The following is a 288,358-nucleotide window of genomic DNA, read 5'->3' as shown; positions in this document are numbered from 1 at the left end:
ATCAAAAGGAAAGCATTTATCTGGTTCACAGAGGCAGACAGTACAGCCCTAATGGAATAATTAGAGCATTAATATCTTTCATTGTTCACCAGTACATAATGACCAGAAAATTTGATTTTTGACCTTCTGAGTTCAATGGGGATACGGCATCCTTTCAAAGACACGCATTGCATAGGTGATGAGACAGGGCAATGCTCTCCACGCAAAGATAACAACCATCACCAGAAAAATGTGCAAATAAAGGGCACAGCATCAGGAAAGAAAGGTTCATCAGCAACATGGAATGGGAAGCCTTAATTTCCCAGAATTATTGCAAAGCAATACCTTCTCTTAAGGCACGCAAACGTTCCTTCTCCAACAGCCGAAATACAACAAGATTGGGAGAAGCAAGGAACTGCAGATGCTGGAATCTTGAAGCAAAACACAAAGTGCTGAAGTAACCCAGCGGGTCAGGCAGCATTTCTGGACGACATGGCTGATGCCTATTCTATCCATGAATGGCCTGACCCGCTGAATTACTCCAGCAATTTGTGTTATACTACAAGGTGTCATCCACTGCAAAGCATGTTTTCTCTCTGTACTCATAGAACAGCACAGCACAGGAACAGAATGGCCCTTCAACCCATTATATCCATGCTGAACATGATTAAACTAATCCCTTCTGCCTGCAAGAACTCCGTATTCCTCCATTCCCTGCAAATCTACTGTATGTGCCTGACAAAAGCCTCTTAAACACTACCATCATATTTACTTCCACCTCCATCTCTGGCAGCTCATTCCAGGCACCCATCTCTAACTGTGTAAAAAAACCTACACATCTCCCTTAATCCTTCCTCCTCTGACTTTAAATCTGTGCCCTCCAGTCTTTGACGTTTCTACCCTGAGAAGAAGGTTCTGACTGTCTAGTTAGAAATATATAATATGAGAATCATAAATAGACTATCAGATCAATTCTCAACCTCCGACATCCCAGAAAAAACAATACAAATTTACTAACCTCTCCCTGTGGCTAATACCCTCAAAACCAGGCAGCAGCATCCCGATAAACCTCTTCGGCAGCCTCTGCAAAACCTTCACTTCCTTCCTGCGATGGGGCGACAGTTTTGTGCTTTCCACAAGAAACCCAAACTCTCCTCGGATTCAAATTTTGTTTGATGGGGATGTTGATAGCACAATGCTTTCTGCAACATAAAGGAAAAGTTACACTGCTCCTCCCGTCTTTTGTAAGCCTCCCTGCACATAATCGGACACATTTGTTGTTGTGTGGTATTCACAGTGGAAGGGCAGGTCCCGCAGTTCACTGTAAGGATTATGGTGCATGGGGCACATCATCCCATTCAGAAAAGTGATGATAGATAGAACAAATAGTCAGACTTATTTATATGCACAACATGTTGAATAATGTTTAGTGTACAATGCCAAGATGGATCTTGTCAGTCAATGCTAAAAAATACCTCTCACAGGGCCAGAGACCCGGGTTTGATTCTGACATTGGGTGCGCTCTGTGACCATGTCAGTTTCCTCTGGGTGCTGTGGTTTCCTCTCACATCCCAAAGATGCACGGGTTTGTATGTTAACTGGCCATTGTATATTGTCCCTAATGTGCAGGGAGTAGATATGAATCTAGGATACCATAGCACTCACGTGAACGGATGGTCTACGGTCGGCGTTGGCTTGGTGAGATTGTTTCAATGTTGTATCTTTCAATCAAAACATTTAGATGCAATAGCTTAAAAACTACCGAGGCTGTGGGACGTATCAAAAAGACAAACAGCTCCTCTCCAGCTTATGAACATCTGACTTGTGTACAGCCCGCACAAACGAGGAGACCAGCAGGATGGATTTGCTGGCTGCTGCAGAGCTGTAGGCATTTTCTGCCGCATGGGAACTCAGGAACTGAACCTGGCCGTAACCTGGTGAGGGCCTGTAAATTGTTGCAGCCTCACTGAACCCATGTTCAATTTAGAAGCAAGGCAAGGCAAGGCAAGGCAAGGCAAGGCAACTTTATTTATATAGCACATTTCATACACGAGGCAGACTCAAAGTGCTTCACATAAAAACATGTCATACAATAAAATGAAATAATAAAATGAAATAAAATAGAAGAACTAAAAGAAAAGAAAAGCAAAATTAAAAATGCATTATAAAAAGTGCAAAAGTTAAAAGTGCAATGTAGTTAAGATTTAGCTGAAAGCTAAAGTAAACATAAAAGTTTTCAGTCTTGTTTTAAAAGTGGTCAAAGTTGAGGCAAGTCTTAAATCTTCAGGAAGTTTATTCCAGCTATTTGTTGCATAGTAACTAAATCCTGCTTTCCCATGTTTTGTATTTACTCTGGGAATTACTAGCAGATTGGTTTCAGAAGATCTTAGCGGTCTAGAAGGCTTAGAAGACCAACAGTAAGCAAGCCAAACCCAATCAAGATTCATCTGCAGATTGACAATAAGTCACTTCTGGATCTCTTAGGTTTTTGCATCTTGGTGCAACATTTATAAAATGTCTGTATAGGATTTAGTATAAACGTCAATCTCATTACGCACAAGAACAAAAGATTGAGAGCAGAAGTAGGCCATCTGACCCTCCCAGCCTTCTCTGCCATTCATGAGGACCATGGCTGTTCTTTCAACTCAGCACCATCTTCCAGCCAAGTCTCTTGAAGGTAAATTTGAAGCCACGTCTCTTCCAGCCAAATCTCTTCACCTAAGTGCTAAATGCCCCATCCCTCTTTCTCAGACTGTGACCTCTAGGGAAGGGGCAATCCATCGGCCCTGCCAAGCACTGTAAGAATTTTGAACGTTTCAAAGAGATCTTTCAGTTTTTGAAACTCTTGAGAAATAAAGGCCTAGGTCTGGATAAGGTCACAGGAACCAGTCTGGTGAATACCACTACTCCCCCTTTATGACAAGAGCAGGTAAGGAGGCCAAGATTGGAACCAGTACACCAGGTGTACTCTCGCCAAGGATCAATATAATTGCTGTAAGACATCTTCATTTGTCTACTCAAATCCTCTTCTAATAAAGGCCAACACACCATTTGCCTTCCTAATGACTTGCTGAAACTGCATGTTGGCTTTCAGTGACTTGTGCACTAAGGCACCCTGGTTCTATGAACATCAACAACACCCTGTCATATTCACTTAAAGAGTGTTCTGTGCATCTAGACCTGACATTTATCCACATGATATCCCCCTGCTGCATTCCTGCACACTCATTTAACTTGTCTGTATTCCTCAAAGCCTATTTACATCCTTCGCACTATTCACAATTCCCACCTAAACTTGTAACATCAGAACAAATGTAATATGTAAATGTAATATTTGATGCCCTTGTCCAAATCACTGATATATGTTTGTACCACTAGTCACGGCCTGACATCGTAGGGAAGATCCATTTACACCCACTCTGCCTTTTATCCATTAACCAATGCTTATGTTACCACTATTCCATGCACTCTAACCTTGTTCACCAACTGCCAGTATGGACTGAACGGAATGGATCGGGTAAACACACATAGTCTCTGCCTAGAGATGGGGAATTGAGGATCAGAGGACATATGTTCAAGATGAGGGAGGAAAGATTTAATAGAAACCTGAGGGGTCACGTTTTTACACAAAGGGTGGTGGGTGTAGAGAATGAGCTGCTGGAGGAGGCAAGTACTATCAGAATGTTTAAGAATCATTTAAACAGGTACATGGATAGGATAGGTTTAGGGGAATGCAGGCAGATGGGACTAGTGTAGATGGGACATGTTGGTCGGCGTGGGCAAGTTGGGCCAAAGGGCCTGTTTACACACTGTTGGAATCTATGACTGTATGAAATGGAAATGGAAATGGAAACAAATGTTGGTCACACATCATGAGGGTTGAGGGGTCGAATAAGACTTGGCTATCTTGTGGACAGCAGTTTTAGATGGCAGATTAGGAGAGCAATAGCAATTAAGATGGAAGGAAACAATGATCTATTTTTGATGTGTTGACCAGGAGGTAATATTTAAATATTGGCCTGGCTACTTTAAGTTTCCTGTTCTTATTTGAACTCCGCCATATAGGTAAAGATCTTTTAACATTCATTAACAAAATCAACCTCAGCCATGTTATGAGGGGATCTGAGCCCATGACTTTGTATAAGAGTCCCGATCCGAAACATCATCTAACTATGTCCTCCAGAGTTGCTGCTTCAATCGCTGAGATACTCCAGCATATCTGCAGCCCATTGTTTCTCCATAACTCTATGTCAGTGGAAAGACTGCAACCAATTGAATGAATGAATGAATGAATGAATGAATGAATGAATGAATAAGTTTATTGGCCAAGTATATTCACATACAAGGAATTTGCCTTGGTGCTCCGCCCGCAAGTGACAACATGACATACAGTGACAGTTAGGAATGACACATAAAACATTAAACATTATTAATAAAACATTAGCGATTAAACATGTGAATTAAATGAAATACCAGAGCAAAAGAAGGCTACAGATATTTGGTTATTGAGTATAGCTACTCCTAGTGGAAAAAAAGCTGTTTTTATGTCTGGCCGTGGCAGCTTTGACAGTCGCCTTCCAGAGGGAAGTGATTCAAAGAGTTTGTGGCCAGGGTGAGAGGGGTCAGAGATGATCTTCAACGCTCGCTTCCTGGCCCTTGCAGCGTACAGTCAATGGAGGGAAGGTTGCAGCCAATAACCTTCTCAGCTGATTGGATGATTCGCTGCAGCCTCCGGATGTCGTGCTTGATGGCCGAGCCAAACCAGACCATGATGGAGAAGGTGATGGCCGTATTGAATTGAATTGAACCATCATTGCCTGTGGCAGATTGTGCTTCATCAGTTGCCGCAGGAAGTACATCCTCTGTTGCGCCTTTTTGACTGTGGAGTCGATGGTAGCCCCCCGTTTAAGGTCCTTGGAGATGATGGTTCTCAGGAACTTAAAAGACACCACAGATGCGACTGTGGTGTTGTTGATGGTGAGTGGGGTGAGGGGAGGGGGGCGGGGCTCTCCTAAAGTCCTGGTTGACATATAAGGCATCAAGGTTATAGCTCGGAACTCAAAATGCCCCCAATCCACCCACCCCCACGGTTCTATAAACTGAACACTAAAAGCTTGGCTGTTGTGAGTCAGGTAATCCCTATGCAATTGATGTGCCTCTGTGACTCAGAAAGTCATTTCCCTCACTTGTGAATTCTTAAAGGGTCAGAATAATTCATTCCAATGTAACGAATTGGAACAAGGACGGATATTAATGGGAAGTGGCTGCATGGTAATTTTGTGCCGTCTCTTAGGGTTCGCATTGTTCTGAGCATCACTTACCTGACACACTTTCTCTCTTACTGAATACTAAAAGCTGCCAGTTTAGTTTCTGCTCTCAGGATATGTATGGGTAGCAGGATCTGTTTGAACAGTTTTCTGGATAAAGTGGCATATTAATCAAATAAACACACATTCACAAAGGTGCAATATTTGTTCTAGTCCAGAAATTAAAATCCAGGATTTTTACTTGCCTTTTAGCTATTCACGGCTTCAAAGCAAAGTCCTCACTGATTATCCTCTGAATATTTCTCCCAATTCCAGCATTTTCACATTCAAGCTCCATTTGGAGACTGTTGGCACAACACTCACATTTCCCTGTTATCGGAATAATTAAAAAATGAGAATCAAATATTTTCTGCATTTTTTAGACTAAAATATACGTCGCAAATTCTCAGGAACAGAATCTTCAGGATCAGAATTTGTGCAAATGTACATCAGCGGTCACCTTGTCTACTGAATCTGAGGTCTGAGACAAGATCTGATCAGCAATGAGGTCTTGCTGTGGATTCACAACGAGTTTGAACAGTGTGTTCAACATTGTGGATCAATAATAACACTGCCTCAACTGTGAGACAAATAGAGAACCGTTCCCACACATTTTGACTCTGCCTGCCTATTCAGTCCATCTGGGTGCATATGTTTCGATCTCTTGACTACGCCCTGTCTTTGAGAAACACAGACATTTTGAAATAGACTCTGGTGAAGAGAGTGCTGTGTCTGAATATTTATCCATCAAAGCACCAATCCTTGCACCGACCCAAGGAAACATGAATTTTATCTTCCTTCATTCAAAAAAACCTGCTCATCACTAGTTAATCTCCTCTGCACCCTCTCCAGTGCTATCATATCCCTCCTATACCTTTGTGACCAGCACTACTCGCAGTACTACAGCTGACATCTAAGCAAGGTTTTATAAAGTTGGAGCATAACCTCCCTTCAATGCCCTGACTAATGAATACCAGTATCCACTATGCCTTCCACATTAGGTTATCAACCTGTGTTGACACCTTTAAAGATCTTCCGACTTGTACTCCGAGATCTCTTTGTTCCTCAATACTTCCGAAGATCCTGCTATTCATGGTGTATGGGCTGGTCACTTTTGTACTCCACAAATGCATCACCTCACATTTATCTGGATTAAATGCCATCTGCCATTTTTAGCCCATTTCACCAAAACATTGACATCTCCGATTCAGATTATTTTATTCAATGGGTTTCAATTACCTTAACTGTGTTGTTACACACTCATCAACAACCTCAACCAACTTTGTTAAACATGATCTTTCAGTAACAAACCAGTGCTTATCAAATCTCCTTGTTCAATTGGTTAATTTTGCTCTTGATAATTATACCCTACTCCCGTAATGGCCACCTCGCCAGCAGTCTGCCTTATCCCTTCTCTGTTTTTATTATTTTATTTTAAGTATGTCTTGAATGTTTGTTTTAATGTTTCTTGGTACGTTTTATGTAGGGGAGTTGGGGGGGAGGGATTGTGGGAAAGTTTTTCCAGTCACTTACCTCGACGGAGATGCGATTTTCTCCGTGTCGCAACTCCGTCCCCCCCTGCGGCCTACAACGTGGATGGTGCGGCTTTTCTTCAAGCCGCGGGTGCGGTGTGGACTTACCATCGCGGAGCCTGGGATCTTTTGCCGAGGATCGCCAGTGTTGGAGCTCCAACCGCGGGGCCTGTGGACTTTAACACCGTGACACCGTCTCCGATAAGAAGCGGCTGACTCGGGAGCTCCATGCCGCGGAGTGTTGCGATCCGTCCTGACACCGGAGTATCGATCATCCCGACTAGAGGGCTTGAACAGCGGACTGTCGGCAGCGGCACTGCGGAGGTTTCAAGGCCCCGACCACGGGAGAACAAAGGAGGAAGATGACTGAACTTTATTGCCTTCCATCACAGTGAGGAATGTTGATTCCACTGTGGTGGATGTTTATGTTAAACTTTATTTTATGTGCTGTGTGTATTTTTTATTTTTTACTTAGTATGGCTGTAACGTCTCAAATTTCACTGTATCTTAATTGGTACATGTGACAATTAAATTGAATCTTGAATCTTGAATCCAATTGAAATTAACTGGGAACATTCCTATTTAAAGGTCATACGATTAAGGACCAGGATGAAGCCATTTAGCCCTTTGAGCCTGTTCTGCCCTGTACCTAGACCTGACTGACATCAGTGCCATTTCCTTGCACCAGTCCCAACATTGCATAATTCCCTTAATATCCAGAAAAGTTCTGAATCTCCAAAGCCCTCTGGGGTAGGAATTTCTAATGATTTCTGACGATTCTCCATGCACTAGGTGAAAATTAAAATGAAGGCAGTCTCACAATAAAAAGTGAGCCACTTTGATCTGAAAGTAGCTGCAGTTTTGCTATGATGCTCATTCAAAGATTAAGCTATACATAGAGGGAGCAGCACGTATGGCTGTTGCCTCACAGCTCCAGTGACCCAGATTCACTCTCACTCCCCCAAGAAGTAGCTTAAGGTAGTTGCATTGGAAGAAACTTCAGTAGAGCATGGGTCTGTTAAGTAAATACTTTGTAGGGAACAACACTAGAACAGGCAACTTTGGGATCTTCAATTTTATTCCCAAGACTCCTGTATTTATATTGAATATGAAAAGATTCATAACACTTTCTCCTTCCAATATGGCCTGTCAAGCTTTCAACCCTCCTTCCCTGTACTCCTAGATCACATGTTTTAACCTGGTCTGTCCCCCATTGTTCTTCACTCTGACCAAAACCAGGTTTCCAACTATCTTGGATCCCCTAGTCTCTGGAACAAGACCTCGCCCTGTCAGGGTCGTTCAGTGGCTGGTCTGCAACAACCACCTCATGCAAAATAATTTACATACAGGCATCTTCCACTTGTTGGAACTAGAGCAGAAGCAAGTCACCCTCATTCTCATGGGATTGCCTGAGGAGATGGAAAGCCCATTACCTTGTCCAGTGTCCACCATTCTAACTCTACAGAAGTATTTACATGCCATTTCCCTTATGATCTCCTTAACTTATTTCCACATTCAATTTAATTCTCAGGCCTTTGAGTTGAACGCACTTGTTCAGGATGTGTACCGTGAGGCAAAGGATTCTCTATGCCAAATGTGCTGAACACATTGTTTTCTGATTTAGCAAAATAAAGATTTATTGTTTCCCACTTTAAAATATGCAGCTTCCATCTGGCATCTTGTACCCATTTCTGTAACATTGCTGATTCTAGCTGCTCTTTTGGTTCTCTGAGCAACCCAGTCTCCCAGTTGCTTTTTGCCACTCTTTATTTAGTCTTTATTACTGTTATGCCTATTGTTCCCCTGAGCAAATATTTGTTAAATATGCTCCATTGCCTTATAATGAAAATAGCTTCCTTTAATTTGTCATGCATTCTTTATAATATTTTATGGTCATTAACCAACCAATGAAGCCACGACAGCTAATGGCCAGTCTCATTCACAGAGACAGATGATGCGACTCACTCTTTTAAATGCTGAAAAACACTCTTGGGGAATTTTATGTCCGTTTCTTAATCAAGTCACTATTGCCATTTTCTTACATTCCCTAAGCTTACCTTATTCATCACTCTTCACTTGTTTCTTAATCGTCAAGTCAAGAGACAAAACCATTTACAAGGCACGGAGTATAGAAGTTGAAACGTTATGTTACACTTGTACAAGATGTTGGCGAAGCCACACTAGGAGTATTGTTTTCAGTTTTGGTCAGCCTGCTATAGAAAATGTGCCATCAAGCTGGAAAGAGTGCAGAAAACCTTACAAGGGTGTTGCCAGGACGAGGTATTGAGTTATGGAGAGAGATTGGACAGGCTAGGACTTTGTTCCCTGGTGCATAGGAGAGAGTAAGGGGTGATTTTATGGAGATGCATAAAGTCGATCGCCCGTGTAGACTAGTTCTATGTTATCACACTTTCTCATCCACTTCCTGCACATTGGGAACAATTTTTCAGAGGCCATTTAACCTACAAACTCCCCATCTTTGGGGTGTGGGAGGAAACTGGAGCAGTCGGAGGAAACCCATGCAGTCACAGGGAGAACGTGCTAACTCCACATAAACAACACCCGAGGTCAGGATTGAAACTGGTCTCTAGTGCATTGATGTCGTACCAATTCTATTTTTAGATTCCTCCACATTTTCATCAACTCTCCCCAGGTTCCAAAGCACTCGCCAACACACGCAGGGCAATATACAATGGACGATTATATTACATGCCACATGTCCATGTGATGTGGGAAGAAACCAGAGCACCCGAGCGTAACCCACATGGATGCATGAAGAAACTCAATGGATCAGTTAGCATTTGAGGAGGCAACGGGGGAGTTGACATTTTGGATTGAGGCCTGCATCAGCATTGGTGCCGAACCGTAGCTAAGGTAGGATTAGGGTTGTGTAAGGTTGGTTCAAAAAACTGATAGTTGCAGGGAAGTAGTTGTTCCTGAACCAGGTGGTGTAGAACTTCAGGCCTCTGGGCCTCCAGACTGATCGCAGCAGTAAGAAGAGGACATAGCCCGGATGGTGCAGGTCCTTGACGATGGATGCCACTTTCTTGAGGAAGCGCCTTGTGTAGATGCAGTCGATGGTGGGAGGGCTGTACTCATAATGAACCAGACTCAGTTGACTGCTCTCTGCAGCCTCTTGCATTCATGTGTTGGAATTGCCTACCAGGCCCTGATGCGACCAGTCACATGGCCCAGACCACATCTTCTGATATTCCTTCCCTAAACCTGTCCCAACCCTCTGCGTTTCTCTCTGGCCAGCTTTGTTTTGATAACACCTTTCCTCAGCGTTTTTGCATTTCGAGTATGAATACAAATGCACGTTGTTACATCAGTGCACCTTGACACCTTAGATTAGATTAGATTAGATTATTCCTTTAATAATCCTTTTTCAGGAAATTACAGTGCCACGACAGCTTCAAGACAAACATAACACCACGCTTTCATACATAACAAGTTAAAATACGTTAAAATACAAGTTAAAATACAATTAATTTAAAAAAAGTGCAGTTATTTATGCTCATTATAAAGTCTTATAGCAGCTGGTAAACAGGACTTCCTGTATCTCTCCGTTTTGCACATTGGTGCAATCAGCCTCTGGCTGAAGATGCTGCTCTTGATCACCTTCAGGGCATGGAGTGGGTGAGTGGGGTTTGTCATTATGGAACCTAGTTTATTTAGTGTTCTGGCCTCTGCCACCTGCTGGACCGTTCGTTGCTCAGCCCCGACCACTGAGCCGGCCTTCCTGATTAGTTTGTCCAATCTGTTTTTATCCGCTATACGGGCGCCATCTCCCCAACAGGCCACAGCAAAAAACAGAGCACTGGCCACCACTGAATGGTAGACACTGCACAGTAGGGGTTGGCAGATATTAAAAGACCTCAGCCTCCTTAAAAAATACAGTCGGCTTTGTCCCTTCCTGTACACCGCCTCCATATGACACTTCCAGTTCAGCTCACTGTCAAGCTGCACCCCAAGGTACCTGTGATTAGCAACCACCTCCACCTCAGTGCCCTTAATGGTGATCGGCGTTGCTTGAGTCCTCCTCCTCCCCCTCCTAAAGTCCACCACTATCTCCTTTGTTTTTTTTTGTGTTAAGATGGAGATTATTGTGTGCGCTCCACTCCACAAAGTTACTTATAATGTCTCTGTATTCCTCCTCATTGCCCCCTTTAATGAGGCCGACAACAGCTGTATCATCCGAAAACTTCTGCAAAAAGCAGCTGTTGGTGTTCCATTGGAGATCCGCTGTGTAGATGGTAAACAGGAACGGAGCCAGCACAGTTCCTTGTGGTGCCCCTGTGCTGCTCAAGATGGTGCCCGAGACACTGTTCTGTAGGCGCACGTACTGTGGTCTGAGGGAAAGGTAATCCAAACACCACAGTACCAGTGATGGATCCACTTTCATCTTCTCCATCTTCTCCCCTAGCAGTCGGGGCTGAATAGTGTTGAAGGCGCTTGAAAAGTCAAAAAAAGTAATCCTTACAGATGCATCAGTAGTGTCCAAATGTGTGTACACCCTCTGCAGCATGTAAATGAGGGCATCATCGACACTGATGTTAGGCTGATATGCAAACTGTAAAGGATCCATGTGATTTGACACACTAGTCCTGATGTAGGAAAGGACAGGTCTCTCAAATGTCTTCATTATGTGAGAAGTGAGCGCTACTGGTCTGTAGTCATTGTAGAGAGTGGGATGGGTCTTCTTTGGAACAGGTACCAGGCAAGATGTTTTCCACAGCCTTGGAACCCTCTGTAGACGTAAGCTCAGGTTGAACAGGTGTGTTAGAATACCACACAGCTCTGAAGAGCAAGTCTTCAGTAGCCTTGGGCTGGTGTCATCAGGCCCCACTGCCTTCCCTGGCTTCAGTCTGTCCAGCATCACCTTGACCTGAGCAGTATAAAGAGTCATGGGTGGGGCTGCCGGTGGAGTGGGAGGTGGAAAGAGGGGACTCCGTACAGGTGACATCTCAGGAGTGATGGAGAGAGGGATGGGAGGTGGAGAGGAAGCAGCAATGGTCAGCAGACCAGGTGGGGGAGGCTGGGGTGGTGTGGAGCCGTCGAATCTGTTGAAGAATCAACTTTTGTTCCCATATCTAACGTTGCCAATATAGTCACCGCCATGAATAACCAATGTGTTTAGCCTTAAAATGAATACATGCCTGAGTGCGTTGGCATTTCCCCTATCAATTAACAGATTGAAAAATATTTGGCAGTTTGCTTTTTCTCTGTTTCAGGATTAACTTAATCTCGTCAAGCTTGACTCCATAGATAAGAACCCGGTGTCTGTGAGACTGAATTTCATCTTCCATTCATATTAGATGTCCCTGACTTTTGTAAAATGGAAATTCTTGGTTGGCAGACAACTACCTCTTTATCGTTTTTTAAATCCTTAATTATCTGCAAATGGTAAGCGCCATAACTGCAATTTTGTCCCATGACCTGCAGAATTCAGTGGGTCTTTGCATTGCATCTTACTGATTAGCAAGCTAGTAAAACATCATGTCCTCTGCAGAGATCTGGGACCTGGAAAGAGAACGCAACATCTCAACCAGTGAAGAATCCTTACTGAGACACAGGCTTCCAACTCAGGAGGTATAAATCAGCTTTGTTAATCAAATATAAAATTGTGTTCAGAATGTAAATTAGGGAGGGAATGAGAGGTGAGCCTGAGGGAGAGGGCACTCATTAAAAGAGACAGAAATCAAGTCAAGAGAAGTTGAGAGTTTAATTATCCTAAGTCCCAGCAATGCTGCAGCCATGATCATATTGAATGGCGGTGTATTCTATGTATTCTAACAAGCCCATTAATACAACAGCGCACAAATAAATAAACAATAATCAATAATAACTAATAATCAGCAATACCACATAGCCATACCATGATTGTATAAAAGTGAAGTCTGTAGTGCAACCAGAAACCATCCTTGGAAGATTATAATTACTGAGTTAATGGTTAGTGCTGTGTCATGTTCAAGAGCCCGATAGTTGCCAGGAAGAAGCTGTTCTTGAACCCAGAGATCCTGCTTTTCAGCTCCTACACCTCATTCCTGAAGGTAGTCGCGAGATTACCATGGACAGGATGCTGTGGGTCTTTGAAGATATTATATTAGCTACGTTTTCAAGGCACTGCCTCCCATAGATCCTTTTGATGGTGGGGTGTTCAGTACTCATGATGTACCAGACAATGTCAACCACTCTGCAGTTTCCTTCATTTCTGGGCTTTTGAATTACCGAATCAGGCTGTGATGCAAACAGTATAGCTCTCGACTGTATGCTGTAGAAGTTTGATAGAGTATTCGGCAACATACTGATTCTCATCAATCTTCTAAGGAAGTAGAGGCATTAATGAGATTTCTTTGTGATTGCATTGATGTGTTGGGCCCAGGACATGGAATTTTCGGAGATCTGCACACCCAGTAACTTGAAGTGGTGACTTTTCACCACCGCCATCCTGTTGATAAAGACACTTTCATGGATCCCCAGCTTTCCCTTCCTGAAGGCAACAATCAGCCTCTTGGTCTTACTGACGTTGAGAACAAGATTATTGAACTGGCACCATTCACTCAGATTATCCTTCTCCTTCGTTACCCATTATTCATCAAACAACGGTGATATTAGTCGGTGAATTTAAAGATGTCATGGGAGCTATATCTGGCAACAGAGTCATGGATATAGTGAGAGTGGAGCACACAGCCTTGAGCTTCTCCTGTGGTCAATGGCTATCGAGGAGGAAGTGTTGTTGGCCATTCATACTGATTGTGATCTGCCAATAAAGATGTTTGGAATAGACAATAGACAATAGGTGCAGGAGTAGGCCATTCGGCCCTTCGAGCCTGCACCGCCATTCAATATGATCATGGCTGATCATCCACAATCAGTACCCCGTTCCTGCCTTCTCGCCATATCCCCTGACTCCGCTATCTTTAAGAGTCCTATCTAACTCTCTCTTGAAAGCATCCAGAAAATTGGCCTCCACCACCCTCTGAGGCAGAAAATTCCACAGATTCACAACCCTCTGCATGAAAACGTTTTTCCTCATCTCCATTCTAAATGGCTCACCCCTTATTCTTAAACTGTGGCCCCTGGTTCTGTACTCACCCAACATCGGAAACATGTTTCCTGCCTCTAGCGTGTCCAACCCCTTAATAATCTTATATGTTTCAATAAGATCCCTTCTCATCATTCAAAATTCCAGTGTATACAAACCCAGCTGCTCCATTGTATCTACATATGACAGTCCCGTCATCCTGGGAATTAACCTTGTGAACCTAGGCTGCACTCCCTCAATAGCAAGATTGTCCTTCCTCAAATTAGGAGACCAAAACTGCACACAATACACCAGCTGTGATCTCACTAGGGCCCTGTACAACTGCAGAAGGACCTCTTTGCTCCTGATCTCAACTCCTCTTGTTATGAACACCAACATGCCATTTGCTTTCTTCACTGTCTGATGTACCTGCATGCTTACTTTCAGTGACTGATAAACAAGGACCCCTAGATCTCATTGTACTTCCCCTTTTCCCCACTTGACACCATTCAGATAATAATCTACCTTCCGGTTTTTGCCACCAAAGTGGATAACCTCACATTTATCCACATTAAACTGCATCTGCCATGCATCTGCCCACTCACCCAACCTGTCCAAGTCACCCTGCATCCTCATAGCATCCTCCTCACAGTTCACACTGCCACCCAGCTTTGTGTCATCTGCAAATTTGCTAATGTTACTTTTAATCCCTTCATCTAAATCATTAATGTATATTGTAAATAGCTGCGGTCCCAGCACCGAGCCTTGCGGTACCCCACTCCTCACTGCCTGCCATTCTGAAAGGGACCCGTTTATCCCTACTCTTTGTTTCCTGTCTGCCAACCAATTTTCTATCCATGTCAGCACTCTACCCCCAATACCATGTGCTCTAATTTTGCCCATTAATCTCCTATGTGGGACCTTATCAAATGCTTTCTGAAAGTCCAGGTACACTACATCCACTGGCTCTCCCTTGTCCATTTTCCTAGTTACATCCTCAAAAAATTCCAGAAGATTATTTAAGCATGATTTCCTCTTTGTAAATCCATGCTGATTACATAGAAATAAAAAGGTGAAGTTTCTAAATTTGAATATTTTGTTTCTCTTAAATCATCTTACATAAATTAAAATCTGAAGGAATGTGAACTTGCATTATCAGTAACAGAAAAGTTGCTGAGCATTTTTTAAGACAATTTTGTTGTAAAGGCTTACTTAAAATTAACTGAATATGCCCTGATTTTTACTGGCAAGCTTGGTGGCATATCAGGAGCAAGTGCTAATTCTCTCCCTGAAATATATTGTTAGATTAAAGATTGAGAATTTCAGTGGTGGGTTAAGATTAACATTAAGCAAAATTGAGGAGCAAATGAGAAGAAGCCATAGAAAGCACCAGCTGTTGTAGGAAGGGGAAGTGTGGAAGTCATTAGACCTAGCGTAAAACACTGAATGGATAATTACCACACCATGCCAGGGGTCAAGACTTTAAGCTACCTCAGGAGTGTAACATTTCTGGATGGTTGGGTACAAGATTAACAAGTTCAAAGTGCTCAGATCAAAGTTAATGTTAAGGGCCACTGACCAGAGTTAATGATGTCTTTGATACAAAGAACTCAAGGACATATTTACATTTAGATTATATAATTACAAATAGCAGGTATTAGAGAAAAATAAAAGTAATTAGTGCTGATGCGATGACTAGTGTTTAAAGATGAATATATATAGTGCTGGTTTATTTTATGCTAGGTTACGATGCACACATGTGCTTGTGACTAGTACATTAGGGAAGAATCTCTCAGGATACCAGAGAGATTATCAGAGTCCCAGAGCACAGTAGCAGGTCCTTCAGTCCATCAGGTCCGTGTGAACCATCAGGCAGAAATCTAATTTGATTTCCCCCACTCCCTCTAGATCCTTCCCTTCACCTATGACTTTGGGGCAATTTACAGTGGACAATTAACCTACTATCCTACAGGTCTTTGGGATGAGGGAGAAAGCCAGAGCAAGCTTACGAAACCCACAGTCACGCAGAGAACATGCAATCTCCACATGGTATCCAAGGTCAGGATTGAACCCAGCTCTCTGGAGCCTTTAAGTAGTGGCTCTGCTAGCTGCACCATGGTTCTCCCACTGTTATATTCCAACAGGTATGCAGTAAATCAAAAATTACTTGAAATGTAATGATAAGTCCTTGAGTTGAGTGTTGGAGTAAAATACTGCACAATTGGGGCAGCATGGTGGGCCAGCGGTCGAGTTGCTGCCTTGCAGCTTCAGAGACCTGGGTTTGATCCTGACACGAGGTCCTGACTGTATGGAGTTTGTACGTTCTCCCCTTGACCACGTGGGTTTTCCCCGGTTGCTCCCGTTTCCTCACACATTCTAAAGACATACAGGTTATTGTTTAATTGGCTTCAGTAGAATATTGAAAATTGTCCCCAGTGTGTAGGATAGTGCTGGTGTATGGGGATCGCTGGTCAGCGGGAACTAAGTGGGCCAAAGGGCCTGTTTCCGCACTGTCTCTCTAAACTAAACTAATCTAAAGGACACATCAGACTGCAACTTCTTGATTTCCATATTCCACTTCACATACATGGACTCCAAGATATGCTGTCTACAATAATGATTACTGCTGCAAATCCTTACATTTTTCTACAGACTAAATCTGGGCCAATACACATGCTTTCAGGAGAGTGTACAAGATACTGTTAAGGTCAGGGAACAGCAATTGCTCAATCCAACTCTCTGTTCAATATATGCAGCAAGGTTAAACTCTACGTCATGAGTCAGTTGGTGAAACCTGACTAAGTTAAAATTTGACCCAATAAATAGGATTAAACAAAAGAGGAAGAAATTATTATATATTGTCACTTCACGACAAACAGGAGAAGCATCAAAACCAAAGCTAGTATACACATAGCATGCATAAGCAGTCAATAGTTTATCAATTATTTAATTAATAATAGATCGGACAGACTTGCAAACTATTAATGTAATGTCTAATTAACTGTGATTGGATCTTTAACTAATAACATAATATGCTGAATTGATGTCTTAGGAATTAAGTAGAACCAGAATCTCAGCCAGAATTGATTTTGGATTGAAATTCATATTTTGACCACATCTTAAATATCCTTGCAGATGAACATTTCTAATTAAACCTTTTCCTTTAAAGACAGTCTCAAGTAAATAACCTTCTGGTGACCAGGCTACTAAATCACATGGTATATATAGTGACCAGAGGTTTTCTATCATAGAAGTTGAAATTTACTGGAAAAATCAGTGATGTATAATCAATTTCACTCTTGCATTTTCAATACAAAGTGATTATATGGTCATGATTTATAGGACTATATAAGCTCAGATGTAGTTGAATTATATATTTCAATATTTGTTAAACAAAAAAGTGTTCAATAAATGGTAATAGGAAAAACATATTTTAAAAAAATGTACAATCTCTTAGTTTTATGGTATGCTGCTTAATTAACATTTATTTTGTTATACATCTTCGACATCAGGTCATTTATCTGTTATAATGAGTCTGTTAAGGATGCAACCAGACCAGTTTATACTTACTGAGCGTTATGACCATGGAGAGGCATTGAGTGTGGGCAACTGGGCCAAAGACCACAGGACAGTTGATAGACATTTTATCATTGGCACAGTCACACAGGATGTTGACTTTTAATAATTGCTCCAATAAACCCCTTTGGTATTTTTGCTATGATGCAAAATAACTCTTCTTTGGTCAGATCATACTGAAGACACCTCGCCTATCCCATAAAGGAATTCCAGCTGACTGCAGTGCCCACTGCAGTGCATTCTGGGCTCCCTTGTCAGTGCACTGGCGGGCAGAGAGCATTTGACAAAGACAGATTGGGCCCACAAGTTGAAATTGTGAATTATGGCAAGGCCAACTTTGAATGTATTAGACAGGAACTTACTAAAGTTGATTTGAGTAGGTTATTTACGGTCAAAGGGGTATTGGGATCCTTTTAAAGGTGTGATGATGAGAATTCAGGGCATGAGTGTTCCTGTTAGAGAGAAGGGGCAGGCAGGCAGTAGTAAGGAAGCTTGGATGCTCAAGTGGAAACCTGAAGGGCAATTTTTCACTCAAAGTGGGTATATGGAACAAGCTGCCAGAGGAGGTAGTTATGGCAGATACTAAAAATGCTACTAACATTTAAAAGACATTTGGAAAGGTACAAGGATAGGAAAGGTTTAGAGGATATGGGGCAAACATGGGCAGGTGAGACTGGTGTAGATGGGGCAACTTGGTCGGCATGGGCAAGTTGGACCGAAGGGCCTATTTCCGTGCTGTATGACTATGTCTCTATAAGCCAGTCGCAGTAGAGGTCAGGGGATGTGTAGAAGAAGGAATTTCTCTGAGAGGGTGAAATAATGTGGCTATTAATGTAGCAATTATGCTCCTTTATGTAATGTGTTGTGATTTTCATTTCAGATACTCTTTCCTGTGTTCAGTGCAAGTGGCTAACTACAAATTACTTCCCTTCTTGTCCTTTTCTGAGAGAGAAATTTTAAATTAAAGCACTCAAATGCAATTTGAAACAATGAACTGAGATTAGTGCATATCAAATATATAGCACCACTGTATTGGTAGCTTGTATGAATTATTTCTGCATCATATTAGCATACCAAATGACCCAAGCAACAATTAAGACTGCACAAGACTGAAGATAGTTAAATATCAAAAGGAAACTCGTAAATCTGCAATGACTCCCGTTAAAAATAAAATTCATATTTTTATTGAATAGGAATGTATTATCTTAGGGGTTCTGTCATTTTCCTTAATACCTTGTTAAATGTCCTCATATTAAAACCTATCAAACAAATTTGGAAAATAACGATGGAGAAAATAGTGTTGATTAGGCAAGTATATTTTGTGTACCAGACATTGTGTTTCCAGGCGTTCTATTAAGCATTATCTGGATGATCCTTTGTTTCTTTCTCCTGGCTGCATTTGTGATATGACAGTCCATCATATCAGCTCACAACACCTGGGCTGTCTGAAAAGCAGCAATAATCAAAGAGCAAATCACCAGTCCCAACTCCTATCAGACACTGGAGAAACTGTCATCTGCAAAATGACACATCAGCAACAAAGGTCTGCTTAGTGTTAGCAGCTGATGGCTTCATCTACGGCTGCCTATCTCTGTTCAATAAATCCATTGACTGAGCTCCCTTCCTTCCCCTCCCCACCCCACCTCAACATTGCATTAACCTCATTTCTGAATCTGCTGCTCAAGCTTCCAATGTTGTTCAGGAGTCACAGCAAGGTCAGAGGAGATTAGCCAGGAGCTCAGCTTGTACGAGTCTGCTGCTTGCATCAAAGCAACTATTGTTACACACATTCCACTGATAAATATGTATCTGTAAGGCAGGTGAAATTAACGGTACTAGACATAAAGCAGAGCAGTTACTGACTGCACCAATATCCATCATTTAAGGAATAAATGTGAGCACAAATGAACATCATGTGTAGAGTCAAGACCCAAAAGTGTTTTATTGTCATATGTACGGAAACAGAACAGTGAAATTCTTACTTTCAGCAGCACAGCCGGTCTGTAAACAGTAGTCAATAGATAACATCATTTCAAAAAGTTCAATAATTAAAAAAACAATATAATGCAAAACAGAGCAAAGCCCCAAGTCCCGAGTGCAACCTGGGCAGTTCGTAGTTCAGAGTTTGGTTGGAGTTTGTAGCGTTCAGCTGATGTTGGGAAGGAACGGTTGCTTTACCTTGACATTACAGTTTTCAGACTCCGATTTCCCTCAGATACCTACCTGATAGTAAGAGTGAAACGAGAAAGTCAGAAAATATTGCTCTTAGCTCCTTCCTGGATCACAGATTTTCTGAGACACTGCCCCACATCAAGTCCAGAAGGGGCAGGGTAGACATATGTTTGCTGAGGTGGCATCAGTGCCATGGAGGGAGGGGGGAGGCAGATGGAAACTAGTTGTGTTGGAAGGAACTGCAGATGCTGGTTTACACCGAACACAGATACAAAATGCTGAAGTAACTCAGCGAGTCAGGCAACATCCCTGGAGAAAAGGAATAGGTGACATTTAGGGTCGAGACCCTTCTTCAGACGAGGCTAGGAACTATTTGTTGGTTTGGGGTAGCATGTGTAATGGAATAACATTATTGGGTTCTGGATTAGGTTGGGTGTGGGAGAAGGGGAAAATCATTCAAGACTGGTCTTTCCAATGTAGGGTAGGGGAACCCCTCGGTTTGGGTGGGTGGGTGGGGTTGGTCGAAGGATAGGGCGGGCGATGGAACAGAATAGTGGTGGGGGAGTGCTCTCGTATGTGGTGCTGGTGAGATCATAATTTCCTGCTTACACGAAATGTGTCCCAAGAAAAACATTGCCCACGTTCTCTAAGAAGCATTACACTGGAAGTGGGATCATGTCATCTGCCACAGAAATCACCCTTGAAATGGTCTTCGCTTTATTTCACTGAACAAAAAATGATTTTCAGTTCCATAGTTTGAAATAAAATATTAAATTGATATTTTTTGACAAATAGGTTTTAGCTTATTTTAACATTTTCTATTAATTCTCAACCAAGTGCCTCCTTTAGGATTTTAGGGGATTGAAGAGAAAATTGTTGATAGGATGGTGAGAAGTGTGTCCTATTCCAGATCAGGTCTTCACATTAAATTCAATGCTGTTGCAAGAAAGAAGGGGGTGTTTGTTAGCAGGTGAGTCTGTTTGAAATTCAGAATAGCTAATGACAACTCAAAGTCAATGATTGCATTGAAGGCAGGGCAGGCTGCTTGAAACAAGGAGTGCAGAAAACAAAGTACATTTCTTCAGAAAGCAGTATCTTCAGAAATAAGCGACGGAACATATGAGAGCAACTGCAACAATTTATTTAATAATTATTATAAATTAACTAATTAGTAAGTCCTATAATAACTATTGTACTTTAAAATTATTTTGCATTGCTTGAATTTTGCACTAACATCTTGTATCATTTTGCTGTTTTGCACTCTTCATTACTGCATACGGTTGACTATGAGCTTCGTGTGATAAATGAATTCCATTGCATCTTGCTTATTATGACAATTAAAATTATTATTATTTAACTTATTAAAATTTAACTTATTATTTAACTTATTATTCCTCCTGGGGCTAAAGGGTGTGCCAGTTGATTACCGACAAAATTACGAACATCACAGTCACTGTAATGAGATACAAGGAGGATTCGAGGATTCGGATCAGTGATGGAGAAAAAAACATTCCAACAATGTGAAATAAATAGAAAACAACATTTTTGAAAACCACAATAAAACCATAACGACAACGCAGAAAATAAACTCAAAAATCTAAAAGTTTTTGAAATATGGGCGGAAACCAGAGCACACGGAGGAAACACATGCAGTCACAGGGAGAACGTGCAAACCCCACACAGATAGCGTCCGAGGTCAGGATTGAACTCGGGTCTCTGGCACTGTGAGGCAGCAGCTCTATCAGCTGTGCCACCTTTTAGGATATTTTCTGTTCCAAAGCCTTGGCAAATTTCTTAACTGCGACGCTCGGATCTGGACACCACATTCCAGCTGAGGTCTAACCAGCAGTTGATTAGCATCGTTTTTACGCTTTTCCACTCATTGCATTTAGTGACAATTCTAAAGATATCATGCTTTAAAAAAATCCAAATTGTCCTGTCACCTTCAGAGTTTTACTCTCATCAATGCCCAAACATTGCTGCTTCTCCTCAGTCTTCCACCGAAATATGTAATGTCACCTTTCTCCCCTTCTCTGCATTTAAATTTTCTTTTGAAGTTGTATTCATAAACCAGCAAGAACCTACTCCTAATTAGATACAAACATCTATACACCTATTGTATTGGCAATGAAGAGCAGCTCTCATCTCCACTCTATATTTTTTGTTTCCCAGGATAACACTGCCCCTTTATCAGATGGATAATGTCTATTTTGTTGAGAGTTGTAAAAGACCTGCATGGTGGCACAGCGGTAGAGTTGCTGCCTTACAGCGCCATAGACGCAGGTTCGATCTGTAGAGAGTCTGTACAGAGTTTGTACGTTCTCCCCGTGACCTGCGTGGGTTTTCGCCGAGATCTCTGTTTTCGCCGAGATCTCCGGCTGTCACACTACTCAACAATGTAACTCGGTGAATGCCAATAACCCCCCCCCCCCCCCCGGACACTCCTCCCACAGGAAAAACACTATGACTGTATGCATGTAAATAGATTTATTTATTGAAATCATATTCTATGTCGCTCTTCCAGGGAGATGCTAACTGCATTTCGTTGTCTCTGTACTGTACACTGACAATGACAATTAAAGTTGAATCTGAATCTGAATCTTTACCAAAGGTTTACTGAAGGTTTACCAAACTCAAAGACGTACGGATTTGTAGGTTAATTGGCATGGTATAATTGTAAATTGTTCCTAGCATGTGTATGATAGTGTTAGTGTGCAGGGATCGCTGGTCGGCACGGACACGATGGGTCGAAGGGCCTGTTTCCACGCTGCATCTTTAAACTAAACCTCATTGCCCCACCCTCACCAAACCTCTACTCTGCAAGAAAATAACTTGATCCTGTTTGTCTGTCATGATTTGGCGGATATAAATTTGTTCAACTTGTGATGGTGGCGACATTGTCTCTAATAATCAAACAACTATAGATTAAAAAAAAGGGAATCAAGAGATATGAATTAGTGCAGGAAAGTGAGACTGATACCAAGTATCAATCAATGAACAGCGGAGTAAAAAAGGACTGAATCGTCCACTCCTGTTTCTTTTTCGTTTTATTTTCTTTACCTAGAAGTACATTCCTTCAGTCCCTTGGCTAGGATTTCATATGAGCATAACAATAATAAATGTTTAGAACATAAATTCAGATGGCTGTCTAAAACATAAAAAAACTAAACTAAACTCAGACAAAAATTAAACTCAGGATGCTAAAAGCTTACAAGGTAATGGCATTAAAAAATGAGAAAAGGCCATTTAAGGCCACAGTGCTCTGGCAGATCATAAAACCCTTTTGCCTTGTGTAACACATGCATTAAACCTTCTCTCAGATTGGCATGTCATTGCCCAATGGGTTCATGAATACTTTTTTCCTTAATGTCCTTCTTCAATAATTTATCCGCATAGGCATTGAATCAAGTAATTCAGCTCAAATCTTTATTCTTGACTTCCTAATTGTAACCTTGTCCCTTTGCCTATTTGAAATCTGTCAAGATAAATAATGTGCCTGAGCTATACTCATTAATGTTCCTTGATCTTAATACTTAAAATTAGATCACCTTGAAATCTATATTCTGTAAGATGTGAACCAGTTTTCCTCAGTTTAAGCTCCAGATTTACAAGAAGAGAGTACAAGACACAGTTTGGGCAACACTCTTCACTCTGGAGAGAAGGAATGGGCCAAGACCCTTCTTCAGACTGATGTCAGGGGAGGGGGCGGGACAAAGATAGAATGTAGGCGGAGACAGTAATGTAGTGGCCATTTGGCTTGTTTTGTGTGTCATTAATGATGGCATGTGTCTTTAAATTTTAGACTGCCCGTTATATTGTGGGTGGGATTTATGACGTATTTTAGGGCGTGTTTGGAGCTAAGTTTCTTGCGCAGAAGCTTAGTTTTTAGTTTAGTTTTGGACCAGCATGGGGCAGGTTTACCATTTGACCATGCGAAGTGTAACGGAGACACGAGGAGTTTTCTAACGTTTAATGCAATAGGCTGGAGTTCGATGAAGATTATAGTGTACGAGTCGGAAGAAGTTTGGATGTACCTTATTGTTTATCATCAACAATAAAGAATTCATTAATCAAAAGACTGTGTTATGAAGATTTATCTGTGAAGAAGCTCTGAAGGTCCCCGACAGAGAGCTCGCATGAGTATAACGACATTCTCCTTAATCATGTAGCCCACTTAGTGGCTAGTGGGAGTAATCTCTTGAACGATATAAAAATCTGTCGCTACAAGTAAGACGAGTGGGAGAACTCGGAAGGGGAAGGGGATGGAGAGAGAACGCAATGGCTATCTGAAGTTAGAGAAGTCATCGTTCATAATGCTGGGGTGTAAACTACCCACACAAAATATGAGGTGCTGTTCCTCCAAATTGCACTGGGCCTCACTCTGACAATGGAGGAGGCCCAAAACAGAAAGGTCAGATTGGGAATGGGAGGGGGAGTTCACCTGTGGAGTGACTGTTGATCATGCCGTGATGTTATTATTGAACTCAGCAGCTACACAGCATTTCACAGCCGCTAGAAGAACAGGCTATGAAGTTATCCTTTTATCACATCCAAACTATACTTATCAGTGATCACCTGGTATAAACCCAGCTGCCTTTGCACCACTGCCAGAAGAAGAATGTGACCATGATCGTCTATTGCTTGTAGAAGCAGCTGCCACTCCCTGGCTGGATTTAGAGAGTCATCCGATTGATAATCCTGACCTGGTCCTATTTACCGATGGCTCTTCACACAGTGATGACAGATTATTAGCAGGATATGCAGTGGTCACACCACACCAAGTGCTGGAGGAGTACGCTTTACAATCCGAAGAGCTAATATCTACACCGATTCTCGCTATGCTTTTGGGGTTGTACATGAATTTGGGCAGTTATGGAAAAATAGAGGACTCATCACATCAACAGGAAAGACTATTAAGCACGATAAACTGGTCTTAAATTTATTGGATGCTATTTAATTGCCACGGCAAATTGCAGTTATTAAATGCGAAGCTCATACATCATCGGATGATGATGTATCAAAGGGAAACAGGTCAGCTGATTATGTAGCCAAACAGATTGCCCTGAGGCAAATCCCGCAATTACAAGCGGTTAAAATTAAGTCTGCAGCACAAAGAAAGCTCCCAGGTAGCATTGATATAACCCAGTTATAGGATGCCTAGAGCCCAGCATCATTCCAGGAAAATAATTTTACTTCGGAGTCACGTGACTACGTGAAGAAGGCCGTCCAGGCGCACGCGCGTCATCTCATCAGACGCATTGCGCTGCGACCGTGGTAGGAGGATGGACCTTCAAGCACTGAGTGAAGGAGAACCTGAATGCAAGTATTTTCTACTTTTACTTTCAGGCTGGTGTTCTCCGGAGACTGCGTGCAGAGACACAGGCAAGTCTTATGTATGGAGAAAGGTGGGAGGAAGAATAGTAAGCGCGCCACAGTAAGCGCTCAATAAGACAAAGTGTCTGAGAGTAGCGGGCGCCCGACTAAAAGTCGATTGTAAAGAAATAACTATTTTACACGGGGGGGAAAAGTCCCGTTGAAACTCCCGTTGAAACTCCCATAGGGAGCAAGGCCATAAAGAAATAACAGGCCTGGAAGACTCGGAGGAGTCTGAACTATAGAATTTATAAACTGGAATTCCTCATGGGTAAAACAAACTCCAGAAGGAGTATAAAAGACGCGGGCTTAAAGCGCAACTGCATGGAACACCCAGAAGAGGTTCTGGGAAACGTTGGCCCAGATTTGAGCCAGCGACCGAAATGCCTGATGATAAAGATGAATATATGGGCTGACCTGACAGGGAGGCAGCACCAGAAATGTCTGAAAGACAATACAGGCGTTGGTCTACAGGAGACCCAGAATATGGAGCAGCACCCAAAAGTGGGCTGCCAATATACAGCTCCATGCAAGAGCTTGATGTACCTCAAAGAGGAAAAAAGGGCTGGCCTGACACGGTGGCAGCACCAGAAATGTCTGAAAGATAATACAGACGTTGGTCTACAGGACACCCAGAATATGGAGCAGCACCCAAAAGTGGGCTGCCAATATACAGCTCAATGGAAGAGCTTGATGTACCCCAAAGAGGGACAAAAAAGCGTAGGCCTATCATAGAGCCATCGCATGTAATACCTGATATGGAAATCCAGGTGAAACCCATTATGAGGAGGAATATCCAGAATACTCTGATACTCTGATCAGTTGAGGACCAGAGCCATGCAAAAAAAAAAAAGAAGAAAAGTGCCATGGGCTGGCCCAAAAGTTCTCTAGTCCCAGAAACAAGGGACAACCTCTATCAGAGGAGATAGCAGAGAGTATAAATTACCTGCTTTCCCATCAGTTGGAAGACCAACGATGGATGAAATTGTGAACAAATATAAAATCCCGCAGAACTGTGCTCGGTTAGGAGTTCCAGCTGTTAACAAAGAAGTGTGGAATTATATGGGCACTGCAGTAAGAGCTCAAGAAATGAGATTACAGCGGGTATTAAAATTAATGGGGTCAAGCATTACGGCATTTGTCAGAGATCTGGAAGAAGGAAATGTGACAACGTCACAACAGGATGTGATGGGAATGATGTGTAATGCACACTTTGGAGTAAGTCTGTGATAAGACCTAACATACATCCTAAGTTTGCAGGGCTTTGTAAACCATCAAATATATAATTGCCACACTTGCTCTTTGGAGTGGTGCTTGCCAAAAAACTGAAGGTTCTCAACGAAGAATCAATAACCATCGGGATGATGAAGCCACCAATGTTTGGCAGCACAGCTAGAAGGCAATATCTATACCGAAGGGGAACTGAATACAACCCCAGGACGTGGAGGACATGGTATTCCCACAAGGGGCAAGGTACAAAAGGTGATATCGGTAAACCCTGAGGTAGGTGGTTCTGGTTCTGAAAGAAACATATCAGATGTGTCCTACTTACAAATTGGGGGTAGGTTACAATTCTTTTTAAAAGAATGGAAACTAATAACATCTGATGCATATATTCTGTGCAGTATAATTGAATTGAATAAATTGAATTTTAACAGAATGAAAATCCCCTACTCAACATATTCCAAAAAGTATTCAATTTTCTCTAAAGAAGAGATTAGAAAAATTCAAATAGAAACTGATATTTTGAGTAAAAAAGGGGTAATAGAGAAAACATAAAAAAACTCACACATCTCAAACCTTTTGTACAGTATAAACATTTCAAAATGGAGATTTTACTAATGCTTTGCAATTAATTTCAACAGAATGCTATATGGCAAGCATACATCTCCAAGATAAAGATTGTAGATATTTCAAATTTGTCTGGAAGACTCAATTGTGGCAATTCAAAGCATTGCCTAATGTGTTAACTTCAGCTCCTAGATTGTTTACAGAACTACTGAAACCAATCTTAGCATTGTTAAGAGCTCAAGGCCATTTGATAATGGCTTATTTGGATGACATGTTATTGTGGGAGACACTGAAGACATGGCAACAAGCCTCAGTTTTAAAAGTTAAACTTACATTTCAATAACTGGGCTTTGTGATTCACCGAGAGAAATCCAGACTGACACACAACAAAATAATTGATTACTTGGGGTTCACTATTAATTCAGAACACAAGACAGTGAGCTTACCCAAGGACAAAAAGTTGCAAGTGATTTTACTTCGGAGTCACGTGAGTGACTACGTGAGGAAGCCCGCCAGGACGCATGCGTGTCATTGCGCTACACGCATTGCAACTCGTCATTGTCGGGAGGAAGGACGTTCCTCCCAAATGGCAGGATTTTTGAACCTGCAACAGTAGGTAAGGGAACGTCGTTTTCTTACTTACCTTTTTTCTACAGAAGGCTGTTGAAAGCTGGCGGGGGAGGAGTCTGCAAGCAGCAGGCAGCCAGCAACGGCCGGTGGCACGACAGTCTCCCTTATCGGGAGTTCGTGCGACTTTAGCTCCGGGAAACCGACAAGGGAGTACTCCCGAGCCGTCAGTCCGACAAACTCGGACAACAGCCCCAAGGACCTACGCTACATGGGTCCGTGGGGCAGCGGAAATCACAGCGGGAGGAAGGACGTTTCTCCCGAACGGCAGGTTGACAACCAGCAACAACAGGTAAGATAATTTTCCTTACCTTTTTTCTTGATTGAAGAAAGGCTGCCGAGCTGCCGCTGAACAGCAGCAGGCAGCCAGCAACGGACGTTGGCACCACTATCTCCCATAACGGGAGCAAGTCCCAAACTTCACCCCAAACGGGTGGAGGAAATTGGAGCCAACAACCCACAAAGACAGTGGATTGTATTTGTGTTCTGTCCCCTGTTTAAAATCAGGGGACAAAAGGAGAAAAGCTGCTGCAAGAGGCTGGGGCAGACAGCGGAGTCGCAGGCAGCCGGCAGCAGCTTAAGGCACGTTTATCTCCCGTAATGGGAATAGCTGTGCCCGACTTTCTCTCCCGACTCGCTCCCGCACCGGACCGGGCGGGAGAGGGAGCAAAACTAATGTTTTCCCCGCACTAGGTCTGTACAGGAGGGGAAGCTGGACAAAGGAGGGTCCACAAGTGCTGCTAGTGAAGCTGGCTGGGGAAGACAGCAGAGTCGCAGGCAGCCGGCAGCAGCTGAAGGCACGTTTATCTCCCGTAATGGGAAGAGCAGTGCCGACTTTGGTCCCACGCCGGCCAGAACACCACGGCCGGGCGGGAGACCATTTAAATGGGGCCGTTGACTTTTGACCAGTCAATAACGGCAGCAGACGGGGTGGAACGACGCTCACCCGTAGCAATGATTTAACTTGGACCTGCAGGTAAGAGCTGCGGTCTTTTCTGTATTTCCATGCTGATTGCAGGTGCAGAAACAACGGGCTGCGACAAAGCTGGTGGGCTAGATGGAATCAGCTGTGCCAGATGTCCTCCACACCGGCCATATCCACTCCACGGAAGGACAGTAAGGACAAAGGCCAGCAGCAGCCAGCGGCACTTGGATCACCCATAGTGGGATAGCTGTGCCCGATGTCGCCTCCGCACCGGCCAGATCCACGCGGCCGGGCGGAAAGGCTAGACATAAAACAAACAAGGTCGTGGACTCGGAGGAGTCCGACTTTGAATCACCGCCAGCGTCCGAGAGTGCTGGAGTGGGAAGAAGCGGTGTATGGAGCTTTGCTCCAACGTGACAGACTCCGGGACATGGAGTCGGGTCACTGTGGGCCCTATGATAACCCACAGCAGTACCTCTTTAAGGGCTGCACAGTGCTTCTACCTCATCAGAGGGAAGCACTGCGGGTCAGTTCTGGGCTGACCTGGAAGAGGGGTCCGCAGAAGAAAGTGTGCAGGGGGTGCAAGAACAAGAGAACCTACTGGAACCTAGCACCCCCACGCACCCACCAGCAAAACTGGTGAAAGCTCGAAGGACCGGTACTCAAAAACATGAGTCTTTTAGGCCATGGCCCAGACCGGCCTTCTCGGAAGATGCGGGACCTCCAACGCCAACCAAACCGAAAATCCAGACCCCAGCGCTACAACAGCGAAGAACCTACGAAAAGTAAACCTGCCACTGGTAACTATAGAGGTAGGTGGGTCTGGTTCCCTACAATATACAGTGGGCACGGAGATTGGGTGGAGATTACACTCTTTTCTGAATGCATGAAGCATGATTAAGCAGTATCCAGGGATATACAACAGAGTTTATACACAAGTACAGCCCTCCAGTTCAACATATACTGAACCGAATATTCGTGCTTTTTGATAAAGGGAAATCAAAAGCGCAAGCTGAACTGAAGCGGCTTCACATAAAAGGTGTAATTGAGAAAACTCAATACGAACCATTAGAATTCGTGTCCAATATATTTATCAGAACAAAAAAGATGATGGTCATCGCATCATCATAGATCTGATAAAATAGATACCTTTGTTACTGCTTAACAACTAATTCCCTAAGGTTACTTCAATGGCCAGCACCGATTTAAAAGATGTTTACCATTCAGTGCCTATACGAGGTGACCACAGATGTTACTCAAAAATTTAACTGGATGGGACAACTCAGACAGTATAAAGTATTGCCAAATGGGTTATCATCAGCCCAGGCTGTTCACAAAAAAAATTTGAAACCAGCCCAAGCGTTTCTACGGAAACGTATACACATGGTCATGGCATATTTAGATGACATACTCATTATGGGCATAACTTTGGAATTGGCCAAACAAACTGTAACAGCCACAAAAAAGTTATTTGGAAAACTGGGATTCATTTTTCATCCAGTTAAATCTAAACTAACGTCTTCCACTACTATGGACTACCTGGGGTGTCACCATTGACTCAGTTCACATATCGGTGACTCTGCCTAAGGGAAAGGCTACAGATTTAATAGAGGCTTGCAATAACCTCACTGACATCAGCAAACCATCCATCAGATTGGTAGCTAAAGTAATTGGCATAATGATGGCTGCCTTTCCAGCCACACAATTTGGACCTCTACATTACCAAAACATACAGAGAGCAAAATACAAGCACTTTGACAGATCTGTGAAACTACCAATCAAGCTAAAATGGAACTAAAATGGTGGATAGACAACATCTGGCCTTGTTCCTATCCAAGCATTGTCAGTAACCTTTCCATGGTACTACAAACTGATGCCAGTACACTTGGGTGCGGAGCCACCAATACCATACCACCGTGGTGGCATACATTAACCACAGGGTGGAAACAAATCGACGTCATGTGACAATCTGGCTATACAAATCGGCAATGGTGTATCTAGAGAGATATTTGGATACCAGCCACTTACCTACCAGGAAGACTAAATTCATTGGCAAACACCAGGTCACGCAAATTTAATGAACAACACACAACCATGGTTCCCAGTGGTATCAAACACGGAATCAGAGACATGAACATCCAATCTGTTCTGGAATATCTGGCAGGCCTCCACTATGATGAGGGGCTCAGTTATAGTGCCATCAACTGCGCCAGAAGTGCCCTATCGACTTACCTATGGCAGGGGACAGACCATTACACTGTTGGGACTCACCCACTGGTACAAAACCCATGAGGGGAACCAGATACTCCCTAATATGGGATGTGAGAATAATCCTGAAGAAGCTCAGGAATTGGTCTCCAGCAACAGTTCTGTCCCTACACAGACTGACATTAAACAGTCATGCTAATGGTATTGGTCACGGCACAAAGGATACAGTCACTGCAAACACCAGACTGGACAACATGACTTTCTCAACAGAAAATATTAAGTTTCATATTTATGAGATAGTAAGCAGAACAGAAAAGGGATCAGCAGGCCTCAATACAATTAGGTCATACCTAACAGATGACCGTCTGTGTATAACAAGACATCTGTCGTTATACATGAAGAAAACTAATATCCTAAAAGGCAATGAAAAGGCACTTTTTGGTCAGCCACTAGCAACCACACCAAGAGTGACGGTCCAGACCATCTCAAGATGGCTGAAACAGTTGCTAACACAGGCTGGGGTGGATACTAAATTTTTAAAATCTTTTTCCACCAGGGCTGCAGCTACATCGGCAGCATACAGTTGGATGTACCAATGGACCAAATCCTCAAGGCAGCAGGATGGTCTGGAGGGGAAACATTCCAATTATTTTGTAATAAACCAGTAATGAAACCTGGAACGTTTGCAGAAACAATTTAAGTTCTGTAAATTAATTTAAACCAATAAAAGGGGTTATAAACTTGTGTTAAACATTTTTATGATTTCAATGTCGAATTCATGTCCAAATTATGTTAACACAATTCCTCCCACAGTCAAGGCAGACGTGATGCATGGACTCGTTCCACGGCATGAAATCACAGAGCTTTAAAATCTTCACGTAGTCACTCACGTGACTCCGAAGTAAAATAGTAAGATTAAACGAGAACTTACCAGTTTGAAGTTTGATCTGTATTTTATGAGGAGTTACGATGAGGGACTACGTGCCCTCCGCTCCCACCCTGATCATATACTTAACTGGTACCTCTTCTCTAATCTTACTATGTTTAGTCATTACAGTTATCTGTGATTTCACACCGCTGCTTTGAAGAATGACACGCATGCGTCCTGGCGGGCTTCTTCACGTAATCCCTCATCGTAACTCCTCATAAAATACAGATCAAACTTCAAACTGGTAAGTTCTCGTTTAATCTTACTATTAAGGGTTGTAAGGAGCTAATTGCAGGCAAACAACCATCAATGAGGCAAGTAGCAAGTCTAATTGGCAAGTTAATTGCTTCATTTCCAGCTGTTCAGTTTGGACCACTGCATTATCAGCAGCTGCAGTGAGCAAAGATATCAGGATTGGGAAGACATGCTGGACATTTCGATCGGCCAATGCAACTAACTAACACAGCATTGAGGATATAAAATGGTGGATTAAAAATGTGTATTACTCTTACAGGGAAATTCTGATTGAATCACCAGCTACCATTTTACAAACAGATGCAAGTGCACTGGAATGGGGAGCTGCGGATGCCATCTCAAGCTGTGGAGGTAGATGGAATGCAGAGGAAGAACCTTTGCTCGAGACACATGGCATTAATTAGCTTGAATTACTAAGTGTATTGCATGGGTTGAAAGCCTTTTGCCGAAAGGTACAAAATTTGCATGTACAGGTTGAGATTGACAACACTACAGCAGTGGCACATGTCAATCACATGGATGGAATCAAGTCAGAAGCATGTGACAGATTGGCAAACATGATTTGGCACTGGTTCATTGAGAAAGATATTTGGCTCTCTGCAATTTACCTACCAGGTAAATTCAACATAATTGCAGATACTAGATCAAGAAATTTCAATGACAACACAGAATGGATGTTAAATCGTGACATTTTCCACATAATTGTGAAAACATTTGGGAACACCGTTGGTGGTTCCAGAACATCAAGTTCTAGGATCACACCCTTTGCAGATGAGTTTACGTTAAATTGGGGTGGAATGTTTGTATGCATTTCCTCCCTTTTGTCTCATCAATAGGTGTCTACAGAAGATCAAACAAGATTATGCTTCAGGATTGTTGGTGGTTCCAGATTGGCCCACACAAACATGGCATCCATTAGGGTTAAAAATGGTGACTGAACCCATTATGGATGTCTTTAGACAAGTAAACCTACTTGTGCACCCTGTAACTGGTGAATTTCATCCTTTACATGATCGTATTGATTTATTGATTTGCAGATTCTAAAAAGTACCTAGAAGCAGTACATTTCTTACATTAAGAAATGGGAACAGTTTCTTCAACACAAAATATTTCTTACCACACTGCAGATGCTTCAGATGTTGTAGAAATTTGTCAAAATTACATTTTGATGATAATTTAAGCTATAGTGTGATCAACACAGCAAGGAATGCTTTGTCGGCATATTTATCGAGACCATCGGAACATCAAGTTCTAGGATCACACCCTTTGACTTGTAGATACATGAACGGCATCTTTAATGCTACTTAGGGATTGGGATCCCATCTCAAATTTGTCGTTAGACAAAATTACGATAAAAGTAGTCATGTTAATGGCTTTGGTATCAGCTCAAAGAGTACAAACATTACACAAGTTAAGGATAGACAGAATGGGAATGAAAACAGAGGAAATTACATTCTATGTCTATGACCTGCTAAAACAGAGCAGACCAGGAATCTCGGGGTGTAAATTGATTTTCAGCATATCCTGCAGATCAAAGACTTTGTGTAGTTACATATTTAAAATACTACATTGAGACTACCAAACATCTTAGAGGTGTAGAATCTGGATTATTCATCAGCCATAAAAGCCACACAAAAAAGTGACAACACAAACAATTTCAAGATGGCTGAAGCAGGTGCTATTGGATGCAGGAATTGATACTGACAAATTTAAACCTCATTCCACCAGGGCGGTGGCAACATTGGCGGCCAAGGATTTGGACATTCCAATAGACCATATCCTTGCGGCTGCAGGTTGGGAAAATGAAAGGATGTTGCACAAGTATTATCACAAAGAAATTGCAGACCCTGGTGTATTTGGTGGTACTATTTTGAATTCAGTATTAAATGTCTCTAGAGATTAAAATGGGACACATAATGTTTTACCATAAAATAAACCATTAATTAATTAAACAAGTATGATGGTTTGCATGTTATTGACTGTTTTTCACTCATAGTCAAGCAAAATGCAGTGATACGCCGGAACCCAATCTACAGCCTGAAATCACAGAAGCTTTAAAATCTTCACGTAGTCACTCACGTGACTCCGAAGTAAAATAGTAAGATTAAACGAGAACTTACCAGTTTAAAGTTTGATCTTTATTTTATGAGGAGTTACGTCGAGTGACTACGTGCCCTCCGCTCCCACCCTAATAAGATCAAAGGTAAGTTAAGTTTGTAACACGTAGCTTACTATTATGCTTCGGAGTATATCATCTGTGATTTCACACCGCTGCTTTAAAGTTTGACGCGCATGCGCCTGGACGGCCTTCTTCACGTAGTCCCTCGACGTAACTCCTCATAAAATAAAGATCAAACTGGTAAGTTCTCGTTTAATCTTACTATTCCTGGAGCAAAGCAGGGTGTTCTCAACCCCATTGTCTGGGTCCACCCTGATGGTCAGGTAGTTTGCCCCAGGAGCCTATTTTTGCCCGTCTCGCCTAGCTCATGGACAAGCTCACATGAGAAAAGGGGGGATGACATACACATTGTCCCAGCAATGATATGCACCAGGTATATCAGTCAATAGACAATAGGTGCAGGAGTAGGCCATTCGGCCCTTCGAGCCAGCACCGCCATTCAATGTGATCATGGCTGATCATCCCCAATCAGTACCCCGCTCCTGCCTTCTCCCCATATCCCCTGACGCCGCTATCTTTAAGATCCCTATCTAGCTCTTTCTTGAAAGTATCCAGAGAACCGGCCTCCACCGCCCTCTGAGGCAGAGAGAGCCTTGATCGCCTCGACGCAGCAGTTTGACTGCCTGACTGCGGGAGAATACAGGGAAGAGATAAGACTTTTGCCTTCCATCACAGTGAGGAGGTGTTTGGAGATTCATTGTGATGGATGTTTGTGTGAAACTGTGTTAATTGCGTGTTTTTTTTTGCTGTTATGACTGCAGGGAACGAAATTTCGTTCAAACTTTGTTAGTTTGAATGACAATAAAGGCATTCTAAGAGAGAGGAGCAGAAGGCTCTGCAGAGAGTAGTGCGTTTGGCCGAACGCACTATGGGAACTACACTCACCACCCTGCAGGACCTATACACCAGGAGGTGCAGATCCAGAGCCAGCAAGATCATGAAGGATCCCTACCACCCCAGCAACGGACTGTTCCAGCTGCTACGGTCAGGCAAGCGCCTCTGCTGTCACACAGCAAAAACAGAGAGGATGAGACGGAGTTTCTTCCCGCAGGCCATCAGGACTGTAAACTCTGATCTCACCAGGTAGTAAATACTGTTGCGTCTTTTTTTATAAATGTAAATACTGGTTCTGTTCTGTTGTTTTGCACAATCCGCAGGCATTGCCACTTTCATTTCACTGTATATCTTGCATACATGTATGTGACAAATAATGTTGACTTGACTTGGTTGTGTCCAGCCGCGGTCCAGTCATAATTCATAAGGTTGCAAGAACATGTCTGGTGTGTCAACAAAATAATAAGAGGGAAGACGCCTGCAAAATTTGAACCCCTACCACAACCTGAAATGCCTTTTGAGAATTTGCAAATTGATTTTGCACATATGCCTGCAGCAAAGGGTTTTAAGTACATTCTGGTCGTAGTTGATATGTTCGCCAGATGGGTGGAAGCACACCCCACAAGGAGGGATGATGCAAGGACGGTAGTCAATATTTTAATGAAATAAATAATACCAAGATTCGGGATACCCATGGGAATAAACAGTGACAGAGGAACTCATTTCACCAGTAACTTATAGAAGGCTCTTGGGTTCCAGTGGAAATTATACATATAATAATAATAATAAATTTTATTTAATGGGCGCCTTTCAGACATCTCAAGGACACCTTACATAGTAATCGGAATAACATATAATCGGAATATAACAAGTAATAAAGACATCAGAGACACAAATTAAAAACAGAATTCAATCCAAAAACAGAAAATCAAAAACACAGTGTGAAGAGAGAGCAGCGGCAGCCAAAGCGCGCCAGCGTCCACTCTCTCTTCACGGCAGCCATCTTGGACACAGACCTACAGGACAATTAGACAAAAAAAAAAATCATCCCCCCACAGTGGGTAGCACTGTGGGGGAAGGCACAATGTCCAGTCCCCACCCCATGGTCACCCCAAAGTCAGGCCTATTGAGGCCACCACAATTGCCTCTACGGAGGCCCGATGTCCCTGGCCGTTCTCACCAGGTGGTCTTGCCCCAGCGTCGGGAGAGTCCTTTCGGCGGCTGGGCCACCTGGAACGGCCGCTTCCTGGTTGGAGCCCGCGGCTGCCGAAGCCGACAAGGCCGCGCCGGTTTGGAGCTCCCAGGCTTCCGATGATAAAGTCGGCGCCACCTCTCCGCTCCGCAGACCCGCAGCCTGGAGATGTTGCTCTCGGCGGTCCAGCGCGTCGCTCCAGCGCGGCGACCCAGGCAAGGCATCGCCCGCTCCACTTCGCTCCGCTCCAGCACTCCAACGCTGTGCCGCCGCCGAGGCCGAGGTGCTGGGCGGTCCCCGCCAGGAAACGGCGCTCCAAGCCCGCTGTTAGGCCACAAGGACGGGCAGCCCGGAGAAAAGGCTGCCACACCAACCAGGTAGGGACCTAGAAATAAGGTTTACACCTACCCCCCCACATTAAAAGACCATATCCCCTACAAACAAAAAACAGGTCTCACTAAAAACTATAAAAAAAACGAATTTAAAACGGACGGCTGCTGGCTAGCAGCCGTTCACCAAGATGGCTCCTCCTCCTGACACATCCCCCACTGTATCAACCACAGTCCTCAGGGATAGTAGAAAGAGTAAATGGAGAGATAAAAACTGCTTTGGCCAAAGTATGCCAGCAAAATATATTGTTGTGGCCAGACGCCATCCCATAGTGATATATGCCCTGAGAAATCAGAAAAATAGAAACACGGGCCTAACACCTCACGAGATTTTGATGGGGTGACCTATGACAACAGGAACCCTCCCCTGATGAAGCCTGAGAAGGTAGCCCTGATATGGAATGATGAAAAATCCTTAAGATATGCTCGTCATGTGTCAAACAGTTGGTAAAATCTATGAAAAAGTTAAGCAGGCACAGACAGGTCCCTCTGGCAGAAGGAAATATGCACCCATTTAAACCAGATCAGGTTTATGTGCGAGCAATGTATCCTCATTCGGCATTGGCGAGGTGCCGGAAGACTAAAAAATAGCCAATGTTGTTCTTTCGTTTGATAAGGACAACGGGAACAAATCGTGAAATTAGAGGCTGGTGTACCTTACATCAGTTGTAGGGAAATGACTGGAGAAGGTTCTTAGAGATAGGACTTACGTTTGAAAATGCATTGACTTATTAGGATTACAAGCGTGGTTTTGTGTGTGGGAGTGCCTGCATCACAAATTTGATAGTTTTTTGAGAAATTGTTGAAGATGATCAAGGTAGGGAAGTGGATGTTGTATACATGGACTTTAGGAAAACATTTGACAAGGTATCTCATAGTAGGTCGGTCCAGGTCATAATGGGATCCACAATGAGTTGGTAAAATGAATCCAAAATTGTCTGGCCTTGAACACAGATAGTCGTAGTTGGGTATTTTATGACTTGAGGCCTGTGACTTGTGGAGCTTTGCTGGATTCAGTGCCAGGTCTTCTGCTATCTGTAATATTTAGAGCCAGGATTTTGCCATAAATGCCATGTGCCTTTTCATGCCTTTTTTGATGATTTCACGAAGATAATGCCTTTTTCACGACCGAGTGCCTAAATCAGCCTTTTTTTGCCATTTTGCTAAAAGGTCGTGCTATTTTCTCTAATTGTACCGTGATTACAATGACGTTTTCTATGTTAACACGTTAATATTAATGTTATTATTAACGTATTAACATAGTATAACTTACAAGAAAATTTCCCCCACTGGGGCAAAACCGGGGGCGCCACCGTCGGTCATTCATTCGTTCGTGCCGCTGCCCGCTGGTTCAGCCTTCTCCAAGATCTATTTAAGAAACAACTGCAGATGCTGGAAAAATCGTAGGTAGACAAAAAATGCTGGAGAAACTCAGCGGGTGAGGCAGCATCTATGGCGAGATGAAATAGGCGACGTTTCGGGTCGGGACCCTTCTTCAGACTGGGGGGGGGGGGCAGGAAAAAGAAAGGAAGAGGCGGAGACAGTAGGACTTGAAGGAGAGGTGGGATCTCGTAGGATCTAATCTAAGATGGCACCTGCCAGCGGTGACTTTTTGCTAACAGCCAAACAGAAGATTACTTACAGCAACAAGCAACTTATTCATGCCTACTACATTCTGTTGTGCTGAAGCAAACCAAGAATTTCATTGTCCTATCTGGGACACCTGACAATAAGCTCTCTTGAATCTTGAAGGGTGAGGGGGAGGAGAGAAGACAAGGGCTATCTAAAATTAGAGAAGTCAATGTTGATACCGCTGGGATATAGACTACACAAGCAAAATACCCAAGCTTATCTCCTCATTACATTTACTGCTGGCTCCAGTCGCAAATCTGAGTTTTCGAGTGATCTGTGCAAGGCATTCATTGATGCTGGAAGTTCACTGTGGAAATTGGAAAAATATTCTCTCAGAAGTTTTTTGTTAGAGAAATACTCAGAAGAACATATACCATGAAAAAATTATGTTGACAGCAACTTCAACATTGTTGTGCAGAAAATTAGAGATGAAGTTGCATGCAACAAAATATGGATCTCAAGACGAGACAACCGATGCTGTGGGGAGATATGTTGCCAATGTGGTCATCGGTACATTGGAGGCAGGTCAACCATCAAAGGAGTATTTGTTGACATCGGAAGTATTGGAGAAGTGAAACAGCTCAACTATTACTCAGTTGTTTACATCTTCACGCTGTACTTTGGCCAGAAGGCATAAAACACGAGAATGTTCTTCTGGTTGTGACTGATGCAGCTCCGTACATGAAAAAAGCTGCTCGTGCTCTTAAAGTTTTATTCCCCAAAATGTTGCATTTGACATGCTTAGCTCAAGGACTTCCCTTATCATTATTAGGTAGAATAAATGCAATAAAAATGATCTTCCTACCACAATTACTATACCTATTTCAATCTTTACCGGTATATATATCAAAATATTTTTTTTTTAAATTAGACTCAAATATTACTAATTATATTTGGGACTATAGATCACATAGAATCACAAAAAAACACTTATGTAAACCAAAAGAGGTCGGGGGACTTTCACTTCCGAATTTTATGTATTATTACTGGGCAGTGCATATTAAGAATATGATTTATTGGTTGGATAGTTCTACCCAACAGACAGAATGGATAAAAATGGAGAAGGAGGATTGCCATCCTTGTAATATAGGAACGATCCTCTTCTCCCCAAAAAAACTGAATAACACAATATATAAGAAGAACCCAATTATATATGGTACAATAAGAATTTGGAAACAAATAAAATTATCTTTAAAATTAAGAAATCTATCACTGTTAATGCCAATAGCGAATAACCCTTTATTTAAACCATCTCTTATTGATAAGACATATAACCAATGGGAAAGTCTCGGAATTAGAAGGATCGGGGATATGTACGAAATGGGAAACCTACTATCATTCCAACAACTACAATTAAAATTTAAATTGAAAAACAACCAATATTTTAAATATCTTCAGATTTGCGATTTCGTGAAAAAATATATACAAGGATATCAAAAAGTAACTCCTGACTTATTGGAAGAAGCAATGAATATTGAAGCTGACTCACAAAAATTAATATCATATTTATATAATAGTATTCTAAATATAGACCTACCATCGACAGAGGTACTTAGAGAAGAGTGGGAACGGGAACTAATGATAAAAATTACGAAGGTTAAATGGGAAAAATACCTGATATATATTCACAAATGTTCAATTAATGTAAGACATAATCTAATTCAATTTAAAATTGTACATAGATTATATTATTCAAAAACAAGATTGAACAAATGTTATCCAAATATATCCGCCACTTGTGATAAATGTCTAGCCCAAAAGGCAATTATAACACACTCCTTAGTTTCCTGCATAAAACTTTATAGATTTTGGAATGATATTTTTGAAATATTTACAAAATTGTTCAAGACAAGAATGGAACCTAATACTGAAATGATTATATTTGGCGTAATGGAAGATGGGAATAAATTGAACACATCTCAAAATCTATTCCTTAACTATGGTTTAATAATAGCAAAAAAATTAATTCTTAAATTTTGGAAGGGTACATCAATACCAACGCTTAAAATGTGGATTGCAAGTATGTTGGACACCGCTCATCTTGAGGAAATGCGATTCCTCCTAATGGATAAATTAGACCAATTCATAACGAGTTGGTCTCCATTCGTCGTTTTTTTGGAATCATATGGTGCAACACAATTGTAAAAAAAAATAACTGTTTCAGGACTGGACGAGGGTTGGTCAAGATTATAAATAATGATCTCCTTTTCTTTTTTATTTTATTTTCTTTTCTTTATTTTCTCTCTCAACTTTCTTCATTTACTCGTTTTCTTTTTTCACACACTATATATTTCACATCTTTCTATCCTTTACTATCTAACTTCTTTTTCTTATTCTAATCTTTTTTCAATGTAACAAAAAAAAAAAGAAGTTGTACATAAAATGTATTATGAAAATATATATTAGGCACTTTGGTGCCATATGACTGTACTTACTTCTAATAAAATAAAATATTTAAAAAAAAGAAAGAAAAAAAAAGAAAAAAAAGTCACGTATGCAGTTGTTCGAGGAAATGGCACCCGAGATTCCGCTACCTCCTCAGCCCGTTTTGACTAGGTGGGGTACTTGGCTCTCTGCTGTACTCTACTATGCTGCAAATTTGAAAAGATAAAAGAAATCGTTAACTGTTTTGAAGAAGTATCTGCTACAGTTAGTGAAATCATGCCGAAAAAGTCCCTCCACCGCGATCTTGTGTTTATTGCTTCCAATTTTGCAAACTTCCCACAAGCTATCACTTCCCTTGAGAAATGTGGCAAAACATTAGTGAATAATTTGCAGGTTTTCAACAAAGTAACTGACGATATCCATAAAATACCTGGCGATGTAGGTAAAGATATACAAGAAAAATGTGAGAGAGTGGTTTTAGCTAACAAAGATCTTGAAGAAATACAAAAACAGCTAAAGTTCTCAAATGTAGTTGTAATGCACAAGATATCAACATGAATATAGAGTCGGTGCTTGTTTCGGGTATGCACCAGTGACAGCTGAGGTAGAAATAAGTTTTTCACAACTGAAGCATATTCTGTCTGACAGACCGCATAGTTTAAGACCAGATAATTTGAAAAAAAAAATGCTAGTAATTATGTGCACCCAGGCAACTTTGGTCATTTAATGTAGAATACCTTTATTATCATTTTAACCGTATTTTGGTGGTGGAAATACATTTCTTTTTATGCCTTTTTTTGTCAATAAATGCCTTTTATCGTGCCTTTTTTGTAATTTTATTATGCCTTTTTGCCTGCCTATTTCAGTGCTTTAGCGCCTAAACATCCTGGCTCTAGTGATATTATATGTGAGATTTGGATGAAAATGATCTGATTAGTAATTTTGGAGACATGACAATTGCGGGGCTGTAGATAGCCAAGATGTTTATCAAGGGATGCAGCAGGGTATAAAACATGGAAATTTAGGCAAAAGAAATGGGAGATGGAAATATAGTTCCAGCATGTATAGTTATTTAGGTTGAATGTAATGGAGGTACAGAACTTAAAACCAGCCATACCAGTTTGTGTTCTTCAATAACTTGCTGACACACAGCTTCTGAAAACCATCTAATTGGATATCAAAGAATATTCATCAGCTTGTGTAAGAGTACCAAATTTTGAACTTCTGTTTATTCTGGTTAGTACACTGAAGAATTTTTTTGAATATAAAGTCTACATAGAGGACACATAATGTGTAGATTTATATATTGCACAATAAACAAAAATACAGAACACAATCATACACAGACAGAATGCAATACACCAACCCGTTTTATTGGCGTGCAGAATGTCAATAATTATAAAAAAACAACTGTTTTATGCCACAAGCTCTACATATTTCTGTGCAACATTCCCTAAAAATGACACCAACAACATATATTAAAAGTCAGGTGTAAATTTATTTTTATTTCATTTCTACATGTAACAGAGAATCATGCTGGGATTGTTAATGTGAAATGGAACAGTATTAGTGCTGGTAACTCATGCAGTGATTACAGTATAACCTGCTCATTACACAGTGGAACATTACCATAAAGTTTAAGGTGAACAATCTCCTAAACACAACTTGGAAAGTTTTGATCACCTAAATAATTTATTCTGCCATCTGTCTTTTCCTGTAACTCCATAAGATATGTTTTGCTTAGATACTGCTTCATTTTAGCAATTAATGGAAGAATGACACACCCAAGTAAATAAAACAGTTATAATTTCCCCAATGTAGTTTCATAGTGAGATATCATTTGCTGTTGCACTGTGTAGGACTGTTTGATTTTAAAATATACAAAAAGCTAGTCAATGAAAAGGCTGACCTGTTCAGTATCAAGTGGTGTCAATAATTCCGTTTTAAAAAGGATGCGAGGACACACAATCACGAAGGGAAGCGGGCAGACAGGTAACAATGAGCTCCCATTCAACCTTGAAAGTTCTTTCACACTTTAAGTTTCCATTTGGATCTTCAAATTTTTCTGATGCTAGTTAACACTGCCATAGTGGTGTATTGACATCACAAGGTGGATGATAAATGATTATCCATGCCAAGTTTAGCCACAACTACTACTGAAGCATGATCTCTCCCCAGGTTCCTGCTACTGCTCAAAGTGTTGCTAAATCAAATGGATTCAAAGAGATATACAGCACTGAAACTGGCCCTTCTGCCCAACTCATCCATGCCGACCAGATGTCTATTTGAGCTAGTCCCATTTGCCTGTGTTCAGCCCATACACCTCTAAATTCTTACTGCCATTTATTTGTCTGAATAAATGTTTCTTAAATGTTGTAATTGTACCTGCCCCCACAGTTCCTGTGGATTGGAGGGTAGCTAATGCTATCCCACTTTTTAAGAAAGGCGGGAGAGAGAAAACAGGGAATTATAGACCAGTTAACCTGACATCGGTGGTGGGGAAGATGCTGGAGTCAATTATAAAAGATGAAATAGCCGCCCATTTGGATAGCAGTAACAGGATCGGTCCGAATCAGCATGGATTTACGAAGGGGAAATCATGCTTGACTAATCTTCTGGAATTTTTTGAAGATGTAACTAGGAAAATGGACAAGGGAGAGCCAGTGGATGTAGTGTACCTGGACTTTCAGAAAGCATTTGATAAGGTCCCACATAGGAGATTAGTGGGCAAAATTAGGGCACGTGGTATTGGGGGTGGAGTGCTGACATGGATAGAAAATTGGTTGGCAGACAGGAAACAGAGAGTGGGGATTAACGGGTCCCTTTCAGGATGGCAGGCAGTGACTAGTAGGGTACCGCAAGACTCGGTGCTGGGACCGCAGCTATTTACAACATACATCAATGATTTGGATGAAGGGATTCAAAGTAACATTAGCAAATTTGCCGATGACACAAAGCTGGGTGGCAGTGTGAACTGTGAGGAGGATGCTATGAGAATGCAGGGTGACTTGGACAGGTTGGGTGAGTGGGCGGATGCATGGCAGATGACGTTTAATGTGGAGAAATGTGAGGTTATCCACTTTGGTAGCAGATCACAAGGCAGATCACTATCTAAACGGCGTCAAGTTGGGAAAAGGGGAAGTACAGCGGGATCTGGGGGTCCTTGTTCATCAGTCTATGAAAGTAAGCATGCAGGTACAGCAGGCAGTGAAGAAAGCGAATGGCTTGTTGGCCTTTATAACAAGAGTTGTCGAGTATAGGAGCAAAGAGGTCCTTCTGCAGTTGTACAGAGCCCTAGTGAGACCACACCTGGAGTATTGTGTGCAGCTTTGGTCCGCTAATTTGATGAAGGACATTCTTGCTATTGAGGGAGTGCAGCATAGGTTTACAAGGTTAATTCCCGGGATGGCGGGACTGTCATCTGCTGAGAAAATGAAGCAGCTGGGCTTGTACACTCTGGAGTTTAGAAGGATGAGAGGATATCTTATAGAAACATATAAGATTGTTAAGGGATTGGACACGCTGGAGGCAGGAAACATGTTCCCGATGTTGCGGGAGTCCAGAACCAGGCGCCACAGTTTAAGAATAAGGGGTAAGCCATTTAGAATGGAGACGAGGAAATACTTTTTCTCATAGGGAGTTGTGAGTGTGGAATTCTCTGCCTCAGAGGACAGTGGAGGCAGGTTCTCTGGATGTTTCAAGAGAGAGCTGGATAGGGCTCTTAAAGATAGCAGAGTCAGGGGATATAGGGAAAAGGCAGGAACGGAGTACTGATTGTGGATGATCAGCCATGATCACATTGAATGGCGGTGCTGGCTCGAAGGACCGAATGGCCTACTCCTGCACCTATTGTCTATTGACTGATATACCTGGTGCATATCATTGCTGGGTATGCCCACCACTCTTGTGAAAGAATCCAACACTCTTTTAAATAATGTAGAATTCAACATTTCTAGACAGCTGAGAATCCCTGATCTTGGTTAATTTAAGGAACAAAAGTTCAAGGAGAGCAGAGTTCAAGGAAAACAATAGCATGCTCAAATCCAAATATCTTAATAAAATCTTTCACCATTTCCCCCATGATTCCTAACCTGGTTGCAAGAAGGAGACTATATATGCACATAGGAACAAATTATCGATTCTCACATATTATCTAGAAAAGGACAAGATCTCATTTACTTTTAGCCATTACCCAACGGCTTTCTACTACATATTAAATAAGGATTTCAGGAAATACATTTGTGTATAGAAAATGGTGACATACAGTAGGAATTACTCCAGCAGCACTATTTTCACTTCTTTGCGGATGCACACAATTGATTTATTGCATTTTTGGAAAATCGCACAGTATTAATTACTGAAGATTCAGAAAATATTGGTGACTTAAATCCAGTGATTTTCAACACGTTCTCCAACATAAAAAATTCTAAGGTGAACAAGTGCGAGTCCTTTTTTCTGCTTCAGAGTCAATTTTTTTGTGGCAAGGTTTTGAACAACAATATCTTTTTACCAACATCAAGTCAAGATTGGCTGATAATGGGTCATTATAGTTCATTTGCAAATAATTAGTCTCCTGAACAACCTTAATAGATTTCAGATCCACAGGTTCCTTATTTCTCACAGCACAGCTTCTGGTATGCTTCTCAAAGGAAAAGGTGCCAGGAACATATTCCACGAGCATTATGCCATTAAGCTAAGCTCTTGATGCTAATTTCGCACGGAATGTACTTACACGTCTTGTAGACCAACACTCATTTTGCTTAGTGCTACATTTTTCTTTCCTTCACTATGTATGTACAGATATGATGTCCACATAATTAATTGAAACACTATCCATTGTTGAAAATACGCTTTCCTGTTTGCTTTCTTCCCATCGCATTATATTAATGGCCCTGATTTCCCTGTACCAAAATTGCTGAAAGCCTGCCCAAGGCTACAATGTTGGTTCAAGCCTAGCTTTTGACAATCTTTTGCTTGGAGCTTGGCTCCAAGCACTTCAAAGTGGACCAGCATAGCAGAGGGGCTTGGCACAGTACAGATGACTAGTGTCGCAGAAACTCTTTGACATGAGGAAAAACCTAGACTCTGGATGTCAAAGCTGGGACTGTGTTCTTTGTGTTTTGTTAATGTCTCTTATTTTTACAAATTATTACAAACATTCAGCAACAGTCAGGACCCAAAACAAATTAAAGATGTTATTAAAATTATAAACAGTAGAGAAAAATTACATAAAAAGCTATAAATCTCATCCACACAGTAAATAACAAATATAATTATTCAAATAAACAATAAAGTAATATCTATTCATCTGTCCCCTGGGAGAAAGTGCTTATTTGTGCCCAATTGAATGTGGTGCACTATTCTGCACCATTCACCCAGACACAGGTTTGGTGGAATTTTTTGCCTCAGGGTGAGAAGTCTGCAGAAGATCGTGCTGTCTGTTGGACTCCATAAGAAACACATCGGGACAGCACAGGGGAGGGGGATTGAGATGCTTCTGCTATTACCAGTGCTGGGAACCAGGATGTTTGTGTGGTTTAGTCTCATGCTTGTGCTTTTGTCCAGGTGTAAGGTATACCTAATGTATTAAACCGCAGAAAAACTCACGTTTCCCATCACTAATCTGAAAACAAGACATCAATTATACTGTAGCCAAAGCTGGTGAATTGATAAATGCATCAAACACCTCTTGGGGTTTGAGATTTTGGCTGTGATGGAAATTTAAGAAAAAGAACAGCAACAAGATTTCACCCCTACCAAAAAGAACTGTTCAAAATATCCAGCAAAACTCAACATTGCTATGACTGTTACATCCAATTGCCAGTTTGGCATTGTGTATGTAGTATGCAATTTGAACACTTGCAACAGATGGAAAAATCCAATCTTTCTCAGTTGTTAAATTTTAGTTAACGTTTTTATTTTTGACTTTAATTTATTATGAAAAGTGAAATACCTAAATGGGACTGACTTACTAAGTACAAGGTGCATTAAACATTGAATTCTTTGAGATGCTTCCAAAGCCAAAGTACAAAATCACTTTACATAAGACAATGAAAGTTGTGTTTAAGTGATTGTTCCTTTTAAACAAAAAGGTGACAAAATATATGCTTACAGAAAAGAACCTTTACACTACATTTCCTTGTGAAGCAATAAAATACGCATCATCCTCCATCACCAATGACGTGCAAAGGTTAGATACTTGACAATACACTCCCATAGTGCAAGAGAATTCATCACCTTAATGACAATAAGATCTTACAGTATGGAATAGCTACTGTGACAAAGTACATATTTGATGATACCCTTAACGCGGACAGGGTTCGCTACGGGATAACAGATCTATTTAAAGAGACAACACAAGAGTACTGCTTCTCCACAATTGGAGATAAATATTCTAGTTAATTACAGTAAATTACAGTGCAGAAACTACCATTGTTTGAATGGGTTGATGCATTTTTGCTAACTTTGTGGTAAAAAGTTCCACATTCTCAATACTCTAGGTAGTTTCTAAATTTGTCATCAGATTTAATAATCAAAATCTTAGATTTGTGACCCTTGGTTTTGGAACCCTACAAATGTGGTGAATAGCAGTCAATTGAATTTACAACTCAAGAATTGGTATTGCACACAAAGGCACACGAGTTGGGATGTCAGTGGAGTGGAGGGGACAATTGATTGCTGCAGGTTTGAAACTCCTTGTTATTTCTAATAGCGCAGCAAAATTCTATCCAGTATTTAACTGGTCATGGCAGGTCATTCTTTTCTTTCATCAGATACCCATTTGCCTTATTTATCAAAATATTAGTCCTCGAAATCAGTATTCAGATTGTTATATCCAACAAAACAACCTCTAACATTAGAGTATTGGCTTTACCTCTTTAAATGATTTCATATGTCAAATCTTTCCTACGACTTCTTTGTTTTTTCCTTTCCAAGGAAAAATAAATGTCTCCAAATCTAAACACTACTGATTCAGATAATATAAATCAGACAACCCGAGGATCTACCTGTGAATAATTTTAAATAGAAATTCTATGTGGCAACCAGCATTCATCCACAATTAAAAGCAGAATGGGTTCAGGTAATTCAAATAGGTGTTAAAGGTGATAAAAAGTTCTCAATTTCTACAGATTTACTGTTTTGATCTCCAGCTGGTTGGGATCGTCATTGCCTTTCTACGTATCCTGAAAGAATCAAGTTCAGCACTGGCTTGTAGAATACATCCTAAATCTGCTGATAAAGTGAAGCAGGTTAAGCTCAAATTCCATTAAGATATCAGATCCATCTCAAACTTTGGTCCAGGATCTAAACCAGTGGACTATTTAATAAATAATTTCAATCCATTAATTTTCTACTTGTCTAAAATAATGTCCTCCCCGTTGGATTGCAACCCTGTCGTGGTCGGGGAGCTTGTGTGTCTCAGTGACCCCTAGAGCTATGTCAGCGGGAGATTCGTCTCCTGTTAGGGTCTCCCATGCTGGACAGGTCGAAGGGTAGAGGCGAGACGAAGAGCGATCCACTGGTCCTCCAGGTTGGAGGTTGAGCACAGGGCTAACAAATATCGTAAAACAATTGTCTCGTAAAACAAATATGTTACGGAAACAGCAACTGAAGGAATCAACACTACTGGACCTGACCTGGGGTAGTGTCCAGAAGCTAGCCCAGAACAGACAGGAGTGGAGGACCTTCGTTGCTGCCCTACATGCCAGGAGGCATAATAGGCAGTAAGTAAGCAAGTAAAATAATGTCAATAAAGGGGCTCTTGAATCCAAGCTTGGGAGCTGCATCTTCCACTTTACTTTCTAGTCTTTTTCTTGGAGTGAGCTGTATGGGTTCAATTAGAAAATCATTCTAGTATGCAAAAGTGTGGCAAACCCACTTATTTTGCCATATTCAAAGCAATGGAACTTTAGTTATTTGCTTAGGTCATAAGCAGATAGGCACAACTTGCCATATGGTTTCAGAATCTCCTTGATTTAATACATTTGCAGATGTGCAGAAGAATGGGCATTTCTCTCAAGCCAGACCACAATCTAAATATACAGATCGCATAATTACCATTCTTCCACACCTGATTTATTCAGAAAAAAATACCATTAAGGCCAAAAATGTATGCTCAAGATTTTCGCCCAGTACATTAACACTGAATCTTTCTGACTATGCAACTACCTTGTAATAAAAACGGTAATTTCTTACATTTAACTTGGATTTCTAAACACTGACAACAACAAACTTTGAGCTTTCCAAAACAATTCAGAGATCTTAAATGCACAAGAAATTCTGCCCGTTCCAGAATGAAAGCATATAATTAAGAATAATTTCACTTGTAATTCAACAAGTTTTCAAGTGATCCAATCACTGCCAACTTGCATCCCCTTTTATTTCAGCAACACGCGACATCAACATTTAATGGAATACAATTAATTGCTGTACTATTAAGTAAAATTTGACCCTTTACACTCATGATTACTTCATTCTGGTGCAATGGTTTAATGCAAGGAACATTTGCATTTAAATATATGCTATTCCAGTTTACACAGAAGGAAACAAGCACATCAACAGTCGTGCATGGAGAATGAGCAGGAAGAAGCAGCAGGCATACAAATAGACTGTTAGCATTCCTTTCATGGCCTGGCTAGGCTGCAATTTAAATTTTGCTAAAATGTATTACATCGATTACATTAAAAAAAAGTTTTTGGGGGGGATTTTGACCTTTTGTGAACACTTATTCCCAGTGGAAAATGAATTATCACACAACAGTGCTGAATTTGCCTGAACAAGAATCACTTCAGTTGAATGAATAGCATTGCCTTGGATAAGATGGACCCGAGAACAATGTACTAAATAAAAAAAATATGTAGTGTTTCAGTTTGCAAACAAACAAATGCTACAGCTATTGCAAATGAGGAGATTCCTAAACCCAGAATACTTGGGAGGACAGATAATTAAACAGATTCTAATAATGCAATAATTCTGATTTTTAATGTAGAATGTTCACATGTTTTCAGTGGAAGCAGTAGTTTTCTCCTCCACCTGATTTTCCCAAAATCCCCACATATTTCTTTAAATTAGATGTTTCACCTATTAACTATTATACACGTGTAGGGAAAAGTTACAGGGAATCCCATGGTTACGACAGGGCACCATTCATCAGAACTGTTTGTAACCCAAACAAAAGCAGTTTGGAGAGGGTAAGAGAAGCAGCTCTGATCGGAGAGCAAGCAGTTCCAGTTGCAGGCCTCACTGAATCAGTGAGTGAGACAGACTGCCCAGGGTACCCAGCAATGCTTGGCTCGACCCAACCCCTATTGTTGCGGCTTGGAGCTGGGGGTGGGGGAGATGGCTTGCACAAATGCCCAGCTCCTGCTGGCAGAGAATGCCAGCAGCAGCTAGAAAATTCAGCCCCATCCATCTGCTGGGCTCCCAAGCGCTCACTTGTACATACATGGTGTTCATAAATCGGGCGTTCATAACCTAGAGAGGACCTGCAATCATTTAGTGCTACATGCTCAGATTCATATAATACAAATAGATGGTGCTGCAGCTATAGTGCAATCAGAAAGTATTCAGACCCCTTCACCTTTTCCACATTTTGTTACGTTACAGCCTTATTTTTAAATAGATTAAATTAAAAAAAATTTATCATCAATCTGCACACAACACCCCAGCATTTTGTTGTCTCTGTACTGTACACTGACAATGACAATTAAAATTGAATCTGAATCTGAATCTGAGAATGAAGAAGCAAAAACAGGTGTTTAGAAATGTTTCCAAAGTAATTAAAAAGAAATAACTGAAATATCACATTAACATAAGTATTCAGACCCTTTGCTATGACACTCAAAATTGAGTTTAGGTCCATCCTGTTTCCATTGATTATCCTTGAGATGTTTCTAAAACTTGATTGGAGTCCACCAGTGGTAAATTAAATTGATTGGACATGATTTAGAAAGCACATACCTGTCTATATAAGGTCCCACAGTTAACAGTGCATGTCAGAGTAAAAACCAAGTCATGAAGATGAAGGAATTGTCCGTAGACCTCCGAGTCAGGATTATGTCATAGAAAATAGGTGCAGGAGGAGGCCATTCGGCCCTTTGAGACAGCACCGCCATTCATTGTGATCATGGCTGATCGAGACACAGATCTGAGGAAGGGTATAAAACAATTTTTGCAGCATTGCATGTCCCAAAGAGCACAGTGGCCTCCATCATTCTTAAATGGAAGAATTTTGGAACCTCCAGGACTCTTCATAGAGCTGGCCGCCCGGCCAAACTGCGCAATCGGGGGAGAAGTGCCTTGGTCAGGGAGGTGACCACAAACCCAATGGTCACTCTGACAGAGCACCAGAGTACACTCCACCAATCAGGCCTTTATGGTAGAGTGACCAGACGGAAGCCACTCCTCAGTAAAAGGCACATGACAGCCCGCTTGAAGTTTGCCAAAAGGCATGAGAAACAAGATTCTCTGGTATGATGAAACCAATTTTTAACTCTTTGGCCTGAATGCCAAGCGTCACGTCTGGAGGAAACTAGGCACCGCTCATCATGTGGCCAATACCATACCTACGGTGAAGCATGGTGGTGGCAGCATCATGCTGTGGGGATGTTTTTCAGCTGCAGAAACTGGGAGGCTAGTCAGGATCGAGCGAAAGATGAACAGAGCTTCTGAAGAAGGGTTTCGACCCGAAACTTTGCCTATTTCCTTCGCTCCATAGATGCTGCCTCACCCGCTGAGTTTCTCCAGCATTTTTGTCTACCTTCGATTTTCCAGCATCTGCAGTTCCTTCTTAAACAAAGTACAGAGAGATCCTTGATGAAAACCTGCTCCAGAGCGTTCTGGACCTCAGACTGGGGTGGAGGTTCACATTCCAACAGGACAATGACCCTAAGCACACAGCTAAAACAACGCAGCAGAGGCTTTTTGACAAGTCTGTGAATGTCCTTGAGTGGCACAGCCAGAGCCCGGACTTGAACCCGATCGAACATCTCTGGAGGGACCTGATAATAGTTGTGAATCAACGCTCCCCATCCAACCTGACAGAGCTTGAGAGAATCTGCAGAGAAGAATGGGGGAAATTACCCAAATACAGGTGTGCCAAGCTTGTAGTGTCATACCTAAGAAGATTTGAGGCTGTATTCACTGCCAAAGGTGCCTCAACAAAGTACTGAGTAAAGGGTCCGAATACCTATGTAAATGTGATTATTTCAGTTATTTCTTTTGAATTACTTTGCAAAAATTTCAAGATACCTGTTTTTGCTTTTTTATTATGGGGTATTGAGTATAGATTGATGATTAAAAAAAAAAAGAATTTAATCCATTTTAGAATAAGGCTGTAACGTAACAAAATGTGGAAAAAGTGATGGGGTCTGAATACTTTCTGAATGCACTGTATATGGAACTCTAGTACGATAATTAGAGTATCTTGAGCAATCCCAGGCATCACACTTTAGGAATCATAAAGCGGCCAAGTGGAGCGCAGCTTGGATATACCAGAATTATTTGAGAGCTACATTGAGTAGAGGTTTCACAAATTAGGATTACTTTCCTGAAATTTATGAAGGTTAAGGGTGGGGTTGGATAGTGTTGATTTAAGATGTCAAGACATTAAAGGAAATTGATGTGGGCAGGCAGTAGGAATTTATTTCAGCTGGATCAAGAGTTTAGGAATCGAACACAAAATTAAAACTAGGGCATTTAAATGTGAAGTAAAAAAATACTTGGAGGATGGTAAAATTCAGAATTCTCTGTCTCAAATGGCAATTAACATTCGGTTAGTTGTTAATTTAAAATCAGGGTTGATATATTTTTGATAAGTAAAGCTACTACGGTGTGGGGGAATACAGATCAGCCATCATCTTAATGATCAGCAGATCATGCTCAAGGGCAAAATGTTTTTTTGATGTTCCAATTTATTTGAGTGCCCAGGTTAGCACCTCCAATTTGCAGCTTGATTTGTCTTCTATTTATCAAAAAATTGTGCACACCATTGAGAACACCAACAATTTTTGCATCTGAATTCACAGCATATGGTCCCTCTCTTAATAGGATGCCCTGTGCAATGAGTGCCAAATTTGAAAATCTAACCCATTAAATAAAATTCAAAATTGTTAAAATCCATGACTATTTCCCACATAGCTTTTAACAGAAACTGCAGTTAACACTTTCCTTCAGAAATTAGGTGCATTTGAAAGAGTAACACTGATTAAAAATACGGGAAGGTGCTGCACAATTGAATGAAGCAATCAATTGTTGACATTACCCTTCAGTTTAGAAGCCAATTAAAACAAGTATTGTGTATACCAATTATTGTGCTATTTAAAAAAATCTAGCCAGTAGCCAAGAAAAGGGGACATGTTCTTATTTTAGAAAAACAAAATTAAAAAATTAGTTTAAAGTTACAAGTTAATAAATACATCTGACATATGGAATTCCAGCAACTTTCAATTCCTAAAAATCCCAACATTTCTCTGCATTTAGACAGACAAAACAAACTGATCCTGTTCAATGGGCTTTTTCACCCACATGCCTAGTCCACTCTTCTGGAACTCTTTGATCAAGGCCTCCTTGGCAGCTTGATATTCAACAGCAGCCTGCTTTGCATCATAGTAAGAACCATTCTCTTGCTTGGATTGAAGCAAACATGGCAACTGTAGGAATAAGAAAAGATATGTATGGAGTGAAAAGGAGCAGAAAAGCAAATTACATACATAGGTAGACATGAATGAATATGTTAATTGAATAAAATAATTCAGCATAAAATCCTCTTTGTTAGAGATTTTCTCTTGAGGTGTTTTTCATAACAACTGGAAGTAACATAATTTCAAATATCAGGATTACAAATTAGTTATTTGCTAGTTCAAAATTTATATAGTGCTGCTCTCAAAATTAAATGTTGCTTTCATTGGGCAATGAATGCTTCTTCGGAAATAAACACAGGTATGGTGGCTTAGTGGTTTCACTGCCTGCAGAATGTGACAAGTTCAATGGCTCACAAAATGACATAATTCAGTCTATGGAACTTACTATCCCGACCAAGTTTGTTTTATGCATGATTCCAACTTACTAACTACTGATATGCCAGGTCACGTACCAGTAATAACCGAAATAACTCATTTTTACCTGTTAATTAGTAGGAGTGACCATTACATAATCCTTGTGAAGAGTAAGTTATATCTTCACATTAAGGGTAGCCTGCACTATATATATATATTATGCTATGTAGGACAGATAAAGGATAGATCTTGCAGAACAAAACAAAAACAAATGTTTGAAGCATTATGCAATGTTAAAAAGGTTCACAATACCAGAGTAAACTCGAGTTGCATACAACCTATAATTCAGATACATGTGCATCCCTATATCAGTTCATCCCGAGCCAGTTCCCAAATAAACAGAAACAAAACAGTTCCCATTAATACTCCATAAACATAGAATCGTATGACTTGATATAAATCACATGAATACAATCCGCAGCTAAATAATTTGTGTACATGTCAAATTCCCTTTTGAAACATTTAACTCATCCTTTCATTTCATACAATGTATTCCAGATCATAATTCGCTGCACAAAACAAACCTCTTTAGACAATTACAATATCCGATGTTTATTAATCATCCCCATTCCACACAATTAAAACTATTTTTGAGTGTAACATTTTACGTTGGTGGGTCATTTGTTGTGAGTTATTGATTACTGTAGTTAAGAGGCAAGTACAATTATCATGCGAACCATTAAACAGATGACCAATTTAAGTTAACTGACACATCAATGCAGGTTCCAGCATGTTTTTCCCCAAATGAAACCAACGCCTTCAGAGGAAATGATGTACTGAGTACATTAAAAATCTACAAACTATAATAATGGACAATCAAGCAGTTTAGACTCCAGTTGTACTTTTACACAATTTACAAAATATACTTGATTGATGCATCAGTCTCTCTGCTTGCTTTAAGGTTTCTAAGTAAAATATGTTTGGCTAGACGAGTGTTTTTAAGTGACAATGGATCAATATCACACACACCTATTAGGTCAGACTGCAAAGCAGTTGTGAGGGAAATTCCATGTACATGGTGCTGAATGCAGAGTGTAGTGCTAATGAAATTGTACTCTGCATCTAACCAATGGTGCAGCATATAGTTGTTTGTGCAACCTATCAAGAAATATTTAACAGAACAATATAAGACTAAGTTTTACATATTGGACTTTCCTGGAAGACCAGCTTTGGTGCAATTTAAAATGGAAAATCTTTGCTGGAATAGAAAGCTATTTTAAAATATTAAGTTGATAGGAAATTTCTGATTCATCATACCTTGGCATGCAAGCGTAACCAGCGACTGTAAAGAGCGTGTTTACACAGCCGAGACGGTCGCCCCATATCATCTTTCCCTGTCATGGCATTAATAACTTCCAAGGCTGTGTCATCTACAGCCCAATTGACACTGAAATTTGGTGCTTTGCCTGGTTGACGTGATTCAGTGTTACTTATACCTAAAAAGAGACAAACAAGTTCAATGAAGATTATAGTCAGGTGTTGAAACTGTGAAATTATTCAGGGTGCTTTATCCACCCCATTACCTGAAGGCTGTAGAGTAATGAAATCAACATTTTGTATTTGCCTGTGTATACTTCACCACAGCTTCTGACAAGATCTGTAGAATGAATGTTTGAAAAAATGGCATCACTTCCACAACAAGTTTTAGGCTCCACTGAATATATTTCTACTTGATGTGGATGCCAGCCAACATTAGAAGTGATACGAGTTCATTGGAACTATGTTTGGCACTTTGAATTATGGCTTGAATATTGGGCTGATTAGCCTCATTGGTGAGGCAGTGTTTTGGCTAAATTGGACAGTCAGCATCTGGTGGCATCTCTTTTAATGTTCTTCTAACCATCACGTACTCTAAATCTGTTTACTTAGGCTGTAGCTTATAGACATCTCCTTTGCATGAACATGGTTGGAATTTGTTACTTTCAATTGCATCAATGAAATTCTGTAGCATATTTTTTACAATTAAATTAATTTGGATATATTTGTCTACTCTGATCTTGGTCCTGTGTGACATTTCAGATATATGACTTCAATATCTATGGGAAATATTAATGTCAGCCCTGTTTTAATTGCCATTATTCTGGTCTCTAAATCAGAAGGTGTGGGAGTTCAAGTACCATTCCACTGAAACAGAACATGGAACAGTACAGCATAGGAACAGGCCCTTCGGCACACAATATCTGTGCTGATTATTATTATTAAATCGTTGAAAGCATTAGCGACGCAGTGGTGCTGGTTTCCGACGGGCACGGTGATGGACACATCACACATCTCTGTCCTCCATGCAGCTGGCAAGCTCCTCTTTTGTCTCTACACATGCGTCTTCCATCATGTCTTGGCATCATGTGCCAAACATGATGCCAAGACCAACTCTTATCTGCCTGTACATAATCCATATCCCTCTAACCCCTGCATATTCTTGATTAATCCTGCATATTTTTGCAGGATTCTAGGACAAATGTTTACAATATAAAGGTTCTGCTATAAATTTTAACTGCATATGATTCATACTTTAATTTGAAAGTATAGACAGCATGTCATGTAAATGACCACCCAGAATACTCAATTTCTGACAAACTCCCATATTTGTCAAATTCCACTTCTAAGAAGAAATGTTAACAATAATTGATAAGGTCCCACACAGGAGATGAGTGGGCAAAATTAGAGCACATGGTATTGGGGGTAGGGTATTAACATGGATAGAGAATTGGTTGGCAGACAGGAAACAAAGAGTAGGAATAAATGGGTCCCTGTCATTATAGCCAGGCAGTGGCGAGTGGAGTGTTGCAAGGCTTGGTGCTTGGGCCGCAACTATTTACAATATATTAATGATTTAGATGATGGGATTAAAAGTAACACAGCAAATTTGCTGATGACACAAAGATAGATGGCAGTGTGAACTGCGAAGAGGATGCCAGGAAGTTGCAGTGTGACTTGGACAGGTTGAGTGAGTGGGCAGATGCATAGCAGACGCAGTATAATGTAGATAAATGTGGGGTTATCCACTTTGGCGGCAAGAACAAGGAGGCAGATTATTATCTCAATGGGGTCAGATTAGGAAAAAGGGAAGTACAACGAGACCTGGATGTCCTTGTGCACCAGTCACTGAAAGTAAACATGCAGGTAGAGCAGGCAGTGAAGAAAGCTAATGGCTTGTTTGCCTTCATAACGAGAGGATTTGAGTATAGGAGTAAAGAGGTCCTTCTGCAGTTATACAGAGCCCCAGTGAGACTACATCTGGAGTATTGTGTGTAGTTTTGGTCTCCTAATTTGAGGAAGAACATCCTTGCTATTGAGGCAGTGCAGCGTAGGTTCACGAGGTTAATCCCCGGGATGGCAGGACTGTCATATGAGGAAAGATTGGAAATACTGTGTTTGTATTCACTGGAATTTAGAAGGATGAGAGGGTATCTTATAGAAACGTATACAATTAGAAAAGGACTGGACAAGCTAGATGCAGGAAAAATGTTCCCAATGATGGGGGGTTCAGGACCAGGGGCCACAGTCTATGAATAAAGGGGAGGCTATTTAAAACTGAGATGAGAAAAAAGAATTTCACCCAGAGCTATGAATTTGTGGAATTCTCTGCCACAGAAAGCAGTAGAGGCCAATTCACTGAATGAATTTAAGAGAGTTAGATAGAGCTCTAAAGGCTAGTGGAATGAAGGGATATGGGGAGAAGGCAGGCACGGGTTACTGATTGTGGAAGATCAGCCATGATCACAATGAATGGCGGTGCATGCTCGAAGGGCCAAATGGCCTCCTCCTGCACCTATTTTCTATGTTTCTATGTTTAAAAAGAAGAATTTAAAAAACGACCAATTTCTGAAATGGTTCTAGGCTATATCAAAAAGAGCTCACAATCGGTACAGTTCATTTAATTCAATGCCTTCGAACTCAATCTTTTCATCCGATGTAGCAAGTTCCTTTTCAAGTTGTCAGTCTCCTTGTTTGGTATTCTTGCCACACTTCGTGAGATTACAAATCAGACCATTTTCAGATATGATGTTTGACCTACCTGTAAAGCTAGCTTTTATATTCTGTGAAAGATGGCAATCTTTTCCAATCTTTCAGCAGCTGTCCATGCAGATTAAATTAATCTTATTTCTGATCACACAAAGGTTCAGGGGTCATTACTTCAAAGTGGTCATGCTCAAAATAGAACAGAATAAAAATATTGGGCTTTATATAAAAGTTCACAGCTAAAATGGGCTTAAATAGGGCAATGCAAATAAACTTTTACACAAAGTCAAATGAAAGATTTGTTTTCTCAATATCATAGTCGTTGTGCAGTCCATAATATTTATTGCAAAACTTTCCAAAGAATAAAGTCCATTGTAGAATTTTTATTGAATTGTCTGCTACATTTCTTCAGTTTTAATATTCAACAGAATTTTATACATTTTGGACAGAATTATGTGCCATTTGTTGCTATGTTCATTGCGCTGCTTGTGAAGTGAAATACAAGTTACAAATCAGCAAGGTCAAAAAGGTTCATAATGAGCACATTAAATCTTCCTGTCTGTGATTTAGTGTTTAAAAGTGAACGATTAGTCAAGAGACTCTGGGGACAGAGGCAAGTGGAAGTTGAAGTGGTGGCAATTCAATGGACAAGGCATGCAATTTAACCTGCCAATTTGTTCCAGGCTGCAGCTAATTAATCCATTCTGCAGCAAAGAGGTTTTATTCATCAGGATACAGCAGAGTGTTTAAGAAACAGGATCATTCTAGCAGGACTGCTCATTTCTTGCTAACTATCAAAAGCTGCTTTTTCCTCATCTGAACTTCTCATTCCCTGGCATCCCTCGGCATTCTATTGTGACAGACAGAGGTTGTGTCATCTTTTGACAGTCAAGAGTGAAAAATGGTGGCTAAATATGACATCTGAACTAATACATATCTATATAACTAAAAGTCTCATCTTGACCACGTCCTGTCTACGCTGTATATTGATTTTAGAAAAAACGCCACCATATATCGCTATGATTTTTGGCCATCTTACTCACAGTCCTCCTCTGCCGAGGCAGCCCCGAGGATTTTTCCGATCGATGAAAAATAAAAAAGTTATGAGTGTTTAAAAAATCTTGAGATCAGCTGATTGGTCCTCTCGCATGTCAATCACCACGGTGAAGGTAACGCCTCTTCCGGGGGTGGGGGCAGGACGACAAAACCCCGGATGCCTGGACGTGAGTCAGTCACTCTGGAAGATCGCGAGGGAGAGTCCACAACTGTGATTCTAAGCTGAGAATCAACTGAACTGTGAGTCTGCAATGTACTTGCAATAAATGATTTGTTAGCCCTTAATGACAATGTAATGAGTTGTCTGGCAATTTGGAGGGCTGCACTCTGCGTGAAATGCTATGAAACTGAATTTGGTGGCCTGCGCTCTGCCTGAAATGCTATGCAACTGAATTTGGTGGCCTGTGCTCTGCCTGAAATGCTATGAAACTGAATTTGGTGGCCTGCGCTCTTCCTGAAATGCTATGAAACTGAATCTGGTGGCATGTGCTCTGCCTGAAATGCTATGAAACTGAATCTGGTGGCATGCGCTCTGCCTGAAATGCTATGAAATTGAATTTGGTGGCCTGCACTCTGCCTGAAATGCTATGAAACTAAATTTGATGGCCTGCACTCGGCTTGAAATGGAATTTCAAGGAATAGCTCTGAGTGAACTGCCAGCCCACCAGCTCTGAGTGACTGATCTGGCAGTCCACCAGCCCTGAGTGACTGAGCTGCCAGCCCACCAGCCCTAAGTGACTGAGCTGCCAGCCCACCAGCCCTGAGTGACTGAGCTGCCAGCCCACCAGCCCTGAGCTGCCAGCCCACCAGCCCTGAGTGACAGAGCTGCCAGCCCACCAGGCCTGAGTGACTGAGCTGCCATCCCACCACCCCTGAGAGACTGTGCTGCCAGCCTACCGGGCGTGAGTGACTGAGATGCTAGCCCACCAGGCCTGAGTGACTGAGCTGCCAGCCCAAGAATCCATTTGGCCCACAATGTCCATACTAGTCCTCTGGAAACCAGTCCCTTTGGCCCACAACACCCATATTAGCGCTCCAGAAAGCCCCTCCACCCCCTCACTGGCCACCAATATTGGAATTGGTGTAGAGGTGGAATATTGCGTTGGGGGACCAGCTCTCCCGTGTGAACATGGGACCCAACGGGTCCCACTTAGTCTACTAATATATTATATGTATTAGTATGTAGTATATGTATAAGTTCAGATAAGGAAAAATATCTACAGGCCCCCAAACAATAGTCTGGATATAGGGTGCAAGTTGAATCATGGGCATCACACGCCTCAGCACTCATGAGTAAGGCAAGGCAGCGCCTTTACCACCTCAGGCAATTGAGGAAATTCAGAGTGTCTCCGAGGATACTCCAGTGCTTCTACGCAGCGGTGGTGGAAAGCATCTTGTCCGGGAACATTACCATCTGGTTTGGGAATTGCTCTGCCAAGGACAAGAAGGCTCTGCAGAGAGTGGTGCGTTCGGCCGAACGCACTATGGGAACTTCACTTGCCCCCCTGCAGGAACTATACATCAGGAGGTGCAACTCCAGAGCCAACAATATCATGAGAGACCCCTTCCACCCCTGCAACGGACTGTTCCAGCTGCTACGGTCAGGCAAACGCCTCCGTTGCCATACGGTGAGAACGGAGAGGTTGAGAAGGAGTTTCTTCCCAGAGGCCATTCGGACTGTAAACGCCTATCTCACCAGGGACTAACTCTACTGAACGTTTTTCCTTCCATTATTTATTATGTAAAAGAATATGTGTGTTATGATTGTGTTTATAGTTTGTTTGGTTGTTTGGTTGTTTGTCTTTTGCACAAAAGTCCGCGAGCATTGCCACTTTAATTTCACTGCACATCTCGTATGTGTATGTGACAAATAGACTTGACTTGACTTGACTTGAATCAGGGGTTAAAATTGACATGTAGTAAAGGTAATGCTATGGTTGTTATGGGAGATTCCAACATGCAGGTAGACTGTGAAAATCAGGTGGGTACTGGACCTCAAGAAAGGGAGTCTGGATTGCCTCCGTGATTGATTCTTAGAGCAGCTTGTATTGGAGCCTACCAGGGAGAAGGCAATTCTGGATTTAGTGTTATGTAATGAACCGGATTTGATAAAGGAACTTGAGGTTAAGGAGCCATTAGGAGGTAGACCATAATATGGTCAAGTTTAATCTACAATTGGAGAGGGAGAAGGGTAAATTGGAGGTGTCGGTGTTACAGTTGAATAAAAGGGATTATGGAGCCATGAGGAAGGAGCTGGCGAAAGTTGACTGGAAAGATACCCTAGCAGGGATGACAGTGGAACAACAATGGCAGGTATTTCTGGGAATAATACAGAAGGTGCAGGATCAGTTCATTCCAAAGAGGAAGAAAGATTCCAAGGGGAGTAAGGGGCGACCATGGCTGACAAGGGACGTCAGGGACAGTATAAAAATAAAACAGAAGAAGTATAACGTAGCAAAGATGAGCGGGAAGCAAGTGGATTGGGTAATGTTTAAAGAACAACAGAAGATAATACGGGGAGAGATGCGAGGTACGAAGCTGAGCTAGCCAAGAATATGAAGGAGGACAGTAAAAGTTTCTTTAGGTATGCGAAGAGGAAAAAATTAGTTAAGGCCAAAGTTGGACCCTTGAAGACTGAAAAAGGTGAATTTATTATGGGGAACAAAGAAATGGCAGATGAGTAGAACAGGTACTTTGGATCCGTCTTCAATAAGAAGGACACGAACAATCTTCCTGATGTACTAGTGGCCAGAGGATCTGGGGTGACAGAGGAAATCCACACTAGGCAGGAAATGGTGCTGGGTAAACTGATGGGACTGAAGGCTGATAAATCCCCAGGGCCTGAGGGTCTGCATCCCAGTGTACTTAAGGAAGTTGCTCTAGAAATCGTAGACGCATTGGTGATAATTTTCCAATGTTCAATAGATTCAGGATCAGTTCCTGTGGGGTGGAGGTATCTAATGTCATCCTGGGGATTGGAGGGTACCTAAAGTTATCCCACTTTTTAAGAAAGGAGGGAGAGAGAAAACAGGGAATTATAGACCAGTTAGCCTGACATCGGTGGTGGGGAAGATGCTGGTCAATTATAAAAGATGAAATAGCGGCACATTTGGATAGCAGTAACAGTCCGAGTCAGCATGGATTTACGAAGGGGAAATCATGCTTGACTAATCTTCTGGAATTTTTTGAGAATGTAACTAGGAAAATGGACAAGGGGGAGCTAGTGGATGTAGTGTACCTGGACTTTCAGAAAGCATTTGATAAGGTCCCTCATAGGAGATTAGTGGGCAAAATTAGGGCACATGGTATTGGGGGTAGAGTGCTGACACGGATAAAAAATTGGTTGGCAGACAGGAAACAGAGTAGGGATTAACGGGTCCCTTTCAGAATGGCAGGCAGTGATTAGTGGGGTACTGCAAGACTCGGTGCTGGGACCGCAGCTATTTACAATATACATCAATGATTTAGATAAAGGGATTCAAAGTAACATTAGCAAATTTGCAGATAACACAAAGCAGAGTGGCAGTGTGAACTGTGAGGAGGATGCTATGAGAATGCAGGGTAACTTGGACAGGTTGGGTGAGTGGGCAGATGCATGGGGCAGATGCAGTTTAATGTGGATAAATGTGAGGTTATCCACTTTGGTAGCAAAAACAGGAAGACAGACTACTATCTAAATGGTGTCAAGTTGGGAAAGGGGGAAGTACAACGGGATCTGGGGGTCCTTGTTCATCAGTCAATGAAAGTAAGCATGCGGGTACAGCAGGCAGTGAAGAAAGAGAATGACATGTTGGCCTTTATAACAAGAGTTGAGCATAGAAGCAAAGAAGCCATCTGCAGTTGTACAGGGCCCTAGTGAGACCACACCTGGAGTATTGTGTGCAGTTTTGGTCCCCTAATTTGAGGAAGGACATTCTTGCTATTGAGGGAGTGCAGCGTAGGTTTACAAGGTTAATTCCCGGGATGGCAGGACTGTCATATGCTGAGAGAATGGAGCGGCAGGGCTTGTATACTCTGGAATTTAGAAGGATGAGAGGATATCTTATTGAGACATATAAGATTATTAAGGGTTTGGACACGTTAGAGGCAGGAAACATGTTCCCGATGTTGGGGGAAGTCCAGAACTAGGGGCCACAGTTTAAGAATAAGGGGTAAGCCATTTAGAATGGAGACGAGGAAACACCTTTTCTCACAGAGAGTTGTGAGTCTGTGGAAATCTCTGCCTCAGTGGAGGCTGGTTCTCTGGATACTTTCAAGAGAGAGCTAGATAGGGCTCTTAAAGATAGCGGTGTCAGGGGATATGGGGAGAAGGCAGAAACGGGGTACTGATAGGGGATGATCAGCCATGATCACATTGAATGGCGGTGCTGGCTCGAAGGGCCGAATGGCCTACTGCACCTATTGTCTATTGTATTTGTCTATGGATACATTCTTTGCTCTTATTTTAATGAATGAAGAACTGAAGCAGCTCTGTATATTCCTTCTTCACCATAATTTCCGTTACCTTGTCAATGACTCCATTTCAGCCTTGGATCATTCTTTGCTTAGTAATGTTTTTGAACACACTTTCATGTATTTGCACCTTCATAACATTTCCTTTGTTCATTACTATCTAAACTCTCACCTATGGCTTTGTCGCCTTTAGACGACTTATTCCATGCACAACAGCTAGCCTGTGACCTTTTACTCACATTTGCCATGAGGTCCTCTTCTATTGCTTAATAAAATTCATCTATTACCCTGGTTCGCATTAATTTACCTTGAGTCTTAATGAACCTTAAATTAACTTAAGTCTGAAGAAAGGTCCCAACCAAAATGTCTCATTACCATTCCCTCCCCAGATGCTGTCTGACCTGCTAAGTTCCACAAGCACTTTGTATTTTACTCAAGATTTCAACATCTGCATTCTTGTGTTCTCATTAACTTACATTCATTTTTGAATTGGCAATATCTCTATTTTAAATTTCTTACAAAAATTAAAAATTCCTGATTTCAAATGCTCCAAAGCATCATTCCGCCTTAGCTCTTCAAGGTGCGCTGCCCCGTACAACCCTTAGAGTCATTGAGATATCTGCAAAATTTTAGTTCTGGCCTTCTTGATCAAAATATATTTTAACCATTCCTTGGTTAACCAACTGTTGACCCGATGTTCTGGAATCCCAATTCAAAGACTCTTTATAAACCTTTATAACCAACCTCCAATAAATACGAGCAAAATACAAAGTGCTGGAGGATCACACCGAGTCGGCAACATCTGTGGAGGGAATGGACACATGTATCCTGGGTTGGGACCCTTTCTCAGTCTGAAGAAGGATCCCGACCTGAGACGTCGTCGGTCCATTCCCTTCCATTAATGATGCTGACTCATTGATTTCCTCCAGCACTTTGTTTTTTTTTGCTGAAGATTCCAGCATCTGCAGTTACTCGTGTCTCCCGATAAATATGATTTGGATGCTTAAAAGTTAATTTAAATCCAATATAAGAGAGTGTTTAGATTAGCCTGTAGATGCTAAAAGCCAGAATGAACTCACCACTAAGCAAAGGCCTGTTGAGAGTATATATGCTTGGGAGCTCTTCGATATCACCAATTCGCTGGTAGACGGCACGAGACAAGTGATCAGCATGGTATAAACTACCCAGAATAATGCTGGCAAAATAAAGAGGCTCCATAAAATGGCTTAACAGAGCTCCTTGTAATCCAAGCACGTTCCATCTGAAAATAGAGACACCATTATTTTGCCATGAAATAAACAGGGAACTGTCATCAAGTCACAACAGTACTATATGCTGATTTTTTTTAAAATTCAAAATCTTGTGCAGTATGACACTAGAACTAGACATTTCTGATAAATTTTATAACTGCAGAGACCTTAAATATAGACAAGCATACATTAAGCTGCAGATTAAAATGTTCCCTGCCAGTATGACTGGCACATTCATGTACTCTCCATACACTCTTATGCCATACTTATTAGTTTCAGTAATACTTCTAAACTCACATACTGGTTCTGCATAGCTACGTTTCTGAGAACTGGATAGAATATTAAATGAGACAAATAAATCAAATAGCGATCATCATTAATAGAAATATTAAGCATTAAAACATGGAAAGGCAATTTAACAGACATTGACACGTTAAATTATAATTTAACTGCAAACGCGGCACATGTTCAAAAGTTTAACAATACCATGTACTGCCTAAAAAAGCAATCCATAGTGGCATTAAATCGTGAATTATATTTAAACTAACCTATAAATTCTTTTCTCCATTTGGATTTCTTTTCATCCAACTCAGTATCCTGTACCTGCCTTCTCTCCATACCCCCTGATCCCTTTAGCCACAAGGGCCACATCTAACTCCCTCTTAAATATAGCCAATGAACTGGCCTCAACTACATTCTGTGGCAGAGAATTCCAGAGATTCACCACTCTCTGTGTAAAAAATGTTTTTCTCAATTCAGTCCTAAAAGATTCCCCCTTTATCCTTAAACTGTGACCCCTTGTTCTGGACTTCCCCAACATCGGGAACAATCTTCCTGCATCTAGCTTGTCCAACCCCTTAAGAATGTTGTAAGTTTCTATAAGATCCCCCCTCAATTTTCTAAATTCTAACGAGTACAAGCCGAGTCTATCCAGTCTTTCTTCATATGAAAGTCCTGACATCCCAGGAATCAGTCTGGTGAACCTTCTCTGTACTCCCTCTATGGCAAGAATGTCCTTCCTCAGATTAGGAGACCAAAACTGTACGCAATGCTCCAGGTGTGGTCTCACCAAGACCCTGTACAACTGCAGTAGAACCTCCCTGCTCCTATACGCAAATCCTTTTGCTATGAATGCTACCATACCATTCGCTTTCTTCACTGCCTGCTGCACCTGCATGCCTACTTTCATGACACCCATGTCTCGTTGCATCAAGGCAAATTCCTTGTATGTATACATACTTGGTTAATAACATTTATTCAATTCAATGATAAACAGCTGGCTGAACCAAAAGATTTAGACACAATGGAAGAATCTGATGCATATGATCCATTAGCAGTTGATACATTCGTTAAGGACCTTATTTTTAATTTATAATTTAATTTTCTGATTTAAAGTAAATCTAAACACATGATGCAGATTGGCAATCTAACCACATGCTCCGCATAATCATTTAGGTGATCCAAAAGAATATTTTGAGGAATCCCATTGAATCTGTACCCAGGCAGGAAAGCTACATAGTGTAGAAACCATTACATCAGGGGTCAGCAACATACGGCCCCCGGGCCGAATGCGGCCCGTAACCCGAAATCATCCGGGCCCGCAGGCGTGTTTTTTCCCCCGTAATCATCCGGCCCGCAGACTTCCATCATCTCCGATAACTCCCGGGCCAGAGGCCGTGGCGTCCAGGCGTGGTGACGAAAGGTGGTCTGCGCTGGTGCCCGCAATGGCGGAGCCACTGAGCAGTGCTGAGTGCCGAGCTCTGGCCGTAACGCATCCTGCGCAAAGACGCCGGCACGGCCGCGTGTGTCTGGGCTTCACTGTCAGGATCGGGGTTGTCAATAGGCCGGGAACGAGTGAGTAACTAGGGGCCAGTGCTCCGGGTGGCGTCCTCGAAGGGGCGGGATCTATGTGAACACGTGATTTGATGCCTGCCATCCGGGGCGGGATCCATGTGTACATGTGATAGATGTGGCCCGCCATCCGCTCACAGACATGCGTCCTGGCCCCTATGCAGAACAAGGTTGCCGACCCCTGAACTACATGGTTTTGAGATTCTTGTACCCATGGGTGACAATGATTGACTCACTGACAGCATCAATCTTGGTGCTATAGGGGTCTATATTTGAACCAAGAACGATGTCCACACACCTCGACACAAACAGTTTAGCATAGCCTGACATGAGTGCATTATATTGACTGATCAAAAACCTTGAAAGATCATCTAGCTATGGACCTGTAAAAATGCAGCAGAGATAGCATCATTATTTTAACTGCCAGATCCCTTCTATAAAGGAGACATATAATGCTCATGATCAGTAAATAACAAGACTCTGAAACATTAAAGTTTCCTTCAACATCAAGAAGATCAAATGAAACATTTTAAAGAGTTACCCTTCTGAACAATTAATTCTCTCAGTCTGATCATATCAGGAAAACATGACATGACATCTTTGATTAAATGTCCACAAATTCAGTAACCACGCTGTCATACCCGCTAACGGCATTCTGGCCCATTTATGAACACTATAATCAGTTTTGTGGGTTGCACAAATTCACTCCTGCCACATTTGGAAACTAATTAAGTTCAGCCATAGGTATATGGTCAACACTGTGGGATTAGAGGGAACACAGAATCATTGTTATAATTAGATCAGTCGCAATCAAATTAAATGGAAGATCTGGCTTGAGGGGCTGAGTTGTCTACTCCTGCTTCTAATTAAGTATGTAGTCCAGAGTGAGATCAAATCTGATGGGATTCCCACAGGAATAAAACTGCCTCTTTTTAAAGGTGAACTTGAGGATCATTCTACAACTGCATTATTACATATAGTGGGAAAGCCCAAGAGACTTACAAGCCCCTGGCCTTGACTTCCCAAATGACACAAAACATCCACATAATTCTTGCTGAAAATGTACATTGGGAAAACTGTCACAAGGACATGCATTCTTCATAAGGCAAGGATTCATTATTACATCTTTGTCATACTAGATCAGCAATCTCAGCAGGTATGAATCTAGTCTGTTATTATAGTTACCTTTGGGCAGTCTTCCAATGAAATATTACTTAACAGGAATTCTAGCCTGATAACCTAAGCATGGATTTTTTTTGTCACACCCCCATTTAAATTGGAATTGTGTTGATTTGAGACTATGCCCACCTTCTCCTTTAAATTAGTTGCAGCAGAAATCAGGGACCCTGAATGTTCCTGGTAATGGCAGGCTAAACCAGTGGACACCAAACTACATACAGGCAATCTCAGTGTTATGGGTTGCATTCTAAGCAAACAGTCCAGTTCACGATTTTCTGTGATGTGAAGCCACGTCATCTGCACATGCACGAAGAATTGAAAGTTGAAAATTAACATTTTGTATTTAATTTTTTTCACATATTTTCATGAGAAGAAATTTCAATTCTGTATCACAAATTTATTGCAAATTACACAAGAGCATATTTCTGTTATGCCAATTGCTGTAATGTGAGGGTTGCCTGTGTATTACAAAGTCATTTGTCATGGACACATTTTAATAAAATCGGCTTCTTGAAATGAAGTTTCCAGTCACTTTCATCCCTCTCATCACAGACGTTGATATCCTGATAGAGAACAGAACTTTCTTGCTACATGTAGCCGTTTGATATCCGATAACTTTCAATCTGGTGTAAGTCATATTACATCACTGTAACTAACACAAGGTTTCTGGTCTGGATGGCAAATGAAATGCCGCAATTCAACTTTCCTGCCTGTTCTCCATAACCATCGACTATCCTATGGACAAAAATCCGATTCATGAATACATTCGATTAGGTTAGATTAGATTAGATTCCTTTATTGTCATTCAGACTTTTCGGTCTGAACGAAATTATGTTGCCTGCAGTCATACACAGAACCAATAAAAACAAAACATACAATAAACACAAATTAAACATCCACCACAGTGAGTTCACCAAGCACATCCTCACTGTGATGGAGGCAAAGTCTTAGTCTCCGTCTCTTCCCTCCTTGTTCTCCCTCTGCGCTGATTCAGTCTAACAGGATATTAAAGCAGATAATTCGAAAGATTAATGACCCTTTGAGAATAAATTCTTCCTCACGTCTATCTTAAATAGGAAACCCTTTTGTCAAACTTTGAGATTCCCCCACGAGGGAAATATCCCCTCAACATCTATCTTGTCAAGCTATCTTAGAATCTTATAGGCTTCAATAGGTACACCCCTCATTCTTCTAAACTCCAAACAATATAGGCCTAACTTACCCAACTGCTCTTACGAAATCTGTTTCTCAAGATCCAGCTTAGTGAAAATTTTCAAAATTGTCTCTAATGCAAGGATATCCTTCTTTAAATGAGGGAAACAAAACTGAATGCAGTGGTGTCACCAAAACCATTTGCAAAATTACATACTCTCGTACTGCATCCCGTTTGCAATAAAAGCCAATTCCGCGATTTCCATCCAAACTGCTGTATCTACATGCTAGCTAACTTTTTATGCTTCAAGCGCAAGGACATCCACAACCCTCTGTTTCAGTGATTAGGTGGCCTTCAAATGTCAACTGAATAACGAGAGCAGGATGCTGTCCACAGGCACGTGATATTCATTTCTAAATAAGCAATTGGATGGTATTAGGTAGAACAATGCGTTATGAATTTGAATTGCAATCAAACATGAAAGCCAAATGCCAACACCACTGGGATACAGTAGCACAGTGCTACAAACAGATAATGCTGCTGCTGTACACCTCCAGTGACCCAGGTCCAAGTCAGGCTATGAATGCTGCCTGGATGGAGATTGGATGGCAGAGAATTCCACAAATTCACAACTCTCTGGGTGAAAAAGTTTGTTCTCATCTCAGTTTTAAATGGCCTCCCCTTTATTCTTAGACTGTGGCCCCTGGTCCTGGACTCCCCCATCATTGAGAACATTTTTCCTGCATCTAGCTTGTCCAGTCCTTTTATAATTGTATACTTTTCTATAAGATACCCTCTCATCCTTCTAAATTCCAGTGAATACAAACACAGTCCTTCCAATCTTTTCTGATATGACAGTCCCGCAATCCCGGGGATTAACCTCGTGAACCTACACTGTACTGTCTCAATGGCAAGGATGTCCTTCCTCAAATTAGGAGACCAAAACTGCACACAATACTCCAGATGTGGTCTCACCAGGGCCTTGTACAACTGCAGAAGGACCTCTTTACTCCTATACTCAAATCCACTCATTATGAAGGCTAACATGCCATTAGCTTTCTTCACTGTCTGCTGTACCTCCATGTTTACTTTCAGTGACTGGTGTACAAGGACACCCAGGTTTTCCTAATCTGACACCATTGAGATAATAATCTACCTCCTTGTTCTTGCTGCCAAAGTGGATAACCTCACATCTGCAACCTCCTAGCATCCTCTTCGCAGTTCACACTACCACCCAGCTTTGTGATATCTGCAAATTTGCTAGTGTTACTTTTAATTCCATCATCTAAATCATTAATATATATTGTAAATAGTTGCGGCCCCAGCACCGAGCCTTGCGGCACTCCACTCGCCACTGCCTGCCATTCTGACAGAGACCCGTTTATTCCTACTCTTTGCTTCCTGCCTGCCAACCAATTATGTGTCCATGTCAATACCCTGCCCCCAATGCCATGTGCTCTAATTTTGCTCACTAATTTCCTGTGTGGGACCTTATCAAATGCTTTCTGAAAGTCCAGATACACTGCATCCACTGTCTCTCCTTTATCCATTTTACTTGTCACATTCTTAAAAAATCCCAGAAGATTAGTCAAGCAGGATTTTCCCTACATACATCCATGCAGACTTGGACCAATCCTTTTACTGCTATCCAAATGTGCTGTTATTACTTCTTTAATAATTGAATCCAGCATCTTCCCCACCACCGATGTCAGGCTAACAGGTCTATAATTCCCAGTTTTCTCTCTCGCTCCTTTCTTGAAAAGTGGGATGACATTAGCTACCCTCCAATCCACAGGAACTGATCCTGAATCTATAGAACATTGGATCTCCAATGCGTCCACGATTTCTAGAGCCACCTCGAGTGCCCTGGGATACAGACCATCAGGCCCTGGGGATTTATCAGCCTTCAGTCCCATCAGTCTACCCAATACTATTTCCTGCCTAATGCAAATTTATTTCAGTTCCTCTGTCTCCCTAGATCCTCTGTCCTCTAGTACATCTGGGAGATTGTTTGTGTCTTCCTTAGTGAAGACAGAACCAAAGTGCCTGTTCAACTTGTCTGCCATTTCCTTGCTTCCCATAATTATTTCACCTGTTTCTGCCTTCAAGGGACCCACATTTGTGTTTAATAATCTTTTTCTCTTAACATACATAAAGAAGCTTAACATACATAAATAAGCTTTTACTATCCTTCTTTATATTCTTGGACAGCTTACCCTCATACTAGGGGTAGTAAGTTGGTTCAAGAGCTGATGGTTGCAGGCAAGTAGTTGTGAGACTTCTGTATCTCATGTTCGATGGTAGCATTGAGAAGATGGTATGGCTCAGTTGGAGGGAATCCTTGATAATAAATGTGATTTTTGTGGCAGTGCCCGATGTAGTTGCTTTTAATGGATGGGAGAGCTGTGAACCATGACGGTCTGGGCTGAGTTCATCACTCTCTGCTGCCTCTTGGTTTCCTGTGATTTAGAATTGTCATACAAAGCCACAATCTAACGTGTCAGGTTATATCTGTAGAAGTTTGTAAGAGTATTCAAAGACATATCAAATCTCTTCAAACTTTGAAGAAAATAGAGGCACCAGCATGCCTTCTTTATGATTGCACTTTTGTGCTGGGCCCAGGATAGGACAGGTCATCCAAGATGTCCATGCCCAGGAATTTGAAATTGCCAACTCTCTCCATCATTGACCCACTAATAACCAGTGCTTGGTCACCTGACTTCCCATTTCCCAAATCAACAATCAGATCCTTGGTCTTGTTGACGTTGAGCAAGAGGTTTTTGTTGCGGCACCACTCAACCAGGTGTTCTATCTCTTTCACCTACATTGACTCATCACCACCAGTAATTCGTCCAACTATAGCAGTCGTTCATAAATTTATAAATAGCTCTGGAACTGTTACAGTCATTTGTGTAAATAGAGTAGAGTAGAGCCGGGAGCTAAGCACGCAGACTTGAGATACACTCGATTTGATGGTCAATGAGAAGGAGATGTTCTTACCGACCGACACTGTTCTACTGATGAGAAAATCCACGATCCAGTTGCAAAGGGACGTACAGAGGGCCAGGTCCTGGAGCTTGCAGGAGATTGTAGTGTTGACCCATGTTGTTTAGCTAACAGTTGCCACATCCTAAGATTCTAACATCCCACCTAAAACTTATATTATAAATGAAGCTCTAGGTGATATAGACCACATTTTATGCTTACCCGAGAGGTTGGAAATACTTCAGCAGAATATATTCTGCAAGTACAGATAGAAAAAACTATAAATCATTTAGAAAAAGGTTGCTAATTAATGACAGGTTTCAAGCACTTTATACAAATTGTGCATACATTTAAACACAAAACATGAAAAATTAATCTCACTGTAAACCAATTGCGTTCCTTTTTAAAAAAAAGAAACCAGTATACTGAAACAATTCAATTCTTGTTTGTTGGTGCATTTGAAGCTGACAAACAGAGGAAAAGAATAATGGTTACTTTCAATCAGCTTCTTAGTGAGCATACAGTACACTATGTGAAATTTGATTACGGTCCATCTTGTGCACGATACATGTGAATGTAGGTTGCTAGGCAGGTGCGGTGACACAAGTGGCAAAATCTACTTGCGCAATTGAGTCCACAAATGGGGATACCATTCAAACAAAAGGAGATCGCCAACAGCATGGTTTAAAGAAGACCCACATCGATTTGCTGGTAGGTACTCTTAAGTTCTTTCTTTGATGTTGCATCCTTTTCAAACAACCATTTCACCTTAATACCCATTCCCTTAGGGCCTTTGTTCAATCTCCCTTATCAATCCAATAGTGTGCTTCGTCAGACACCACTCACCAACATCACACAATTTCATGTCCAACCGGTGTCCCCTCATCCATCCATACTATTCACCTTTCTCTGACCAGCACCACTTCCTCCCTTCATCATCTGATCACAAGTCTGCCTCCTGCATCCATCAATGCCCCATCATCCTGTAGCATCAGACACCACCTTCTCCTTGTTCCTCATGCAATTTGGGATCAACTTGAATTGCTCCCTTTATCACACACAATGCTTGAGTCTTGTACAAATTGAATTTTAGTGACGGGGGGGGGGGGATGTGGGGTCGAGGCTGTTAGTGGTGGTGGAGGGGAAGGGGTGAGGAAAGAGGATGAACATAAAACTTGGCAACTGTTTAAACTACTTTTGTTTCCCAGCATAGGATTTCCAACTCAATTTCTTTGATTCAATCACAAGTTTGTTATTTCCTTAGTGCACACTACAAATAAAATATTAACAAATTAGGTTACTCACCTGGCTATTTTATCACTACATGACATAGTGAGTAAACGTTCTCCTTGTAACACTCCATCCCATGTCTGAATGGTGTTGCTGGATCTAACTGGAATTGTCCCTTCACCAGATTCAATTTTTGTCCTGAGTTGCCCTCGTGCCTTCCGATTTGGGTGCTTGTCTCCCTGATCTGCCATTTCAGAAAATAAGTGATATGACACCAACTATGTACAAAGAAATCCAACATTAAAATTGATGAGGTTTAACGTACATAGTAGATTCAGATGTGACGTGAATAACCAGTGGAAAAAACCCCATTGCTATTTCTCGCAATTAATCTCAGGTAAATTAAATGATTTCAGTCACATTAGTAAAGATGTGTAACAAATGGTTCAAACTTTTTGAGAGTTGAAGCTGCACTCATTCAGACAAGTGGAGAATATTTCATCCTGCTACCAGCCTGTAGCTTATAGTTGCGGGAATTCTTTAGGGTATCAGAACATGAGTCACACCCCAAAGGACATCTAACCCATCATAAAAACCCATCAGGAAAGGAAAACTGCACATAACGCATGTGTTAGATTTTTAACTGCCTTCTCAGATCAGTTGCAATTAGGGGTGGCCAATAAATGCTATCACTGTTTGCAATGTCTACATTCTGTGAACAAAGAAATAATATAGTCAAGACAATATTTGTATAATCGGTCCAGTGAATTCCTGAATGTTATTTGTGGAGGATTTGGCACTTCTGACGAATATCAAGAAAATGTGTAAGGAGGAACTGCAGATGCTGGTTGAAACCGAAGATAGACACAAAAAGCTGGAGTAATTCAGCGGGACAGGCAGCATCTTTGGAGAGATGGAATGGGTGACGTTTCGAGACTGAAGAAGGGTCTCGACCCCGAAACGTCACCCATTCCTTCTCTCCAGAGATGCTGCCTGTCCCACTGGGTTACTCCAGCTTTTTGTGTCTATCAAGAAAATGTGGTTGGACTCATTCTTGTTGGAGATGGCATTGCCTGATGTTTTGTGATGTCAATGTTATATTCAGCATCATGTCTGCATATTGTGAAGGTCATGCAAAATTGGGGCTTGGGCTGCTTCCTTTACTAAAGACTTGGGAATGGAATTGTACATTGTTCACTGATAACGGAACATCACCATTTCTGACTGAATGATGGAAGGAAGGAAGGTCACTGAAGATGGTTTGGCCTAGGACATTGAGGGATTCCTGCATTGACGTTATATGAGTAGCAATGTTACAAAATTTTGAGATTTTAAAAATCAAGTCTGTAATTTATCCCATCAGATAAAGCATAAAAATAAGTTTAATTTGACACCTAATTCACTTTCATATCTCAAGTATTTAAAAAGTTATGGCCATTTTCATACTGGGAAATGAGCATCTTGTTCCCTATTGATTTTCTATGGACATAACAAAAAAGCTGTGATCGTGAACAGTCAAAAGCCCATAACTTTCTTAAAAATTAAGAGAACTGAATGAAATTTTCAGTTATCATAGATTGAAGCATTCTGAAACAAATATAAAATAATCTTACTTGGATGACCTGAAATTAAAGCATATAATTAGTTAGTTACCTAATTGTAGCTAATTTCAAACTTCAATTACTAGATCTAAACATCTATCCATTTCTTAATAAATGATTAACATTTTTAAATAGCCTAAATGTCCAAATAATATTCACAAATAATTCACAATAAAACATGATTTTTAAATCTCATTTACATTAATTTATAGGCCAAATGGAAGGAATTTAGTGTTTAATTGCTGTAAATAAATGCCCATTTAAATCAGCTTTCCAGTGGGTCCCTGTGGAACGCGCTGGTTTAGAACGTTCACATTGCGGTAGATTTGTGCCCCAAATGCCGAGAAAAATACTGCGCGATATAATGGGGCCAAATTGAGCTACTCGCAATATTAAACTTAGTATAAAGGGATCTTTAGAAGCCCTTTTTAATGTAAAAATATACAACCTAACTTCTGCTATTTGCTTTATGAGACCCTGCGGTTGCTGGCGGATGCGGGTTTAGAGATTGATTTTTAAACTACTATAACTATTATTCAAGGCCTTTAAACCTAATAATAGCTTTTGCGACGGGGACTTCCAGCGATTTTTCGTTAATAATTAACTAGGCTGAACATTTTCGATTGGAACAGCTTAGAGAAAATCGCGTTTTAAACCCGCCCCCTCTAAACGGCGCCAAAATCGCGCACAGCCTCAGCAGCAGATCTTCAACGACGCTTCAGGTAGGCTTTGCAACATACCTAATATGAGAAGATTATGGAGATTTGGTATGTCAGAAATGATTCTCTTGAACTTCTACAGATGCACAGTAGAGACCATATTGACTGGTTGCATCACTGCCTGGTTCGGCAACTTGAATGCCCGCGAGCGAAGATGACTGCAAAAAAGTTGTGAACACTGCCCAGTCCATCACCGGCTCTAACCTCCCCACCATCGACGGGATTTACCGGAGTCGACACCTCAAAAAGGTAGACAGCATAATCAAAGACCCACACCACCCTAGCCACACACTCATTTCACCCCTGCCATCGGGAAGAAGGTACAGGAGAACTGTAATGTCCAGGTTCAGGAATAGCTTCTTCCCTACAGCCATTAAACACTACAACCTCACATAAGCTCTGAACTGCATAGACTATTACAGTCATTATTGCACTATTATTGTTTGTTTTTTTGTGTGTACATGTGTGTGTGTACGTGAACTATATATGTGTCTTGACTCTCTTGATTTGAGCTGAAATTTAGTTCTGATTTTTATGGAATACTCATTATTGATTTGTAACAGCAGAAATGCAAATTGCAAAGCTCTAGGCTGGTTGTGACCGAAAATAATAATATTAATTGTTACCTAAAATATTATCGGAGATACTATATATTACTCATACTACAATAAAACACTGATAATTCAGCACCTTTGGGACTTGATGATGTCAGACGAGCAATTTGTTTTCCCAAATATTGGATGATACTCCTACTAATATCCATTCACTTTCATTTTCCATTGGACATGATGAGCATGAAGGGAATAGAAGTACCCAAGGACTTCAAACCCTGGCCAGTCACAAACCAAGCGCATGTTCCTGATCCCTGTTATTCCAGAACCAACACCAGCTCCAGCCAGTGGTTCCTTCCCCAATAATAACTCTGTGACAGTAACCAACAACAAACCCTTACCCTCTACTGCTGCCTCATGTGGTGAGAAGATGCGGGCATCTCCACATGGTGATGTACTGATGTAAATGTGGAACTGCACATTTTCCTTAAGTTTGAAGCCACCTCCTTCGCATTTAATAAAAATGGATCTGTGATGGTCTTCTGTCTTGTTGCTTTAAATGAGATCACAGCATTGTTTGTACAACAATAAATACTACAATATACTTTAGATATATCCAAGCACAACCTTGTATGCCAGACTACCTCCAAACTGCTGAAAGAATTCCAGGCAATTTTGTGGAGGAAAATGGACAGACAGTGTTTAAGGTTGGGGCATACTCAGGCTAATGGACAGGGTCATGGTCTGAAATGCCCATTTTCTTGCACAGCTATTGACCGGCCTGCTGAGTTCCTCCAGCAGTTTTTTTTTGTTCAATGTTGGACAAAAAATTAATATATATAAAATGTATAAAAGAGAATGTTGTGAGAACTCAGCCGGTCAAGCATCGCCTGAGGAGGCAAAACTTGAGACACTGCAGTAGGACTGTGAGGGATAAGAAACAATTGCCAGGGAATAGCAGTCCAAAGGATTGTAGGATAAGGAGATGGAATTATGTGGGGAGCAGGAGGGGCTAGGAAAGGTGAACATAGGGAGAATAAAATGAGGCAGCTAGCGGGTTTGTGAGGAGAAGGACATTGGAGGGGTAGATTACATGAAATTGGAAAATTCTATATTTATGTCATTTAAGCGAACTAAGCAGGATGTGAGATGTTTGCATTTGTATTTGTCCTCTTGATAGAAATGGAGGTCAGACTGTTCAGGAAGACAGATAAAAAGATAAGTGACCATGCAGGGCTTTAAACACAACAATGAATATTTTAAGTCTGAGAATGATGAAACTGAGACCTATAATATAAGTAAGAGATGTCAGTTAATGGATGAACAAACCATGACTTGAGATTAGAAAGTTTCAGCACTTTGGACCAACTGATGTCTCTGGAGGGTGGAGAAAAGATGGGGAGGGAGAGATAGTGAGGGTGATGGTGAGCAAAGGAAGGAGTGGGGTAGTGTATTTAGAAATGAAGGAATGCAAGGGAGTCCTCATCAAATCCACATAGAGCTTAATGCACCTTGACCTCAGCCACAGAGAACATAATTTTCATAACTTTGATTTGGTGCTAAATGTAGATGAAATCCTGCTTTTAATAGTTAAAAAAGCAACGTGGGCATAATCAATAGGGCTTTAGAAAGCTGATGTGCAAAACGGTTGGAGTCTGCTTCATTACTTACATGAACAGAGAGGTTAAAGATATTTTTTAAAGGTCAATAGAACAAAGGAAAGAAAAAAAAGTGGTAGTAGCAATGTTAGCTAGCACGAGAGCCAGGGTGTCAGGAGTGTATTACAAATCAGGTTGAGGAAGCAGTTGGTTAGGTCAACTTCAAAAATTGTTGGAAAGATAGGGACATGAGATACCATTGTGATAAGATTCAATAAACAATAGACGCAGGAGTAGGCCAGTCGAGCCAGCACCGCCATTCAATCTCAGGGTTGGAGATGAAGCATTGGCATTTTGTGCAGGGAACAGTTATAGAGCAGGATGGTAAAGCTCCCCAAATATTGTTAAAGGTGAGAAGAGAGAGTAAAGGGGAAGAGCTCAAGCAAATAGTTGACAAAAAGTAATAGAGATACCTGTAACCAATAAGTCACAATAGCAACTGAATTCTACACAAGATAATATACTGCAGTGAAATAGAATTGTTATAAAACCTGGAAGAGCATGGGATCCTTTAATTCCACCAACCTTAAATAACACTCCATTTGGGAATAAAGAAACCGGATGAGAGATCTACGTGCAACAATTTCGGCATGACAATCATTCAGAGCCAGGCCTCGGTCACTCATATACTCGCCGTTGATACATTTAGTTCCGGTGGCAACACATATAACCATGGCATCTTTGACATCAGTTCCTGATTTCAGAAGTGGGGATGAGGGTGTGGAGGAGGTGGGGAATAGGGTGGAGGACAAAGCAAGAAACAACAAGTCAATAAAGTACATTATGAGGAATGAACACATTTATGCCATAAAAGACCAGTTGCCCCACTATAGCTGCACTGAATTAATGTTAAGCATAACAAAATACATTTTGGTGTCCTATTTTCTCCCCAAGCCATGCAATTTTCTCCCCAATCTGCTCTAAATATGTATATATATTTTCCTTCAAAAGATACTGTGGTCCCCTGTGTGAGGCAAACTATTAGATGCTTCTACTCTGCACTCCTCTTTTCAGGCCCCAATTGATAAATTGACCCTCATCATTGACTCCTGAACCAAAGAGAATAGTCAATGAAATGGCCAGTGACGCATCAAAGAACATATGTAAATCAATGTAAAAATGCCAAATGAAAAAACTTCATCTGTCCTAATTGAAACAAATCATCAATTCGAAAAAACATGCTTTGCTTTCAATAAATTAGTGCTAGTTGTCCTTGGCATGCCACCATGCATAGGGGCAAACCATCCTCTATGATAATCCTCAACATTGGTGCTCCGCAATGATGCGTTCACAGTCCCCTTCTCTGCTCCTTATACACCAACAACTGTACAGCTAAGTACAAATCCTTTTCAATCTACAAATCCGCGGATGACACCACCTTTGTGGGTCGGATATCAAATAATGACGAGACGGAGTGCAGGATGGAGATTGAGAATCTCTTGACTTGGTGTCAAGATAACAACATGTCTCTCAATGTCAGCAAGACAAAGGAGATATTGATCGACTTGAAACAATGTGGTACACGTATGCACTGACGGCACCGAAGTAGAGATGGTTGAAAGCAGTAAGTTTTTAAATATCACCAGCAACTTGTCCAAGGTCACCAATATCGAAGCAATGATCAAGAAAGCACACCAATGCCTCTACTTCCTCAGAAGGCTTATGAAATTTGGCATACCCCCAGCGACTTTCACCAACTTCTACAGATGCGCCGTAGAAAGCATTGTATCAGGATGCATCACAGCATGGTTTGGGATTAGCTCCATTCAAAACTGCAAGAAATTGCAGAGAATTGTGGGCGCAGCCCAGACCATCACACAAACCAATCTCCCTTCCATTGACTCCATTTACACTTCACATTGCCTTGGCAAGGCCACCAGCATAATCAAGGATGAGTCTCATCCCAGTTACTCCCGCTACTCTTCTCTTCCATCAGGTAAGAGATACAGAAGTGTGAAAACGCACATCTCCCGATTCATGGACAGTTTCTTCCCCGCTGTTATCAAGCAACTGAGCCATCCTATCAACAACCAGAGAGCTGTCCTGAGCTACTATCTACCTCATTGGAGACCCTTGGACGATCTTTAATTGGACTATACCTTGCACATTATTCCCTTTACCATGCATCTATACACTGTGGATGGCTCGATTATAATCATATATAGTCTTTCTGCTGACTGGTTAAACCCGTCGTACGGTACGAGTTCATTCAAGAGTTCTCCTGAGTTTGCCCTGATTCGAACTCGGAGATTTACGGTAATGGCCACTCGTCGGTACTTGGGGCTCTCGTGGACATTTTTCATCATGTTGAGTAATCTTCACGAGTCTTCCCGTGCTTACCAGCCGTTAGCGAGTCTTCCCGAGTACCTGCCGTTAGCGCTAAGAGACATCCCCGAGCTCCGACGTACCCGCTACGTTCATTCTCCATGCTTACCACGAGTCTGATTTTTTTTAAAACTCGGGAGAGCTCTTGGAATGAACTTGCACCGTGGGACAGGGCTATAAGCATGCAAGAAAAACCTTTCACTGTACCTCAGTACACGTGACAATAAACTAAACTAACTAACTGAGTTTGGATTAATATCTTTTCATGCACAGTGTTAAATGTAATAACAAATCTTTGCTTTATGATGGTAATTTAAACACTAACTATGTGCAAAGTGAGGACGGTATAACTGGGCACTGCACTTTTGCAAGAGCATCAAGTCTTCAAGAAGAAAGATGGAAATGGTATCTTGGATGGGGGGGGGGTTCAAATGCAAAGAGAAGCATGTGTTTATCTCATTGAAGATTAAAGGAATTTTTGACAGGTGTCAAAAATATCAAAGATTTTGCTGTAGTAAAGTAATGAGCTGTTTCCAGTGGCAATAAGAAATGGTAACCAAACTCTTGGTAAAGGGGCTGTCCCACTTGGGCGACCTAATCCTCGAGTTCTGGTAAGTTTGCCCTCGACTCACACTAGTAGCATGGTTGATACGAGGTCGTAGGAGGTCTTTGTAACTCTCCTTCATGCTCGAGAGTAGTCCCCGTGTACTCAAGGCCTCAGCTAGGTCGCGGCGTATTTTTCAACATATTGAAAAATGCCCACGAGTAAAAAAAGGTCGCCATGTAAAAAATCGATACATTTTTATTCGTAGGTTTAGTCGTAGTAGGTCGGCATGTTAGTCGTAGGTAATCGAGGGCAGATTCAGATTCAGATTCAACTTTAATTGTCATTGTCAGTGTACAGTACAGAGACAACGAAATGCAGTTAGCATCTCCCTGGAAGAGCGACATAGAACATGATTTCAATAAATAAATCTATTTACATGCATACAGTCATAGTGTTTTTCCTGTGGGAGGAGTGTCCGGGGGGGGGGGGGGGGGGGGGGGGATTGGCAGTCACTGAGGTACATTGTTGAGTAGTGTGACAGCCGCAGGGAAGAAGCTGTTCCTAGACCTGCTGGTCCGGCAACGGAGAGACCTGTAGCGCCTCCCGGATGGTAGGAGGGTAAACAGTCCATGGTTGGGGTGAGAGCAGTCCTTGGTGATGCTGAGCGCCCTTCGCAGACAACGCTTGCTTTGGATGGACTCAATGGAGGGGAGCGAGGAACCGGTGATGCGTTGGGCAATTTTCACCACCCTCTGCGGTCCGGTCGGAGACAGAGCAGTTGCCATAGCATACTGTGATACAGTTGGTAAGGATGCTCTCGATGGTGTAGCGGTAGAAGTTCACCAGAATCTGGGGAGACAGGTGGACCTTCTTTAGTCTCCTCAGGAAGAAGAGACGCCGGTGAGCCTTCTTGACCAGAGTTGAGGTATTGTGGTTCCAAGAGAGGTCATCGGAGATGTTGACCCCCAGGAACCTGAAGCTGGAAACACGTTCCACCTCCTTCCCGTTGATGTGGATGGGGGTGTGCGTGCCGCCCCTAGACTTCCTGAAGTCTACAATGAGCTCCTTGGTCTTCTTGGAGTTAAGGGCCAGGTTGTTGTCAGCGCACCATGCTGCTAAGAGATGGACCTCCTCCCTATAGGCCGACTCATCGTTGTTGCTGATGAGGCCAATCACCGTTGTATCATCTGCATACTTGATGATGGTGTTAGTACCATGTACAGGTGCGCAGTCGTAGGTGAAGAGGGAGTAGAGGAGGGAGCTCAGCACACAGCCCTGTGGAACGCCGGTGTTCAGGGTGAGGGTTGAAAAGGTGTGCTTGTCCAACCTAACAGACTGGGGTCTGTTGGTTAGAAAGTCGAGTATCCAGTTGCAGAGGGAGGGGTCGATGCCCAAGTTACCGAGTTTGGTGATCAGTTTAGAGGGTATAATGGTGTTGAATGCTGAGCTGTAATCGATGAACAGCATTCTTACGTAAGTGTCTCTGTTGTCGAGGTGGGAGAGGGCGGAGTGAAGTGCCGTTGAGATGGCATCCTCCGTACTCCTGTTCTTGCGGTAGGCAAACTGATAGGGATCCAATGTGGGGGGTAGGCAGCCTTTGAGGTGTGCCAGGACCAGCCTCTCGAAGCACTTGGTGATGATGGGAGTAAGTGCAACTGGGCGGAAGTCGTTGAGGCTTGCCGCAGTGGAGTGTTTTGGCACCGGCACAATGGAGGTGGTTTTAAGGCACGTGGGGACAACTGCTTGGGCAAGTGACAGGTTGAAGATGTCAGTCCAGACGTCTGTCAGCTGCGCAGCACAGGCCCTGAGGACGCGCCCGGGGATGCCGTCAGGGCCAGCAGCCTTACGTGCATTATTCCTACTCAGTGTCGCGTACACGTCGTAGGGGGTGATGTGAGGGGTTGGTGATTAGCAGGGAGCACAGCCTTGATGGCTGTCTCTAGATTGTCCCTGTCGAAGCTGCCATAGAAGTGGTTAAGCTTCTCAAGGAAGGAGGCGTCACTGGATGTGGGGGTGGTGTTGGTGGGTCTATAGTCCGTGATAGCCTGGATGCCTTGCCACATGCGTCGGGGGTCGGAGATGTTGTTGAAGTGCTCCTCAATCCTGAGCTTATGGCAGTGCTTGGCCTTCTTGATGCCCCTCTTCAGGTTAGCCCTGGATGAACTGTAGGCTCGAGCATCGCCTGACCTGAAAGCGGTGTCCCGTGCTTTCAGCAGTAGCCTGACCTCGCTGTTCATCCATGGCTTCTGATTCGGGAATATGGTCACCCGTTTGAGGGAGGTGACACTATTGATGGTGGAGTTTATAAAGTCCAGAACAGAGGATGTGTAGGAATCAATGTCCGTGTGGGAGTCAAGGGTGGCCTGGGCTGCAAACGCCTTCCAGTCAGTGTCTCCAAAACACTGCTGAAGTGTGGAGTCCGCTTCCTCTGACCAGACTTTAACTGTCCTCACAGTCGAAGGTAGTCGGAGATAGTATTCAACATAGTCGAAGGAGGTCTTCTACAGAGTCGAAGGAGGTCTTCAACATGACATTTTTTTCAAACTCTTCTAAACTCGCTAATTAGGTCGCCTAAGTGGGACAGCCCCTTTACTAACCAAGATTTAGAATAATTGGGGGAACACCAAACATAAAAGAAGAAAATTCACATGGCAAACTTTTATTTTCGAGAAAGGATCTTTGATAATTTCTAATAGCAAATTGGATAAATGCATGAAAATAAATCACAGGGCCATGATATAAAACCACAGGGCCATGATAAAAATACAATGACCAGATTCAGTAGATTCAGAGACTCTCAGGAGTCTCCCTCCTTCACATCAAGAGAAATTAAGGAGTGTTTCACACATAACATGAATCTGTATGTCATCAGTTTCCTATTTTTAAGGATTTAAATCGCACGTAAGGGTTTGCAGATAAATCCATTTAAAGGGCGATAAAATATTATAGCTTTTCACATTCATTTACTTAAACTTTTGTTACTACATAAAAAGCTCATCCTATAAGAAGAGTGATAGCTCTTACAAAACAACATTTTTCCATGCAAGTAAAAAAATCTGGATTACACAAATGCCTCTTTGTAGGATAAAAGTCTTGCTCTTAGCTTGCAATGGAGCTTTTAGAAATGAGGGAATTCATCCATAAATGCATTATTTAAAATCAAAATAACAATAAAGATTATGTATATGCTCAGAGGGGTAGTAAAGAAAACTATCCATAATAACACAATGTACGTTACTTGAATGATGTTTAAATATATATTCCTGGAAAGATTACAGCAAGGAAGAGGCCAGTCAGGTTAGCCCTGGTTCTCTGCTAGTAACATCTCCTTGACTCCCTACAGACCTGCAAATCTACTTCCATGTATTACCCTTGTAAGATATTCATGACCCTAACCACTAGCTATGTAAAAACATTTCTCCTCGTGTTACTTTTGGTCCTCTGGTAATCATCCTCATTCTCTCTCACCCTCTTGAGCCATGAGGCCAGTTCATTGGCTATATTTAAGAGGGAGTTAGATGTGGCCCTTGTGGCTAAAGGGATCAGGGGGTGTGGAGAGAAGGCAGGTACAGGATACTGAGTTGGATGATCAGCCATGATCATATTGAATGGCGGTGCAGACTCGAAGGGCCGAATGGCCTACTCCTGCACCTATTTTCTATGTTTCTATGTTTACCTCAGAGAAATGTTTCCCTCCATCTTCTCCATCCACAAATTTTAAGGTGTTAAATACCTCTGACAGATCTCCTCACAACCTCTGTTCTGAGCAGAACAACCTTAGCTTCTCTAGTCAAAGATTTTTCAAAGCCTTTACATCTTTCTTAATAAGTACTGCCAGTTTTATCCAGCAAAATTATCCAGTTTTGTCCAAACCATGTTTTACAAAGTTTCATCATTATTTTCTTTCACTTTTATTCCACTGGAGTCAAGAGGATTGTAGGCATTGGGCAAGAGTGGGAAAGGAGAGAGAAATTGTAGCTGAATATGCAGGGGGAACAAGAGTGGTGGACATGAATGTGGGAAGCTGAAAGTGAGGCAAGAGCAAAGCATCCAAGAGCAAGAGCAGTGGGAGGAGTAGAGGAGCAGGAAGATAAGGCGGAGACATCAATGATATGTACTTTTGGGAGGTTTTGGAGGGATATGGGCAGGTGTTGACAAGTGGGACTAGCTCGGTTCGGTACGTGGTTAGCATGGACAAGTTGCGTCGAAGAGACTGTTTCTGTGCTAAATAATTCTGTAACTATGAGAAAGTTTTTGCATAAATATAAGGAATTGGTTTTGAATGCAAATTATTAAAACACATACTTACATTGTATTAGAATCTTTATATTTAACTCCTAGAGCCATGTCACTCACATAATTGTAATTGGACCAATTTGGTAAACTCCCATATCATCGTTTATTTTTGGAGCTTTTCAGATGATCACTTCCTTTGCATCAGGGTCACAACCGCCTCCGTCCACAGTCATAACTCCAAACCAATGATATTCTAAATATTATGAATACTGTTCCCTATGTTCTCCCACATCCTCGTTCCACTTGGCTTATCTAATTTCTTCATAATAAGTCCAACAATGCTAATGCCCAATACCTTTCTGTTGGGCAAGAAACATATCAAGAAATGCCTAAAATGCTACAAAACCAATGCTTAAAGAGGTACACCTCTTTCCCACCCCTTCCAACATTATCCTTTAGGTTACAGGTTCCAGAACAGTTCCAGTAATCCAAGTTTTTAGGAAGCAAAGAGAATTGTACAGTTGGAATAGTAAATTCAGACAAGCTGGTCTATGTCAGAATTTATGTTCTAAATAAGAATCTATCCATCTACTGCATCTTACTAATAGCAGAGCTCTCTATCTATTTATTTTTCACATAACTATCTTCATATTAAAGAAGATAGTTCTTTAATATCTGGATCACAATCATTCCACATGATTGACAGCTGTATAATTTTATCAGTTTACCATCAAAATCAAACTTTAAAAATATTAACCAGATTACAAATAATTATTTATACAATCTGTTTAACTACAAATAAAATCTGCACACAAAAGGAAGTGAAGTAAAATACCTGTTGTCATGACAATGCCAGCAAGCACTTTCCTCCTTGCATGTGGGGAGGCGAAGTTGTCAGTCAGTTCACTGAATTTATCCACAACCAATCGAGCCACAGCATCTGCCAGCACCTAGTCAGAGGAATGAGGTCAGACATTTAGGTCATATCTTTGCAGTACATTGTTCCCAACTACACTTTTTCTACTGTACTGTTTAATTAGTCAGGAAAATATTTCGATTGGAATGATCAAACTTAGGATGCAATTAAAATTTATATAGCATTAATATGTGAAATGCAGAATCGTCTGACCATGGGTAAATATGTTTTGCAATTACCATATATAATCTGGCACTCTCATATCGATCTTCTTGCTTCTTCGGTTCCGTTTATAAATCATACTTCTATATTTGAATGCAAGCGGTAACGAGCCTTTCACCATTACAGTTCACAGTTTAATCAGCTCAGAACGAGGAGAAAAATATTCTGTTGATTGCAGATTCCAAAGAAAAATAAATCTGTGCAATCTTTATGGAATTCCTCTATGATATGGTTTGACACAACCAAGCAATCTAATTCGACACTCCTTGGCCATCTCATTTTGAGAGATCACAGCATGGTATGAGAAAATGGAAACTGCGCAGAAGGGGATATTTGGTGTTTATGAACGGATATGCATATGGGTGGAATATCAAGGGCTTCACTGTGCATCCGAGCTATAACTGACCTTAAATACTTAAAAGGGAAGAACTATTCCCCAGTAATAGTAGCACTCCCCAATGAGTATAATAAAAAGAAAAGCATGCCTGCAGATTTTACAAAAGACCAAATACCTGCTTCACGCATTACTGTGAACCTTTTGTATTTGTACTCATATGATATATATATCTAGTTTCTCTTTAATAAAAAAGCAAAGTGTAGGAGAACTCAGTGTGTCAAGCAGCATTTGTGGTGGGAAATGGAACGACCACACTTCCGGTTTGAAACTTTTCTTCCAGCACTTTGATTTTTGCTCAAGATTTTAGTATCTGCAATTTTGTGTCTCTGTATTCTTCCTTAATTGTCGCATCAGATCCCACTGGATTGTAAAGATAGGTGCGTGTTTCTTCCTGCCACCAGTTGTTTTCTTTCTCCTCATCTCAAACAACATGTAGAAAGAACTTATGGACCTCTCCGACACCACAATTGAGTCCATCTGCAGAACTGTATCTGCCACATCTCATTTTCATTTTTAAATCAAGTTTTGACAAGGATATCACCTGCCCTGGCTCCAAACACATATCCGTTTCTAATTTCTCTTCAGTCTCTCTGCACCTGCTTTCCATGCTCATCTTGTCTGCATGACTTAATTTGTAGTTACGAACAGCACTGTGCTTACAAACCAACATCACCTCTAACCTTTCTCTTCTTGTGTTGCCACTCAGCATTCCCAAACCTTACCTCACAACCACCTTCAATTAAACACTGGAATCTGTGAACCCTGCCGCCGCTGCCACTCCCACACCGATGACTTGCCCCACAGCGGAGTGGCTGCCTGAAGAATTACTGTTGGCTGAGATGTGGGATCAGGGCTATACCCTGTTTGCCAGTGAGAGCTGGTTATTGCTGTGGACTGCTAGGGGCTTTTACTGATAGGCCATCTGGACTCTAACACTTCCTTTTTTCACAGCAGTTAGATATGATGGAAGGAGGTGTCTCCCTGACCTTGTTTAGCTGCACAATGCACTCCAGCCCATGGATTTATCTACTGTAATGAGCTCAACAACCAATATTTATTATTGAGCTTGTTACTGCTGGGGAGATGTGAGAAACTTTAGGATATTGTTGGTCTGTCAACAACTGACACAACTTAGCACTGTGCAGCCGCACTGTTTACCTGTTCAACCCTCTCAGGTAGCCTCTCCATTCAAAGTTGTGGTGATTGATAGTGCAGGAACACCATCAGACAGCATATATTCATACTAGGTTCCAAGTACACTAGCGCGTACTAGAGGGAAGGGCAACACTTTGTGCCAGATTCCTGTACACAGGTTCCCAGCACAACAAGTTGCAGCTTGGAGAGCAAATTTATGTTAGGTTCCCAGCAAGTAATAAGGATTCACACAGGTTTTCAGTACCATGCAGAGTGAGCAGATATCTCTGCACTTTGTGTCTGTCTTTGGTATAAACCAACATCTGCAGTTTTTTGTTTCTATATTTAATGAATACCCAGCTCAACTCAAGCGGAACTGAAAACCCACAAAAAGAGATGGAGTTTCATATCTTGTTGCACAGCATAGAAAAAATATCCTAATATGCAGCTTCCCATATCAGTGCAGAGATATATTCCAATCTCCAATGCCAAATATTTTACAGGATGAACTGCAATGATTATAAAACCTGGCTGCAAAAGCAACTACTAATTGGTGCTTTGAAAACAGTATTTTTTTTGTTAGTATACTATTGTTGGAGAATGTGGCAGGTGTACATTAATTGCACAATGTGTTGAAAGTAATATAATAATAAAACTGTTGCATAAAATGCAACCCATGAATTTAATCATTTTGAACTCCTAACTAAATGAAAGGGAGCCAGGCGCACATTTCACGGTAAATTAAATAAATATTTAATAGCCTAGAATTAATTAGGCAATTAACCAGCTGTTATTCACACAGAATCATTTTCTCATGGTGAAAGGTTTCTCTTGATTAAAGGAATTAGGTGATCCATACAAAATGCTTTGCACTCATGAACATTTCTACCTTTACAACATTCATCAATATTGCAGCTAGACTGGGTCTCTACTTCAGTGTTTTATGATTTGTAAGTTTTATTCATGTTTGCACCTTATTAATGAAAACTCAATCGACTTCACTGTAGAAAACAAACCCGTTTTGTGTACTGTGTATGCAAAAACAAAGACTTTCACTACACCTTCACGATACATGTGACAATAAAGTATCAATCTATCTATACAACAGCACATTCACTCCATTATAGCATTCTGGTTGTAATTTAGTTATTATGTTTTGTCATACACTGTATAGATCTATTTGACTGTAATAGATTTTGAAGCACCCCTAGTACACTCTACTGCTAACAAATGACCAAGGAGTTTGGTCTTCAGTTTCTTACTTGTAAACGATTGATGTAACACAGGTCTAGAGTTTAAATCATCTTTAATTATAACACACAGTATAGCGGTACAGCAGGTTGTTAGTTCATCACTACCGCTTCCAAGACTACTTAATGTAGGAAGTGGGTGGTAATATAAAGTATACAGTAAGGTGGGGTTAATGATGCTACTCAACTATGATTGGTTCACATGCAATAACCAATCTACATCCTTCCCCGTAGAGTAAAGATTGGTTAGGTAAGGTAAGACAGGCGGATTTAAACATACTCGCCGTATCTGTCCGGCGGTCTACTAATACGGCTCGAATGCCTACGGACGAACCCCTCTCCCTCTGTACCAGAAGAGTTAGTGGGGGAGGGAGGCAGTGAACCCGGAAGGGAGAACGCGGCTGGGATCATTTTGGGCGACCGGTAGGGTGAGCATGCGTGAGAGGTAGTGTTGTTGTTAGACGGGGTTGCCGACCGTGGCGGAGAACGGGACACACTGGGACTAGTGATAGCAGCAGCAGCAGCAGAGGGTTTAAACAGCAGGGGTGGAGCAAACGGATCGGCCGGAAGTGGACGAGGTTCCTTTACGAGCAGCAAGTGTTGGCGGCTCCGTCTGTACAGGGCACCATCGACGTTGACAAGGTAGGAGCGGGGTTCCTTAGACAGGCCGACAACGAAACCCAGACAGAAATGTCCCACAGCAGTCTGCAAACGGACGACTTGACCCTGCAGTAGCGGCTTCAGTGGTTTACTGGACTTGTCATATGAGCGTTTCTGGATGTTGTGTTTCTCCTGAATGCGCTTCTGGACCGCGGCTGGTTTATACACCTGTGGCATCAGCTTCCGCTGAGCGATTGGTATCGGAGGTCGTGTTGTCCGAGACATCAGGCATTGAGCTGGTGAGCTTAGGACCCCGTCTCTGGAGCTGTTTCTAAGGTTTAAAAAGTCGAGATAAACATCTGACTTGGCCAGGTGGGAGCGTTCCATTAGTGGTTTTGCACTCCTGACGGCACGTTCAGCGAGCCCGTTGGATTGGGGGTATTCAGGGTTGCTTGTGACATGGTGGAAGTTCCACCGCTTGGCAAAGTGTTTGAACGCGTGACTGGTAAATTGTCTTCCGTTGTCAGTTTGCAGACGGACAGGTGCGCCGAATGTGGAAAAGTGTCTCTGTAGCTTTTGAATAACCATGTCGGATAGGATGGTGGGCAGTAAATCGAGTTCGAACCAGTTGTAATAGGAGTCAACTAGGACTAGGTAGTGTTTACCGTGGCATTCGAAAATGTCTGCTGCCGGCGATGTCCAGGGCAGTGCTGGTGGGGGTTGTTGTAGCAGAGGCTGTTTCTGTTGGCGTGGTGCCAAACTGTTGCAGATGGGGCACGATGCTGTTCTGTCCCGTATGTACTTGGTCATCCCGGGCCAGTGGAACATGCTCTGTGCGTGGGCCAACGTGGCCTCGTTGCCTGGGTGACCGTTGTGTGCCTCTTTGTAGTATTCGTCTTTTAAGGATGATGGGATCATGATTTTGTGACCTTTAACAATGACACCGTCCTGTATTACCAGCTCATCGCGGACAAGGAGGAACGCTGCACTTCCAGTGGTGTGCTGGATTGTCTGTCTGGCCAGCCTCTTTTGATTATGGATGAGAGTAGCTGTAGAGTGCCGTCAGCGGCTGTGTGTTCAGCCAGGCGGCGCAGGGAACGAAATCAACCTTGAGAACCGTAAGCTCATCGCATTCATAGGGATGTCATTCACTAGATGCACGAGGTGCACGAGAGAGTGTCAGCAACAAGCATGTCCTTTCCTTTTTTGTAAACGATTCTGAAGTCGAACCGCTGGAGCTGCATCATCATGCGCTGCAGTCGAGCAGGTGCTGCGTGTATAGGTTTGTTCAGGATGGTTACATGTGGTTGGTGGTCGGTTTCGACTGTGAAAGTGTTCCCAATGATGAAATCCTTGAATTTTGAGCAAGCGAAGACCACAGCAAGCAGCTCTTTCTCGATCTGGGCATAGCGCTGTTCGGTGTCCGTCATGGTGCGGGAGACATATGATACAGGTAGTACAGTCCCATCAGGGTCTGTTGTTTGAAGCAGGCTGCGCCCAGCCTGTATTGTGAGGCATCACAGGTTATCGTGACAGGACGCTTCAGGTCGAAGTACGTCAGGGTAGGAGCGCTGGCCAGCTGAAGTTTAAAAAAATCGAATACCTGTTAATGCTGCTGGTACCAGGTTCATTCAGTGACCTTGCGGGTGAGTTGTCTCAGTGGTGAACTGAGTTTGCTTAGATTCGGTATGATCTTTCCTAGATAGTTCACCCTACCCAGAAATCGTTGTAGGCTTAGCACGTCGGTAGGGGCTGGCATTTCTCTGATGGCAGCAGTCTTCTTCGGGTCAGGCTTAAGACCATCAGAGGTGAACACGTGTCCGACATAAGTGACCTCTGGAACGCGGAACTTGCATTTCTTGGAGTTGAATTTTAGGTTAATCTCACGTGCCCTGTCCAGAAAAAGCTAGAGGTTGTTGTCGTGCTCCGCTATGTCCTTGCCATAAACCAGGATGTCATCTACGATGATGGCACACGGGAGGCCTGTGAACAGCTGTTCCATGGTTCTTTGAAAAACCTCACTGGCCAAGTTGATGCCGAATGGCATTCTAAGAAATTTGAATCTACCAAACGGTGTAGCAAACGTAGTGAGGTTCGAGGACTCGTCATCTAGAGGTATCAGCCAGAACGTGCTTTTTGCGTCTAGTACAGAAAACACTGTTGCGCGCCCGATTTGTGCAGCGACGTCCTCAACAGTCCTAATCGGATAGTGAGGGCGCTTGATGGCATTGTTTAGGTCTCTTGGATTGATGCACACGCGGAGCTCGTTTTTGTCTTTCTTATGCGTGGCAACCATGGTAGAGACCCAGTCTGTGGGTTCACTGATTTCGGCTGGTACACCCATGGAGACCATGTTTTTTAGTTCAATCTCAATTCTGTCTCGCATGGCATGTGGCACGCGGTGGGGGGCACGGATCGCTGGGACGACGGTGGGATCAATGGCGATCTTATAGGTCGCAGGCAGCTTGCCCAGCTTGCCATCGAACAGATAAGGGTAGCTTTTTATCGGGTCCTCAGATATGAGTAACTTGTGAACGGAGCGGTTGAAGCAGACTAGCCCTAGGTCCTGGCACGCATGGGTGTCCAGTAGAGTCACAGAGTCCGATTTTAGGATATAGAAAGTCAAATTTCTTGTGGTGTTTTGCAGCACACATTTAAAGCTAGTTCTTACAAGAGGATGCAGAACCTCCCCCCCATAAGCATGTAAGGTAGAGCCATCTCTAGTCAAGGTCTCATTATTTTTTATCTTGTTGTAGACGTGCAGAGACATTCCTTTCACGCAAGCCCCAGTATCCAATTTGGCCTTCACAGGCTTGTTGTTAATTATTGTAGTGAGCACCAGAGCTAGCTGCATAGCACAGGACTTAAGTACTCACCCCGAGATGCCATCGGGGCCTGCAGCTTTCCTCATGTTTACCCGTGTCAGAGCACAATCCTCCCTTCAGCTTCGTTAGCCAGCTGGCGGTATTGTCATTAGTCGGCAGATCTGGGGTGGTGTTGCCCGTCTTGAAATGAGCGTAAAAGGAGTTCAGGTCATCAGCTAGGGAGGTGCCGGCACTTGCGGATGAGGGTGTGGTGCTCCGGCAGTTGATCACAGTCCGTAGCCCCTGCCACAGGCGTCTGGTGTCCTGCTGCTCCATCTGTGACTCCATCGTGTCCCTGCACCTCATTTTTGCGTCCTTCACCGCCCTTCGCAGTCGGTAGGACTCTACCTTGTAGACGTCTATGTTTCCGGATTCAGGGTTTTTGATTCGGAAAGGACCTTACCCTTACCGTGGGGACGATGTTGTTGGTTATTGTTACGATGAAGTCCGTGACTGCTTCCGCAAACTCACTGACGTCACTGGAACTTGCTTGGAATATATTCCAGTCGACATCGCTCAGTGCATCTTGCACCATGGCCTCTGACTGGTCGGACCACCACTTTACGTCCCTCGTCACTGCCGCTTCCCGAACTATCCTCTGTTTATACTCCGGCAGCAGGAAAATGGCAGCATGGTCAGATTTTCCTAGGGGATGGAGTGAAACGGCCTTGTCGCCCTTCCGGAACGGCGTATAGCAGTGGTCCAATGTTCTTACCCCCCTGATGACACACGTGATGTGTTGGTAGAAGTTCGGCATGACCTTTTTGAGATTTGATTTATTAAAATCTCCAGCCACCACCATAGCCGCATCCGGGTACTTGTTTTGATAATAATAATAATAATAATAATAAACTTTATTTATAAAGCGCTTTAAACAACCGCAGTTGCCACAAAGTGCTGTACATGAGAACTCATGGACAAAAAGTTATTACAAACCATTAAAAACCGTAAAACGAAGGACTAAAAACAGTAAAAATTAAAAGACATTAAAAGCACTAAGAACAGGAGCAATGTCTCAGCCAGTGTCAAAAGCCAGAGAATAAAAATGAGTTTTTAGGGAGGATTTGAAGATGGACAGTGAGGGGGCCTGTCTGATGTGCAACGGCAAGGTGTTCCAAAGTGCCGGAGCAGCAACAGAAAAGGCTCTATCCCCTCTGAGCTTCCGCTTAGACCGTGGTACCTCAAGGAGCAGCTGATCAGCTGACCTGAGGCACCGGGCAGGAGCATATAGGTGGAGCAGCTCAGAGAGGTAAGGCGGGGCGAGCCCATTCAACGATTTGAAAACAAATAAAATAATTTTAAAATGAACTCGAAAGTGCACTGGGAGCCAGTGAAGGGAGGCCAAAATTGGCGTAATGTGCTCCCTCTTTCGAGTTCCGGTCAAAAGGCGAGCGGCAGCATTTTGAACCAGCTGTCGACATAGCACATCGTATAGGGCCGATAGTGCCACGTCGGTGTGGTGGAATGTAGACGGCTGTGATGATCAATGAGCCGAACTCCCGGGGAAGGTAGAATGGGCGGCATGAGATCGTCAGGTGCTCCAGATCCGGCGAGCAGGAACGGGAAAGCATCTTGATATTTCCAGGGTTGCACCAGTTGTTATTGGTCAAGAAGCAGACTCCTCCACCCTTGGATTTCCCAGATGTTTCTGTTCTGTCAGCACCTTACCATGACTTCCCTTAGCATTCATACATGCTGCCTTCTTTTAAAACTGTTCTCTATGATTTACATTGTGCATAAATAAAATAAATTAAACAATCAATCACCAAATTTTGACCTGGTTAACGACATTTAAGTTTACTTTCATTTTATGTTACAGGGCTAATGTGCAAACGATAGTGTGATCTAGCAGTACACTGGGATCACTGAGAACAACCTCATGCCAAAATGAGCATTGAGCAGTACAAGATTAGAATACCAGGAAATGTTATTTTAAAAAAGTGTACAATTTAAAATGTATGTTTTAATATGATACAATAAAACTTTATTCATCCCTGGAGGGAAAATAGTCTGCCAATAGTCACAACACACAACAAGATACACAAAAAAGTTGAAATTAAAATTAAATTAAAAGTGAAGTGAAAAAAAAGAAAAAGACAAGAGATCTATGGGTGGCTGGCTGTTGTGTGCACAGCGCCTGTTTCGTGCTTCCAGTGTTCCTTTTAGATAAATTAAAAATAATGGCACCTAGAAAGATTTCTGATGAAAAAAAGGGGAATTGGCAAACAAGTTAAGCTGGCTTTATCTAATAGAAAAATGAAAGGCAGAGGTTTACTGAGATAACAACACGACTTTGCTGTTAGTATCATCTGATTGATTAATCCATAAGTATAGATGATAGAAGTCCTAAATGAAAACAGAACATGCAGAAATACACTGCAGGCCAGGCAAAATCTGTGGATTTTTGCTGACCTGTTTTGTGCTTCCAACTTGTTTTATTTGATGGAAATTACTCAACATCATTATCCACAATACAAACATTACTCTATTAAGAGCACTGGGAGCATAAGCAAGCTATTCGGCCCTTTGATCTTGCTCTGCCCTCCAATATATTTTTTCCTGACATTTTCTATTGATCTCCTGAATATACTTGGTGCCTGAGCCTCCAGTCTACTTTGGTAGAGAATTGCAAAGGTTCACTGTTCTCACTATTTCTTCTCAGCTCTGTCCTGAATGGCCAAGCCATTATTTCAGAGATGGTGATTACTTGTTCCACACATCCTAGCCAAAAAGTATGTCTGCATTAAATGTCAAACCCTATCTTATTTTTTTTCAATATAATGTGTTAATTTCTCATTCTTCTTAACTCAGGAGAGTATGGTCCCATTGTTTAATCTCTTCTCAAATGACAAACTACCATTCCAGGAATTATTCTGATGAATCTTCATTGTCCTTTTTCAAATGCAACTTTAACCTTCCATAACTAGGGAGACTTGACGTGCACACAACATTTAAGATGAGGTCTCAGGATAAGGCCTCTATTAATGGAGCAAGATGTTTCTACCCTTGTATTCAATTCATATTGTTCAGCTTTCCTAATTGCTTGCATCAGCTGCATATTAATTTCTCAGTGATTCAAGTACAAGGACACTCAGCTCCAGCTGCACACAACATTTTTCAAATTCATATCACGCCCCAGGATTTTGGGATGTACAAAATCTTTGCGCGCGATCTGCGTGACGTGCAAATGACGCCCAAGTGGGACAGGCCCTTAAGGACCAGGCAAGAGGTACAGATGTTTCAAAATGCATACCTCCAGATTCAGGGAGTTTCTTCCCACCTGATATCAGGCAACTGAACTGTCCTCTCGCCAACCAGAGGGCGGTCCTGACCTCCCATCTATCTCATTGGAGACTTTTGAACAATCTTTAATCAGACTTCACCTTGCACAAAGTGTTGTACCCTTTATCTGTACACTGTGGAAGGTTTGATTGTAATCATGCATATGCTTTTCTTTGGCTGGATAGCACACAATAAAAAGCTTTTCACTGTATCTTGGAACACAGTACAATAATAAACTAAACTAAATGAGGTTTAAGGTGAGAGGGGAAGGATTTAATAGGAACTTGAGGGGCAACATTTTGACACAAAGGGTGGTGGGTATATGGCCAGAGGAGGTAGTTAAGGCAAGTACTATCACAACATTTAAAATTCATTTGAACAAGTACATGGACAAGCAAGGTTTAGAAGGATATGGGCCAAATACAGTTCGATGGAGCATATTGGCTGGTGTGGACAAGTTAGGCCGAAGGGCCTGTTTCCATGCTGTATTACTCTACAACTCTATGACTTGATGCTCCCATGTGAAGGAACCAAAGGAATCACAGGCCATCTTATTTCTTACCCAATAATATTTCCCACATTCATTGTGCAATGTTCTTTATTTATTTCTGAACCTTGTCTTCATAATGTAATGATTGTCTTTCTAATGACTTCATCTAATCAGATAGAACATGCTATGCGAAGAATGTCAACGTGTGACCTTTCAGGAAGAGAAATATCAAATTCAAACAAAGATTTTACAAAGGAATCTGACTTTGGAAGGATGAGACATTAGATTAACATAATAGTTCTAAGGTATTTACGGGTGTGTGCATCACATCACAAGTCTAATATGTACCCCAGAAGTGGAAAAGCTCCATTTATGCAAGGCAGCCATGGTTACCATGCATAAAGCAAACAGAAGTATCACACAAATGTTAGGTAACTAAATTAGATTAATAATAGAAAATAAACCATTCATTTAAAAATAGTAAGACCTGCAAATGAAAATAGTAAAAAAAGTTTACAAATAACGCAAAAGCCAACAGGAAATATTTCTACAAAACATGAAGCTGCTTAAGCACATGCTAGCCAATTAAAAATAAACTATTAATGCAGTAATATACAAGGCCATTGCAGATGTATTGAACAAGCATCAAGCTTACAGCACAGAAAATTGGTAAATTACCAGTAATGAAAAGGAAAAATAAATCAAGATGAGAAACTCAATGGATTTAATACACGTTAAACAAAAAAGGAGGATCGAGACAGATGGTTCTCCTTGACTTGACCATGTGTGCTCCAGGATATTAAAATAAGTGACAAAGCTCTTTGGGATTCAGAAACTGTTCTATTATGTTGAAATTTTGTTGATGTTACCATATTATCAAAGAATGGTTGTGCAGTGATTAAATTGAACTTGTATTTCATAAACTTGGAATAGAAAATTGGAGACACGAGTTCAAATCTTACCACCATAAATGGAAATTTCAATCACCTGGAGATAAAAACATATTCTCAGTAGTCCTTTGGTAGACAAAAATGCTGGAGAAACAGCGGGTGAGGCAGCATCTGTAGAGCGAAGGAAATAGGCAACGTTTCAGGTCGAGACCCTTCTTCAGACTGATGTGGGGGTGGGGGGGTTGGGCGGGAAGATGAAAGGAAGAGACGGAGACATTGCGCTGTGGGAGAGCTGGGAAGGGGAGGGGAAAGAGGGAGAAAGCAGGGTCTACCTGAAATTGGAGAAGTCAATGTTCATACCGCTGGGGTGTAAACTACCCAAGCGAAATATGAGGGGCTGTTCCTCCAATTTACAGTGGGCCTCACTTTGGCCATGGAGGAGGCCCAGGACAGAAAGGTCGGATTCGGAATGGGAGGGGGGGTTGAAGTGCTGAGCAACCGGGAGATCAGGTTGGTTATTGCGAACCGAGCAGAGGTGTTGGGCGAAGCGATCGCCAAGCCTACGTTTGGTCTCACCGATGTAGAGCAGCTGACACCTAGAGCAGCGGATGCAATAGATGAGGTCGGAGGAGGTGCAGGTGAACTTCTGCCACACCTGGAAAGACTGCTTAGGTCCTTGGATGGAGTCAAGGGGGGGAGGTAAAGCGACAAGTGTAGCATTTGCTGCGGTTGCAAGGGAAAGTATCAGGAGAGGGGGTGGTTTGGGTGGGAAGGGATGAATTGACCAGGGAGCGGTCTCTGCGGAAAGCCGAAAGGGGAGGAGCTGGGATCCCGTTGGAGGTGGCAAAAATGTCAAAGGATTATCTGTTGTATGTGACTGCTGGTAGGGTGGAAGGTGAGGACAAGGTGGGACTGTCCTTGTTACGAGTGGGGGGTTGGGGAGTGAGAGCAGAGTTACGGGGTATAGAAGAGACCCTGGTGAGAGCCTCATCTATAGTAGAAGAGAGGAACCCCCGTTCCCTAAAGAATGAGGACATGTCCGATGCCCTGGTTTGCATCCTGGGTGCAGATGCGACGTAGATGGAGGAATTGGGAGTAGGGGATGGAGTCCTTACAGGAAGCAGGGTGGGAAGAAGTGTAGTCCAGATAGCCATGGGAGTCAGTGGGTTTATAGTAGATGTCAGTCAGTAGTCTGTCACCTGCGATGGAGATAGTGAGGTCTAGAAACGTTAGGGAGATGTCGGAAATGGTCCAGGTGTATTTGAGTGCCGGATGGAAGTTAGTGGGGAATTGGATGGTCAGTGAGTTCTGTATGCGTGCAGGAGGTAGCATCACTACAGTCATCGAAGAAGTCACCTTCCACCATACCAGCCGTCACATACTACAGCTAATCCTTCGACATTGTCACCACCTCCAATGGGATCCCACCACTAGTCACATCTTCTCATCTTCTCCCCTTTCAGCTATCCGCAGAGACCGCTCCCTCCATAACTCTCTGGTCAATTCCTCCATGGCCAGAGTGAGGCCCACCGTAAATTGGAGGAACAGTACCTTATATTTCGCTTGGATAGTTTACACCCCAGCGGTATGAACATTGACTTCTCTAACTTCAGATAGCCCTTGTTTTCTCACTCCATCCCCTTCCTCTTCCACTAGTCTTTCTGTCTCCGACTACATTCTATCTTTGTCCAGCCCCCTCCCCTGACATTAGTCTGAAGAAGGGCCTTGACCTGAAACGTCACCCATTCCTTCTCTCCAGAGATGCTGCCTCACCCGCTGAGTTACTCCAGCATTTTGTGTCCACCTTTGATTTAAACCAGCATCTGCAGTTCATTCTTACCCACACATGTGTGTGTGTGAGTGTGTGTGTGTGTGTGTGTGTGTGTGTGTGTGTGTGTGTGTGGTGTATTTGTGAGTATGTGTATATACTCACAGAACTTTTTTTTTCCTCTCTCATTTATCATATTGTTTACAGTGTACTATGTTTACATATTCTGTTGTGCTTCAGCAAATTAGAATTTCATTGTTCTATCTGAGACATATGACAATAAAACACTCTTGACTAGTAAGAAAATCTGCAAACTTAACTTTTTATATCATTTACACATGTACATTACGGAGCATTCATTCAACTGAACCAGATATACTTGGTAGCTCGAGCACAGAATGTACAGTCAGGGGACTTCAAAGTGCAATGCCAAGATCCACTTGGTAGCACCACCAATAACCAAGTATGATGAGTACCAAAAGACTAAGCTGCAAGACGACATCTAAATCAGGTAGTGAGTTGAACCAACAACAGAAATAAAATAACCTTGTCTCATCCTTACCTGTCTTTTGCATATTTATCTGTCTATGACTGTGTTGGTGGATTGATGAGAGTAGATTGGGGATAGCTATCCCATATTAAGCTCCAAGACCTATATAAATAGTTATTAATGGGGGCACAGGCCTGTCTAGCTAAACGTACGTGAGTAGGACAGAAAAAAACAAACCAGAAAATGGAAAATCCTAAAAAAATTAAGGTGGTTAGGCATCATCTGTGGAAAAATAAACAGTTAATGTTTCAGATGGGGGGCCCTTCATCAGTCCTGAGAAAGAGAGAAATAGGTTGTCAGGGTAGCAGCTATATGTATGTGGCCATGTAGTTCTGATATAGTGGGACATGTTCAGCAGTTCAGACTATACAGAGAGAGGGAAAATGGGCAGATGGAAATGGTTCTGATATAGAAGTGAGATCATGTTATCTAACGGTACAAAGTTTCATGTTAAATCCAGAGATGGCAATGTGCCCAGATGGAGGATGAAGAGATGTTTCCCGAGCTTGCATGAAGCTTTTTGTAAAAGAGTAGGAGGTCACAGACAGTGAGCTCAGAGTGGGAAGGGGGTAGTGAATTAAAATGGAAGGCTACTGGAAACTCAGGATCATTCTTGCGGACAAAGCACAGGAACTTTACAAAGTGATCATCCAATCTTATTTGATTTCTCCAATATAGAGAAAGGTCATATTATATACGGTGAATGCAGAAGACAAGGTTGGAAATAGTATGTGAACTGCTCCCTTTGGAAAGAACGTTTGGGTCCCTGGTGGGAAGTGATGATTCAATGGACAGTTGCCACACCTCATGTGGATGCATGTGAAAGTCCTAAGGTACAGGGGCTGGTAAGCAGGGATGGGAGAGTATAAAGGGAGTCACAAAGGGAGTAATCCCTGCAAAATGCTGAAAAGTGATGTGAGGTGAATTTATGAATGATGGTGGAATATTGATGGAGCTGGCGTTATTATAAAGGATGGCACATAGCATGTGGAGGCAGTGGGATGGAAGATAAAGACTGTGGGAACTCTAGAGTCATAGAGCCTTACAGTACCAAAACAGGTCTTTCAGCCTAACTCATCCATGCCAACCAAGATATCCCATCAAAGCTAGTCTCATTTGCCTTTCCCTCTAAACCTTTCCTATCCGTGTACCTGTCCAGGTGCCTTTTAAATATTGTTATTGTATCTGACAACTACCTTGTCAGGCAGCTAGCTCCATATGCCTACTGTCCTTCGAATGGAAAAAGTACCCCCAAAAGTGCCTATTAAATCTCTCTCTTCTCACCTTTAACCCATGTTATTGCCCTGTCCCACTAGGCGATTTTTTAGGCGACTGTCAAAGTCATAGCAGGTCGCTGAAAAATCGGCGACTGGACTAATGGGCCTGTCCCACTTAGGCGATTTTTTAGGTGACTGCCGACGACTATGGCAATGGAATTCACCGAAGTCAGCACCGGCAACAACCTACATCACCTGGCGACAACCTACGTCATCCTGGCGACAACCTACGCCATCCTGGCGAGAACCTACAACAACCTACGACAGCACCTACGTCAGGAGAAGACAAGCTACGACAAGCCCACGGTCGCTGAAAAGTTTTGAACATTTCAAAATCCAGCGGCGACCAGAAAAACGCTACGGCTCTTTGGGCGACTGAGGAGACTACTCACGATCATACAGGTGACACCCCGGCGACCGTGTGGCGACAGCCTAGTCGCCAGCAGTCTCCTAAAAAATCGTCTAAGTGGGACAGGCCCTTTAAACATTTATGCCAGTCTTTGCAAAGCATTACAAATGGAAGCTCATTGGTACCCTTTTGTATCAAGTCACAAATATGACTACATTTTTCATTTCACACTCTATTCAAGAGGGATATGGGAGTCAGGTTTACAAAAATTAAAAGTAGCATGACTACCTCACTGACTGGCATGAGGAAATATAAAAATGAAGTATCATAAAAGCAGTGAGTTTTTAAAAATGGAACAGATTCTATAGTGATCTGATAGAGGGTTTTATAATTAGCAAGGGAAAGGAAAGATTGATGGGTGCAGTGCAAGGGACCGAGATCATGCAACGTTAGACACAGCCATATGTGAACGTGACAGCTCTGAAAGATTCTCCAATTAGTACAATAATTGAAAAGGAATGGACAAAACAAAACAAAAATGGTAATAGAAACAGGTGGTAACTGTTTGAATTTCAAAAGCAAGTGTCACCAGCAAACATCTGAAAGATTTAAGCCATGCACTTGTCAATATTTCTAAGCGTATAGGGAACCGTTTTTATTATATATCTGTAGTATTTAGAATTATTTATTCATTTAAAATACAAAATCTTACCAGTAAAAGCAAATATTAATATTGTACACCTTTCAAGAGCAAAAACAAATTGTAAAATATGTTTTCATACATTTGTTCAAGGTGCAATTGCTAAGATAGTAAGTAGAAAGAGGGCAAAAAAAAGAATTATTGCTCAAACCCTTGCCAATGATAATAGGAATCATGAAGAACCAAGAAGACAATTTGCTTGGAGACCAAAAAAGACACAAAGTGGTAGGCTAACTTAGAGGGGACAGGCAGCTTCTTTAGAGAACATGGATAGGTGACATTTCAGGTTGGGACTCCTCTGAAGAAAATATTGCCTGACCCACTGCATTACTCTAGAACTTCCTGTCTTTTTAAGGCAATTTGCATGTCAATTTTGGCATGCTTCTGGAAAATATTTGATAAATATTTATCCTAACACTATGCCCTCTTTTTATAAAAGAAAGAGAAAACACTGCACTCATCGAGTCAGAAAGCATCAATGGAAAGAGAAACGTTTCAGGTCAAAGATCATCGTTAGAACTAGGAAATCGAGTAAACAAGTGATTTTCAGAAAAATGGTGGGTAATGGATAGAACATAGGGAATATGTATGATAGGGTGAGGCAAGGTTGCAGTGATGATAAACTGTGGAGGTCATCTGGTTGCTGTGTTAATGGGGGCAGTCTAATAGGCAGGATAAGGTGATAGGTGTTGCATCTTTTCATATTACTTGAGCAGTTTCATAGGAGAAGTAGTTGGTGGGGATGGAAGAACGGACCAGGCAGACCCCAAAGGGAATCGTCTCTTCCAAATGTTGAAAGGGAAGGGGTAGATAATGTGTCTGGTGGTGGAATCTTTTTGGAACTGTCAGACATTAAAAAGGATGAAATGTAATGGCATGGAAAGTGAGGATCAGGGGATCTCTCTTTGCTCTGTCCAGGAGGTGAGGTGATGAGAGCAGGCATGCAGGAAATAGAAGAGATATGGCCAAAGGTTCTATGAACTATGATAGAGAAAGAGATCTTTCAGGGCTGGTTAAACATTTTACTTTTATTTCTTTGCATTATCACCTTTTTATTACCATAAATTAATGCTTGGAGGATCACTACAACTTATCCCCACAGAGCACTGGCCTTCCCCGTCGCAGAAGTTCACTTTGTTCCATCCATTCTCTTTCCATCACCTTCTCTGCAACTTAAAATTAATATGGGTTTCTCCCTCTTTACTACCTCCGATGAACGGCTTTTGATCTGAAACATTAACTCTGTTTCCCTTTTCATGGATGTCACTTGACTTGCTGAGTTTTCACTTCAGATTCTCAGCAAATGCGGTTTTAAAAAAAAATTCTAGTCCCCTATTATTTTGAGAATGGCAAGGCTGATTGCTGTATGAAATGTATTTGTATTCTCCTTGTATGCACAAACAGTATTTTGTCGAAGACTTTTATCCTAAATGTTAACGAAACACTAATTTGTGTTAGTGGGTAAAATGTTTAAATGCAATTTTCCTACCTGAGGCAGGTGAAGCTGAAGTCCTTCACTGAGAATAGGTTGCCGTGATGGAGTTGAGTCCAGTTGCATGTTAAACAGAGTTTGAAGAGTTGCTTGAGCGGCACGAGCCTTTGCCAACTTCTTGTTTCTCCCTGACCCTTCAAACATCTGCCCATCTACTGTCACAGCCATGATGAAATTTTTTGCATGGCTCTCTCCACTCTCAGAAACAAACTCATATTTGAGTCCTGGGCGCAGTTCATTCAGGATCATGACTGGGTTCTTTCCACTAGTCATGACAAAAGAAGATGGAGTAATCATTGCTGACTGACCTACAGTATTTCCTCCAGCAACACACGAGACACCAAAAGAATTATAGTCACCTGAATTGAAGGAACCATCTCCATTGGACCCTAAGAGGTAAGGATCATCTCCTTGTGCTGGGGTTTCAAACCCATTAAAGAGAGTATCTGGAAAGTCAGAATGATCTGAAGTAAAGTCTGTATTAACATTCAGCATCCGACCCATAGCCAAGTGGGCCTCAGAAGCATTTGGAAACTGGACAAAGGACCTCAGGGCTCTTTCAGCTACATGTAACTTGGCTTTTTTCTTGGTGGGTCCAGATCCTTCAAAGTTTTGTCCATTGACCTCAACAGCCATGATGAAAACAGGAGCATGGACTGGGCCAGATTGACTCAGCAACTTGTACTGGAGGCCTGGTTTAATTTCATTTAATTGCATAAGTGCATTCTTTGGCAGAATGGGACCTGGTGTTTTCTTCCTCTTCTTAGCACGGAACTTAGGATGTGAGTGCCCATTATTGCCTTCTTCCAACGGTCGTTTTCTGTTAATGGAGGAATTGCTGCCATTTGAAAGCTGCGTCTCACCAGGTGTTTGATTGCTTTCCTTAAGAGAGACGTTCTCCAGATTACGGTTCTCTTTTACGTCAGTGCTGCTTGAACCTGCAGTGCCCAGAAAGAGCAACTTACAACACCTTTGTTGTAGAATCTTGTAAATGTAAAATTTAAAGATTCCTCATCTTTCTTTGCAACAGAATGAATGATGTGTCTGATATTCATCTTGGAATTGGAGAGTTTGGATTTAGGCCAATGACAGAATGCGAGAAAATAGATTCAACAATTAAATTAAAAAAATACAAAAAAAATTAACAACCTAAGTTAGCCCAAAATGGTAATGAAATCCCAAGGATAAAAGCAGCAGATAATATTTATTTGGAGAGGGCAGGAGGGTGGGGAAGAGTAAGAATATTAAGATTTAATGTTATCACAATAAAGGGCTCTAAACTCCATGATTATGTATAGACCTCAAGGTAAACGATTAAATTACTGCAACACTAAAGCACTTTCCAACTTATATTTGAAACACCGTATATACTTGGAACGTAATAATTAATAATCCCTTTGCTAAATACTCCTGACTATAAGAATTTGCACCTTTCAACATTAGTGCATTCTTCCAAGATGTTTTCTAATATGTTCATCATCGGCTCTGACCTTCCTTCCATCGAGGGGATTTATCGCAGTCGCTGCCTCAAAAAGGCTGGCAGTATCATCAAAGACCCACACCATCCTGGCCACACACTCATCTCCCTGTTACCTTCAGGTAGAAGGTACAGGAGCCTGAAGACTGCAACAACCAGGTTCAGGAATAGCTACTTCCCCACAGCCATCAGGCTATTAAACCTGGCTCGGACAAAACTCTGATTATTAATAACCACTTTCTGCTATTTGCACTTTATCAGTTTATTTATTCATGTGTGTATATATTTATATCATGGTATATGGACACATTTATCTGTGTTGTAGTAAATGCCTACTATTTTCTGTGTGCTTAAGCAAAGCAAGAATTTCATTGTCCTATACAGGGACACATGACAATAAACTCACTTGAACTTGAACTTGAGTACAGAGAATTGGCAGGTCTCCTGTTTCTTTGCCAAGTCATTCTATTAATGATTGCTAGAATATGAAAATAAATATCTTGTACTAATTCACTACCTGCTTTACTCCACCGTCTTACATAAAAAGTATAATCATAGGGGGAATGACCGAGCTGTGTTCTACCAGTGTCATCAGGGGTCTCGAAAATACTTTTTTTAAAGATGCTTTTAAAAAATATAGTTACATAATTATAGATATGTTATGATAGAAAACTTAACCAAAGTACACTTCTAATGTAGGAATTACAGAATTAAAAATATATATTCATTAGAGCTTAATTTATTTATATTCCCTATCTGTTCATATATATATTTCAATGTAACCAAGGTGAGCTGCTAAATTATGTGTTTTGATGTCTTTATTTCATTGAAATCTAAAACTCCGTGTGTCATCCATTTACACAATGTGTGCAAGTCACATTATCATAGACAATAGACAATAGGTGCAAGAGTTGGCCATACGGCCCTTCAAGCCAGCACCGCCATTCAATGTGATCATGGCTGATCATCAACAATCAGTACCCTGTTCCTGCCTTCTCCCCATATCCCCTATCTTCAAGAACCCTATCTAGCTCTCTCTTGAAAGTTTTCAGAGAACCGGCCTCCACTGCCCTCTGAGGCAGAGAATTCCACAGACTCACAACTCTCCGAGTGAAAAAGTGTTTCCTCATCTCCGTTCTAAACGGCTTACCCCTTATTCTTAAACTGTGGCCCCTGGTTCTGGACTCCCCCAACATCGGGAACATGTTTCCTGCCTCTAGCGTGTCCAAACCCTTAATAATCTTATATGTTATCCTGGGATGTCAGGACTGTCTTATGAAGAAAGACTGGATAGACTTGGTTTATACTCTCTAGAATTTAGGAGATTGAGAGGGGATCTTATAGAAACTTACAAAATTCTTAAGGGGTTGGACAGGCTAGATGCAGGAAGATTGCTCCCGATGTTGGGGAAGTCCAGGACAAGATCACAGCTTAAGGATAAGGGGGAAATCCTTTAAAACCGAGATGAGAAGAGCTTTTTTCACACAGAGAGTGGTGAATCTCTGGAACTCTCTGCCACAGAGGGTAGTCGAGGCCAGTTCATTGGCTATATTTAAGAGGGAGTTAGATGTGGCCCTTGTGGCTAAGGGGATCAGAGGGTATGGAGAGAAGGCAGGTACGGGATACTGAGTTGGATAATCAGCCATGATCATATTGAATGGCGGTGCAGGCTCGAAGGGCCGAATGGCCTACTCCTGCACCTAATTTCTATGTTTCTATGTTTCAATAAGTTACCCTCTCATCCTTCTAAACTCCAGAGTATACAAGCCTAACCGCTCCATTCTCTCAGCATATGACAGTCCCGCCATCCCGGGAATTTACCTTGTGAACCTACGCTGCACTCCCTCAATAGAAGTATGTCCTTCCTCAAATTTGGAGACCAAAACTGCACACAATACTCCAGGTGTGGTCTCACTAGGGCTCTGTACAACTGCAGAAGGACCTATTTGCTCCTGTACTCAACATAGCACACATGAAAAACAGGAAAACATACCATCGAGTGCATCTTTGGATTGAATTATGTTTCTTTACCCATGAGGTATGTTAAATCATTGCATATATTACCTATTTGAGTTCAAATTATATATCAGGTAGTACTTATTGACCAAGCATGTCCATTCATGTGTGTTGGAGAGAGTTGAGGGGTAGGTTGATAAGATCACAGGGTTCCTCATACACATCATCTCATTCCATTTGCAAAGTTGATAGAATATCAGTCAAATTTTCATTTATAACATCCTTCAGCAAAATGTCCATAGGTTACTCATTTGGAGCTCAGAAAAATATCTGTCATGCCAGAGTGGGAATTCTTAATACCAGACAAAGGGGAACAGGAAGGGCTAAACCTGATAACATTATAAAATACAACATTGAATCACGTTCAATCAACAGTTGCAATTTGGTCACCACAAACACATGACTCCAATTTCCCCATGTTTACATGCACACCTTAACGTATCTGCTTGCTGTTAATGACGGATTGATCATGGATGATACTGTTTGTTATAAATATACTGTCAATACAAATGAAAGGATATAATAAATATGAATTTCAGTTTACAGTTTTCCAAAAATAATAATTACGTGCAATAATTGTAAGCCATATAATTTATACTTTGATTATGTGTTTAGGTACAGGAAGCAAATGCATTTATAAAACATCTGCAGCAAGAATACGTGAGCCATTTGCATGAATATCTGGATCTGACATTAGAATAGGCACCAGCTCATCATGCAGAGGTATTTGCCTACTGATGATAAATATGATTATTTTAGGTGATAGAGCCAATTTTCAAGACCACAATGCTAGATACTGAAATTTAAGAATATACCAAGATTTAATATTTGAGATTAATCACAACAACTAAAATCACAAGACAAAAGTTGCAAAACAATGAATAGAATATTAACAATTCATATTAAATATGTCCTCTATTTAATAATAGCAAATGAATGAGTTACTTCAGTGAGCATGTTCACATGAGTAGATAGCGACACCAATGAATGGACTTTCCTTTCTTTTAGCTCATTTACCAAATTCATCTTTTGAAGGCCACCGTGCAAACCAACAAACATATCACAATGCACAGTGCCGAAGACTACAATACATTTACCACATTGCAGCACAGGAGTAATTTAAGTTACTTAGAAAATTCCTTTGAAATGGCAGAGAATTAATTCTAAACTCATTTCTTATTCTGCAGCTGCTTTATTTGGTTTAATATAATTTTTAAATACAGTTGGTTAATTAGCTATAAATGTTTTAAATTCAGCCTTAACAGCCGAAAGAAAACACTATGTTCGTGTATTCATGCTCACTGAGTTAAATGTGTGAGAGCTTCAGGGAATAGCTGCTGCAAGAACATTTCACATATATGAATACCCACTCTGGCAATGCATTATTAGAAAAGGTATCTCGACATAGAAGAATATTCTGGATCAAATTAATACACCTTTCTATAAAAAGCAAAATTTGTTTAAAAATATAACTCAATACAACATAGATATATGAATGACATTTGAAAAGTGTGCTGCAGGCAAATTATTACACTAAATAACCAATGAAAAGGGTCATTGCATTTAGTCAAATATATTCTAAGTGATATGGCAAGTCACACCAAGCAACAGCACCACATATTGTTTAGCTCCTGTTACGCTCTCAGTGCTTTCCCATTAAGCACACTATATTTGACACTGTTTGTCCATATTGTCACGTATATAGTGGTGACCGGCTATCAAAACATAAGCAATATTTTAAGATTGCTGAATAAGTGGCAAACACGTAACTTAAGTGGCAAATTTGCGTTTTTAGTTGGATGTGAACAGCTTAATAAGTGAAGCTTTTTTTGCTGGTCTAACTCACCTCATGTTTTGGGGGGGATTCTGGGCTAGCGATAGCACACTATTTGAAACTTGGTTATGTTTGTTTAAGATAATATATGCACTTGGAACTAAATTCCCCCCAAAAGGTTTTCATTGCAAATGATAAATAGAATGAGTGGATAAGCAAAGATTGTAAAATTGGCTTGCTCTCTGACAATTACATTCATAAAAGTCCCCTAGGTATCAACAGATGAAACTAGTTCAGAAATGGCTGTGAATTGGGACATTAGGCTTTCTTTTGGCTTTGTACAACATTAAGCAGCTCTGTATTAGGAACTTGCCTAAAAACATACTTAAATGTGAACATAAAACAGTGATAAATTCTAGAACTGATTAAATAAGGAAGGAATGCCCTGGTTATACTTAATAAATAATGTTATTGGAAGATATGAAGCAGAGGGGAAAAAAGTGCATTCATATACAGGTGATTAAACTTATTGGCCCTGATCCCATGTCAGCAGGAATATTGGGATAAAACTGAAGAAATGTTGTGGGGCTGAGATATTTGTTGTTCTGCTGCCTCTGCTGCACCAGCACTCCTCTTGGAGTTCAACAGGACAGCTCGAACATCTGCAGACTTTCCAGCTCTAAGCAGAACATCATCGTGCAGAGTCCATGCCAGGTCAAACTTGTTGAAAGCACAGCAGTCTCCATGTAAATTAATGGGAAGAACCACAGCTGAAAGATTTTATTTTTAAGCTTTTTAAATTTTTTTTTAAATTTGGTGTTTTAAATATAATACAATGGAATGTTTATTTTGTGGAAGCTCCCAAGCTTAGCCAAATTCCCACCTTGTGACTGCCTGGGTCTGTGATGAAACAAACAGCGCACTTCAGAAGTAACTGGACAGTGAAATTTGGACATCAAAAGATCTGTAAAATTGCTAATTATGAACAACAACATTTCAAGAAATGAAGCAGCATTCAGTCTGAAGAAGGGTCTCGACCGGAAACGTCACCAATTCCTTCTCTCCATAGATGCTGCCTCACCCGCTGAGTTTCTCCCGCAATTTTTGTCTACCTTTGATTTTTCCAGTATCTGCAGTTCTTTCTTAAACATTTAAATTTCAGGTTTTCCCACAAAATAGAATTATCGGTCGCAAAAGCAAATGCTATTACAAATTAATTTGGTCGGCCTTCAAGGCCATGGCTGTTTTCACCACAAAATCAAAGATTATCGGTGAAGGTTGACACTCACATGGAGTTTTAAGATCACTACAACATTTTATTACACGGATAGATGTCACTCTGTGCATTTCAATGGAGAGAACTGCTGTAAAGGCTCAGGGTTAAAGTAGATTTGATTAGATTTCATTGGTTTATTATCATTTACTCCAAGGTCCAATGAAAGTCCTTGTTCACATTAGGATCGCAGAGTAAACAGTATACAAACAGTAGTGATAAATACAACAATATATACAACAGCAAGCGCAAAAGAGCAGATTGGTGCAAGATGTTGGTGCCAAATCCAAGTGCAAATGAATATAATGGTACAATTATGGAATAACTGAATGAGGTAGAATTAAGCGTACATGGCATCAAAAGGAATAGGGTGTAAAAGAGGAGATTGGTGTGGGAGTAGGATAGCAGTAGGGATGAATATATTCCTAAATCTGGACATCTGAGCTTTATAACTCATGCAAAGGGAAGAGATTGAACCTTCCATTGCAATGAGGAATGTGGAGGAGTCACTATGGTGGATGTTTATGTTAAAATGTGTTTCGTGTGTTCTGTTGCTTTTTATTTGTGACTGACTTGGCAAATGAAATTCCTCGTATGCTGCAAAACATACTTAGCTAATAAAGTATTATTGTGATTGTGATCTTCTCCCAGGAGAAGAGAAAAAAAGGAATAGGGGCCGACAGTCATCCAAGACAGTAATGCCTGTACAGGGTGGTTAGCATTTTCTGGATTAAATGAGTTTTAACTATTTAAATGTTTTAATATCTTGAAATATTTTTTAATATTTAAGTTTATTTTCTGTTAGAAACATTCATAAGCTTCATAGTGCGGCTTAACAAGTTTTTCTCTGCGTTCCCATTGGCAGGGACTTGCTCTGACTATCATGTCATATTACTTATGTCTCAAATGTGCAATCAGCATTCAGACTAAAGACTAAAAATTCCAATGAAGATTACTGGGGCGTGAGTAGTTGAGCAACAAGTGTAACGATATTACCTGTTTCCAAACATTTCTCAGTCATCTTTACATGGGACAAACATTATCTTTATTGCAAGTATCTGCAAAGCAACATGAATATGAGGAACTTTAGAAAATGGACACCTTCAATCCCTTGTATTACAGTTAACAAATACACTAACTGCAGAAATTTCCCTCTGTCACTTCAATTACTTATACACTCTACCTTTCCTTCTTCATTTCAGCTCATTTATTATTTACCAGTTCTGTTTCTACCCTATTATCACATCCTGTTCCCTTTCCCACACCCACCTCTTGTTTATGTTGGCCTTTTCTCCTATTTACCATCAAATTATTTATGCACATCACCCATCAATAAAGAAGATATTCCTCTCAAACACAGCACCCAAAAATGAATATAGATATTCTGCTGCCAAACCTCCTAGCCACTCCTAGGATTTATTTTTCATTTCCTTGATTGAATCTGCCAATCTTCTCATCTTCAATTCAACTAAGATTTTGATGCTTTGCAATTTCCAACCTCAGTTAATGATTACATATGCCAACTTTACCAATGAAGAGATGGAGGTCTTCGATGTGAAAAGTTAGCTCAGTTTCTATTCCCACAGATGTGGCTTGAACGGCTGAGTATTTCCAGCATTTTCTGTTTCAATGTGAATATTTTATATTATGCAATAACCCACATCACTATTGCACATTATTTCCTGTAGTAATTGAACAATGACAATTATAATTGGAATTTAGTTGAATTCAGTTTCGCCTGAACTTGTGAGATTTCAGACACCTAGTGCACACCTGCGTTCAGTCCAACACATGGGAGAGGTACCTAGAGTTAAGCATCTGGTTCACTGTACTTTTTGTTACAAACTGCACTCCAAAACAACTGCCTGTGAAAAAATATGTAGTCTCCACTTTGCTTCTGCTCGTATTGCAGAAAATCCAAATTTGCATGAAAAGTAAAATAACACATCTCAGTTTATTGATAGTGTAGATATGAAATCTGAAAAGGTAAGAAGAATTCATTAGTTCAAAACACAAAAGAGAACCAGTGAAAATGAGTTTTCAATGACTTTGCAACTTAAACAGCAACAAAGGTTTTGTTTTTTATCGGAATAAAGGGGTCAGCAGTAGATCGTATGTTCATATACTGAAAAGGTCAGCATTCTTACTCATGTTTTCACCATCCTCATCATCCACATCCAAAGTAAAATATTTCTGCTGGCTTCTCGACTGGTGGTAGCCAAGTGATCTATCTGCAAGACAATGGAAGTTATCATGAAGCATTTTTGGTTCCTTCTAGTTCAGGCAAATGTTACATGGTGTTACAAAAGAGAATTTTAAACATGGATGACATATTACAGCGTGCATTAAACAACAGATGTATTTATAAACATATTTAACTGAGATAAATAATTAGAAACAAAAATAGTAATTGCAAGAAATGTGTTAAAAAAAACAACCCACAAATCATCATTTCAGTGAAGATTGGCGAAGGCACCACACCAAATGCAACGGTTATGTCTGACATAAAGCTGTGGGATCAGATATAAAGTATATACAGCCCTTCAGCTCAGTATATTAGAGAACACCCATGGACCTAATCATGAACACAGGTTTTCCGCAAAGGTTGGAGAGTAGCAGCAGCAAGAAGCAGCGAGAGCTAGTATTGATTATATTATCGAGAGCCCAGGTTCGAGTAATCTAAATTGGCCCTGAAGTAGTTGATTAGGTAACAGATAAAGAAGTTCAGCTGTATGGGTGCGGCGTTGTTGGGAGCGGCCTTGTTGAGGTGAAGTGCCTTGGTGAGTAAAGTGTGAGTTTTTGGCTTGAGAGTCTTCAGCGAGGAGGCTGAGGCAAGGAGGCTACACTTGATCGAAATTTGTGATTTTGGTCCACTGAAGAAATGTCAGGCAAGTTGGTGCAGTGTGTTTCCTACAGGATGTGGGAACTCAGGGACACCGCTGGAGCTTCTGGAAACTACACCTGCAGAAATTGTGTCCAGGTGCAGCTCCTGAATGAACGTGTTGGAGAACTGTGGGTCCCTTGAAGGCAGACACGGGTGAAATTATTATGGGCAACAAGGTAAATGGCAGAAGAGTTGAATAGGTACTTCGGATCTGTCTTCACTAAGGAAGACACAAACAATCTCCCAGATGTACTGGAGGACAGAGGATGTAAGGGGGTAGAGGAACTGAAAGAAATGTTCATTAGGCGAGAAATAGTATTGGGTAGGCTAATGGGACTGAAGGATGATAAATCCCCTGGGCCTGATGGTCTGCATCCCAGAGTTTTCAGGGAGGTGGCTATAGAAATAGTGGACGCATTGGTGATCATTTTCCAATGTTCAATAGATTCAGGATCAGTTCGTGGATTGGAGGATAGCTCATCTTATCCCACTTTTCAAGAAAGGAGCGAGAGAGAAAACGGGGAAGTACAGACCAGTTAGCCTGATTGGTGGTGGGAAAGATGCTGGAGTCAATTATTAAAGAGGTAATAATGGGGCATTTGGATAGCAGTAAAATGATTAGTCCAAGTCAACATGGATTTATGAAAGGGAAATCATGTTTGACTAATCTCCTGGAATTTTTTGAGGATGTGACAAGTAAAATGGATGAAGGGGTGCCAGTGGATGTAGTGTATCTAGACTTTCAGAAAGCCTTTGATAATGTCCCGCACGGGAGACTGGTGATTAAAATTAGAGCACATGGTATTGGGGGTAGGGTGTTGACATGGATAGAAAATTGGTTGGCAGACAGGAAGCAAAGAGTAGGAGTGAACGGGTCCTTTTCAGAATGGCAGGCGGTGGCGAGTGGAGTGCCGCAAGGCTCAGTGTTGGGGGCCACAACTGTTTACCATATATATTAATGATTTGGAAGAGGGAATTAGGAGCAACACTAGCAAGTTTGCAGATGACACAAAGCTGGGTGGCAGTGTGAACTGTGAAGAGGATGTTAGGAGGTTGCAGGGTGACCTGGACAGGTTGAGTGAGTGGGCAGATGCGTGGCAGATGCAGTATAATATAGATAAATGTGAGGTTATCCACTTTGGCGGCAAAAATAAGGGGGCAGATTATTATCTCAATGGGGTTGGGTTAGGTAAGAGCGAGGTGCAGCGAGACCTGGGCGGCCTTGTACACCAGTCACTGAAAGTTGGCTTACAGGTACAGCAGGCAGTGAAGAAAGCTAATGGAATGTTGGCCTTCATAACAAGAGGATTTCAGTATAGGAGTAAAGAAGTTCTTCTGCAGTTGTATAGGGCTCTGGTGAGACCACATCTCGAGTATTGTGTACAGTTTTGATCTCCTAATTTGAGGAAGGACATCCTTGTGATTGTGGCAGTGCAGCGTAGGTTCACGAGATTGATCCCTGGGATGGCGGGACTGTCATATGAGGAAAGATTGAAAAGACTAGGCTTGTATTCATTTGAGTTTAAAAGGATGAGGGGGTATCTTATAGAAACATATAAAATTATAAAAGGACTGGACAAGCTAGATGCAGGAAAAATGTTCCCAATGTTGGGCGAGTCCAGAACCAGGGGCCACAGTCTAAGAATAAATGGAGGTCATTTAAGACTGAGGTGAGAAAAAACTTTTTCACCCAGAGAGTTGTGAATTTATGGAATTCCCTGCCACAGAGGGCAGTGGAGGCCAAGTCTATGGATGGATTTAAGAGTTAGATAGAGCTCTCGGGGCTAGTGGAGTCAAGGGATATGGGGAGAAGGCAGGCACGGGTTATTGATAGGGGACAATCAGCCATGATCACAATGAATGGCGGTGCTGGCTCGAAGGGCCGAATGGCCTCCTCCTGCACCTATTTTCTATGTTCTATGTTTCCATGTAACTGGAAAAGCAGCCAGATGACCTCAGGGTCATCTGGGAAAACGAGAATTTCCTGGACAGGACCGACAGTGAGGTTGTCACGCCAAGGATACAGGAAGAGCGAAGGTGGGTGACTGTGAGAAAGGGGAGTAAATGTGGAATGCAGGAGATCCCGGGGGGCAGTGCCTAATGAAAACAGGTACACCCTCTTGGGAGTTGTCGGGGCAGACGACGCTTCCAGTCCGAGTGGCAGACAGGTCTGTGGTTTCAATCCGAGCAATGAGACTCGACTGGCGAGACCGATGTCGGGCAGAGCCATAGTGGTGGGTGACTTCTAGGGTGGTTATCTCTGGATTGCTTCGTGCTGATGAGGGCAGGAACAGGGAGATTGGGGATCTGAATGTGTGGCTGCGGGGCTGGTGCAGGGAGCAAGGATTTAGATTTATAGACCACCAGGATCTCTTCTGGGGTAGGGGTGACCTGTACAAAAGGGACAAGTTACACCTCAACTGGAGGGGGACCAATGTTTTGGCAGGAAGGTTTGCTAGTGCTACACGTGTGGGTTTAAACTAAATAGCGGAGAGGAGGGGAGGATTTGACAAATTGGGAGTATAAAGATGGAGTTCAAGGGGAAGTGAGTACAGGAAAAGTCACAAAAGACTCCCGAATTAATGGGAAGGAAAGTTTGAGAAGGGTTAAGAGAGTAAGGTCAGGGCCAATAGTGAAGGGAAGGTGAATATCGAAGTTAAAGTGTTGTATATGAATGCGTGAAGTGTAAGAAATAAAATGGATGAGCTTGAGGCTCAGTTAGAAATGGGCAAATATGATATAATGGGAATTACAGAGACATGGCTGCAAGAGGACCAGGGCTGGGAACTGAATATTCAGGGGTATACATCCTATCGAAAAGACTGACAGGTGGGCAGAGGGGGTGGGGTAGCTCTGTTGGTAAGGAATGAAATTCAGTCCCTTGCGTGAGGTGACATAGAATGAGGAGATGTAGTCAGTATGGATAGAACTGAGGAACTGTAAGGGTAAAAACACCCTTATGGGAGTTATCTACAGGCACCAAACAGTAGCCTTGATATAGGGTGCAAGTTGAATCAAGAGTTAAAATTGGCATGTTGTAAAGGTAATGCTACGGTGGTTATGGGAGATTTCAACATGCAGGTAGACTGGGAAAATCAGGTTGGTACTGGACCCCAAGAAAGGAGTTTGTGGAGAGCCTCCGAGATGGATTCTTAGAGCAGCTTGCACTGGAGCCGACCAGGGAGAAAGCAATTCTGGATTTAGTGTTGTATAATGAACCGGATTTGATAAGGGAACTCAAGGTAAAGGAGCCAATAGGAGGTAGTGACCATAATATGATGTTTAAATCTACAATTTGAGAGGGAGAAGGGAAAATCGGAAGTGTCAGTATTAAAGTTGAGCAAAGGGGACTATGGAGGCATGAGGGAGGAGTTGGCCAAAGTTGACTGGAAAGAGACCCTAGCAGGAACAACAATGGCAGGTATTTCTGGGAACATTACATAAGGTGCAGGATTAGTTCATTCCAAAGAGGAAGAAAGATTCTAAAGGGAGTAAGAGGCGACTGTGGCTGACAAGGGAAGACAAGGACAGTATAAAAATAAAAGAGAAGTATAACATAGCAAAGAAGCCAGAGGATTGGGAAACTTTTAAAGAGCAACAGAAGATAACCAAAAAGGCAATACGGGGAGAAAAAATGAGGTACGAAGGTAAGCTTGCCAAGAATATAAAGGAGGATAGTATAAGTTTATTTAGGTATGTAATGTGAAGAGGAAAAAAATAGTTAAATTAGTTAGTCCCTTGAAGACAAAAACAGGTGAATTTATTATGGGGAACAAGGAAATGGCAGGCGAGTTGAATAGGTACTTTGGATCTGTCTTCACTAAGGAAGACACAAACAATCTCCCACGTGTACTAGTGGCCAGAGGACCTGGGGTGACGGAATAACTGAAGGAAATTCACATGAGGCAGGAAATGGTGTTGGGTAGACTGATGGGACTGAAGGCTGATAAATCCCCAGGGCCTGATGGTCTGCATCCAGGGTACTTAAGGAAGTGGCTCTAGAAATCGTGGACGCATTGGTGATCATTTTCCAATGTTCTATAGATTCAGGATCAGTTCCTGGGGATTGGAGGGTACCTAAAGTTATCCCACTTTTTAAGAAAGGAGGGAGAGAGAAAACAGGGAATTATAGACCAGTTAGCCTGACATCGGTGGTGGGGAAGATGCTGGAGTCAATTATAAAAGATGAAATAGCAGCACATTCGGATAGCAGCAACAGGATCGGAGTCAGCATGGAATTACGAAGGGGAAATCATGCTTGACTAATCTTCTGGAATTTTTTGAGGATGTAACCAGGAAAATGGACAAGGGAGAGCCAGTGGATGTAGTGTACCTGGACTTTCAGAAAGCCTTTGATATGATCCCACATAGGAGATTAGTGGGCAAAATTAGGGCACATGGTATTGGGGGTAGAGTGCTGACATGGATAGAGAAGTGGTTGGCAGACAGGAAACAAACAGCAGGGATTAACTGGCCCCTTTCAGAATGGCAGGCAGTGACTAGTGGGGTACGGCAAGGCTCGGTGCTGGGACCGCAGCTATTTACAATATACATTAATGATTTAGATGAAGGGATAAAAGGTAACATTAGCACATTTGCAGATGACACAAATCTGGGTGGCAGTGTGAACTGTGAGGATGCTACGAGGATGCAGGGTGACTTGGACAGATTGGGTGAGTGGTCAGATGCATTGCAGATGCAGTTTAATGTGGATACATGTGAGGTTATCCATTTAGGTGGCCAAGAACAGGAAGGCAGATTATTATCTGAATGGTGTAAAGTTAAGGGCCTGTCCCACTTGGGCATTATTTGCGCGTCATTTACACGACATCATTTACGCGTCACGACGCACACACATGGCGTGCATTACATGCGCATGGCGCGTGGTGAGATGTGATGGCATAGGCAGTGACGCGCGGTAGCGCGCGGCTCCCCAGGACTTTGGGATTCTCAAAATCCTCGCGCGTCAATGACGCCCAAGTGGGACAGGCCCTTGAGGAAAAGGGGAAGTACAACGAGATCTGTTCATCAGTCACTGAAAGTAAGCATGCATATACAGCAGGCAGTGAAGAAAGCTAATAGCATGTTGGCCTTCATTGCAAGAGAAGTTGAGTATAGGTGCAAAGAGGTCCTTCTTGTTGTACAGGGCCCTAGTGAGACCACACATGGAGTATTGTGTGCAGTTTTGGTCCTCAAATTTGATGAAGGACATCCTTGCTATTGAGGAGTGCAGCGTAGGTTCACGAGGTTAATTCCCAGGATGGCGGGACTGTCATATGTTGAAAGAATGGAGCTACTGGACTTGTATACACTGGAATTCAGAAGGATGAGAGTGGATCGGATTGAAACATATAAGATTATTAAGAAGTTGGAAACGCTAGAGGCAGGAAACATGCTCCCAATGTTCCCAGAACCATGGGCCACATTTTAAGAATAAGGGTAGGCCATTTATAAAGGAGATGAGGAAAATCTTTTTCACCCAGATAGTTGTGAATCTGTGGAATTCTCTGCCTCAGAAGGCAGTGGAGGCCAATTCTCTGGATGCTTTCAAGAGAGAGTTAGATAGGGCTCTTAAAGATAGCAGAGTCAAGGGATATGGGGAGAAAGCAGGAACGGGGTACAGATTGTGGATGATCAGCCATGATCCCAGTGAATGGTGGTGCTGGCTCGATTGGCCTGCACCTATTGTCTATTGAATGTACCTATGCCCGACCTCCATCTTGCTCCACACTTCCACCAGGCTCAGAAGGCTAGGAAGTTCAGACGATGCAATGCACACGCTGCAGTGGTCCGAGACAGAACTGACAGTTAGCTGCCGAAACTATGCCCTACTGATGTGAAGAAGTCCACACAATGATGGAAATAGTCAGAGCTGCGTCTATATAGGCCACAATATCAGGAATATAATTTAGGAAAGGTCTGTGGTATAAAGGCTGTATTCCAATGCACTGTTCCATCCTTGAGGGAATGCTAACATGAAGATTTGAACAATTATTCCACTGATATGAGAAAACTTTAAAATTATAGCAAAATAAAAAGTCTAGTCAAATTGAAGTTTAAATGAAATCACACTCCAGTTGTTCAGGCAAAATCACAACTGTGGGGGAAAAAAAGGTACCTTCAAAGCAGCTGTGCAAGATGACAGACAAATTAAAAAACTTGAAAGTCAGTCACATGAAGCAATCAACATCCATCACTCAATCACTTGAACTAAGCAAATTTCTCCAGACCAAATGACTGTTTAAATAGAATGGAAGATAAACATTATCTGCAGATAGCATGTGTTAATCTAGCTGGCACAGGATACATTTGGAAAAAAATTGAGAACTTTGATGCTCAAGAAAGCTTTTTAATAGTGGTATCTTCAATTGACACATTTATAGCTGAAAATGAGTAAAAAAATTTGGAGGATAACAAAATTACTTTGGTATACAAATACATTTCTAAGATAGTAATTTAGTGAAGATTAACAAACATAAAGTGAGAGGAATTGGCTACTTCCCTTGAATGCTATATAATAAGTTTTCTCTGATTTTAAGTAAAAATTTCTGCAACTGAAACAGAACTTTAATTAATCCCAAATAACTTACATACCTCATTGCCATTGAGCTCTGATAGCCTAAACCATTACAACCACACAACAGAGGCAGAGAATTCCAGATTCACAACTATCTGGGTGAGAAAGTTTTTCCTCATCTCCATTCACAACAAAAAATTAGTTTCCATGCAAAACTTGGGGCATTTTGTGTTACAGTTCTCCCCCTTTAATCTCTCCTATTTTCAAATCATACTCTTCTCTTTATAGCCATATTATTCTCCACGCATAGCATAGATGAAAGTTATTGAAACTTCACAGGAATGATAGATATCAACCAGTACAATGCAGTCAGACTTGCCTAATTGTTGGAAGCATTATAGATGAAACTTAACTTAGAAAAACACAAATTAATTCTTTGTAAATTGATACATGATACATGTGGGCTGAATCACCTGCAGCTCAACACCGACAAGACTAAGGAGTTGGTGGTGGACTTTAGGAGGAGAGGAACATCCCTGTCCTGTGTCTCCATCAATGGTGTAGATGTGCAGTTTACCAGGGAGTACAAATACCTTGGAGTGTACATGGACAGTAAACTAGACTGGTTCAGGATGTTGAGGCACTGCACAAGAAGGGACAGAGCCGGCTGTACTTTTTGAGAAGGCTCCACTCCTTTAACGTCTGCAGTAAAATGCCGCAGATGTTCTACCAATCGGTGGTAGCCAGTACCATCTTTTTCACTGCCGTGTGCTGGGGCAGCAGGGCAAAGGCTGCGGACGCCAATAGGATCAACAAACTCATCAGGAAGGCTGGTCTTGTCCTGGGGGCAGAGTTGGATTCATGGGAGGTGGTCCAGGAGGGGAGGATGCTCATCAAACTGCAGAGCATCCTGGACAATATAGCTCACCCCCTCCATGACACACCCATGAAGGAGTACTTTCAGCAACAGACTGGTTCCACCAAGATGCAGGACAGAACACCACAGGACAGGCATGAGACAGGAAAAAACTGAAAAAAGTGTAAGAGAGATGTAAGAGAGTGTAAGAGAGACCCCGGTAGGGTCCCAAGGGGCAACGCCCCTGGCGGGGATAAAAGGGGCGAGTCCTCGTTATGCAGAACATTTTGATAATTGTTCCTTAAAATGACACCGTTTTCCTGCCTGTTTACCCTTAATTTATACTGCAATTTTTAAAAAATTGTACCTTAAAATAACACATTTTCATTTGCTTGTCACTTCTTAATTTACACAGAAAATTTGTGATAATCATCCCTTAAAATGACACCAACTCCTTGCTTGTTTACACTTTCGTCATATTGAAAATATTTTATATTGCACCAACACCTACTTGTAACATGATACCTGTTCCTTGCTTGTTTACTCTAATTAGAGAAGTATTCTTTACACAGGAAATTTTTGATAATTTTGTGATAATTATACCCTGAAATGATACAATTTCCTTGTTTGTTTACCCTTAATTTATACAGTAATTTTTTAAATCATACCTTACAATAACACATTTTACCTGATTGAATCAGGTTAAAAAATAGAACATTGTCATGTCTATGACATACAGACTTGAATGCAGTGTGAGCGTTGGGTCCGTGTACGGAACTCAGTGTTCCCTGCCCCAACCCCAGTACGGTAGGCCTAGGGGACAGAGGAAAGCCGCTACTCTACATGTGCGGACCTGAGCGCTGGCTGTAGAGATGCGCATGCAAAAACGGTCGGCCCGCACCCGCACTCGCACTCAACCATCGGCTCACTGTCACGCAGAAAGATTCAAGATTCAATTTAATTGTCACATGTACCAATTAAGGTACAATGAAATTTGAGTTATCACACAGTCACACTAAGTAAAAAGCAAAAATACACACAGCACATAAAATAAAGTTTAACATAAACATCCACCACAGTAGAATCAACATTCCTCACTGTGTTGGAAGGCAATAAACATAGAAACATAGAAATTAGGTGCAGGAGTAGGCCATTCGGCCCTTCGAACCTGCACCGCCATTCAATATGATCATGGCTGATCATCCAACTCAGTATCCCGTACCTGCCTTCTCTCCATACCCTCTGATCCCCTTAGCCACAAGGGCCACATCTAACTCCCTCTTAAATATCACCAATGAACTGGCCTCGACTACCCTCTGTGGCAGGGAGTTCCAGAGATTCACCACACTCTGTGTGAAAAAAGTTCTTCTCATCTCGGTTTTAAAGGATTTCCCCCTTATCCTTAAGCTGTGACCCCTTGTCCTGGACTTCCCCAACATCGGGAGCAATCTTCCTGCATCTAGCCTGTCCAACCCCTTAAGAATTTTGTAAGTTTCTATAAGATCCCCTCTCAATCTCCTAAATTCTAGAGAGTATAAACCAAGTCTATCCAGTCTTTCTTCATAAGACAGTCCTGACATCCCAGGAATCAGTCTGGTGAACCTTCTCTGCACTCCCTCTATGGCAATAATGTCCTTCCTCAGATTTGGAGACCAAAACTGTACGCAATACTCCAGGTGTGGTCTCACCAAGACCCTGTACAACTGCAGTAGAACCTCCCTGCTCCTATACTCAAATCCTTTTGCTATGAAAGCTAACATACCATTCGCTTTCTTCACTGCCTGCTGCACCTGCATGCCCACTTTCAATGACTGGTGTACCATGACACCCAGGTCTCGCTGCATCTCCCCTTTTCCTAGTCGGCCACCATTTAGATAATAGTCTGCTTTCCTGTTTTTGCCACCAAAATGGATAACCTCACATTTATCCACATTATACTGCATCTGCCAAACATTTGCCCACTCACCCAGCCTATCCAAGTCACCTTGCAGTCTCCTAGCATCCTCCTCACAGCTAACACTGCCCCCCAGCTTAGTGTCATCCGCAAACTTGGAGATATTGCCTTCAATTCCCTCATCCAGATCATTAATATATATTGTAAATAGCTGGGGTCCCAGCACTGAGCCTTGCGGTACCCCACTAGTCACTGCCTGCCATTGTGAAAAGGACCCGTTTACTCCTACTCTTTGCTTCCTGTTTGCCAGCCAGTTCTCTATCCACATCAATACTGAACCCCCAATGCCGTGTGCTTTAAGTTTGTAAACTAATCTCTTATGTGGGACCTTGTCGAAAGCCTTCTGGAAGTCCAGATACACCACATCCACTGGTTCTCCCCTATCCACGCTACTAGTTACATCCTCGAAAAATTCTATAAGATTCGTCAGACATGATTTACCTTTTGTAAATCCATGCTGACTTTGTCCAATGATTTCACCACTTTCCAAATGTGCTGCTATCCCATCTTTAATAACTGACTCTAGCAGTTTCCCCACTATCGATGTTAGACTAACTGGTCTGTAATTCCCCGTTTTTTCTCTCCCTCCCTTCTTAAAAAGTGGGGTTATGTTTGCTACCCGCCAATCCTCAGGAACTACTCCAGAATCTAAAGAGTTTTGAAAGATTATTACTAATGCATCCACTATTTCTGGAGCTACTTCCTTAAGTACTCTGGGATGCAGCCTATCTGGCCCTGGGGATTTATCGGCCTTTAATCCATTTAATTTACCCAACACCACTTCCCGGCTAACCTGGATTTCACTCAATTCCTCCAACTCCTTTGACCCGCGATCCCCTGCTATTTCCGGCAGATTATTTATGTCTTCCTTAGTGAAGACGGAGCCAAAGTAGTTATTCAATTGGTCCGCCATATCCTTGTTCCCCATGATCAACTCACCTGTTTCTGACTGCAAGGGACCTACATTTGTTTTAACTAATCTCTTTCTTTTCACATATCTATAAAAACTTTTGCAGTCAGTTTTTATGTTCCCTGCCAGTTTTCTTTCATAATCTATTTTTCCTTTCCTAATTAAGCCCTTTGTCCTCCTCTGCTGGTCTCTGAATTTCTCCCAGTCCTCCGGTATGCTGCTTTTTCTGGCTAATTTGTACGCATCATCCTTCGCTTTGATACTATCCCTGATTTCCCTTGTTATCCACGGATGCACTACCTTCCCTGATTTATTCTTTTGCCAAACTGGGATGAACAATTTTTGTAGTTCATCCATGCAGTCTTTAAATGTCTTCCATTGCATATCCACCGTCAACCCTTTTAGAATTAATTGCCAGTCAATCTTGGCCAATTCACGTCTCATACCCTCAAAGTTACCTTTCTTTAAGTCAATCATTCCAGTCATCTTCCTCCTTTGTTCACTCGTGCTCAGGGCCTTTAAACGGGGCCGTTGCTGATGGTCCGCTATTCAAGCCCTCTCGTCGGGATGATCGAAACTCCGGCGTCGGGACGGATCGGAACACTCCGTGGAGCTCCCGAGTCGGCCGCTTCTTACCGGAGCCGCTGCTTCACGGAGCCCACTGGCCTCGCGGCCGGAGCTCCAACACTGGCGATCCTCGGCAAAAGATCCCAGGCTCCGCGATGGTAGGTCCGGGCCAGATTTAGACAGATTTTTTTTAAACCAAATTTCAAAATCCGTGGATAAATCTCATGCCTGACAGATCCTTCTTCCCTGTGGCTATCAAACTTTACAACTCCTCCCCCTTCTGTCGTGGGGTAGACCAAGACTGACCCCCCCCCCCCCCCCCCCCTGTTGGCAGATCAATTTCCCTCCTGGGATAAATAAAATTCTATCGTATCGTAAGTCACGGGTGCACAACCTTTTATCCGAAGATCCAAATAACGAAAACCTCCGAATAGCGGACATTTTTTCGGTCCTTGAAGAAAGGTCCTTGAAAACGTTCACCGAGGGCGGCCCGCAGAGGTGACAGCGGAACCTCCGGTCGGTCCTCGAAGAAAGGGGAACTAAATCCCCATTCATAAAAGAGAAGGTGAGGGTATATTGCGCGGGAGGGTTAATAATTGACAATATGCTGCTGCCTGCCCGCTGAGTTAAAAAGTTCCCACGGTAGACTCATGATACACAGTGTATCGTGAGTCTTGCGTGGGAACTTTTAACTCAGCGGGCATGCAGCAGCAGATTGTCGCTCCCTTCAGTTTCACCCCACCTACATCCCTCTGCTTCCCGGCCATGTGTGTGACCCCTTCCCTCCCCTCTCCAGCTCCCCGCTCATTGCACCGGCGCGGGGGCTTTGCACTGTCTTCACGTCGGCGATACCAGCAGGTCAGTGCCAGTCACCGGAGACGTCAGGACCAACGGGACACCGACCCCCAGGCCCACTGCAAGCACGGAGATCCCAGAGACCCACAGCCAGCAGCATCCCAGCCCCGTTCCAACTCCAGAGGAAAACTGCAAACTGGCCAGAGACGTCAGGACCACCAGAAGTCGTTCCCCGAGCTGCGCCCCCTCATCGGGACACCGACCCCCAGGCCCACTGCAAGCACGGAGATCCCAGAGACCCACAGCCAACAGCAGCCCAGCCCAGCCCCGCTCCAACTACAGAGGAACCTGGGTTGCGGATGACAGGGCGCAGCTCAGGGCGTCGTAGGGGCCCATCGGGGAGCGGGTTCCTGTTGGTCCTGACGTCTCCGGCCACCTGCCATCCTCCGGGAACTGTACCGCCCTTGCAGGAGAGTGGGGTTGTTTGCAGTTGCAGAGGGAGGGGGCAATGGGCGGTACAGTTCCCAGTCTCAGCTCCAGTCCAGGGGGGTGGCCAGAGACGTCAGGACCAACGGGACACCGACCCCCAAGCCCACTGCAAGCACGGAGATCCCAGTGACCCACAGCCAGCAGCAACTCCAGCCTAGCCCCGCTCCAACTCCAGAGGAACACGTAGGGGCAGAAGCTGATGGTGTACAAGGTACGTCTTGTTCTTGGGGTGGCGGATGAGGGGGCGCAGCTCGGGCTGTGGGCAAACTGCCACTTGTCGCCGTAGCGGCCCATCGGGGAGCGGATTCCTCTGGAGTTGGAGGGGGAGGGGGATATTGTGCTGTTTGATCGCCCCCTGCTATCCCAGGGACAGGGAGACACAGCGGCTTTTTAGACTGGAGGGCAATCACTTCCAAAGTTCTGCCCACACAGTCAGTACACCTCTCCTACACTGCATTTCATAGACATTTAATCTGCAAGAAAAAACGACATTGAAGACTCAAACTCGCGACCGAGTAACTGCCGGGATCAAGGCGCAAACTCGCGACCTTGCGGATATGAGCCGAGCACTCTACCACTGAGCCAGCCATTAAAATCTACGCTAAAAAATTTCCATTCCGCAGGCCGACTAATTCTGAATTACGAAAAGTGTCTGGTCCCAAGGCTTTCGGATAAAAGGTTGTGCACCTGTACAAAGAAAGTTTTTTTTAGAAATTAAATGTAGATCATCCCAGCAAAACCTAAATCCCTCAAGTTAAGTTTTAAAAAATCAAACATGTTGACACTTTTAATTGCTTGCAAATAGATGGAGAATTATGGTTAAGTAGAATATCAATTGATTGCCCTAACATATTTGTCTAAAATGAGAAGAGCAACAATTTAATGGTTCATGTTTCATCATTGGATATCGGCTTTGTGAAATGCAAATAATATTTCTATTACTATGTGACATTAATGAAAAAGCACAAGTTCATAGCAAAGCACTGTCTTACAAAAGATCATCAAGTTATTAGTTCATTTAAAGGTCAAATGATTGATATGGAAAATAATGGATGCTGCAATCAGATGTGCTCTTCAGATGCTGGAAGCTGTGGTTAGGCAATGCTGAATCTATGTTAAAAAGCTCTGAGCTATTAACATTTTCTGTTGAATCTCAGGCAAATTCAAACAATATTTTGAAGTGACTAAACAGAGCAGTGAATAAACAGAGCTGTTTAACATACAAGGAAATCTGTGAAACACAAAGGAAAGATTAGTGACCACCATAATATAGAAACATAGAAAATAGGTGCAGGAGGAGGCCATTCAGCCCTTTGAGCCAGCACCGCCATTCATTGTGATCATCCACAATCAGTAACCTATGCCTGCCTCTCTCCATACTCCTTGATTCCACTAGTTCCAAGAGCTCTATCTAACTCTCTTTTAAATTCATCCAGTGAATTGGCCTCCACTGCCTTCTGTGGCAGAGAATTCGACAAATTCACAACTCTCTGGGTGAAAAAGTTTTTCTCATCTCAGTTTTAAATGGCCTCCCCAACTGCCCCAACTGCCCCAACATTGGGAACATTTTTCCTGCATCCATCTTGTCCAGTCCTTTTATAATTTTATATGTTTCTATTCTATAAGAATCCCTCTCATCCTTCTAAATTCCAGTAAATACGAGCCCGGTCTTTCCAATCTTTCCTCATATGACAGTCCCGCCATCCCGGCGATTAACCTCGTGAATTTACGCTGCATTGCCTCAATAGCAAGGATGTTTCTTCCTCAAATTAGGAGACAAAAACTACACACAATACTCTAGATGTGGTTTCACCAGGGCCCTGTATAACTGCAGAAGGACCTATTTACTCCTATACTCAAATCCTCTCGTTATGAAGGCCAACATGCCATCTTCACTCTTCAGATTTCCCACCCATCTTTCCCTCCTTCACATCGCCTTCTCGTTCACCACCACCTTCCTTTTGTCAGTCACAGTGACTCATTTTCCCCTCAGTTTGTTTCTTCCTCTTTGGGATGAAAAGATCCGGCACCTTCCAAATTACTCCCAGAAGCTCCTGCGAGGATCCCATTCCTATAAACTTTAGCTAGCTCCACCCGCATACCTCTGCAGTTACCTTTGATTTCGGGTCAGGATCCTCCTTCACACTGATTATAGTGGGGGATGAGAAAACTGGAAGAGCTGGGGGCAGGAAAATTCTGGTAAATGACAGATTGATACAGGTGAGATGGGATTTGATTGGCAGACAGTTGGAGGTGCCGCTGCGGCAGATGCCTTCCGGAGGTGCTGCTGAGAAGCCGAGGCCAGACCCACACGGGCTGAAGCTGGAGCATCACGTCAACGAAGCCCGCGGCCAATGGTGCCTGGGTCAGCTGAGCATCCGGTTGGGGCCAGGGTCGGCGCCATGGAGGCGTCAGCAGAGGACCTAGTGGCGGTAGTGGAGAGGTCGGTGTGGCGGGCAATGATGGCGCCGATCGATGGACGCAATAGAAGAACAATGGACAACCCGCCGTGCGTGGACTGCTGAGAGGAAGGGTGAAGAACAATGGAGGACCCGGCGTGGGGGGGAACGCTGTGACAAGGGGGAGAGCGGAGAACAAAGGGAGATGGCACGGGGGTAGTTTGTAACTTTGTAAGCGCCCTTTATTGGCGACTATTTGCATACCTTGGGAATCCAAGCAAAGAATTTCACTGTGACTTGTCACATGTGACAATAAAGTATTAAATTCACCCATGCAGAAATCTTTGGTTTCATTAATACCACTAACATCCACCCTGCCCTCATAATCACTTGGAGAGAGAGTGAGAGAGTGAGTGAGTGAGTGAGTGAGTGAGTGAGTGAGTGAGTGAGTGAGTGAGTGAGTGAGTGAGTGAGTGAGAGAGAGTGAGAGAGTGTGTGTGCTTGTGATTTTCCCTTTGAAACGTATTTCCTTGAAAACCAGATGCAAAAAAGCGGAGATTTTTACAATCTCGGTAGGGATTTAACTTATGATTTCAGAAATCCACTCAAAATTCGGTCAATTATTTCCCCAGATTTTGAATAAAGTTGTTCACAAAACTAACTTTTTCAAAAATAATCGCCGCTTGCCAGCTGCTGACGTCCCAATGCCCACCAATCCAGGCCCACCTGCCTCCTGACCCTGCCCCCCCGCCGCTGTGGATTAATGCAGCTGCTGTCAACGCACATGCGCAGTTTTCCACGAGGTACGTTCGCCCACCCATCCCCCCGTTCTTCAAAAGGCGCAGAAAGATCGAGAAAGTTCTGCAGAACAAAGATTCTACAGCTCAGCTATAGGATCTTTGTTCTGCAGATCTCGGGGTCAGCAGCGCCTCACGTGCTGAACCTTCTCCTCACTGCTGGCGCAGCTTATGAGGCCCCTCCCCTCCCATCCCCCGCCCGCCCGCTCATTCCAGCTGTGGGTTTCCAGAGTCAGAAGCCGCTTTTGTCTCTCTCCTCATTTGGCAGCCCACTCACTCGCCCGGCTCCCCTCCACCCCCCCCCCCCCTCCTCTTCTCACCTCCTCCCCTCCCCTCTCCTCTCTACCAAAGATCCTATACTGCTATTGCTCTCTACTCGTCACAGGATACGACCTCCTCTCCAGGGAGGCCCGATCGTCTGTCCCCCCCCCCCCCCCCCCCCCCAGCTCTGTCACACTGGCGGAAGCCACGATCGGCTGGCCCCCCCCCGCTGCTTTTCACCGTCCTCAGATCGCTCCGTGCCTCGCTCGGGCTGCCGCCCCGCCCCTCTACCCCCCCCCTCTCTCTGTCTCCCTCTCTCTCCTCTCTCTCTATCCCCCCCCTCTCTGTCCCCTCGCCGCTCTCTCTCTACCCCCCCCTCTCTCACCTCTCTCTCTCTCCCTCTCCCTCCCCCTTCCTCTCACCAACCCCCTGCCCTCCCTCCCCTAAACCCCCTTCCCCTCCACCTCCCCCTCCTCTCAGCCCCCCTTTCCCCCTCTCTCTCCTCCCATCTCTCGCTCCCCTCCTCCCCCCTCACCCTCCCCCCCTCACCCACCCTCCCTCTCCTCCTCCCCTCCACCCCACCCCCCTCCCTCTGTCTCTGCCTCTCGCTCTGTCTCTCCCCATTCTCGTACTGCCCTCACTCTCTACCCCCCCACCCCTCCCTCTTTAGACGCGCCTGCGAGTTGGGGGCCATGCGTCAGTGGATAGGGCGGTTATGGGGTAAAAGGAGAAAATTAATAATATTAATATAATATCAAGGGGGGTAGTTAGTGTGTGTGTGGGGTGGTTAGTAGGTGGTCTGCACTTGGTCTTGTATACTTTTAAAACTCTGTGTCTTGTGTGAGTGTGTGTGTGTGCGTGCGTGCGTGTGTGTGCGCGCACGTGTGGGGGGGGGGGGAGGGTGTCATTTTGCCTTTGAAACTTATCTCCTCAAAAACCAGACGCCAAAACGGGCAAATTTTTACAGATTTCAGCAGCGATTTACCTTATGATTTTAGAAATCCACTCCTCTGTAAATTTGGTCATTTATCTCCCCACATTTTCAATAAAATTGTTCACAAAACACAGTTTAAAAAAAATCAAACAGCTGCCCAGCTGCGGACGTCACAATGCCCTTGCTCGCGGCACCCCCCCCCCACCCCACCCCCCCCCGTTCTCAATTAAAGTAGATGCTGTCAACGCGCAGGCACAGCCGTTCACTCGAGGCGTTGCTCACAGCCGCACACTCACATCCGGAGGCCACCTGCTTGCTTCTGAGTCCTCTCCGTCTCCTTCGCCTGATCGTAGAACATGGCGGCAGCTGCCGGTATCGTCGTGCGGGGCACGCGATGAGAAGGTGGCCCTGGCCCAGGCGGCCATTACTCCCTCTGTGGGAAGGATTGATTGGCTCAAAGGAGCGCCGACGCCGATCCAAAAGTCAAGTCCATTCATTGGCTCCAGGAAGCGCTGACTTGACCCCTCCCCACCACATGGGAAAGATTGATTGGTTCAAGGGAGCACCGATGCCGACCCAAAAGTCGAGTCCATTCATTGGCTCCGGCGTCTGCTGCCCCCCCTCCATGTGGGAAGGGTTGATTGCGTTGGGGGAATGGGTGAGAGGTGGAAACGGGTTGCGTTGCGGAAACGGGTGAGTGGTGGAAATGGATTGCGTTGGGGAAACGGGTGAGTGGTGGAATATTGTATTGGGGAAACGGGGCCGAACGGGTCATGGGGGTATGGAGGGGAGGGAGTTATGGAGGGTGGGAGGGAGTGACTGAGGGTAGGGAGTGACTGAGTGTAGGGGAAAAGAGAGGTGAAGGAGGGAGTGGAGGAGGGGAGGAGGTGAGAGGAGGGAAGAGGGAGGGTGAAGGCAAGAGGGAGGGTGAAGAGAAGAGGGAGGGTGAAAAGGAGGGGGAAGGAGGGTTGGGGGACGGGGCCCAATGTGTCTCACTTGGTCTGGTACTCTTCTAAAGTTTCTATGGCAGGATGACACAATTGATATACTGCTGAAGCAAGGTCTCATTTTACAATCCAGAATTGCCACTTTCCACTGCTCAAAATGATAGCTTCCAGATTTGTGCTGTGCACAAGTAGCAACGCAGCACTCAAATCACTTAAGGCACAGCTTTGTTATTTTGATCAGCTAACATCAAAATTGAAAGCAAGGATTATAGATGCAGAGAATTAGTGTAATTTGAGTCTTTTTTCTTGTACAATGAACTGAATGATATATTAAAGTGTTAAATATTGAAGCAAAGTTCTTTGTTAAGCATGCCTAATGGATGTACACTTGATCATAAATACATAAAATCAACTTTCATGAGTGTGTCGCGAGCACAGAAGGCCACAAGATAATAGAAAATATCACTCAAAAGGGCAGAATTCCTTGATAATAGTTTGAGCTACTAAATTACATCCAAAATTGTTCATCTTCAATGGTCAATATGTTTGTATGGAGCCTCTCTTTTGGCAGAATGTTGATCTGCTGTCAACAGATGCTGTGATAAGTTAGACTGTACAATATTTCAAATATAGTTAATCAAGGAGCTGTCAGGTTGCATGTCATCTGCAGCACTGAACAAGAAAGTAATGGTGCAATTGGACACAGGTCAGCAACTCATTCAATAAAGGGATATTTTATAAACTGACATATGTTGGGTAGAAACCATATTGTCTAAATATCAAACTGTCTGCATCTCCAATCTGCCCGTTCCATAGTCACAATTCATTTTTCAATATGCAAAGCTGTATGTTCATTATATACTATTAAGTGAGACATACATATAGTACTACATCTCAAACAGTTATTATTTTCTACAAGCTAGGCCAGTAATCTTAGATCACTCTTTCTCAGCAACCCCAATCACTCCTAAAGTTAACATTTTGACTAATAAAACAAACTGATTGATTTTAAGAGCCAGCTTTCCTAAAACATCAATGCCTTGCAATTCTATACATCCAAATAAAAAACATTTTTTTTAAATCCTTCCCTTCAGGTACAGTTATGGCAAGTCACATACAAAAATCAAATGTTTGTTCCCTTCTGTAGGCCAATGAATTTGAAGGGGTATGAAAAGTTTGACATGCAAACACAGGGAAGGGGAAACAAGTTATGCCGTTACCCATTCCTTCTCTCCAGAGATGCTGCTTGTCCCACTGAGTTACTCCAGCTTTTTGTGTCCATCTTTGGTTTTCGGTTACAATTACGGGACTGTGTAAAAAGAACTTTGTAAAATCTAGAGCTCAACAGGTGTAATGGCTTGCTGAGATGTTGTTTGTTTTCTTCAGGAAGCCTAAAATATTTCTGCATCGCACTTGAGAAAGGATCAGGGACAGGTGTGAAAAATATACATCTTCTAGATGGGCTGGGATGCATCCTCAGTGATGTGATCTGGGGTCATCGGGTGTTTCGGGTCTCAACATCAGACACCCTCGCCCAGGCAACCCAGCCGGGGTTGATCAGGCCCCGACGTACGTCCCAGCAGCAACCGGATCAGCCATCTTAATAACTACTCTGCAGGGGTTGGGAGATTCTAGTGCGTGGAGGGACTGGGCTCTGTGGGGTGAGTCCAGGCCGGGCTCCTCCTGCATCTCACCAGGTTCAAGGCCTGTGCGCTGCACCTCTTTCTCCTTCTCTGAGCATTTCATTCTCGCGTGATGGATTTTGATGGTTCTTATTGACACTTTGATTCTTTCCTTCCCTCTTCTTGCAAGAAACAGCACATCTTCATAAATCAGCACATTATAGTTGCCTTAAATTTACTTTATCTACATATCTATATTACTAAAAGTCTGATCTTGACCACTTCCTGTTGTTCTGTATATTAATTTTAGAAAAAACGCTGCCACTTATGGCAGAGATTTTTGGCCATCTTACCGCTGTGCAGGATAAGAGGATTTTTCCCATCGATGAAAAATAAAAGAGTTATTAGTGTTTAAAAAATGTTGAGATTATCTCTGCTGAAGGCCACGCCCCTTCCTGAGGGACTATCTATATTACTAAAAGTCTGATCTTGACCACTTCCTGTTGTTCTGTATATTGATTTTAGAAAAAACGCTGCCACTTACGGCTGAGATTTTTGGCCATCTTACTCAGTCTCCCTCCGCTGTGCATGATAAGAGGATTTTTCCCATCGATGAAAAATAAGAGTTATTAGCGTTTAAAAAATGTTGAGATTCTCTCTCCTGAAGGCCACGCCCCTTCCTGAGGGACTATAAAGAGGGACGGAAGTGTTGAGTACCTCAGTCAGTCTCTGCAAGATGGGGGAGTGAGAGGGTCACTCTCAGTCTGAGCTGTGAATAACACTGAACACATGTCTACTAAAATGTGAGTGTGGTTTTACTGACCTTGAGTGCCCTTAATGTGGTTTGAAAATGAAAATGTGCTTGGTTTGAAAAAGCACAGCAAATGGTTGGTGGTGGTTGGTTTGAAATAAAGCACAGCAAATGGTTGGTGGTGGTTGGTTTGAAATAAAGCACAGCAAATGATTGGAGGTGGTTGGTTTGAAATAAAGCACAGCAAATGGTTGGTGGTGGTTGATTTGAAAAAAAGCACAGCAAATGTTTGGTGGTGGTTGGTTTGAAATAAAGCACAGCAAATCGTTGGTGGTGGTTGGTTTGAAATGGCAAATGATTAAAAGTCTAAACTTGACAACTTCCTGTTTGCACTGTATATTGATTTTATGGCCATCTTACTCAGAGTCCCCCTCCGCTCATCAGGTGCAGAGGATTCTTCCCCTCAATGAAAAATAAAAGTGTTATCAGTGTTTACAAAATGTTGAGAATCTCTCTCCTGTCAATCACGCCATGAAGGCCATGCCCCTTCCGGTGGGAGGGGGGAGGAATTATAAAACCCGAAAGTGTTCAGTCTCTGCAAGATGGGGGAGGGAGAGGTCACGACTCTGTCTGAGCTGTGAATCAACTGAACACACTGAATGTCTACCGAACTGTGAGTGTGGTGTTTATGTGGTGTTTTGTGTGGTTTTATGGTGGTGTCACCGTGCTCAAAATGGTATGAAACTGCATTTGAATGTGGTGGCCTTGCACCCTGCATGAAATGGTACAAACTGCACTTGAATGTGGTGGCCTTGCACCCTGCATGAAATGGTATGAAACTGCATTTGAATTCGGTGGCCTTGCACCCTGCTTGAAGTGGTAAGAAACTGCACTTGAATTTGGTTGCCTTGCACCCTGCTTGAAATGGTAGGAAACTGCATTTGAATTTGTTGGCCTCGCACCCTGCTTGAAGTGGTAGGAAACTGCACTTGAATTCGGTGGCCTTGCACCCTGCTTGAAGTGGTAGGAAACTGCACTTGGATTCGGTGGCCTTGCACCCTGCTTGAAGTGGTCAGAAACTGCACTTGAATTTGGTGGCCTTACACCCTGCTTGAAGTGGTAAGAAACTGCACTTGAATTTGGTTGCCTTACACCCGGCTTGAAATGGTAGGAAACTGCATTTGAATTTGGTGCCGTGCACCCTGCTTGAAGTGGTAGGAAACTGCACCTAAATTTGGTGGCCTTGCATGGTGGAATATTGCGTTCGGGGACCAGCCCTCCCGTGTGATGCCATGCCACCCACCTTCCCCGCATTGGGGACGGGGCCCAACAGGTCCCACTTGGTCTAGTAAATAATAATTCTCTACCTTCATTAGACGTTTTCTGGGCCAATGCTTCGTTTACGTACTTTCCGAATAATTTAACATTTTGATTTCAGCTAAATATTTTTGTAGTAGTGATATTAGTTGCAGAATGTTATACAGTTACTATGGTCTTTGAAAAATGTGATGATTGTAGTCTAAAACTGAAAATGTAGAGGGTCAGTCGGTACGTGCATGAATGCAGTGGGAACAAACTATCTGAAATGAATTGACATTCTTTTTTCTCCAAAGTGTTTGGACTATGCCCTGCTGCAGGAATATTTAAATAATCCAATGAAGCACAAACATAAGAAATCCACATATGTACAAAATAGATAAAAGTAAACTGGTTAGTAGGTAGAGCATCACTTTGTACTTCTTTTAAACTCAGTTTAAAGCAAAAGGTCAAATTATTCCAAATTAACAAAATCAATTTATCTGTGATAATGCTAGAAATTGAACATGTTCATTCAAGTTCAAACTGGGAGTCCAGCATAGATGCTATTGAATCTCTTGTTATATACTCCAGTTAGAGAAGGTTATCATCAAAAATTCTGTTGGTGCACCACATCGTATACATGGCTCATTAACTCACATTTGGGTAAGAGAAAAACAATTCAGAGTGTAATCAGACTGTCAAAAATAAATGCATACAATGGCGTTGAGTGTAAAGTGCTTTTGATGTGGCACACAAAGCAAAGGACACAAAAATATTTTAAATGTCTTTAAAAAAATGTTTTGGTCCATGAAACAATATCCCATCTTTGTATTAACAAGCAATATCAAACATACCCCGATTTGAAACTGCTGAAATAATGCTCATTGATACTATGTCGAGGACTTCACATACAGATTACAGAAAGAATGAATTATATCTTGGCTTTCTTTAGCCAGCTAAGAAATAAAAACCTCAACCAGAAGATAACCTGAAGCTATGACAAAAATGAACAATTCTGTATTCTAAAACCAGCTGTTTACATAAATAAAATAACAAACTGGAAATATTTAGAAAGTTGGTCAAGCAGTATCAATGGAAAACTAAATATAATTAATTTTCAAAGTCAATGGATTTACATTAAGAACAGTAAATTTGTTTAATTGTTAACGTTTGATAATAGGAGGGAGAGGAAGACGATATGTAAGGCAGATGAAAGCCAGATGAGCCTAAATAGTAAAAAAAAAAAGGCTTATGGGGCCAGGTGGGCAGGAAAATGGGAAGAGCAGGATATACATTTCTTGAAATCAACGTTAAGCTTGTAAAGATAGACACAAAATGCTGGAGTAACTCAGACAGCATCTCTGGGTAGAAGGGATGGGTGACGTTTCGGATCGAGACCCTTCTTCTAGGCCATTTAGGACTGAGATAAGGAAAAGCTTTTACACCCAAAGTTGTGAATCTGTGGAATTCTCTGCCACAGAGGGCAGTGGAGGCCATTTCACTGGATGTTTTCAAGAGAGAGTTAGATATAGCTCTTAGGGCTAATGGAATTAAGGGATATGGGAAGAAAGCAGGAATGCAGCACTGATTTTGGATGATCAGCCATGATCATATTGAATGGCGGTGCTGGCTCGAAGGGTCGGATGGCCCTACTGCACCTATTTTCTGTTTCTATGTTTCAGACTGAGAGTCAGGGGAGAGGGAGACATAGAGATAAGGAAGGATAAGGTGTGAAAACAAGACACCAGAGGAGAAACAGTTCAAGGAAAATGTAGAATAGATCATTGTTAGCTCGGAGGTGGTGTCTTCTCTCCACTCCATCCAAGGACCTCGACAGTCTTTTCAGGTGATGCAGAGGTTCACTTGTACCTCCTCCAACCTCATCTAATGTATCCGCTGTTCCAGGTGTGAACTATATATGAACTATATATTAACTCCCCCTCCTATTCGGACCTTTCTGTCCTGGGCCTCTTCCACTGTCAGAGTGAAGCCCAGTGTAAATTAGAGGAACAGCACCTCATATTTCGCTTGGGCAGCTTACACTCTAGCGGTATGAATACTGACTTCTCTCATGTCAAGTAACCCTAGCTTTCCCTCTTCCTCCATCCCTCCCCAGTTCTCCCAACAGCCTGACTGATCCCCTGATTAAAATTTATCTCCATCTGCTCTCTGTATCACCTTCTCCTAGCTATCAATCTTCTTCCTTGAACTGCATCCCCTTTGAGTCTCGTTTCACACCTCACCCTTCCGTATCTCTGTGTCTCCCCTGACTCCCAGTCTGAAGAAGGGTCTTGAAACATCACTCATTCCTTCTATCAGAGATGCTGCCAATCCCGCTGAGTTAGTCTAGTATTTTGTGTCTATCCTTTGGTGTAAATCAGCAGCTGCAGTACCTTCCTACCATTGAGTTTGGAAAGGTGCTTTATCAAAAGATGAGACATTATTCCCCCAAGTTTTTTTGGAGTTGTGTAGGGGACTGAAAAAAATGTCCAAGTGGAACAGCAAATTTAATTGTAAGATCAGAAACTTGCAAAGTGAAAGGAGTGACTACCACAATCTATGAAGGGCTTCACTAGTGCAGAGATTTCACTGTGAATTGCAATGAATTGAAAGTAGAATTAATCGCTAGAGTGTTTAAAAGTCTGACCAGCAAGATGGAAGAAGTCAAAGGGATGGTATTTCATTGATTGGGTATATCCTAGTATTTCAATAATTGGATTTCTCTTGTCCATACCTCCAATCCTACCAATTTCACTTTCAACAGATCACCATCCATCAATTGCAAAAAAACAAGGTGCTAACTTGGCACACACGTGAAGCAGCAAACACATAATGCTAAGGAGAGCTAAGTGAGATCACAACCAATAAATCAAATCAAATGTTCTGCAAACATGCCCTATCCAATAGTGAATGTTGGAGAAAATAAAAGAGCAATCGGGAGGACACTCAATGAAATCCCCATCCTCAACGAAGCTCCCAATCACAGAGCTAAAGATAAGACTGACTAATTTGCAAATGTTTTCAGTGCTGAGTGTAGGTGGTTATCTGGGCCTTCTACTGAGATCCCCATCATTACAGGAACCATTCAATTCACTTCACGTAAATCAAGAAATAGAACATACACTAAATAAATGGATTGTGGCAAGCACTACTAAAGATATGCTTCAGAAGGAAACTGCATCCCCAGACAAAATGTTGGAATCCATGATGCTGTACAAATTTGCCAAGATATGAAAGAAAAAACACAAAACACTTGTTTATGTATTCAATTCCTCCAGTGTCCTTCAGTACAGTGCAGCTTACTAAGGTTTCTTGAACAGCAGCTCCCAACCCTCCGACCACTCCCACCTAAATAGGTCAAATGGGGCGGGGCAAATAAGAATTTGCAAGTTTCCCTACAAACTACACGTCATCCAACTTAAAAATCTATTGCCAGCTCGCAATTGATGCTGGATACAAGTACTAGAGGTTCCCATCAATCAGAGTAAACTGACCACAAGACTACACAGCAGTTCATGGAAGTATTTTATCACTTTGCGTGAAGTAGGAATCTATCTCCATATCTACATCTATATATATGTTATTATATGTATTATATTACTAAAACTCTCATCTTGTTTGTGATTCTGTGTGCGTGCGTGCTCCCGGAACTACGCCAAAACGGTACACGATATCGCTACAATTTTTGGACCACCTTCCTCACAATTGTCTTGCGGTGTGTTTTTTTATTGTTTCATTCAGATTGATGTTATATTTTACAAGTTATTCACATTTTTAACTTTACAAAATCCAGTTTAAGAAAGAATCACTTGAACTTGCAGTGGCAGTAGCTATGACATCACAACGGGATCTCATTTACATAAACTGCCCATCAACAGTGTTCCACCCAGTGCAATGAGAGATGTGTTACATTGTTGTAAGGGAGGGAGGGAGGGGAGGGGAAATGTTATTTAAACATTGTGTTTAGTGGGGGAGTGCGATGGGGAGAGGTGAGGAGTGGGGAAGCAGGGCAATAGAGGGAGAGGGGTGGGGAAGGGGTTATGCAGGGAGGGAAGGAGTGACTGAGGGTAGGGGAAAGGAGAGGGAGGGAGAGGTGAGGGAGGGAGTAGAGGGGAGAGAGGAGGGAGGGTAGAGGTGGGGAGGTAAGGGGAGAGAAGAGAGAGGGTGGAGGAGGGGGAGTGAGTGTTGGGGATATGGGGAAATTACGCAGTTGGGGGCTATGGGTGTGTGGTGGAATATTGCGTTGGGGGAATGGGTTGAGTTGGGGGAACGGGTTGCGTTGGGGGAATGGGTGAGAAGTGAAAACGGGTTGTGTTGCGGGAACGGGTGAGTGGTGCAATGTTGCATTGGGGAACGGGGCCCAACGGGTCCCACTTGGATATATATCGCCAAGTTGACATCTAGAGCAGCGGATGCAATAGATGAGGTTGGAGGAGATGCAGGTGAACCTCTGTCGCACCTGGAGCGACTGCTTGGGTCCTTGAATGGAGTCGAGGGGGGAGGTAAAGCGACAAGTGTAGCATCTCTAGCGGTTGCAAGGGAAAGTGCCTGGGGAGGGGGTGGTGCGGGAGAGAAGGGAAGAATTGACCAGGGAGTTACGGAGGGAGCGGTCTTTGCGGAAAGCAGACGGGGGGGGGGAAATGGGAAGATGTGGCGAGTGGTGGGGTCACGTTGGAGGTGACGAAAATGACTAGGACTATTTGTTGTATGTGACGGCTAGGGGGGTGAAAGGTGAGGACTAGGGGGACTCTGCCCTTGTTGCGAGTGGGGGGATGGGGAGAGAGAGCAGTGTTACAGGGTATTGAAGATACCCTCGTGAGAACCTCATCTATAGTAGGGGAGGGCAACCCCCGTTCCCTGAAGAATGAGGACATTTCCGATGCCCTGGTGTGGAACATCTTATCCTGGGAGCAGATGCGGCGCAGACGGAGGAATTGGTAGTAGGGGATGGAGTCCTTACAGGAAGCAGAGTGGGAAGAAGTGTAGTCTGGATAGCCATGGGAGGAACCAGGCCTCCTGTGTAACAGGGACCGAACGGGTTCCATTTGATCTAGTTACATTTAAATATCTGCCTTGCCAGTGGTGTCCATGTGCAATGCAGAATGAATTGAAATGTCCAGCATTTCTAATAACACCACAAATAAATGCATGTTCCCTTTCAGGTTGCTGAAGAAACTACTCCATACTTGACACAATGATCCATTCCTTGTTCACATACTAAACCCTTCCCTTTTCCACAATACGTGATCTGAATTGACACTTCCCCAAACAAATCAACAAACAGAGAGAGATAGGATATTCTGAAATAATTTTGATTGCCTTGACAGTCATCTTCTTAATCGTCCCAAATTGTTTTTCTGAATCAATTCACTAATTTTACAGGTAACTTATCTTTATTTGCAGCATCCTCTTTGTGTCATACTTTTAGATAAGAGCCCCAAATTAACCAGTTTGTATTTTGTTGTTGCATTTTCTACATTTAGTTTATTCTCCACAATGATGAATGTCCTTTGAATTTCTATTGTAGATCTCTAGGATAAATATCTTTATTCCTACAGATTTACTTTTAGTAATTCCCTCTCACTGGTGTCAACAGAAAAGGCAATGGTAAATTTTTTAAATGTTTGCAGGCCTAGGCAAACACAGATGTTGCAGAGTAAACTATATTGGCATGGGAAAAGATCTAAATACACTATTTGAATTAAGTATTTTATTTGGCTGTTTCCTGAAATTGAGACTTTGAAGCCTCTAAATACAAAATACTGCAGATGTTGGGAAAAAAAGTAGAAAATTCTTGAGACACAGCGTTCGTGGAAAAAGCAATTTTCAGTTGCTCACAAAAAGGATTTTTTTTTTTGCAAAAGTCATTAAGGAATAAAGAATAGTTCTATATTTCTTCCTGTAATACGTGAATTCCATCAGCATCCAGACATGCAATATGCACTATCCCCTCGGATAGACAAAACAAATATTTTATAAAAGGCAATGACCTGACCAGAGTGCATATAATATATATTTAGCTGCCTATTTGTTTCAATTTCAGTATGTCACATTGCTCTCACCATAAATATATTGCAGGCAAGGCTGGAGCACATCAAAAAGAACTCGTTCATGGACATGCCTCACTATATTTATATTTTCAGTGGTAATGCACTTTAAACACTACTAAAACACCACTAAATGAAATATTAGAACATTTCAAGAACTAGTAGCTATATGACAAGTAGTTATTTAATATTTCATATATCTTACTATAAAAGCTCATTATTAATGATAACTATCAATGCCTGAGGGCTTGCAAGTGGACTAACTGCCTGGTGTAGCTATCAATGTAAATCGTCTTTTACATCTTCAGTTGCAGAAACCTGTTATTTGGAACCTCATCTATTACCTCTCAATAAAAATCCCACGTTCCTTTGTGTTGCTATATTTTGCTTTTACCATTGGTTATTCTGAAGTTTGATTTCTGAAGGGCTGACAGCCTTATCAAATATTTTTCTGCCCTTTAATGAAGTGCCCAAGGCAATCCACCAATTCATGTGGAAATATGCTCGAAATACATGGCTGAGTGCAGAGGGCACAACCAGTCCTTGGCAGAGATAAATCACTTATACCAGAAAGTGATTAATCTCATGAACACCAACAAACTAACAATGCACAGTTGCAGGTCTTTAATTCAATAAGTTTCCAAATTTACAGTATTTTCTTTCTTGAACATTTATTTTTAACTTCAAAACTATTCATGCGTGATTCTTATACAATTCCCACGTTAGAACCCATGTTAAAAGAAACAAAGAAATGTTACTGACATTTTCCTGCAGTTCCTGACTGGGTAATTTGATGGACATCCAAAAATGCCTTTGGAATGACTGATACTTTAACAGGTAATATTTAGACTGGATCAGCCTGAGTGAGACCAGGTAAGCACAAAGTGCTATTTGCAGCAAGGAATTCGACAAGAGGGTTAAGGGAAATGTAAAATACAAACAAAGATTATTCAAATTATTTCAGTTGTGTTTCACAGGGGCATAGTGTCAAACACCACTTACCATATTTTTTGTACTTTGGATATTAGTTCAATAGCTTGCACAAATTTGCAAGAGTTCTATTTTGAAAAAGTCTATTATGTGCATTTAAAAATGTTCCTGCTTCGTATATTCTGCATACGCTTCCAGCCAATTCCCGAAGGCTGTCCACATCTTGCTATATGCAGGAACAAACTACTTCATTTTCTTAGTAAATTTAGATTGTGGCAATAACAAAGAGTCCCATTTAATCCTAAAAGTTAACTATAACCTTATTACATGGTGAATGATGAAACTTACAACCTTATTTTTTGTTGCCATTGGAAGTAGGAAGTCAAAACATAGAATAATGCTTCTGAGTGAAACCCCTTTTCTTTCATTCCATTATCTAGAATTTATAAAGGTAGATTTTATCTTCTTCAGAGCAATCTGCTGGTCAAAATTACGGTAAATTTTAATCTCATCTCAAGTTATCTCAATCTCATCTCATTTTATAGAAACATATAAAATTATAAAAGGACTGGACAAGCTAGATGCAGGAAAAATGTTCCCAATGTTGGGCGAGTCCAGAACCAGGGGCCATAGTCTTAGAATAAAGGGGAGGCCATTTAAGACTGAGGTGAGGAAAAACGTTTTCACCCAGAGAGTTGTGAATTTGTGGAATTCCCTGCCACAGAGGACAGTGGAGGCCAAATCACTGGATGGATTTGAGAGAGTTAGATAAAGCTCTCGGGAGTAGTGGAATCAAGGGGGTATGGGGAGAAGGCAGGCACGGATTATTGATTTGGGACGATCAGCCATGATCACAATAAATGGCGGTGCTGGCTCCAAGGGCCGAATGGCCTCCTCCTGCACCTATTTTCTATGTTACTAAGTCAAATGTGTTTCTCTTAAAATGTTCACAGCCAAACGTGAACATGGGCAATTTCTAGAAATCTTGCCAAGATAGAATGATTCATATTAATACAGATCTCAACACTATTCAGTATACAGGTGCACAACCTTTTATCCGAAGATCCAAATAACGAAAACCTCCGAATAGCGAACATTTTTTCGGTCCTTGAAGAAAGGTCCTTGAAAACGTTCACCGAGGGCGACCCGCAGAGGTGACAGCGGAACCTCCGGTCGGTCCTCGAAGAAAGGGGAACTAAATCCCCATTCATAAAAGAGAAGGTGAGGGTATATTGCGCGGGAGGGTTAATAATTGACAACATGCTGCTGCCTGCCCGCTGAGTTAAAAAGTTCCCACGGTAGACTCACGATACACAGTGTATCGTGAGTCTTGCGTGGGAACTTTTTAACTCAGCGGGCAGGCAGCAGCAGATTGTCGCTCCCTTCAAATTCACCCCACCTACACCCCTCTGCTTCCCGGCCATGTGTGTGACTCCTTCCCTCCCCTCTCCAGCTCCCCGCCCATTGCACCGGCGCGGGGGCTTTGCACTGTCTTCACGTCGGCGATGCCAGTCACTGGAGACGTCAGGACCAACGGGACACCGACCCCCAGGCCCACTGCAAGCACGGAGATCCCAGAGACCCACAGCCAGCAGCAGCCCAGCCCCGTTCCAACTCCAGAGGAAAACTGCAAACTGGCCGGAGACATCAGGACCACCAGAAGCCGTTCCCCGATGGGCCGCTACGGCGACAAGTGGCAGTTCGCCCACAGCCCGAGCTGTGCCCCCTCATCGGGACACCAACCCCCAGGCCCACTGCAAGCATGGAGATCCCAGATCAGCAACTCCAGCCCAGCCCCGCTCCAACTCCAGAGGAACACGGGCAGAAGCTGATGGTGTGCAAGGGACGTCTTGTTCTTGGGGTTGCGCAGCTCGGGCTGTGGGCGAACTGCCACTTGTCGCCGTAGCGGCCCATCGGGGAGCGGATTCCTCTGGAGTTGGAGGGGGAGGGGGGTATTGTGCTGTTTGATCGCCCCCTACTATCCCAGGGACAGGGAGACAGGACGTTCACCGAGGGCGGCCCGCAGAGGTGACAGCGGAACCTCCGGTCGGTCCTGGAAGAAAGGGGAACTAAATCCCCTTCATAAAAGAGAAGTGGAGGGTATATTGCCCGGGAGGGTATATCGCCTACCTGGAAGAAACCGGACATTTTTTCCAGGATGTCGTCTGCACACCAAAGCTCACCAAAGCTCACGTTTGGCGCCAAACGCACGTCGCCTCTGCTGTACACGGATATAAGAGTGTGAAAATGTCGCCTTTGACCGCCTAAGGGCATGTAGCCCCGCTAGGGTGACATGAGTGCGAGAGGTGATTCAATGCTGCGGTCACATTTACAAATTCAGGAATTCATTCAACACACTGCATTTCATACAGACATTTATTCTGCAAGAAAAAACTACATTGAAGACTCAAACTCGCGACCGAGGAACTGCCGGGAGCAAGGCGCAAACTCGCGACCTTGCGGATATGAGCCGAGCACTCTACCACTGAGCCAGCCATTAAAATCTACGCTAAAAAAATTCCATTCCGAAGGCCGACAAATTCCGAATTACGAAAAGTGTCTGGTCCCAAGGCTTTCGGATAAAAGGTTGTGCACCTGTATAACCATATAACAATTACAGCACGGAAACAGGCCATCTCGGCCCTACAAGTCCGTGCCGAACAACTTTTTTTCCTTAGTCCCACCTGCCTGCACTCATACCATAACCCTCCATTCCCTTCTCATCCATATGCCTATCCAATTTATTTTTAAATGATACCAACGCACCTGCCTCCACCACTTCCACTGGAAGCTCATTCCACACCGCTACCACTCTCTGAGTAAAGAAGTTCCCCCTCATGTTACCCCTAAACTTCTGTCCCTTAATTCTGAAGTCATGTCCTCTTGTTTGAATCTTCCCTATTCTCAAAGGGAAAAGCTGATCCACATCAACTCTGTCTATCCCTCTCATCATTTTAAAGACCTCTATCAAGTCCCCCCTTAACCTTCTGCGCTCCAGAGAATAAAGACCTAACTTATTCAACCTTTCTCTGTAACTTAGTTGTTGAAACCCAGGCAACATTCTAGTAAATCTCCTCTGTACTCTCTCTATTTTGTTGACATCCTTCCTATAATTGGGCGACCAAAATTGTACACCATACTCCAGATTTGGTCTCACCAATGCCTTGTACAATTTTAACATTACATCCCAGCTTCTATACTCAATGCTCTGATTTATAAAGGCTAGCATACCAAAAGCTTTCTTTACCACCCTATCTATATGAGATTCCACCTTCAAGGAACTATGCACGGTTATTCCCAGATCCCTCTGTTCAACTGTATTCTTCAATTCCCTACCATTTACCATGTACGTCCTATTTTGATTTGTCCTGCCAAGGTGTAGCACCTCACATTTATCAGCATTAAACTCCATCTGCCATCTATATAGTTTACAGTATAGTTGCTTTTATTTCCAGATATTAAATCAAAATACTTGTAAATTAACTAGAGCTGACATGTAATTTAAAATGTTGTGATGGTAAGTATTATTACTAAAAATATTTAATGGAAATGTTACTGTTACTTCCACCATACACATTACTTTTTGCACTTTTAAGGCCACAAAAAATATTGCAATTGTCTTTGCTCAAGACTGGCCATTTCTATCATATTTTGTCCTGTATTTCAATGGTTTGTTTGGATTGGAAATTGATTTTGTTTGTAGCATCAATTAATAAAATTATGTCAATAACCTGAACTACCATTCTGGTTCAGATCCAGTTGTACTTGTCAGCACTCCAGTTCCACTCAAAATGATAATACCAACTGGCATAAACATCAAATATCTTTTGAACTTAAATCTTCACACAAAAAAAAAATATTCACTGACAGCAAAGAAGACCACTAAAACTTTGCAATGAAATTTACGGCAACATTCAGAGTGATGTCCATGACCCAATGCTTGTAACACAGCACATTTTAAGATTGTGATCTAACACTTTTGTTTGGCCATCCAATTGTTAGTATGAAAGTGTTCAAATGAAAGCATATCACATCAAAGACATGCAAAGTGACGACAGCTGGTGGAGCTTTACCATCAAATGCTCATGTGGTGGTATCAATTCCCTGGCATAAGCATAAATTGCTCCTAGCATCTTTCTATTCTACCATTTTCTGAGACAACAATACAAATAAAACTAACTGTCCAACACGTGATAGTGCACTGTGTGCTGAAACTTAATACTGTTTTCTGCAGGTTACTGATATTCCAGTCTTATCTGTTTTTATATTTTTTGCAATTCAAAAAATATATAAAATGATTGCCTATCAAGATCAATTGAAAAGATATTTATGACTTTGTTAATGAATGCGAAACAAAAAACAAACAAATTCAGTTTGCTTCAAAAGTGTGAATCTCTCAATGACATGCGGCAATTTGGACTTGCATGATGCTTTTTAAAATCTATGGCTCTGAGATATCATTCATTTTCAAGGAACAGGCATGATCATCAGCTCTGGAATATGATCTTGCCCAAATGTAAAATATTTGCCTGCCTTCACAACTTCAAGTACCTGATTTACTTTGAATGAGTTGCAGTATAGTCTCAAAATCAACTTAAGCTTTGTAGAAATACCTAGCACAATTTTATAAAGAAAACGCTGATCATTTCTATCCAGTCAATGGGCTAATAGTTTCAACATGGTACAGAAGGTCGGCACAGAGCGACCTTTATTTCTGTTTAATTTCTCCAAGTTTCAGCCTTCGTCCTCTACCTGTACAAATATAAATTCATATCAGTCTCCAACAGTTTTCTAATATTTAAATTACATTTGAGTGATATTACGTGTTCCCTTATGGATTACAGACAACAACAAGGTTTTCATTTTTTTTTGATTTTCATATATTTGAAGGCATAATGAATGAAAACATGGTAACTTGCTTATGTTTGTTTGCCACAGACCAATTATATTAAAATTACTAAACTGGACACACTGAACCATAAATGCTCTGAGATTGGGCAGTTTGGCACTGATTATCCATTATCTTTTACATTCCACGCACTCCTTAATTTCACACAACAATTACATTGAAACATTTTTATTTTAGTGAATTCTTGTGGCAACTTTAATGAAAGTATTTAATTTAAAAACTAGCATAGGATTCTCTGCAGGATTTCTTCCACTCCTTTTACAGCAGGATCTGAAAATACCAATGAAAGTTTATTTTTTAAATGCTAGATGCTGGATCTGAAATGAAAACATTAAGTGCTGGAAATACTTAGCATATCAGGAGGTGTCTGTACAAAGTAAAACTGTTCTGATGGAGGGTCTATGATCTGAAACATAGAACTCATTCTCTTTCACATATTTTATGTTTTCACTTTAGAAATTAATAATGTTTTGTGTCAAACTTTCAACCTTGTAAACTAGCACTAATGCCAATGTTGAATAATCAGAGACATCCACGAAAAAATGCTTCCACAAAGGCATATTTAAATTAGAAAATGTTCACTTAAAAAATGTGACCATACGTACATTTAGTACATACGTGCATTCAATTATACTTACATTCAGTATGCAAGTATAATTTATAACCTGATTAGAGGCTTTGCACAATATGATAGTTAAAGAGAAAGAATTAAATAGTTAAATGCATTCTTAAAGTAATTCTTCCATTTTTAATTAACATTAATCAAATACTAAAATATATTTCTCCAGTGGGCTCATGGCACTATTAATCCTACCTTCTACCTGTTTTTTCACCGAATATCACTGATGATTTTGTCATTACTCGTGATTATGGAATTTGCACAACAAGGAAGAAAAAGTGTTTAAAAAGGAACTGCAGATGCTGGAAAATCGAAGGTACACAAAAAAGCTGGAGAAACTCAGCGGGTGCAGCAGCATCTATGGAGCGAAGGAAATAGGCAACGTTTCGGGCCGAAACCCTTCTTCAGACTGATCGGGGGGGGGGGGGGGGGGGCGGGGACAAGAAAGGAAAAAGGAGGAGGAGCCCGAAGGCTGGGGGATGGGAGGAGACAGCAGGGGGACTGAGGAAGGGGAGGAGATAGCAAGGACTAACAAAATTGGGAGAATTCGATGTTCATGCCCCCAGGATGCAGACTCCCCAAGTGGAATATGAGGTGCTGTTCCTCCAATTTCCGGTGCTGCTCGCTGTGGCCATGGAGGAGACCCAGGACGGAGAGGTCGGAGACGGAGTGGGAGGGGGAGTTGAAGTGCTGAGCCACCGGGAGGTCAGCTTGGTTATTGCAGACCGAGCGGAGGTGTTCGGCGAAACGATCGCCCAACCTCTGCTTGGTCTCACCGATATAGATCTGCTGACATCTAGAGCAGCGGATGCAATAGAGGAGGTTGGAGGAGATGCAGGTAAACCTCTGTCGCACCTGGAACGATTGCTTGGGTCCTTGAACGGAGTCGAGGGGGGAGGTAAAGGGACAAGTGTTGCATCTCTTGCGGTTGCAAGGGAAAATGCCCGGGGAGGGGGTGGTACGAGAGGGAAGGGAAGAATTGACAAGGGAGTTATGGAGGGAGCGGCCTTTGCGGAAGGCAGATATGGGGGGAGATGGGAAGATGTGGCGAGTGGTGGGGTCACGTTGGAGGTGGCAAAACTGACGGAGGATTACTTTTTGTATGTGACGGCTGGTGGGGTGAAAGGTGAGGACTAGGGGGACTCTGCCCGAGTGGGGGGATGGGGAGAGAGTGCAGTGTTGCGGGGTATGGAAGAGACCCTGGTGCGAGCCTCATCTATGGTGGAGGAGGGGAACCCCCGTTCCGTGAATTATGAGGACATTTCAGATGTGACCCCACCACTCGCCACATCTTCCCATCTCCCCCCATATCTGCCTTCCGCAAAAACCGCTCCCTCCATAACTCCCTTGTCAATTCTTCCCTGCCCTCTCGTACCACCCCCTCCCCAGGCACTTTCCCTTGCAACCGCAAGAGATGCAACACTTGTCCCTTTACCTCCCCCCTCGACTCCGTTCAAGGACCCAAGCAGTCGTTCCAGGTGCGACAGAGGTTTACCTGCATCTCCTCCAACCTCATCTATTGCATTCACTGCTCTAGATGTCAGCAGATCTATATCGGTGAGACCAAGCGGAGGTTGGGCGATCGTTTCGCCAAACACCTCCGCTCGGTCCGCAATAACCAAGTTGACCTCCCGGGGGTTCAGCACTTCAACTCCCCCTCCCACTCCATCTCCGACCTCTCTGTCCTGGGTCTCCTCCATGGCCACAGCGAGCAGCACCGGAAATTGGAGGAACAGCACCTCACCTTGGGGAGTCTGCATCCTGGGGGCATGAACATCGAATTCTCCCAATTTTGTTAGTCCTTGCTATCTCCTCCCCTTCCTCAGTCCCCCTGCTGTCTCCTCCCATCCCCCAGCCTTCGGGCTCCTCCTCCTTTTTCCTTTCTTGTCCCCGCCCTCCCCCGCCCCCGATCAGTCTGAAGAAGGTTTCGGCCCGAAACGTTGCCTATTTCCTTCGCTCCATAGATGCTGCTGCACCCGCTGAGTTTCTCCAAGGAAGAAAAAGTGTTCATCTGTGAGAATGTTGATGACATTTGCACATCAAGGAAGTAAAAGTGTTTAGGACAGAACTGCAGATGATAGTTTCAACTGAAGATAGACACAAAAAGCTAAAGTAACTCAGCAGGTCTAGCAGCATCTCTGGAGGTGGAATAGGTGATATTTCGGGTTGAGACTTCTTCTGTGAGAATTCCCAATTTATTTGGGCTCCAATGCTGGAGCCTTCTCCCACAATTATCTTCAACCCATGCACGAGTCTTCCTCAAGATCCAGCCTTTATGTTGCAATTCATTTGACAGGTCTGTTCCAATGTCTCTGCCTGACACTTTCCAATTGAACATTCCAGATATAGTGAAAATAAATGATTGCTCATTTTGTTTTTATAAACCACATTTTATCAAAACCACTTCGCACTCACTCATCTTCAAAGGATATCTAACAATGTTCCCTTTCCCCCATTTTTACTCCAGAACAGAGTGTTCACGTTTGTCTCCTCTGGTCAACTACCACAAACAGAACCACTACCAACTGCAGGTAATAATCTAAAGTGGTGCCTCAAATATGAAAGTGTCAGTATCAAGTAATAGGCTCAGAAATTACCAATTTTTATCCCCCCCACAATGAAATCCCAATAGAGCTTTGAAAGAGAAAAACTGGATCCCCAACTCCCAACTTCTCCCCACATTACATAAGCACGAAACAAATTGGGATTAATGGTGCCTCCCATGACAAAGTATTTTTGTAAAACACATACAAAATATTTCGAGAAAAGAAACAATGTTCGACACATACCTTCAGCCATGGATTTGTTACGGTTTCCTAAAGAAAGAGATAAGAAAGAAGTTAGATTTCAAATATGGGCATATGTGAATTTTGTTTATAAAAAAATTATATTAAACTTTACTCGCTTGATTGAAAACAATTATTTTACAAATGGATTAAAATAGATAGGATAAATTATTAAGCAGATTCAATGATAAATTAAATGACACAATTCCTTATAATGATAAGACCATTTAGTGCTAATAATTCACAATGATTGAACAAATCCTCTGTTCTTTGGAAATCAAATTCCCCTGCTCGATAAATTATTCACAGAATTTTTGTTTTAACTTTACTGCTTGTCAAAGCAGTAATATGTTGTGGGCCCTTCTATTCTGTCTGACACTGCTAAAGAGAGGGAAAGTAGAATTTGATTTGGTTGGGCCGTTAATATGCATATTGTGTGAATTATGCTGACTGGCAAAGGTCAGGATAATTCCGACAGAGGATCTGGACCATCACAGCTTTGTTAACAACTTTTGATTTGTTAAATCCTACTTCCTGGTGTTTTCCCAACTTGAACTGAGGACTGATTAAATGTTCATGTCAATCCCCGACAGTCTATGCATCTGCTATATATTGATACACTAGGCCATTATTACCCATACTGTCTCTGATTTCATTACCTCTGAGAATCGCCCTCCACAGCCTCCAATTTTATTATTCCTGAGCCTTGTGAAGAGCAGCGGCCGCAGCACCGAGCCCTGCGGAACTCTGCTAGTCACTGGCAGCCAACCAGAAAAAGCCCCTTTAATGCCACTCTTTGCCTTCTGCCATCCAGCCAAACCTGAAATCCATGCTAGTATATGCCCTTTGATACCATGGGCTCTCATCTTTCTCAGCAGCCTCCCGTGTGGCACATTATCTAGTAGCATCTTAGGCAGTTTTCAGACAAGCTAAATATATACCAGTCCAAAAGCACTCATTAATCCAAAATCACTATCAGATTTGCTAGTTTTAGAAATTTCAACAAACTTCTCAATGGTTGAGACATTATCAATTACAATCAGGGGACATTTTAAGGACAGTCAGGGGATTTATAATGACTGTTAAAGAATTTTTAAGCACCATCAAGGGATTTTACTGCATCATCAAGTGATTTTTAAACGCCATCAAGAGATTTCTGAGTGCTATCAAGAGATTTTTAAGCACCAGCAAGGTATTTTTTAGTGTAATCATCAGAGGATGAAAAAGATTGCATTTGACCCCAAGTCCTGGCAGTTCATTCTGGAATTAAATCTGCCTCTGCAACTCTTTGTAATGCAGTTTGAGATCCCCCTATTAATCTTTGACATCCCTGTACCATTTAGCATACATTTTAACATGCAGCAGTCTTAAAGGACCACGTTAACAAAAGCAGCCAGCATCCTTGTTAAACTGTTTGATTGAAAATAACCCTGCAAATAGTTTTGAAAGGATTTAATTAAATTATTAAAGTGCAATAAACAATATTCATTTGCAAGAGCAACAGGAATAACACAATATGCAGGAAAGAACTGCAGATGCTGGTTTAAATCGGAGATGAACACAAAATGCTGGAATAATTCAGCGGGACAGGAATAGTCTACCTAGGAATAACACAAAGCTTATTTTTAACCTGGTAACCCGTGCCTGCCATATCCCTTGATTCCGCTAGCCCCTAGAGCTCGATCTAAAGCCCGTCACACTTACGTGTCCTTGGCACGCTAATTACGCGACCTCGTGGTCGCGTTGAGACGCGACGGTCCCGCGAAGGTCGCACGCGACCATGCGTCCGCACAGCCATCTAGAGTCATTTGACTTAATTTGAAGATGGACACAAAATGCTGGAGTAACTCAGCGGGACCGGCAGCATCTCTGGAGAGAAGCAATGGGTGATATTTCGGGTCTTGATCCGAAACGTCATCCATTCCTCGAGTGACTGCGAGCGGCCACCGGGACCCGACAGCAGAACTGGCTGCCACTTCAGCCCCTTCTGCCAGCCCGCTCACCTCTGGCAGTGGTCCCCGACTGAACACCTCTCACCTGCCGCTCGCCGACTTCAGAGCCAATGAGTAAGAAATAATTTACAATAGAACTGTCAAAGTAACAGCTATTACCCTATATTTTCTTCTTCTTCTGAGGAAGTCCTTACAACTGAGAATGTCTCCATTCCACACTGATTTTGTTGGTTCTGAAGTGACAATGGGGCCATTATGGAAATTGCAGACTCTTCAACAGATTAGGCGAGGTGGCTGTTGACATGTGCTTCAATAAAAGCTTTGACAACAGCTTGCAGTTCAGTGTCAGAGCTTGAGCAAATGCAAGAATAGTCTGCATACTGCAGTTCGTCCAATGAGGATTTGGTAAATTAATTCTGAAATACAATCATGAGAGGATAAACTACCGATTAGTTCTGAAGATTAGCTCAACTCTCTTCAAAGTTTGTTACTGAGATGCAGTAATGCAGCAAGAAAGATTCAGGTAAGTGTTTCACTGTTGCCAGACAGGCAACCAAGGCAGCTTTTTAGGTTGCCGAATGACAGTTTAGGTGGTCATTTAAGACGGCTTGCATGACGCATGCGATAATGTGCTCGGACGAAGTGCATAGTTACTAGTCGGAATTATGCTCAATGAAGCATTCACATATTATTTCTGCTTCAAATAAAGTCACTAACTAAACATATTCACCAATCAAGACATGATATATACCACAGGTACACAAAATTGCTGGGGAAACTCAGCGGGTGCAGCAGCATCTATGGAGCGAAGGAAATAGGCGACGTTTCGGGCCGAAACCCTTCTTCAGACTGATGGGGGGTGGGGAAAGAAAGAAGGAAAAAGGGAGGAGGAGGAGGAGCCCGAGGGCGGGCGGATGGGAGGGTGGGAGGAGACAGCTAGAGGGTGAAGGAAGGGGAGGAGACAGCACAGGCTAGCCAAATTGGGGGAATTCAATGTTGATGCCATAAGGACGCAAGGACCCCAGACGGAATATGAGGTGCTGTTCCTCCAATTTCCGCTGTTGCTCACTCTGGCAATGGAGGAGACCCAGGACAGAGAGGTCGGATTGGGAATGGGAGGGGGAGTTGAAGTGCTGAGCCACCGGGAGGTCAGGTAGGTTATTGCGGACTGAGCGGAGGTGTTCGGCGAAACGGTCGCCCAACCTACGCTTGGTCTCACCAATGTAAATCAGCTGACATCTAGAGCAGCGGATGCAGTAGATGAGGTTGGAGGAGATACAGGTGAACCTTTGTTGCACCTGGAACGACTGCTTGGGACCTTGAATGGAGTCGAGGGGGGAGGTGAAGGGACAGGTGTTGCATTTCTTGCGGTTGCAACGGAAAGTGCCCGGGGAGGGGGTGGTGCGGGAGGGAAGGGAAGAATTGACGAGGGAGTTGCGGAGGGAGCGGTCTTTGCGGAAGGCAGACATGGGGGGAGATGGGAAGATGTGGCGAGTGGTGGGGTCACGTTGGAGGTGGCGGAAATGGCGGAGGATTATGTGTTGTATTTGTCGGCTGGTGGGGTGAAAGGTGAGGACCAGAGGGACTCTGCCCTTGTTGCGTGTGCGGGGATGGGGAGAGAGAGCAGTGTTACGGGGTATGGATGAGACCCTGGTGTGAGCCTCATCTATGGTGGCGGAGGGGAATCCCCGTTCCCTGAAGAACGAGGACATTTCCGATGCCCTGGTATGAAATGATATATACCACAATGACATGCAGCAAAATAATAAGGCAGTATCTCAACTCTTTTTACAGATTGCAATTAATGCAATTTCTATTAGTTCTTTCCACTTCCAAACAAAAATGTGGTTGGATTATTCAGAGTATGATCAACCTGTGTCAATAAATCCTGGACCATGGTAACATATATGCTTAACCATGCACACTACAGATTGATGCAAGCATGTTTTCTGTGAAGGACCAAAAATTATCATGACATGGCCATAGCATTGGTCTTTGCCTCTTGAATCTTCAATCATCAATCTCTGGTGTGCCAAGTCACAGCAAGGTAAGTTGATTAAAAATTGGATTGATGTGTTTGACACCTTTGAAGGTAGACATAGTAACAACATCAAGAGGGGAAAAATAGATACATAATATATCCCTTCTGCTCTAGGATTTTGTAATTTATAAGAAATAAAGAATGGAAGTGTACTTTGATTTTCTTTTTCTTGTAACATAACTGTTACTATATTATTATTATTACCTGACCAGACCTATTGCATACTTTTGAATGTACATAGTACCTCTTTTACTCTGTGCCCACTAAGAAGATGAGTCATGGAAGTAGGTGACTATATTGAATCAATCATGGAACTTGGCAGGCAAAAGTGGTGGAGAAACTCAGCGGGTATGGCAGCATCTACAGAGCGAAGGAAATAGGCAACGTTTCGGGCCGAAACCCTTCTTCAGACATGGCAAGTGAGATTGCCCAGAAGTGTAATAAAAATGGCTGTGGTTTTTTTTGGTGTGTGGAGGGGGGGAGTTAAATCAACTTAAAATGAACAGAAACATTATATTTGTGAGAACTTGTGTAACCTTTCTGCTTGATATTTAAACCATCTCCTGAAAAGCAAAGTAAACACAGAGTTGTTCAAATACATGTAAAAGTCACTTTAATTGTCATATGAGTCACTCTCGAACAGAGCATCCTCCTCATCAGACTTGTCACTGTCAGGGTGAGGTCCCGAGGCTGATGCTGCAGCTTGGTCTTCTCCCATGTCAGGCCTCCTTGCCCTCATCCCTCCTGCATGCCACAAGCTGATGGCTGGCCGGGGATCAAGGTCCTTGATGTTACTGGCATGCAGCATGATGAGGAGCTGCTCCGTCACCTGGTCGTCCTCGAGGGAACTTCTGATGGTGGTCTTCAGCTGCTTCAGCCGGCTGAAGCCTCGCTCAGCCTCAGCTGAACTTGCCGGTATGTTAAGGACGAGGACAAGGCGAGTGCAGATGTTGGGTAGCTCTTCTGGTGTGGGACTTCAGGAACACCATGCTGTATCACAACATTCCTTTCAGCAACATGGCTGCTACTTGACACTACACTGGAGCATTAGGGGGAGTTTCAATGCCCACATTTCAGGGTGGGTTTCTGATGGAAAAAGTGGGGGGAAACTGGTAAGCGAGACAAATCACAGAGACCAAGAGAGACAGAAAGAGCAGAGGCAGAGACAGAGATAGACAGAGATGGAGACAGAGACAGACAGAAAGACAGGGACAGAGACAGATACATGGATAGATCAGGTTTGGAGGGATATGGACCAAACACGGGGAGATGACTTTGCAGTTTCTCTCCCCCTCCCGTGGGGTGAGTGATTTAAGGGCCTGTCCCACTTGGGCGACATTTTCAGCGACAGCCTGAAAAGAGGTTGTCACGTCGTGGTCAGGTCGTTACGCATGGTGACGCATGTCGTGATGCACAGTGTTTCCCTGTCGCCCCAGGATTTTGGAATGTTCAAAATAATTGGGCGACATCTGGTGTCTCATCATGTCGTGCGCCCTGTCACACGCTGACGTATGCTGTCCTGCGGGTGACGCCCGGTTAGGGCTAGGGTTGGGGTTAGGGTCCACAGATGGGCTGTAAAATATTCTTCCTTCCATGCATGGATTTTAAACATTAATATATTAAAATTAATACAATAAAATCAATTGTGCAAATGAAAAGATGTCTGAATCGTTCAGTTTTATTTTGTATTGGTCCACTTCCAGATCCAAATCACCGTCTCTAACTTTTCACAGCGATGGATTCAGTGAGAGTAGGCTGAACTCCTCTCTCCCCTCCACCCCCTCCTCCCCCCTCCTTCTCCACATCATCTGTTTTAGTAACATTGACTATGGGATAAATGCAGACTTTGGGAACAACACCCCCCCCCCCCCCCCCCCCCCCCCGCCTTGCTTCAAAATGGGTGGTGTGTATTTAGACTCAGTGACCGGAGCAGGTGGGTGGCACTGGTACATTGACAACATTGCCTGTACCCAGTTGAAAAGCCCGCTGCCTCTGGGCGTTTGGAGAGACCATTGGAAGAGAGATCTGCCTCTGGGACAACTCGTGACCAACAGTTTAGTTCCCATGCAGAATATTGGGGGTTCGAGTCCAACCCCTGGGGCCCCTATGTCACATTTAGTTCAGAGATACAGTGCCCTTCGGCCCACCGAGTCCGCACCGACAAGCGATCCCCCGCACACTATCCAACACATGCTAGGAACAATTTATAAATACCAAGCCTATCAACCTAGAATAAGGTTAGGGTTACCTCCCGCACTCCAAAGGTTTATATAAATTGTCCCTAGCGTGTGTGGGATAGTGTGCGGGGGATCGCTGGTCGCAGGCTGGGTCCACAATGGGGGGCGTCGGGGAAAGGTGGGGGGGCGGGGGGTTGGAGAAGGGAAGGAGAGGGGGAGAAGAGGATGTGAGGGGAGTTGGGGGGGGGGGGGAGTGGAGAAGGGGAAAAAGAGTGGAGCGGGGAGAAGGGAGGAAGAAGGAGGAAGGGAGAAGGGGCGCAGGTGCTCGACACCGCAGCAAATTGTTCTGTTGCGATTTTTTTCGGCGACAGACGCCCTTTAAAACCGTCACTGACACTCCGCAGTCGCCGAAAAAAAATCGCAAAGTGGGACAGGCCCTTTCAGGGAACAGCAGCAACAGAACAATTTGCAGTGATGTCGAGCACCTATCCGCTGCCTGAGCCGCTGGTTCACAAACAAGCAGCAACTCCACAGGGCAAGGCAGGGAACAAGAATAAGACAGGAGCTCTCTGAGAAACGCCGGCACAGTTTGCATCAGGACGTCCGCTGTCCACATCAGCCAAGCTTTCCTTCGCTTGCCAAGCCAGGCAAAATGACTCTACTTTTAGGTTGCCCGGCGGCACTTTAGGTGGCCATTGGCACCCGGACAACCGTTAATTTCGAGCCCTGAACCAGCACCTGCAGTTCCTTGTTTCTACATTTCCTTGTATATTTTCTAGTAGTTGTCTCACACATATGCACACTCACACACATACTGAAATCCAAACCTGTTTAAAAGAAAATTGGAGAATTTCACACCATTAAAATGTATTCACGTTTTCTGAATCACATTCTATAAATTCCTGGAAAATTTAGTTGGTCTAACTGAGACTTCTGTTGAAAAATATCATGCAAGCAAATCAAATTGTAGAAATGAAACAATTAAATGCTTTTACTTTCATATTTTGGCATATTTAGTTCTGCCTTTCTTTTTGAGCCAGCTGCTGTTAAATCATTTTGACAAGTCTAATTTATACCATGGTCCCCGAGCTCCTCTTCTCTCTGTAACACATAATATCAATTCCTCTTTGCTGTCTGTGCTGTATCATGGAAACAGGCAGAGGTTAAGCTCCTCCCATTGGGATTTGGAGAAACGGAGCAATACAGCAACATTAGCCCACAATTAACAAGCTGGAAATGAGTTAAAGAGACACATTACTGAGACTTGTTCTACTTTCAAACAATCATCATGCTAAACACTCACAATGGCCCATCAACCCACCAGGAAACTCTATGATTTTAAATTCAGAAAATGAAATGCTTTATAGCCACAGAAATGTGAAATGAAGAACAATTAACTTAACACATATTGAAATTTAATTCATATTGAGAGTCAAGAAGGTGAAATAATGAACCCTTCCCTGTTCTAAGCTAATTGTATATTCTGTTGTAAATGGCATCAGAAGGAACATATGTTCTACTATCTTTCACAGCAGTACAAATTCAGAATTAACTACAATGCACTTTATATTGTATCAGTTGTTCACAATATACGCCATGGAAGTCCAGAACACTGAAGGAAGCCAGTTACTGGGCTGTGCTGATTCTTTGATAGTGTTATCCAATTAATTTCACTTCTTTGCTCCTTTCCCACATCTTTCCAAAATGCGTCCTTTGTTATTACAAGTCCACCGCCAATTTTATGGCACCCTTAGTTCCAGAACCTTGCTGAATTTGCCAGACCAACGGAGGTCATGTAATAATGATACAATGCACCTCTGACCCACTAATTATATTACATCCCTTCTATGTCTCTAAAGCACCATGGTCTGCTAGAAACATAAATAAAACAAATATTAAATGTAAATTAAAATTACAGTGAAACTTGCACTTTATTCATGGGCAACCCAGGTGCTGGTTAATGAGTTGCCCTTGGAAGTCCCCATGACAGTTAGATCAGTGGCCGCCTGCAGGGCCAAGGCACTGCTTTCCCAGCAGGGCTGTTGCCACCCAGCAGGCCCCTACCAACCAGAGTTTTGTCGAATCTGCTGAAAATGGGGTTGACTATGGTAATGGATCTGCTGTCTCTGCCTGGGCCGGTGTTCCTGAGCCGCAGGGGACAAATTCCATCCGCCGATTGGAGGTCCAGCCACGTACGTCCTGAGGAGGTTGAGATCCACTGCCTCACCCAGCCTCGGTGCCACTTTTTCAGGTGGATTTCAAATGTGCTCTCGTAACTTTTTCCAGTTAAAAGGAAGTTCCAGAAAATCGGTGGTGGACCTATATTTATCTGTTACTATCAAATCCTCCAACTCATCTCCTTCACGTGTAGCACACTGGATCACACTCCCCATTGTAGAGGAGGAAAGAGGTTCCATTTGCTACCTCTGCTTCACCTTAAATCTATGTCCACTAGTTACTAACTCATGTGCCACGGCATATAACTTAGCATTCATTATTTTTAACATCTAAATCCAATATCCACTTTAACGACCCAAGTTTCTCGTCTCTTCATATAATCACGGTACATAGCTTCAGTGCCTTTCACGCACCTTTCCAAAATTTCAGCATTCTTCCAAAAATTTGGTGAGTGGAATTGGATTCAGAATAAAATAATAATGCGCAACTGAAACCTCATCACTTACCTCACAAAACTAACACCTGGTTTAGAATCTCAGTATACATTAAAGAGACAAGATAAATGTGGCCTTTTATTACATCAAAAGAAATTCAAATTAGGCCTGCTTGCAACTGCAGCAACGAAAAATCAAACAACAGAACACATCATCAATGATTGCCATCACTGTCCCTCCATTCCAATCTTTTGCAGAATATATGGTTGATTTTCAGTTAGTCATAGGAGATGACATAACCTAACTCCAAAATTTAGACATGATATAATATGTACTTGCACCATGAGAAGTCGACCAAAATACTCCAACAAGGGCCAACAAAATTTATCTTTATTTCTCCAGCAACATCCACTACAGCCCAGGTTCTGATGACATAACACCCACATTTGGAGCAATAGTTAATGCAAAGGAAGTAGTAACAAAATAAAATTGACCAACTCGTATCCAGACTCTGAAGAAGGGTCTCGACCCAAAACGTCACCCATTCCTTCTCTCCAGAGATGCTGCCTGTCCCGATGAGTTACTCCAGCTTTTTGTGCTATCTGCAGTTTAAACCAGCATCTGCAGTTCCTTCTTATACACTAGTTATGCAGAGACTGAATAAACTGAACTTGATCCATATAAAGCAGAGAAGGGGGATCAGAGATTTGATGCATGTGTTCCAAATCATAAATTGTTTTGATTGAGCAAGTACAAAGGTCCTTGACCTGGAGCATTATCTGTTTCTTTCTTCAAAAGCCGTTTGACCTGCTGAGAATTTCCAACATTTTTAATTAAGTATTTGAGTTCATCTCGAAAGTGAACAAATTTTAAAACATACAAGATAACATCTCAAACCTTGGTTAGTGAAATGCAGTTCTGATATCCATGTTACATGATAGATAAAAACACTTTGTAGCACAGTGGTTCCTTAATAATACGATAGTTTCCGGTTGCCTGGTATGAAACTGGACTACTGTGTACTTAAGAGACAATAGTGTTTGATTACTGCAGGGAGGTTATATGGAAACAAAATTGTTGGGAGGAACTCAAAAGGAAGTAAAGTGCTGGAGTAATTCAGCAAGTCAGGCAGCATTTCTGGGGATCATGGATACGTGATGTTTTGGGTCGAGACCCTTCTTTAAACAGCTTTTAAAGGAACTCAGCAGGCCAGGCAGCCAAATGGGCTGATGATGTTTCGGATCAAAACCCTTCATCAGACTGAAGAGTCTCGACCCAAAACACTGTCTATCCATTTTCCTCCACAGATGCTGCCTGACCCACTGAGTTCCTCCAACAGTTTGTTTATACTTAAGATTCCAACAACTGCAGTCCCGTGTCTTGAGGTGACAGACAATATTTATCCCGTGACTGTCTTCCCACCCCCCCCCCCTCCCCCTCCCAAGGTAGCTATATTTTTCTGTTTGTCAATTTCTAAAGCAACTTTTGAGTCGTTCTCTAGTTCCCAATCGAAACTGCGTTATAACCAATCGAACTTGCGTAATAGATAGCGTTCCCTAATTCATCAATCACGTTCAAGTCAGAGTGATACAGTCCAGAAACAGGCCCTTCGGCCCAACTTGCCCACGCCGGCCAACATGTCCCAGCTACACTAGTCCCCCCCAGCCTGCGTTTGGTCCATATCCCTCCAAACCTGTCCTATCAATGTATCTGTCTAACTGCTTGTTCCAAGCACCCACCACCCTTTGTGTAAAAAAGTTACCCCCCAGATCCCTATTAAATCTTTTCTCCTTCATCTTAAACCTATGTCCTCTGGTCCTCGATTCACCTACTCTGGGCAAAAAACTGTGCATCTTGCCAATCTATTCCTCTCATGATTTTATATACCTCTATAAGATCACCCCTTATTCTCTTGCGCAACAAGGAATAGAGTCCCAGCGTACTCAACCTCTCCCTATTGCTCAGAAACTCTAGTCCATGCAACATCCTCGTAAATCTCTGTACCTTTTCCAGCTTGACAACATCTTTCCTATAACATGGTGCCCAGAACTGATCACAATACTCCAAATGCGGCCTCATCAATGTCTTATACAACTGCAACATGACCTCCCAACCTCTATACTCAATGCTCTGACTGATGAAGGCCAATGAGCCAAAAGCCTTTTTGACCAGCCTATCTACCTGCGACTCCACCTTCAAGGAACCATGCACCTGTATTCCTAGATCCCCCTGCTCGACAACTCCTCAGCTCCCTACCATTCACCGTGTAGGTCCTGCCCATGTTAAATTTCCCAAATGCAACACCTTACATTTCTCTGCATTAAATTTCATCAACCATTCTTCAGCCCACCTGGCCAATCGATCAAGATCCTGCTGCAATCTTTCACAATCATCTTCACTAACTGTAAAACCACCCACTTTTGTATCATCAGCAAACTTATTTGCAATGTATGTTCTCATCCAAATCTTTGATATAGATGACAAACAGAAACAGGCCCAGCACCGAACCCTGAAGCACACTAGTTACAGGCCTCCAGTCCGTGAAGCCACCTTCCACCATCACCCTCTGCTTCCTTCCATTAAGCCAATTTTCTATCCATTCAACTATTTCTCCTTGGATCTCATGCGATCTAACCTTCTGTTATATCCAGTTAATGCTATGAAAACATGCTTTGCAGCAGAACCAACTGTAATTGTAAGTAGATTTACTAAGATAGCAAAACTGAGTGAATATACTTAAACAGAACAATAGGCTGGGTGTTCACTGCGTCTTAACAAAACTAAAATAATTTTAGAGTGACAGGTAAACATACAGAAAATTTTACCACCAGGGCTCTCACTTAACTTTTTTTCCCTGTTGCCAGCCGGGCAACCTAGGCAGCTTTTTAAGTTGCCAAATGACAGTTTAGATGGTCATTTAAGACGGCTTGCATGACACGTGCAATAATGTGCTCGGACGAAGTGCGTCGTTACCAGTCGGAATTATGCTCAATGAAGCATTCACATATTATTTCTGCTTCAAATAAAGTCACAAACTAAATCAAGACATGATACATACCACAATGACATGCAGCAAAATGATAATACGGTATCTCAACTCTTTTTACACATTGAAATTAATGCAATTTCAATTATTTCTTTCCACTTCCATACAAAAATGTGGTTGGATTACTCATAGCATGGGTTGTTATTGTTATTGGTACAGAAACACTCTCGCTTCCCACATAATTTATCCACAACAAAATATACAGGTTGCAAGAAAATGTCTAAAGGCATTTTATGATAATAGCTGTTAAAACCGACCATACCCATCTGACAGGTTAAACATTACACTAACTGACAAGAGATGGCCAAAGGACATAACTGCAGCAAGTGTTCTTTTGGTAATATGTTTAAAGGTGTCAAAACACCACATTACTGGACATTCAGATTAGATGTAAATGTTGTGAACAGCAATGAAGATACCCAGTTTGTATGCACCAGTTTTAAAAACATTTATTAATAAACGCTGTTTCCATCATTCCCACTTCAGAATTAACATTAAAATTTCAACTGAAATATCTCCTGACCAAATTTGTGATGTATATGACTGACTGTAGAAGTAAAACCTGGATAAATCCAACATATAGTTGTGAATGTTGCTCATTAAATAACTACAGTACTGATACTCCATATTAAGTGCATTGATTTGCCGTTAAAATGAATTCTGTAATAACGTGTCAACGGCAGCAGTGACAAACGAACACTGCGGTTTTTATGTCTCACATGTGCACAATTTAATTAATCCATCTTTATGGATTAAAACAAATAATAACATTGGGAATTAAAACACATTTGATTGCATTCCGTTATCAAATATAGTTAATGTTTGCTCTGAAGACATTTCCAGCACAATAGGGTCGTGGGGGGGGGGATGTGTGAATCAGTGCGGGGTGGATAGATGGCGGGGGACAGGGGGGGGGGGGGGGGGGGGGGGGGGGGGATTGAGGCAGGGGAATTAGTGTGTGTTGGTTATAGTATGTAAAAGTGTCAGGGGAGAGCGCGGGGGATGTCAGTGGGGTTGAATGGGGGGATCAGTGCGGGATGGACGGGGGGGAATCTGTGCAGGATGGATGGGGCGGATCAGTACAGGATGAATGGGGGTAGGCAAAAATGCTGGAGAAACTCAGCGGGTGAGGCATCATCTATGGAGCGAAGGAAATAGGCAACGTTTCAGGGCGAGACCCTTCTTCAGACTGATCCCCCCATTCTTCTTGAATGGGGGAATCAGTACAGGATGGATGGGGATCAGCGCAGGATGAATGGTGGGGGTCTCTACAGGATGAATGGGGGGGGGGTCAGGACAGTGTGGATCGGAGGGTCTGTGCAGGATGAATGGGTAGATCACTACAGGATGGATGGGGGGGGGGGTTAGTACGGTGTGGATCAGAGGGTCTATGCAGGATGGATCGCTACAGGATGGATGGGGGGGAATCACTACAGGATGGATGGGGTGGATCAGTACGGGATGAATGGGGGGAGCAGTGCAGGATGAATGGGGGGGAGCAGTGCAGGATGGATGGGAAGGGGGGTCAGTACAGGATGGGGGGATGGGGGAGGTGGAGCCGCTGCCACTGTGCGGGGCCCGTCATTCGCTCCGACCCTCCGTCACCCCATATCTTTGCCCGCACTACAGTCGCCGCCGATACGAAATGTCACGTTCCTTTTCTCCAGAGATGCAGCCTGACTCGCTGAGTTACTCCAGTTTTTTGGATATATCTTTGGTATAAATCAGTATCTGCAGTGCCAAGACGGGCAAAATCACTTGGCATTTAGGTAGCCCGGCGGCATTTTAGGTGGCCATTGGCACCCGGGCAATCGCTAATTTCGAGCCCTGTACCACCCATGGGAAGCTCATAACTATAGAAATTACATAAATGGTATTAACAAATTAGGTATTCAGCAGAAACTTCTTTACTCGAGACGGATAAAAATATGGCACCCGCCACCGCAGGAGGTACATAAGCAAACAATAATGATAAACTTGAGGTTAGATAAGAAATGGTACAGGAGGATGGAACAGAAGCACATGAATCTCTCGTTATGTAAAAGCAATTGAAAGGAGGTTTGTATGAAGCTGAACCCCTATATTAATTGGCCTCAGATTTTCAGTAATGTTCTGATTTTCTACATGCTTGTCAACGCTACATTACTACATCCATCCTGCACTGCTCCCCCCCATTCATCAGAGGACTCTCAGCCCAGATCTGTCCTTAGCTTCAATTTCATGCTAAATGGAGCAGCTAAGGTTGGATGTTTGTTTCAAAATAATTATATATTACATTTTTTCACCCAAGTATGTTCTCTCTGACAACACAGCACTCTCAGTAAAGAGCCCAAAAAGTAAAACGGAAACTTGCAGTGAAAATATTCAAAATCAAACATAAGAGTTCTGTCCTGGAGCTACAGATGGTACAACATGCCAAACAGATAGTTCATCAATAAATGGACGAGCAAACTTAATCAATGGCACACTTTAGCTTTCCAGAATTTACAAGCGTTCTTTTCTCATACCAAAATAATAATATTGCAAGAGTTTTGTGCTATACATAAATAACATAAGAGTTCAATTGAACATTTTGGTATAACCGCAGCTGGTTAATTTATGTATAAGGCTCAGATACAGTGTGGGAGGAACTAAGAAGTCAGATAATATTCAAGACTATTTAAACAATCAGATTTCTTAAACTTGCTATTTTGCTTGCTTGCACTAATTTCCACTGTCTGGTACGCATGGCTTTTGCAAAAATTGTGATGAACTGCCTGTAGAAAACAGTAAATGCCAATATTTGTGGAGCACTAGGACACTCAAAAAGAATTAAATCAACACAGACTCTTGGAAAAGAGGCTAGCGGGTGGAAGAGAAAATCCCCTTGGCATTAATGGAAACCATTTTTTGATGACTTTACAATTCTCCTTCATCACAGGAATGAAAAATCAGCTTTTTTTTTTTTATTAGCTGCCTCAAAACATGGAAGATGCAATGACCTTTTCAGGCTTCAAGGTGGTTCTTGTTTGTACTGGCCATGCTACTTTTTAAAATTCACTTGAAAGTCTATCTGTTACAGAAGGTGAGCAATCAATTGAAATTATTTGCATAAAATTATTTTGAAATTTTGCAAACAAAAATGTCCTGATTTCCTGAGAGGGATGAATAGTTTAATGTGCTGTAATATCATAAGGTCCCATTGAGGTTTAACTTGTCAAGATTCAAATTTCAGAAAGCATTTAATTGAAAGTTGCAGATGCACAGACAATGAATGTATGTCAAGGAACAAAAGATGCAGGAGGAGCAAGGCACACCAATCCTCAAACTTGCCCCAGAACTGTACATAGTTTATTCTATCCATTTTACCTTTCTACCCGCATGCCATTGTATTCACTTAGTGCCCAAATATTTCAGAATTTGAAAGCCATACCTGGCATGATCAGTGTTCAATGTAGAATATGGCATCAATTTGCATGGAAGATAAAACCAGTTTGTTAATTCAAAATGAATATCAAAAGAAACTTGCTTAAATAACTTCTCTTTTTACAATTTCACAATCGTAAAAAAGTACCGAAATAGGTACTCAGGGTTACAAAATATTCTGATGAACAGGAAGAAAAATTAAAAGGATAAATAGAATGCTCAGGATAAATTTATAAGATGGCATTAAATCATTTAAACATAAAATTAGCATTGCATAATTTTACATTAATTAAAAATATTGCTTTGTCTTTTATATCAACAAATTCAAAATTGTGGTTAACAACTACTAGTGGGGAGTTATAACGGCCAAATTAAACTTTTAGGAGGTAACAATCATCGACAATCGCACAAAGTACTTCCAATCTCAAAAAATGTATTCTGTCAATACAATCAAACTTAAGGGGTGGGAGATTGCAACCTTCACGTGGTCCACCCTGTTTCAACAAATGCAATCAACTTGGCGTGCACAAACAGAAGATCAAACAGAACAAGTTGTCTTACAACTTTAGGCTGTGCACGCCATACGCAAGAAGAAGAATCAAACTTAAAAAAATGTTTATTCCTCAAAACATTACACACGTTCAAACCAATGAGATACGTTTTACTTCCCTTCCCCCAATTCTGAACGATAGAGATACCCCTAATTTTCACCCCATCTGCTGTGTCCAACACCTCATTCTCCTACATTTCCATCACCTTCAAATTGACTCCACCACCAGTCACATCTTTCCAACCACACCTCTCCCGCTTTCGAGACCACTCTCCCTGCAACATTTTCCCGTCGCCTGAAGATATGTAACACGTGTTCCCACATCTCCTCTCTCACTTCCATCCAGGGACACCAGCACCCCGTCCAGGTGAGTCAGAAGTTCAAATGTACTCTTCCAATCTCGTCTACTGCACATGGTGCTCGCAATGTGGCTTCCTTTGCTTTGGAGAGACCAAGCATAGGCTAGGTGGCTATTTAATCGAATACTAATGCTCTGTGTGCCAGGCCTATTGGAGGTCCTGACTGTTAATCACTTTAACTCCCCTTCCCATTCCCAGACTGACCTTGGCCTCCTCCATTACCAGAGTGAGGCCACATGCAAACTGGAGGAACAACACTCATCTAATGCTTGGGTAGCTTGCAACCCAACGGCATGAACACTGAATTCTCAAATTTTCATGTAATGTCCCTCATCTTTTTCCCCAGCACTCCCTCCCCAACCCAGTACTCACATATTTCTTCCACCACCCATTCACCTGTGCCTTTCCTCTCCTTTGTACACTCATCTCCCATCCCAGTCCTGCAGTTTCCTTTGGATCCCCCTCATTCCCCTCCCCCTATCCCCTTTCACTAATAACCTCCCTCTCTGGCTTTACATTTTCCTCCTCTCCTTAATTTGATCTCTTTTTTACCTCTAGCATTTGTCACTTCCCTCACTTGTATACACTGTCAACTCCCCTCACCTGTATACACTGATCACTTGCCCGGCTTGGTCCTAGCACCACCTCTTTCGAGCTTTCTCCCCCTACTCCAATCAGTCAGAATGGTCCAAACCTAAAACATCATCCGTCTTCCCCCCTCCCCCCCCCTCCCAACCCCATACATGCAGCCTGACCCGCTGAGTTCCGGCAGCACTTTTGTTTTTTGATTGGGACTCCAAACCAGCCAAAATGACAATAGACAATAGGTGCAGGAGTAGGCCATTTGGCCCTTCGAGCTAGCACCGCCATTCAATGTGATCATGGCTGATCATCCCCAATCAGTACCCCGTTCCTGCCTTCTCCGCATATCCCTTGACTCCACTATTTTTAAGAGCCCTATCTAGCTCTCTCTTGAAAGCATCCAGAGAACCTGCCTCCACAGCCCTCTGAGGCAGAGAATTCCACAGACTCATCACTCTCTGTGAGAAAAAGTGTTCCCTCGTCTCCGTTCTAAATGGCTTTGTTAGGCGCTTCCCCCTCCTGGTGAATGCTATGTACTTACCTTTCTCTGTTTCTATCCCAAGTACAGGCCTCGTGGCTGTGAGTCTGGAATCGAGGGGTTAAAGGCTCCTGTACCCGATTGGCCAAGCTGCGTCAGGTGACGGGTGACTCATCTGAAGTATAAATACCCGAGCTTCCCAGGATTCTCTCTTCGTCGTAGACTCTGACTGATGAGCAGACTGTTGGTGTGGGCCGAGGAAGCCTGACCACATGGCATAGAACTTTGTGTATTTTCACCATTCCTTGTTAACAGATATTGAATTGGGACGGATAAGGGCTGACCTTAGAGTTTTCGTGTATTTTGGTTTCAGGGTTGTATCTCTTTGGGCAGGTTTTGGAATCTCCGGTTCGACGGCCCATGGCGTGGCTGGCTGGAGCATTGTTAAATTGTTTGTCGGTTTATCCATATCCCTGACTGGGTTGTTTAAATCAGGTTTGAGTTTTGTGTTCCAATGAATAATTAAAACTGTTTTTTTGAACCTGAACCTGGTTTTTGACTTGTGTTACGTGGCTCTGAAGTACTTGCATTCGGGAGTCGTAACAAAATGGGGGCTCGTCCTAAGTTTTGAGGACCCTAGACGTTTTTAGGGGTTTTGTTTGATAGGCTTCTGGACTGAGGAAGTCTGTGAGTTGTGAGGGAGTTTTTTCTTCCCTGTTTGTGGTAGCATTAGTGCCCAAGTTTTAGCTGGTGGTTTGGGGCTACATTAGAAATGGAATTTAAGGTGAAAGAATTTGTTGAGGCTCCTAGTCGGGAGTTGTTTAATAGATGTACGAAGGAGCATTTGATTTTGCTGGCTGAGAACTATGCCGTGACTATTGACAAGCATTCAAAGAAACACTCCATTAAATCGGAGTTGTGGGCTGCGTTGGTGGAGGCTGGGGTTTTGCCTGGTGGTGCAGACAGTCCCCCACCTTCTGTTCAGCCAGTTCAGAACATGGAGGCCGTCATTAAACTGAAGGAGATGGAGCTTGAGTCACAAAGAATTGCCTCTTTGTTAAAAGAGAAAGAGCTCATGCATGTTCTTGAAATGAAACGGCTTGAGCTTGAGGAGGAAACCAAAAGGGCTGAATTTCAGCTGCGGGAAAAAGAAATAGATAATTCCCGGGTTTCTTCTAGGGAACGGGAGTTTGATATGAGCAAGAACATCCGCCTGGTTCCCCCGTTTCGTGAGAAGGATGTGGACAAGTATTTCACAGTGTTTGAACGGGTGGCTTTGTCCTTGAAGTGGCCTAGGGACGTGTGGACCTTGCTATTGCAGTGTGTCCTTGTGGGTAAAGCACGGGAGGTGTACTCGTCTTTATCTGTTGAAAGCAGTCTGGACTATGAGTGTGTGAAGTCTACAGTATTAAGGGCTTATGAATTAGTTCCAGAGGTGTACCGGCAGAAGTTCTGGCGCTTTAGGAAGTTTGATAGTCAGACTTATGTGGAGTTTGCTAGGGAGAAGGAGGCACTTTTTGACAGTTGGTGCGCTTCTCAAGGAGTGAAGGATTTTGAGCTACTGCGGGTTTTGATGATTATGGAAGACTTTAAGAACTGTCTCCCTGAGAGGGTTACTACTTACCTTAATGAGCAGAAGGTGAATGAGGTGTCTAAGGCTGCGGTGTTGGCAGATGAGTATGTATTGACTCATAAATCTGATTTTGTTGGGCGATCCTATAGTTTTGGTGCACGGCCGGTTGATCGTGGTGGTGTCGCCGGTGGCAGTGTCAAAGCTGTTTCTGTGCCTGCAAGTGGCAGCACGTTGATACAGGGGGAGGTCCGAGCTGATAAGGTTGACGGAAATGTAAGGACTAATGAAGGTCCTGTGTGCTACTATTGTAGAAGGAGAGGGCACATGTTAAAGTCGTGTCCCGTTCTGAAGCAGAAAAATGCAAAGCCTGTGGCTTTGGTGGGTGCACAGAAGGCACCTGTCGTACCTGAGGTGCCTGAGTCTGATGAGTGTAGGAATTATTCTGCGTTCATCATGAATGGTTTTGTTTCTCTAGAGGATGGGGGTGATAGAGTTCCAGTATCCATCTTGCGTGATACTGGTGCTACTCAGTCCTTTATATTGGATGGTGTACTGCCGTTTTCTGGGGAATCATCGGTTGGGTCAAGTGTCCCAGTGGTAGGATTCGGGATGGATGACATGGTAGTGCCTTTGCATACCGTGCGTCTCGAGTCCGAGTTGGTTTCAGGCCGGGTAACTGTTGGGTTACGGCCGTGTTTTCCCGTTGGGGGAGTTTCTGTGATTTTGGGGAATGACTTGGCAGGAGGTAGAGTTTTAGTCACTCCTGAGGTGACGGCTGTTCCGATGGTGCAGAGTCCTGATAGATTGGCTATGCAGCATCCAAAGGTCTTCGCAGCTTGTGCTGTCACGAGGGCTATGGCTAAGAGCCAGGCGAAGTTTGAGGATGTGGTGGACCTGAGTGAGAGCATTTTTGGGGATCAGGATGATAGATCCTGTGTTGTGAAGGGTGTTTCTCCATCTCAAGATGGGATAGTGTCTGGAAATGTGCCGGTGTCACTGTCACGTGACCGGCTGGTTGAGGAGCAAAAGAGTGATCCAGGTTTATCTGATCTGTGCGACTGCGCAGTGCCTGAGGGGGATATGGATTCCACAACAAAGGGGTATTTTCTAAGGGATGGCTTACTGATGCGAAAGTGGTCTCCCTTGGATATATCTGGGCATGATGATTGGAGCGTGGTTGATCAGATTGTGATGCCTCATCGATATAGGGACGAGATACTCTGTTTGGCTCATGATGGTCCTCTGGGTGGACATTTGAGGGTCCTGAAGGAAAAATGGTTGCAGGAGGATACAAAACGTAGTATTTTAGACCACGTCTGTACTTTTCGCTCTAGACTGAGGAGGGCATGCGAACTGGCAATGGGTAATCTTGCCTCTGCTCAGTCTAGGATGAAGGACTGGTTCGACAGGAAGGCTTCTAGTAGGAATTTTTCACCAGGTGACAAGGTCCTGGTGTTGTTGCCTATTCCTGGTTCCAGTCTGCAGGCTCGGTATAGCGGTCCCTATCAGGTGGTTAAGAAGGTTGGTGAGAGGGATTACGTTATTGGTACCCCTGATCGGAGGCGTAAGACTCAGCTCTGTCATGTTAACATGATGAAACAGTACCATGAGCAGGAGCCTGTGGAGGTTGATGGGTCGGAGCTATGTCCTTCTAAGCCTGTTTTGGCTGCAGTGGTGCTGCCCCCTGACACGGGTGGTGATGTGGGGGAGGCACGGTTGTCTGTGGCAGTAACGCAGGGAAAGCTGAGTAACTCTGAGGCTTTGGAGACGCTTCCCTTGCGGTTGTCTCATTTGACTGGCATATCCGTGGCAGGATGATGTATTGGCTGATGCATTGTCGCGCCAGTGATGTCTGTGCTACTGAATAGTTGCTGAAATTTGGTGGTGTTTTTTAGTTCATTTTCAGAAACTTATTCAGTATCTTTGGGTGGGGGTGTTAGGCGCTTCCCCCTCCTAGTGAATGCTATGTACTTACCTTTCTCTGTTTCTATCCCAAGTACAGGCCTCGTGGCTGTGAGTCTGGAATCGAGGGGTTAAAGGCTCCTGTACCCGATTGGCCAAGCTGCGTCAGGTGACGGGTGACTCATCTGAAGTATAAATACCAGAGCTTCCCAGGATTCTCTCTTCGTCGTAGACTCTGACTGATGAGCAGACTGTTGGTGTGGGCCGAGGAAGCCTGACCACATGGCATAGAACTTTGTGTATTTTCACCATTCCTTGTTAACAGATATTGAATTGGGACGGATAAGGGCTGACCTTAGAGTTTTCGTGTATTTTGGTTTCAGGGTTGTATCTCTTTGGGCAGGTTTTGGAATCTCCGGTTCGACGGCCCATGGCGTGGCTGGCTGGAGCATTGTTAAATTGTTTGTCGGTTTATCCATATCCCTGACTGGGTTGTTTAAATCAGGTTTGAGTTTTGTGTTCCAATGAATAATTAAAACTGTTTTTTTTAACCTGAACCTGGTTTTTGACTTGTGTTACGTGGCTCTGAAGTACTTGCATTCGGGAGTCGTAACAGGCTTACTCCTTATTCTTAAACTGTGGCCCCTGGTTCTGGACTCCCTAAACATCGGGAACATGTTTCCTGCCTCTAGCGTGTCCAAACCCTGAACAATCTTATATGTTTCAATGAGATCCCCTCTCATCCTTCTAAACTCCAGAGTGTATATGCCCAGCTGCTTCATTCTCTCAGCATATGACAGGCCCGCCATCCCTGGAACTCACTCAATAGCAAGAATGTCCTTCCTCAAATTAGGGGACCAAAACTGCACACAATACTCCAGGTGTGGTCTCACTAGGGCTCTGTACAACTGCAGAAGGACCTCTTTGCTCCTATATTCGATTCCTCGTTATAAAGGCCAACATGCCGTTTGCTTTCTTCACTGCCTGCTGTACCTGCCTGCTTACTTTCATAGACTGATGTACAAGGATCCCGTTGTACTTCCCCTTTTCCCAACTTGACGCCATTTAGATAGTATTCTGCCTTCCTGTTTTTGCTACCAAAGTGGATAACATCACATTTATCCGCATTAAACTTCCATCTGTCATGCATCTGCCCACTCCCCCAACCTGTCCAAGTCACCCTGCATTCTCATAGCATCCTCCTCACAGTTCACACTGCCACCCAGCTTTGTGTCATCTGCAAATTTGCTAATGTTACTTTGAATCCCTTCATCCAAATCATTGATGTATATTGTAAATAGCTGCGGTCCCAGCACCGAGCCTTGCGGTAACCCACCAGTCACTGCCTGCCATTCTGAAAGGGACCCGTTAATCCCTACTCTTTGTTTCCCCACTACCGATGTTAGACTAACTGGTCTGTAATTCCCCGTTTTCTCTCTCCCTCCCTTTTTAACCTGCCAACCACTTCTCTATCCATGTCAGCACTCTACCCCCAATACCATGTGCCCTAATTTTGCCACTAATCTCCTATGTGGGACCTTATCAAATGCTTTCTGAAAGTCCAGGTACAAATGATTTTTTAATTGACAATTTGGCACACTTTAAGCATTGAAAAGATGTGATGTGGAGCTGCATTCTCTCCTTTGGTGCATAAATAACATGATTACTTTTGTCTGCACTGTTATACCACACAATTCTCATTTTTATTGAGTATATATGAATTGTGGAAGTGGTTGAGAAAGTATAAAAATACGACAATTTTTATAACTCACTTCACAACTCCAAAATTGATTGCAAGCAATAAAGTATTTATAGCACTATCATCATTGTCATGTGCATCAATGTTCTATCAAATGTATTCCAGCACAAAACATCCAATCACTGGGAAAGACCTGACCGAATGTGCATTTATTTACTTTCTGTAAATAAAATGAAAGCAGCTGGTTGTTCCGCACTGTAAGCTTTGATCTAGCATTGAACTGAAAATGTTGCAACGTAAAGGCTGAATTATATTGAGCTTAGGAGTAAAGCAGAGTAAATGTACTTCTTCCCTCAGAATACTGAATTTGTATTCTGTTTGCAGCTTTGACGTGGCAAAGTTCTCACCTCTCCAGTTACAAAATTATTGGAGACAAATTGTTTTTGCACACTTGCGTAATGTCAAATCCAACCCTAGGGTTCTTCCATAATGTGAATTTAGAGCAAGTTGACGCCAGGTCAAATTGCCCACAGGAGTGATCTGCAAAGGGCCTTTGTAGCCACAGAAATGCAAAAAACAAGAATTCATGCCCTGTCAACATGAAAACTGCACAAGACACAGAAAGAAAAATCAACTAAGGAACTTTATTCACACAAGTAATATCACATGTTTTTAATGCGATTTATGATCCATGTATGATCTGAAGGCTCGCGTTTTTCAAAACTCCATTTCTTGTGTCACTGATTTTACTTGCAGTGGACAGTCAAGAACTTCGGAAGAAGCAAATGACCATTCACGAGGCATGAGTATCAAATATCAAAATGAGTTATATGTTAGAAATACTAAATCATGATGTTGTATACAATACCTACAGTGCATTCAGAAAGTATTTAGACCCCTTCACTTTTTCCGCATTTTGTTACGTTACAGCCTTATTCTAAAATGGATTAAATTCCTTTTTTTTTAATCATCAATCTACACTCAATGCCTCATAATAAAAATGTGAAAACAGGTGTTTAGAAATGTTTGCAAAGTAATTAAAAAGAAATAACTGAAATATCACATTTACATAAGTATTCAGACCTTTTACTCAGTACTTTGTTGAGCACCTTTGGCAGCGATTACAGCCTCAAGTTTTCTTGGGTATGATGCTACAAGCTTGGCACACCTGTGTTTGGGTAATTTCCCCCATTCTTCTCTGCAGATCCTCTCAAGCTCTGTCAGGTTGGATGGGAAACATCGATGCACAGCTATTTTTAGGTCCCTCCAGAGATGTTCGATCGGGTTCAAGTCCGTGCTCTGGCTGGGCCACTCAAGGACATTCGCAGACTTGTCACGAAGCCGCTCCTGTGTTGTCTTGGATGTGTGCTTAGGGTCGTTATCCTGTTGGAAGGTGAACCTCTGCCCCAGTCTGAGGTCCAGAACGCACTGGAGCAGGTTTTCATCAAGGATCTCTCCATAGTTTGCTCCGTTCTTCTTTCCCTCGATCCTGAATAGTCTCCCAGTTCCTGCTGCTGAAAAAAATCGTCACAGCATGATGCTGCCACCACCATGCTTCACCGTGATGAGCGGTGCCTGGCCAAAGAGTTCAATCTCGGTTTCATCAGACCAGAGAATCTTGTTTCTCATGTTCTGAGAGTCCCTTAGGTGCCCTTTGGCAAACTCCAAGTGGGCTGTCTTTTGCCTTTTACTGAGGAGTGGCTTCCGTCTGGCCACTCTACCATAAAGGCCTGATTGGTGGAGTGCTGCAGGTATAGTTGTCCTTCTGGAAACTTCTGCCATCTCCACAGAGGAACTCTGGAGCTCTGTCAGAGTGACCATCAGGTTCTTGGTCACTTCCCTGACCTAGGCCCTTCTCCCCCGATTGCTCAGTTTGGCCGGGCGGCCAGCTCTATGAAGAGTCCTGGTGGTTCCAAAGTTCTTCCATTTAAGAATGATGGAGGCCACTGTGCTCTTCGGGACCCGCAATGCTGCAGAAATTATTTTATACCCTTCCCCAGATATGTGTCTCGACACAATCCTGTCTCGGAGGTCTACGGACAATTCCTTCGTCTTCATGGCTTGGTTTTTGCTCTGACATGCACTGTCAACTGTGGGACCTCATATAGACAGATGTGTGCCTTTCCAAATCATGTCCAATCTATTTAATTTACCACTGGTAGACCAATAATAATAAATAATAATAAATTTTATTTATGGGCGCCTTTCAAGAGTCTCAAGGACACCTTACAAAAATTTAGCTGGTAGAGGAAAAACATGTAAGGGGAATGAAATAAATAGTAGAGACATGACTAGTACACAAAGTAAAGACAGAATTCAATACAAAACACAATATGAGGCAATTAATGCACAGATGAAAAGGGAGGGGGACGTGGGGCTAAGGATAGGCAGAGGTGAAGAGATGGGTCTTGAGGCGGGACTGGAAGATGGTGAGGGACACAGAATTGCGGATCAGTTGGGGGAGGGAGTTCCAGAGCCTGGGAGCTGCCCTGGAGAAGGCTCTGTCCCCAAAACTGCGGAGGTTGGACTTGTGGATGGAGAGGAGACCGGCTGATGTGGATCTGAGGGACCGTGAGGGTTGGTAGGGGGAGAGGAGGTCAGTGAAATATGGGGGGGGCCAGATGGTGGAGGGCTTTGTAGGTGAGGATCAGGATTTTGTAGGTGATCCGGTGGGAGATGGGAAGCCAGAGAAGTTGTTTGAGGACTGGAGTGATGTGATGCCAGGATTTGGTGTGGGTAATAAGTCGGGCGGCTGCGTTCTGGACCAGTTGGAGTCGGTTGATGTAGGTGGAGCTGATGCCAAGGAGAAGTGAGTTGCAATAGTCCAGTCGGGAGGAGATGAAGGCATGGATGAGTCTTTCAGCAGCGGGAGGTGTGAGAGAGGGTCTGAGTTTGGCGATGTTGTGGAGATGAAAGAAGGAGGTTTTAATGACATGGCGGATGTGAGGCTCAAGGGAGAGGGTGGAATCAAAGATCACGCCAAGGTTGCGGGCCTGGGGAGATGGGGAGACAGTGGTGCCGTCGATGGTGAGAGTGGGGTTATTGATTTTGCTGAGTGTGGCTTTGGAGCCTATGAGGAGGAATTCTGTCTTATCGCTGTTGAGTTTGAGGAAAATATGTTGTACCAATCAAGTTGTAGAAACATTTCAAGGATAATCAATGGAAACAGGATGAACCTAAGCTCAATTTTGTGTGTCATAGCAAAGGGTCTGATACTTATGGGTCTGTGTGTAGATTGATGATAGAAAATAATGAATTTAATACATTTTAAAATAAGGCTGTAATGTAACAAAATGTGGAAAAAGTGAAAGGGTCTGAATACTTTCTGAATGCACTGTATTAGCCCACGGTATGAATACTATGTACAGTTCTGGTTATATAATTGGAAACATATCGTATTGGGACAGATGCAGATTGTTGAGGATATTTGCATATTTTCTTAGTACATTGATTCGATGAGATGAATGGCCTTCTGCAGTGACTCTCAAAGCAATCCCATTCCACAATTAATTTCTTGGTAATCTATTCTCTGGCTTGCCCATCAACTTCTCCCATAGAGGTACTATACAGTAGCCAATTAACCTATCTAGCGGCACCCTAAGCATGTAGGAGGAAGCTAGAGCATGTGTGTGATCACAGGACGAACATGCATATTCCACACAGCAACACCTGAAGTCAGGATTGACCTTGAGCTGTTACAGCTGAGGCAGCAGCATTATGTCATACATATTTGCATGACATGAACATTGTAGCAATGAAGGAGAGATGTAACATTCTGAGGTTTGAACTGGGGAGCATGAGCCAAGAATTAACAGAGTTGCATAAAGAGTCTGAAACGCATTCTTACAAAGGAATGAAGAGGCTGGAACCCTCACCACATTTAAGTACTTTTTTAGTGTTATTTAGACCATTTGTCTAATGGCCCTGTCCCACGGTACGAGTTCATTCCAAAAGCTCTCCCGAGTTTAAAAAAAATCAAACTCGTGGTAAGCACGGAGAATTAACGTAGCGGGTACATCGGAGCTCGGGGCAACAGTCCATATACATACCACCCTCTGTGTGAAAAAGATGTTCTACACGTTCTTATTAAATCTTTTCCTCTTTCACCTTATACCCATGCCCTCCAGTTCTTGATTCCTCTACCCTGGGAGCAAAAACATTTATATCACTCCTGAGCATCCAAGGAATAAAGTCCGAGTCTGTCCGACCCTATAGCTCAGGCCTTTGAATCCTGGCAATATTCTTGTAAATCGTCTCTGCACTCTTTCAAACTTAATAGTTGGGTGACTAAAACTAAAGACCATTGTGGCTTCACCAACGTCTTGTACAACTGTAATGTAACAACCCACTGAACTCGTTGACCCATGAAGGTCAATGTTCCAAGAGCCTACTTCATCAACCTCTCTCACCTGAGATGCCGCTTTTTGGTAACTATGTACATGTAAGCCACTTCCTCCACTCTACTCTATAATACTCCCTTGGAACCCACTGTGCAATGAGAAGGTCCTGCCCTGGTTTGATTTCCCAAAATCCAACACCTCATATTTACCAAAATAAAACTCCAATAGCCATTTCTTGGTCCACTTTCCCAGGTGATCAGCCATGATCACATTGAATGGCAGTGCTGGCTCGAAGGGCCGAATGGCCTACTCCTGCACCTATTGTCTATTGTGATCGAGATCCTGCTGTAATTCCTGATAATCATCTTTACTGACGACAAAATCAGCTATTTTCGAATCATCTACATATATAATTATGCCTTGTATATTGTCATCCAAATCATTGATATAATAACAAACAACAATTGGCACAGCTCTGATTCTTGACGCACACCACCAGGCTTCCAGTGCAAAATAATCTTCCGTCGCCACCCTCAGAGCACAGGAGTTCATATGTGCTGTCTGGGTGGATTTTGTACGTTCTCCCTGTGACTGCACAGGTTTCTTCCAGGTGCTCCGTTTTCTCACACATCTCAAAGACATGGATATTTTTAAGTTAATTGGCCTCTGTAAATTGCCCCATTCAATGTCATCTCACTATTGCATCCTAGGATGCAATAGTGAGATGACATTGAATTAGTGTGAACAGGTGATCGATGGTCAGCGTAGACTTGGTGGGCCAAAGGGCCTATTTCCATGCTGTATCTCTCATTCAATCAAATCCTCTGCATCCTAACATGAAGTCAATACTTTACCCAGTCAGTGAGCTCTCCATGGATCCCATGAGATCTAACCTTCCAAATCAGCCTACCACGTGGAACTTTATCATGGCCTCGTTGAAGTCCATATAGACTATGTTGGCAGCCCGACGCTCATCAACATTCTTGGTTACTTCTTCAAAAAGCTCAATCAAATTCGTGAGGCAAGATCCACTATCAACCGGTCTTTCCAAATCTTATAATCATCTTCGGTCATGTTCCTACCACAGATGTTAGGCGTATTGGTCTGCAGTTCCCAGGTTGTTTTGCAGCTTTTCTCAAATAGAGGCACAACATTAGCTAACCTCTAGTCTTCCAGCAACTCACGAGTGTCTGATGCGATTCATATATCTCAGCCAGGTGTCCTTGGATATATCTGATCAGCCCCAGGAAATTTATCTAGCTTCATAAGTCTTAAAACATTCAAAGTAGAATGGAAGATTGGCAATTCATCCTTGGCATACGAGAGGTCCAATGGGATAGGGATGAAAATAAAATTATCTGAATGTGAGTGGTCCTTGGTTATGCTGGCTACTTAGTTAATAACATGCTGTTTTCAAGAAAATACTTTTCCACATTTCTCAAATGTTTACCCTCGTTAACCACAGATTATGTTTGCTGTTTTAGCCTATTTCATGGTATATCTCTACAAACATCTCAGTCTTCTGCTCTTCTACAGAACCAAATTGGAACCATAAGGCTGAACTCAATTGTTTGCTTTCGCTTCCCTGTGCTGTTTGGACTGGGGGGGGGGGGGGGGGGGGGGGGGATCTCACACAAAATTTACAATGTATGAAATGTACCACCTCCAGATATCAGAGTACTAACTTCTACATCACCCACACAAGTATAGGCACCCATCCTATCTCACATTGAAACACATTAAACTATAGGCACAGAAAAAAGAGAACAGAGCCCAAGACAATCCATGCAAAGGTCTTCTTCCAGATTCAAGCTAGGCTTTGCAATTTGTGTTCAGTTTATTGCTGTCCAGTTTATTCATTCCCTTTTTAAATATAACCTTCGTGGAGTCTTTGTTGCTCCAGAATAATATTTTCCCATGTTTAAACCTTATCTAATGTCTTCTAAAATTCAAAGTTTTTGAATTCAAAATAACAATAAAACACTCTTAACTGTCAAATATATTTTAGAAATCCAAATCAAATATATTCCCAAGCTACTCTTTGTTCCTGTATGTTTCAGGTGGCGCAGCAGCCAGATAATAATGCATGAATAATTACTCGGTCTTGAGGGCATGAGCACCCTTCAAATGAATATCCTATAAAATATTGGAGAATATTTCAAACTTAAAGATATTTGAGCGACTGACCTATATTTCTGTCATTTCACTATATTTTTTTAAATGAATGCAGCATCTGTCACTCCCACATGACCATTCAATATGTGTTCCAAATGGGTTTTAAGCAGATGTACCCCACCTCTTCTCTCTCGTTTCTGAGAGAATTGTAGAGAATTACCCATCTGCTTTATAGACATTTAGAGGGAGATAAATATATAGTATATGCTTCACTGATTTCCACACACTTTAAACATACCACAAAATAATGATCTGAAAGCTGCCCATTATATCCCTTTGAAGTTTAAATTTCAAAGTAAAAACTTGTGTAGAAACCCTGGCCACATTTAAACCGTAGCAGGATGCATACTTGAAGAGCCTTGATCAGCAGAGCCACAGACTTGGTACTGAAGGTTAGATTAAATTGAGTAACCCTGTGAATCGTGTAACCCTGAAAGGGTAAATTTGTGACTTAAAAATCAACAACATAGAAAAGGTATCATTTCTTGAATAAAAAATATTTTTTTGACAAGATTTCTTTACAATAACTTGAACTGATTACTTTCAGCACTACAATTTAAAGCCTTTACAAAAATTCATAATATATCCTGACTTTTTCGAAGGCAACACATCATTCCACAACCAATACTGCAAAGATACAAAATGTTCACTAATTGGATAAACATTAATGATTTGGATGAGGAATGTTCTAATATGCTATACGACTGAGAAAACTCAAGCCAGGACCAAAAATTAGCAAAGTAAAAATTCATAATAATTTCAGAAAGCAAAACCAAAATTGAAATTGTCAAAATTAATTATTAAAATATTTCAAGAATGAATGCATTGTGTTTCAATAATACAAGAAACTAGAAATTATAGAAACAGGAGACTTGACGAGCTCAGGTCGCTTGACAAAAGGCTACACGGAGAGTTTAAAGACAGCTTCAATATATTACTTACATCGTCATTGAGTAATATTGAGTACTGAATTCACATTTTGTGAATTTATATTTGCTTTGATAATTGTCACTGTGGAGAGTGGAAGCAAATTATCGGTATGATTATATTGATGCATGTCAAATTTCCGAAAGGCTAAGAACAACTCGAAATACTGCAGAAACAGCAGAAGGCACTAAACCTTGGGTGAACAAATCATCTTATTGTGTCCACAACAGGCAGCTCCTCACCTGGATAACCAAATTTACGTAACTTCAACAGCACCATTGACCCAAAAGGGAAATTCTCCCATGGTACGTAACCATATACATAGTCATATACAATCCATTTCATTCCTTATTGAGAAAACTAAATGGCATGTTTCAAATAATTCATTCTACTAGTCATTTAGAGAAGTACACTGCATGTTTCAAACAATGTGGCCTCAAATTGCACCTTATCACCATCCTTCCACATTACTTTCCAACTAAAAGAACCACTGAACCTCAATCCTGCTAATGTTTTAGGACCTTAAGCTCAGGTTACCTATTCACTTAAAGTTTTAAATTTTATTTTACCAATCTTTAGAAAGTTAAATATTCATTCCTTAATTAGAGATGCCTAAGTACGAATATAAATTAAGACATAATATGGTTTCACTAAAATACAATAAGAGTAGAATTCCTAATTATCTCAAGATTGTAACCCAATCAGAGTAATCAAAAATTTGAAATGTTACAATACAACTAAACATAAAAAATTAGATGTAATTATACACAAGAACATTTAGTGCTCACTCAAAATCAACTCCAACATTATAAGCATTGAACAGTTGCTAAGCAGACATATACACTGACAACAATTTTGCAAGTTTCATTCAGTAATCATAAATGGGGAGAAACATACTTCAGGTAAACGCAGCTTGATTTTAAAACATCTAAATAATATTGGGAAAGAAAACGAACAATTGAACTCCTCCTCAGACCGGAAAGCTATGTACAAATAGAACAATAATCTTTGGTACATCTTTGTTCAAGCAGTAACTCACTTTTCCTGATATACAATAAAAAAGATAGAAATTCAAATCTACCTTTCCTTTCTGACCGCTTCTTCCGACGCCTTTTGAACTTGCGCCTGACCAGATGAATGTAAGTGCCCATGTTGAGTGTCGCAGCCAGCAGTGAAGCCATACAGCACCGAGCTGGCTGTGCAGCTTGTACAGGTCAGTGATGTGCTAAATTGCTCCGTCTGACTTAACAAAGTATATTAATACAGCAATTAATTTAAGCCATCACGCATCAGCAGCGGTGACAGTTAACTCTGTGCTTGCCCTTTCACAATCCGAGCTTCTTTATACTCAGTCAACATCTGCACTCTCCCCCTGACCAAAACAAGTCTGCCGACAAATTAAAAGGGGAAATTGCCTTCAAACATGATCCTACATATTTTGTAACCTTGAGACATAGCACCACAATTAAAAGCAGTTGGGTTTGGTTAGTCCACAAGCCACCCCCACTTCGACCATCAATGTAGCCCGTAAAAACTACCCATAAAGATCAATGGTTGGATCCAATCATAATTGCTTCTTTCTTATGACATCATGTACACCACCTCCAGTATGCTTTAGAACACAAACTGCTTGCAGATGGATGGTATAAGTGATGTGAACTACATTGTATATATAATATGAGATATGTCCAAATACTAGCACATGTACAAAGTTACTTCCCAGCAAGCCACTAACTAACCAGTTTGAATCCTAGTTGCTAAGGTTACAAAAGAGGGAATATTACCTCCCAATTTAATTATTCTAAAATATTTATAATAACTTTACATACTGACCACTTTTAAATGTGATAGAACAAACACTTTCAACATAAATTCAAAGTGGACTAATCACATTCCACAAGGACCAAAACTAATAGGGCACATTTTCAAATTCACACCACAATTAAGTAACAGCTTCCAAATTTTATTTAACTAGTTTAAAAAGAAGATCATATTGCCTCAAATTTTCCAACTACCAATAAACTTTATTGCATAAAAACTACTCACTGTCGGTTGGATCTCTATTCACAAATGGTTTGTACACCCCAAACACATTAAAAAGCACATCACAGAAATTGTAATTTTATGTTACCATTGTGAATATTCAGCATACTATTTTAATAGTTGGCAGAATCAATTTCAATCACTAATTCAAACATGGGCACAGCATACTTGCAATTTATATCGCCATTAGTTCCAATCTTTTTGCCTTGATCTAAACAGCAATTTTACAACAGATGCAGCTATCCAAATAATTTTGGAATCATTTTTTTTGGTGCAAATTTCCAAATGTTTTTCGATGTGCAATTTCCAAATCCCATCCATATCACTGCTATGGGTTCCTGTAAAAAAAACCCTTAATATGTGAAATTTTCAAGAAAAACTCAGCGGAACAATAGATGATCCAGTGTTAAAAATAAGTTGCATCCCACCAGGAACAATTGAAGCTCTTCTTGACTTTGATATGAGAAAGCAATTTTAACTGAAATATCTGATATTCTGTTACTAGGTGACCATCTCAAATAAAATAATCTCCCTGAATTGTAATCCTCCTAACCTGATTTCTAAAATGGCCTTTAATTTGAAGCCCAACCAATGCAGATGAATAGGAATAAAACTGTAAATCACTGAATATTATTGTTTACATCCAGAAATTCTTCATAACAGTGTGGGGAGGGGGGGGGGGGGGGGGGGGGGGGGAAGGAGGAATCACAGAATTGTAGGAACACAGAACAAAGGTTTTGCAAACACAAACTCTTTGAAAGTACTGTCCAGCTTACTTTCACACCAGCTTTTATTGTCTCATCATAAACGTACAAAGTAATCTTCTGCAAATATCAGGCGAACTGCATTTAAAAATGTCCAGAACAATTTTCTTCTACAATGCTCTCAGGTGTGTTTTAAATCTTAATAATACTATGTGAAAACTGCCCCCTCATTATTTCACCAATCATTTTAAGGCTGCATTATCTGGTTACCAATCCGTATTTTAAACAAATCCATTCTCCCATTGCATTCTATTGCTCTTTGAACACTAATCTTGGACTAATCTGGTCCAAGAAGAATAATCGACCCTTCAACAATGTCTCTACACAGCTGGAGCACCTCTCCGCGTAAATAAAGAAAATCTTCAAAGCACCACGCGTTTGGATGACCACAAATTTTTATTCCAATATAATTACAATTTGACAAAGCTATTGTCTCACCATCGACCATCGGAACAACTTGAGGTATGGGTTAACCATATAACCATATAACAATTACAGCACGGAAACAAGCCATCTCGACCCTTCTAGTCCGTGCCGATTCCAGATATTTGTTCTGGAAAGGGATTAGCATTTCATATTTACTGAAAACATTTGGTTTGATAATGCTCTGCTCCGATCATTTGTTCTGTTCGAAGCTGGGACAGTTTTATAATCTCTATGTGCAAATCTGAACAATGTAATTTCCTTCAAGCACCCATGAAATTTGTGGGTAAAGATTTGTTTTGGCTTTTAAAAGAGGGAGAAACTATTAACATTAGAAAGTTGATGCTTGAGTGGACTGGGCTGAAGCCAATTTCTAGGAATTCCATTAAATGCACAGTCACTCAATGAATGTACATTTAAGTTATCATTGTAAAGAATGAGGTGAATTGTTCAAACCTTATAAATGGAAAATTCAATGCTTTGGAAATTTTAGCAGAAAGAATGAGACAAAGTAATATAAACAGGGAGGCATTATTCTGAATGAATACAAGAACAGAAAAGTCTGCCTGTATGTGTGCATCGTTTACTGAAAGTGGCAGAAAAGGTTGAGAAACACCTTAGAAAAACACTGGGTTTTGTTATTTATACAGAGAGAAATATAGTACAAGAAACCTTTATATTCAGCTGGTTCAGCGGCAACGGAGAATTGTGTCCATTTCTTTGCAATACATTTCAAGGAAGTTATAAAGGGCTTTGAGAGGCTGGGGAGCAGATTTTCTTAAATTATCAGGTTTGAGGCACTTCAGTTAAATAATAAAAAGGGAATATGCAAGTAGAGTGAGAAAAACTTCATATTGACAGAAGGTCCCATAACCACATGCCATATAAAGAAACTTTTTCACAAAAGCGATGCGAGGAAAAACACTTATACTCATAAAACATACACAAACGCAGGAGAGTCAGGGCCCTTCTCGAGTCTGAGGAAGGGTCTTGACCTGAAACGCCACCTATCCATTCCGTTTAGAAATGCTGTCTGACCCGCTGAATTCCTCCAGCACATTGTATTTTGCAAGATTCCAACATCTGCAGTTCCTTGTCTCCCTTTTTTACTCAACAACTGACTAGGGTCTGGCATACAATACCAGGGTTAATAATGGAGGCGGATTCAATTGCAGCTAGATATGTATACCAGTTCCAAAGCTGCGTGTTTAGAATTTCACTGAGAACTACAATGGTTTTCTAAGACTCTGAGAAAGTTCTAGGTTTATGTCTCAATCTTTTAATTTGAGAATAAAATTCCAGATTAATATCCCAGTGCTGCACTAAGGGTGAGGCCTTCTAGATTAGATATTAAACGGATAATCAATTGCTTGTGTGGCTTCAAGGGTTAATTTAAATGGATACAACAGATCCCAGGAGATTTTAGAAAACTTCACAGGAATGTATGGCTATGAATGTATCTCTTATCCAAATTCTGGAATAGATTATGTGTCATTGTTATTTCAGGCAGTTTGCTTTACATATACAGGCTGCTGAGTTTCATAAATTATAACTGTGACTACATTTCAAAAGTATTCAATTAGCTATAAAGTGCTGTGGAGTGTTCCAAACAAAAACACCAAAGATCATGTCAAACACAAGACTTTGTCCTTCTAATCAATCATAGCAGATTTATTTGATCTTAGCAACGGAGTGTCAAAGGAGGCAACTGATCACACAGTATTTCTTAAGGAAAGGATCCTTTTAAAAGCAACCACTCAGAATATCAAATAAAGATATAATAAACATTGTGCTGTTGATTTCAATGAAAAGCCTGATAGTACAACTGAAGAGTGCCATTTAATCACCTGAATCCATCAACTTTAGTCATCAACTATGCAGTCTGAAAACACTGGTTGATTTGTTGCTCAAAAAAATCATTTTGAGAAATAATGCTCTAATCAGCCCCACTGAAGAAATCAAACTGAACTGCAAATGCTGTTGAGATATTCAGAAACACAATATGCAGGCATCACCTGAGGATGCAACAAGTAAAATGGACAAGGGAGAGCCAGTGGTTGTAGTGTACCTGGACTTTCATAAGGTCTCACACAGGAGATCAGTGGGCAAAATTAGAGCACATGGTATTGGGAGTAGGGTATTAACATGGTTAGAAAATTGGTTGGCAGACAGGAAACAAAGAGTAGGGTTTAACGGGTCCCTTTCAGAATGGCAGGCAGTGACTAGTGGGGTGCCGCAAGGCTCGATGCTGGGACCGCAGTTATTTACAATATACATTAATGATTTAGGTGAAGGAATTAAAAGTAACATTAGCAAATTTGCAGATGACACAAAGCTGGGTGGCACTATGAACTGTGAAGAGGATGCAGGGTGACTTGGATAGGTTGGGTGAGTGGGCAGATGCATGGCAGATGCAGTATAATGTGGCTAAATGTGAGGTTATCCACTTTGGTGGAAAGAACAGGAAGGCAGATTATTATCTGAATGGTGTCAGGTTAGGAGAAGGGGAAGTACAACGAGACCTGGATGTCCTTGTACATCAAATGTCACTGAAAGTAAGCATGCAGGTACAGCAGGCAGTGAAGAAAGCTAATGGCATGTTGGGCTTCATAACGAGAAGTTGAGTATAGGAGCAAAGAGGTCCTTCTGCAGTTTTACATGGCCCTGGTGAGACCACACCTGGAGTATTGTGAGCAGTTTTTTGAGTATTTGAGTATTAAGTATATAAGGAACAGAGACAATAAAATAGTAGAATAAAATAGTAGAAGAAGTAAAGGATCAGCTTGGCCTTTTGGGTCCTGAATAAACTGACATTTGCAATTCTGTACCATACTAGAGGAGCTGTGGGAATCATTAAGCTTGCATACCAAACTCTTCTGTTGGTTCATCCTTCTGAACCTTCTGAATTTGTAGTCGGCAGGGCAGTACTTTGCATATCGCCATCCTGTTATGTTTCTTAAAGAACAATTGACAATGCTGTGAGAGGATGCTGCTTATCTGTGGACTGGAAATTGGGTAAAGAGAAACTTCTGTGTGTAATTTATAAGGATCCTTACCATTGACTAGTTCTTGTTATGGAGAAGTTTTGTAAACAGTTTGTGATCGCTAAAACCACAGTATGATGTATTGTATTAGTGACAAGTATACTTTGAATGGGTACAGCCTGTGATTGATTTGTGTTAAACGTCATTGCTGCAACTCTGTGTAAGCATGTGACCACATTTCCTACACACTATAAAATACCCTGTATGTCTTGGTTCATTGGAGTGGTGGCTCGGGAGGATCAAGTGCCTATTGCTACTTGATTCGTGTATCCCCGACACTCCCGCCTGCAGTAAAGCTTGAGTTGGTTTACCTAACACGTTGTGTGTTGTCTGTTTTTAAGTAACAAACTTTATCATTTTGGTCTCCTAATTTGAGGAAGGACATTCTTGCTATTGAGGGAGTGCAGCGTAGGTTCACAAAGTTAATTCCCGAGATGGCAGGACTGTCATAGGATGAAAGAATGGAGCGACTGGGCTTGTATTCACTGGAATTTAGAAGAGGGGATTTTATAGAAACATATAAAATTATTAAGGTATTGGACATACCAGATGCAGCAAACATGTTCCCAGTGTTGTGGGAGTTCAGAACCAGGGGCCACCGTTTAAGAATAAGGAGTAGGCCATTTAGAACTGAGATGAGGAAAAACTTTTTCACACAGAGTTGTGAATTTGTGGAATTGCTTCACTGGATGCATTCAAAAGAGAGTTAGATAGAGCTCTTGGGGCTAGCGGAATCAAGGGATATGGGGAGAAGACAGGAAAGGGGTACTGATTGTGGATGATCAGCCATGATCACATTAAATGGCGGTGCTGGCTCGAAGGACCGAATGGCTTACTCCTGTCCCTATTGCCAATATATCTATGTAAGTCAGAATATTGTACTTCTATGAAAAATACTGTAAATAAAATTTCTCAGTAGGTTGTGTGCTTATTGTAATATTGACGATTCAAAAACAATTCATTAATTGAATGCATATCCAAGATCTGTACTATCACATTCCAGATATTATATACGTGACCTTATGGAAAATTGCCGAAGTATGTCTATCCTCAGAAGTGGAACAAATCCAATGCAAATCATTATTCAATCCAATAGACAGTCGAGTAATGAAAGATGTAATTGACATTGCCTTCAATGCAAGTTCAGTTTTTGATTTGGCTTCACAATAACCATTTGGGTCCAGACCTATTGTAAACTGAGTCCAAAACTGTATTTTCAGAGATCAGGAAAGAGTTACTGTTCTTGATATCAAAACAGCATTTGACGGGGGCGACACAACAGAAAACAAAACACCCGAGTAGTAAGAGCCATACAAAGAAAGATAGTTATATAGTTGGAGCTCAACCACTCCAGCTCCCTCTCTTTCATGTCCCACTCAATTCTCCAGCTCCAACCCTGCCCTGGATCCCAACTCTCCAGCTGCTGCCTAAGTTTAGTTTAGTTTATTATTACTGTCACATGTATCAAGACAGTGAAAAGCTTTGCTTTGCATGCTATCCAGTCAAAGAAGACGATACATGAATGCAATCAAGCCTCCACAGAGCACAAATAAAGGATACAGGGTACAACATTTAGTGCAAAATATAACATTGAAGTCCGATAAAGTCAGATTCAAGATAGTTCAAAGGTGCGCAATGAGATAGATGGGAGGTCACTCGAGCTGATGAGAGGATCATTCAGTTGCCTGATAGCGGCTGGGAAGAAACTATCCCTGTATCTGGAGGTATGCGTTTTCAAAATTCTATACCTTTTGCCTGATGGGAGAGGGGAGAGGAGTGACCGGGTGAGACTGGTCCTTGATTAAGTTGCGGGCCTTGCCTAGGCAGCAAGTGTAGATGGGTTAATGGAAAGGAGGTTGGTTTGAGTGATGGTCTGGGCTACATCCACAACTCTTTGCAATTTATTGCGGTCTTGGATGGAGCTATTCCCAAACCAAGCTGTGCTGCATCACAAGATGCTTTCTACATTGCGGAGTATAGATTTCTGATCTACTTCCTTTGATCATCGAGTTGACAACAACCGCCATTGATTAAATAAGTGAATGAAAGGAATTTTACAAAGCATACAATGCAAGAAGTGCAAATATGCAGCATTTCAATCTAAATGTCACATGAGAATACAACTGAATTATGTGGCTTGCTTCAAATATGCTATTAAATCTCATTGATCTTAAACAGAAGGACAAAATCTTTATTGCAAAGCAATAATCTTGTTCACATACTGTACATTTTTACATTGTTAAATGAACAACAGGAAGTAATAAATTATTTCCTTACTGAATTTCTTGCACTTCCTTAACCACTAATCGAATTTAAATCATTGCCAGTTTATAATTTCAACATTATTAACTGATTTATTTACTGCTTCAATTTTACTGAACAAAAGCTGCAAAAATTAGTGGCAATTATTAACTGACCAAGCTCTCTCTTCATTACCTGATTTTCAAAGAAATAGGATTTTACAGAACAAAACTATGGCGATTCCATGCATCACGACATGACTGTTCCCTAATATTGTAATTTTATATTGGGTTTACTCATCCAGTTTTTCCACTCTCTTGAGGAGAGCAATTCAGACATCTGCTTCTGTGTTCAACACATGGTCACCAGAAATTCTGGAAAAAGTCTCGACAGCGATTCAGAATAGGATCTTGAAGCCTGTTCTCACCCTCATAAATCAGGGTGCTTGCAGCCTACTGTCACACATTTTGAGTTCATCACAGTCAATATGTTAATCCATAAATATATACTTTGGGGGGCTATCCCAGCTACATTTAATCTTTACTTGAACAAGTGCAGACCCGTTGGGTCTGCTCCCCCAACGCAAGATTCCACCACTCACCCGTTCCCCCAACGCAAGCCGTTCGCCCAACACAATATTGCACCACTCACGCATAGCTCCCAACTGCGCAGGCTCATTTCTCCTCATCCCCCAGCACTCCCCCCTCCTCCTCTTCACCCTCCCTCTTCAATCCCTAGAGAGGGAGGGGGGGGGCAAAGAGGGAGGGGGGTAAAGAGGATGGGGGAGGGGGTTAGAGAGGGGGCAGAGAGGGAGGGGGAGGGGGTAGAGACGGAGGGGGAGGGGAGTAGAGAGGGAGGGTGGAGGGAAGTGGGTAGGAGAGAGGCAGAGAGGGAGCAGGGTAGTGAGAGAGGGAGTGGGGTAGAGGGAGGGGGTAGAGTGGGGGGGAGGGAGGGTAGAGAGGGAGAGGGAGGGGGTAGGGAGGGAGGGAGGGAAGGGGGTAGAGAGGGAGGGAGGGGGGTGGAGAGGGTGGGAGTGAGGGTAGATAGTGGGGGGTAGAGAGGCCTCCACCCCACCCACCCCATTTTTCTTTTTTAGTACTTACCATGGAGACTAATTTACTGTGTTTGTCACATATTATTTTTTGCTTCCAAATAGTAAGGAAATTATATTAACAATTCCAAAGCAATAGATTGAAAAAAAGACTAGCCCACCACTAATAGCTCTGCACATTGCCAGACTACTTCTCAAATTAATATCAGTGCTGAAAAATAACATGGGTGCAATTGGCATGGTTGGGGTTAAAATCTATGGATAAAGTGAGTTTTCACCATGTAATATTGAGTCCAAAACAGTGATCAACAAAGCTGGGACTAATTAGAAAATTAGTTCCATATTAGGTACAGGCAATCCCCGATTACTGCAAGGGTCACGTTCCATGAACCCTTATGTTGGTCATAGTTCATGTAAGTCAGAACCACCATCCCCATCCCCTGCCCGAAATAACTAATTAAGAGTATTAACTCTCTCAGTGGCATCTGGCTGCGTCCAGGGCACTTTCTGCAGCACACGGTCCTCTGGGCAAGCACCACTGCCATTGCCGGCTTGATTTCCATCTCGTCGATGGGGCACATACTGCAGTGCATGTCCTTCTGGGTAAGCAACGCTGCCATTGCCGGCTGGTTTCTGATGGAAACTTGATTGATCATGCAGTGTTGTGGAAATTACAAACTGCCTTGATTGCACTAGGGACTGAGTACTGAATTGTTTACATAAGTGTTAGTTTACGTAAATCGCCTATTGCACACGACGGGATGTACCTGTGCATATTTCCTTTGCCTTGAAATGGATACAAAATGCTGGTTTAGAGCACATGGAGAGAATGGGGGGGGGGGGGGGGGATTGGTTAGTTACCTGTAATCATTGTAAACTACCCAAGCAAAATGCAAGGTGCTATTCCTCAAGTTTGTTTATGACCCCCTTCTAACAACAGAGCAGGCCTAGGATAGAAAGGTCAGTATGGGAATGGGTAGACTAGTTAAAATGGTTGGCCACTGGGAGATCCAGTACGTCTTGGCGGACTGAGTGCAAGTGCTCGGCCAAACGGTCACCGAGTCTACACTTGATTTCGCCAATGTACAGGAGGCCACATCAGGAACACGGGATGCAGGAGATGAGATAAGAGAAGGTGCATGTAAATCTGTCCACCTGGAAGGACTGTTAAGAGTCCCTGGACTCCATCTCCCCTGTGCCCCACCTGAACTTCTACCCATTTCTCCCCTCCACCTCCCCTTCCATCTACATTCCTTCCTCTAGCTTCATAATTTGCAACTCTTCAATCCTTTTGTCTCACACCTATCTTTTCATCTCTGGCCTTTGTTCAACAATATAAAAATCAACCCCCCCCCCCCCCCCCCCTCACCTGTATCCACCTATTACATGCCAGCTTTGTCATGCCCCTCCTCTCTTCCAGCTTTCTCTCACCCCTGCCCCACCAAAATCAGTTTGAAGCAGGGTCCCGAACCACACGTCCACCTATCCATTATTCTCCAGAGATGTTGTCTGACCCGTTGAGTCCAACACATTGTGTCTTTATTTTGGCTGCAAAGAGTGTTGGACATTACCTCCTGGTCTATCAAGGGCATTGATCTCCCCACTATCCAAGGGATCTACAGGAAGTGCTGCCTCAAGGAGATAGCTAATATCAATGACCCCAAGTTACTTCCACCACAGTGAAGAATGCTGTGGTGGATGTTTGTGTTAAATGTTATTGTGTATTGAGTGTTCTTTTTAAGTGTATCGCTGCTGGCAAATTCATTTCACTGCACCTTTAGGTGCATGTGACGAATAAAATTAACTTTGAATTTGAGTGCAGGATGGAAATTAGTTGTGAAATTGATGGTCATTGAGTTCTGCATGGGTGCAGGAGGTAGCACCAATGCAGTGGTCAATGTAGCGGAGGTAGTAGTTCGAGGATAGGGCCAGTGTACACCTGGAACAGTGATTGTTCGACGTACCCTACAAAAAGGCAAGCATAGCTCTTTTATACAACTCAAGATAATTGAGTGCATATCTATTTATTTATTTATTGTATCTGATGGGTCTGTAGCAAGGAAGAATTTCATTTTTCCAGTTCATATCCAGTGAATGAGACAAATAATCAGTCTTGAAACTCTTGATCTGCTGAATATTGCTAATACTCCATTTTAATTTTATAATTATTTGTTTCCTTGCACTTCTATCTCTTGCTGACATCGTGTGCAGACGTCTGCTTTTATTTTCAAATATGATTCGAGCAGAGTATTAATGTGCTCAAAGGTGCTCAAGGGCAGAAAGTAATATGGTATTATTGCACCACCTGCTGGTACAAATACCACTACTCAGCTAATTTTTCTGCTACAAACCAAACTCAGCATTTTCAGCATATTTTTGTCAGTCAGAGATTCAACTGCTGTTGTAATCCCATTTTGTATAAGCAATTCATGATTCAAATCAGAAAATTAATGACAATTACTGGTGAAAATATGAATCTTATTTCTCAATGAAAGGTTAATTTTATTTATTTTCATTTGACAATATCAACCGGCCTCCATTTATTCTATTGTCATGTCTTGGATCTGTATACTATTTTTACATTATACCTTGGCCAAGTCCTTTGACGGTTCACACGCATAGATGCACCAACAAGTCAAAGGTTGATTTCATTCTAAATGTCAGCCCATTATGACCACCTCAGGTCATTGATATTCAATATTGTAGTTTGGTTATAATGGAGACATAAAAGATCTTGAGCAAAAAAAAAAAAAAAAAAAGTGCTGGAGGAACTCAGTGGATCACGCGGCATTTATTGAGGGAATGGACATGACGTTTTATGTCAGGAATTAAGGAAATTTGATTCACTGCGTTGCTCTAGCATTTTGATTTTTGCTTTTAGTTTGTGATAACATCCTCATCAGGGACCATTTCAACCCTTTATTGTGAGATGTTTACAAAGCTGCTTTTTCATATCAGCTTTGAGATATCCAATATATGTCTCAAACCTGACCACGCCAATAACTCATCAGTATTTTTTCAAGTGACAAGTATCAAAGAACATAAGAAATAAGACCAAGAGTAGGCTATCTGACCCCTCAAGATACAAGATACATTTATACAAGATACATTTATTTGTCACATGTACCAGTTGGTACAGTGAAATGTGTGGTCACCATACCGCCATACAAATAAAAAAAGAACACGACACACGATAGACTCCAACATAAAACATCCCCACACAGCAGAATCAAAGTTTCCCACTGTGAGGGAAGGCACCAAAGTCAGTCTTCTTCCTCTGATGTTCTTGATCTTCACTCGTGGTCGGGGCCTCCCGAGCCCTCTGCAGTCGCCGCTACGGGCGGTCCGCTCGCCGGGATGATGGAACTCCGGCGTCGTAACGGGAGGACAACCTCAGCGGCTTGGACCTCCGAATCGGCCACTTCCTACCGGAGTCCGCGGCTCCCGACGGGCGGAGATTCACGCTGGCGGCCCTCGGCAAAGGGATCCCAGGGCACCGCAATATTGAAGTCAGCGCCGCCCGCGCTGGGAGCTCTACGAACCACAGCTCCGCGATGTTGATGCTGCAGGCCCAACACTCCGGAGCTTCAAATGGCGATCCGGGTAGGCATCGCCCTGCTCCGCGGTGAATCCAGCATTGCGCCGCCGCCGCTGAAGCTCTGGTCCGGTCCCTGGCAGGAAAGGCCGCACCAATCCAGTTGGTAGGTGGGGGGCGAGGACGCGACTCAGAGAATAGTCGCATCCTCGCCAGGAAGTGACTGGGAAACGGTTTCCCCCTTGCCCTACCCCCCTCCCCCACAAAGAAAAACTAAAAAAAACCTCCAAAACATACTTTTAAAACAGACTAAAATTAAGAAAAGATAGAAAAAACAGACAGACTGTAGGCAGAGGCTGCCATTAATGCGGCGCCCCTAGTGGTCAAACCTCCTCTAGCATTCGTTATCCTGGCTGATCTTCGACTTCAGCACTATTTTCCAGCTTGATTTCGTGAACCTTTGATTCCCTTCATGTTTTTAAATAATAAAGCATAATGCATCCATGTTATGACTAAATTTCCTCGGCAGTATCACAAACCCTGGGCCCACACTAAAATCTACAGATCAACTTGGCTCCCATGACAAATTTGCCAGCGCTTTCCATTATTCCTTATTTTCAGATTCAGATTCAACTTTAATTGTCATTGTCAGTGTACAGTACAGAGACAACGAAATGCAGTTAGCATCTCCCTGGAAGAGCGACATAGAATATGATTTCAATAAATAAATCTTTTTACATGTATACAGACATAGTGTTTTTCCTGTGGGAGGATTGTCCGGGGGGGGGTGATTGGCAGTCACCGAGGTACATTGTTGAGTAGTGTGACAGCCACAGGGAAGAAGCTGTTCCTGGACCTGCTGGTCCGGCAACGGAGAGACCTGTAGCGCTTCCCGGATTGTAGGAGGGTAAACAGTCCATGGTTGGGGTGAGAGCAGTCCTTGGCGATGCTGAGCACCCTCCGCAGACAACGCTTGCTTTGGACAGACTCAATGGAGGGGAGCGAGGAACCGGTGATGCGTTGGGCAATTTTCACCACCCTCTGCAGTGCTTTCCGATCGGAGACAGAGCAGTTGCCATAGCATACTGTGATACAGTTGGTAAGGATGCTCTCGATGGTGCAGCGGTAGAAGTTCACCAGGATCTGAGGAGACAGATGGACCTTCTTCAGTCTCCTCAGGAAGAAGAGACGCTGGTGAGCCTTCTTGATCAGAGTTGAGGTATTGTGGGTCCAAGAGAGGTCATCGGAGATGTTGACCCCCAGGAACCTGAAGCTGGAAACACGTTCCACCTCCGTCCCGTTGATGTGGATGGGGGTGTGCGTGCCGCCCCTAGACTTCCTGAAGTCTACAATGAGCTCCTTGGTCTTCTTGGAGTTAAGGGCCAGGTTGTTGTCAGCGCACCATGCTGCTAGGCGCTGGACCTCCTCCCTATAGGCCGACTCATCGTTGTTGCTGATGAGGCCAATCACCGTTGTATCATCTGCATACTTGATGATGGTGTTAGTATCATGTACAGGTGTGCAGTCGTAGGTGAAGAGGGAGTAGAGGAGGGGGCTCAGCACACAGCCCTGTGGAACGCTGGTGTTCAGGGTGAGGGTTGAAGAGGTGTGCTTGTCTAACCTAACAGACTGGGGTCTGTTGGTTAGAAAGTCCACTATCCAGTTGCAGAGGGAGGGGTCGATGCCCAGGTTACCGAGTTTCCAGGTTGCCCAGGTTCAAGGATGCCCAGTTTCAAAGTCTTAACTGCTTGTTTCTCTGATCTGAATCTTCAATGTTCACCAAAGTTACCCACCACAGACACTAGATTCAAAGTGCTGGAGTAACTCAGCGGGTCAGGCAACATCCCTGGAGAACATTGATAGGTGACGTATCATGTCAGGGCGTCACATATCAATGTGTTTGAAGAAATGTCCTAACTAGAAACCTCATCTAAGATATGTTTTCCAGATATGCTGCCTGACCTGCTGAGTTATTCCAGAACTTTGCCTTTTTTTTGTAAACCTGCATCGACAGTTCCTGGTTTCTACAGACACCGCTTAATTTTAATCAATTGTGAATGATTGTACAGGGCCCTAGCGAGACCACATGGAGTATTGTGTGTAGTTTTGGTCTCCAAATATGAGGAAGGACATTCTTGCTATTGTGGGAGTGCAGCGTAGGTTCACGAGGTTAATTCCCGGGTTGGCGGGACTGTCATATGTTGATAGAATGGAGCGGCTGGGCTTGTGTACGCTGGAATTTAAAAGGATGAGAGGGGATCTTATTGAAACATATAAGATTGTTAAGGGTTTGGACATGCTTTGAGGCAGGAAACGTGTTCCCGATGTTGGGGGAGTCCAGAACCAGGGGCCACACTTTAAGAAAAAGGGGTAAGCCATTTAGAACGGAGATGAGGAAAAACTTTTTCACAGAGGGTTGTGAATCTGTGGGATTCTCTGCCTCAGAAGGCAGTGGAGGCCAATTCACTGGATGCTTTCAAGAGAGTTAGATAGAGCTCTTAAAGATAGCGGAGTCAGGGGATATGGTGCGAAGGCAGGAACGGGGTACTGATTGTGGATGATCACAGTGAATGGCGGTGCTGGCTTGAAGGGCTGAATGGCCTACTCCTACACCTATTGTCTATTGAAATATAGCTGTTGTCCCAGATACCTTGGTGTTTCCAATAATTTATTCAACACATTTATCCAGAATTAGTAAATGCATACATCCCTTTGTCAGATTTAAAAACTAATTTCGATTATACTCATGACACCATTACACAATTGAGTAATGAAATATCTATTTAAAGAGAATTCAAAGACTGCAAGAGGGTAATACTAAAGGGCCAATGGTGCTGACTGAACAAGACAAATTTATAACATCACAACCTCTCCCAATGTATCCAATAGATGTTTCTTTTCAAAATCACCATCTGAAACGTCTTAATTAATCTGAGTACCTGCTTGCTCCCATTTCCTTCCAAACATATCTTGGGTCCAGTGATCTGCAGAGAGAGAGGATAATTGTGTCATAAAATGTGGTCTTAAAGCACTGGTTTCCAACATTAAGGATGTTTTGGGCTCAAATTTATAAATGCAAAGCAATTTATATTGCAGCTGCGTTTATTCTCAAATCTAAACAATACCAAAAAAATGAATGTAAATATAATCTTCAATAAAATAAAATATCCCAATGCACCGCATAAGAATATTTGAGCTCACGCGGTAGTAGACAGGGGCAATATTTACAGAATGGAAAATGCACAATGATAGTACGCTATGAACCTAAAACCTCATCTTAGGGTCAAATATTGCAAACAATCCTGTTTTAGATCATTACCTGGGGAATAAATCAATGCCTTTGTAACAGTTTAAGGCAGGGACCAGATTTTCATCTCTGCAGTATTTGGTTGGTAGGATATTTTTTGCTCTTTCAGTGGCAAGTAGTGGAAAAAAACCCGACAATTTAGATATTGCAGGGAGATTAAAGAAGATAGAAGTGAATAACAGCTGCCATTCATATCCTATGACAACTGAAGCTGTGTTTTCAGATTGGTAATTGGTAAAATGTTAATAGATTCTTAGCGTACACCAAAGATAACAATGCTCGCATGGAAGCTAAACAAACCACAGCAGGTGATTCTCCAACGACGATTGGATTCAAAAAAGAATAGAAACATCCATTGCACTCCCACATGGCTAAATGATCACGGAGAAGCCCTGGTAAGAGGATTACGTAGTCATTGTGTCAGAAACCACTAACGTAGCAGTAGGTCTCATCGAGCCGTTTAAAAGAAAACTAAAACTAGTGCCGTGACAAAGTGTGAGAGACTTTACTGCCTTGCTGAAGGAAATTAGAAGTGCAATGTTTACCACTACAGAAGTTGTAATTTTTTAAATCCCAAAAACATAGTGTACAAAAGCAGCAGTGTTAAATCTTTACAAAACATTACTCAATCGATCACAATTGATACTTTGAGCCTAATTCTGTCTTTAGGAATAATATGATGGGTCTCATGAGGAACCATGCATTAATGTTTTCAGTGCACACTGCCCTTGAGTCACGAATGGGTTCAATTTTCATAGACAATCAGTAGTCACTTCTCTCTACGCCAGAATGTATGTCTGTACATGTGTGAATGAATGAATGTTTATTGGGCAAGTATTCACATACAAGGAATTTGCCTTGGTGCTCTGCCCGCCATAGTGACAGTCAGGAATGACATAGTGACGGTTAGGAATGACACACAAAACATTAATAATAAAATTACTCCATAAGGTAATAACTCCATAAGGTTACTCCAAATACAAAATTACTCCATAAGGTAACCATATGTTCACAGCAATGAGGTAAATGGAACTACATCAGAAGCTGCTGAGGTTCAATTTTCCATTCAGACGTTTTTATAAAACATGCCAAGAAAAATTGAATGAAGCATTCAATACTCTCGTTGACACCCCTAGAAGCCTTGGTGCATCTCACTACATCTTGCTCTTCTAGCACTGCCAAACGTTAAAATCCCTTCAAAAGTTGCCAATGTTTTTGTTGTGCATCTCATTTCAGATTCAGGGGTTTCAACTTCTCGTTCTTCTTCCTCTACTATGCTTTTGCAGTTCCATAAAGCCTTTACTGCTTTGCTCTTCAGCATGAGATTCAAGCAAAGAGGTTTGATGATTGAGAAAGAAAAACTGTTGGTGATTTGGCTGTTCAAAAATATGGGGGGAAAAAAGCATGGTAATAAGTGTGCAGAATTTGTTGCAAGTGGAGGGTCTTTTAACACATTTAAAGCAAGGGCTAATTTGCATAACATTAAAGTTTATGGGGAAGCTGTGAGACTCTTCACATGCTTTCGAAAATGACTCAATGACAACGTTGAGCTTGGTCGTCGAATTAACTAACATGCAGCCATCACCTGCATTTTATACAAAGTAACTCTGCAAGTCAGGCAGTATCTCTGGAGGGAATGGGTAGGTGATATTTTGGGACCTTATTTAAACTGATTGTAATGGGGGAGAAAAGACAAATGATAGATGATAACACACAAGGGGGGTTTGATTGGCAAATGAGTGGAGGAAGTAAATAGGCTAAAAATGAACAGGAGACAAAAAGGTGTCCGATAAAGAGAGAAGATAGAGAAAATAGGAGTGAAATGTAAAGCTAGAGCGGTCAGATATAGGTGGAAGGGGTCAGGGGGGTGGCAGGGGTGGGAATGAGTGGTGGGACCAGACATAGACAAGGTGACCATTTCATCAAACACTTGCTCTCAGTCCACCAGGGCCTACTGGATCTCCCAGTTGCTAATCATTTCCACTCCCCTTCTCATTAGCAACCTTTCTGTGCTAGGACTCTTCCATAGCCAGAGTGAGGCCACACACAAGCAGGAGTAACAGCATCTCATATTCCCACTGGGTAGCTTAAAACCCAATGGCATGATCATTAAATTATCTAATTTTAAACAAAACTACCCTTAAATAAAAAAACATCTCTTTTGTGTCCCCCAAGCATTCCCCCACCCCATCCTGGTGCCCACCAATTCTTCCACTATCATGCCCTTTTCCACCACTTGCCCCTTTCCACCCATATCCCTCGCCTCTGGCTCTACATTTCTCCCCTCCCATCTTGTTCCACCTATCATTTGCCTGGGTTGGTCCAGCCTCGTCTCTTTTCCAGCTTTCTCTCCGCTATTACAATCAGTCGTACTGAGGAGAAAATTACACTCAGTCAGCTGCAATGGATAGGCCAGACTCCCAGAATAGATTTTACTTTCTGAGCCTCATTACAACAAAAGATTACCAACCCGGTGGCAAATGAAAAATGTCAAGGGTCTTCTTGAAATCTCTTTGAAAATGCATAACAGCCCTACCTACTCAGTAAATCCTTGGTAAATGGTCACTGGGACAGCATACAGAATCCAGTTCAATAGGAGCACATAGAAGAAGCCTGGAATAAACAGAATGGATGCACCAGCTACCAAGCTATCCACCCGTTCTCCCTGTCAAAACTGGTCTGGAAACGTAATGCTCAAAGTATAGGGACTGCCTGAAAATATGTTTTTAATATACCAAATAGCACACTATGCACAATCATGCTGCGCTTTGATCATTCTTCTCCTTGTAAGGAAACAAGTCTTAGAAGATGGTTCTACATGTAGCCCCAAAGAAAGGGTAGTCGATTTTCACAAAATAAATGCTAAATGAACATTAGCATGCACACTGAGAATAGGAAGAAACAAATTAGAAAAAAAAAAACAAATTATTGGAAATCTGATATCAGCCTAAATGGAACTGCCTTTGCGTCAACCAAGCTTCCTGAATAACAGGAAAGCAAGAACATTTAGCCTTGGAGTTTTGCAGGAAGAAAAACAACAGAATAACCTAACAGTTGAAGCTTGCCAGAGGCCTGATAAAACATAATTAAAGCAATCAAGTCTGCAGCTAACAGTGCACGAGGAAAAAAGCATGGGCTGAGAAAAGCATCATTGCGCAAAACAAAGAGGGGAAATGGGGGAGTTATTGATAATACAACAACGCAACATTCCCAAAAGGACTTTAATGCAGACAATTATTTCAAGGCACAAAATTAAATAATCATGGACACATAGCCAAAGAACATGTCAAAAGGAGAGCATTGAACATTTTAGGCCTATAACCAGTTCATCACCAGAACTGGCCAGGTCAAATCTGTGCCAAAATCATTCATATTGTCATGATTACCCAAGTAACAAAAAAAAAAATCTATTTAGGCAGAAAATATAACACATTGAGGTAATCTTCTGAGAATGTGTGTATTTTTCGAACTTACAAATGTGCTAAAAATACACTTCAAATAAATACGTAGAGAAAATTTATTCTCACAAAAGGGATCAAATTTAGATACAAAGTGCTGGAGTAACTTAGCTGGCTAGGCAGCATCCTTGGAAAACATAGATAGGTAACATTTCGGGTCAGGACCCTTGTTCAGACTGGGGGGGGGCGGGGCAGAAAGACGAAATAGAGGAGGGGCAGGGAAAAGCGTGGCAGGTAATAGAGGGAGGTTTTTATAGTATTCACCTATTACATGCCTCACCTGTGTTCACAGACTACCTGCCATGCTTTGTCCTGCTCCTCCTCTATTCCAGCTTTCCCTCCTCCTCACCCCTCCCTTATGTATAGTATGCAAAACAAACACTTTCAGTGTACCATGTACATGTGACAATAAAGTATCAATCAATGTATTTTAAGTTCTGTTACTGTACGTGCCTCAATTATTTCCGCTGGTAGCTTGTTCCAAATACACATCCTGTGCGTTAGGTGTCCCTCAGGTTCTTATTAAATCATTCCACTCTCATCTAAAACTTGTACCCTCAAGTTCTTGATACCTCTATCCTGGGAAAAAGACTGTACACGTACTCCAAGCAATACATTCCTAGCTTTCCCACCCTCTCCCGACAGTTTAGGCTTGTGTATCTTGTCAATACCCTCGCAAATCTTCTCTGCATGTGCTCCAGCTTAATGGCATCTTTGGTATAGCACAATAATCATAACCAAACACAATACTCCCATTGCAGCATCACCAACATCTTATCTAATTGTAACATACTGTCCCAACTTCCAGAGATGCAACCTGACCAGCTGAGTCCTACTTATCCCTTAGGCCATGACCCCACAGACGAGCATCAGGCCTTGATCTCAAACATCAACACTGATTTCACCACTTCCAACCTTATCATTTCCCAGCCCCGCACGCCCCGATTTTATCTTCTCCCTAAAATCCACAAACAGAACTGTCCCGGCAGACCCATTGTCTCTGCTTATTCATGTCCCACCAAATTAATTTCCTCATATCTCAACTCCATCCTATCCCCCCACATCCAATCACACCCTACCCATGTCCAAGACACCTCACACGCTCTTTGTCTGCTCAATTACTTCGGTTTTCCAGGCCCCCACTCCGTCATCTTTACTATGGTTGCCCAGTCACACTCCACCTCCATCCCCCACCAGGAGGGTCTTGAAGCCCTCCATTTCTTCCTCGACTGCAGAAGCAGTCAATTTCCATCTACCAATACTCTCCTCCGCCTAGCAGAGCTGGTCCTTACTCTCAACAACTTCTCCTTCAACTCCCATTTGCTCCAAATCCAAGGTGTTGCCATGGGCACTCACATGGGCCCTAGCTAAGCCTGCCTCTTTGTAGTGTACGTCGAACAATCACGTTTCCAGGCGTACACTGGCCCTATCCCCGAACGCTACCTCCTGCACCCATGCAGAACTCATTGACTTCATCAACTTCACCACCAATTTCCATCCTGAACTCAAATTCATCTCCGACATCTCCCTACAGTTTCTAGATCTCACCGTCTCCATCACAGGAAACAGACTATTGCCCGACATCTACAAGAACCCTACTGACTACCATAGTTATCTTGACTACACTTCTTCCCACCCTGCTTCCTGTACTCGATCCCCTACTCCCATTTCCTCCGTCTACGCTACATCCACACCCAGGATAAGGTTTTCCATATCAGGGCATCGGAGATATCCACATTATTTAAGAAACAGGGTTTCCCTCTTCTATTATAGATGAGGCTCTCACTAGGGTCTCCTTGATATCCCGCAGCTCCGCTCTTGCTCCCCCTCCCCCCATTCGTAACAAGGAGAGTCCCCCTTGTTCTCAACTTCCACGCCATCAGCCGTTGCATACAGCATATATTCCTCCAACATTTTCGCCACCTCCAACGTGATCCCACTACTGGCCACATCTTCCCATCTCCACCCCTTTCTGCTTTCCGCAGAGCCAATTCTCTCCGAAACTCCGTGGTCACCTCATCCATTCCCACCCAAACCACCCCCTCCTCAGGTACTTTCCCCTGCAACCGCGGGAGTTGCAACACCTGTCCCTTTACCTCCCCCCTTGACTCCATCCAAGGACCCAAACAGTCTTTTCAGGTGCGACAGAGGTTCACTTGCATCTCCTCCAACCTCATCTACTGTATCCGTTGTTCCAGGTGTCAACTTCTCTACATCGGCGAGACCAAGCGCAGGCTCGGCGATCGTTTCTCTGAACATCTCCGCTCGGTCCGTCATAACTTACCTGATCTCCCATTTGCTCAGTATTTCAACTCCCCCTCCCAATCTGACCTTTCTGTCCTGGGCCTCCTGCATTGTCAGAGTGTGGCCCAGCGCAAATTGGAGGAACAGCACCTCACATTTTGTTTGGGTAGTTTACATCCCAGCAGTATGAACATTGATCAGTCTGAAGAAGGGTTTCTACCCGAAACGTTGCCTATTTCCTTCGCTCCATAGATGCTGCCTCATCTGCTGCGTTTCTCCAGCATTTTTGTCTACCTTCGGTATGAACATTGACTTCTCTAACTGCAAATAGCCCTTGCTTTCCCTCTCTATCCCCTCCCCCTTCCCAGTTCTCCCACCAGTTTTACTGTCTCCGACAACATTCTATCTTTGTACCACTCCCGACATCAGTCTGAAGAAGGGTCTCAACCCAAAACATCATCCATTCCTGCTCTCCAGAGATGCTACAGGTGCACAACCTTTTATCCGAAGATCCAAATAACGAAAACCTCCGAATAGCGGCCATTTTTTCGGTCCTTGAAGAAAGATCCTTGAAAACGTTCACCGAGGGCGGCCCGCAGAGGTGACAGCGGAACCTCGGTCGGTCCTCGAAGAAAGGGGAACTAAATCCCCATTCATAAAAGAGAAGGTGAGGGCATATTGCGCGGGAGGGTTAATAATTGACAATATGCTGCTGCCTGCCCGCTGAGTTAAAACGTTCCCACGGTAGACTCACGATACACAGTGTATCGAGCAACAGATTGTCGCTCCCTTCAGTTTCACCCCACCTACACCCCTCTGCTTCCCGGCCATGTGTGCGACCCCTTCCCTCCCCTCCCCTCCCCTCTCCAGCTCCCCGCCCATTGCACCGGCGCGGGGGCTTTGCACTGTCTTCAAGTCGGCGATACCAGCAGGTCAGTGCCAGTCACCGGAGACGTCAGGACCAACGGGACACCGACCCCCAGGCCCACTGCAAGCACGGAGATCCCAGAGACCCACAGCCAGCAGCAGCCCAGCCCCGCTCCAACTCCAGAGGAAAACTGCAAACTGGCCGGAGACGTCAGGACCACCAAAAGCCGTTCCCCGAGCTGCGCCCCCTCATCGGGACACCGACCCCCAGGCCCACTGCAAGCACGGAGATCCCAGAGACCCACAGCCAACAGCAGCCCAGCCCAGCCCCGCTCCAACTACAGAGGAACCTGGGTTGCGGATGACAGGGCGCAGCTCAGGGCGTCGTAGGGGCCCATCGGGGAGCGGGTTCCTGTTGGTCCTGACGTCTCCGGCCACCTGCCATCCTCCGGGAACTGTACCGCCCTTGCAGGAGAGTGGGGTTGTTTGCAGTTGCAGAGGGAGGTGGCAAGGGCGGTACAGTTCCCAGTCTCAGCTCCTGTCCAGGGGGGTGGCCGGAGACGTCAGGACCAACGAGACACCGACCCCCAGGCCCACTGCAAGCACGGAGATCCCAGAGACCTACAGCCAGCAGCAACTCCAGCCCAGCCCCGCTCCAACTCCAGAGGAACACGTAGGGGCAGAAGCTGATGGTGTGCAAGGTACGTCTTGTTCTTGGGGTTGCGGATGAGGGGGCGCAGCTCGGGCTGTGGGCAAACTGCCACTTGTCGCCGTAGCGGCCCATCGGGGAGCGGATTCCTCTGGAGTTGGAGGGGGAGGGGGTATTGTGCTGTTTGATCGCCCCCTGCTATCCCAGGGACAGGGAGACACAGCGGCTTTTTAGACTGGTGGGCAATCACTTCCAAAGTTCTGCCCACACAGTCAGTACACCTCTCCTACACTGCATTTCATACAAACATTTATTCTGCAAGAAAAAACTACATTGAAGACTCAAACTCGCGACCGAGTAACTGCCAGGATCAAGGCGCAAACTCGCGACCTTGCGGATATGAGCCGAGCACTCTACCACTGAGCCAGCCATTAAAATCTACGCTAAAATATTTCCATTCCGAAGACCGACAAATTCTGAATTACGAAAAGTGTCTGGTCCCAAGGCTTTCGGATAAAAGGTTGTGCACCTGTATCTGTCCCGCTGAGTTACTCCAGCATTTTGTGTCGACCTTCGCTGAGTTACTCCAGCACTTTGTGTCTATTTTTGTAAACCAGCATCAGTTCCTTGTGTCCCAACTTGTACATTCATTTCCTGACTGATGAAAGCCAACTTCCTCAAAGCCTTCTTCACCACCCTATCTACATGTGATGCCACTTTGAGGGAACTTTGTACATGTCACCCTAAAAGGACACAAAGTGTTGGAGCAACTCAGGTCAGGCAACATCTCTGAAGAACAATGATAGGTGACATTTCGGGTCAAGACCCTTCTTCAGACTCTTTGTTTCTACTTGTAGTCCTAAGCAGCTCTGCTCCACAACGCTCGGCAAGTAGGGCTCACTGTGAAGATACTGACCTGGTTTAACTATCCAAAATGTTTCACTTCACGCTTATCTGAATTATATTCCATTAGCCATTCCTTAGCCCACTTGACCAGCTGATCAAGATCCTACTGTTATTCTTGATCACCATCTTTGCTCTCTACAATATTATCTATTTTAGCATCAGGTACAGAAGGCAAGAGCAAATTGTGGAGTTAGGTAGGAAGAGCAGCTGAATGAACTGTCTGTCATGGATAAATTTGTGTCCAAGATTATGTACAGGAAATAGTCGTCAATGAAAGTTTTAAATGCTTTAAGTATTGTTCAAGAATTTAGTATATTGCCCAAATTTCTGTAATGATATAAAAGGGAAAAAACAGGCTAATACAAAAATCGTTCAAATTTTTGTGATTAACAATTACAAGCTCACCTTTCAAAAAGTCACAAAGACTTTTATGGTCCTTTTTGTTGCATAAAACGGGAAAAATTATCACAAAACTTTTTTTCTTGAGAATGGTATATTCCCAGACAGTATGGCGCTTATGACGCAAAGAGCTAAAATGGATTACGATTAAAGCCACTGTAATATTAGATTTGACTCGGGTGTGTTAATAAAATCATTGCGTTGAACATTGCATCAACGCTCATTAAAAACTGTTGTATGCACTACTGATATCATAAGAAACAAAAAGAACGATTAAATGCACCAGTGAAGGTCCAGGATGGAAAGTGCTAGGTAGAATCCTGTGAAGGTCATAATTTCAACCAGAAATTATCCAGTGTTCTCAGATCTCACTCTTACTGAACTGCCACATCATGTCCCTCTTCCGACAGCAGGTGGCACTGCTTCATACAGTTACTACCTCACTGGGAAATTATTGCAGTCCTGAAAAGCCAGTAGTCAAAGGAGGTTTATTTCTCACCAAATGTTTGGTCAGTCTACCCTTGTCTACCCGCATAATCGCATCCAGTTGCGCATGACCCTAGTGTCACAAAGGTCCTCGCCATTCAGAATCAAGGCTCGACTTACAAGCATCAATTACCAGTGTGATACACAATTGATATACTTGAACTTGGAGTGACAAGTTTTGGGAGCAAACTTTGTTAATTTTAAAATAGACCTGTTATTCTATTGATAGGCCTGAAAGTCTTTTGCACGTTTCATAATAATAGCTACCAAAGGGCCATACGAAGGGAGGAATTCATGGAAGAAGCCTATTAGATAAACTAATCGGGCTAAAGGCCACAAGTCCCCTGGATCCACCAGTCTGCATTCTAGGGTTGTGAAGGAAGGGGCTACACAAATATTGCACGTATTGGTTGTAATTTACCAAACGTCCCTTAATTCTGGAGTGGTCCTCACCTCCCCACTGCCCTCCTCTCCCTCTATTCCCCTCCTTCCCCACTCTCCTTCCTCACCCCCCCCCCCCCCACTTTCCCCTCCCAATCTCCCCACTCTCCCTCCTCACCTCCCCAGGATCTCAAGGTTGCCGCTCCTCTCCTTTCTTGTGGCCCCAGAGGAGCATCAGCACCGTCCGCGCCATCAGAGCCAGGTTCAGCGCCCAGGCCTCGTGATCCCCGGCAGGAAGGCCGCGCCAGCAGGAAGGTGGGCGCCGACAGGAAAGTGGGCACCAGCAGGGAGGCGGGCCGCGGCCGGTGACTAACAGCGTAGGCGGCCAATCAGCGTGGTGATGGTACCAGAAGGGGCGTCACCATCCCAGCCGTGTCTGACAGGAGAGGAGACCAATCTGCGCATGCACGGTTTTTAGGATATTTTAACCTTAGTAACTTTTAAAATATACCAATCGGTCGTAACAAAACTTGGTGCATTTGCAGCACAGGACAATGGTGGGTAAGGTGGGTAAGGTGGCGCTAAATCGTAGCGCTATCGCGTACCGTTTTTGCGCAAATGTGACAGACAGACAGACACAGACAGACAGACAGGCCAAACACAGGCACGTATTTGGAGCGTATCGTTGCGTCGCAACTTCATTCCCACCTCCTTGCGTATAACCTACTTGAACCCCTCCAATCTGGCTTTCGCCCCCTCCATAGCACAGAAACTGCTCTCCTCAAAGTCCTCAACGACCTCCTCACCTCTGCTGACACTGGTTCCCTCAACATCCTCATCCTCCTCGACCTGAGCGCAGCCTTCGATACAGTGAACCATAACATCCTGCTCACCAGACTCAAAGACCTCGGCATTGAAGGCTCTGCACTCAGCTGGCTCCGTTCCTACCTTTCCAACAGATCCCACTTCATCTCTCTCCACAACCACACCTCTGCTACAGCCACAGTCACTCAAGGCGTTCCCCAAGGCTCCGTACTCGGCCCCCTCCTCTTCATCATCTACATCCTCCCCCTTGGTCAGATACTCCGTCACTTCAACCTGGACTTCCACTGTTACGCCGATGACACCCAGATCTACCTCGGCACCAAATCCCCCCACAACCATCCCCCCACAACCCCCCCCCCCACCCCCCCCCCCTCTCCCATATCAACTCCTGTTTGTCAGCTATAAAAACCTGGATGCAACATAACTTCCTCAAACTCAACAGCAATAAGACAGAATTCCTCCTCATAGGCTCCAAAGCCACACTCAGCAAAATCAATAACCCCACTCTCACCATCGACGGCACCAGGCCCGCAACCTTGGCGTGATCTTTGATTCCACCCTCTCCCTTGAGCCTCACATCCGCCATGTCATTAAAACCTCCTTCTTTCATCTCCGCAACATCGCCAAACTCAGACCCTCTCTCACACCTCCCGCTGCTGAAAGACTCATCCATGCCTTCATCTCCTCCCGACTGGACTATTGCAACTCACTTCTCCTTGGCATCAGCTACACCTACATCAACCGACTCCAACTGGTCCAGAACGCAGCCGCCCGACTCATCACCCACACCAAATCCTGACATCACATCACTCCAGTCCTCAAACAACTTCACTGGCTTCCCATCTCCCACCGGATCACCTACAAAATCCTGATCCTCCACTCCATAACCCTCCACCATCTGGCCCCCCCATATCTCACTGACCTCCTCTCCCCCTACCAACCCTCACGGTCCCTCAGATCCACATCAGCCGGTCTCCTCTCCATCCACAAGTCCAACCTCCGCGGTTTTGGGGACAGAGCCTTCTCCAGGTCAGCTCCCAGGCTCTGGAACTCCCTCCCCCAACTGATCCGCAATTCCGTGTCCCTCACCATCTTCCAGTCCCGCCTCAAGGCCCATCTCTTCACCTCTGCCTATCCTTAGCCCCACGTCCCCCTCCCTTTTCATCTGTGCATTAATTGCCTCATATTGTGTTTTGAATTGAATTCTGTCTTTACTTTGTGTACTAGTCATGTCTCTACTATTTATTTCATTCCCCTTACATGTTTTTCCTCTACCTGCTAAATTTTTGTAAGGTGTCCTTGAGACTCTTGAAAGGCGCCCATAAATAAAATGTATTATTATTATTATTAGATGAGGTATGTTGGTCGGCGTGGGCAAACTTCTGTGGTCTATGACTATGAGGTAGATCCTATTGGTACACACCTGTGTTCATCGTCTCTGCCGATCAGCATCAGAGCACTGAATGTAGCAATCCCTCCTTATTGCACCAGAAGTGGTCTCGATTTCTGTGCTCAGTTCAGATACCCTCACTCATGCAAGGGAGCTCATGTTAGAACCACAGTTGATAGACTGCAATAGTCTACGATTCTATAACTATCTCTATTGGTGATTTAGGAAAAGGGAGTGTGTGCTGTGGTTGAATCTGCCAATCTGCAAGTTGTGAGGACAACATCAAATGGCAAGAAATGGATGCACAGAGGGTTGAGATCGAACAAGTTGTTTGAAGAATTGGTATCATGCGGGAAAATTGAGGTTATATTCTTTGGAACAATGAATGAAAAGCAAATTATTATTGAAGCTGAAGTTACAAATCAGTGCAGTTGAAGTGGTTCTTTCACTTAATAATAATAATAATACATTTTATTTATGGGCGCCTTTCAAGAGTCTCAAGGACACCTTACAAAAATTTAGCAAGTAGAGAAAAAACATGTAAGGGGAATGAAATAAATAGTAGAGACATGACTTGTACACAAATTAAAGACAGAATTCAATTCAAAATACAATATGAGGCAATTCATGCACAGATGAAAAGGGAGGGGGATGTGGGGCTAAGGATAGGCAGAGGTGAAGAGATGGGTCTTGAGGCGGGACTGGAAGATGGTGAGGGACACGGAATTGCGGATCAGTTGGGGGAGGGAGTTCCAGAGCCTGGGAGCTGCCCTGGAGAAGGCTCTGTCCCCAAAACTGCGGAGGTTGGACTTGTGGATGGAGAGGAGACCGGCTGATGTGGATCTGAGGGACCGTGAGGGTTGGTAGGGGGAGAGGAGGTCAGTGAGATATGGGGGGCCAGATGGTGGAGGGCTTTGTAGGTGAGGACCAGGATTTTGTAGGTGATCCGGTGGGAGATGGGAAGCCAGTGAAGTTGTTTGAGGACTGGAGTGATGTGATGCCAGGATTTGGTGTGGGTAATGAGTCGGGCAGCTGCATTCTGGACCAGTTGGTGTCGGTTGATGTAGGTGGAGCTGATGCCAAGTAGAAGTGAGTTGCAATAGTCCAGTCGGGAGGAGATGAAGGCATGGATGAGTCTTTGAGCAGCGGGAGATGTGAGAGAGGGTCTGAGTTTGGCGATGTTGCGGAGATGAAAGAAGGAGGTTTTAATGACATGGCGGATGTGAGGCTCAAGGGAGAGGGTGGAATCAAAGATCACGCCAAGGTTGCGGGCCTGGGGGAATGGGGAGACAGTGGTGCTGTCGATGGTGAGAGTGGGGTTATTGATTTTGCTGAGTGTGGATTTGGAGCCTATGAGGAGGAATTCACTTGAAACGGATATCCTGAGCACATTAGTATAGGTGCAAGGTGCAGTCTGGATCAGCTGCTATCTTACCGAATAGCTGAGGGTTTGATTGACCAAATTCTGTTTCCTATGTTCATTAAAGATTAAATAAATTGGGTCAAAGCTTATTGAAGATCTTTGAGAATATCTTCCAGCCAAGAAAGTGCTTGGTTTATTGTTAAGGTGTTGCAAAGCACTACAGCCAAATGTCAAAGCATTGGAGGGATGGGTGCAGCATTGCCACCTTTTCTGTTTATTCTAATCCTAAACATCATAAAAGCTTTAGTGCCACTTCATATTTGGCAATCAGTTAAAAATAATCAAATTATAACTTCTGCTTTATGTTTCATAACAAAGGCTGTTGCCATCACAGCGTATCATTCTGTTGGATCATCAAAATTAGAATCATAGAAATTTAAAGGGAAATCAGTCAAGCATTGACATGTGTTAATCACGTACAAAAGGTGTGCAAAGAATAAATCATTGGAATTACAGTTTTTTTGGGCAGCAAACATCTTGGATACATCATTTGAAACCTGGAATTATTAGACATCTCCCATGGGTAGATAGTATGCAAAAGGAACTCATAACTCATGGACCAAATTTGCCTACAGACTCAGTTCCTCGCTGGTCTTGAGCAGATAGAGCTTCAGAACCGATACATGTTGACAATGATTTTTCGAATTGCAGATAACAAACAGATCTTCATTATCAAATTTTGTTTTTCTCAACAATACAAGAGTTCGCACCTTTCTAAATAACCAGGCCTGAAAATTCAAACAGAACAAATCACAAATCAATACAGCTAAAAATTGAAATAAATTACCCTAGGTTTAAAAACTGGATTCAAGACTTTGCTATTTCCAATTGACCTCCAGCCTACAGATCTATTTACATTAGAGTCATAGAGTCATAGAGTCATAGAGTGATACAGTGTGGAAACAGGCCCTTCAGCCCAACTCGCCCACACCGGCCAACAATGTCCCAGCCACCCTAGTTCCACTTGCCACTTGGTCCATAACCCTCCAAACCTGTCCTATCCATGTCCCTGTCCAATTGCTTCTTAAACGATGGGATAGTCCCAGCCTCAACTATCTCCTCTGGCAGTTTGTTCCATACACCCACCACCCTCTGATTCCTATTAAATCTTTTCCCCTTCACCTTGAACCTTTGTTCTCTGGTCCTCGATTCCCCTACTCTGGGTAAAATACTCTGTGCATTTACCCAATCTATTCCTCTCATGATTTTATATACCTCCATAAGATCTCCCCTCATCCTCCTGCACTCCATGGAATAGAGAGCCAGCCTACTTAACCTCTCCCTATAGCTCACACCCTCTAGTCCTGGCAACATCCTCGTAAATCTTTTCTGAACCCTTTCAAGCTTGACAATATCTTTCCTACAACATGGTTCCCAGAACTGAACACAATACTACAAATGCGGTCTCACCAACGTCTTACACAACTGCAACATGATCTCCCAACTTCTATACTCAATAACCATATAACAATTACAGCATAGAAACATGCCATCTCGGCCTTTCATGTCCGTGCCGAACACTTATTTTCCCCTAGTCCCATCTACCTGCACTCAGACCATAACCCTCCATTCCTTTCCCATCCATATACCTATCCAATTTATTTTTAAATGATAAAATCAAACCTGCCTCCACCACTTCCAATGGAAGGTCATTCCACACAGCTACCACTCTCTGAGTAAAGAAGTTCCCCCTCGTATTACCCCTAAACCTCTGTCCCTTAATTCTCAAGTCATGTCCTCTTGTTTGAATCTTCCCAACTCTCAATGGGAAAAGCTTATCCTCTGTACTCTCAATACTCTGACTGATGAAGGCCAAAGTGCCAAAAGCCTTTTTGACCATCTTATCCACCTGCGATTCGACCTTCAAGGAACCATGCACTTGTACCTCTAGATCCCTCTGCTCTGCAACACTACCCAGAGGCCTACCAGTTACTGTATAGGTCCTGCCCTTGTTCGACGTACCAAAAATGCACCACCTCACACTTCTCCGTCTTAAATTCCATCAACCATTCCTCCGCCCATCTGACCAATCAATCCAGATCCTGCTGCAATCGTTCACAGCCTTCTGCACTATCTGCAAAACCACTAACTTTTGTATCATCAGCAAACTTGCTAATCTTGCCCTATATTTCTTCATCCAAATCATTGATGTAGATGACAAACAGTAAGGGGCCCAGCACCGAACCCAGCACTGAACCCACTAGTCACTAGTCTGAGAAGCAACTTTCCACTATCACCCTCTGCTTCCTTCCGTGGAGCCAATTTGCTATCTATTCAGTTATTTCTCCTTGGATCCCATGAGGTCTAACCTTCCAGAGCAGCCTACCATGCAGCACCTTGTCGAACGCCTTACTAAAGTCCATGTACATAAATATCTACAGCTCTGCCCTCATCAACCTTTTTGCTCAACTCTTCAAAAAAATCTATCAGATTTATGAGACACGACCTCCTACGTACAAAAGCAAGTTGACTGTCCCTAATCAGCCCTTGCCCATCCAAATGCCTGTATATCCTATCCCTCAGAATACTCTCCAGTTACTTACCTACTACAGATGTTAAGTTCACCGGCCTATAGTTCCCAGCATTTTCCCTGCAGCCATTCTTGAAAAGAGGCACAATATTTGCCACCCTCCAATCCTCTGGCACCTCTCCTGTATTTAAGGACGACTCATAAATTTCAGGGTTCCCACAATTTCCTCTCTAGTTTCCCGCAATATCCTTGGATACATCTGATCAGGGCCCGGAGATTTGTCTACCTTCAAACATGACAGTACCTTCTGTACTTCCTTGACAGTAACCCTGACTGCTCTCATGACACTTCCAGTGACTGCTCCAATTTCCTCCGTCCTATTCTCCTTGGTAAATACAGAGGAGAAATACTCATTTAGGACCTTGCCCGTCTTCTGTGGCTCCACACAGAGGTGACTGCTGTTATTCCTGAGAGGTCTAACCTCTCTCTAGTTACCGTTTTCTCCCTTATGTATTTATAAAATCTTTTGGGATTGTCTTTTATGCTACCTGCCAGACCTATCTCCTGGCCCCTTTTTGCCCTTCTGATCTCCATTTTTAGTTTGCTCCTTAGTTCCCGAAACTCCTCTCTGGATGCACTTGATCCCAGCTGTCTATACCTGTCCCATGCATCCTCCTTGTTTTTGACTAACCATATAACCATATAACAATTACAGCACGGAAACAGGCCATCTCGGCCCTACAAGTCCGTGCCGAACAATTATTTTCCCTTAGTCCCACCTGCCTGCACTCATACCATAACCCTCCATTTCCTTCTCATTCATATGCCTATCCAATTTATTTTTAAATGATACCAACGAACCTGCCTCCACCACTTCCACTGGAAGTTCATTCCACACCGCTTCCACTCTCTGAGTAAAGAAGTTCCCCCTCATGTTACCCCTAAACATTTGTCCCTTGTCAAGTCATGACCTCTTGTTTGAATCTTCCCTATTCTCAAAGGGAAAAGCTTGTCTATCCCTCTCATCATTTTAAAGACCTCTATCAAGTCCCCCCTTAACATTCTGCGCTCCAGAGAGTAAAGACCTAACTTATTCAACCTTTCTCTGTAACTTAGTTGTTGAAACCCAGGCAACATTCTAGTAAATCTCCTCTGTACTCTCTCTATTTTGTTGACATCCTTCCTATAATTGGGCGACCAAAATTGTACACCATACTCCAGTTTGGTCTCACCAATGCCTTCTACAATTTTAACATTACATCCCAGCTTCTATACTCAATGCTCTGATTTATAAAGGCTAGCATACCAAAACCTTTCTTTACCACCCTATCTATATGAGATTCCACCTTCAAGGAACTATGCACGGTTATTCCCAGATCCCTCTGTTCAACTGCATTCTTCAATTCCCTACCATTTACCATGTGCGTCCTATTTTGATTTGTCCTGCCAAGGTGTAGCACCTCACATTTATCAGCATTAAACTCTATCTGCCATCTTTCAGCCCATTCTTCCAAATGGCCTAAATCACTCTGTAGACTTTGGAAATCCTCTTCATTATCCACAACACCCCCTATCTTGGTATCATCTGCATACTTACTAATCCAATTTACCACACCTTCATCCAGATCATTTATGTACATGACAAACAACAAAGGACCCAACACAGATCCCTGAGGCACCCCACTAGTCACCTGCCTCCAACCCGACAAACAGCCATCCACCATTACCCTCTGGCGTCTCCCATTCAGCCACTGTTGAATCCATCTTGCTACTCCTGCATTTATACCCAACAGTTGAACCTTCTTAACCAACCTTCCATGAGGAACCTTGTCAAAGGCCTTACTAAAGTCCATATAGACAACATCCACTGCTTTACCCTCGTCAATTTCCCTAGTAACCTCTTCAAAAAATTCAAGAAGATTAGGTAAACATGACCTTCCAGGCACAAATCCATGTTGACTGTTCCTAATCAGACCCTGTTTATCCAGATGCTTGTATATATTATCTCTAAGTATCTTTTCCATTAATTTGCCCACCACTGAAGTCAAACTAACAGGTCTATAATTGCTAGGTTTACTCTTAGAACCCTTTTTAAACAATGGAACAACATGCGCAGAACGCCAATCCTCGGGGACTATTCCCGTTTCTAATGACATTTGAAATATTTCTGTCATAGCCCCGGCTATTTCTACACTAACTTCCCTCAATGTCCTAGGGAATATCCTGTCAGGACCTGGAGACGTATCCACTTTTATACAAAAGTGTCAGTACTTCTTTTACTTTGAAACTCATAGTATCCATAGTATCTAACGTCTCAATTTCCCTCGTCAGCCAAGCTTCCTTACGTTTGCTTGCTTTGCCTTTCATTCTAACGGTGAATCTCTGGAACTCCCTGCCACAGAGGGTAGTCGAGGCCAGTTCATTGACTATATTTAAGAGGGAGTTAGATGTGGCCCTTGTGGCTAAGGGGATCAGAGGGTATGGAGAGAAGGCAGGTACGGGATACTGAGTTAGATGATCAGCCATGATCATATTGAATGGCGGTGCAGGCTCGAAGGGCCGAATGGCCTACTCCTGCACCTAATTTCTATGTTTCTATACACATCCTGAGCTCTCCACAGTACAATTTTAAAAACATCCCACTTAGCCGAAGTTCCTCTTCCCCCTCAAATAACCTGCTCCAGTCAACGAGCTAGACCTTCTCTCATACCCTCAAAGTTGGCCTTACCCTGATTGAGCATTTTAACCGGTGGCTGTCCATCTTCAGCAGGATCTCGGTGTCTGTCGGACTGAGGGGAGGGTGGAGGTGGTGGGCTGTCGGCTAACCCGGCAGGACAGGCAGAGTCGAGCTGGAGCTGCAAGTCCGGGGCCGCCCCGCTAGCCCAGGACCACCCAGACAGGGACGGGACACCGGGGAGGGGACGAGGACTGCCCAACAGCAACTCAACAGCACCCGCAGCGACGGAGAGCCGACCCCGACCATGGACGAAACGCAAGCCTGCACACAGTGCAGCACAACCATTGCCGGGACTGTTTATAGCTAGTGACCTATGACCTGGGCAGGCGCAGTCGGAATACCAAACTCGCTTATTAGTGGGTCAAAGGGCTAGTTTTCACGCTGTAAGACTCTGACCCAATTTATACCAGCTCTCCTAACGCCAGAAACCGTGTATGGGTGCCGTGTCTTCAGTCGCTTTAATACTAACAAAAATAATTTTCCTTTATTGATCCAAGTCTTTTCAATTATTTTGTTGGAAAATGGGTAAACGGACTCAGGCACCTGGTTAACAATCCTTGGATTAATTTTCTGACAATTCAGCAGAGCATCTGCTCCTGCACAGACTTACCAGTCCTCGCATGGCCTCCTGCTTCCAGTGAAACAAGCAGCACCAACCTAAGTTAATGAATCAAGACAAGGAATGTCAAGAACAACATCTGTGCCTTCAGGCTAGAATCAGGATGGTATTGATAAGGAAGCCCATATGGTAAGTGTGGAGCAGAATGCACAGAGCTTGCATTACAATTTTATTTTATTTGGGAAGTAAAAGGAGTAGTAATATATCTGGTAGAGAAAAAAATAAAGCTGGAAATAACAGTCAAACTTTGTGGAAAGATAATTATGTGTCGCGACCAGCCCGTGACTTAGAGTACTGATTTGGGACAGGTTGATGTGAAAAGATCAGAGCCAGTATTTGCAGTTTCACCAGGCTGGGGACCAGGAGGAAGGAGGGGCAGAGGGAGAGAGGGTAGATGGAAAATTCACCCCCACCTCTCCATTCCCTGTTCACCTCCGTGCCATTCTGATCCAGATATTTTGAACTGTTGGCCAAAGCCAAGAACAGCTATAGCAGAACAGGATGCTCTGCAAGCTGGGTGTATGATGAAGCTTATCGTGACTGATTGAAATCCAGTCAGTGAAGGATTCAGCATCAAAAGTGACAAATTGGTATTGGACATTCTGAAAGGCTTTTAAGATACAACCTAAAACAAAGGCTGAAAAACAAGTCCTGGGGAACACCGAGTTCATTTGAAGTCATGAGGTGAGAGGATGTCACATGTTATTCAGGACAGTGCCAGCCACATGGCCAGATAGGTTCTTCACCAATCAGTTGGAGACTTTGGGCAGGGTGGTGTTAAGGAAAAAGAGACTAGCCTCCTCTGGAAAGAATACATTAATGTAAAAATGGAAGAATAGCTTGCTCCCACTGAAGTTGTGCTGGTGAGAGCCATTGACAGATCTTTCTAATAATTGTGTAAAGCATGTATCAGGAGGTTGGCTGATTGTGCAAGTTGGATGATGTAATGCTAAGTTCCTAAACACATACATATTCAAATTTCTAAAAATAATATGTAGAATTTTTGAGTGATGTATTATGTGAAGGGAGTAGGCCAACTCGCATGTCAAGTTTTCTCCACTATTCATCTCCACAATCCTGTAAATCCATGGTAACCTTTCACGCCCTTAATTATCAAGCACCTGTCATAAAATTATTCAAAAGTTCTATTTTTACGCCTCCTTGAAGAAGAACGTTCCAAAGATACAAGCCATTAAAAGAAAAATCTTTGCAGTCTTTACTGGCAACTCCTTTATTTTAAGCAGTTGTTCTGGTTTATCAGCGGGTAAGATACCCCATTGAGTTCCTGTTATTTTATGTGTACACATCTTGGTAATGCAAAGGGAAGAGAAAAAAAGCTGTCAAATATATATTTTCTTTAATGATTTCCAGGAATGCTTCAATTGTTTATTATCAACATCACTAACACCAGTACAATTCTTACGTCATTGTTAAATTAACTTACTATAAAACTAACAGTTCTAGAAATATATTTGTTCAAAAATCAAATATCACTATTTTTAACTGAGTGTGCACCAGACGTAGAATGAATGGTACTGATAATGGGGTAAACTATTTCAAAAGGAAAATAGATAACAAGGGAAATAAATAACAAAGCGTCCATCGCTGAAATGTCTGTTCAGGCTCCCATAACCCAATGCTTGAAAGCTCACACAGAAGTCATTCGACCCTTCCTGCTTGTTCTGGCTCTACGGGATGACTGGCAAATAAGTATCACTTTCCAGCTTTTTCCCCCCCATAATCTTGCACATTTGTCCCTTGATGAAATATATACCGTGGGTATTCATGACCCAGTGACAAACGCGAGGTATGCAAACATACTGTACTTTATGAACTCTGCAACAGAGATTGTTGCATGCTAATTGCTCACCTTTGTGGATCAAATAAAATTGGCTTAACAGGTACCATATTCACACACAATTTTAAAAAAATCACAAAAATACTTAACTTTTTCCAGACAGGCCAGGGAAAGCACAGTCCACTAAAGCAAGGGGAATAACATCAATGAGTGCTTAAAAGAAACAGCTGCAAAAATACATATCACACAGAAATATTGTGAATATGTTAGGTGGTATTATCATCAAATGAAGATTAAACTAATTCCAGTGGAAACAACCTAGAAAATGTCACAAAGGCTTGGTGAGGACTTCAATCTACCTTATTTTCTAATAAAAATTCTCTCTTTTTTCTTATTTCCCTGTATTTATCTCTTTGTAGCATTCTCAATATAGGACAATATCCTGAAATGCTTCTTCGCAAGATCGTCTGCATATAAAATTTGACAACCGCCACAGAAGATGATACTAGGGCAGAAGTATGACGCGTCTCAAGTAAGCAAGAGGTTTAGAGAGGGAATTGCAGTGCTCAGGTCCTTGAAACTAAAAGAACAGCCAACAATGTGTAAGAAGGAACTGCAGATGCTGGTTTACACTGAAGATAGACACAAAATGCTGGAGTAACTCAGCGGGACAGGTAGCAACTCTGGAGAGAAGGGATGGGTGATGTTCCAAGTTGAGACCCCTCTTCAGACTGAAAGTCAGGGGAAAGGGAGTCTGGAGATATGGAGGGGGTAAGGTGTGAAAACGACAGATTGTTGGGAGTAATTACAATTGTGGAAATAAAAAAAATAAAAAATTAGAACAGTATAAAGGTAGAAGGGGGAAATTAAACAATCACATTCCAACAAATTGTATATGATTTGGTAATCAGACTTTTGGAAAGGAATGAAATAATCAGCTTAAAATCAAAGAAATTAAATTACAATGTTGGGGGTTCCCGTAGAAACTGATTTTATAGTTAAAAAGACACTGTGAAGAACAAATGTAAATATGGTCACCTATGAGGGTATATTTAAAAGGATGACATTCCACAATTTAGAGAAAACAAATTTAAGGAGACAAATAAAATTGTTTGCAGTGTGTAAACAGGCTTCAAACTAACCAAGCATCCCATGACATGAGATGAAGCACAAACCATCCAGTCAGTTTGGAATAGGTGTGCTGGATCTTCTATTACCCGAATTGTTCTTTACCAGAACATATTAGCATTCATTCCTGGTACAACAGCAGAAACTAACAATATTTGCTCTTATTAGCTGGATATTATAAGCGTTGGCAGTTAACATCATGGCTAAGTGAATCAGCAAGGAGACGACAAAATCAAAAATGATTCATCTATCTGTGGACAAATGCCAACATCTTGCTGCTATGGGTTGAAATACAAATTGAGACAAGCATACTGTGCATATTTGTTCCGTTTTTGTTTATCATTGTGGTCTCAGCTTCGAAAAATTTCCAGACTTTATAGAAAGGAAAAAGTCAGATATTATCTTGACAACTTTGAAAAAAAGGGCTATTTAAAAAACTATGGATGTTGTACTTGAACATCAATTAATATTTCCCACTGACTTAGCGCTTAGAAAACAGTTCCCTGTTTGATCATACCAATATCAAGAGATGTCTTTGAACAAAGGGAAAATGGCATAAAGTAACAAATTACACCCACATTATGATCAACATACACGTGCAGAAATGCAAAGTTCTCAAAAGAAACTTGGCTGCAGCGCCATCTTCAAATTGAAAAGAAATTGAAGTACAAGATAAACATCTTTTATATTTTCTACAAAAATCAATTACAATAATGTGCCAATTTCAAGACTAAATGGACACAAGTATTTTTTTGTTTTAGAAGCAAGGCACCCAATCAGGAAGGACATTAAAGTACACCTGAATTGGTTAAATGGATTGGGTAAGAAGGAACTGCAGATGCTGGTTTAAACCAAAAATAGACCCAAAAAGCTGGAGTAACTCAGCGGGACAGGCAGGATCTCTGGAGAGGAGGAATGGGTGACGTTTCGGGTCGAGACCCTTCTTCAGAGTCTGGATACGAGTTGGTCAATTGCTTTTTGTTACTACTTCCTTTGCATTAACTATTGCTCCAAATGTGGGTGTTAGGTCATCAGAACCTGGGCTGTTTTGGATGTTGCTGGAGAAATTAAGATAGATTTTGTTGGTCCTTGTTGGGGTATTTTGGTCGACTTCTCATGGTTAGGGATAAGGGGAACGGGAGATATAGCCAGTGATGTGGAGAGATAAAGAACAATGAATGAAAGATATGCAAAAAAGTAACGATGATAAAGGAAACAGGCCATTGTAAGCTGTTTGTAGGATAAAAATGAGAAGCAAGTGCGACTTGGGTGGGGGAGGGATAGAGAAAGGGAATGCCTGGGCTACCTGAAGTGAGAGAAATCAATATTCATACCTCTGGGCTGTAAACTGCCCAAGCGAAATATGAGATGCTGTTCCTCCAATTTGCGTTTAGCCTCACTCTGACTGAGGAGACCGAGGACAGGAATGGGAAGGCGAATTAAAGAGTCCAGCAACTGGGAGATCAGGTTGGTTCACCAGGCTGAGCGAAGGTGTTCCGCGAAATGATCGCCCAGTCTGCGTTTGGTCTCGCCGATGTACAAGAGTCCACATCTTGAACAACAGATACAGTAGATGAGGTTGGAGGAGATGCAAGTGAACCTCTGCATAACCTGAAAGTACTGTTGAGGTCCCTGAACAGTCGATGGAGGAGGCATAGTAACAGATGTTACATCTTCTGCGGTTGCAGGGGAAGGTACCTGGGGAGGGAGTGGTTTGGGTGGAAAGGGATGAGTTAACCAGGGAGTAGCGGAGGGAACGGTCTCACCAGGGAGTTGCGAAGGGAACGGTCTCACCAGGGAGTTGCAGAGGGAACGGTCTCACCAGGGAATTGTGGAGGGAACGGTCTCCTCCAAAATATCCGCCACTTCCAACGGGATCCCACCACTAGCCACATTTTTCCATCTCCACCCTTTTCTGCCTTCCGCAGAGACCATTCTCTCCGCAATTCCCTGGTTAACTCATCCCTTCCCACCCAAACCACCTCCCCAGGCACCTTCCCCTGCAACCGCAGAAGATGCAACACCTGTCGCTATACCTCCTCCCTTGACTCTGTCCAGGGACCCCGACAGTCCATTCAGGTTAGGCAGAGGTTCACTTGCACCTCCTCCAACCTCATCTACCTCTTGATTCAAATCAAGATGGCGGTGCTGCCTTAGCAGCTGCGGCTCGCCTGCAGTCCGTTTGTTTTTTTCTTTTTTTGTTTGTTCTTTTGTCCTGTTTTAGTTAATTTTTGGTTTTATTTTATTATGTTGTGTATGGGTGTGGGGGGTGGGTGGGCGGGAGAAGCGTGTTTTTGGTCTCTTCCTTCAGGGGGGATGCGACTTCTCTTGTCGTATCTCCTGTGTCCGTCTCCGTCTGCGCCGAGGCCTAATGGCGGAGCTGGCGGCCTCGGAGCTGGGGCAGCGTTCCAGCGGCAACATCGGAGCTGTGGCGGCAGCTGCGACCCGACAACGGAGCTTTGGCGTTCCGGCTGCAGTGGCAACCCGACATCGGAGCTGTGGCGTTCCGGCGGCAGCGGCAGCGGCGACCCGACATCGGAGCTGTGGCGTTCCGGCGGCACTGGCGACCCGACATCGGAGCTGTGGCGTTCCGGCGGCACCAGCGACCCGACAACGGAGCTGTGGCGTTCCGGCGGCAGTGGCGACCCGACATCGGAGCTGTGGCGTTCCGGCGGCACCGGCGACCCGACAACGGAGCTGTGGCGTTCCGGCGGCAGCGGCAGCGGCGACCCGACATCGGAGCTGTGTCATTCCGGCGGCAGTGGCGACCCGACATCGGAGCTGTGGCATTCCGGCGGCAGCGGCGACCTGACCTCGGAGGATCGGTGGACGAGAGTGTCGGGAGCTCACAGGTCGCCTCGGAGCAGAGGGAGAACAAGGAGGGAAGAGACAAGGACTTTAAGATTTTTGCCTTCCATAACAGTGAGGAGGTGCCTGGTGAACTCACTGTGGTGGATGTTAAATTTGTGTTTATTGTGTGTTTTTGTCATTTTTATTATATGTATGACTGCAAGGCAATGAAATTTCGTTCAGACCGAAAGGTCTGAATGACAATAAAGGCTACTTTACTTTACTGTATCCATTGTTCAAGATGTGGACTCGTATACATCAGTGAGACCAAACGCAGACTGGGCAATCGTTTCGCGGAACACCTTCACTCAGCCCGCGTGAACCAACCTGATCTCCCGGTTGCTGGACACTTTAATTTTCCTTCCTATTCCTACACAGACCTTTCTGTCCTCGGGCTCCTCCATTGTCAGCGTGAGGCTAAACGCAAGTTGGAGGAACAGCATCTCATATTTCGCTTGGGCAGCTTACAACCCAGTGGTATGAATATTGATTTCTATCACTTCACGTAGCCTCAGCATTCCCTCTCTCTCTCTCTCTCTCTCTATCCCTCCCCCACCCAAGTCGCACTAGCTTCTCATTTTCACCCGACAAACAGCTTACAATGGCCCGTTTCCTTTACTTTTTTACATATCTTTCATTCATCTCCCCACATCACCGTCTATATCTCTCGTTTCCCTTATCCCTAACCACTGTAGAAGGGTCTCGACGCAAAACGTCACCCATTCCTTCCCTCCAGAGATGCTACCTGACCCGCTGAGTTACTCCAGCTTTTTGTGTCTATCTTTGGTTCAATGGAATATTGTTTCTAGTATTACCCGGTTTGGGAAAGTATTTTATACGATAGACAAAGAACAGCCAGACAATGCATGCATGACAAAAGTGGGAAATTAAATGAATTATACTTACAAGCCCTGTGTAATATATTTTCCTTACACTTAAACTTTCAAAGCATATATCTTGCCATTGTACAATTAAATTTGAGACTCCAACTGCAGTTGTCCTTATCGCCCCTCCGGGTATTAGGAAACAAAAACTAAGGCAGTATTAAGCAATCATGTTCCAGAGTCAAGGGCCACAAAAATTGAAGAGTTTGTGACAAAAAGGGTGCAATAAACAAGGGAAAATATAACTTTTCTCATTGCAGTAATACAATAATAGAATGAACTGTATACTGATGATGCTCTAAATCTTAAATCAGGAGCTATCTAAAATGAATTTGACGGCAAAAATGTTCCAATTACAACTGTGATTTGGATTGCATATTTCTATCATTTTGAGCCAGGCATATTTGACCATATCAAATCGAATGTACTACTCCTTTTGTCAGCAACCTCTTGAGGACCAAGTGGATTGCTATTTATTTTCAATATCATCTACATTTATAAAAACTCCAAGGAACAAACATTTCCTGCATGCAGTGTACCAAAATACATCAATCTTACTGTTAACCATGACCAAAGCTCAGTGAGCACATAAATTCCAGTGCAAGTTTGGACAAAGCCATTAATAGTATGAATTCTGGACCAGATCCATGGCAACTTTGTTGATAATATGGAATTCTGCAGTCACATTGCACAGTGGGATTGACTTAATTCGAACAGCCATGTTCATACTCTGTCTTGCCGAACACTTTCAGACCATTTACATAAACAGTAGACAAATAAGCACGATTAAATTTTGATATTTAATGAAACCTACAAGGGTTTTTCCTGGACTTCCCAGGGACAACATTTTTTTTAGTTAACAAGTACCAACAAAAGGTCTTATTCAATGATAATCAGCTGCCAAATCAAACTAGCCAGCTTACAGTTTTCATGACACTAAATATGCCATTTTGGCATAGATGATAACTCGTTCCGTTGTCAACAATGACAAATAATTTTATTGATCAAAAACAAGCTATTTGGTCTAACTAGTTTGTACTTGCGTTTAACATCAGCCTTGCTTCATATCATCAGTTTTCAATTTGTTTTATTCCCATCATGTCCTTATCTTAAAGTAATGTGGGTATAAAATCGGCACAAAATAAAATCATTTGCATGCACTAATATCCGGGGAGTGTTTTTTAGTAACATTAGCAAGAAATGAATCTTTTGATTTTGATTTAAAGAATGTTGGATCAATTTGAAATTTCAGTTATGAGAATGTTCTAAAAAATGAAATTAACAGACTAAGCTCTGTATTCTCATTTCTTTTGACAAATGCAGTTCAGAATTTATGCATTGGTCGTTCTGAATCGCAAAATGAAATAAAACAAAATGAAGCACCGCTCCTGGGTTCATTCTTGTTAATTTCAATTCGACTTTATTTACTAGTGGAAAAAAAGGACTTCTGCAGGTTATATCTTTATAGTGTAATGTAATGGCGTTTGAAAAATATCAGAAAATCCATCCAAAAGGCAAGATGCCTGCAGATGTTTAGCCATGCCTCTTTTCACCAGTGTGTGGCATATCATCATTTGCAGGACTATATTTCAAAAGGTGGAGTGGTCTGACTTCAGATGATTTTATCAAAGGCCATTCCTGCACTTGTTTGCACCTCCCAAATATAGTTACTAAGTTTGGACCTGCATGCAACATTTTTTTCATCATGCCTAGCAGTTATTAAACTGTCAAATAAAAATCACATGATGTGATTGAACTGGAGAGTGTGCAGAGGGATGAGCAAGAACGTTTCCAGGACTGGAAAACTGCAGCTATGAAGCTCAAAGAAGCTGGAGTTTTCTTCTTTGGAACTGCTGAGACAGAGGAGAGACTTAATAGTCTAAAAATATGAGAAATTATTTAAAAAATTGAATATCCTAAGGCAAAAACCAAAGGGGGCAAAAAACAAATTTAAAATACTTGGTCAAATGATCAGAAGGGAGACGAGGAGAAATGTTTTCACCCAAAATGACAGAGATCTGGAAACCATTATCTAGGGGAGGGAAATTAGAGGTATGAAAAGGTTCAGATCAAATCAAAGCAGGCACGGATGACCAAGGAAAGGAGGAGCCCACAATGGTCCATTGTTGGCTGTAGAAGAAGTGATAACAAAGAAATGTGTGGATATGAACAGTGGAACAAGCAGGAGGATTAGGGTGGGGAAGAGAGTGAGAGAGAGTGCAGGGGTTACTTGAAACTAGAGAAGTCAATATACAGTGCATTCAGACCCCTTAACTTTTTCCACATTTACACTTCAGCCTTATTTTAAAATGGATTATTTTTTTTATCATCAATCTACACACAATACCCCAGAATGAAGAAGCTAAAACAGGTGTTTAAGACATTTTTGCAAAGTAATTAAAAATAAATAACTGAAATATCATAATTACATAAGTATTCAGACCCTTTGCTTTGACACTCAAAATTGAGCTTGGGTTCATCCTGTCTCCATTAATTATCCTTGAGATGTTTCTACAACTTGATTGGAGTCCACCAATGGTAAACTAAATTGATTGGACATGACTTGGAAAGGGACACACCTGTCTATATCGGGTCCCACAGTTGACAGTGCATGTCAGAGCAAAAACCAAGCCCTCATGAAGTCGAAGGAATTTTCCGTAGAGCTCCAAGACAGGATTATGTCGAGACACAGATCTGGGGAAGGGTATAAAACAATTTCTGCAGCATTGCGGGTCCCAAGTTCCTCTGTGGCAATGGGAGAAACTTCCAGAAGGACAACTATATCTGCAGCACTCCACCAATCAAGCCTTCATGGTAGAGTGGCCAGACGGAAGCCACTCCTCAGTAAAAGGCACATGACAGCCCGCTTGGAGTTTGCCAAAAGGCACCTAAAGGACTCTCAGACCATGAGAAACAAGATTCTCTGGTCTGATGAAACCACGATTGAACTAATTGGCTTGAATGCCAAGCGTCACGTCTGGAGGAAACCAGGCACCGCTCATCACGAGGCCAATACCATACCTACGGTGAAGCATGGTGGTGGCAGCATCATGTGTAGGGATGTTTTTCAGCGGCAGGAACTGGGGAGACTAGGCAGGATCGAGAGGAAGACGAACGGAGCAAAGTACAGAGATATCCTTGATGAAAACCTGCTCCAGAGCATTCTGGACCTCGGACTGGGGTGGAGGTTCACCTTCCAACAGACCCCATTCAACTGCTTGGCAATGGCAATGTACAATTATGTATGTTGTTGCAAAAAGAGATGTGACAGAGAAAAGATTGAGTTCCAAGCACGGTGGCATTGGGATGTAGGGGATTGCAGATTGTGTTTGGTCCCCTGCTGTGGTTGAAAACAATACCCTGTTTAAAGTATTATTTTTATGCCAGAAGCATGGTCAATTGAACAAAGATGAGTAACACTTGTGTGGCTAATGTTAGCATCGCTGCAGATGCTGCCATAACCCACCTGTAAACTTTTTGAATAGATTGTTTTTGGTAGTGGCAGCAGTGAGGAACCCATCTAATTGAATAGTTGACCAGACTTGAGGGATTAAATGGTATACTCCCATTTTGTATTTTATGACAATTTTAAGAATATTCCCAGTTCATTTCAGAACACTCTGTGAACTTTGGAAAATTTTGAGCAGTTTGCATCAAGCTTGGTGCCTGATCAGGCGTTCTGATGTTAACAGGGTGTTCCTTTAAATAACAATGAATGGAACAAAGTAGCATGATTTACTATTTGTTGTATTGTTAATACTTAACAAAGATTATTGGCTGCACACAAAAGCCCCAAATTATGTAAATAAGGGATGTAGAGACATTGACACCTGGAACAGCAGATGCAGTAAATGAGGTCGGAGGAGGTGCAAGTGAACCTCTGCCTCACCTGGAAAGACTGTTTTGGTCCTTGGGTGCAGTCAATGGGGGAGGTAAAGGGACAGGTGTTGCATCTCCTGCGGTTGCAGGGGAAAGTACGGGGGGGGTGGTGGTGAAGGGACGAGTTGACCATGGAGTTAACGGTCTCTGCGGAAAGCAGAAAAGGGTGGAGATGGGAAGATGTAGCCAGTAATGGGATCCCTTTGGAGGTTGAGAAAATGTTGGAGGATTATATGTTATTTGCGATGGCTGATGGGGTGGAAGGTGAGGACAAGGGGGACTCTGTCTTTGTTACAAGTAGGGGGGAGGGGGAGTAAGAGCGGAGCTGCAGGATATCGAGGTGAGAGCCTCACCTCGTATAGGAAAACCTCATCCTGGGTTCAGATGCGGCGTAGACAGAGGAATTGGGTGAAGGGGATAGAGTCTTTTCAAGAAGCTGCGTGGGAAGAAATGCAGTCAAGATAGCTATGACAGTCAGTCGGTTTGTAGTAGATGTCGGTCAAAAGTCTGTTTCCTGTGAAGGAGACGGTGAAAAGCCTCCAACCATATCATTCCCCCGCCCCGCACGGCCTCATTTTATCTTCACCCCAAAATCCATAAACCAGAACTGTCCTGGCTGACCCATTGTTTCTGCTTGTTCATGGCCCACCGAATTAATTTCCACATACCTCGACTCCATCCTATCCCCCCTGGTCCAATCCCTCCCTACCTACGTCCAAGACACCTCACACGCTCTTCGTCTGCTCAATTACATCAGTTTTCCAGGCCCACACTCCCTCATATTTACTATGGATGTCCAGTCACTCTCCACCTCCATCCCCCACCAGGAGGGTCTTAAAGCCCTCCTTTTCTTCCTCGAATGCAGAACCAGCCAATTTCCGTCCTCCAATACTCTCCTCCGCCTAGCAGAGCTGGTCCTTACCCTCAACAACTTCTCCTTCAACTCCCATTTGCTCCAAATCCAAGGCGTTGCCATGGGCACTCACATGGGCCCTAGCTAAGCCTGCCTCTTTGTAGGGTTCGTCGAACAATCACGTTTCCAGGCGTACACTGGCCCTATCCCCGAACGCTACCTCCTGCACCCATGCAGAACTCATTGACTTCATCAACTTCACCACCAATTTCCATCCTGAACTCAAATTCATCTCCGACATCTCCCTAGTTTCTAGATCTCACCGTCTCCATCACAGGAAACAGACTATTGCCCGACATCTACAACAACCCTACTGACTACCATAGTTATCTTGACTACACTTCTTCCCACCCTGCTTCCTGTACTCGATCCCCTACTCCCATTTCCTCCGTCTACGCTACAGCCACACCCAGGATAAGGTTTTCCATATCAGGGCATCGGAGATATCCACATTCTTTAAGAAACAGGGTTTCCCTCTTCTATTATAGATGAGGCTCTCACTAGGGTCTCCTTGATATCCCGCAGCTCCGCTCTTGCTCCCCCTCCCCCCATTCGTGACAAGGGGAGTCCCCTCAACAACTTCTCCTTCGACTTCTCCCACTTCCTCCAGGTCCAAGGTGTAGCTATGGGCACTCGCATGGGCCCCAACTATGCCTGCCTCTTTGTAGGGTTCTTCGAACAATCCCTGTTCCAGGCGTACACTGGCCCTTTCCCCAAACTCTACCTCCGCTACATTGACGACTGCATTGGTGCTACCACCTGTACCCATGCAGAACTCACCGACTTCATCAACTTCACCACTAATTTCCATCCTGCACTCAAATTCACTTGGACCATCTCCGACAACTCCCTACCGTTTCTGGACTTCACAGTTTTCATCACAGGAAACAGACTTTAGACCGACATCTGCTACAAACCGACTGAATCCCATAGCTATCTTGACTACACTTCTTCCCACCCTGATTCTTGTCAAGGCTATCCCCTACTCCCAATTCCTCCATCTGCGCCCTGGATGAGGTTTTTCACTAGGGCATCGGAGATGTCCTCATTCTTTAGGGTACGGGGGTTCCCCTCTTCCAATATAGACGAGGCTTTCACTAAGGTCTCCTCGATATCCCACGGCTCCGCTCTTATTTTCCCCTCCCCCCACTCGTAACAAGGACAGAGTCCCCCTTATACTCACCTTCCACCCCATCAGCCGTCGCATACAACATATATTCCTCCAACATTTTCGCCACATCCAAAGGGATCCCATTACTGGCCACATCTTCCCATCTCCACCCCTTTCTGCTTTCCGCAGAGACCGTTCCCTCCGTAACTCCCTGGTCAACTCCTTCCTTCCCACCCAAACCACATCCTCCCCAGATACTTTTCCCTGCAGCTGCAGGAGATGTAACACCTGTCCCTTTACCTCCCCCTAGACTCCATCCAAGGACCCAAATAATCTTTCCAGGTGAGGCAGAGGTTCACTTGCACCTCCTCCAACCTCATCTACTGTATCCGCTGTTCCAAGTGTCAATTTCTCTACATCGGCGAGACTAAGCGCAGGCTCGGTGATCGTTTTGCTGAACACCTCCATTTAGTCCTTCTTAACCAAGTTGATCTCCCGGTGGCCCAGCACTTCAACTCCTTTCTGTCCTGGGCCTCCTCCCTTGTCAAAGTGATGCCCAGCGCAAATTGGAGGAACAGCACCTCATATTTTGCTTGGGTAGTCTGCACCCCAACGGTATGAACGTTAACTTCTCTAACTTCAGGTAGCCTTGCTTTCTCTGTCCATCCCCTCCCCCTTCCCAGTTCTCCCACTAGTCTTACTGGCTCCGCCTACATTATTTCATTGTCTCGCACCCCTCCCCTGACATCAGTCTGAAGAAGGGTCTCAACCCGAAACGTCGCCAATTCCTTCTCTCCATAGCTGCTGCCTCACCCGCTGAGTTACTCCAGCATTTTGTGTCTACCTTCAATTTACCAGTATCTGCAGTTCTTTCTTAAACAAGAAAACCTGGGAACTATAGACTAATCAACCTAACACCTGTTAGAGGAAAGTTAGTTGAGGATTCTGCTTTAAATGTATACCTGCATTTGGATAGACAGGGGATGATTAGTAATAATTAGCACGGTATTGTACATGGGAGAATGTGTCTCGTGAATTTGATTGAGTTCTCTGAAGACGTAAACACGGAGGATGTCAAAGGCAGGGCCCTACATGTAATCTATATGGATTTCAGAAAGGCCTTTGATAAGGTTCCGCATGGAAGGCTGCTCTGGAATGTAGGACTGCATGGGATCCATGGAGAACTAGCCGACTGGATACAGAAGCGGCTTCATGGTTGAAAGAAGAGTGTGAAATAGGTGAATGGATCCAATGGTATTTACAGCAAGATGTGTATCTGGAATATTGTGTACAAATCTGATCTTTTGAAGAAAGGATATGACTGCAAGTGCAGCAAAAGGTTTACCAGGCTGCTTCCTGGATGATATGCTTGTTGAACAAGATATAATAGTTGAATTAAATAAATTGGGCCGATACTCCCTTAAGTTTAGAAGAATTGGAAATGATCTAATTGAGCTGCACAAAACTCTTGGTGTGAAACAAGGCAGGTGTAGAGCTGATATTTCCCCAACGTAGAAACTCCAGAATCAGGCTCAAAGTCCCAAAATATGGAAGTGGCTACTTTGGATAGAGTTGAGAAGAAATATTTCACCCAGAGGGGTGTGAACTTTGGAATTTTCTTCCCAAGGGACCACTGAGTATATTCAAGGCAGAGATTAAGAAATCTTTAGATGTTAAAGGAAAAAACAGATATGGCGGTAGCGCTGAAAAAACAAAAATGCTGAGGTAAATGCTTATCAGCAATTCCTCGGCATAGTGGAGCAGATGGTGGCCAGTTCATGTTTTTATTTCTCATGTCCTTAAAGATGGGGCAAAAGGAACACATCGCAGAAATCCCAAATTCAGCATAGATGTTTTAATCACAAAGAGATAGGATCATATAAAAACAGATCAAGTGCTTAAGTTAATTTATTTGGTATTTCGCTCAAATGTTAAAAACACACAAAGCAAGTGTAGCAGATGGTTAGGCACGAAGTAAAAGACAATAATCTAGTTTGGAGATTCTGATGGCAACAAGTTCAGGATTGCATTGCTCAAGTGGATAAAATCTTCAACAAAATCTTGAATATTCTAACACTGTATTGAGCTCTGCCAAACATTGTACAGGTGCACAACCTTTTATCCGAAAGCCTTGGGACCAGACACTTTTCGTAATTCGGAATTTGTCGGCCTTCGGAATGGAAATTTTTTTTGTGTAGATTTTAATGGCTGGCTCAGTGGTAGAGTGCTCGGCACACATTGCGCCTTGATCCCGTCAGTTCCTCGGTCGCGAGTTTGAGTCTTCAATGTAGTTTTTTCTTGCAGAATAAATGTCTGTATGAAATGCAGTGTGTTGAATGAATTCCTGAATTTGTAAATGTGACCGCAGCATTGAATCACCTCTCGCACTCATGTCACCCTAGCGGGGCTACATGCCCTTAGGCGGCCTAAGGCGACATTTTCACACTCTTATATCCGTGTGCAGCAGAGGCGACGTGCGTTTGGCGCCAAACGTGAGCTTTGGCGTGCCATGTTTAGCGCCAAACATGAGCTTTGGTGAGCTTTGGTGTGCAGACGACATCCTGGAAAAAATGTCCGGTTTCTTCCAGGTAGGCGATATACCCTCCCGGGCAATATACCCTCCACTTCTCTTTTATGAAGGGGATTTAGTTCCCTTTTCTTCCAGGACCGACCGGAGGTTCCGCTGTCACCTCTGCGGGCCGCCCTCGGTGAACGTCCTGTCTCCCTGTCCCTGGGATAGTAGGGGGCGATCAAACAGCACAATACCCCCCTCCCCCTCCAACTCCAGAGGAATCCGCTCACCGATGGGCCGCTACGGCGACAAGTGGCAGTTCGCCCACAGCCCGAGCTGCGCCCCCCCCAAGAACAAGACGTACCTGGAGCGGGGCTGGGCTGGAGTTGCTGATCTGGGATCTCCGTGCTTGCTGTGGGCCTGGGGGTCGGTGTCCCGATGAGGGGGCGCAGCTCGGGCTGTGGGCGAACTGTCACTTGTCGCCGTAGCGGCCCATCGGGGAACGGCTTCTGGTGGTCCTGACGTCTCCGGCTAGTTTGCAGTTTTCCTCTGGAGTTGGAACGGGGCTGGGCTGCTGCTGGCTGTGGGTCTCTGGGATCTCCATGCTTGCAGTGGGCCTGGGGGTCGGTGTCCCGTTGGTCCTGACGTCTCCGGTGACTGGCACAGGCCTGCTGGCATTGCCGACATGAAGATAGTGCAAAGCCCCCGCGCCGGTGCAATGGGCGGGGAGCTGGAGAGGGGAGGGAAGGGGTCACACACATGGCCGGGAAGCAGAGGGGTGTAGGTGGGGTGAAACTGAAGGGAGCGACGCTGCCTGCCCGCTGAGTTAAAACGTTCCCACGCAAGACTCACGATACACTGTGTATCGTGAGTCTACAGTGGGAACTTTTTAACTCAGCGGGCAGGCAGCAGCATATTGTCAATTATTAACCCTCCTGCGCAATATACCCTCACCTTCTCTTTTATGAATGGGGATTTAGTTCCCCTTTCTTCGAGGACCGACCGGAGGTTCCGCTGTCACCTCTGCGGGCCTCCCTCGGTGAACGTTTTCAAGGACCTTTCTTCAAGGACCGAAAAAATGTCCGTTATTCGGAGGTTTCCGTTATTTGGATCATCGGATAAAAGGTTGTGCACCTGTATTTCTATTTCTTTATCCACCTGGTAGCATTCACATCAAAGAGTATTCTAAGTCCTTAAAATGGCTTATTGCCAGTCTGTTTTTTCTTGGCTGCAAGCCTAATCGTCCACTAACATTGCTACATAAATACAAATGTTCGTCACCTGCATTGTTTTGCCAGGAAGTACACATTTTCTAATGGCATTGATATCATGAAAGTGTTGTGGAGAAATAAAGAGTCCTGAAGCTGACCTCAATCTGAGAGCCAGACTTCCAGGAAATGGCTGCAGAGATAGTGGATGCATTAATGATCTTCTAAGATTCAATATGTTTCAAAATGGTCTGAAGAGAACAGAAAGCAGCAAATATAAAGTTGCCAATCAACGAGAGGAAAATATAATAGGTTACATTAACACCAGTTAGCCTGACATGAGCTGCCAGTAGAGTTCTAATCAAGTCAAGTTCATTTTATTCTCCAATACTTAAGTACGGTGAGGTACAGGGGTACAATGAAAAATTGAGCTTGCAGCAGCATCACAGGCACATGACTCAAACACAAAAATAAATTATAAATAATAAAATTTCTAAAAGAAAAAATAACAAGACACAAATCCAAAGGAAATAATTAGAAAAATAGCCCATGGTAGTACAAGAGGTGAACTGTGGTATTCTGCTGTCAAAGTAGGATTAGGATTGTGCTGATGAAAAGGAATTACAGATGCTGGTTTATACCAAAGATAGAAACAAACTGCTCGAGTAACTCAGCAGGTCAGGCAGCATCGATCCAAAACGTTACCTATCCATTTTCTCCAGAGATGCAGCCTGGCCTGCTGAGTTATATCTACCTTTAGGATTGGGATAGTTAGGTTCAAGAACTTGATAGTTACAAGAAAGTAGCTGTTGCTGAACCTGGTGGTGAGAGACTTCAGGCTTCTGTACCTCCTTCCCTATGGTGGCAGTGAGAAGAGGACATGGCCCAAATGGTGGGGATCATTGATGATGGATGCCATGTTCTTGAAACAGTGCATCATGCAGATGCTTTTGATGGTGGGGAGGGCTGTCCCAATGATAGACCAGGCTGATTCAATGGCTTTTTGCTACATTATTAATGATTTGGCAACCAGGTACTTCAAAAAATAATACTACTAGTGTCAACACAGTTGTATGAAAGGGAAAATATATTGGATAAATCAGATTTTGATGATGCTGTTGGTTGGGATGATAAGAAAGCCAGCCTATGTTTCATATATGGATTTCCATACGGCTTTTGAAAAGGTATTACACAAAAGATTACTGCATAAAATTAGGTCATGTATTGGGGCAACAGATTACCAAACAGGATTGGCCACACAGAGACATAAGAAACTCTGTTTCAGCAGTGTTTTGGAAACACTGACTGGAAGGCGTTTGCAGCCCAGGCCACCCTTGACTCCCACACGGACATTGATTCCTATACATCCTCTGTTCTGGACTTTATAAACTCCACCATCAACAGTGTCACCTCCCTCAAACGGGTGACCATATTCCCGAATCAGAAGCCATGGATGAACAGCGAAGTCAGGCTACTGCTGAAAGCACGGGACAGGCGATGCCCGAGCCTAGCTCATCCAGGGCTAACCTGAAGAGGGGCATCAAGAAGGCCAAGCACTGCCATAAGCTCAGGATTGAGGAGCACTTCAACAACAACTCCGACCCCCGACGCATGTGGCAAGACATCCAGGCCATCACGGAATATAGACCCACCAACACCACCCCCACATCCAGCGACGCCTCCTTCCTTGAGGAGCTTAACCACTTCAATGGCCGCTTTGACAGGGACAATCTAGAGATGGCCATCAAGGCCTCCCAGCCGATCACCAGCCCCTCACACTCACCCCCTACGACGTGTACGTGGCACTGAGTAGGATTAATGCATGTAAGGCTGCTGGCCCTGACGGCATCCCCGGGCGCGTCCTCAGGGCCTGTGCTGCGCAGCTGACAGACGTCTGGACTGACATCTTCAACCCGTCACTTGCCCAAGCAGTTGTGCCCACATGCCTTAAAACAACCTCCATCGTGCCGGTGCCAAAACACTCCACTGCGGCAAGCCTCAACGACTTCCGCCCAGTTGCACTTACTCCCATCATCACCAAGTGCTTCGAGAGGCTGGTCCTGGCATACCTCAAAGGCTGCCTACCCCCCACATTGGATCCCTATCAGTTTGCCTACCGCAAGAACAGGAGTACGGAGGATGCCATCTCAACGGCACTTCACTCCGCCCTCTCCCACCTCGACAACAGAGACACTTACGTAAGAATGTTGTTCATCGATTACAGCTCAGCATTCAACACCATCATACCCTCTAAACTGATCACCAAACTCGGTGACCTGGGCATCGACCCCTCCCTCTGCAACTGGATACTGGACTTTCTAACCAACAGACCCCAGTCTCAGAGAAATATTGAGAGTGGCGGGTGGGGAAAAGGGACAGAGAAGACTGTGACAGGGTGGAGATAAATACAACTCCACTTCATCACAGCAGTTCCCTTTCGTTCTCCTTGACCATCCTTTTTTCACTACAATTTGACACCTGATCTACTTTTTACTTTACTCAGCTTTAGAGAAAGTTCCCGATCCAGTTTCTCAATGAATGCCATTGACCTGCTAAGTGACTCCAGCATTTTCTATCTTTATAAAAAGTAAGTCATATTTTGATTGAAAGCAAAGTGCTGGAGGAACAGCGGATTAGGCAGCATCTGTGAAGGGAAAGAGCAGGGGACAATTCGCACCGTCGAAGCGTTGCCTGTCCATTCCCTCCACAGATACTGCCTGACCTGCTCAGCTCCTCCAGCACTTTGTGTTTTGCTCACGATTCCAGCATCTGCAGATTCTTGCATCTCCCCTGTTTTGATTTAATCATCTCCAGTAATTTCAATTCAGGTTACACATCTTTATAACTGAAGAAGCAATGTTGCGAAAGTTTTCAATGTTTAAATAAAGCATGACATACATGGGCAATTAGAAGGGCCAAAAGAGGCCATTAAATATTTTTGCCACATTCGATTAAAGAAGAACCCAACAATTATATATATATACATTAAAAACGAGTGTAAAACCAGGGAGAAGGTACGTCTGCTCCAGGATAAAGAAGGGAATTCATGCTTGGAATCACAGGATGTCGACATGGTACTAAACAAATACTTTGCATCTGTATTCACCAAGGAGACGGACATGGAGAATAGCGAGATCAGTGTGGGGAATACTGATATATGCTAGGGCAGTTTGAGATTTTTTGAAGATCATTAAAATGGATAAATCCCCAGGGCTCGATGGAAGCTATTCTAGGTTATTAATAGGCAAGGGAGGGTATTGCAGAGGCCTTGACATAGATATATATATCTTCTCTAGTCACAGGCAATGTCCCAGAGACTGGAGAGCCAATGTTGTTCCATTGCTTACAAAGGGAAAAAAGAGATAATCCTGGAAAATATAGGCCTGTGAGCCTCATGTCAGTGGTAGGGAAGCTATTGGAAAAAATTCTTCGGGATTGGATCTACCTGAATTTGGAAAAGAATGGGCAAATTAGGGACAGTCAGTTAGGCTCTGTCCATGGCAGATCATGTCTTACAAAGTTTCTTGAGTTTTTGAGGAAGTAATGAAGTTGCTCTATGAGAGTAAGATAGTGGGTCTTGTATACATGAATTTTGGTAAGGCATTTGATAAAGTGCCTCATGGTGGGCTGATCCTGAAGATGAAAATTTCTGGGATCCACGGTTACTTGGTTGTTTGGATTCAGAACTGACTTACTCATAGAAGACAGAGGGTTGTGGTGGAAGGGTGTTATTCGGGTGAGCGGTCAGTGACCTGCAGAGTTCTGTTTGGATTTGTGATGGGTCCTCTATTGTTTGTGATACATATAAATGACTTGGACATAAATATAGCTAGGTTGGTTAGTAAGTTGGCAGACTTCCAGAATTGGAGTCGCAGACAGTGTGAAAGGCTATCAAAGGACATAGAAGGATATAGATCTGCTGGAGAAATGGGCACATAAATAGCAGATGAAGTTTAATCCAAGAAAGTGTGAAGTATTGCACCTGGGAGGTCAAATGTAAGCGTAACTATACAGGTAAAGGGCAAGACTGTTGTTAATTGCATTAATGTACAGTGGGATCTTGGATCCAAGACCATAACTCTCTAAAAGTGGCAACACAAGCAGATGGAGTGGTAAAGAAAGTACGTGGTATGCTTGCTTTCATCAATCAGGGCATTGAATATATGTCAGAAAGTTATGTTGCAGCTTTATAGGACTTAGGTGCGGCCACATTTGGAGTACTGGGTACAGTTCTGGTCACCCCTTTGCAGGAGGAATGTGGAAGCTTTGGACAGGGCATAGAAGAGGTTTGCCAGAATGCTGCCTGAATTAGAGGGTATTAGCTAAAAGGATGCCGGACAAACTTGGATTGATCCCCTGGAGCATTGGAGACCGAGGGAAGATCTGAAAAAAATATAAAATTGTGAGAGGCATAGATAGGGTAGACAGTCAGAGTCTTTTCCCCCCCATCATGGAAATGTCAAAGATTGGAGAACATTAAGGTGAGGACAACATTTAAAGGAAATGTGTGGGGCAAGTTTCTATTTTACACAAACAGTGATGGGTGTCTGGAAGGCACTGCCAGAGGTGGTGATGGAGGCAGATGCAATAATGGCATTTAAGATATGTATATTTGCACATGAATATGCAGGGAATGGAGGTATATGGATCATGTGCAGGCAGAGGAGATTAGTTAACCTGGCACCATGTTCCGCATGGACGTTGTAGCCCACTGGGCCTGATCCTGGGCACTGACAATTTAATAACTCTGGCACTGTCCACTCATATCAGATGCCCTGGACATTTTAATGGCTGTTTTTACTGTATTTTAATGTTGCTGTTTTACCTGCTTTTAATTATTTATACTGTTTCATCAGGGACTGGATTGTTTTTACTGTTATTATGTGTGAAATGTTTAAGTTTTATGTGCGATACTCCGGTATTCCCTGGGAAACGTCTTCTCATTTTGCACTGTACAATTGTTGCTTGCAAGATGACAATAAAGGTTGATTTAATTTGATTTGATTACATTCTATGTATATCAAGCTGGTACCAAATAGTTTCTTCAAATTCAATGTGATTGATGATTCACTTCAGTGTTATACATGAGAAAATGTATTTGAAAGTGATTAATGAAATTAATTTAGTAGATAACAATGGCTACGATTGGACGCGCAAGATGCTAGAGTCTGACACAATAGACTACTTCAGGAACTCAGCTGTTGAGAGATAGGAAGGACCAATACACTGCACCAAGGTCGAGAGTAATTATTGACTGTTGCAATGATCCCAGTAAGGGAATATTTTTAAATATAGCTGCTACATTTCTGTTCCCATTGTATTTTGAATGCTTCAATTAGCTTTGCTGAAGTGTTTAAACAAGACCAGTTTATCAATACAGCTGCCTGTAATCAACCACATTTAAACAATTAAAAACAGTATCACAATCATTTTTGCATCTGGAGTATTTATGCTAGTATTTGAATAGAAAAGTTTTGCTCTTGCTTTAGCAGTAAGAAACACTGACATGGTTAACCCAAGATGAGATTTAAGCAAACTACTCTCCAAACTTCATGTTTTGCAAATTCCAGAATTAGAAAAGCCAGCTTCAATTCATGAAACTGATCAGTTTTATATAAAATTACAATGGAATACTAATGTTAAACAATATCAAACACAGAAATTAATGTGCCTGAACAGACCTGTCAGATTGCCATGTAAAACTATTTTGAAACCTTCACATGGTTCATTGTTCCTATAGGTTGATTTCACGAAAGGTCACTGGATCATAGATCCTCACCCACGTGGACGCAAAATTTAACTGGGGTACAAACGTCACTTCCGGTACATGTTATTGATGCTGAAAACGCGCATTCACACCCGTTAAAAACCGCAAAAATGGTCCGTTTTTGAGCTGTAAATAACTGTGCCAGTCGGGGTGACCGCGAGACAGTTATCTTACTTTACAGTCCAGAAGATAAAGAAAAACGAAGGTAAAGACAAGAGGGAGCTGAAGGGGCAACAACAGCGGAAGTGTTTAGCAAACATTGGCCGTGGAGATATAAAGATAGAAAATATCAGGAATTATCGCGTTTGCTCACTGCATTTCATCAAAAGTAAGGCATTATGTTTTATCTTTATTAATTTGTTATATAAAAAGTTTTAAAAGTGAAAAATTGCAAAATCTTCCATGGTTCTCAGGTGGGTTTTAACATGCAAAAAGAAAATGCTTCTGAAGCTACATTTACCATTTAAATAATCGTAAACCATAAATGCGTTTTGAAGTGAATTTTACTCAGATGCAAGCTGAGGAATGGGATAATTGTCAGCTGTTAATTGGATAATAATAATAATAATAAAATGTCCTGATTTTGTCCAATTAACAGCTCAAAAACGGGCCGTTTTCGCGGTTTTTAACAGGTTTGAAAGTACACGTTTTCAGCATCAATAACATGTACCGGAAGTGACGTTTGTACCCCAGTTAAATTTTGCGTCCACGTGGGTGAGGATCTATGATCCAGTGACCTTTCGTGAAATCACCCTATTCCAATCCTAAAAGAAGCCTTGAAACAACTTGAATGAGAAACACTAAAATTATGTTATTAAGTTATAGTGCACACTTAAATCAATAGCTTTCCAAAACCAAAGGCCTCCCACTTCTCAATCCTTAGCAATTGTGCAGAAACACAGCAATTCTGAAAAATGTGAATTCCAACTCCTAAATGCTTATTTTCCCCAAAGATAGATTGTACAAGAACCTCATGATGCACAACACCAAATGAAATGCCCTGATTTATAAAATAACTTGTGTTTATAGAGCCACTGAAGTACTTCTTAAGTGCTGTCACTGCTTTAGACAAATTGCTATGATTGAATATCATGCTTTACAGGGAAGTGTATGAAGTTACATAGTACAAACAGATTTAATCCTGAATGGCATATTATTCAGATTTATGCCCGAAAACTATTCCTTAATATCATTACAGCGCTTTCTCACTTAAGCTCCAATAATTCCCAGTGTAAACAATGTTACAAGTTTTGGTATTTCTAAGAAATGGTATTCAGGGCATTGGAGGATTAGCACTCATTTTGCAAACCGAAACTGTACAATCTTTACCAAGCTTACACTGCAGTTGCAAATTGCAAAATAAATCTTTGTCGCAGATTAGTTCTAGCACGGCAAATTCCTCATGCATGCTCTTTATTAGACAATTTAAAAATTCCAAAAGGCATGAAACTGATCAGTTTTATATACAATAACAATGGAATACTAATGTTGATCAATTTCACAATAGGTGCAGTAGGACATTCGGCCCTTCGAACCAGCATCGTCATTGAATGTGATCATGGCTGATCATCCACAATTAGTACCCCGTTCCTGCCTTCTCCCCATATCCTTTGATTCCGCTAGCCCTAAGAGCTCTATCTAACTCTCTTTTAAATGTATCCAGTGAATCGGCCTCCACTGCCTTCTGATGCAGAGAATTCCACAAATTCACAACTCTCTAGGTGAAAAAGTTTTTCCTCATCCGAGTTCTAAATGGCCTACTCCTTACTCTTAAACTGTGCCCCCTGGTTCTGGAGTCCTCCAACAGCGGGACCACGTTCCCTGCATCTAGCGTGTTCAATCCCTTAATAATTTTATATGTTTCTATAAGATTCCCCCTCATCTTTCTAAATTCCAGTGAATACAAGCTCAGTCGCTCCATTCTTTCATCATAGGACAGTCCCTCCATCCTGGGAATTAACCTCGAGAACCTACGCTGCACTCCCTCAATAGCAAGAATGTATATCCTCAAATTAGGAGACCAAAACTGACACAATACTCCAGGTGTGGAATCAACAGGGCCCTGTACAACTGCAGAAGGACCTCTGCTCCTATACTCAACTCCTCTCCTTATGAAGCCCAACATGCCATTTGCTTTCTTCACTGTCTGCTGTACCTGCATGCTTACTTTCAGTGACTGATGTACAAGGGCACCCAGGTCTCATTGCATTTCCCCCATTCCTAATTTAACACTATTCAGATAATAATCTGCCTTCCGTTCTTGCCACCAAATTAGATAACCTCACATTTATCCACATTATACTGCATCTGCCATGCATCTGCCCACTCACCCAACCTGTCCAAGTCATCCTGCATCCTCATTGCATCCTCTTCACAGTTCACACTGCCACCCACCTTTGTGCCATCTGCAAATTTGTTAATGTTACTTTTAATTTCTTCATCTAAATCATTAATGTATAATGGAATTAGCTGCTGTCCCAGCACCGAGCCTTTTGGCACCCCACTAGTCACCACCTGCCATTCTGAAAGGAACCAGTTAATCCCTACTCTTTGTTTCCTGTCTGCCAACCAATTTTCTATCCATGTCAATACCCTGCCCCCAATACCATGTGCTCTAATTTTGTCCACTAATCTCCTGTGTGGGACCTTATGGGACACAAATGCAAAGCACTTTGGCCAACGAGAGTTGTTTTTTTAAATGTGCTATAGGGTGATTTCACCAAAGGTCAAATGAGCGTAGATCCCCACTCACGTGACCGCAAAATTTAACTGGAGGACATATGTCACTTCCGGTACATGTTAGTGAATGGGAAAACACGCACTTTCACACCCGTTAAAAACATGGAAAACGGCCGATTATTGAGCTGAAATTTTCTGTGCTAGTCGGGGTGACCGTGAAGCACAGCGACCTAAATTTTCAGTCCAAAAAAAAGATAGAAAGTAAGGTAAATTCAAGAGGGAGTTGAAGGTGCAAAAAGAGCGGAAGTGCTTAGCAGACATTTGCCGTGGAGATTTAAAGATCCAAAATATCGGGAATTATCGCGTTTGCTCGCTGCATTTCATCAAAAGTAAGGCATTATTGACTTTTTATCTTTATTCATTAGTTATATGAAAAGTTTTAAAAGTGAAAAATCTGTCATTAAAATTGCTAAATCGAGGAGAATTCCCTGCTATTGATTTGCACTAATTATGCTGATATCTCGGTTGGGTGGCGTGTCTGATTGAAAGTCCAGGAACCTGAGTTTGGAGTTGCCTGGCCGCCTGTTACCGAGCCCTGGGGCGGTGTCATCTCCCTCTCATCTCTACACCTCTAATGTGTGTGTGACCAGCCTTGCTCGCTCGACTCCCCCGCTGGGAATTCTGCGTGTGTGGAATAAACCCTAGACTGTGTCAGTGAGGGGTTGTTTACATTGGCATTGGGGACGGAGGGAAGATGCCAGACAGACAGTCCCACTGCAGAGTACATACAGCCCTGTAGTCTGAGTCCGGCCACCGCCGCGGCTCTCACTCAACTCACGCTGAAAGATATCGCCAGCCCTTTGGCTCGCTTCCACCGCCCTCGCTGCAACAACCAACTCACTCTGGGCGTTTTTGTCCAGTGCTCTGGTATCACCCGCCCGGCAGCCTCACATACAGAGCGACAACTGACATTCTTCACCATCTCTCAGGTTCCTGGACTTTCAATCAGACACGCCACCCAACCGAGATATCAGCATAATTAGTGCAAATCAATAGCAGGGAATTCTCCTCGATTTAGCAATTTTAATGACAGATTTTTCACTTTTAAAACTTTTCATATAACTAATGAATAAAGATAAAAAGTCAATAATGCCTTACTTTTGATGAAATGCAGCGAGCAAACGCGATAATTCCCGATATTTTGGATCTTTAAATCTCCACGGCAAATGTCTGCTAAGCACTTCCGCTCTTTTTGCACCTTCAACTCCCTCTTGAATTTACCTCACTTTCTATCTTTTTTTTGGACTGAAAATTTAGGTCGCTGTGCTTCACGGTCACCCCGACTAGCACAGAAAATTTCAGCTCAATAATCGGCCGTTTTCCATGTTTTTAACGGGTGTGAAAGTGCATGTTTTCCCATTCACTAACATGTACCGGAAGTGACATATGTCCTCCAGTTAAATTTTGCGGTCACTTGAGTGGGGATCTACCCTCATTTGACCTTTGGTGAAATCACCCTATATAAATAAATGTGACTTGACTTGACTTATCAAAGGCATTCTGAAAGTCCAGGTACACTACATACACTGGCTCTCCCTTGTACATTTTACTTGTTACGTCCTCAAAAAATTCCAGAAGATTTGTCAAGCATGATTTCCCCTTTGTAATTCCATGCTGACTTGGACCGATCCTGTTACTGCTATCCAAATGTGCCGCTATCACATGTTTTATAATCAACTCCAGCATCTTCCCCACCACTGATGCCAGGCTAACTGGTCTGTAATCACCCTGTTTCTCCCTCCCTCCTTTCTTGAAAAGTGGAACAACATTAACTACCCTCCAATCCACAGGAACTGATCCAGAATCTATAGAACATTGGAAAATGATCACCAATGCCTCCTTGAGTAGCCTGGGATGCAGACCATCAGGCCCTGTGGATTTATCAGCCTTCAGTCCCATCAGTCTACGCAACACCATTTCCTGACTAATGTGAATTTCCTTCAGTTCCTCCATCACTCTAGGTCAGTGCTCTTCAACCTTTTAATACTTAGCGCCCACATTTGAAACTTTCGTGAGGGTAACATTTCCATCCCGCCCTCTAATATTTAAATTCGAAAAAAAGTTACATACCCAGCATAAAACAATAAAATTAATTGAAATTACCTTTAATTTAATGAGATGTTTGAGCCTGATGCTGAGAAACTAAATGTTGGATATCTGGTTCGATTTTCGTAAGGAAGAAGTGAAGGTCTCTTTCAGTGATTTTTTGGCAGTTTCTGTTTGGTGACAATACAGGGGGAAGGCAACCCCTACAAACCCAATCACCGATACCGGAGAAGATACATGGAGTGACAACTCCTTTGCCCAATCATATAACAGTACTTGCAAACATCTTCATAAATAGCAACAAAGTAGAAACATCTTAGTAAGAGAAACATACCATTGAAGGCAACCAATCACGGGTTACGGTGGGGAGATACAGAAAGAAAGTAGAAACATCTTTAGGGCAATAAGAAACTTCCAGGTGCAGGCCACCCTTCTGGACCAATCACAAGCATGCATTAAGCGTCAGTGTCCTGGACCTCCTGCAAAAGCCCAGACATCGTGGCAACCAGTGGTTCACAGGTGCAGAAGCTTCCTGAAACTTCGGCAATGTTCCAGACTTAGTGGAGCCAGGTCCAGCAGCTTGCAATGTGATGTCATCAGCCCATTCTCACAGCCACCCACTTGCCATTTCCCAAGTACTCAAATCCTGCATATTATAGTATATTTTATATTAAATGCGTCTTATATAATCTTGTATAATGGCTTCTATGACTAAAGCAAATAACATTGGAGAAAGGGCACATCCTTGTCTGTTATCCCTAGATAATGAAATTTAGGTGAAAGCATTTGATTTGTCAGTATTCTAGCTGTCGGATTAGTGTATAAAAGCTTCACCCATAAAGTAAAGTTTTCTCCCAATTGAAAAATTTCCAACACTGAAAAGATAAGACCATTCCACTTGGTCGAAAGCTTTTTCTGCATCTAGAGAATTGTTAGATCTTCATTTGGCATTCTCTGCGAGTATATTATGTTAAACAAACGTCTCAAATTATAAAACGAGTGTCGTTTAGGTATAAACCCTATTTGATCTGGATGTATTAGTTTAACGATAACCAAGCTTAATCTACGAGCCAAAGTCTTAGCTAGTATCTTCTGATCCGTATTTAAAAGGACTATTGCCCTATAGGATCCAGGCACCTCGAGATTTTAATCTTTTTTTGGAATAGTTGAATCAGCAGTTTGTGGTAAAGTCTGTTCTTTAAATGCTTGAACATAAAGGGCTTGTAAGCGTGGAGAAATTAAATCATTAAATTTTTTATAAAATTCGTTACTAAACCCGTCCGGGCCAGGAGCTTTTCCACTTTCCAATGATTTAAAAGTCTCTACGATGTCTTTTGTTGTTTTCTATGCTCCTAATTCATCCCGTTCCTCCTCATTAAGGAATGGGAGATTGCAATTCTCAAGAAAACTTTTCATCTTTGCAGGATCGGCTGTTGTTTTTGATGAATATAGTGTTTAGTAAAATTGTAAGAATTTTTCATTAATATCTTTAGGCAATGTAAACAGATCTCATTTTTCTGATCTAACTTTGTGTATTATACGGTCATTCTCTAATTTGCGGAGTTGACGTGCTAGTAGCTTGTGTGGTTTATCACCAAATTCAAATTTTTTTGCTTAGTATAATGAAATACCCTAATAATTTTGCAGAGAGAATCTGATTTAATTTAAATTTTAATGCAGCTATCTTATCATGTTTTGCAATGGTTGGGTCAGCCGTGTTTTCTAGGTCAAACTGTTTTATCTGTTTTTCTAATTCCAATTGTTCAGTCTTATTTTTCTTGTTTTGAAAAGCTTGGTATGCGATAATACAGCCTCTAACATAGGCTTTAAAAGTTTCCCACAGCAATGATGGAGAAATACCGGGGGTGTCGTTTGTCTCAAAAAATATTTGCATCTGTAGCTTCAGATAGTCACAACAACGTGCCTCGGCTAGTATTTGTGGGTTGAATCTCCAAAACTATAGCCCGCAGCACAGAATCCAGCTGCCCATAGAGTAATATTAAGCTGCCTATTATTGAGCATCAGGGCGTTGTTACTTTTTCTAATAAATTCTCTAATCATCTTAATTAATTAGCGGGCAACTTTTGTAACTGACGAGTTATGAATTCCTTCTTAATGATATTTTATCTAAATCTGTGCCAAATTTCAGGTAGATACCAGGCATGGGTCACAAAGTTAAATTCTAGACACTTTTCCGATGCTCGGCCCATGACCTACTGTACCCAACATGGTTCGATTTAAATCTGACAGTTCACAAGACTAAATTAGTAAACATTGTAAACGATGCCAGCATCATTCAAAAATTATGACTGCTAAATATCATTTGAAAGTACCACCCAAAATCACAGCCATGAATATGACCTTATGGTGCTTTTCTGACAACCTTAAGATATAGTTGAGGTAATTTGTAATATATCACACATATTAAAAGACAAAAGAAAATATTTCCCCCCAAATATAATGCATATCATAATTTTAGATTTTTCTCAAATCTGGAGTTTAATAGTCTCGTGGTTTTCATATCAGTAATTTTACATCATAGATGCAAAATTACTTTTTCCCAACTGCATTCCAAATTCAATTAAAACAAAGCAATTTCAGCCCTTTTACCATTCCTGTGATTGTGTCAGAGTGCAGGTTATCAGCTAATCCTTTTAAGTCTTTGAGAATTTCACTTTTCCAGGGATGCCCCAACTTTAGAAACATGAAACAAATTGCAGATAATTTTCAGGATCAGTTTAGATTTTGTGCATTCTTGGGGATAACATGACCAGAATAGCAAAAGAGCTGTGATGTGCCTTGCACTTCAAAGAGCAGCATGTGGCATGTGGAGAATGTCTGTATTTGAATCTGTAGAATGTAGGAAAAAAATTAACAGTTTAGAGCCATGTGGTCTGTTTTGGCAGTCAAAGTAATTCCAATTATTTTTCCTGAAGATACACACCTAAGATAACCAATTAGGTTTCCTCATTTCTGAAAATTCCTAATGGTATACAAATTACACAGAAGTAAGAGAAAAATGAAAATGGAGTATGTTAGAAAATGTAAAAGCTATTTTCTCTCTCAACTTTCTTCATTTACTCGTTTTCTTTTTTCACACACTATATATTTCACATCTTTCTACCCTTTACTATCTAACTTCTTTTTCTTATTCTAATCTTTTTTCAATGTAACAAAAAAAAAAAAAGAAGTTGTACATAAAATGTATTATGAAAATATATATTAGGCACTTTGGTGCCATATGACTGTACTTACTTCTAATAAAATAAAATATTAAAAAAAAAAAAAAAAAAAAATGTAAAAGCTGTTAGAAAACGTTAATGTTAGAAATATTAGAAAAGGAAGCATGAAGTCGGTTAGAAAATGTAAAAGCCAAACTTGCCGGAGTAGGAAAAAAATGTCTGCTCAAACACCACCAATGCAATGAATTCCGTTCACGCACCTCTTAACTATCGCTTCAATCTTCAACAAGATGAGTTAAAGATTTTGTTGAATGTACTTCTTCACTACAATGGTGGTTGGATTGGATTCACCTGGCCCTACTCTTAATTAACCAGTCAAAGCAAACCGTCTTCAAGAATTATAGCCAGTAGAGCTACTGCCCCACAGCGCTTCAGACCTGGGTGCAATCCTCATCTTGGATGTTGTCTGCGTAGTTTGCATATTCTTCCTGGGATCGCAATCCTCATCTTGGATGTTGTCTGCGTAGTTTGCATATTCTTCCTGGGATCGCATGGTTTTGCTCTGGGAACTCCAGTTTCCTCTCACATTCCAAAGTTGGTTAATTATTTATTTTTATTTTTATTTATTTTTATTTGTTTATTTGTTCCGAACAAGTAAAGACATAAATAGGAATAAATAACAACAACAAAAACGAAATAGTCAAACAATTGGACATTCCAGGCAATATTTGCAAAGCAATGAAAAGCATAAAGCAAAATTTAAATGTCCAACACTTTTTCTTTACAAGCTCGAAAAGGAGTAAGAAGAAGAATAACTTATTTAATCTCACCCCTTCTCCCTAAACCCTTCTTCCATATTTAATAATTAATTAATTAATAATAATAATACCCGACAATTTTTAGAGATGCCTACAAACATATATATACATACAACTGATATACACTTACAAGTAATGTGTATGAAGTAACCAAAAAACATAAATAAATAATAAACAAAATAATAAACAAACACTAATCCCTGTTTGTCAACCAACCCCTTCATCCCTGTACCTTGTGTAAAAAAGTTTTTTGTATGTCATTTTGAACTGGTTCATGTTTGGACATTGCTTTAACTCCACATTCAAACTGTTCCACAATCCTACTCCACAGACCGAAATACAAAAAGGTTTTCTGGTCATGCGGACTCTTTGTACCTTAAAATTAAATATTCTTCTTAAATTATAACCCCCCACTCGCTCATTGAATAATTTTTGTATATTTCCAGGTAAGTTTTTATTTTTGGCCCTAAACATTATCTGTGCTGTTTTAAATGCAACCAAATCTGCTAATTTTAATAATTTTGACTGTAAGAATAATGGATTAGTATGATCCAGATACCTGACATCGTGAATAATACGTATTGCTCTTTTTTGCAGAATAGTTAATGAATGTAGCGAACTTTTATAGTTATTGCCCCAGACTTCTGCACAGTAATTTAAATAGGGTAAGATTAGTGAACAGTAGAGAATGCGGAGTGATTTGTGAACCTGCTTAACTTTGTGTAATACAGAAATGCTTTTTGACAGTTTGGATTGTACATGTTTAATGTGTGATTTCCAGCTGATTCTATCATCCAATTACCGTTGTAAATTACCGTTGTCACATTGAATTACCGCTAACGTAGACGCAAAAGGTACAATCTTGGAGGAGTTTACAAAATGCAGAATGTATGGAGAATGGTATTAGTATAAATGGATGGCTGATCATGGACTCTGTGCCAAAGGACCTGTTTCCATGTTATATCTCTGTTGCCCCAGGTCGACATCATCATGAGACCCTCAAAATCCTTCATTGGCATGTCCCTACTCCTCAGAGGTCTGAGACTAGATAATTTGAAGTAATAGCTTCCATGTGTATACAGTTGCTAACCCAATTTCATTCTCCAAGACGTCTGTCAAATTTTTTGCCCAACGTTGAAATTATAAACTATACTATCCTCCAAAGTCATCACATTCATTCAGAAAAATATTGTATCACCGATTGAATTCCTCTTCCTAATCATTGACTGAATTATTCAGCTGGTTGCTTCTAAACACTGTCAGATCTCACAATGAGTTACCGCCTCAGAACATCCCCAAGATAAACAATATTTCCATCTTTATAGTCTTAATTCCTTCCACCCAGTAACTGAGCACAACTGCAAGTGAAACTCATAACTCATAAATCTATAAATTCTAGTATCCATTATTCCAAATTTATTTTTCGGCTCAGGCCACATTCTTATCAAAAAATTTCCAAAACCTCCAACCCTTCATTGTATAAGAGCGCGCACGCACACACACAATGAGACAAGTTCTTCTAATACCACACAATCTACAGCGCAGCACTTAATCAAAGACCTCTCGTAAATCCACTTGCAAAATATCCATTACATTTCTTTTTTGAATATACTCCATCTTCAAACCTTAATTCGCCCTTGCCTTTTATACGACTACTACTTTTAATCCCAGATGATGTCTAAGAAATTAGCCCATTTTAGTTACATAACCCACTCTCTTTGTTTGAATAGGAATGTTATATTTGCCATCGCTTTAATTTTGGATTTTTGAATACGTAAATCTTTTCCTTTCGTCAGATTATTTTTAATTTCACAGTACTTCTGAATTCAACATCTGAATACACACGCGTACTACTTTCAATCTGAACTAAATACTTGAACCATGCACACATTTCCCTATCTGTGGTTCACAAGTCTCCCCTGAAGGTGATCGAAGAAATCATTCATTAAGATATAAAGAGCAACATAAATTAATGAAGTGGCACAGCTAGTTCAGTTGCTGCCTTAATTCGAATGACCGAGGCTCAATCCTGACTCTGGTGTACCATGTGGAATTTGCACGATTGGTCCAGTTTCCTCCCACATCCCAAATATCTGTGGCTTGATAGATTAGTTGGACATTCAAAATTGTCTCTCATGAGTACATGTTAGAATCTTTGGGAAGTTGATGTGAATGTGGGAAGAATAAAATGCGATAGTATACATTGGTGCGTTACGGTCAGTATTGTTTCAGAATGCAAAAGGACTCATTACATTGTATGATTCTAGGAATCAAAATATTTTACTTTGCTTTATTTTATATTTATTTGGACAAATCTTATTCAAACTGCAGAATGTCACTGAATAATCGATGTAATGTCACAATCATCTAGATTATCCAACGACTTGGACAAATAACCTATCCGGATAATTCCAATTCGCGATCCATTTATAAATCCTGATGACCAGTTGGCTCACTGAGTGGCAATTCCTGATTTGTCTGCCACTCTCCAGGGTTATGGTTCCTGTGTTCCTAACATGCACCAGGGCCCAGATTCATGTGCACCCTTGAAGTTTACAAGCTCTGTTTCCAACTAAAGCTATGAAATTTACCAGGTTCACTGGAAAGTTGTCAGTGAAGTTGCACTAGAATTATGCTACTGCTGCAATTATGCTATTGCCCAGAGTAGATGAATCAAGGACCAGAGGACATGGGTTTCACATGAAGGGGAAAAGATTTTATAGGAATCTGAGGGGGAACCTTTAAAACACAAAGAGTGGTGGATGTATGGAACAAGCTGTCAGAGGAGGTAGTTGAGGCAGGGACTATAAATATATAGAAGCAGTAAGGCAGGCACATGGTGAGGACAGGTTGACGGATATGAACCAAATGCTGGCAAGTGGGACTAGTGTAGCTGGGACATGTTGGCCGGTGTGGGAAGTTGGGCCAAAGGGCCTTTATCCACACTGTACCACTCTATTACTCTACTGCAATACTATCTAAAAAAGTGTTACACAGACTCCAGGAACTGCAGATGCTGGAATCTTGTGCAGTAAACAAAATGCTGGAGTAACTCAGCGGGTCAGGCAGAATCTCTGGAGGACACTGATAGGTGACATTTCAAGTTAGGACTCTTATTCAGACTGATTGTAGCAGGAGAGAGAAAGTTGGAGAAGATATGGGGGCAGGACAAAGCCTGGCACGTAATATGTGCATACAGGCGAGGGTTTTTTTGATTGACAGATGGGTGGATAAAAGCTAGAGATGAAAAGGGGAACGGGGGAGACCCACCAGCATATGGGGGAAGGGAAAGGGGAGGGTGGAGGGGGGGGGGGGGAGGAGATTTCAAATCATATTTTCTAAACTACTCATTATTGCCATCGTATTCTATCATTCAGTCTGTGGCAAACTAAGTAACGCCAATGGACAGTACAACACTGTGTCATTACTGACCCTGTGCCTTGAACTGGAGAGGGAAGTTCTTACAGCCAATATTTATGCGGGACCTCCAATTAGAAAATGGCATCATGAGAGATCAGTTGTGATTGTATCCATGACTGCAAATAAACATTTACTCAGAAAAAGAGAACTATGACAAGGAAACAATGGCATTTGTTTATGACTATGGAGCCATGAGGGAGGAGCTGGCCAAAGTTAACTGGAAAGATACCCTAGCAGGGATGACATTGGAACAACAATGGCAGGTATTTCTGGGAATAATACAGAAGGTGCAGGATCAGTTCATTTCAAAAAGGAAGAAAGATTCCAAGGAGAGTAAAGGGCGACCTTGGCTGACAAGGGAAGTCAGGGACATTAAAAAATAAAAGAGAAGTACAACAGAGCAAAGATGAGTGGGAAGCCAGAGGATTGGGTAACTTTTAAAGAACAGAAGATAACTAAAAGGGCAATACAGGGATATAGCCTTCTCCTGCACCTATTGTCTATTTATCTGTTATCTGGACTACACCTTCCCACCCTGCCTCTGGCAAAGATGCTATCCCCTGCTCTCAATTCCTCCGTCTCTGCCGCATCTGCTCCCAAGATGGGGGGTGTTCCTTACTAGGACATTCGAGATCTCCTCATTTTCAGGGAATGTGGGTTCCCTCCTTCAGTCATAGATTGGGCCCTCACCCCTTTCCTCGGTATCACGCAGTTCTGTGGTAGCTCCCCCTTCGCCCTCCCCCCAAAGCAAAAAGGACAGTTTCCCTGGTCCTCACTTTTCACCCCACCAGCCTCCAACCACCAACCAACATATTATCCTCCAACATTTCCGTCACCTCCTGCGAGATCCACCATTAATCACATCTTCCCATCTCCACACCTTTCCGCAAATCCTTGGTTCACTCATCCCTTCCCACCCAAACCACCACCTCCCCAGGTACTTTCCTCTGCAACAACATGCGATGCAACACCTGTCCTTCATCAACTCTATCCAGGGACCCCAACAGTTTTTTCAGGTGAGACAGAGGTACAAGGTGTACCTATTCTAACCTCATCTACTGCTTCTAGTGTTCCTGATGTAAGCTCATGTACATCGACGAGACCAACATAGACTATGACTATTTCCCAGAACACTCGGCCCGGAGATCTCCCTGTTGTCAACTATTTCAACTCCCCTTCCCCATACTGACCTTCCTGTCCTGGGCCTTCTCCATTGCCAGTGTGAGGCCACACACAATTTGGAGTAACAGCACCTCATAATTCACTTCAGTAGCTTACAATCCAGCGGTATGAACATGAATTCTCCCATTTTAAGTAACTTCCACCGTCACTCCCCTCCCCTCCACCTTGCTCCCTTTCTCCACCCTAGTAGTTTAACCAGTTCCACAGTTCACCACATCGTATCCCTCTTGAGATCACACCTTCTATAACAAACAATGGGCCTACCAGGGCAGACCATCTGTGGGCGGTCCTGATTGGCCCTGGTCTTTTCTCGTCACCAGCTCCTCACGCCCACAACCCCTACTTTCAGTCTGAAGGGTCTCGACTCAAAACATCACTTACCTTTTTTCTCCAAAGATGCTGCCTGATCCGCTAGGTTACTCCAGCACTTTGTGCATATCAATGGCATATCAATGGGACGACAGATGGCACAATGGGCTAAGTGTTCGGCTGGCGACCGGAAGGTAGCCGGTTCGAATCCCGCTTGGAGTGCATACTGTTGTGTCCTTGGGCAAGGCACTTCACCCACCTTTGCCTGTGTGTGAATGTGTGTGAGCGATTGGTGGTGGTCGGAGGGGCCGTAGGCGCAGATTCGCAGCCACGCTTCCGTCAGTCTGCCCCAGGGCAGCTGTGGCTACAGAAGTAGCTCACCACCACCGAGTGTGACTGAGGAGTGAATGAATAATGCGATATAAAGCGCCTTGAGTATTAGAAAGGCGCTATATAAATCCCATCCATTATTATTATTCAAATGCCAGCCATCAAGTTAAAATAAAACAATCTTCAAGAAAAAGCGGAGAAGAGTAGTATATAGTCTTAAACATAGAAACACTCTTGGCAACTGTAACTATGGAACAGTTTATGGTGATGCATGGGGTGTGGAGATATACAACAGAAAGAGTGTGAAGGATTTGTGTGAGTCACATTCATACACAACCAAAACAAAAGTAATACGACATTTGCTGGGCTACAGCAACACTCATTTCAATATAACAGCGCCCTCAACCATATTTCATGGGAAAGCTATGAAAATAAGCAATAAATGAATCATGCAGCTTGCATAATTTACATAGTTCATATAAAGTATTTTTCAACTGTTTAGAAAGTCAAACAATATCCTGATCTACCAACATCAAAATACCCAATTTTTTCAATGTTCAGAGACCCCATTAAGCTACAATGCAGTTCAGTGCCTCAGTATTTGTTGTGATGGTGGACACCCCCAACATACCAAAGTATGCATAAATTAATTGTTTCACTCATCCAGCAAGAATTATTACAGGACATTATTACCGTACTAATCTAGTTGTATCTGATTAATAGCTCAACAACAAATAACACAAAAATCAGTAGTATTCAGTTCCCTAACTTTAGAACAAAGAATGATAGACTTCACACTCTGCCCAGATTTTCTATTTGAAAACAAAATCATTCCCAATATCGATCAATTCTTTTTAAGAGCTTTGCTGGAACTGCTTCAAATGAAATTCAGTAATAGTTTACCTCTTGGTTTCATTGTTGATACTGCCATAAGAGCAAAATACAGAAAATAATTATCACACATATTGCACCTGATAAGTGCAAGGTTGAATATCAAAGCAACAATCAGTTGATGTCATTGTAACACACTAAAATACTATGAATATTGAGCTGGGGATTCAATTTCTTCTATATATGATTTTCAAATTGATCTAACTTTCTCAAAATAATTATTTTGGTCAATGTGTAGACAATCCGGTGAAACTTCAAAAAAATGATAGCACATTGGTCACCTGACACCGTTCTAATTTTTGTTCATTTGTGAGATGAGATATGATTACCTCATCTGGTTATAGCCAAAATATACCCAAGGTTTTCAGCAGGCTGTGTTCATTAACTCTTGTGCATATTTAAATTTAATTTATATTCCCAATAATAAACATTTATTAGAGAAGGTGATCCCAATTTTGCAGATGATACCCAATTATCTCAAATATATCTTTCAACTATCTTGGTTTTGTTAAGAATGATTCTCTAACATCCAATCTTCAAAATGCTAATTTCTTCCTACTAAATCCTGGGATAGACCAAAGCTTCCTTGCCTACAGACACTATTCTAGCAATGTCATGTTCTTCTCTAACAGTGACTCAAACTAAGTTAGACTGCTGGCAATATCAGCATCCCAGGCAACCCCAAGTTCCAGTCTGGAACTTGTCCTCTCTGGTACAATGTAACTCACTTTGCTAAATGTTGCCCAGTTTTGTCCCATCATCCTCATTCACAGAATTGCTCAACTGTACTTCTCTCAATCTCAGCTCATCAAAAAATCTACTGTGTTCTACCTTGCACCATGCCTGGTAACTCAACAGCTTTAAATGTTAAAATCCTGATGTTCCAATTATTTCATCACCTCATGCATACCTATTGCTTCCAGCTCTATAAACCTCTATCCGCATGTTCCTGCAACTTGAGCATTTTTCTTCCAATCGAACACTGCCAACCATGCTTTCATCTGTCCAAACACATACCTAATTTTTTTTTACTTCTACCTCTAAACTATTGCTTCTTAGCCTCTGCAATCATTTTTTGATTCTGCGCCAGAATTTGATTTTAAAAAGGCGCATTACAAGTTCCAGCTGCTGTTCCAGGCGTGGCACCTTGCACTGTTTAATGTTGATTAATACTGACAAACTAGTTGTAATGATATAATATTCCATGACTGCATACTTGAATACAATTATTTGTAATCGCATGATCTAAGACTAATAATTTTGATTTCTTATTTATGCAAGCTTAATTGGGAACATAGGTGATTGAGAGCAGATATTGTGAACATATACCCAATTTTGACAGCATTACACAATGGCAACAAAAAATTGTGTTCCCTTTGATGATGGTACAAAAACATGGGAGCAGAGATTCAAGCTTATGTACAACAGAGATGAGAAGGAATTGTGTAAATCAAATAAAAGGTTAGAGATTGGATAATGTTGACATTCAAAGGGACCTGGGTGTGCTTGTGCAAGGGTCAGAGAAGGTCAACATGCAGCTGAAGCAAATAACTAGAAGGGCAAATAATGCATTTGTAAATAATAGAGGGTGTGATTATATGACAAGGAGATCTTACTGCATTTGGTAAAACTACACCTCTAGTATTTATAATACTGTTTGGTTCCTTACCCCCATAAGGGATATACTTGCTCTCGAGGGAGTGTAGAGAAAATTCAGCAGGCTGGTTGGTTTGCAAAATGAGAAGTAGTCTGGCAGCGTATACTTTTGGAAAAATTTGAAAAATTAGCTCATCAAAACAGAGAATTCGGAAATGGTTTGGTGGATGCAAGGAAAATACCTTTCTGTCCTGGGCCTCCACCATTGCCAGAGTGACGCCCAGCGTAAATTGGAGGAACAGCACCTCATATTTATCTTGGGTAGTTTACATCCCAGCGGCATGAACATTGACTTCTCCAATTTCAGGTAGTCCTTGCTTTCTCCCTCCTTCCCAGCTCTCCCACAAGCCTACTGTCTTCCTTTCTTCCCCCCCCCCCTCCCCTCCCCCCTCCCCCCGACATCAGTCTGAAAAAGTGTCTTGACCCAAAACGTTGCATATTCCTTCTCTCCATAGATGCTGCCTCACCCGCTGAGTTTCTCCAGCATTTTTGTCTACCTTCGATTTTTCTGAAATTCTTTCTTGAATAGCTCATTCATTATGTTCATTCAAAACAGCAATTAGTAGATTTTTAAGCATTAAGGGAGTCAAGGGACATGAATGCAGTTCTGGAAAATGATATTAAGGTACAAAATGGCACAACAGACTTAAAGGACTGTGTGGCCTGTATTTGCTCCCGTTTATTACATCCATGTTAATTACAAGAAAGGTGAAAACAGAATGGCTAAAGGAAATGGAAGAGACGGTTCACAAAAGAGAAAAGCAAGAGAAAAGGATCTCAGGAATTCCACAATAATTTTTTTTCAAGAAAGGAAATGACTGAATGCAGTAATTTAGAGCTATTTTCCTGGTGTCCATCACTGGGAAAATCATTGCAATAATAATCTTCCAGCTTGTCCCAGAAAGCAGACAGTGACAATGCAATGCAAATTCTGACCATTAAGAAGCACGATAGATGACTTTCATCTGATGGATGAATCCAACAAAAGTGCAGGAAGCAGCATCAATCATTGTATGGGACCTTCTTGGATCTCAAACAAGTTTTCAACTGTGATTCACAATCAATCACAATCACAATAATATTTTATTAGCCAAGTATGTTTTGTAACATACAAAGAATTTCATTTGCCAAGTCAGTCATGTAAGTAAAAAGCAACGGAACGCACAAAACACATTTTAACATAAACATCCATTACAGCGACTCCTCCACATCTCTCTCTGTGATGGAAGGCGAAAAAAAGTTAAACCCTTTGCTCTCCCGTGGTCGGGGGCCTCGAGCCCTCCGTTGGCGGGATGATCTTGACTCCCGTAGCTGGCGGCAGGCCCTCCGTGTCGAGGCGATCAGCTCCTACATATGGGGGGGGGGGGGGGAGAGAGGTCAGCTCCCCCGCGCCGAACGATCGAACCTCGCATCGGGCTGGTTGAACCTTCCGCGACATTGGAGCTCTCGACATCCACAGCCTCTCCCGAGACTGCGAGCTCCCGATGTAAAGACCGCAGGCTGCAGTTGGAGCAATCCCAGACAAGGGATTGACTTCGATGTAAGTCCACGCCCAGCGGTGGGGCTCTAAGGTCAGTCCGAGGAGGCTTCCAGCTCCATCGATGGTAGGCCGCAGAGCGACCGGAGGGTATCTCCGGCAGGGTAAGAAACTGAAAAAAGTTTCCCCCTCCCCCCACATAAAACAAACCAGAGAACATTTACACTAACTTTTAACACACACTAAAAATAAAGAAAGGCGAACAAACAAACTTTTGGCGGGGCTGCCAATCGTACGGCTCCCCTGGTGGTATTATTATGAATGAATTAATACGTTTATTGGCCAAGTATTCACATACAAGGAATTTGCCTTGGTGCTCCGTCCTCAAGTGACATGACATGTGACAGTTAGGAATGACGCATAAAACATTACACATTAATAATAAAACATTATTGATTACACATGTGAATTAAATAAAATACCAGAGCAAAAGGAGGCTATAGATTTTTGGTTATTGAGTAGAGCTATTGCTCGTGGAAAAAAGTTGTTTTTATGTCTGGCTGTGGCAGCTTTGACAGTCTGGAGTCGCCTTCCAGAGGGAAATGATTCAAAGAATTTGTGGCCAGGGTGAGAGGGGTCAGAGATGATCTTACCCGCTCACTTCCAGGCCCTTGTAGTGTACAGTTCATCAGGAGGGAAGGTTGCAGCCAATAACTTTCTCAGCTGATCGGACGATTCGTTGCAGCCTCCGGATGTCGTGCTTGGTGGCTGAGCTGAGAAGGCGAGGACAGACTCTACGATGGCCGTATAGAATTGGATCATCGTCTAGTGTTGTTGATGGTGAGTGGGGTGAGGGGAATGGGAGCTCTCCTAAAGTCTACAATCAATTCCACTGTCTTAAGAGCATTGAGCTCCAGGTTGTTGCAATGGCACCAGGACGCCAGCTGTGTCATTATAATGGATAATAAAGGATCCTTCTTAAATTTTTGCCACACCCCAATATCTGTTGCTATTTTCAGTCATCTTCAGGACGGGATGCATTCCCAATCCTAATCAACATATCAATTGATCCAATTCCAGTACAGACCTAGGATCAATCCTCTTCTCAATTTTCATCAATGCACCATTTCACCTTGTTTCGAAGAGTTGTTAATCTGTATGGAATAACTTGAAACCTTTCTCTCATCCTTCCACTCAGAATCAAGATCAGGGCAATTTTAGACAGTCTACAGATGGGACAAGTATGCATACACTAGGAGGCCTAGTTGCAAATCTTGTAAAATGCTACATCAGTAGCATCGAAGAAGGTGGATCTTGCCATGAAATAAAGGTCTTTCATCAATTTGCCCCATTCATAACTCTAGACAAGGACATCTTCCAATAACATGATCCTGCTTTTTCAGGACCCATCGCTCAGTTTATTTTAGAGATACAGCATGGAAACAGTCCCTTCGCCCCAACCAGCCATTAACCGTACACTAGGTCTACCCTACTCACTGGGGACTATATATTCCAGAAGCCAATTAATCTACAAACCCATTCGTCTTTGGAATGTGGGAGAAAACAGACTGCACCCGAAAGCCAGAAAAGTCTGATCAGATATAGTCTGAGGGTCTCCAATGAGGTAGATAGTAGTTCCAGGCTGCTCTCCGGTTGTGGTAGAATGGTTCAGTTGCCTGATAACAACTGGGAACAAACTGTTGCGGCTCTATAAGGTGCTGGTAAGACCGCATTCGGAATATTGTGAGTAATTTTGGGCACCATATCTGACGAGGCTGTGCTGGCTCTGGAGAGGGTCCAGAGGAGGTATACAAGAACGATCCCAGGATTGAGTAGGTTAACCTATGTTGAGCGTTTGTCGGCACTGGGCCTGTACTCGCTGGAGTTTAGAAAAATGAAGGGGGGGGGAGGACCTCATTGAAACACAGAATAGTGAAAGGCTTGAATAGAGTGGATGAGGAGAGGATGTTTCCACTAGTGGGAGAGTCTAGGACTAGACGGCATAGCCTCAGAATTAAAAGACGTTCTTTTAGGAAGGAGATGAGGAGAAATGTCTTTAGTCAGAGTGATGTGAATCTGTGAAATTATTTGCCACAGAAGGCTGTGGAAGCCAAGTCAGTGGATATTTTTAAGGCAGAGATAGATTCTTGATTAGTACAGTTGTCAGAGGTTATGGGAGAAGGCAGGAGAATGAGGTTAGGAGGGAGAGATAGATCAGCCATGATTGAATATCCAAATGGCCTAATTCTATTCATTCCTTATGACCTTATGTCCCAGAATCTGGAGGTGTGCGTTTTCACACCTATATCTTGCCCGATGGGAGAGGGGAGAAGAGGGAGTGGCCCGGGTGTTGAGAAATATTATATAATAGAACCACTCGGATAGTGACTTCTATATGCTAGGTAACTAGCAAAAGAAAAGTTTAAGGTTTTCAGAAACACATGTATCCTAAAGAAATAAAGTACAAAGAAACACATACAGCGAACAGATGAATCAAAACATAGAAACGCTAATCTGAACCTGCATAGCTTAGTTTATTGCTTTGAGGCAATTATAACGCTGGAGGAAATTGTATTTGATATGATTTTGTGTTGAAGAATGGATAGCTGAATAGGGCCTCTTCTTAGGCAGAGGTCATCTGCTCTTTCTCTATGGCACATTCTTGAGCTCCAAATGTGGCATAAAAATAAAGAGATATGGCCAGTTATGCTGAGCTCGAGACAGAATTCAAGGCTGAGAGATAATAGACTGTGGTTAGCTTTGGCTATGTTAAATTATAATGAGGTTAAGATAAGGGATGGATGCTTAGAGAGGAAAATAATCAGATTGATGGATTAGTGACCTTCCTTCTGTTTATAGAAAGTCGAAGAAGCAGATGTACTTCTGATGTAATGGTCTGAAGTTGTGAATCTACCTTTGTTCTGTAATATTTGTAAAAGGCCTTGCAGATGAGATTGGAAATCCAGCTCCCAGATAGCAGGAAAAGGGGCTGCAAATTAGAATGAAGCTGTATCCTGACACAAAACACATATCATCAAATGTTGACAGATTTACGACCCATGTATACTTGGAGTTGGGAGGTGTGTGGGTTTGAATTTAGCTTAGAAACTGTGTAATTCGGCAAACTCATATAATTAATGTTTTAATACATAGCTAATCATTTGGAATTTTTTGAAGATGTAACTCGGAAAATGGACAAGGGAGAGCCAGTGGATGTAGTGTACCTGGACTTTCAGAAAGCATTTGATAAGGTCCCACATAGGAGATTACTGGGCAGAATTAGGGCACATGGTGTTGGGGGTAGAGTGCTGACATGGATAGAGAAGTGGTTGGTTGACAGGAAACAAAGAGTAGGGATGAACTGGTCCTTTTCAGAATGGCAGGCAGTGACTAGTGGGGTACCGCAAGGCTCGGTGCTGGTACTGCAGCTATTTACAATATACATCAATGATTTCGATGAAGGGATTCAAAATAACATCAGCAAATTTGCAGATCGCACAAAGCTGGGTGGCAGTGTGAACCGTGAGGAGGATGCTATGAGAATGCAGGGTGACTTGGACAGGTTGGGGGAGTGGGTAGATGCATGGCAGATGAAGTTTAATGCAGATAAATGTGAGGTTATCCACTTTGGTAGCAAAAACAGGAAGACAGATTACTATCTAAATGGCATCAAGTTGGGAAAAGGGGAAGTACAATGGGTTCTGGGGGTCCTTGTACATCAGTCTATGAAAGTAAGCATGCAGGTACAGCAGGCAATGAAGAAAGCAAATGGCATGTTGGCCTTTATAACAAGAGGAATCGAATATATGAGCAAAGAGGTCCTTCTGCAGTTGTACAGAGCCCTAGTGAGACCACACCTGGAGTATTGTGTGCAGTTTTAGTCCCCTAATTTGAGGAAGGACATTCTTGCTATTGACGGAGTGCAGCATAGGTTTACAAGGTTAATTCCTGGGATGGCGGGACTGTCATATGCTGAGAGAATGGAGCAGCTGGGCTTGTACACTCTGGAGTTTAGAAGGATGAGAGGGCATCTCATTGAAACATATAAGATTGTTAAGGGCTTGGACACACTAGAGGCAGGAAACATGTTCATGATGTTGGGGGAGTCCGGAACCAGGACCCACAGTCTAAGAATAAGGAGTAAGCCATTTAGAACAGAGACGAGGAAACACTTTTTATCACAGAGAGTGGTGAGTCTGTGGAATTCTCTGCCTCAGAGGGCGGTGGAGGCAGGTTCTCTGGATGCTTTCAAGAGAGAGCTAGATAGGGCTCTTAAAAATAGCGGAGTCAGGGGATATGGGGAGAAGGCAGGAACGGGGTACTGATTGGGGATGATCAGCCATGATCACATTGAATGGCGGTGCTGGCTCGAAGGGCCAAATGGCCTGTTCCTGCACCTATTGTCTATTGTAATAGTATTTTAAACTGTGTAAAATTGCAGTGAAACCATTTATGAAATGTATTGTGTCTAAGTAGGGTTGTAAACATTAGACTTTGTTTAATTTATAGAAATATCTTTCTTCTTGGTATAGAAAGTGTGTTTTGTTTGTATGACTTGTGTGATCGATGTATTATATATGTATCTTATATTTTGAGGAGTGATCTTTGATAATTGAGCCTACTGGGGTTTTGCTGTGTTGAAATAAAATAATTATAAACAAAGTTATACCACAGGCAAACAAAGGTTGTAAAATGAGGCCAGGGAAGGGGGGGGATCATGTGACTCGTATTGTAAATCACCAGAAGGACTCAGATGATTGGTTACCAACTTGTCATACCCTCTGTATCTGAAAGTCTAATACCTATATAAAGCAATGAGTTTGTATCAAAAACACAAATACTTTGGAGCTGCCCCGGAGCTTCCAGCTCTGTGTCAGAAGGTTCAAAGAATTGTCTCAGTACTGAATAAAGAATCGATTTCAACAGCTACAAGCGTTTGAGTCAAGTTGACTTTAGATTGACAAAAGAACTTAGTTTAACAGTGTGACTTGTCCATGATTATGCTGCTGGCCAGGTGTAAATGGAGATAATGGAAAAGAGGTTGGCTTGTGTGATGGTCTGGGCTACATCCACAATTCTCTTCAATTTCTTGCATTGGATGGAGCTTTTCCCAAACCATGCTGTGAAACATCCCCATAAAATGCTTTGTACGGTGCATCTGTAGAAGTTGGTGAGAGTTGTTGGGGACATGTCGAACCTCCTAAGCCATCCAAGGAAGTAGAGGCGTTGGTGTGCTTTCTTGGTCATTGCTTCAAAATGGGTGGTCCAGGAGAAGTTATTGGTGATACTTACTCCTAGGAATTTGAAGCTTTATTCGGCGCAGTCAATACAAACAGGGGTATGTGTACCACTTTGCTTCCTGAAGTCGAACACTATCTCCTTTGTCTTGCTGACATTGAGACAAAGGTTGTTGTTTCGACACCAGGTCACAAGGTTCTCACTCTCCTTCCTGTACTCCATCTCATCATTATTTGATATCCAGCCCACAATGGTGTCGTCTGCGAATTTATAAATTGAATTAGATTTGTACATAACCTCACAGTCGTGGGTGTACAAGGAGTAAAAAAGGGGCTGCGAACATATCCTTGCGGCAAATCTGTGCTGAGGATTATTGTAGATGATGATTTGTCCCCTATCCCCTCATTGACTAGACGAGCTTAGACTACTGAACTCATTTGATTCCTCTATACACCCCACCTGCATGAGTCAGAAATATAGGCAGCTTAAAGTAAGCACACCAGCGTACTACCCAAATTCCCATGACTTTCAGTCTGAAGAAAGGTCTCGACCCCGAAAAAAAAAAATCACCCATTCCTTCTCTCCAGAGATGCTGTCTGTTCGCTGAGCTACTCCTTTTTGCGTCTATCTTCGGCTTAAACCAGCATCTGCAGTCCCTTCCTACACATTTTGTCTACCACTGCAAAATCTCCGCAAGATATGTCTACTTTGAAGTAGTTCACCTCCTCTCTCCGACAAGAGTTTTGCAACCATCTCTCGCTGCTCCTTCATTGTTCTTTATCTCTCGACAACATCTTCTATATCTCTCGTTTCCCTTTCCCATGACTTTCAGTCTGAAGAAGGGTCTCGACCCAAAACATCACCCATTCCTTCTCTCCAGAGATGCTGCCTGACCTGCTGAGTTACTCCAACGTTTTGTTTCTATCTTCGGTTTAAACCAGCATCTGCAGTTCTTTCCTACCAAAAATACTGCCTTTACAACATTCAAGGGCGAGATAAGAGAATCAATGTCATCATTCTCCCCGAGGCCATTATTCCCAAAAGAGAGGCTCTGATCACAACAAGCGGGCCACATTGTCTATTTGCCCAAAACCAGATTTCCAAAACTAGCACCTTAATCTAAGATTATAGTTGGTATTTATCAAGAGGACAATGAAAACATTTTAAAGACATCCTTAGTGCCCCTCTGAAAAAAATTTACATCCTCTCTGATTCACGGAGAAGCATTTAAGGCAATTTAGAAAATATAGTCTTGCTGTTGGGAACTTGAAGGCCAAAAAGTAGAAGCACACAACAGCCCAAACAACTGCACCATGAAGTACCACTTTCCCAGGTCTGCAGATACCACATTCATCAACGCGGAGCCCACAGAACTTTCTTCAATATAAATCATTCATGATTTGAAGAGACCGCCCAAGAAGTAGAAGGATGACGACTGCTAAAGATGATAATACATTACAAATTGGCATTGCTGTTGCACTTGAAATTAATGGTAATCCATAATAGTAGAAATAATAGAAATCTTACTTCAAACAAACGAGGTCTCGCCAGATTTCACAATTCAATGTGAGGAAAAAATGAACAGAAATATTGCTGCTTATAACTTGGATCAAATCAGTCATTCAAACATATGACAATAGCCTTAAAATTGAATAATGGGCACAGATTATTTCCCTCTCATCAAAACTATTATCTTCACCACATCTTGCACTCATCTGGTTATTTCCAAAGAAAGAAACCGGAGAAAAAAAATTACTGATAGTAGTGTCATGTTATATCACGTATCCAGTTTTGCACAGTTCTGTTTGAGCCTCAAATATATATTTGGACATTAAAATATGTATCACAGGTCACATTTAACATAAAAGACAGCTCATAAATATATTATAAAACTTGATGTACAGCAATGATAATTAATTATTGGGAATAGATTATCGGTATAATAGCAATTAATTATATAGCATTTAGCATGGATTAATGAGAAAATTTTATCTAATCAGCCTTTTGGGGTTTTTGTGATAATGGATATCCCAAACAAATCCTATAATGTGGGATGACAGGATTTGCAAAAAATAATTGAAAAAGTTAAGTTAAGGTCATGAATAATCAGAAAACGGTTATGTACTACGTGATAGAAAACAATTTGCTAAAGAAAAAGTAATATACTACAGCTGCACAATAATTTATTTAAAAAATATATATATTCTACATACCCAGGTCAGACAGTTTTGAGAGTGAAATAGTCATTTTAGTGTCATTTGCAAATTTACTATGTCCATTCTCATCCAAATCATTGATATGGATGAAAATACAGGTTCCTATTACATTCTTACCTCTCACCTTAAACCTATTTTCTTGATTCATCAACACTTTCACACTGTGTGCATTCATCCTATCTATGATTTGATGGCTTGATACATCTCTGCAAGATCCCCCAGTCTCTTATGCTTCAAGAAATAAAGTCTCAGCCTACCCAACCACTGCAATTGAATAAGGAAAGGACAAAAGGAAAGAAAAGGGAAAGAATAAGGGTTTTCATGCATGTTAAATTTCCTGGTCTTGCCTTTTAAAACTGAGCTCATGAAGCAGACTGCAGCAGCACATTAAGATATAGGAAAAAAGCAAGTAAAAATATTTCACTCACACAGCTCATCTTCCACCATTATCCATCCTCATAACTATTCTTTAATCTGGATAGTTGTCTTTACCTCTTTTCTAACATCTTTAACTGAAAACATTTTATGCATCCATTTCCTTTTTATGCTTTGAATTAAACATGTCCCTTGTCATTTATAATCATTAAAATAAAGGTGAAAGAACTAATGTACATCGCAAATGCTCTTTTCTGTACTTCTAATTCACATTCTTTACAGTCAAATCATGATGTAAATAGTCAATGGGTCAGACTGCTGGCATTGGTTTCATGAATGGGCAGAATTTGAAAAAGAAAATTAAAATATTTAAGATGTGGATTATATTTACAGCCAGACAATCACTTTCACATCAGACCAGTCACATTAAAAAAAATTCAGAGGACTAATTCAGAGCACTCGTCTGTTGTCTTTTGTTTTATCAACATCAAGAGGTTCGTTCACATCACATTCCTCAGAGAAAGTTTGTGTACAAGAGAAGTTAAGTGAGTGCCAGGATTTGTCAACAACAGAAAAGCTTAGTTTAAATTGTGTGTATTTATCGAGGAAACTAGGTCAAAGTTAAATTACCACATCGACTCATGAGATGAAACTATTGTACCTTTACTTGGTCCTATGTTAAGGAACCAATGATTTCTAAAGAAAATAACACGCATTCTTTCAAAACTCTTTAGATTCTGGAGTAGTTCCTGATGATTGGCGGGTAGCAAACGTAACCCCACTTTTTAAGAAGGGAGGTAGAGAGAAAACGGGGAATTACAGACCAGTTAGTCTAACATCGGTAGTGGGGAAACTGCTAGAGTCAGTTATTAAAGATGGGATAGCAGCACATTTGGAAAGTGGTGAAATCATTGGACAAAGTCAGCATGGATTTACAAAAGGTAAATCATGTCTGACGAATCTTATAGAATTTTTCGAGGATGTAACTAGTAGCGTGGATAGGGGAGAACCAGTGGATGTGGTGTATCTGGACTTCCAGAAGGCTTTCGACAAGGTCCCACATAAGAGATTAGTATACAAACTTAAAGCACACGGCATTGGGGGTTCAGTATTGATGTGGATAGAGAACTGGCTGGCAAACAGGAAGCAAAGAGTAGGAGTAAACGGGTCCTTTTCACAATGGCAGGCAGTGACTAGTGGGGTACCGCAAGGCTCAGTGCTGGGACCCCAGCTATTTACAATATATATTAATGATCTGGATGAGGGAATTGAAGGCAATATCTCCAAGTTTGCGGATGACACTAAGCTGGGGGGCAGTGTTAGCTGTGAGGAGGATGCTAGGAGACTGCAAGGTGACTTAGATAGGCTGGGTGAGTGGGCAAATGTTTGGCAGATGCAGTATAATGTGGATAAATGTGAGGTTATCCATTTTGGTGGCAAAAACAGGAAAGCAGACTTATCTAAATGGTGGCCGACTAGGAAAAGGGGAGATGCAGCGAGACCTGGGTGTCATGGTACACCAGTCATTGAAAGTGGGCATGCAGGTGCAGCAGGCAGTGAAGAAAGCGAATGGTATGTTAGCTTTCATAGCAAAAGGATTTGAGTATAGGAGCAGGGAGGTTCTACTGCAGTTGTACAGGGTCTTGGTGAGACCACACCTAGAGTATTGCGTACAGTTTTGGTCTCCAAATCTGAGGAAGGACATTATTGCCATAGAGGGAGTGCAGAGAAGGTTCACCAGACTGATTCCTGGGATGTCAGGACTGTCTTATGAAGAAAGACTGGATAGACTTTGTTTATACTCTCTATAATTTAGGAGATTGAGAGGGGATCTTATAGAAACTTACAAAATTCTTAAGGGGTTGGACAGGCTTGATGCAGGAAGATTGCTCCCGATGTTGGGGAAGTCCAGGACAAGGGGTCACAGCTTAAGGATAAGGGGGAAATCCTTTAAAACCGAGATGAGAAGAACTTTTTTCACACAGAGAGTGGTGAATCTCTGGAACTCTCTGCCACAGAGGGTAGTCGAGGCCAGTTCATTGGCTATATTTAAGAGGGAGTTAGATGTGGCCCTTGTGGCTAAGGGAATCGGAGGGTATGGAGAGAAGGCAGGTACGGGATACTGAGTTGGATGATCAGCCATGATCATATTGAATGGCGGTGCAGGCTCGAAGGGCCGAATGGCCTACTCCTGCACCTAATTTCTATGTTTCTATACGCATTTTAGTTCAATAAAATGACACATTTCAAAAGCCAAATCTCTGTATGGTCAACAGTGTATTATTCATCTCTTGGCAAGAGATTTAACCTGCAGCTCCATGCATTCCAGCAGTTGCTGCACTGCTTTTGGACGAACAGTTTTAATATCTGGTTTTATTTTCATCCATTTATTGGAGAGGTTTAGATACAATCCAGCTTGTCAGGGATGCAAGTTAAAAGTGTAGCTTTTGACAGTGAACCCAAGTGCAAAAATATTAACTACAGCTTCAGGAAACAATCAAGGAAAAGCAGAGCTTGAAATAAAAAAGGCAACACGTTTATATATCATTAGACTAAGTGGGACCTGTTGGCACGGGAGGGCTGGTCCCCCAACGCAATATTCCACCTCTCCACCAATTCCAATATTGGTGGCCAGTGGAGGGGGGGGGGCTTTCTGGAACGCTAGTATGGGTATTGTGGGCTGAAGAGACTGGTTTCCCGAGGGCTAGTATGGACATTGTGGGCCAAATGGATTCTTGAGGTGACAGCTCAGTCACTCAAGCCTGGTGTGCTAGCAGCTCACTCACGGCTGGTGGGCGAGCAGTTGACTCACGGCTATTCCTTGAAATTCCATTTCAAGCGGGGTGCAAGGCCACCAAATTCAAATGCAGTTCCTTACCACTTCATGCAGGGTGCAAGGCCACCAAATTCAATAGCCGTTTCATACCACTTCAAGCAGGGTGCAAGGCCACCAAATTCAGGTGCAGTTTCCTACCACTTCAAGCAGGATGCAAGGCCACCAAATTCAAGTGCAGCTTCATAACATTTCAAGCAGGGTGCAAGGCCACCAAATTCAAGTGCAGTTTCTGACCACTTCAAGCAGGGTGCAAAGCCACCACATTCAAATGCAGTTTCATACCATTTCAAGCAGGGTGTAACCACCATAAAACCACACAAAACACCACATAAACACTCTCACATTTCAGTAGACATTCAGTGTGTTCAGTTGATTCACAGCTCAGATAGTCGTAACCTCTCCCTCCCCCATCTTGCAGAGACTGAGCCACACCCACACTTCCGGGTTTTATAATCCCTCCCCCCCTCCCACCGGAAGGGGCGTGGCCTTCATGGCGTGATTGACAGGAGATAGATTCTTAACATTTTTTTAAACACAAATAACACTTTTATTTTTCATTGATGGGAATAATCCTCTGCGCCTGATGTGCGGAGGGGGACTGAGTAAGATGGCCAAAAATCAGTTGTAAGTGGAAGCGTTTTATCTAAAATCAATATACAGTGCAAACAGGACGTTGTCCAGTTACCATCACCAACAACCATGTGCAATGCAGCATTTCAAAGCAGTAACCACCAAGTAAACAATATATTTGCAATCAGCTCAATCTTGAGAAACACTGAGCGCATCAGCAGCAAAGATTGAGGCCAGCACGTAAATAGTATTTTGTTAAAGAATACTGAAAAAGGTTTACTGACTACTGGACATTTGTCAGTCAACATGGCTCAGTCATGAGTCTTTTAATTTAGTCAGAAGGTTGTATTTAAGGCTAATTCAGAAAAATTAGTACATAATCTAGGAATGACACAAATGTTATGACACAAAATAAATCACATTCCTGGAGATTAAATCAAAACTTTTGCAAGTCAATTAAAAAGATTCCATGGCACAAACTAAACAGAAGAGATCTCCATGAAGTCCTCATCAATATCTATGCCTTAACAAAACCAAATTCAACAACACCAATATTTCTGCTAACCTAATATAAGCAGATAGTCCACCTTTCCACCTTAGACAAAACACAAAGGATATTATAATGGAAAATACACACCGCCCGTTTGGATGGGTCGAGTTCCATAAGTACTCAAGATGGTAAATACCATCCAACGCAAAGCAGCCTATGTTTTCAATGAATTCTCTAGTCTTAACACAACTTCTATCATTAGCACAAAATTCACTACAGCAACTCACCAGGAGGATGCTAATTGGGCATTCCTAACCTGAAAATTACACCACCCGGAGGAACAAAGACAAAACCACCATCTGCAATTTGCCCTCCATACAATGCCCTAACCTGGAAATGTATTGCCATTCCATAGTTACTAAAACAATCAATCTAACAGCATTGTAAGACTACTTTCATCACAGACTGTGTGGCAAGAATGTAGTCTGCTGTCTCAAAAACAACCTATAATAACTTTATTAGAGTTGGAAGTTATGCAGGAACTATATATAAAATACGATTTCATCCATTTCATGAGTACTGCATAAAGGTCTGGTCAGCACGTTAAAGGAAATATATGATTCCACTCGAGAGTGCAGAAGAAATCTATGAAGATGTTGTCAGGATTGAAAAATTGAAACCATGAGCAAAGAATAGTTAAGCTATGATGGTTTTCCTTGAACAGAGGATGTTGAGGGGAGACTTAATTAAGGCATCTAAAATTATGAAAGGCTGAGATAAATAGAAAGTGCTTACTTACATAAATAGATCTATCAAAATTAAGAAGCTTGTATCTAAAGTAATTAGCAGAAGGTGTTGAGAAGAGGTAAAACAAATATTTCCATCCAAGGTAGTAGAGGTCCAGAACTCATTACCTCAAAGGGGGTCAAGGTGGAATGTTTCCCCAGAACATTGGGGAACAATAATTTGCAGGGCCATGGACTAATTACTAGCAGCTGAGATAGACAAAGTTTTATCTTTGCGTATACATATTTCTGACACACGCACTTCCTACAAATAAACAGAAACAAGTTTAAAATAATACGTAAAACAGTATAGACTATGCTTTATACTTAACTAGAATCTTCACTCCAGTAGTAATATGGTCCAACAGTGATTTACTGCATGCCACACAAGGTATGCCAATCTTAAGATTACATTTGAATTGTATTTGCTTTTGTGATTCCAAGTTGATTTATTGCTGTATCGGGCAACTGAACCATCCTATCAACAACTAGAGAACAGTCCTGAGCTACTATCTAATTCATTGGAGTCTCAGACTATCTTTATCGGACTTTACCTTGCACTAAACGTTATTCCCTTCATCGTGTATCTGTACACGATGGACAGCTTGATTGTAATCATATGTAGTCTTTCTGCTGACTGGTTAGCACGCAACAAAAAGCTTTTCACTGTACCTCAGTACATGTGAGAAACTAAACTAAATTGCTACATACCGTCAATCTTTCCTCTTCTCTGTCATGTCCTCTTCTGTCTTGATCCAGGAGACCGAGCACACAGAGGGGATGGGGCCTGTGGCGATAGAGGACCCCTACAACTATGTTTGTCCAGGCCAACCATGCAACGTTGCTGGGACAATAGGCCTTTGTGGCCAGCTGCACCTAGAGCAACTTGGACTTTGAAAATTGCACTAAAACATGGAGCCTCTCGAGTCTTTTTACAATACTGGAGAGATTTTATGAACAAGATTTAGTTTTTTACACCAATACACTGTTCTTAACAAAAATCTACCCATCATGTGAAACCTTACAAATAACAGATATAAATTAGATAACTTCAAGACCAAATGTCAAAAACTCTTCCACACCAAAAATGTGACATTAAAAACTCTGCCACATTTAGTCATGAATATTTAATTCATAAATAAACTTCATAAGGCCCCTCAAACATATACATTTTGATAATGATCCAGGGAAATATCTTCATCAATACCAGGAGGAAAAATAGAGTAACATGTCTGGTATTCCGCCTAGCAAAGATCCGGTAACGGTCGTTGTGCTTGGTGTCCATTGTCACAACGACCGTTATCGAGGTCGGTACCTCCGTAAGTTAAACCACGGAGGCTCCAAACCTCTACTGCTTTTCACAAACCCCAACGAGGTATCCTATGGTAGTAGTGATTTTTAGGGAAGTTAATTATTTTTTCTTATATTCAAGTTTAATATATCAAAAACATCGTGGTGTCAAAAGCACAACGACCATTTATGATATATTTTCCGACTTTTTAAAGTCAACAAAAAACATTTTTTGGGCATAAATTGGTCATCAAAACTAAAAAACCGAGCCAAATCTTCAATTTGGTAACACACTGTCTCTTGTTTACCTTTCGTACAGACCAAGTCGCGAACTTCATTCCTCCGTGTCAACTTCGGGAAGCTCCACAACGACCGTGACTGACCTGCATGCTACAGCCAGTCCTGGGGCTAGCAAGCCGACCTGCGCACTGCAGCCAGTCCTGGGGTAGGCGAGCTGACCTGCATGCTACAGCCAGTCCCAGGGCAAGCGAGCCGACCTGCGAGCTACAGCCAGTCCCAGGGCTGGTTAGCCGACTTGCGCACTACAGCCAGTCCTGGGGCAGGTGAGCCGACCTGCATGCTACCGCCAGTCCCGGGGCAGGCGAGGGACCTGGGAACTGCAGAAAACGACTTGAAAAACACGTGAAAACTAAAGCAAAAAACAACACCAAGTGTCACACTGTGGCGATAGATGTGGCTTGCCATCCGCTCACAGACATGGCTCCTATGCAGAACAAGGTTGCCAACCCCTGGTGTAACACGCATCACGGTGTCCAGTCAGATGGATGCAGTATTCTACAACATGATCAGGTGAATGAAGTGGAAACGGTGTTTGTAATTTTATTGTTCCATATGGTATTCATAAACATTGAAAGGAATAAGAAATACGTGCACTTATTGTGCCAACCAAGTCACTGATGGACACCACGCGACAACAGTTATACAAAATCTATTTGTGTATTCCGATGCCATTTTTGGAAACTTGCCATCAATATGCTATCTTTTCTTATATGTTTTGTTGATACTATGTTAGTCATGAACCCAATAAAGTGTTTGTCAACTTTTTTGAAGGAATTTGATATTTGACCCCCTTTGTCTCATTATTGTAGAAAGACATATATGGTCTCACTGGACTATTTCTATAAACTTTGTACTTAATCTGGGATTGTGTTTATGTATAGTGATAATTTACTTAACTGTACGCAGAAAAAGAATTACACTGGACCTTGCCACATATGATAATAAAGAACCATTGATCAATTTCAGAAATAAAATCTATAGGACATCACAGAAGAACAAAACAATATTTTATGACTTTAGTTTTTGTAAAAGTGATCACATTAATATCCTTCAAACTGACTCTTGTAAATTGTCCCACTGGATATCCTAACGCATAACTAATGTACAACAACTCTTCAAATATTTAAAAATAGGTCTAAAGTTGTAGAAAACCCAAAAATACAGATTCTTTCAAATGCTCAATGCGACAAGAAAAAATTACAAACATACAGCAAAACATTTACACACACTGCAGTTGTTAAATAAACTGAGAACTGATCAAATATTTGCTGTAGATGTAAAAATAACTTTTTAAGAGAAATGTATATTTCTCAATACCACGTGTATTGATACATTTTCATCCTTAACTGAAAGTTTCTTAAACAAATGAAAACAAACAACATCATGAATAGCACAATAAGGTCCATGGAAGGTACAATATTCTGGATGTTTGATTTCTCAGTAATAGCTTAAAATAATGTATTTACTACTCCTAGGGCAACACTTTTATAAAGAGCCTGAACAGAACGTTTGCTGGAAGTGAGCAATCCCACTACAATGGACAGGAAATTAACATTAACAATTACTAATTAAAATTAGAAAGGGTTTAAGATTATTCATCATCTGTGAAGAGAGAAACAAAAACTTATTACTTCAGGTCAGTGACCTTTCTTCAAACTGGAAAAAGTGTGTTGCATGTTATAGAGTGGGGCAAGGGTGAAGGGAAAGAGAATGTCTACGACAAAGTGAAGAATAAAGTTGTCCAGGTGACAACTGGACGGTTCTGACATCATCTAGAAGAAGGGAATTATGTTAGCTGTTCTGCTGGTTATCCAGAGGAAGATGAACCTGGGCAATTAGAGTAAGTCACAACAGCATGCTGGTCCTGTCAAATGCACAATACAGCAGTTGCTAGTAATCTGAAAAAGGAATGGCGGGAATACGCAGCAACTTGGGTTGCTTCAATGGTGAGATAAAAACTATAAAATCTATTTTAATCTTAAAAATTGATAACTTTACATTAGAACTGGTCAAGAAATAAATCTGAAGACTTATCGGTGGTTATCTGAAATGATTGAATTCAATATTGAATTTGAATGATTACAACATTCCTTGAGTTTATGCTAGGAATTGTTGGAAAGAGTCACTTTCCACGTTAGATTACTCGTATTTTCATGATCATGCAATGTAAACAATCAATCCATTATGTTACGGATTTGACTTTCCGCAAAGATAACATATTGGATTAAGAGGTGAACTGAATATTCTTCTTTAATGGGACTTTACACACAATTTTCTAATTGGCTGAAAATTTAAGGCTTCTGTTCTATTACACCACAGTTCCATTACACCACAGAGAGTGGTGAGTCTGTGGAATTCTCTGCCTCAGAGGTGGAGGAGAGCTAGATTGGGGTCTTAAAAATAGCGGAGTCATGGGGATAAGGCAGGAACGGGGTACTGATTGGGGATCTGGCTCGAAGGGCCGAGTGGCCTACTCCTGCACCTATTGTCTATTGGCTTTGGTGGTGTCAGGTTATGGGTTCAAGTAAAGGTACACAACAATCTAGATTAGAAAAAAATATAAAGACAAAGTGCTGGCTGGAGTAACAGCATGTCAGGCAGCATCTGTGAACAACATGGACGGATGACATTTCAGGTGGTTGGGGGGGAGGGGGGGGGAGAGAAAGCAGGAAGGACATGGGGGCAAGTGATAGATATAGATAGATAGGGGGTTTTGGATAGATGGTCAGACAAAGGTCAGAGATAAAAAGACAAAGTGGGAGAAAGGTATAGAAAATATACAAATTGTTGAGCCTGGGAAACGCACGGATATAGATGGGGGGGGGGGGGGGGGGGGGGGAGAGAGAAAGAGGGAAGATGGAGAGATTTGTTTATAGATTTAGATTGGTAGTTTGGTGCAGGGCCAAGAATGCGGGGCTGTCAGGAGGTACCACATTCTAAAGAAGGTCCCACTTGCTCTCTTAAGTAGAAATAAAAATTGCCAATTGACCTATGATTATGAAGATATGTATGGGAGCCATCTCACTATAAACAGATGGAAAAAGAAAATAAGGAAAGATAAAATAGGAACTGCCCATCCAATCTGCAGGAAAGTGAAGATATCAGCCAACATTTATCACTCAACAGTCACCTAGAAACAGATTATCAAATTGATGTTAAATTGGCTAGTTTATTTCCCACATTAATCCATTGGACAAAGGTATTCTGGTATATTCCAAGATCATAAAAAGAAACTTGCAAATGACTGCAAGTTTGGCTTTATTGAATAATAATTAGCCGACAGAACCACAGAACAAGAATCATTAAAATCTTATGCAATCTTTTGATATTCCACACATTAGTTCAACACCACCCACCATCACCATCTCCTCTGACAAACCATCTGAAAGCTTATGTTTAGTTGTCAATCCTGCTGCCTTAGAACTTAACACCTTGAAAGGCAAGTTTAGGTATTAGTATTCTTGAATAGTTTGAGCATGGATACATCAAATATCCATTAATATGAAAGTACTGGCACAGATTGGCCATGGCAGATTTTAACCGTGGCAATAAGGATTTATTTATTTATTTATTTAGCGAATGCAAAGTCCTTTAGCCAAGCAGTTGCCTCTTGAACAAGCACACCGTGCGGTTGGGCTGCTGCCCCATTTGTGAAGGCTGGCCAAGCAGGGGCCTTGTCCAGTCCTGAATAGCAAAGAAGATCAAAGCCATTGATGGTGTATTGGCCCGCTTCCTCTGTGCCCAACGTGAGTCTCTTGGAGACAGATGACGTCGATGGAGTGTTGGTGGGCGAGGACTTCGATGAGGTGTCACTTGGCTGCAGAGAGGCCTTCAACATTCAGTTGTAGTATTCGGAGAGCAGGTGCAACTGCTAGGTGCTCTTGAGGCTGGTCGTTGTTGCTGCTTTCGGCTTTGGGATAATGACTAGGATTCTTTGACTTGGCTCTCAGGCGTCGTCTTGTAGAATTTAGTCTGCTGGGAGGATCATCGGCTTCCCCAGGCGAGCCTGGGTACTGACGGGGGGCGCGACGAGAACGCTGATCCATTGCCCCCTTATAATAATCCTTATTTATCCCTAGTGTCACTGAACTAGAGATTTTGCTTTAAATTAGTATCTAGCTTTTCAAACTTAACAGTGCATGTTAGATAAGGTTGAATAAGTAAAACCATCACTGTCAAAACTCCACATAATAACCTTTGGTACCTTTGGGAAAGGTACCAAAGGTTAACCAGTGACTTTACTGTACCCGTTTTAAAAAAAGGCAGTCGCTGTGTTTCACAAAGACATACAAATTAATTTTGTAGTTATTTCTTCCATGAAGCTTAGCAAGATAATTATGTTTCTCTGGCAAGTCCGTGCACATATTTTATTCAACTAATTGAGAAACCCGAACTTGAGGCAGGTTCTACTTACACAGATTTATTGATTCCATTTCCAATAAAACTATGGAGAAAACAACCAACTGCTTAAACTTTAAAAAATCTGCATGGGGATTTTGTTAAAGGCCTTTCAATTTGACTTTCATTCATGTTCTTCCTAAACTATTACGGCTTCACTATCAGTCACTGTCATTTTCCAAAAGGGTATTTTCTCTTTCATCCACTACACTACTTATAAAGAGCAACATTCCCCAAGCAATTATAGCAATTTTCTAGCAGCTAAGGTGTTACGAAAGATTCAAGCGCAGAACACTGCTTCAACAGCCAGTACAGCAGACTTAAGTGCATCTTAAAAACGGTACTTCCCAGATATGTTTCTGCAAAGAAGTCAGTGTATATCAACTCTTTATGGGCCTGTCCCACTTTGGCGATTTTTTGGGTGACTACAGGCGACTGCTGCAAAATTTTCAACATGTTGAAAAATTTCCGGCAACAGTGGCTACAATTTTTGCTGTCGTAGGTTGTCGTAGATGCTGTTGTAGGTTTTCGCCAGGTATCGTAGGTGAATTTCATTAAAACTAGTCCCTGGCAGTCGCCTAAGTGTCCGGCCCATAACTGACGTTTTTAGATGATAATCAATTATATGCTTTAAAGCAGATTATTCCACTGAGTAAGATAATAAAAGAAACACCAGAGAAAGAAGCAGTAAATTAGTAACTTCCATCTTTTAACAAAGATCCACAGAACAGGGATAGAGGAAATGGAAAATGCACTGACAATCTAAATATTAAGGTAGATATATTGGAACTGCCCGAGTCAGGCATACCAAATATGGAAGAGCTGGTCCACAAGTATCACACGGAATATAATATGGGGAAAAGATGGAAAGTCATCCACACTGTTAGAAAAGAAAAAAATGTTTTTTTATTTTAAAAGGCGAGAGATCGAAAAGCATTAATGTTCAGAGGGGCCTGGATGTTCTTTTATGAGCTACTGAGAATTAACATGCAGACACAACACACAATTAGGAAGGAAAACAAAATGTTGATTTTCCTGTCAGACAATCTGAATACAAGACTAAATTGCACTATTTTGTACAATTATTTCAGACCCCACTGAAGCAACTCATGGAATATCCATACTGGCTGAATCACCCAATCGCTCAACTGATTGAAGTCATGAAATGGAGGTACATCAGATTGATTTCTGGAATGTGAGCTTGTCCTGAGACAAGATTCACCAGACTGAGGCTACAATACAGAATTCAGCAAAGCAAGGAGTAATCTCACTGAATCCATTCTTGTGGGAATTGAAAGCTTTACTGAGTTGATTGATGCAGGGCTTATATTTCCCCTTGATGGGGATGTCTCTAAACCAAAGTCACCATGTCCAAAGTAAGGGGCCAGCCATTTAGTACAGAGAGGGAAAATACATTTCTGCAACAAAAACAGTGAATCTTTTGGGTTCTCTGTCCAAGGTGGTCAGGAGATTCATTGCTGATTATATTCAAGAAAGGGATTGGTAGATTCTGAATATTAAAAGAAGTGGGATACAGTCGGTGTCCAAAAGCAGCAACGAGACAAAAGATCAACCACAATCTTAGTGAACCAGAGAGCAACTGCAAAGGGTCTACCATGGCTGCTGCTAATTTTAATATGTAACAACACATTTATATTCAGCCAGAAACTAAAGTATGTGCATTATGATTTGGGAAAAAGATATAAAAGACAACACCGTGAGGGCCTTTTTTTAAAAAAAAGGTAATGTTGCCAACTATTTATTTGAAACAATATTACCCAAAAGGAAAATAAATTATTGTGGGTGTGCTACGGTACGGTAGGAGTATCAAAGGTAGATGACATAGTAAAGGGAAGTAGCCCAGGAAAAAGACGAGGTGAAGAAGTCGAAAAGAACAATACATCTTGACCATATGAAGAGTGAGAGAAAAGCAGGGAAAGATTTTTTAAGTACGTCAAAGGGAAGGAAGATTTATCAAACAACAACCTGCTTCACTGATGGGAGTGGGAGCTGTCCCTTACTGGTAAAAGCAGAGGAGGGAAATGGAAGCACAAGTAAATTGGAATACACAGAACACCCACTGCCGAGTTTGCCCACGCCGATCACGAATAACAAGTGCGCTGGATCAGCACCAACTCTGTCCATGAGCGGCACTGCCTTCTCTTTAAATAATAGTGAGGCGGTGGGGATGGGGGCGGGTAGGAGGCACCGGCACAATCTGTGCACATCGTGGACACTCCAGTCGCTGCCAATACCCTTTCACGCGGGCTACAAACACGAAAATACGCACTAAATAAACTTTAATTCCCCGCCTTCGCAGTGTTATTATCCTGCATATGGCTACAGAAACGCACGGAGGAAGCGGAGAGCTGCTGTCGCCATCTGCGCTCCGCGCACACATGCATGAGTGCACCGGTCTCCGCATTCTGCATTGCATGCATGCATGATTACACTGGACAGCCGCTCGCCGCCCGTTATTAAATCATGTTTTGCACCAATTTTGATGTAGGTGCCTGGGGGTCGCGTGCCGCACCGCGTCGTGTTTCCAGCCGGCAACGGCTCCGGCGCGCACTCCAGCACGGCATCGGCGGGATCGGTGCCGTTGCCGCTGCCGCGCTCCCTCCCTCCACCGCCGCTGGCCCCTCCGCCTCAAGGAACCGAGCTGGGTTGGCGCGGCTGAGCCCCGGTTCGCCTCACCTCGTTGGTCAGGCTCGTTGTCCCCACTCCGCTTTCGCACAATGCGCTGCTCCGCCATCTTCTCGCTGCGAGGTTAACGTCAACCACACGGCCCGCCCCCTATTGGGCGGCGCGGAGCCCGGATCTCGCTCCTCATTGGACGGGAGACTCAGCCCGCATCCACTTCTCATTGGACAAGGCGGTGCGGGCTTTCCATTGGTCTGAAATAGGTCAGGCCCCGTCTGTCATTGGACAAGAGAACGGACGGCCTCGACCACTTATCGGACGTCCGTGAAATAATCAACAGCATGTCTGGAGATAGACACAAAATGCTGGAGTAACTCAGCGGGATCGGCAGCATCTCTGGAGACAAGGAGTCTGAAGAAGGGTTTCGGCCCGAAACGTCGCCTATCTCCTTCGCTCCATAGATGCTGCTGCACCCGCTGAGTTTCTCCAGCATTTTTGTGTACCCTCTCTGGAGACAAGGAATGGGTGACGTTTCGGGTCGAGATCCTCCTCCAGAGCTGTGCCCCCGTGCAAGCAACGGGACAAGTTTCCTTTCATCGGCTGAACAATGCGCCACTGTATCCCCATCACCATGGACTGAAAGGGCAAGGTTTCCAAGCGGCTGTGGCACGGGTTGAAGGTGGCTGATTGGTACAAACAGAGCCAAATGAAAAGTGATAACAATAGAATACGTTAGAAATACCCCGTCGATCAGGCAGCAATTGTGAAGAATGAAACAAAGCAATTATTTCAGGTTACAAAACGTAGGCGCAATAATAAGCACGTTCGTGTTTCCTCGTATCTCCACCATTCGTTTTAAAAAATAGACAATGTTTAGCCTGTATCCAACCAGCTACTTTTTTCCAGCTTTCTCCACCCTTCATCAGTCTGAAGAATGGTCGCAACCCAAAACGTCATTCAATTACCTGGTCTGCTGGGTTCTTCCACCCCTTTATTAATTGTTCAAAATACCAGCAGCGGCCGTTTCTTGTATCCCCGGTACTGGGTTCAAGTGTATGAAGCATAGATTAAAGAGACAAATTATGGCGATAATCTTACTTTATGGGATGCAAAAAAATATTCTCAAAGGATGGATGGATATTCTTATTCAAGCAGAAGCCCAGAATTTAAAATTTAAAGACAATTTCAAATCACCTCTACAGTGGCTAAATAAATTCATCCTGTAAGCTAGAGGGCAAATAATAATGGATGGGATTTATATAGCGCCTTTCTAATACTCAAGGCACTTAATACTCAAGGCGCTTTACTATATACTAAACAGGTTGTTGTAATTATACTAAATAATACTAAACAGGTTGTTGTAATTAAGAGGGGAGAAAAAAGGACAATCTAAGCACATGCCAGTTCACCTAAAATTAGCCTTGAGCAAGTTATTGGAATATTCTGTTTAACAATTTGAATCGTTAATTGGAAAGGCACAGACATTCATCATGGCAGCCGTATATCTAAATGATAACATCATTCTTTGCAAAGACAATAATAGCCAGTTAGGGCAGGGCATCTGATGTAAGACCATGTGAATTTCAGCAAGGTATTTTACATTGTCCCATAATGGATGACATAAGTAAAAGCCACATGGTCAAAAGCAAAGTTGCAGGTTGGATCCAAAATTGTCCCAGCGGCATGAAGCAAACAGTAATGTTTCTATTAATTAAAAGTAGTTTGCAATAGTAGGATTTCATAAAACTCAGTAGTTGGGTCTCTTGCCTTTATGATACATATCAATCTTCTGCTTCATGGAGGAACCATAGTTATAAAATTTGGTCATGAGGTTGACAATATGAATGCTATGGATAACAGAGAGATGAGTTAAATGGTAGAAAATCTGTAACATTGAATCTCAGTCTTTACATTTTCCAGGCGCACATTTACAAGTATAGCAAATTCTACACCTGAAAACAAAACACTCCATCATGACTTGTAGAAAAGTGTTCCAAGTTAAACATTAGTTTCAGTTTAGGACACTGTATTCAAGAAGAATTTGCACAGCAAATAATAAGAATGGTAACAGCATCTTCACTTACATGGAGATGAGAAAAGCTGGGGTGATCGCTCTTGTCGGCAGAATATGGGGGGGGGGGGGGGGGGGGGGAGGCAGGGGATATGTTTTTTTTTCAAACATATGTATGAAGCTATTTTCTGCGGCAAAAGGGTTAGAAGTGAGAGGACATAGATGTAAGATAACTACAACATAATTCATTCAAAGGTGCTTTCAAGGAACATATTTTAAAAAACTCACAAAACTATCGTAGAGTGGAATGGCTAAATTACATAAATTTCCTGTACAACATCTACCATCAACTAACAGCATTGAAACGGATTGTCTAGGCATTTTGCTGCTTTGGGAGTTTGCCAAGCAAAATTTGGCTGCCACACAGGAGTATCTGCACTAAAAAAATGCCTGAAGATGTAGATGTCCTCAAAGGGATGTGAAAGGTACTCAATTGGCTTTTTTCAATCGTGTATCTTGAATAATTCTGTAAGCCAGAAGTGTAACCAGAAGTGATTGCTCATATTTCTGATGTGTAGTTTTTTTTTTGCACTTTCAACAAACATGACAAGTTAAGATCAGATACAAGTCAAGAAGCTGCTTAATTTCAGAATAAGAGAAACATTTAGTACATTGCTAGATTATTCAGATTCCCATGGCTTCACTTTGGAGCAACAAAATATACCAAGGAGTGTTCTTATATTACTTGCATAAAACCTTTTCACCTCGTGCCCCCTCTCCAATACTGCTTAAAATGTAACTTTTTAGCTGGTTGCTGGCCTAATATTTCCTAATGCAGTTCAATATCACATTTTGTTTGATAATGCCTCTGATGTTACTTGGACCAAGTGCAGACACATTGGGTCTGCTCCCCCAACGCTAGATTCCACCACTCACCCGTTCCCCCAATGCAAGCCGTTCCCCCAATGCAATATTGCACCACCCACGCATAGCCCCCAACTGCGCAGGCGCGGCTCATTTTTCCTCATCCCCCAGCACTCCCTCCTCCCCCTCTTCAATCCCTAGCGAGGGAGGGGTAGTAGAGAGGAGGGGATGGGGTAGAGGGGGATGGGGAGGGGTAGAGAGGGAGGGGGAGAGGTAGAGAGGGAGAGGGAAGGGGTAGAGATGGAGAGGGAGGGGAGGGGAATAAAGAGGGAGGGGAGGGGGGTAGAGAGGGAGGGGGAGGGGGGAGAGGGGTAGAGGGAAAGGGAAGGGGTAGAGTGGGGGAGGGTAGAGAGGGTGAGGGACGGGCGTAGAGAGGGAGAGGGTGAGGCTAGATAGGGAGGGGGAAGAGAGGGGGAGTGAGTGTAGAGAGGGAGGGGCAAGAGAGGGAGTGTAGACGTGCCAACTACCCTCCCTACCCCCTCCTCTCCCTCAATCCCCCCACCCTCCCTCCTCACCTCCCCAGGATCTTTCCTCTCTCCACCCCACTCCCCACCCCATATCTCCCTCCTCCACCCCTCCCCATCTCCCTCCTCCAGACGCCCCCCCCCCCCCCCCATTCCCTCTCCCATCCCACTCTCCACCCCATCTCCCTCATTTCCCTCATCCTCCTCCCCTCACTCCCATTTCCTGCCCCAGCACGAACCCAGGTCATAGAGCAGCACCAAGGCCTGGTACTCGGCCTGGTTCTCATACTCGGCCTGTCCCTGGCTGTCAGCTCACTGCCGCCTGGGCTACGGTTCTGGCCCCGACTCCGGGCTCATCCCTGGACCCAGGCTCGTCCTTGGTTCCAGCGGCGGCTTCTTTCCCGGCCCCATCCCAAGCCCGGGCTCGGCCCTCACTCCAGCTCCAGTACCAGGTGCGGCTCCAGCCCAGGCCCTGTCCCCAGGCTCGGCCCACAGAACCACCCTCCCCATCAGATACCGAGCGGACATCAGGTGCCAGCAGCCGCCGCCACTCCTCTTTCACCGCGCGTGCTGGAGTGCCCCTCCCTCCCGGAGTGTCCCTTCCTGCCTTGCGAGTGCATTGTGACATCACTCAGATTATTTTGTGGGCTGTTTTTTAAACTTTAAGGATTAATAACTTCGGAAATATAGGTAGGAATGTGGCGGGAACATGTTTATCCCCACTACGTGAAAAATGTGAGTAGGATGTGTGAAAATGGGAAGGCTGTGGTCTTGCGTTTGGAATGATAGGAAAACCAGATTGACACATCGTGGGCACATCGTTGGCACAAACCAGATGAAGACTTTTAGTTGTATAGAGATGAAAGACAATTAGGACAAGTTCTCTGCCATACAGTGAATTCAGAAAGTATTCAGACCCCTTCACTTTTTCCATATTTTGTTACGTTACAGTCTAATTTTAAAAGTGATTAAATTCATTTTTTTAATCATCAATCTACACACAATACCCCAGAATGAAGAAGTGAAAACAGGTGTTTAGAAATGTTTGCAAAGTAATTAAAAAGAAATAACTTAAATATAACATTTACATAAGTATTCAGATCCTTTGTTCTGATTGAGTTAGGTTCATCCTGTTTCCATTGATTATCCTTGAGATGTTTCAACAACTTGAATGGAGTCCACCAGTGGTAAATTAAATTGATTGGACATTATTTGGAAAGGCACACACCTGTCTATATAAGGTCCCACAGTTGACATTGCATGTTAGAGCAAAAACCAAGCCATGAAGACGAAGGAATTGTCCATAGACCTTCGAGACAGGATTGTCGAGAGACAGATCTAGGGAAGGGTATAAAACAAATTCTGCAGCATTGCATGACCCAAAGAGCACAGTGGCCTTCATCATTATTAATTGGAAGAACTTTGGAACTACCAGGACTCTTCATAGAGCTGGCCGCCCGGCCAAACTGAGCAATCGGGGGAGAAGGACCTTGGTCAGGGAGGTGACCAAGAACCCGATGGTCACTGACAGAGCTCCAGAGTTCCTCTGTGGAGATGGGAGAAACTTCCAGAAGGACAACTATATCTGCAGAATTCCACCAATCAGGCCTTTATGGTTGAGTGGCCAGACGGAAACCACTCCGCAATAAAAGGCACATGACAGCCCGCTTGGAGTTTGCCAAAAGGCATGAGAAACAAGATTCTCTGGTCTGATGAAACCAAGATTGAACTCTTTATTCCCCCACACCCCCCACCGCCCACACATCACGTCTGGAGGAAACCAGGCACTGCTCATCACCTGGCCAATACCATACCTACGGTGAAGCATGGTGGTGGCAGCATCATGCTGTGGTGATGTTTTTCAGCGGCAGGAACTGGGAGATTCGTCAGGATCGAGGGAAAGATGAATGGAGCAAAGTACAGAGAGATCCTTGATGAAAACCTGCTCCAGAGCATTCTGGAACTCAGACTGGGGCGGAGGTTCACCTTTCAACAGGACAATGACCCTAAGCACACAGCCAAGACAACACAGGCTTCACGACAAGTCTGTGAATATCCTTGAGTGGCCCAGCCAGAGCCCGGACTTGAACACGATCGAACATCTCTGGAGGGACCTGAAAATAGCTGTGCATCGATGCTCCCCATCCAACCTAACAGAGCTGGAGAGGATCTGCAGAGAAGAATGGGAGAAATTACCCAAACACAGGTGTAGCGTTATACCCATGAAGACTCGAGGCTGTAATTGCTGCCAAAGGTGCCTCAACAAAGAACTGCATAAAGTCTGAACACTTATGTAAATGTGATATTTCAGTTATTTATTTTTAATTACTTTGCAAAAATTTCTGAACACCTGTTTTCACTTTTTTATTATGGGGCATTTTTTGTAGATAGATGATTAAAAAAAAAGGATTTAATCCATTTTAGAATAAGGCTGTAACACAACAAAATGTGGGAAAAATGAAGGGGTCTAAATACTTTCTGAATGCACTGTATAATCTGCCCCAATGAGTGGAACCAGTGGCTAAAAAAAAGGATTATTTTCCACTGAAATGTTTTGCAGCAGAGCTTGAAATTAGATTGTCAACACTGTCTCTTTTTACTCTATTTTTTCCCTCAAGAATGTTACTAACCAGCCAATATTATTTTTCCTTCCTTCTTCTTAGGGAACACTATCTTTGTAATAAGAAAAATAGACTCATTTATACATCCACCTTTCATGACCTCAGGGTGTCACAAGGCACATTATAATTAAAGTACTTTAAACTGCAAGTTATTGTTGCAATCTGTAATACATGGTAGCTAATTTGCAAACAGGTAGAACAAACTAACTTCATTTGCTCAGTGGAATTTCTTGGGATGTTTTGCTGCATGAATGGTGTTTTATAACTGCATGCTGTTATTATGATTGCATATAAATCAAGCACAATCTTTCCTATAGTAGGATTTTACAAGATAAACTGAGTCCTGCAAACTGGCAATTTTTGACCTTAGATTCTTGAAATCCTTCTTCTCTATATTTAAAAAAAATCTCTCTATCCCTATCATTAACTTCGAATGGATCTTCACTTCAGGTAATCTATACCGCCAACCTTTCTTTCACATTTCATTTGGATCTTACTGCATTTGGTGACAGTACTTGTATTTGCCATCTGAAGAGAAATAAATCAGAGGAAGACAATACCTCAGCACAACGACCTTAGTAATGAACAAACAAAGTCACAACCTGCCACAGAATGTTATCAAAGGTCCTCTAGGCCCTGCTCCAACAGCCAACATCACCTCTGCTTGGACACCATATTGTCTCCCATTCTTGCATCCTTTTTTCACCGTTTCTTTAAAATGCTTTGTGAACTGTCTCGGCTCATTATCACCTATTTTGACTTACTTCCATGTTAGCTTTTGCCTTACACCACTGTTTTGAAAATTGTAACGCCTCCACTTTCCTCTCATTTCAGAGAAAGAGTCCCTGACTCGTCAGGTTAACTGATTTCTCTTTCCACAGATGGTGCATGGCTGGCTGAGTTCTTCCAGCATTTCTATTTTCATTTATGTTTGAACAATGTTTGGAAAACAGGAGTCAAAGCAGTTGCCAGTAAAGCCAATTAATTGAATCTGTGAATTAATATTGCAATTGGTGTCAACAGCCTTTCAAATTTCTGGTTTGGAATTTATCACTTACTCAGCTGAAGGTGTCACTCGTTCAGCAGACAAGGCACTGGCATACACTGTGATTTTATCAGGGATCATTTGCAGCAATATAGGTCAGTGACTGCTGCTGGATGGATTTTTAAGTAGTATTATTTATAGAAAGAAAAGATCAAACAGCAGATTCAAGTATCATTAGTAAATGCACAAATTATTTCCCTGATTCTACTTTTAAAATTTGTAGATATTACAATAACATGAACATAATGAATTTCCCTCAAATGAAATTAAAAATTGTTTGACTTTATTCACCAGGCTGATACATTTTCACTATTTCCTCTTCATGCCCTGTGTTCTTTCTAATATGTCCAGAATTGTATATAATCCACATACCTGCTCCTTCAAAGATCTCGATGTGTTCTCTCTTGTCAACAAAAAAATCCATTCAGAATACCTCTCAGCCTCCAATTCATTGTCAATTGTATACACGACCAGCATTTCTTTCGATATTATGTATATATCTGAAACGTCTATTATGCAATGGCTGAGAGAATGCTTTTTAAATATATTAAATCATCTATCAGACAGTCATAATGAAGTAACAGATTTTATGACTTAATCTAATGGGGTTTCATTTGCCACAAACCTATGCTAACTCTTCTTCATCAGTATAACTTCACTATGAGATTTAATTGCAATGGTGATAACAATTTGTAGAGATCCCCTCAATATTAAACAACTGGCAATGTCACAGCTCCCTCTCTGTTTCTTAGTCTGTCGGGCTTATAGGACTTGATATTAAAATCCCTACTATAATTTGCACTGTCTTAATATCTTGGGTGGGGGTAGGGGTAAAGACTTCATTAGGGTCATCAGGTGGGCACCCTCTGTCCTTGGTGTTTCGTTGATAGGCCCACGACACCTCCAGAGGGCTCAACAGCAACACCTGGCGTCCCAGGTGCGATCCCCTCCCATTTTACCCCTCTTGCTGGTCATTTAATTAATTCAAACTTAGAATCCCCATTCGTGTCCTCTTTCTGTAGAAATATTTTCCAGTACACTTCTCCCCTGATTAGCTTACTGGTCATTGGGCTGGTGTACCAGAAGCAATCAGAATTTGCAGTTTGCGAATTAATAGTCTTCATATTAACACCCTTTCAATATTTAGATATTAGAACAAAGACTGGCATTTAGATCGTATTAAATGTTATCTGTTATACCACAAAATTAAAGATATCCAAAATCTGCCTGAAGAAATAGCCAAGTGTATTCTGTATACCAAATGTAAAGAGGGCTTTTTACTAGTCCCAAATGCTTTGAAGTCAGTTATTCCCAAGTCACACTCCTGCAATGTTTAAGTCTTTGTGATAAGTACTTTATCACAACCACGTGGCAACCTGTACCTGAGACACGCCAATCTTATTTTGAGCACTCCATGCATCAATAAACACGCATTCAAATTCAAAGTCAGCTTAATTTTTTTCCATCGTTTGATTTCTTGTTCACTGTATACAAAATGTCATTGCGTTACTTTTTTCTGAGCATCTTTTCTTTCTTGTTTCTGCTTTCTCTCAACAGCACGAATCTCCTTGCAACAATACTGGTCCCAATGCTATTCAAGTACAGCCTCTGAATCACACTGGCTCCTCCTCTCCCGAATCTGCTGCAAAGGGCACAGGAACCCAAAGTTCTGAAGTTCTCTCCCTGAATCTTATTAATGCATCTACTTGTAGTGCCAATGGAAATAATTCAAATATTACTTTATTCCATCCATCACATTATTCCTGACACTTTTTCCAAATGATGCTTTCTAAAACTTGTTATACAGTAGGTTCCAACATGGATTGAAATGTCTAACTCTTTTCTTTCCTCTCTCAGAAAGCGTTTGCACTGATCAATAAAGGCATATAGTTTGGCACCAGCAAAAACATACATCTGTGGTATAGCGCCCCAATTTATCCCCAATCACCAAATTTCCAATGGATTCAGATTCAGATTATTTTGTCATATCAGGGGTGCAACAAAATTCCTTTTCACCTAAAGCATCCATACAGTAAAGATAAATACAATGACCACGTGCTAAATGGCAGAATGATGCAAGATTGCAGTGCAGTCTTAAGTAGAATCACAAAATCATATAGTATGGTATATTTGCCCATGCCAACCAAGATGCCTCATCTACACCATTCTCACCTGCCAGCATTTGCCCCATAAACCTTTCCTATCCATGTACTTGTCCAAATGTGTTTTAAATGATACTTGTCCAAATGTGTTTTAAATATTGTTTTGAAAATTAAGGAATAACCAAATGAGGTAGAGTTGAGAGTAAGAGTATGTGGCAACAACTCCAGAAATGGGGTGTGAAAGAGGTGGCTTGTTCAGGAATTCAATACCAATTGATGGCTGCATTTCCACACATTATTTGGAGCCCACTGCAGCCTGCTCCCTTCCCACACTGCAGGTTGCTCTGACTCAACTGGTATTCATTCACCCCAGGGAACTGATGCATTATCTGCTCCTCTTGGAGTTAATCTATTCTTTCTTTCCCTGAAGACTTTACAGCTAAGCTGTGCACTCCCTGATAGTGCAGAACCCAAGAAACACTCGAGCCCCCCAGAAGCACTGTAGTGACACCACACATCTCTCAAACACAGAGCTCCATCGGTTGGCGACAGTTCTTACATATTTCCAGAACACACAAAGTGTTCTCATGGAGCACAGGATGTGCTGGCGACATGCCTCAGCAGTTCTCTCAAGTTAGCCAGCAAATATTTTAAACTGTTTGTTTAGCTTCAAGACTTTTTATCGGTTCAGCTAAGACCAAAACTTTAAACTATTGAAAAAAAACTCACCAACTAAAAACATAAATGAATAAACAAAATACTTCACTGTCATTATCCTTGTAGCTCATGCTTCAGCTACGCTGTCAATTATTATTTCATCTATTTCACTGCTCTGCTCCGCTCCATCTTATACCATGGCAGGCCGAAAAGCAAGCTGCATCCACGCAGGTCCAGGTTTATCATGTGTACGGTCTGGTGCCGTAAAGGTACAATAAAAAACCCTGTTTGAAGCAGCATCACAGAGCATAGATTCAAACAAAGACACAAAAACAAGTTATGCTCAACTTATAGGTAAAATTCTAAAAGAAGGAAAATTGTAAAAAAACTAGACTTAAATACAAAAACTTAGTAGGAGAAAAAACAAGTCCATGTAGTGCAAGAAGTAGACCATAGCATTCTGTTATTTTGGTAGGATTAGGTTTGTGCAGGCTGGTTCAAGAAGCTGATAGTTGTAGTTAAGTCGCTGTTACTGAACCTCGGAGTGTCGAACCAGCCTTCTGTTCCGGATGGTAGCAGTGACAAGAGGGCATGGTCTGGATGATGGCCATGGAAGGTACACCTCAAATAGAATTTATTCTCTCAAAAAAATCATTATGATCAATTACTGAAGACAATCCATTCCAGAGCAGAACTAAATTTTATATTTTCTTCCAAATAACATGCCAGGATCTGCACTTTATTTTATTTTAGCAGCTGCACTTTATTTTATTTTAGCAGCTGTTGAGTATCAGATGTGTATCAGATTGTCTAGATAACTCAAAAAAAATATCCAGGATCAACATTCCTAAGACCTGTGAAACTTTCAGAAGCTGTCAACAACTTTTTCTCCTTTTATATAGTCTTGTTTTATTCTTTTTTTGAAAACAAAATACTCCTATTTCTAACCACTAATCTTGGCACCAATGATGCCGACACCTGTGAGAGAATCTTTTTCAGTAATCTAGCAAGACATCCAATCCAGTTTCACCATCAAAACAATTAACAAATTGCATTCCACTGAGAGGCCCATTTCAAACTGGTAGCCAGATCCAGGGGCAACCATACATCATCTTGTCACTTTATTGCCAGAGAAGCTATTATGAGAGTTGGTCACATCTACAATTCTGAAATTTTCTGGAAAATTCTAGTGTTGCATAAAAGCAAGGAGCATCATATCAATCTTTCTCCTCTCACATAGTTCCAGTGACTGTGTAGGGAAGAATTGCACATGCTGGTTTAAATCGAAGGTAGAAAATGCTTTAGTAACTCAGCGGGACAGGCAGCATCTCTGGAGAGAACGAATGGGTGAAGGTTTAAGAAATGGCAAACATTATGGGCAGGAGGAATGAGCAGGAAAGAATTATTAGTGATCCAAATTATCTTGTGCAAAGGTCGCAGCTTTTTGTGGTACTGACAACATTGTCCTCTATAAATTGTCCGCAAATCTGAGATATCTGTGCATTTGTATCTGAACATACATGTCCCAGTCTGAAAGACTGTAGTGCATCACTGTCATTTCAGCTGCACCCCAAATGAGAGACTCTTCAATAAGTCCAGTGATGAAGTGTGAAGCTCCTGAATTTCCCAAAACATACACTGGGAATCTGTCCATAGAACTTGCCGTTGTTCAAAACTGGTGCAGGAACAGTTGTCTCTGGTTTTCAATGAAGGAACAGCTGTGTGAGATGAAGAAATAGCTAATTTAGATATTTTCTGGAATTTAATTATTAAATAAAATCAAGTTCCATTTTTGTAATTTTAAAAGCTTGATTAATTTTAATGGTTTTGGAACATTTTTCGCGGCCACCGAGTGACTCTTGCCAATGAGGTTGGAACTGATTACATGGAGGAAGTGGGTGCTCAGGATATCTGGAAATGTTAAGTGCGGATGGAGTCAGCAGGTCAACACCAAGTACAGTCGACGCAACATTAGCAGAAAATGTTAGCCCATTCTACATTTTCACATGAAAATAATGACAAGCCAAGAACCCTAGCTCAGTGGTCCAAGAAAAAATAGAAGACAAAATAGACTCCGGATGATGAAACCTGGAACAAATCAGAAGGCTGGAAGAACTTAAGTGGGTCAATAAACACTTATAAGGCACAGGTCTGCCATGGAGATTCCAATGGCTAGCCACTTCCAATTCCTTTCTCCATTCCCACACTGACCTGCCTATCCTCTGCCTCCTCTACTGCCAGGTTGAGGCCAAATGCACCAAGAGACATAGCACCTAAATTTTCACCTTGATGATCCACAACCCGATGGCATGAAGATTACATTCTCTAATTTTACTTAACCTGCTCACCCTTGGTCCCTCTATCCACCCAGATCCCTCCCGCACGTAGCCTTTTCCTCAGCACACAACACTCTCTCAGCCACCTCTCCATCTGCCCACCATTTGGTTGTATACTTCACCTTCCTATGCCTTAAGATTCCATCATCTACAACCCCTGATTATCTCTCCCTATCATATTCCTGCCCGAGTTATCTCCACCCGTCTCTCACCCACCTGATCCCATCCCCCAATCTCCCCCTCCTCCCCTTGATCTACCTATTCATGTGCTAGCTCTTGCCCCACCCAACACACCTCATTATACTGTCTACCTCCCCTCGACTCTTTCAGTCCTAAAGGTCTAAACCCAAAACAGCAACAGCCCATTTTCCTGCACTGATGCTACCTGAACCGCTGAGTTCCTCCAATACTGTCCTTTAATGTCCTTTCTTGTTCATTTCCTGCTGCGTGCCTGTCTAGTGCAAACCATTAAAAGTCTGGGACCACCAACATTTGAGTTTAAGTGTCAGCCCCATGTTCTGCAACTCCTGGATCAGCTGATCGCAAAGATTCTTTTGAGGTGGTTAATCCTTGGCTTGTAGTACCTTTACTTAATGTATGCTACATCATTGCATTTTCTAAGATGATACATCTAATGGTGTATTTCCATTAGTTCAAATGAGACAAAGTGCTATTAGCCAAAATTTAATTTTGCCAATTTACAGGTTATTCTGATAAGCATTCTTTGAGGATGTAAATAAACTTGTAAATAGTTAATTTCTAATTTTACTCAATACAAACATATATCTTAAAGGAGGTGTTTCATGAATAGCATTATTCCATATATTGGCAACAGGTTTATTTGCTTATGTAAAATCAACCCTCTTCTCAGAAAACAAATTCAATGCTTTATTGCAAAAAAGACACAATCTGACGAAGTGTTGTATGTACCCTCTAAATGCACAGACCATTTTGATCACACGTTTATGGAATGTTATGCAAGAAATCAATTATAAGTGAACGGTTTTAATTAAAATAGAAGCACATCTTAAAACCTGCATAAAACCCACTGTCCTTGCCTCTGGAAGTTGAATCCAAGTCACTATGAAATTAAGGAATCTTCTTAAAACTGAGGAAAATGTAAAAGAGCTACAGCAAAGGTCTGGGAATTTCATTAAAAAACATACAATTACATTGAAACCAAGACAAGACTCTAATCCTATGGTGATCAAGAATGCATGAAATATCCTTGATCTGTAACAATAAAAAGACACAAAGCAAAATGCAACTCTCGCTTCGGTCAATTGGAGTCATTTTCCAGCAGACAATTTTGTCCGTCCCATTATCTTTTGCTCGGGTTTGAATCTAATGAATGTGCTAACTTAAAGGACACCAGGTTCAGGTTTCTATAATGATTAAGGGAATTTTTAACATACAAGTAGAGGGATTGTCCATAGTAAAAATAGAAAATGCTGGAAACACTCAGGCAGCATCTGCCGTGAAAGGGAATTACATTAATGTTTGATGTTAGCATTTCGATTTACATGAACAGTGTAACATTTGACGCATTAAAAGAAAGCAAAATCAATTTTAAGCATTAAAGTCCAAAAGATAAAGATAGTGCCTTTTGGTCATCAGAGGCATATTTAGGGAACTGGAGAGATGTAAACATAAAAAAAATGGAATTGGAGGCCATTCATCCCCTTGAGTCTCCTCCACCGTTCTAAGACCATGGCTGATCTTATGCCTCAATGTCACTTTCATACACCAACTGCATATTGCC

General features: G+C 42.4%; 1 protein-coding gene and 1 long non-coding RNA gene across 4 annotated transcripts; both read right to left on the bottom strand.

Moving 5' to 3' along the window:
• Positions 1-52,210: 52,210 nt before the first annotated feature.
• On the bottom strand, positions 52,211-274,588 carry adarb1 (adenosine deaminase RNA specific B1). Of its 3 annotated transcripts, XM_033024438.1 has the most exons (13): positions 131,906-131,910; positions 126,126-126,130; positions 122,271-122,278; positions 117,361-117,369; positions 110,990-111,075; positions 102,300-103,240; positions 84,957-85,071; positions 77,539-77,707; positions 75,757-75,908; positions 72,560-72,728; positions 63,916-64,097; positions 54,623-54,801; positions 52,211-52,960 (listed from the first exon to the last, which is right to left on the bottom strand). In XM_033024438.1, exons 4-13 carry the CDS (start codon positions 117,366-117,368, stop codon positions 52,787-52,789), a joined length of 2,175 nt encoding a protein of 724 aa, XP_032880329.1. In that variant the 5' UTR covers position 117,369; positions 122,271-122,278; positions 126,126-126,130; positions 131,906-131,910; the 3' UTR covers positions 52,211-52,786. The 3 variants fall into 3 exon arrangements, with proteins under 3 accessions (XP_032880329.1, XP_032880327.1, XP_032880328.1); XM_033024436.1 differs by lacking the exons at positions 117,361-117,369; positions 122,271-122,278; positions 126,126-126,130; positions 131,906-131,910 and adding exons at positions 148,119-148,145; positions 193,974-194,018; positions 274,491-274,588 and having other exon boundaries at positions 110,990-111,073; XM_033024437.1 differs by lacking the exons at positions 117,361-117,369; positions 122,271-122,278; positions 126,126-126,130; positions 131,906-131,910 and adding exons at positions 193,974-194,018; positions 274,491-274,588 and having other exon boundaries at positions 110,990-111,073.
• On the bottom strand, positions 140,700-143,294 carry LOC116975387. Its single transcript, XR_004412613.1, has 3 exons — positions 143,234-143,294; positions 142,959-142,964; positions 140,700-140,827 (listed from the first exon to the last, which is right to left on the bottom strand). It is a non-coding gene; the product is annotated as an uncharacterized LOC116975387 (long non-coding RNA).
• Positions 274,589-288,358: the final 13,770 nt, after the last annotated feature.

Source organism: Amblyraja radiata, chromosome 7, assembly GCF_010909765.2.
Source record: "Amblyraja radiata isolate CabotCenter1 chromosome 7, sAmbRad1.1.pri, whole genome shotgun sequence".
Taxonomy (NCBI): Eukaryota; Metazoa; Chordata; class Chondrichthyes; order Rajiformes; family Rajidae; genus Amblyraja; species Amblyraja radiata.
The sequence above is the reverse complement of the archived record's forward strand: the minus strand, read 5'-3'. Positions and strand labels throughout refer to the sequence as shown.

Excerpts from the sequence above, each read along its gene's own strand:
- adarb1 (XM_033024436.1), bottom strand. The coding sequence starts at position 274,548 with ATGGCGGAGCAGCGCATTGTGCGAAAGCGGAGTGGGGACAACGAGCCT. Across the intron at positions 75,909-77,538 it reads CAAATGGAGTGTTATTTAAG|CAACAAGACAGAAGACCATC; the intron begins GTTGGTGGAATT and ends TCTCATTTAAAG. Across the intron at positions 52,961-54,622 it reads GGTTACGCTTGCATGCCAAG|TTGCCATGTTTGCTTCAATC; the intron begins GTATGATGAATC and ends TTATTCCTACAG.